The sequence below is a fragment of the Bos indicus x Bos taurus genome, chromosome X (genome assembly GCF_003369695.1).
Source record: "Bos indicus x Bos taurus breed Angus x Brahman F1 hybrid chromosome X, Bos_hybrid_MaternalHap_v2.0, whole genome shotgun sequence".
NCBI lineage: Eukaryota > Metazoa > Chordata > Mammalia > Artiodactyla > Bovidae > Bos > Bos indicus x Bos taurus.
The window spans coordinates 80,213,689-80,502,046 of NC_040105.1; the positions used below are offsets into that span (position 1 = coordinate 80,213,689).

Here is a 288,358-nt window from a genome sequence, read left to right on the forward strand (position 1 = left end):
AAGGAGAGGATGTTTGTTCATTACTGAGACTTAGAGGACATTCATATTTTGTCTGTGTTCAGACAAGATTACACAGTGGTCTTGTTTTGGTCTCACTTTGTAACCACCTCAGAGGGGCCTTGTCAGATGTTGGCACATGAATTTCTCCATGCTCACGAGAGAACTGACTGAGCCGTGAATGCTAGGCCAGCTCCCATAGGCCAGGGGCTATTTTCCTGTTTCTCATGGGTGACACAGACTCTGAGAGGACTGTCTTATCTATATTTTAAGTCTCGGCTGTCAAGCCTTACAAGGATCCCCTTCCATGAAATCCAGCGAGTTGTAGCAGTTTTAAAATTAAGATTTTGAAACCCAGGAGTAAATATAGGTCAAATCTGAACCTCAAGAAGCCTGTAGGATTTAAAAAAACCTATCTGGGACCCTTTATCTCCCATCAAATTTGCAAGAAATAAATCAGCAGCTAAAGCATCACTTTGCATCGGGGATTTTGCCAAGTACCAGGACCCCAACCTACACACATTGTTTACCCCTGTTCAGATTTACCCTTTTTGACTTTGTGCTCTGGATACAAACTTCCACAGTCACACTTTAACTTAATGGTAAGTATTCATATCCCAGATCTGCAACTGTTGAGCTCAAGGAAAAGAATGGGCCTCGTTCATCTTATTCAAGCCTTAGACAAAATCCTGAAATTAAGCAGTTGCTCAGTATTGTTTAACTGACCGTTTATGAAAAATATTTTAACAGAAGACTCAAAGTAAAATGTAACTTGGAGAACTTCTCTAGGCACAGGAAGTATGTTGAATAAAAGGTGACAAAAGAGGAAGACTGAAGTCCTAAATTTTTCCCTGAGGGACATTTCACAAAGTGGACAAAATCTGATAAATTCCTCATGAGTTGCTGCAAGTTCCTTTACCTGGTGTTTAATGGTTTTACTTAAAAACTTTTTACCAATATTATTTGCTTTCCAGTAAGTAGTTGTCATCTCCATCTTGCTGATCCTTGAAATAAACCTTCCCAGGCAGTGTTTCTGGGAAAGTATATGAAGGACAGAGGACCACTTCCCATTAATTTAGCAATGATTTGTTTTTTTTTTTTCTTTTTTTTAAATTTAAATTTATTTATTTTAATTAGAGGCTAATTACTTTACAATTTGTATCGGTTTTGCCATACATCAACATGAATCTGCCACGGATGTACATGTGTTTCCCATCCTGAACCCCCCTCACACCTCCCTCCCCATACCATCCCTCTGGGTCATCGCAGTGCACCAGCCCCAAGCATCCTGTATCCTGCATTGATCCTGGACTGGTGATTCGTTCCTTATACGATATTATACATGTTTCAATGCCATTCTCCCAAATCATCCCCCGCCTCCCTCTCCCACAGAGTCCAAAAGACTGTTCTATGATTTGTTTTTATCTGTAGGAACATTTAACATGAGATCTACCATCTTAACAAATTTTTGCTGATGACATGATTGTATATGTAGAAAATCCCAAAGAACCTAGCCAAAAACTCCAAATAAAAGGAAATACTTAAGTATAAACTTTAAAAAATGTACAGAATCTGTATACTAAAAAATTTTAAATGCTAATTAAATAAAGAAGACCTAACTAAATGAAGAGATAAGCTATACTAAATGTCCATTGACAGAGGAATGGATAAAGAAGATGTGTATATGTATACAATAGAATACTACTCAGCCATAAAAAAACAGTGAATTAATGCCATTTGCAACAACATGGATGGACCTAGAGATTATCATACAAGCCAGACAGAGAAAAACAAATATCATATGATATCACTCATATGTGGAATCTAATTTTTTAAAAAATACCAATGAACCTTTTTACAAAATAGAAAGACTCACAGATGTTGAAAATGAACTTGTGGTTACCAAAACAGAATCGTGGCGGGGAGAGATAAATCAGAAGCTTGGGATGAACACATACACACTACTATATATAAGATAGATAACCAAGAAGGACATACTTGATAGCAAATGGAACTCTATTCTTCAATATTCTGTGATAACCTATATGAGCAAAGAATATAAGAAGAATGAATATATGTATAAATGAATCACTTTGCTGTACACCTGAAACTAATACAACATTGAAAATTAACTATCCACCAAGAAAAAATTTTAAAAAGATATTTTTGCTGTCTCGCATACAGGGTTATCGTTACCATCTTTCTAAATTCCATATAAACTAATACAATATTGTAAAGTAATTAACCTCCAATTAAAATAAATAAATTTATATTTTAAAAAAGATATTTTGGAATCATCTGGAAATTTTTAATTAACACTTTTATTAGACATATCTATATTATATTTTGGAGATACGACAATGTTGTAGCATGTGGGAAAATGTCCTTATTCTCAGATTTATGATGAAATATTTAAGAGTAAAATATCACAATATCTACAACTTACTTTCAAATGGTTCAGCAAAAAAACATGCAGATACAAAACAACTATGTCAAAATGCTAACAACTGAGGAACGTAGGTAAAGAATATATACATGTTCACTGTAACACTCTTAACTTCATTTTAAGTTAAAAAAGTTCTGTTATTTGCCTGATTATGGTAATAGTGTATTTTAATCTTAACCTTCTGATATTATAGAAATATGTAATATAAAAAGTAAAAACCCCTTGGTATCACACTCCATCTCTCCAAGTATAACTACACAAATATATTTATGGAATTTCTAACACTTTTATCTATCTATCTATCTATGTATATATATACACTATCATTTATTTTTCTAAAATGGGATTAACACAGGGCATCTTTCCTTGTCATTATAGAGCCACAGCCATCTTTTATTTTTTAAACTTTTTATTGGAAAATAGTTGACTTACAATATTGTGTTAGTTTCTGCTGTACAGCAAAGTGTATCAGTTATACATATATCCACTCTTTTTTAGATTCTTTGCCCATACAAGTCAGTGCAGAGTATTGAGTAGAGCTCCCTGTGCTATACAGTAGGTTGTCGTTAGTTATCTATTTTATATATATAGCAGTGTGTAAATGTCAATTTTATATGTAGTAGTATGTATATGTCAATCCCAATCTCCAAATTTATCCCCTCCTTTCCTTGCAGTAACCAAAAATTTGTTTTCTACATTCGAGACTCTACTTCTGGTTTGTAAATATTCGTACCCCGCCTTTTTTTCAGATTCCACATAAAGAACAGACTATTGGACTAAGTGGGAGAAGGCGAGGTTGGGATGATTTGAGAGAATAGCATTGAATGTATATTACCATAGGTAAAACAGATGACCAGTGCAAGTTCTCTGCATGAGCCACAGCCATCTTTTTAACAACTACATAAATATTGCATTGTGTAGATGGACCACGTTTATCTCACCAACCCTTTATTGTATTACAAGATGTATCATGGCACACTGCTGTACTGCTGGCTGCAGAGTTGAAGGATATGTTAGGTTTGGTTTCTCTGTAATTACAAATTGCCTTCAACAATCTATAAACTGATCACTCTTCCATCTGTGGTGTCAGAGGATGCCTGTATGCTCATACCTTCATCAGCATCAAATAATTTATCAATTACTTTAAAAAAAATCAATAGCAGGCAGTTCATAAAACAGGCAGTTCAATAGAATGCCTATTCTATTCAATAGAATGACTATTACTCAGTGAAAGAAAACAATCTGAAAAGGTTATACTGTATGATTCTGACATTCTGGAAAAGGCAAAACTATAGAGATCGTAAAAAGATCAGTGGTTTCCAGGGGTTAGGGAATAGGGAGGGATGGCAAGGCAGAGAATAGAAGATTCTAGGGCAATGAAAATCCTATATATTATACTATAAAGGTAGATTCATGTCATTACACATTTTTCAAAATCCACAGAATATCCAAGATAAGCTATGGATTATAGGTGATTATGGATGTGTCTATGTAGGTTCATCAACTATAACAAATGTACCACTCTGGTAGGGGATGTTGTTAGTGAAGGAGGCTTACACATGTGTGTGGGCTGAAGGTATATGGAAAATCTTTGTACATTTTACTCAATTTCGCTGTGAACCTAAAATTGCTCTAAAAATAAAGTCTACTAAAAAAGGCAGCTCTTTGTTGGTTGAAACTACATAATCCTTGTTACTTTTTGAGAATCAGCATTCCCTTTTAATGTTCTTTGTTTAATTATAGGCTTTGAATTGGATATTGATCTCCTTTGCCCATTTTTCTAATGGAACTTTCTCTTTTATAGATTTGTTAGATTTCTTAATATATTAGTGATTTTAAACCTTTATTTGGAGGAAAAAAGAAATGGTGTGTTCAGGCCAACTGTTTCATGAGAACACTTAAGTAACCAAAGGTGCATTCCTACAGATGGTGGGCTCTGTACAGCGAACCACCCAAGAAACTAGCTCCTGTTTTGAATAAAGGACAAGATGGAATAAGTCTTTTTATTAATATCTTGCTTCAAAGCCACTTCAAGGTATTACTTACAGAGAATTTTTGTACCTGAAGGGAAACAAATGTAGATAAGCATAGGAAATACAAAGTAGGAGACAGGTCATAAGATACAACTGTCCTGTCTAATCAGTTACCCTGGTATATATTTGCAGAGACTGGTCTTTTAGCCTTATATTAAGAAAATCCATCATACAGGTACTATAGACTAAATGTTTCAGGCTCCTCCAAAATTCATATGTTGAAACATAATCTCCCAGTGTGATGGTATTAGGAGGTGGGACATTAAGTTATAAAGGTGAAGTCATGAGTGGGGTTGTGCCCTTATTAAAGAGACTCCAGAACTTCCTTGTCCCTATCACAATGTGAGGTTACAGCTAAAAGACAGCCATCTATGAACTAGGAAGTGTGCTTTCACTACACAGCAAACCTGCCAGTGCCTTGATCTTGGACTTCCAGACTGCCTAACTGTGAGAAATAAACTTGGTATTTATAAATCACCTAGTCTATAATACCATGTTACAGCAGCCTGAATGGACTAAGACAATGGGACCAAACTTTTTTTCTTAGTCATCTATATTCTGACTTTGCTTACTCATTTATTGCAAAAGCAGAATTGTCACATTTATCTTTCTTTTATGTCTCTGGGGTTCATATCATATTAATAAAGGTCTTTCTTATTCTTAGGCTATAAATAAAAAATATTTTATAGTTATCACCATGTAGTTCCTTAAAGGACTGCATTTCATATTACTCATTCACACAAAACGTTAAAATGGTACCATAAACAACAGTTTGTCAATTAGAGTTGATTTTGCCCCCACCTTGGAACATTTGGCTAGTTCTGAAGACATATTTGGTCTACACACTGGGGGTATGCTACTGAAATCTAGTGGATAGAGGCCAGGGACACAGCTAAATGCCCTGCAATAATGTACAGGACAGCTCCCTCCCACCTCCAACAAAGAATTATCCAGCCCAAAATGTTAGTAGTGATGAGGCTAAGAAAACCTGTCACAAACCAACCTGGTTGTTTGGATCCCCATTGGTTTGACCTGTATATCATAGAACAGGCTTCTTTGGTGGCTCAGCAGTAAAGAATCACCTGCAATTGCAGGAGATGCAGGTTCTATCCCTGTGTTGGAAAGATCCTGTGGAGAAGGGAATGACAACCCACTCCAGTATTCTTGCCTGGAGAATCCCGTGGTCAGAGGATCCTGGCAGGCTACAATCTGTAGGGTCGCAAAGAGTCGGATAAGACTGAAATGACTTAGCACGCATGCAAACACATATCATGTCATTACTGAACACTGAAAAGATTGAGTAACATGGAAAAGAAAGAAAAAGGGAGAAACTGGATAAGGAAATTTTAGTAAGTTGGAGAAAACCATCTTACCTCATTCTGTCCATCCGTGTAATTCAGCTCCAAAAGCATAAATTTAACAAACATCATTTTATAAAATACACCAGAAAATGAGTTAGAATATTGGAGAAAAAAACCTGGCAAACATAGGCATACTACGAAGGGACAGAGGCATGAAGAGACTAATTATGTAAATGCTTTTATTTGAACTAATACATTGCTATCAGAGTACATAACTTTTCAGAGTTAGAGTAACATTATGATCTTAAAAACTATAGCAAACAGCTTGACAAAGCAAGAGTACATTAGAATACATTAAGTCCTACATACATGTTTATTTTTTAGTGACCACATCTCCTTATCTTAGGTGTAAAATTAGAAAATTTAATATAGACTTAGCATACTTGGCCTATCATATCCTTCCTAAATTCTGAGCCCACTCTCTCCTCAAAAGTGTCATATTCAACAGCATTTAAAATCTAAAGAGAGAATTTGATGGTACATGTTTTAAAACAAAGAAGTATATATTGAACCAAGTGTTTCAGGACAAAATATGTCAAGTGTTTACAGCTTTAGTGTGGGAGAGAAGATAGAAATTCAAGGTACATTTCCCTCTACCTATAATGTATGTTTTTTACTTACTTGAAGACCCCTTAAAAAAAGTAGCAAAATCAGCAGTCTTATTTAATGTAATCAAAATATTCTTAAATGTACAAAAAAGGATCATGTAGAAAGAATACTGTAAAAAGATACTGATTTTAAGAATAAAAGAATATGAAAAGCTTCTATTACATTCTGCACAGCCAGTTACTTCTGTCAATTTTCAGTACTAGAAAGACAAGCAAAGGATACTCATATACAAATACCCTCTGACCACAGTTCTTGAATAAGAACTAGCATACTGGATGGAAAGCAAATTATTGTCTAATACCAATAATATTCATATTCAGTCATCTAAGCAAGTCCCAAGAGGTGGACATTCTAAGAGAAAAACAGATACATAGAAATACGTACAGCAATGGGAAACGTCAAGGGCAGCGATCTAGGAGGAGCGAGTAAATGATTTGACTATGGGCACATTTCAGGTGGGCCTGACAAATCCACCTTGACTATGGGAAAGAGGAGTTGTTGTTACTAAAACTCTTTCACCTGAGGGCTCCCATGATTAACTTAGTCTTGTTAAAACTAAACAGTCCTTTCAATAACCAAAAGTTTCTTAAGCCATGAGCATTTCAGCCAGAAATTGCTGTACTGCTAATCATGCACCTGGGAGCAAGGTTGTTTTTTATTCAAATTGGTTATTTTACACTCTCTTCATACCCCTGCCCATCAAGCATGCAAACACAGTCATGACCATCTTGGGCTTTACTTCCACAAGGTCTTCTGGTAGAGCGTACACCCTGGCTCCAATTCTTCTAGCCATCGACACTGCGTACCTATTTTTTGGAGGAAACAAAAATTGAGGTTCAATTCCAGTTAGTCAAGGGCACAACATAAGGCATCTATTTCCTCTCATATACTCAATTGTCTGGGATACAAAACTTCTACAGCAAGAGTTCAAATCAGAATGACTTCATTTTTCATTGTTTTCTCTTTTGTGAGGTCACTCATAAGTGATACCAGATTTTTAAGCTCTACTATTTGGGGCTGATAATATTTATTCACTCCTTTTCTACAATGTAAAATGAGAACAATTTAGGAGAACTGATATGAAAAAACATTTTTCCAGAATATATGTGTGTGTATACATACATACATATATATATATATATATATATATATATACCCAGATGTTGAAAATATGTATATATACTCAGATGTTGATATTCTCATTGAGCATGTAATAAGATAAAGTTTAAAAATGAAATAAAATTAATTAGATCCCTCCCAAAAAAAAAAGATAACATTGGCTATCACGAGATCTTAGAGACACAGTGGAAAACTGTGCTATATGCAAAATACAATTTCACAGATGCAGTGAATACTTCCAAATATTCAAGGGAAGAGACAGAGTCTATATGGTACATGCCAGAGTGGCTGAAGCAAGGAATGAAAAGGGTAGAGAAAGGAAAGGAGTTAAGAACTGACATGTCCAGCTGAGGAAATTTTCAGGAGCACCCCTCAATTAATATACAAGGCATTTCTAGGTGTTCTGTAACAGAAATCTTTAAATATGATCAAGTTTCTGGAAAAAGAAGTTTAAAGAGTTCTCTATAAATCTTTACCATATTATGCTGCAAATATTTTTTTCAAGGAGGGAAGAGATGATTTGACATAGTATGTGATGCCAAAATGAAGTTTTGCAGTAATTCTTCTTAGCTATCTTGTGAAGCCCTGTTGGGAGCTGATTTTCAGTGTATACTAGGAAAGCTTTCATGAGTTGCCCATGAAACCAGATCACAGTCTAGGTCTTTGGAGAAGAAGGGAAAAGGCAGGTGGAAAAGACCTTCTCAATATTGTCAAAATGCAGGAAACTTTCAAGGCATGGTTTCAGCTGAGAGTTTAGCATCCTGCCCACTTAAGGGACCAAGATAATAAACTCCACCTATGTAGTAAGGTGGGCTATGCACAGTAAGTTTTAAAAATATTTAAAAAGAGTGCGACAAAGAAAACCCTATCAAAGGCATGCTTATCCTTTGCCCCTTTTTCCCTTGTTTTAAGTTTGCAGCTAAGTTGCTTTAACACATACATTATTTCTATAACTTACAAACCAATGGCTGACTTAGCACCTACCTACTAGGTCAGGTGCAACAATGGTAGGCTCTTACATATTTTACTCATTTCAAAATCTCTAAGGTAAGTATTATTGCTCCCATTTTATGGATGAGGAATCTGAGGCTAGAAGACATTTCCCCCAGCTGACACCATTCTTAAATGGCAGAACCTGAATGATAATGCAGATCTGCCTGCCTACAATGCCTATGCCCTTATCAGGATATTAGGCAGCATTCCTTACTTGGCATTATTGTGCTTGTCATCTTCTGTCAGAGTGCCACTCTTAACAAGGTCATAGTTTATGCAGCCTGGCTGGATGGCGTCAATCAAATCCACAACTGCCAAACTGGAGCTGATTGTCTTATCCTAGAGTAAAAGGACAATACATTTAAGAATTTCCATGTGTAAAAATTAATGCATGATCACTTATATAAAGCTGTCAAAATCAAAGTCTAGTGAATTAAAAAAGAATCATGTCATTACCCCCACAACAATCTCACTCACAAAAAAACCAAAGTCTAGCCTTCCAAACTATAGATACTTTCTATAGCAAACATAACGTTTAATAGTCAAAAATGGAATTCTTACCTTAAAACTCTGGATGGAGGTTGATTTTCCAGCTTCATTCAATGTTCTGTTCACCCAGCTTACAATGATGTCATCATTAGCTTTCTGACCATCACCAAGATCTTCCAGGACATTGAGGGTATATCTAAATGAAGCAGCAGAAGAAACAGGTAACTAATGAGAAGCTACTGTATAGCATAGGGAACTCTACTCAATGCTCTGTGGTGATCTAAATCAGAAGAAAATCTGAAAAAGACGGGATATATTTAAACATATAGCTGATTCACTTTGTTGTATTGCAGAAACTAACACAACATTGGAAAGCAACTACATACCAATAAAAATTAATTAAAAAAAACAGAACAGTTTCTGTTCTAGTTTATTAGAAAAAATACAAATATTAGAAAGATGCTTTCTCTTTCATTTCTTTTCCTTAGGTTTGAGAGATTAAAGAAAAGATTTCATGAGAAGACATTCACATTATATGAAAAAAAATTTCAAGTAGTAGTGGCTTGCCATTGAGCTTCTTTTTGCATTGGTGGCAGGACGATTTTCAGTGCTCTAATGAGTAAGTCCACCAGTCTACTGCAGGCTCACTTTGTACTAGGCCAACCAATGGCAACAACTTAAAGTAAGCTGTGCTTTGACTGGTACCCAGTTATAATGAATTGCTTTTTAGCATTACAGTTAAGAGATCTTCTTTCTCAAATATATACATGTTCATAATTTTTGCTGTTTTTATTCATGAACACTAAATCTGTCACAAACATTGTGTCAGGCATATTATGAAAAAAGGGAAATATTCACAGTTCTGCTGCCTCACTTTCAAGAAGGCATTTCCCATTGGCCATCCAACATATATTCATTACTTAAGCTCACTTCATAGTCTAAACACAAGAATTTCAAAGGTAGTCATTGATACGTTTCCTTAGAAATAGTAAAGACTAGATCACAGACGTGTATGATAGTGAAGCTTAAGCAGTTAAAATTGTGTACCATACCTTCTCATCAGCTGCCAGACCAAAGCTAAAGTCAGGGTTTGATTTCCATCATTCAGGTCTTGCCCTCCAATGCCAACCAGAGAGAATTTGGCAGGATGCTTCCCTAACTCAACAGCATAGTTGCAGTTTTCTAGCTGCAAACAAACAAAAGAAAATGTTTAAAGATTTTCACTTGTTTAATCTGTATATGCAGGTGCGCACAAAGTAAGACATAGTTTCTGTCCTCAAGAAGCTCAAAGAGTTTCCCAAACACAAATTGAAAACAAAAACAGTCTGTAACAAATATGTGCAGCAACTTAATTAGCTACCTTTTTCATGTTGGCTCCAAGTTTCGGGTATGGAGGTTTATTCACCTTACTCCAGTCAACAGGAACTTTAATTCGTTCATATAGCTGTAAGATTACCAGGGCATCTTGGAGGTCACTGATGATTTAAAGAGAGTTTGATCAGTGTTTTCAGAGAGCAGGGCCTGTTTCCTTAAAAACAAGGACACTACACTGTCAAAAGACTCATGCATTTTATTAATCTGTGCTAAAAATAGAGCTAACACCATCCAATTCACTTGAAAGTAGTTATTGAGAGCTTATTGTTTGCAAAGAACTGTTCTATAAGCTGGGCTCATAGGAGAAAAATCCCAGTCCTTTAGAGTCAGAGAAAGAAAGAGAATAAACAAGTATATAGATAAATGGGTTAGGGGAATGTATTTAATTGCTATGAAAAACGAAAAGAACAAGATTAGGAGTTAGGGAGTGGTAGGTGGCGGCGGTTAGAATCTGAATCAGCGGCTTGAATATAGCAAGGGAATAAGGTATTTGATGTGGAAAAGAACATTTCAGGCTGAGAGAACAGTGAGCACAAAGACCTCAAGGCATCATGGATGGTCTACTTAATGTACTCTCTGGTCTCCGTTTCAAAATATAAAGTCTCTGTTCCCTAGGGTGTTAGAAAGATACTTATACATTCTTTCACTTAATGACCATGTAAAGAAATAATATGGGCTTTTGTGTATTTGGGAAATGATAATGGAAGTCATCACATTTTTCAATAAAGTAATGACTACAAACTAACATTTAGAAAAGGTTTAGAGCTATAATTATTTATGCAGCATCCATTCGTGATGTTCAAAACTTTACAATAGCATTGGAAGGCTTACGCATAGAGATGGTTTACATGGGGATTAACACCAAGAGAGTTCATCCAGTTACGGAAGGTTCTTTCTTCACGAGTTTCTCCTATTAAAAATATTCACAGTGTTTATAAAATCATGAAACACCTTGCATATGTGCATATAACATCAACCCACAATTAGATTAGTTTATTTTTTTTTTTTCAGATCTAGAGGTTTTCTCAAATATGAATCTCCAAGCAGTCTCTCTGAATACATTCTCTCTTGTTTTTTAAATTGGATGACTTTATTTTAAAAGTAAAAATATAAGCTTATTATAATCAGCTAAGAGGTATATGAACTTTTTATAATCTCTTCTCCATCTCATCCTTCTCCAGTATCTCCCCAAATCCCCATACTTCTAAAATAACTGATATTATCAGTTTAGTTTTTATTAGAAAAATTTGCCATGGTCATACAAACCTCTATACTCACATTAACTTACATCTTCTCTCTACCCATTTAAAAATACTAAGTCACATATATGTACTTTTTTACATGTCTATATTAGAGCAACAAATCATTTGAAACTTCAAAAGCATAAAATTTAAAGATTTTATAGTAATCCTAGTATATATGCAATGAGCTGCTAATTGAGAGTTCAAAGTATTAGTTGCTAAGTTGTGTCCTGCTCTTTGCCACCCCATGGACTGTAGCCTGCCAGACTCCTCTGTCCATGGATTTCTCAGGCAAGAATACTGGAGTGGGTAGCCATTCCCTTCTCCAGGGGATCTTCCCAACCCAGTGATCGGACCCAGGTCTCCTGCACTGCAGGCAGATTCTTTACCATCTGATTTCATAATAATGCTAGTGGATATGCAATGAGCTACTAATTAAATTTGTTAATTTTTAAGTACTATACTTCATGCATATATAATCTGGAAAATGTATACTCTGCCTTTCCCAAATTACATGCATTATTATTTTTTGAGTAGGTTAAAGGTGAAAGGAACTGAGAGCAGTTTTAGTTAGTCTGACTATGGAAGAATGAAACACATACTGCAGATTTATATAGGTCAAATTTTATGCACATGGGCATTTTTTTGGAGGGAGGTTTAAAAATAAGTGACCTAAATATAAAATATTAAAATAAAACATTGGTTTACTAAGTGGCCTTATACTAAGTGATCCTAGGCTAGCTTACTTTAAAAGTTTCCAGACTTCCTTGGTGGTACAGTGGATAAAACTCCTCCTGCCAAAGCAGGGGACACAGGTTTGATCCCTAGTCTGGGAAGATCCCATATGCCGTGGGGCAATGAAGCCCAACTACTGAACCTACACTCCTCAACAAGAGAAGCCACCCCAATGAGAAAGCTGAGCACCACAACAAAGAGTAGCCCTTGGGTGCAGCAACTAGAGAAAGCCGGCATGCAGCAACAAAGACCCAGAGCAGCCAAAAATAAGTAAATTAAAATAAAAGTTCCCTTGTTATCATCCCTTTCTATCAGGTGTCACTTATTACTCAGCCCTTGGGACTACTTCTAGTAGACAGTTGCTAAATGGATAAGGAAACTTATTAAATCAAGATTATGAAATCATCGTGGCCCATGTATTTCCACTGTGTAGCCCCAAACATAATTTAAGAAACCTTTAGTTACCTTCTAATAGAGTCCAATCAATATCTTGGTTCTCTGGCTTAGTGAGTGCCGGGTATTTATTAAACAGGTTAGCCACAAAGGCTAAGTTCAGTTTAGGGTTCCCACTGACGACATCAGCTGGGGTAACAAACTGTCTGCAACCTAATTTGTCTGCTTGCTGAAGCATACTCTCAGCTCTCTTCAAATCATCTGTTTCCTATTGAAGTAAAATAAGAAGACTTTTTTAAAAAAAAAAAAAAAAAAGGCCATACTAAAAATATAGAAACTTTGCCCTACAATGATAGGCTGGATACACAATTCTATTTTCTCTTAGCCAACACATGGTACTTATATTACTGTTTTGAATGCAAAACAAAACAAAACAAAGTTGGCTGTGCTGGATATGCAGTACCTTGAGAATACCCTAGATGGCACCAGATCATGTATCTAAGGACAGAATAGATTTAACTCAATTGAGATTACTTCTCTCATGCCAAAATTCTTTAAGAAAAAAGTGAAACCTGTTCAGATTTTAAATTTAAACCCTAAAGAGGGTGTAAGGCTGAAAAAGATGAAGGAATTATGAAGAAAATTTTTTTTTAAATAATAATCAAGGATACCAGGCTCCAATAATTTTGAGGTTTAAGTTGCATATTTCAAATTATCATCTTTCTCTTAAACTACTTTTTGTTTTTACTTTTCCATCCAGGAAGCAAAGTTGTCTATTTATGTGTAAAATACTTACTTTTAACTAATTCCTAGGACTCCTGAATTCGTTTTGTCTTCTCCCCCACCCCAACTTCTTTCCTTTTGGAAAGATGCATGCTGATTTCTTGACTAACATACAGTTTGGTGAGGATTATAAATTATAGATCTGATAACTTGAGACCAAATTAAAAATAGTTTCCCCAGTGCTCACCATTCCCACCTCCCAACAATAAAAGTCAAAAACCTGAAGCTGCAGGAGGAACAATTGCTTTTGGATTATTCGTTTCTAGTGACCTGCCCCCTCCAGACTTTACAGACATGGCCACCCCAGTATGCCCAAGGGTAAATGTAGCTCTTCTGGAAAACAGTTTCAGGTAAGAAGGGATTTTTATAATAAGAGGGAAATAAGAGATAAAGGAAATTTGAGAAACGTTACTTATAAACCAACATAGTTCGGATTCTATAATTTGAGTCTTAACTCTGTCTTTAATGGGTGATGCTATCTTTACTTTTTTCATCTCCAGTGAGGTGCCTCGATCATCTAGGTCTCCAGAAGAATGGGTATTTACTGTGTTACCCTTCACTGTTACCATTGCAGAGCAATCCGTAACCACCAGCAGATGGGCAATTGACTGGGATTCAGTCTTTGGGATTCTCCATGAGCCTAGCGAGTTCATCTCATAGAGCCTATTCTATTTCTTTTAATCTGTCACTTGTTACTTTAATGCTTCTGGTTCGTGCTTTTTACTATTTTTAAATCCCGTATTTTTTTTAATCATCTTGGCATTCTTAAACAAAAAGCATTGATAATATTGGAGTAGAAGGAAACGTTGAAATAGCAACAATTTTTAAAAATTAAGATACAGAATAATGAAACAAAAAATAATCAAATGAAAATATATATATGCCCAAAACAACGTCAGCCCATACCTCACATCATATTCAAAATTAACCTACAATACACACACACATGTAAATTTATGAACTCAAAACTATCAATATAAAACTAAATATAAAACCCCAACTATAAAACCTCTAAGAGAAGACATAAGAAGACATGTTTGTGACCTTGTGTTAGGCTAAAATTTCTTAGATACAACATCAAAAGCATGATTTGTCAAAGAAAAAAAATGACTAAATCTGACTTTGTCCAAATTAAACAATGTCTGTTCTTGGAAAAACACTGGGACTAAGTATCTGCAAATCATATATCCAATCAAGGACTTATATCCAAAATATATAAAACACTCAAAACTTGATAAGAAAGCAAACAATGCAATTAAAATGGGTAAAGTGTTTAAACAAAGATGTATAGACAACAAATAACTACATGAAAAGATATTCAACATCATTTGTCATTAAGGAAATGCAAATTAAAATCACAATGAGACACCTCTACCAGTGTTAAAATTCTTAATGTTTAAACTAACCACATTAAAGTGTCAGTGAGCATGTGGATGAACTGGAACCTTCATGTACTACTGGTAGCAATGTGCAAGGTACAACCATTTTGAAAAACAACTTGGCAGCTGCTTAGAAAAGTTAAATGCACATATACCATTACCCAGCCATTCCACTCCTAGGTATTTACCAAAGATAAATGAATGCCTAAACTCACACAAAGACTTGTATATGAATGTTCAGAGCTGCTGTATTTGTAATAGCCCCAAACTGGAAACAATCCAAATGTTCATCATGGTGAATGGGTAACAAATTATAGCATATCCATCCACTGGACTATTATTCAGCAATAAAAAGGAATGAATTTCTGAGTTATGTAACAACACAGATGAATCTCAAAATAATAATGCTGAAAGAAGCTTGATTAAAAAAAAGAGCACCTGTTACATGATTCCATAAAATTATCAAAAATTCAAACTAAATTGAAAGAAAGCAAATCAGTGGTTGCCTAGGATGGAGGAGTATGGGGACAGAGAGGGATCACAAAGGATCATGAGGAAACTGGATGTTATAATGGAGATATATATCCCTAAAGAAGGTATAAGACTGACAAAGATAAAGGACACTGAAAAACAAGGGAAAAGCATTATGAAAGACTCAACAGTAAAATGAGTGCGTGGACAGAGCAGTAGGAAATTGCCCTGGCTAGAAGAGATGGAGCAAGATGGTGTAGCAGGCCTTCACATGCTCAGCAGAACATTTCAGACTAAACTCTTGAGTCAATGGGGAATCCTTAAAGGATTCTGAAGAGGATAGAGACAATGAAGGGAGTGCTTTAAGATCAACCAGGGAGAAGTGACTAGAGAAGAGGTGTATCATAATCAGAATCAGTACACTGGTGTTATCTACCTAGGCATAAGATCACCTGACTAGCCATCCCAGAGAGCTTCCTTCACACACAGGAGGGCCTCTCATTTGTGCCAAGAGTGACCTGAACTGAAGAATTTCACATTTAAAAACAGACAAAAATATAAGTACTACAAGTCAGTACAAATTCAGTTCTGGTAAGGGCAGCATAAAAGGTTTAGCAAGTGTAATCCACTCAATCTGAAGTGGATATGAAATATGCTAGAAATGTGCATTTTTTAAAAATCAGTAGAATCCATTCCATATCTAATGAATATAAAGAACAACAGGATCCTAGAAAGTTGAGACTCAATAGTCTAGGCCAACTTGTTACTTCATGTATGAACAAAGGAACTTGTCCAAGGTCATTGAGAAAATAAGTGATGTAACAAGGGAACATGGTCCGTGACAGTAATTCACCAAATTGGATTTCAGGGATCAGGAGTTTGTAAACACATTCACATTACTCTCAACATAAGAATATTACAGATGCATATATGAATATGTTTTCATTAAATCTATCATTATGATTATAATCCAAAAACTCAGAAAAGGTTAGCCTCTAGTGCTTATTTCCCTACATTTACTCTGAATATTTTATGCCATCCATAAAAACCAACACCACCATAACTACAGAACTCACTAATAAACTATTAACATAAATCAAAGCTGGTCTTTCTGTCTACAAATTATATCTACAGTAATAAAATTTAAGATAATACTTAAAACTGCCAACATCATAACATGCAATTATAAGCATTCTTGTTATTTATAAGAAATTGACAATTTTTTAAGCTTGTAGAATTCATAAGAACACCTATACTTACATTGAAACCTGACATGTTAATATCTATCCGTGGTTCACCTTCCTTTTGTCCTTTTGGTGCAATTTGATTGAGAAGATGAAAATAGGCTTTGGAATCCTAAAAATGAATTGCAAATATTAGTGAGATCACATTTACAAAGAATGAATGTATCCTATTGTCCCATGTGTGGAAGGATATTTGCATTGGATTTTGTAAGAATGTGACACAAATCTCTATCTTCTAATTTAACAGTTCCTTTTCCCAGAAAAGTCCACCTATCTGGCCTTGTGTCTGCCTTGAATATGGATTAACTGGATTTTGTCATGACTTTACAGTTTATTGATATCATCAATACAATAATGCTAGAAAACATATAACTAGTTCTGTACCTTCACTGAGTTACTGAAGTCAATAAGCTTGACAGATAAAACAAGCACGAGAAACAAGTAGGATAGCAGAAATCCAGGAAGCATAGGGAAAGAGAAAATAAACAGGTTATATCATGACAAAGCATAATATGTATATACCATAACCTATGGAGAAGAGATTAGTTGTGTTAATGCATTAAATTATAAATTGAAATGACAAAAAATTTGAAATGAGTTCTACTTGAGGTGGTGAAATAACAGTAAACCCTTAATCATCTGAATATATTTAACCAAATGAGCTTCTCTTTAAGCCCTTGACCTCTTTCAACACTTGAACATTTTTACTTGGAATCCCAATACCTAAAACAAAAACGGCATTGCTCATATGGGATGTGGGCTGGATGAATTCAGGCTGTGTGGATGCTACACAGAACAAAACCTGAAAACCACTGTATTACTGTAAACATTTAATGAGGGTCTTCAACACACATGTCAAGTACAATTCTGCCTCTCTGGAATACCAGAGGACAGGAATTGGAGTGGTTTTGTTATCATGTTGAGGCAGGACATACAAGGGCCCCAGACTGAACAGTTTATCCCCTGTGGACAGAAACTCCATAATATTAATAGCAGAAACTCCATAAAAGCTGGATGATGGAGCAGGCTGGGCCTTGCCCAGATAAGAGATAGAAGAGGTAGCATCATGGTGATTTTGGGTAGCCTCAGTCCACAGTGCCTTGAAGCAGGGCTTTGGTTTCCAGCCAGAAATTGAGGTGATACCCCCTCCGTTTTGACCTCCATTGAGCCTTTCTGTGCCTGTGTAGTTGGGAAGGTCTCCTTGACTTTAAGAATAAGGAATATATGGTCTTTTATCTCTTATCTGGGCAAGGCAGCTTTTATGGAGTTTCTGCTATTATAGAATTTCTGTCCACAGGGGAGAAACTCTTCAGCCTGGACCCATGTATCTTCTGTCTTAAGCTCAAAGTAAGTGATGTCAACCTACCCATAGGCCTCTTCACTAGAATCCATCTTGGCTAAGAGATACACATGCACACATGGGAGTATCCTGAGATAAACCAAATACGGACTCAGAACCAGACAAAGAAAGATGACTGGCCAAAGGAAACCCAGAAGAAATGCTCCATGAAAGTGATATAAACCACTATGAGGGTGCAACTGTCTCTCTGAGCCCATCCATGTGAGTCTATTCACATATACATTTTCCTGCTAATAAACACTTGTTTTACTCAATCTCTATGTGGAAATCCATTTCTACACAGCTGATGGGCCAGGGCCTTGGTCCCACTGGTCCCTGGTGGTCTACTGGCTAGGATTCAGTTCTCTCACTGCTGTAGCCTGACCTCAATCTCTAGCTGGGAACAGAATCCCTGCTTCAAGCTGCTATAGGCCAAGGCCACCTGAGATCAATGTTACATCTGAAGATCACCTTCCCAGCTTTGGAAGTTTTCTATTACTGGGCCTTGACAGTCCAAACAGATTATAAAGGAATGTTTCTCATGGTAACTCCTATGGATTGTGTACATCCTAATCCCCCAGGGAAGTTGCTTAATATGGATATGGCCAGATGTAAGCTCTGACTCGCCAAGTACAGATCTCTGGGAGAGGCCTAGAAAGCTGTATCTTCAATGAGCCAACTATATACATTTGATACATTTGCCAGAAATTATTCTAAGAATGGGGAGAATCGGGTGAGAGTGAAAGCCAGTGCAGAGCAATTCATGGAATGCAAACCCAGATCTTACCATTAGTGGCACAGAGGTTATCTCTTTAGGAGTAGTGCATTACAGTTGTGAAAGTGCTTTCACTTACAACTACCTACTAAAGGTACAGAAAGAATTTGTATGTGCCTTCTCCCTATGCACTTGAGAAAGACAGGTAAAGAGTAGACCCCAAAGAGTCTGTAATTTACTACCCTGAAAAGGGGCTTTAGGTGAAAATTTGAACTCAAATATAAATTAGAAGTTCCTTTTCACATTACCCAGCAATCCTCTGCTTTTTAAAAATATTAAAAGCAGAATATGTTTTTTAAAAAATATCAAAGGATAATTTTTAAAATATTCATTTAAAAATAAGATTCCCTTTCTAAAACAGCAGAATACACTTTTTTCTCAAGTGCACATGGAACACTCTCCAGGATAGATCACATCTTCAGTCACAATCATCAGAAAATTTAAGAAAATTGAAATTGTATCAAGCATTTTTTCTGAACTACAATGCTATGAGACTAGATATGAATTACAGGGGGAAAAAAACTAAAAAACACAAACACATGGAGGCTAAATGACCTGCTTCTAAATAACCAACAGGTCACTGAGGCATCAAAAAGGAAATTAACAAATGACAATGAAAACATGACAACCCAAAACCTATGGGACACAACAAAAGAGGGAAGTTTATAGCAATACAAGCCCACCTCAAGAAATGAGAAAAACATCATAAACAACCAGACTTTACACATAAAGCAAATAGAAAAAGAAGAAAAAAACAAACAAAAAATAAATTAAGAAACCCAAAGTTAGTAGGACAGAAATAGTAAAGAAATAAATGAAAAATACATGAAGGAAACAATAGCAAAGATCAATAAAACTAAAAACTGGTTCTTTGAGAAGATAAAATTGACAACCACTAGCCAGACTCAACAAGAAAAAAAGGGAGAAGACTCAAATCAATAAAATTAGAAACAAAAAAGGAGAAGTTACTACAGAACACAGAAATACAAAGGACCATAGAAGACTACTGTGAGCAACCATATGCCAATAAAATGAACAACCTGGAAGAAATGGATAAGTTCTTAGAAAAGTACAAACTTCCAAAACTGAACCAGGAAGAATTAGAAATCATAAACGGACCAATCACAAACAACAACATTGAAACTGTGATTTAAAAATCTTTCAGCAAACAAAGGCCCAGGGCCAGATGGCTTCACAGGTGAATTCTACCAAAAGTTTAGAGAAGAGCTAACACCTATCGTGCTCAAACTCCTCCAGAAAATTTCAGAGGAAAGAGAACTCCCAAACTCATTCTACATGGCCACCATCACCTTGAGAGCAAAAGCAAACAAAGATACCACCAAAAAAGAAAATTACAGGCTAATATCATCAATGGATATAGATGCAAATATCCTCAACAAAATTTTAGCAAACAGAATCCAACAACACATTAAAGGATCATACACCATAAACAAGTATGATTTATCCCAGGGATGCAAGGATTTTTCAACATATGCAAATCAATCAATGTGATTAACCATATCAATAAACTGAAAGATAAAAGTCATATAATCATATAAATAGATGCAGAGAAAGCTTTTGACAAAATACAACACCCATTCATGATAAAAAACGCTCCAAAAAGTAGGCACAGAAGGAACCTACCTCAACATAATAAAGGCCATATATGACAAACCCACAGCAAACATTATTCTCAATAGTGAAAAACTAAAAGCATTTCTTCTAAGATTAGGAACAAGACAAGGGTGCCCACTCTTGCCACTATTATTCAATCTAGATTTGGAAGTCCTAGCCACGGCAATCAGAGAAGAAAGAAAAACAAATAAAAAGGAATCCAGATTGAAAAGAAGAATTAAAACTCTATTTGCAGACGACATGATAACATAGAAAACCCTAAAGATTCCACCAGAAAATTACTAGAATTAATCAATGAATATGGTATAGTTGTAGGATATAAAAGTAATACACAGAAATCCCTTGCATTCCTATACATTAGCAATGAAAAATCATAAAGAGACGTTAAGGAAACAATTCCATTTACCATTGCAGCAAAAAGAATAAAATACCTAGGAATAAACTTATCTAAAGGGACAAAAGACCCGTATGCAGAAAACTATAAGACACTGATGAAACAAATCAAAGATGACACAAACAGATGGAGAGATATACCATGTTCTTGGATTGGGAGAAATATTGTGAAAATGACTATACTACTCAAAGCAATCTACAGATTCAATGTAATCCCTATCAAACCATTAATGATATTTTTCACAGAAATAGAACCAAAAAAAGTTACAACTTCTATGGAAACAAAAAATACCCTGAAAAGCCAAAGCAATCTTGACAAAGAAAATTAGAGCTGAATGAATCAACATTCTTGACTTCAGACTATACTACAAATTTCCATTCATCAAGACAGTATGGTACTAGCACAAAAACAGAAATATAGACTGATAAAACAAGATAGAAAGTCCAGAGATAAACTTACACACACCTACAAGCACCTTATCTTTGACAAAAGAGGCAACGATATACAATGGAGAAAAGACAGCCTCTTCAATAGGTGGTGCTGGGAAAACAGGACAGCCACAAAAGAATGAAACTAGAACACTTTCTAACACCATAGACAAAAATAAACTCAAAATGGATTAAAGACTTAAATATCAGGTCAGAAACTGTAAAGCTTAGAGGAAAATATAGGTAGCATGCTCCTTGACATAAATCACAGCAAGATCCTCTGTGAACCACCTCCTAGAGTAATGGAAATAAAAACAAAAATAAACAAATGAGACCTAATTAAACTTAAAAGCTTTTGCACATCAAAGGAAACAATAAATAAGATTAAAAGATAACCCTCAGAAAGGGAGAAAATAATTGCAAATGAAACAACTGACAAAGGATTAATCTCCAGAATATATAAGTAGCTCATATAGCTCAATATTAGGAAAACAAACAGCCCAATCAAAAAATGGGCAAAAGACCTAAACAGACATTTCTCCAAAGAAGACATACAGATGGCCAAGAAACACATGAAAAGATGCTCAACATCATTAATCCTTAGAGAGATGCAAATCAAAACTACAATGAGCTATCACCTCATGCCATTCAGAATAGCCATCATCAAAAATTCTACAAACAATAAATGCTGGAAAGGATGTAGAGAAAAGCAAACCCTCCTATACTGTTGGTGGGAATGTAAACTGATACAGCCATTATGGAGAACTGTATGAAGACTGCTTAAAAAACCAGGAATAAATCTACCATATGACCCAGCAACTTCACTACTGGGCATATACCCTGAGAAAATCATAACTGAAAAAACCCATGTACCCCAATATTCACATGTGCTTAGTCACTCAGTCATGTCTGACTCTTGCGACCCCATAGAATATAGCCAGCCAGGCTCCTCTGTCCATAGGATTCTCCAGACAAGAATACTGGAGTGGGTTGCCATTTTTTTCTCCAGGGGATCTTCCCAACCCAGGGACTGAACCCAGGTCTCCTGCATTGCAGTCAGACTCTACCAACTGAGCTACATGGGAAGCTGAATATTCATAACAGCAATGTTTACAACAGCCAAGACATGGGAGCAACCTACATGTTCATCAACAGATGAATGGATAAAAAAGATGTGGTATATATACACCATGGAATATTACTCAGCCATTAAAAAGGGATTTGAGTCAGTTCTAGTGATGTGGATGATCCTAGAGCCTGTTATACAGAGTGAAGTCAGTCAGAGAGAAACAAATATAGTAGATTAATACATATATATGGAATCCAGAAAAATGACACTGATGAACCTATTTATAGGGAAGGAATGGAGACAGAGATGTAGAGAATGGACTTGTGGACATAGTGGGGGAGGGAAAGAGTGGGACGAATGGAGAGAGTAGCATCTACATATATACACTGTCGAGTGTAAGATGGATAGCTGGTGAGAATTTGCAGTGTAGCACAGGGAGCCCAGTCTGGTGCTCTGTGATGATCTGGAGGGATGGGATGGGGAGAGGGGTAGGAGGCTAGAGAGGGAGGGGAATGTATGGCTGATTTGTGTTGTGGTATGGCAGAAACAAATACAACATTGTAAAAATTTTTTTTAATATATTTAAATTTTAAAAATAGGGGCAGGGCTGAGGTAGAAGATACAGACATACATAAGAGTATATAACCACCTCCAAGAACTGAATGGCTAAAGGAGGCAGCACATGACAGGAGAGTTGCCAAATAAGAAAGGGGATGGGGAATCCTGAGGCCCTCTCTATTCTAGGCCTTTACTAACACAGGTACACTGAGGCCTGGGAAAGGCACTTAGAAACAGAAGTCATGACTGCTGATCTTTCGTACAGTATGTTGAACGGTAGGCAGAATAGAAAATGTTAGCACTGTAATACTTAAACCCCTTTCCACAAAATGAAAGCTAGAATTAGTGGTGGTGCTCTTACTTGGCTCAGTCTCTCTACTGAAATCTACCATCAGGGCCTAGAGGCAATGAGGCTGGGTGATAAACTCATAGGATTTTCCCTCCTTTAAGCTGGCCTGAAGTCTTCATGTTATTATGTGCCCCTGAAGTAAGGCTGTGTATTGTCACCCTGCTTATTTAACTTATACGCAGAGTACATCATGAGAAATGCTGGGCTGGAGGAAGCACAAGCTGGAATCAAGATTGTGGGGAGAAATATCAATAACCTCAGATATGCATATGACACTACACTTATGGCAGAAAGTGAAGAAGAACTAAAGAACCTCTTGATGAAAGTGAAAGAGGAGAGTGAAAAAGTTGGCTTAAAGCTCAACATTCAGAAAACGAAGATCATGGCATCTGGTCCCATCATTTCATGGCAAATAGATGGGGAAACTGGAAACAGTAGCTGACTTTATTTTTTGGGGCTCCAAAATCACTGCAGATGGTGAAATTTCATTGCAGCCATGAAATTAAAAGATGCTTACTCTTTGGAAGGAAAGTTATGACCAACCTAGATAGCAAATTCAAAAGCAGAGACATTACTTTGTCAACAAAGGTCCGTCTAGTCAAGGCTATGGTTTTTCCAGTGGTCATGTATGGATGTGAGAGTTGGAGTATAAAGAAAGCTGAGTGCCAAAGAATTGATGCTTTTGAACTGTGGTGTTGGAGAAGACTCTTGAGAGTCCCTTGAACTGCAAGGAGATACAACCAGTCCATCCTAAAGGAAATCAGTCCTCGGTTATCTTTGGAAGGGCTGATGTTGAAGCTGAAACTCCAATACTTTGGCTACCTGATGTGAAAAACTGACTCAATTCAAAAGACCCTGATTCTGGGAAAGATTGAGGGCAGGAGGAGAAGGGGACAACAGAGGATGAGATGGTTGGATGGCATCACCGACTCAATGGACATGAGTTTGGGTAGACTCCGGGAGTTGGTGATGGACAGGGAGGCCTGGCATGCTGCAGTTCATGGGGTCGCAAAGAGTCAGACACAACTGAGCGACTAAACTGAACTGAACTGAAATATTTAACTAAACAGTTACCTTGATGTCAGCACTAAAATTGTTGATTTTCTGCCAGCCTGAGTTTTCCAAATGAAAGTTTGCCCATCTAAGCAGAAGCTCTTCTGGAGATAATTTCATAAGCTCCTCCAAAGTTTCACCATCTCGAAGTAAAGCAGCCAAGGCTATAAAGGTGAAAAAGAAAAACCCAACCAATATATTACATGGTAACAGTCATTACATGTTTATTGAGTCTTTTGACACTCCGTTAAGTAAGTAACAGAGGTACAAAAAGTACTGTGACCTAGTTCCTAGTTTTCAGGTACTCACAGTCTAATAATAAAGATAAAAGTATATAATTAGTTATAAGATGATACTGATAGAAACACTTAATTACGAGAATACACAACATTACATATTTTAACATCTTGATTATTCTTCATATTCCAAATGCCAAGTAAGTTCTAGCTTTTAAGTTGAACATTGTCACATTATGTCATATATTTACATAAATTGTTCTTAAATAATATTAAAATCAAAGGCTTGGGGGAGTATGTTTAAAACTTTGGAGCCTTTTGATTAAAAGAGTAATCAAACCCTATGGTATTTATATTTAAGCATAACTAACTCTTGAAGTGTTAAACCTGTTTTTTAAAATTAATTTATTTATTTTAATTGGAGGCTAATTACTTTACAATATTGTAGTGGTTTTTGCCATACCTGTTTTTAAAGAAAAAGAATTCAACTTTACATTTTCTATAGCACCTAACATGTAAAGGCTCTTCAACAATTTTTTATTGTTGAATTGAATGTGCAGAAGCAGCCAAGGGTTTTTGGGTAAATATCCCCAGAGGTAAGAGGTAGAAGCTTGAGCATCTGCACAGAGAACTATCTAAATTTAGGCACTGTTTCCATGGAGAAGTTGTATAGTCCTTATGCAATAATTACCTCCCATAAGATAAAAGGAGATTTATACTGAACAAGAAGACTAAACCTGCCTGACTTCCAAAGAGGTCTAAGTAATATCTCTAATAGGCAAGTTTCATCATTCATAGACTTCACTTCACACCATGTCACTCTGGCACTGAGGGATTTAAGTTAGGGCAGAGGTAACATTGTCACTTGTACAGAAACCTCCACATGTTCTCCATCTCCAAGTCAAAAGGCTGGAAAGGATTAAACAGCCTGACCTCTCTGCACCTGAGACCTTGTCAGAGATAAATCATTTGACTTATTATATGAGCCAATGTAGTTTAATTTTGTTGTCTTCCTTTCCTTGTTCACTGGACTTCAACTCTAACAAGATAAATACTTGTCTGAAGAGACCAGCAGATAGAAAATTTTTATTTGTTCAAATACAGGCCACTTTGAGTGGACTGAAAATTGTAAGTGTCATAAAGTCTTGGATGCAGAATAGGACTGTTGACAGGTATTGTGAGACCCAGAAATACTGAGAACTCCCAATATATATTCTTCCCCCAAAGTAACTGAAGATTGATATGGTGATTTCTGGAAGAAAATGTGAATATTTGGAGTGATGCTTAATATTTTAAACTTCAAAAGGAGAGGACAATGTAGCACTTCCTAGGACCTTAGGACAATTGTATCACATATGCTTATACATTCTACAAGTCTATGATGTGATATCAAAACCTATGCTATAAAAATGGTGCTTCTGCTAATTCAGGAAATATGAGACCATCAAGGGCAGGTTAGAATATTTTTGAAGAGCCATAAATGTATAATATAATAGAAAAGGTATTAAAATTAAAGGAGATGGTGTGCCTGAGGGTGGTAATGGGGTGGGGACTATGTGAGTAGAGCAGAAAAGAACTTTGCACAAATTCCTTAAACTCTCTAGGTTTTCGTGTCTTTATTGTGAAATGAATTCTAAAGAGCCAGACAAATGTTAATTACTACTAAAGAAGAAAGTTGTGATTAGGCTGTTTTCCTGAATAACACTATAACATTACCTTCTGTTAATTCTAGTTATCATCTAATCACCGCAATTAGGTGAAAGTATGACAGTCTGCATGACTAGAAAAAAATAACCAATAAACAATTTTCAAGATCATGACTGTGTTTCATTACCTTCATTCCTGCTTAATTCGATGTCAGCAAACAAACCGATCTTAATGATCTGCCACAGCAGTCCCAAAACCAGGTGAGGTTTCCCAGCCCTCAAATCCTCTGCACCAATGTTCACAACATGACATCCAATGGCTGAAGCCGAGTTCAGTGCCAAGTTCAAGTTTTCCTGCAAGACAGCCAATTTATAATACTTGCTTCTTGACATTTCTGGTTTTTTAGTCTTTTTTTCCCTTCACTGAAATGAAATTATGTATTAAGTTTACCCATACATTATCCACAGAAAGCAATATCCAAGCTTTGGTGTTAAAAGCATAGCTAAAACAAATCTGGCCTCTTTTTTATAGTCTTTTTCAGATTTCCAAGGCAAGTTAACGGCATTTTTAGTTAGTCCCTATTGAAAGATACTGACCCTAAAGGAAAAGGCTGAGTTACTAGAGTAAGTATATCCATGTGGGTTATGTGTTGAATTTCTTAAAATGCCTAAATGAGAGGTCTACTGAATACACATGAGAGTTCTACAAGTTCTGAATGTCCTCATCCCAAGAGATGGTCTTGCATGAGGAAATACTGCTATATAACACCCTAATACTAGATGGAAAATAAAAGCTTTCTATTCTTTAAACATGCTAATTAACTAAGAGCTTAAACATGCTTGCTTATTTCTATATGTTTGAATGCAAAATGTAATGAAAAGAATATAGGGCTTTGCAGTTAGACCTGGATTTGAACTTTAGTTCCAGCATTATTAACCTTGGTACACCTCTGAAATCTTTCTGCATCTCAGCTTCTATGAAATCTGGAAAATAATCCTCAACTCAGAGCTGTTGTAAGAATTAAATGAGAAGATGCAAAATGCAGAGCCTTCAGTCTATAAAACAGGTCCTCAAATAGTAGTTTCATGGAAGGAGAGAAGAGTGCATACCTGAATGATGAATGGTGTGAGTTTCTTCTTGTTGATTGCTCTCTCATCAATTGTATCAGGAACTGAAAGGTTGATCATTTTACTGAAACAGAAATTTTAAAATATTGACTTATTTTTTAAATAATCCATGAATATTCACAAATATTTTAAGGCTTATTATAACACGTATCTCATGTAATCTGAAAAAAAAGCAATGTATGACTTCAGTCAGGTTGATCAAAAAAAAAAAACATATATATAAAAATGCAAATAAAGGAAAGACCAAAGTGTTTATAGTAGTTGAATATTTCTGAGTTGGGGATTATGGCATATTTTCTTATTTAATGTTTTGTACTTTTCACATTCTTTTACAAGAATGAATTACTTGGATATTAAAAACTTTGTTAAGTGTTAAAAACAGATAACATCCCACATTGAAGATGAATCTCTCTGTTAGATTATATAATGTATAATTAAAATGATTTCATCTACAAAGTGAAAATTAGTTGAGCATGAGATTCTTTCATTCACCAAATATTTATTGAGTAACTAGATGATGCACAGGTACTATATTTGGTGCTAGAAATACAGTGATAATATTGATAAAAAGAAAAGTTGTATTAATTGGGGCAGGATCTGACTTAGAACAACCTCATTTGGTAAAATTTGGAATTAGACTCTAACATTTTAGATGTTTATACTACTGTCCTAAAACAAGTTATTTTTAGAGAAAACCATGCTTATTTCCATGCAAAATTTAAATATTAAATAAATAGTATCATATGAGTCTATTAAAATATTGGAAATTATTTCTTTACAGCCTATAAGTGGCAAGTAAAAGCATATCTCACATTTTTAGAAATCATCTTTTTAAACAACCAAAATGATCGTATTGGAAAAAAAATGAATTTTATATATTGTACACTGTCATCAGAAATATACCCACTGCACTGTTCTAAGTGTTCCAACATGTATTTACTTAATGCTCACAACAACTTTCTGAGCAAGCACAATAATATGGGGATCATAATGGATGGATCCTGAAATGCAAAGCAGTCAAATACCTTTTTTTTAAAAATAATTCTTCCCTGCTATGGTTTATTACTAGAGAAAGAAATGGCAACCCACTCCAGTATTCTTGCCTGGAGAATTTCAAGGACAGAGGAACCTGGTAGGCTACAATCCATGGGGTCAAAGAGTCAGATGCAAATGAACACACGCACACATGGTTTATTACAGGATATTAAATATGGTTCCCTATGATATACAGTAGGACTTTGTTTATTTTATATATAGTGTATGTCTATGCTTTTGAACTGTGGTGTTGGAGAAGACTCTTGAGAGTCCCTTGGACTACAAGGAGATCCAACCAGTCCATTCTGAAGGAGATCAGCCCTGGGATTTCTTTGGAAGGAAGGATGCTAAAGCTGAAGCTCCAGTACTTTGGCCACCTCATGTGAAGAGTTGACTCATTGGAAAAGACTCTGATGCTGGGAGGGATTGGGGGCAAGAGGAGAAGGGGACGACAGAGGATGAGATGGCTGGATGGCAACACTGACTCGATGGACGTGAGTCTGAGTGAACTCCAGGAGTTGGTGATGGACAGGGAGGCCTGGCGTGCTGTGATTCATGGGGTCACAAAGAGTCAGACACAACTGAGCAACTGATCTGATCTGATCTGATATACATTATAAAACACTAAGTGTTTTACATATAGTGTATAGTGTACTTTATATATATTGTGTGTCTGCTAATGCAAAACTCCTAATTTACCATCCCCCTTTTCCCCTTTGGTAACCATAAGCTTGTTTTCTATGTCCTTGAGTCTGCTAGTTTTATGAATAAGTTCATTTTTTTAAATTTCCCATATAAATGATATCATGTAGTACTTGACTTTCTCTGACTTCACTTAGTATGATAATCTCTAGGTCCGTTCATGTTGCTGTAAATGGCATAATTCCATTCTTTTTATGACTGAGTAGTGTTCCATTCATCTTCTTTATCCATTCCCCGTCAACTGACATTTAGGTCATTTCTGTGTCTTGGCTATTGTAAAACAGTGCTGCTATGAACACTGGAGTGCATGTATCTCTTTTAGTTTTCTCCAGACATATGCCCGAGAGTGGGATTGCTGAATCATATGGTAACTCTATTTGTAGTTTTTTAAGGAACCTCCATACTTTTGGCTATAGCAGCTGCAGCAATTTACATTCCCTCCAATAGTGTAGGAGAGTTCAAAGGGGTCAGTGTCTTGATTACAGTTATACAGATACTGAGAGGCAGAGCCTGAAAAGGAACCAGGCAGACTGATTGTAGAGCATGCTGTTAACCACTGTGCTCTACTACTTCAAAAGAGAGGTAAATCTACTGACAAGCTGTTGATAATCTTTTACCTTTTTGGCTGAGACACTGTTGGGTCTAGGGCAGCAGCAGTGACAAACATATTTTTCAGAAATAAGTAATTGGACATTGAAAAGTGGCAAGTGGCCTGTTTTTCTCTTTTGGAATTTATGGTACTTGAGAATAAAGAGATACTGACATAAAAGGCTTAACAAAGTTGAAATGCTTAGCTTGCTCCATGATGAGAAGAAACTGGAAGCTGAAAGCTCCTCTAGGAAGATGTGTCCAGTCTGAATGACTGAGTTTTATATTCACCTTTGGTGGCACTTTCACAGACAGACCTGAAGATGAAATGGACAGAACCTAGACAGCTTTCAATTCTAGTTTTTCCCCAAGAAGAATCCGTCAGGCATCCAGAAATGACTGTATCAATTACATGGAAGACTACTCTTGGAAATCTTACCAAAGCACAATTCCATCACCAACAGCTTTGAACAGGTCATCGGTATTTGGGTTCATTGGTATGACGTGCCGGCAATCTGGATCATTTTCCAAAGCTTTGTTTATCCAGTTAACAAAAGCATATTTTTCTTCCTCTAAAATTATGTGGAATAAGAAGACATTAGTTTATACTCTAGGTTAAATATTTGACTCTAAAGCCTGAAATAGGTGTTCATGAGCACGGCAGTTAGTGTGTCATAATCCTGTGTTATCCTCTTTGGAAACCCAAACAATTGAATGCAACACAATAGCTCTTAGGAGCTATAAAATTAACAAAGAAATAGAGCAAGGTTAACTGATATTTACAGAAATTACAAAATTCTTGGAAGTTAGTTACAAAATTCTTTAAAAATTCTATTTGTATTACCACAGGTGGTGCTAGTGATAAAGAACCCACCTGCTGATGCAGGAGACAAAAGAGACGTGGGTTCCATCCCTGGGTCAGGAAGATCCCCTGGAGGAGGGCGTGACAACCCACCCCAGTATTCTTGCCTGGAGAATCCCATGGCCAGGGGAGCTACAGTCTATATGGTCATAAAAGAGTCGAACAAGACTAAAGCAACAGCACACACTGCTATAATAAAGCCTATTATTGTATCATGTGTTGTATCATATCAGTATTGTGCACATATTGTATCATGGCTCTTAAAAGCTAACAAAGCTATATAATAAATACCTGTAATGCTTTTATGGCAAGTATTAGCCACAGTCCAAATACAGATCACAACAACTTCAACTGTATTCTTACCTAGGAGGCAGGGTTTTTCTAGAGCCTCTCCTTGACATTATAGCAGGCACCCTATGTAGTTCACTGTGTTAACCATTACCTGAGTAAGAATGCTGCGTTCCTTCACTGGACAGCTCTGAAGTTCCTCCCAGAGCACAAATCCCTTCTTTCCTGTTGATGGCTTTGCGGAAGGTTTTGGCTATATCACTGCTTTTTACCTCTTGGAAAATCTATTAATGAAAACATGTTGCTGATTCACAATTTTCAATCTGGCACAACTATAAGCATATTGATCTTCTTTTATATGCTGGTAACCTACATTCCCCCCCACAGGTGATGAGTGTTAAAAGATAAAGCAAACTAAGCTTGAGTTTTTAAAATGCTAAACAAGTACTTCAATACTGCTACCAAAAATTAAGCACCAGAAATCAACTGTACACACTTGTCAAAAACATTAAATGTCACATGCATTGAAATCTGCTTTAAGCCAAAAACTAGCGTAGTTCAAAGGCATAGGTAAATCTATAAATTTTCTAGAACAAGGAAGACTCTGTTCTTTTCCTGCAAATAAAAGACTGAAGGATTTCCCCTTTCTTTAAGCACGATATACAGTGCAAAGAAATATGGAAATTTTATAGCTCAACCAAAAAAAAAATATTTCTTATCCTAGGGTAGCTTGGTAACAGCTAGAACAGAATAATAAGGGGGAAAATATGCTTAGTTGGCAGCAGGAGATGAATAAACCCAGAAAAGAGGCTTTTCAGTGATTTTCTCTTCACAATAAGGCACAAAACCAGGATGGAACAAAGCAAATTTCACACCCTACTCTAACCCATTGACTGAATGACTGGACATTCCAAAGGTCTGCTTATGTAAGTCTGAAATACTGGAACTTACCTAACCTCCAATGTGTTCCTGAGCTATCAATGTGCATGGCTAAATTAGCCACCATCAGAAAAACAAGAGCAAGATGTAGTATTTTGATAAAAACTCCTTTAAAAGTTGTTTGGAACATAACAGGTTTATTGAAGGAAACTTAGAACCCTAATGGAAAAGTCACTGAGCAAATAGAAGATAACCCAAAGCCCTTTAGCATTATTGACAAGTACATACTCATACACACACCTCAGGAGGGGCAGCCTATATGTGAAGGTCACAGAACAGAGTCGTGGTATTTAGCAGTTCAGGCTGTGTCTGTGACAGCAGGCATGAGCAGGCATGAAATGCAGCCCACACTCCCCTAAGCAGGCCTGGGGTCTTGTGCAAGACTGTGGCAGGCAGAAACACCAGTGCCTTTTCACATTTAGTCTTTCCAGGAGGATACCTTTTTGTAATTAATTGACCAAGAGAGAGTGACTTTTGTAACCAGTAGGAAAGTTGCTATAACCCTGTCACAAAGTCATCTTTTCCTGTTACCATCCTTAAATCCTGGCCTTCCTTGGACTTATAAACCCAATTTTATTTAGGAAAATGGTAGGCACGAAGTTTTACAAAATCAAGCTTATTCACTTTCTATAGCTGTGATTTTGTGCTATGCCTGTAATTTCAGAGGTTGACTTTTAGAATGGGTGTGTGTGTTTGTGTGTGTGCACGCCTCCATCTATTATGTATAATATATAGACACACACATACTGACTACCAATGAAATCACTCTTCCTTCTCTCTGGCCATTATACTGACTCCTATTAAATATCAATAGTGTGGAGCTGACTCATGTACTCTGGGGAATTTTCAAATTATTAAAATCATTTTTACTCACACTCTGATTTCAACTGGAATTTCATTTATTTCACTTTACCATCCAAGCCAAGGTTATACAACAAAATGGTTGCTTGGGAATGTAGCAGTTTTCATTGTGATACATTTTGTTCAAACAAGTCCCTCTTTGGTAACTATCCATCTGCTCAGTGAAAAAGCAATATTCACTATCCCACCTCATTCTGAACTCTACTTCATTTAGTAGAACAGTGTCTAGTAAATTAAAATCCAAAATCTAAGTCTTTTCCTCAAGACTGAGATACTATAAATCACTGTAATGACAAAAAAAAAGCTCCCAATGTGAATGCCTTGGAGTTACTGCCTCAGAATGACATATGAAAAGTTATTTTTCTTATCACAATTATTTCTGTCTTAAGGATCACTACCTTCTAAAATTAGGTTGCTTCCATGATCACAACTTCAGCTGAAAAAATCCAAATTTGCATACATCATGCAAAAGAGGAGTAGTACAAATAATAATCATTTAAAAAAAGAATCTCTACAATATTCTAATGCAATTACATAGCTCTACTTAAACCCTTGATGCTTGGGAATGACATGTTGAATGCAAAGATGCAATTAAATTAGTTACATTTTCAATTGTCTTACAAAATTTACATGACCTTTCTTTTCTAAATATCTTTAAATAAATTCTTCAAGCCAAGTGCAAATTTGCAGTTTCATGGTATTTTCATCTGTTCTTTATATTTTAAACAAATGTTAAAAGATAGGAGATGACTGAAGATTTACGTATTTATTCAATAGATTCACCACGTGAGAATGAACACTTTATTTTCTACTTTAGTAAAGAAAACTCTCCAGTGGATGATAAGGCAAATTTGAGTATAAGCCTTGGCTTAACAAGAATCTCTGAAATCAGAGGAAACACCAGGCCAGCTACAGTGCTGGAGAGTTGTCAATGAATCTATTCAAAGCTGCCTGTTGTGATACTAATGAGCTCACTGTTTCATGCTGTTTTTCCTCCAGGAGGAGGGACTTGCTTTATCATGTATGAACAAGCTCCTGGTGTACACTGCTCTCTCTGGTTCTATACATCTTTTCCAGTCTCTTTTATGAAACATGTATGTCCTGTATTCCTTTTAAAAGTGTCATCACCTTCCTAGATGAACGCTAGTGGCTAAACCAAAGCAATGCAGAGACATAGGAGTTTAAGAAAGAAAGATTTCAGAAAGAATTGCAAAAAAATATGACTGGCTTCCAGTGTTTGAGGTTTGTTTCCAATATACTAGGTTTGAATTTTTACTATTTGGAAATCTGTTATAGGCCTAAACTTAGTAATAATAGGAAGAGAACACTGCCTGTTTAATAAATAGAAATAACTACCAACAACTAACACTTCTATAGTATTTGCTATATACCAGGTACAGTTCTAAGCACTTTGCTTATATGAATTTACTTATCTCTATGATATACCGGTCTTCTGATAGATGTAGGAAAATACCTTACTACAATCTAAGAAGTATAAAAATCTAGTAACTTAGTTTTAAAATACTCAAGAGAAACAAGATCAGTTAATATATATTTAATTTTAATGTGTGACGTTTACATATAATTTGGGGACTCTTTTCTGCTATATATATATATATATATATCCTTCTCCAATATTAATACAGACATTTTGTTGGTAGCCTGGTTTGCAATTAATACCTTTTAAGCAGCAATCAAATAAAAACCAAAAATCTAACATGCAAGAACATGCTTATTTCTATTTCCTTATGTTAATCCCTGACAGGAATAATGCGCTTCTTTTAGGGGAAGCACACTGACTGAAATGGCCCACCCTGTCCAGGCACCATAATAACCATTTGCATGAGTTGTTTTATGATAGGAGATCCTGGTAAGGAACAGGGAACTAATAAGCCACCACCAACTGGAAGAGTTCAGAAAAGGTCAAAAGGAGACACCACATGTCCGACCACCTCCCAGAATCCTTCTCTCTGGCATCCATCTTGGCTGAAAAAGGTGTGTACCACCAGGAGGGACTCTGAGTCAGAATGACTGGCTAAAGACAACCTGGAAACTAATCCCATCACCATAATACCCGAGACTTCAGGCCACTGGCAGAGCTGCCTCCTGGGTTCCCTTACCCTACTGCTCTCCACCCGGGGTGCCCTTTCCCAGTAAAATATCTTGCTTTGTCAGCACATGTCAGCACACTCCTCAGACAATTCATTTCTAAGTATTAGACAAGAGCCCAGTTTCGGGCCCTAGAAGGGATCCCCCTTCCTGCAACACTTCCTTTTTCTCAGATAACTAGGATCTACCATATTTTGTCTAATGATTTGTAAGAGGTTTCATTGATGACAAGTCAGATGGGAGTGAACAGATGTCTGCTTGGTTAATCATACACCCATCTTTCTTTCAGTACAGTCATGGTGGTATCATTCTGAAACTTCAGGTGAGTTATTTTACTGTCTTCCTTACCAGTTTTTTGAACAAAGAGGGGTAACTGACAAAGCCACTAGTTCCCTGTGTAATGCTGGGCAAGTCACTTCCTTTTTGAGAAACCCAGGCTTTTTTTTTTTTTTTTTTTTTTTGAGAAATGAAGGAGTATAAACATATTGATTTCTTCCAATTCTAAAATATATATATTTTAACCAACAAGGTTCTCATTATTTTTAAAAAAGTCCCGGTGATGCCAAAATTATGAAGCTTATTATTCACTTTTAAAGAAAATACTAGGTTAGTCACAGCCACAAACAGCTGTGTGGAATCAGCAACATTTCAAAATATACAAAATTAAATATTTCCCTAAGATGATTTTTCTCAAAGACAGTTTCATAACCGTCTCCTTAAAAATACTGGCACACTGCACATCTTGATTATTTAAGTCTGTTCTTCATAGTAGATTAAAAAATGCTGAGCAGCAAACTATATCAAAAGTAAGCAATCGTAGTTCACCACCACTCTAAGCTGCTTTAAATTCACAATTAAACATGCAGTTACAAGAGGGGCAAATCAGAGGACATGCAAGTGCTCACATTGCAAGTCAATTGCAACTTACTATTGAACACAGGATTTAAAACAAAAGGCTTTGGCAATAACTGGAGGCAAAAAATGGTGGGGAGGAAATCAGTATTGCAAAAGAAGATAGCAAGAACTATAATAGCATTATAATTCTGATCCTTGCCCATTTTAAAACAGTAATGCTCCCTTCCTCCCTGCCCTCCCCCCAGGCAAATGCTATCTATCAGAAGAGCAGACATCATTACTTAGTCAATTTGCTTCTGGAACGCTCCAAGTGTTCTAAAGGGGCTAATTCTAATAGGAGAAAACATATCAGAATTTCACTTGCTATATTGAGCTGTGGTTACTGATGGGAGTATATGTTATCATTTCAGGTGTCTTGGGGCAAAAACAAACCTTAGAAAAGATAGGAGTGCTAGGAAGTTTGTGATAATATTAGGCACTAATTACTATCTGTAATACACATAAAGAATGCCAAATAAGATCTAGTCAAACTGAGTCTTAAATGAATAATAAAATGATGAAATCTTAAGAGTGTTCTTAATTGAGGAAACAGCTCTTCTTTAATATCTATCTCAAATACTTTGTCAATGAATATGGATGGAAAATGTCCTATGTCCAGAAAAATTTTGACCCCACTAGCTAGCAGCTAAAAGCATTAAATTTCAATAATGAGTACCACACACACACTCGCTAAGCACTGAGTATGGAACACTAGGTGCTTGGGTATAGAATTAAGAAATCAGCCCCTAACCTTGAAGAGTATTTGATGATACTAGAGAAGAAAACAAGAATTTTAACTGCCTCTTCCAATGGGTTAAAAAGATATGTTTCTAACTTTTAATCATCAAAATCATCATCCTAGGGAAAATAGTACAGTTAACTACTACTGCCACAAGTTTAGCAAACATGTTTTTAATCAGAAAGTTGAACTCAGGAAGCTTCCAAGACTGTGAGTCAGGGTGTATCATTAACATTTGGGACCACGCTGTTCACCTATAGAAAAGAGCACTTCAAGGATGTGATTTCACACCTTGAAAAATGTCCTTTAATGATGCCCCCACAAGGAGACTGTTCACCTTACACAGCAAGCACAGTGTTATATCTTTGATTCTGTCAGTGTTTTTTCTCAGTTCTTTTGTTAAGATATTCTAATAGCTAAAAGAATGAACTAAATGCAGTGGGTGAGATGAGAGAAATTTTATTAGTTATAACAATACTACTATGATATATTTAGGAACTTAATAGGACTTATTACTAAAAGACCCCACAAGACAAAGAAGCAATCATTACTTCTAATAAATAGTAGGTTTTCACATACTTACATAAACAAATTCGTCAAAACTTATCTTCCCATCTTTATTCCTGTCACCATCCAGCATGAGTTTTTGAATAATTTCTCTCACTTTATATCCAGGTAATGGCATATTAGCTTCCTTGAAAAGCTCATGAAGTTCATAGTCACAAATGAATCCATTGCTGTTGAGGTCTTTTTGATAAGGGAGAACAAGCAAAAAAGTAAATAAGTTAACCTATAGAATATTTTTCTTCATTTTAGACTCAGTTCTTAAAGCTTAAAGTTTATAAGCTCGCCTAAATACAGTATTATCCTTTCTTATTGTTTGCTACCTAAAGAGGTCTGAAAGGGAAATGCAAATTTTAACTGAAAGGGCATGGCTTACATCATGTTTCTTGTATTTTGAACTGTATAAGTAGCTTAGCTTAAAAATAGCATCCCCAATATTAGGAAAGCACAGTTGTCTAATAAAATTATCATTAAATCATAAAGCTGACAGGACTTCAGAATAGATTATACACCAATAAAACACTGCCATGCTATAAAACAATTCTTACTGTAGCTATTTAGGAGTTTTATGCCCCTTATTCTCCCCTTTGTCAAAGATAACAGTTTGTGATTAATGCTAATTATATTACATAGAACACCTGAAATATGCTATCCTCTTGAGTGCCAATTTTTCAAGAGTTAATGTAAATAAATGTTAATCCAAAACAAATACAGAGTTCATAAAAATAAATGCAGTCGTAAGTAATGCAAATGTTTAAATGAAGTCTACAAATAATTTTAAAATTTTTATGCTTTCATAATTTTAACAGAGTGTATCTAAGTGCTGATAATGCTTATTCTGAAACAATTAAAAATGAAAAATAAAACTGATCAATGACTAAAAGTTAATTTATTGGAAAAGAGGGCTAATGTCCTGAGGTGTAATCTTTTAGTAGACAGTTGGACTTTCACCAGCTATTTCATATACTTAAATGTTCAGAAATGCTTTTTATTCCTTAGGTCCTCCACTGATTTTCATATATAAATTTAATTATAATAGAGGGAAACAATCTGAATAGAGAAATGATTCAAGATGATGCCAACACCATTCAAGAATATATACTATGAAGTTAATCTATTTGATATATTACTTAAAAACTGTACCAAAACAAAAAATAAAACAAAATTGCACCAGATACCATTCCTAAGATTGGAGATACTGCAACCAATGAAACAAAGTCTTGCTAGACAAAAGCTCACCTTCTCATGACAATAAGCAAGTAACATATAGCATAAGTGCTATGAAGAAAAATAAAGAGCGGTAAGGGATTAGAATGGGGGCTATTTTGCCCTTCAGGGAACATTCAGTGCACAAAGGCCAGGAATGCTACTAAAAATCGTCCAGTGCATATGACCCCCACTCCCACTCCCATCCTGCAACACAGAATTGTACAGCTCAACATTTCAGTAACGCTGAAGTTGAAGAACTCTGGGTTATAGTGACAGGTGGGGATATGGGTGATGGTGGGAGTGCTATTTAGATAGAATCATCATGGATGGCCACTTTGATGCGGTAATATTTGAATAAAGACTTACCTGAGGTAAGAAAGTGAATCATGTGGCTATTTGTGGGGGACAGATTTTAGGTAGAGGAAAGAACAAGTACAGACTGTGATGTGAAAGTGTGTCTGATGTGTTTTGAGGACAGCAAAGATCCAGTATGACTTGAGCAGAGTAAGCAAAGGAGAAAATGAGAGATGAGGTCAGGGAACTGCTCATGTAAGCTCTTATAGACCATGGTACACACACTGGATTTTCTTCTAAGTGTGACTGAAGCAAAATTGATATTAGCCAATGTGGGCCAATTATTACAATATTAAATCCCCTGTATGAAACCATTTCCCAAATAAACTGAAAGCTGATGAAATTGTTATGTTTAGTTTTAATGAAGTATATGATTCTAGAGTCAAATATTCTTAAGCATAGATTACCATATTTTAAATCTATCAATTAAAATATTCATACTTTTAAAGCATCATCACCAAAGTACCCAACACTTCTGAAAATCACTAATAGTTCCTTCAAGGTAAAGTACTTGATTCCCCTTAGGGCACATCTTCACTGTTTTTGCTTTGAACATATAAAAGGCCATACATCAAACACTTTATTAGTAAGTGTTTATATGCAGAAATCAATCCGAAAATGACATCTGCATTTGCTAAAAAGAACAAAGTAATCCACATGGCACTGAGGTAGGATTTTAGCAACTTCTGATGAATGAAATTCTTGGATTTAAATACACCTTTCCCCATGCACATACCAATCTGTTTCTCCCATTTTCTTTAAAAAGCGAAAAGACAACTCAGTTCTAGGGAGTGTGACAAAGCGAAAGATACACAGCATACACAATAAGAGGGAGTAATGTGACACAGGCTCTAACTACATTTAATTCGCCTAAGTCATCTCTCCAGATCATAGTTTTCTCATCTGTAAAAGGGGGGCTTCATTTGATCTTAGAGAAGACCCCCTTTTAGCTCTAAAAAACTGGAGATAAAAAACCATCATACATATGAAAAACAAATATAGAGTAATAACATTCTGATCATTATTAAACCTCAGTATCCAACCAGCATATTCCTTCATTTTATTATATCTATAGAGAAGGAGATGGCGTATTCCTTTTGACTATCAAAACTTGTCCACACAACCAATTTCTGATAGAAAGATATTTTAAAACATACTCTATTTTCCTCTGACTTCTGAAATTGTGTTACTTACTCCACCTTGGACCTAGTGTGTTGTTCTTTTTGTATTCTCAGTGATATAATAGAAGTGGAAGGCAGAGATGTTTATTATTTTATTTATTATGCTGGAGAACTATAATGAATTCAAAGCTACATGAAACTCACAAAGGCACTGAGTCTAGTCTGTCTGGCAGTTTCTTTGCTTCAGGTAGAAGAGAAGTGCAGGCAATGGGGGAACTACCACTTGTGTGCACCCTCGCTGAAATAACCTCTCTTGAGCATTAATTAGAAGCTCACTGATGTGATTAAAAGATGCCAGGAAATAGCCACCCTAAAATATAACTAGCATAAAATAACCACATGTGGAAATACCATTTTGAAGTAAGAGAAGTAATAACAGATGCTTTCAGCAATGGACAGAAATGTTTTAAAGGGGGTCTGGAGGAATATGAATTTGTCATTACCTGACAATCTTATGATATTGTAAAAATCTCCTGACAAAGATTCTCCTAAATCTTTCTCCAACCCCAGTATGTAGCACAGTACCTTGCACAAAATAAGCAAAGGGAAAAAATTATTTTTGTAGAACAAGAGATCCTGAAGTATTTTTAAATTAATTTTTATTGGAGTATATTTGATTTACAATGTTGTTGGTTTCTGCTCTACAGCAAAGTGAATCAGTTATACATATACATACACCTTCTCTTTTTTAGATTCTATTCCCATGTAAGTCATTACAGAATATTGAGCATTCTCTGTGCTATACAGTAGGTTCTTATTAGGATCCTCAAGTATTAAACCAGGAAAATAATGCTCTAATCTAATGAGCATTTTAAAAACATAAATAAGCAAACAACAATGAGCAAAAAATGAAGAAATAGCACTGATAGACTGAATGGCACTCCATCAGGAAACCCTGAGGACAGAAATATCCCTTAAATAACATTCAATCTCATTCCCTTTGTTCTAATTCTGTCCCCACCCAGCAGCCTTCAGATCTGTAATTTGGTTTTCTAAGTGAACACACCCACCAAGGAGTATCCAAGTAGACTACCAGTGATGGCTGTCAGGTCAGGACCTCTCTCTCATTCTAAATGTAGAAACCTGCTTTGACTTTATTAAGAAAAACTGTGCACTTGCATAGCATGAATCAATCTCCAGAGCAAATCAAGTACCTACTCTGTGGCAGGCACAGGGCTCGACACCAAAGATACAGAATTAACCAGACAGAATGTCTGGTTCTTACTTGAAACTGTGGCTTCAAAATCCTTATAAAATCTGGAGTTACTTGAAATCTCTCTCCTGTATCTTTCCTGGTATGGGAAAAGAATAGTTGACCATATGTCATCTTCTTCTACATATTTGTAAAGTTTTACCTTTTACCTACTCTGTTTCTCCATATTTTAAAAGCAGGGCAAGCTTGTACTACCTCCTGAGATCAAAGGCATTTTAGTGTTAGTACTAGTAAATTACTGCAAAACTTTCTGTCTCTAAATCATACCTTTTGAAGAAAACAATTTTAATTTCAATAAGAAGGCAGAGGGAGCCTTAAAAGGCAGCTTGCGATTAATTTTAGAAAATCTCCCAGCTGCTAAAGTACTTGAAAGACAAAATAGGGTGCAATTACTTTAAAAGAGTTTTAGGCTAATTTTATTCCCAATCTCCAGCCAAAACACACACAAAAAACAATTTTAACAACTGGAAATCACAACCTCCTGGCATGATGGTAGTCCTTTATTTTCTCATTAAAGCTGTCAATATTCTGGAGGCCCTTTCTGGCTCATTTGCCCCTTCTTCATTAACTACCCATTGGCATGGGGTGGAACAAGTTTTGCATTTCGAAAACTCTTCTGTTCCAGCATGGTATTTTTGACCACCTGATAACATAGACATTATCATACAGCCTATATTATCTAGAGCATTTTCAATGTTTCTGCAAGCATGGGTCTCAACTTTTTGGTTCACAAAATATGGTGAGTGTAGGTAGACACTGACGGGCTGGGGAGAGGAGGGAAGAAGAAACTCCACCTACCTACTGAACAAAGTTTCCACATAGAGTCCAGAGCTAAATTTCAAGAGATGAATTAAGTGTTCTATTTTTAAAGAAAAATTGCTATACTCGAAAACACACACACACACACACACACACACACAAAGATGCTCCCAAGGGTGTAACAGAGAGGCCTCTGTCTTTTACACTGGCTGCTGAATTCATCAGAAAGGAATCAAATGTTTTTAACAACAGATTCTGTCTGTCTGTCTGTCTATGATGACACGTGTAGATTCATATCTGCACTTAAAAAAAAAAAACAACCACAAAACCTTACAATGCTCTTAACAAGTATTATTTTAGATGTCAGTTAACTCTCCCCAAACCCTCCCCCCAAATAACCTTAAAGTAAAGAAATTTATTATACAGCCATGTTCCTGCAGAAGTTTGAATCACACCAAGAATGCATATCCTTAAAAGGAAATGTTTTCCCTCCCCTTGCATCCTGTTATTTAAGCTATTTTAAGTACTTGTCTGGAGAAAGCTGAGCCAGAATTCAAGTGGTTTTGATTTTAGCTGCTGTTTTACACTGCCCATGTCCAGGTGGAATGTGGTGCAATCTATCACTTCAAATGCATCTTTTGGGGTGCTACTTTGTCTTATAAATCTGACAGTGAGAAAAACTGGGATTTCCCTTGATTCTTAGGGGGGTGTGTGTGTGTGTTGCTTTATCCAGCCTTGATTCTGTCTAAATGTAGTGTCTTTCCTTATAAACAGGTCACATGTGTCTGTCCTCATCTGCAATACATATGCAACTTCTTTACTAACCCACTGTGGACAGTGCTCATTAGGACTTAAAGAAGAAAAACAATCAAGTGCAGATGCACATCCTTTACAAAATGCTGTGTTTAAAAGTTCCATTTAGTTTAACTGATAAACTCCACAAATTTTTTGCACTAAAAAATGACAAAAAGAATCTATGTATCTAGCAAAAATGGATTTACACACACACACACACACACAATCCTGACCGCCTGTGAAAGCACACAAAATATTAATTTAAGACTCAGCCAAGAAATCTGTGCAGAAGAATTTAGATTATATTCCATCCTCAGATCTAAGCAATAAAGTTGAGCTTTCATTAGCCATTAAAACTTTAGAAAAGGGAGATGCTAAACATCTCCAGATGCTTAGATAAACATGGGTTTTGCCTTTCACAACTTATACCTTTTGAGGTAGCTCATTCCAGAAAATACATAAAAGATGCAGTTTAATGAATCCCAGCTAACAGTAGAATAGAGGTTGCTACCAAAGAGTTCATCCTAATACTGGATCCCCAAAGGTGGAGGTCAAGTACAGCTGAAGGCTGGACAAGATTAGAGGGCTGGAGACCAGGCAATCAAAAATGTTGTCTATCAACTGTTTCCCAACTCAAAATAGGCCATGATTTCCCACCTGCTACCACTGGGAACACTTTTAACACGTTTCAGTGGGAACACTTAAAATATACACACACACACACAAGAACACACACACACATATGTATGCTCCTGCTCTTGCCCAACACACCTATAATCTGTGCACCTATCTTCTACACAGTCAAAACATGGCTTTCAGACTATCCTGAGAACTTAATTTCCAATATTCCATCGATAATTAACCAGACGGCACAGTGAAAGAGCACTGGTCTGTTTATTTATTTATTTATTTGGTTGGGCTGTAGTTTTTATTTTTTCAATATAAATATATTTATTTTAATGGGAGGCTAATTACTTTACATCATTGTAGTGGTTTTGCCATACATTGACATGGAGCCGCCACGGGTGTACGTGTGTTCCCCATCCTGAACACCCCTCCCACCTCCCTCCCCATCTCATCCCTCTGGGTCATCCCAGTGCACCAGCCCCGAGCACCTTGTCTCATTCATCGAAATGACTGGTGATCTATTTCAATGCCATTTTCCCAAATCATCCCACCCTCGTCCTCTCTACCAGAGTCCCAACGACTGTTCTATACATCTGTGTCTCTTAGATGTTACGCATATAGGGTTATCATTACCATCTTTCTAGATTCCATATACACATGTTAGTATACAGTATTGCTGTTTTTCTTTCTGGCTTACTTCACTCTGTATAATAGGCTCCAGTTTCATCCACCTCATTAGAACTGATTCAAATGTATTCTTTTAAATGGCTGAGTAATACTCCATTGTGTATATGTACCACAGCTTTTCTTATCCATTCGTCTGCTGATGGAAATCTAGGTTGCAGCCTGGTAGGCTGCAGTCCATGGGGTTGCACAGAGTCGGACACGACTGACGTGACTTAGCAGCAGCAGCAGCAGGTTGCTTCCATGTCCTGGCTATTATAAACAGTGCTGCGATGAACATCGGGGTACAGGTGTCTCTTTCAAGTCTGGTTTCCTCGGTGTGTATGCCCAGCAGTGGGATTGCTGGGTCATAAGGCAGTTCTATTTCCAGTTTTTTAAGGAATCTCCACACTGTTCTCCATAGTGGCTGTACTAGTTTGCATTCCCACCAACAGTGTAAGAGGGTTCCCTTTTCTCCACACCCTCTCCAGCATTTATTGCTTGTAGACTTTTAGATAGCAGCCATTCTAACTGGCGTGAAATGGTACCTCATTATGGTTTTGAGTGATGCTGAGAATCTTTTCATGTGTTCATTAGCCATCTGTATGTCTTCTTTGGAAAAAAGTCTCTTTAGGTCTTTGGCCCATTTTTTGATTGGGTCGTTAATTTTTATGGAATTGAGTAGCAAGAGTTGCTTGAATATTTTTCAGATTAATTCTTTGTCAGTTGCTTCGTTTGCTATTATTTTCTCCCATTCTGAAGGCTGCCTTTTCACCTTGCTTAGAGTTTCCTTTGTTGTGCAAAAGCTTTTAAGTTTAATTAGGCCCCATTTGTTTATTTTTGCCTTTATTTCCATTACTCAGGGAGGTGGGTCATAGAGGATCCTGCTGTTATTTATGTCAGAGAGTGTTTTGCCTATGTTTTCCTCTAGGAGTTTTATAGTTTCTGGTCTTACGTTTAGATCTTTAATCTATTTTGAGTTTATTTTTTGTATGGTGTTAGAAAGTGTTCTAGTTTCATTATTTTACAAGTGGTTGACCAGTTTTCCCAGCACCACTTGTTAAAGAGATTGTCTTTTCTCCATTGTATATTCTTGCCTGCTTTGTTGAAGATAAGGTGTCCATAGGTGAGTGGATTTATCTCTGGGCTTTTTATTTTGTTCCATTGATCTATATTTCTGTCTTTGTGCCAGTACCATACCATCTTGATGACTGTAGCTTTGTAGTAGAGCCTGAAGTCAGGCAGGTTGATTCCTCCAGTTCCATTCTTCTTTCTCAAGATTGGTTTGGCTATTTGAGATTTTTTGTATTTCCATACAAATTGTGAAATTATTTGTTCTAGTTCTGTGGAAAATACCGTTGGTAGCTTGATAGGGATTGCACTGAATCTATAGATTGCTTTAGGTAGTATACTCATTTTCACTATATTGATTCTTTCAATCCGTGAACATGGTATATTTCTCCATCTATTTGTGTCCTCTTTGATTTCTTTCATCAGTGTTTTATACTTTTCTATATATAAGTCTTTTGTTTCTTTACGTAGATATATTCCTGCTGCTGCTGCTGCTAAGTCGCTTCAGTCGTGTCCAACTCTGTGCAACCCCATGGAGTGCAGCCTACCAGGCTTCTCCGTCCATGGGATTCTCCAGGCAAGAACACTGGAGTGGGTTGCCATTTCCTTCTCCAATGCATGAAAGTGGAAAGTGAAAGTGAAGTCGCTGTCGTGTCTGACTCTTTGAGACCCCATGGACTGCAGCCTACCAGGCTCCTCCATCCATGGGATTTTCCAGGCAACAGTACTGGAGTGGGGTGCCATTGCCTTCTCCCAGTATTTTAGTATTTTTGTTGCAATCGTGAATGGAATTGTTTCCTTAATTTCTCTTTCTGTTTTCTCATTGTTAGTATATAGGAATGCAAAGGATTTCTGTGTGTTAATTTTATACCCTGCAACTGTACTATACTCATTGATTAGCTCTAGTAATTTTCTGGTGGAGTCTTTAGGGTTTTCTATGTAGAGGATCATGTCATCTGCAAACAGTGAAACTTTTACTTCTTCTTTTCCAATCTGGATTCCTTTTATTTCTTTTTCTGCTCTGATCACTGTGGCCAAAGCTTCCAAAACTATGTTGAATAATAGTGGTGAGAGTGGGCACCCTTGTCTTATTCCTGACTTTAGGGCAAATGCTTTCAATTTTTCACCATTGAGAATAGTGTTTGCTGTGGGTTTGTCATGTATAGCTTTTATTATGTTGAGGTATGTTCCTTCTATTCCTGCTTTCTGGAAGGTTTATATCATAAATGGATGTTGGATTTTGTCAAAGGCTTTCTGTGCATCTATTGAGATAATCATATGGTTTTTATCTGTCAATTTGTTAATGTGGTATTTTACATTGGTTGACTTGGGGATATTAAAGAATCCATGCACCCATGGGATAAAGCCCACTTGGTCATGATGTATGATCTTTTTAATATGTTGTTGGATTCTGATTGCTGGAAATTTTCTAAGGATTTTTGCATCTATGTTCATCAGTGATACTGGCCTATAGTTTTCTTTTTTTGTGGCATCTTTGTCTGCTTTTGGTATTAGGGTGATGGTGGCCTCATAGAATGAGTTTGGAAGTTTACCTCCCTCTGCAGTTTTCTAGAAGAGTTTGAATAGGATAGGTGTTCAGTTCAGTTCAGTTCAGTCACTCAGTCGTGTCCAACTCTTTGCGATCCCATGAATCACAGCACGCCAGGCCTCCCTGTCCATCACCAACTCCCAGAGTTCACTCAAACTCTTGTCCATTGAGTCGGTGATGCCATCCAGCCATCTCATCTTCTGTCATCCCCTTCTCCTCCTGCCCCCAATCCCTCCCAGTAACAGGGTCTTTTCCAATGAGTAAACTCTTTGCATGAGGTGCCCAAAGTATTGGAGTTTCAGCTTTAGCATCAATCCTTCCAATGAACACCTAGGACTGATCTCCTTTAGGATGGACTCGTTGGATCTCCTTGCACTCCAAGGGACTCTCAAGAGTCTTCTCCAACACCACAGTTCAAAAGCATCAATTCTTCGGTGCTCAGCTTTCTTCACAGTTCAACTCTCACATCCATACATGACCACTGGAAAAACCATAGCCTTGACTAGACGGACCTTTGTTGGCAAAGTAATGTCTCTGCTTTTCAATATGCTATCTAGGTTGGTCATAATTTTCCTTCCAAGCAGTAAGTGTCTTTTAATTTCATAGCTCTTCTCTAAATTTTTGGTAGAATTCAGCTGTGAAGCCATCTGGTACTGGGGTTTTGTTTGCTGGAAGATTTCTCATTACAGTTTCAATATCTGTGCTTGTGATGGGTCTGTTAAGATTTTCTGTTTCTTCCTGGCTTAGTTTTGGAAAGTTGTAGTTTTCTAAGAATTTGTCCATTTTTCAAGTTGTCCATTTTATTGGCAAATAGTTGCTGACAGTAGTCTCTTATGATTCTTTGTATTTCTGTGTTGTCTGTTGTGATTTCTCCATTTTCACTTCTAATTTTGTTGATATGATTCTTCTGTCTTTGTTTCTTTATGAGTCTGGCTAATGGTTTTTCAATTTTATTTATTTTCTCAAAGAACCAGGTTTTAGGTTTCTTGATTTTTGCTATTGTCTCTTTTGTTTCTTTTGCATTTACTTCTACCCTAATTTTTAAGATTTCTTTCCTTCTACTAACCCTCGGGTTCTTCATTTCTTCCTTCTAGTTGCTTTAGGTGTAGAGTTTGGTTATTTAGTTGACTTTTTTCTTGTTTCTTGAGGTAAGCCTGTATTGCTGTGAATCTTCCCCTTAGCACTGCTTTTACAGTGTTCCATAGGTTTGGGGTTATGTGTTTTCATTTTCATTCTTTTTATGCATATTTTTATTTCTTTTTTGATTTTTCTGTGATTTGTTGCTTATTAAGCAGCATGTTGTTCAGCCTCCATATGTTGGAATTTTTAATATTTTTTCTCGTGTAATTGAGATCTAATCTTACTGCATTGTGGTCAGAAAAGATGCTTGGAATGATTTCAATTTTTTTGAATTTGCCAAGGCTAGATTAATGGCCCAGAATGTGATCTATCCTGGAGAAGGTTCCATGTGCACTTGAGTAAAAGGTGAAATTCCTTGTTTTAGGGTGAAATCTCCTATAGATATCAATTAGGTCTAACTGGTCTATTGTATCATTTAAAGTTTGTGTTTCCTTGTTAATTTTCTGTTTAGTTGATCTATCCATAGGTGTGAGTGCAGTATTAAGGTCTCCCACTATTACTGTGTTATTGCTAAATTCCCCTTTCATACTTGTTAGCATTTGCCTTACATATTACGGTGCTCCTATGTTGGGTGCATTGAAGAAGGAAATGGCACCCCACTCCAGTGTTCTTGCCTGGAGAATCCCAGGGATAGGGGAGCCTGGTAGGCTGCTGTCTATTGGGTCACACAGAGTCGGACACGACTGAAGCGACGTAGCAGCAGCAGCAGCAGCAGCATGTTGGGTGCATATATATTTATAATTGTTATATCTTCTTCGTGGATTAGTCCTTTGATTATTATGTTGTGTCCTTCTTTGTCTCTTTTCACAGCCTTTGTTTTAAAAGTCTATTTTATCTGATATGAGTATTGCTACTCCTGCTTTCTTTTGGTCTCTTTGTGTGGAATATCTTTTTTCCAGCTGTTCACTTTTAGTCTATATGTGTTCCTTGTTTTGAAGTGGGTCTCTTGTAGACAACATATATAGGGGTCTTGGTTTTGTATCCATTCAGCCAGTCTTTGTCTTTTGTTTGGGGCATTCAACCCATTTACATTTAAGGCAATTATTGATAAGTATGATCCCATTGCCATTTAGTTTGTTGTTTTGGGTTCAAGTTTATACTCCCTTTCTGTTTTTCCTGTCGAGAGAAGATCCTTTACAATTGTTGAAGAGCTGGTTTAGTGGTAATGAATTCTCTCAGTTTTGCTTGCCTGTAAAGCTTTGGATTTCTCCTTCATATTTTAATGTGATCCTTACTGGATACAGTAATCTGGGTTGTAGGCTTTTCTCTTTCATCACTTTAAGTATGTCCTGCCATTCCCTTCTGGCCAGTTTTTATGTTTTAAGCCGTAATTAAACAAATATACACTGGTGTCATTTTATTGAATACTAAAAGTAAATTAAATGAAATCACTGTACTTTTTGTCACATCATCTCGATGTGATTTTTATATACTAGAGAATATCAAGTAATTTGATAACATTTAATTTCCTGAGATGAGAAAATCTGGTACAGCTACAATTACCATAACCAAAAATTTTTGGGTTAGTTTGGTGGGCAGCCTCAAAGGAATATACCCACAGTATTCCTAGTCACTTATGAAGCCCCATTATTCTTTAACTTCAAAAGTGTAGAATTCCTGTTTTGTTTTGTTTTTTAAAGCAGAGTGGCTGCTTCTAAGGAGAGAAAAAAGTCAGATGTAAGTGTTTGCAGGACTAAAGCCAATCTGAGAATTTCTATATTACATGAATTTACTTTTATGACAAGTAATCATTCAAATGAACTCTAGATTCCCTAACAAGATTAAAGTTTCAAAATGTAAAAGGCATTTTCTACTTGGTAAAATATTTACTTCCTAAGTGTTCTGAAAAGCTTTATGTATTCTTCTTTAGAATGAATTTATGCAGCCTTGCAGCATTTAAATTAAAACAGAAACATCATGATGTAAGAAAAAATGAGAGCCAAGGCTTCTGCTATCCCATTGAGAAATACTGGAAACAAATATTGAGAAAATGAAAATAATTAGATGAAAATATACTGCTTGGAACTTAACATGAAGCAGGTGCAGAAAGTGAGTGAAAGGAAAACTTTAAGTCTTAGTACTCGATTTTTATTGCTAATAGAGGGAATTTTAAAGCAGTATTAATTGATTGAACAAAACCCATGATTAGTGGTAATTACAGAGATTTTCTCCATACACTATGATTTTGCTGAATTTCTAAAGAGATAATCAAGGCTATTATTGTTAATAGATGGGAAAAATCATATAATGATTTCCATATTTTGTCACAGTTGAACTGAGATAAAGTAGTCCTCCCTTCACTCCCCATAAAAAAGAATTGTCCTTGTCAGGAAAATAAGATATGGACCTTGTTTTTAAAAACAAGTTTTCCTGAATGAAGGGGAAAAAAAGGGATTTCCATAATACCTTTGATAGTTGTTGCCTAAGGGCTCTGTAAATAAGAATAACTAAAAACTACAAAGATTTTAAAAGAAAATCTAGATTCAACTGGGTCTTTAAACACTTTTCTGAAAGACTATACACAGTTTTTAATATGCTGAAAAATACAAATTTTATGTGTTACACTGTAATGGCCAAATCCTTCAGCAATAAATTCTGCCATGATGAAAATCTTCATAACAAAGACCCTTTGTGATAAAGTCCTACTACATGAAAAGACTATGTATAATTCCTTAGAATGGAATTATTTATGCATTGAAAACTAAACGTGTACAACAGTGAGCTAGATATTGAGGGGGAATACAAAGAATATTATGTGGAACAGGTAGAAAATTTGGACTCCAGAATTCCTGTTTATAGCACACAGAGTGATAAGAGTCTACATATCACAGGAATATATGCCTGGTAGGGCTTCAGTAAGACACATGGTCCAGTCTCTCAGCTTTGAGAAGGTCTTTGCCTTCCCTAAACCCTCCAAAATATATGATTTAAAGTAAGACAGAAGTTCTACAATGACCCTTTGTTGCAGTCCAAGTTCTAATTGATTCCTCATTAGCCCAATTTAGCCCCATTTCCTCCTTGGAGATAATTGGTCAACCCCTTTTTATATCATTAAGCTTTAAAAGAGCAATTAAGCTCTTTTACTGACAAAACTATTCCAGTGCCATCAGGTAAATAATATTTGAATTAATTTTATTTTTTAAAAAATATTTCACACAAATATTTCTAAGATGCTGCACATGAGAACAAAACCTGTATTCAACAGTAAACATTGATTTGAGGAGGTGAGGCTTTGAAGATTAAGTAATAGCAATAATAAGGTATCCACACCAAAATTCTAGCAATAAAAAAACAAATTAGGCAGAAACAAATACAACATTGTAAAGCAATTATCCTCCAATTAAAAATAAATTCAAAAAATAAAATAAAATGGATAACCAAAAAATAAAAAAATAAAAGGCTGTCCCCAACACTGAAGATGAATAAAAATAAAACAGAAAGTCCAAAGGAAACAATGATAAAAAAAAAAAACAATTTCTACAGAATAATGTGATATAAATAGTCTTGCAGCCAAGAATCCACCTGCTGTTTTCCATAATCAATCTAATATTAAATTGAGTAGTACATTGAGTAGTCCAGTAAGTGGTATGAATGGCAAGTTAACTATATTTTTTTTCATACACACACATAGTCATGTTAAAGATTCAGGACTATTTTTTCCTAGTTAGAATTCTGATGGGATTATGAATAGTCACTCTGGCTGTTGGGGTGGGGGGGACTGTCATTACCTTTCCCAAGGCATGTTGTTGTTACCAAATGCCTTCATAAATATACTCACAAATATATGGGAATATAGCAAGGAGATCAAGCCAGTCAGTCCTAAAGGAAATCAACCCTGAATATTCATAGGAAGGACTGATGCTGAAGTTCAAGCTCCAATACTTTGGCCACCTGATGCAAAGAGCTGACTCATTGGAAAAGGCCGTGATGCTGGGAAAGATTGAAGGCAAGAGGAGAAGGGGCTGACAGAGGACGAGATGGTTGGATGGCATCACCGACTCAATGGACATGAGTTTGAGCACATTTCAGGAGATAGTGAAGGACAAGGAAGCCTGGCATGACACGGTCCATGGGGTCACAAAGAGTCGGACATGACTGAGCAAGTGAACAACAAGAGATGTGTATTTTCTCACTTTTCACTTGGGGTTTCCAACACAGGTCAAAGAGTAGATTCTGGTTTAAATAACAAATTATTATGATTTAACTTCATATTAAGAAGATATCAAACAGTAATACTCTCCCTCTGAAAGCACCTGTTGAGTACACAAATCAATAATCAGGTCTTTTCTCATTATCTTTACTGACTTGACCTGAGCACTTAAATAATGGAAGGTAAATACTATAAGTTGCTTCCATAGCTGCTAAATTTGAAGACATGTTATATGATGTTAAAGGATAAGACAAATGGTATGATAATCCTTCCCATCTTATACATATGATAATTCAAGAAGGTAGAACAGTGTGTATTATCCAAAGGCACAATACATCCATGAAAAAGGCAGTAATGCCATGTTAATTAAAAGTAAACTATCATCCCAGATTCCCAGGTGGGTCAGGAAGATCACCTGGAGTAGGGAATGGCAATCCACACCAGTATTATCGCCTGGAAAATTACAAGGGCAGAGGAGCCTAGTGGGCTATAGTCCATGGGGTTGCAAAGAGTCACTCATGACTGCATGACTGAGCATGCACACACACACATGCGCACATGCACACACACACACACAATATCATCTAATGGTTCTTAACATTTTGGGGGTCAGTTGGCTCCTTGAGAATATAGTGAAAGCTTCAAATCCTCTCCTCAGAAAAATATGGTAAAACAAAATTTGTCTACAAATTTCAGGAGCCACAGAAGCCCCCAGTTAAAGACTGGGACCCTGGACTAAAAACCTCTCACCATATTAGATACTAGCTATAATTAGCAATGACACAGTTTAAAGTGTGGCTTCTAGAACTTTATTCCATAGATTTTAACTAGTTTCCTGATTAACCATTCACATAATTTTTCAGAGAAATAACTTTCATTAGTGCCAAATAAACACTGCTTTACCATAGTTACCCTACAAAAAAACAACTCACCAACTTTTGCAAAGGCCTCTTTGAGTTCATCAAGCTCATCTTTGGAAATCTGAGTGGTAGCCATCTCATCCATTTAAAGATCTAAGGAGAAACCAAAAAGGGTTAAGACTTGAAAACAGTCACAGATAAAGAGAACAAACAGGTAGATGCAGGACGGGAGGGGAGAGGGGGAGGAAAGAAGTGAGGAAGGTAAAGAGGTACAAACTTCCAATTATAAATTGAAAAATAACTGAGTCACAGGTATGAAATGTACAGTGTGGGAAATATAGTAAATAACTAATATCTTTGTGTGGTGACATAATTAAAACTAGACTTATCCTGGTGATCAGTTTGGAATGTACAGAAATATCAAATCACTATGTTAGGTAACAAGAACTAACAGTGTTGTGGGTCAATTATATTTCAAAAACAAACTGACAGAAAAAGAGATGAGATTGGTGGTTACAAGATGCAGGGGTTTACCAGAGGATAGGGAATTGGATGAAGGCAGTTAAAAGGTATAAACTCCCAGTTATAAGTAAGTAATAGGGATGTAATGTACAACATGATAACTATAATATGAAAGTTGTTAAGAGAGCAAATCCTAAGAGTTCTCATCAAAAGGAAAAACATGTTTTTCTTTTATTTTGTATCTATATGAGATAATGCATGTTTAATAAATTTATTGTGATAATCTTTTCATGATGTATATAAATCATTTTGCTGTTCACCTTAAACTTCTACAATGCTGTATGTCAATTATATCTATAAAACTGGAAGAAAAAAATTTTAAGACAAAAAATTTGTGATGAATATATTATAAGCAATTCTGTAAACTCTCATTTTAGGGACAATTTAGACAGAAATGCAAACTACTAGAACTATCTGAATAGGTTCCCATATTTCTAGCTACAGCCATAATGAAGAAAACAAATGAGAAATTATCATTGGTCAAAAGCTCCTCAGACAAAAATACTTCTCAATCTTCCTTTCAAGGACAAAGTCTTATGCTGCATTCAAAGAATGTAAAGAAGGGGCAAGGTAGCAAGCAATGATAGATTCTTGGTTATATGAGCCAAAATGAAGTCAAAATTATGTGACTAAAGATTCAAATAAAATATAACTTTTTTAGGACTTCCCTGGTGGTCCAGTGGTTAGGTCTCTGTGCTTCCACTGCAAAGGGCACAGGTTCAATCCCTGGAGGGGGAACTAAGATCCCGTATGCCACATGGCATGGCCAATAAATAAATAAATGTTTAAAAAATAACTTTTTCAATTAGCATCTATCTATCTTACTGGCTAGTTCCCTTTTTTCTGTCTTTATTGAGATATGTGACATAATATTGTGTAAGTTTAAGCTGTACAACATAACAACTTGATATATACATATATTGTGAAATATATAGTAACTTAACCACAATAAAGTAAGTTAACACATCTATCACCTCACATAGTTACCATTTTTTCCCCTTAAGTCATTTAAGAGTCATTCACTGTGGAAAATCTTATGTTCAAATCGGAGCATACTAATAGCTACCAATCATCCCCATTAAAGAACGAATCAACTAAAACAAATTATTTTTGGGTTTGATACAGAAATACACACAAGAGCATGCTTATCAACACATCTTTGTGTACACAACTTATTAACATTATTTGAGCTTATACTCTTCCTGATTTGGCCCTATTTTACCTATTTAACCAACAAACAGGGCTTGGCAAACTATGGTCTGTGGGACCAATCTGGACCACTGCTTATTTCTGTATGGCTCCAACCATCTGTATGTTTTGTTTTGTTTTTTTTTTTTTCAGATAAACATCTGCTGTCAAATGTTTGAACTTCAATAAAATGAAATGTTATCCCAGAAAAAAAAAAAAAAAGAATTCCATTTTTTCTCATAACTACAGCTGTATTGCCGAAAAAAGTACTCAAATAGTTATTATTTTTTGAATTTTGTCAGTAAAAAATTTTAGAAACAATATTTAAATCCTTGACATAAATAATATAATATTCTTATTTTGCCTCTTGGTGTACAATATTTATGAGGGGACCTTTACAGAAAATCTTGATTGATTCCTGCAATAGAGAAAGGAGGTCTGTACTACAATGGAAAATCCCCACATACAAACCTATTAACAACTTTTAGACAGAAGGAAATGCACATGATTATTTGTTGTCTTTTTCTTTTTTTTTTTTTTTTTCTCATTTAATCTTTTTAACTCCTGGAGGAGGAAATGGCAACCCACTCCAGTATTCTTGCCCAGAGAATTCCATGGTCAGAGGAACCTGGCCAGCTAAAGTCCATGGGGTTACAAAGAGTTGGACATGACTGAGTGACTTTCACATACACAATCTTTTTAAAGAAATTTACTTTTTAGCTGAACTGAGCAAAAAGCAGAGAATTTAGTTTCCATATACCCCCTGCCCTAACACTCTAACAGCCTCCCTTATTATGAACATCTTTCATCAGTGATACATTTGTTACAACTGATGAACCTTCTTTAATGCATCATTGTCACCTAAGTCAACAGTTTACATTAGGCTCACTCTTTGTGCTGTACATACTATGCATTTTGTATACACAAAATGGATACCATTATAGTATCATACAGGATAGTGTCACTGCCCTAAATGTGTTGCCTGTTAAAGTTCAAAAACTATATGAAAAGCAAATTTGAGATCTTATATTTATCTCTTTTAAACATTTTTATTAAAAGTTAAAAAATTACTTGCCAACTCTTCTGTCTGCCATGATGCCTAATATTTAATACAGAAGAGCTCAAAAGAGAGTGAACCACATCTGTCTTCTGCACACCCATCATTGTCACTTCTAGAACTAACCACAATTCGTCATGTAGTAAGGGACTCAAAAAATTAGTACTTTCATAAATTCATCCATTCAACAACTATGTGCCAAGCCCTACATCAGATAAATTCATATTCCTACTAATTCTCTGAACCCTCATAACAGCCTTTTGAGGTAAATATTCTTACTCCTTTTAGAATTCAAACTCAGGTTTCTCAAATCCCTGCAAAGATTTAAAATGACCATATGATACTATTCGCTATGTTTCCACCCTAATACAACACACATGTATAATGACTCATGTTTTTAAAAAATTAAATAGCAGACTTTTCAAAAACTTGTCTGTTCATAAAACTTTTCTTACCTCTAGTGTTAAAATGTCACTAAAGATGGACAACTTGTCAGTAGATAAGCTGTGTAAAAAACACCTTTCAGAGCAGTCTCAGGATCTATAGGGTAAAGAAAGATCTTCAGTTGTATACAAAGGCAGTCATTTTCAAGATTTGGAGAGTAAAAAATGATTTTGCCTAAGTTAGCCTGCAACCTGCTAATGGTATTTTTTAAAATATTCTATACCTTACTAACATGATGTTCAACATTTCTGATTACCAAAATACTCTATAGGTTTCACTCTAATTTTCTTTACACATATTTTAAGTAATCATGTTTTTAATGTGAAATAATTGCCCCTCTCTAGTAATGACATCACACATAACAATGGCATAGAAAGTTTGAAAGTGAGACTGTCTCAGAAAATTGAAAACACGTGGCCTCTCCTTCAGTTCTAAAGTTTCCATCTTGTTTGGGCAATTTGTGAGTCAATAATAATCCAAAATATATGTTTTTTAACAATATATTATTCTTTGTTGTGCAGAAGCTTTTAATTTTAATTAGATCCCATTTGTTTATTTTTGCTTTTATTTCCAATATTCTGGGAGGTGGGTCATAGAGGATCCTGCTGTGATTTATGTCAGAGAGTGTTTTGCCTATGTTCTCCTCTAAGAGTTTTATAGTTTCTGGTCTTACGTTTAGATCTTTAGTCCATTTTGAGTTTATTTTTGTGTATGGTGTTAGAAAGTGTTCTAGTTTCATTCTTTTACATGTGGTTGACCAGTTTTCCCAGCACCACTTGTTAAAGAGATTGTCTTTTCTCCATTGTATATTCTTGCCTCCTTTGTCAAAGATAATGTGCCCATAGGTGCGTGGATTTATCTCTGGGCTTTCTATTTTTTCCCATTGATCTATATTTCTGTCTTTGTGCCAGTACCATACTGTCTTGATGACTGTGGCTTTGTAGTAGAGCCTGAAGTCAGGCAGGTTGATTCCTCCAGTTCCGTTCTTCCTTCTCAAGATTGCTTTGGCTATTCAAGGTTTTTTGTATTTCCATACAAATTGTGAAATTATTTGTTCTAGCTCTGTGAAGAATACCGTTGGTAGCTTGATAGGGACTGCATTGAATCTATAGATTTCTTTGGGTAGTATATTCATTTTCACTATATTGATTCTTTCAATCCATAAACATAGTATATTTCTCCATGTATTAGTGTCTTCTTTGATTTCTTTCACCAGAGTTTTATAGTTTTCTATATATAGCTCTGTAGTTTCTTTAAGTAGATATATTCCTAAGTATTTTATTCTTTTCATTGCAATGGTGAATGGAATTGTTTCCTTAATTTCTCTTTCCATTTTCTCATTATTAGTGTATAGGAATGCAAGGGGTTTCTGTGTGTTGATTTTATATCCTGCAACTTTACTATATTCATTGATTAGTTCTAGTAATTTTCTGGTGGAGTCTTTAGAGTTTTATATGTAGAGGAAACTATAAGCAATGTGAAAAGACAGCCTTCAGAATGGGAGAAAATAATAGCAAATGAAGCAACTGACAAACAACTAATCTCAAAAATATCCAAGCAACTCCTGCAGCTCAATTCCAGAAAAATAAACGACCCAATCAAAAAATGGGCCAAAGAACTAAACAGACATTTCTCCAAAGAAGACATACATACATAAACACATGAAAAGATGCTCAACATCACTCATTATCAGAGAAATGAAAATCAAAACCACAGTGAGGTACCATATCAAGCCAGTCAGAAGGGCTGCTATCCAAAAGTCTACAAGCAGTAAATGCTGGAGAGGATGTGGAGAAAAGGGAAACCTCTTACACTGTTGGTGGGAATGCAAACTAGTACAGCCACTATGGAGAACAGTGTGGAGATTCCTTAAAAAACTGGAAATAGAACTGCCTTATGACCCAGCAGTCCCACTGCTGGGCATACACACCGAGGAAATCAGAATTGAAAGAGACACGTGTACCCCAATGTTCATCGCAGCACTGTTTATAATAGCCAGGACATGGACACAACCTAGATGTCCATCAGCAGATGAATGGATAAGAAAGCTGTGGTACATATACACAATGGAGTATTACTCAGCCATTAAAAAGAATACATTTGAATCAGTTCTAATGAGGTGGAGGAAACTGGAGCCTATTATACAGAGTGAAGTAAGCCAGAAAGAAAAACACCAAATACAGTATACTAATGCATATATATGGAATTTAGAAAGATGGTAACAATAACCCTGTATGCGAGGTAGCAAAAGAGACACAGTTGTATAGAACAGTCTTTTGGACTCTGTGGGAGAGGGAGAGGGTGGGATGATTTGGGCGAATGTCATGGGAACATGTATAATATCATATAAGAAACGAATCACTAGTCCAGGTTCAATACAGGATGCTTGGGGCTGGTGCACTGGGATGACCCTGAGGGATGGTACGGGGAGGGAGGTGGGAGAGGGGTTCAGGATGGGGAATACTTGTATACCCGTGGCAGATTCATGTTGATGTGTGGCAGAACCAGTACAGTATTGTAGAGTAATTAGCATCCAATTAAAATAAATAAATTTAAATTTAAAAAAAAGAAAAGAAGCAAAAGGCAAAGGAGAAATGGAAAGGTATACCCATCTGATGCAGAGTTCCAAAAAATTTAAAAAAAAGTATATATTATTCTTATATTGTTATATCACTTCTATAAAAAAGAAAATTAGGCAAAAGTGGTTCTGGACATGTACCTCCCACCCACCCCATACCCAGCCCCAGCCCCAACCTGCAGCACCTTTCATTCTGGCTAACCAGTGGGTTCTGAATCAGTCCTTCTCTCCCAGTTCTCCCCTTTGCAGGCAGCAGGGCTAACAGGGTAGAAATGTCTTCCCTCTTCTTTATACCCCTCCCTTAACACATATGCACTTCTATCCTCACACAATTTTACCCAGGTCTCTGTTATATGTCTAGTTCCTGCCCTCAAAGTATTTACAATCTGGGGAAGACAAAGATGTAGATAATTATGATTTGACACAAAGTGAATTAGTGGTTGCAGTAAAAGGTAGATATGGGGGAAAGACTCTGAAAACTTTAAGGATTATTAAATTCATCTCAAGCAGGCCAAGAAAGTAGCACTTTTGTTCATCCTGCAAAATTAGGATATACATACATCTCATAGAAATGATTTCAAGGCACATGCTTACTTAAAATAATTAATAAAATGCATCATTAAAAAAAAACCACAAAATACACTTTCAAGTTTCCTAATTTCTTATTCCTGTCTAAATACCATCATGAAAGCCTAAAGTGACCCCTTTTACACTGATAGCTCAGATTTTTCAGCTACAGGAGACAAGAAGAGACACGACTAAGAATTAAAAGAACTGTAACACGTATATATTACCCAAAGAATATTTGTTTCGTTCAGGATAACAACATAGTTTAATTTAGGAGTCTCCCACTTAAATAAACTCCATTTTATTTATGATTATTTGAAAGTAAATAAATAAATGCTACCCTGAAGCACCTGAACTAAAACTAAGAAATCCAATGCAAAATTTAAAAGCCTCACAATACACACCTCAGTTGACAAAAATCATAATATTTAAATTAACTATTTAATGCAGATTTTTTTCTCACTATGAATAAAAAAAAAAAATTTGGAGAAGGAAATGGCAACCCACTCCAGTGTTCTTGCCTGAAGAATCCCAGGGACGGGGAAGCCTGGTGGGCTGCTGTCTCAGGTCGCACAGAGTTAGACACGACTGAAGCGACTTAGCAGCAGCAGCATGAATAAAAAAAAGGTTTGTCCTTAAGATTACTTATGGGTACTTGATGGAATCCAGCAATTAAGTACTATCTTAGAAGAAAATACCGTATTTAAATAATTTAGGGAAGATGATGGCACCCCACTCCAGTACTCTTGCCTGGAAAATCCCATGGACAGAGGAGCCTGGTAGGCTGCAGTCCATGGGGTCGAGAAGAGTAGGACACGACTGAGCGACTTCACTTTCACTTTTCACCTTCATGCATTGAAGAAGGAAATGGCAACCCACTCCAGTGTTCTTGCCTGGAGAATCCCAGGGACAGGGTGGGCCTCGTGGGCTGCCGTCTCCGGGGTCGCACAGAGTCGGACACGACTGAAGCGACTTAGCAGCAGCAGCAGCAGCCAGGAATATCAGATTTTTAGAAACTGTACAAATTAAAATTACTGAAAGCTCTACCCTCTTTGGCTCAGACGGTAAAGAGGCTGTCTACAACGCGTGAGACCTGGGTTTGATCCTTGGGTCGGGATGATCCCTTGGAGAAGGAAATGGCAATCCACTACAGTACTCTTGCCTGGAAAATCCCACGGACAGAGGAGCCTCGTAGGCCACAGTTCATGGGGACGCAAAGAGTCGGACACGACTGAGCGACTTCACTTTCACTTTCACTACCCTCTTTATAGGACATTCATTGTACTCTTTCTCTCAAAATAAGTAAAACATTCCAGATTGGGGTTTAGGAAGCAAAACAGATGATTATTGCCCCATAAACACCTTGATTGAATCCTGCATACTTGCAGCAAACTTGTTCCCCACCCAAGGATGTAGTATGTCAACACAGGAAGACTGAGAGATGTGGAATCAGAAGACATCAATCTGTCCCTGCTCTGAGACCTCCTAGCAGTGTGTCTATGAGTGAGTTTATTTAATCTATCTAAGCCTCGGTTTCCTCCTTTGAAAACAGCCATAATAACTACTTCCTTAGGGTCCTGATGAAGATTAAAGATGGTATGTGAAGGTACACTATAAACCACTAAGCATTATACAGCAACTTCAAATCCTTAATGAAAGAAAAAGAGAAACAAATCAATTCCTAAGTAATTAAGAGGCTATGTATAAATATAAGGCATGAGTTCTACTAAGAAGAACCTTTTAAATAAAATATACAAAAAGTTATGTCTTTTGCCCTATAATTATCAACTGCAGAGTATGACAGATCTCCTTCATATATAAAAACTATAAGCCTTTAAGTCAAAGTAATTTAAGAAGGCTGGGACTAATGAAAATTTGTCAGCCACTTTTTATCCATGAGTCAATTTGGCTCCTGCATAAGGCCAGTTTCCAAACACAACTTGAAGAATGGCCAGGAGAGTTTTTTTTTTTTTTTAATTATATTCAGTTCAGTTCAGCACTTAAAAAATAGTTAACAGCTTGTCAATACTGTCACATTCTTCCTACTTTGCAGTTTTTTTTCCTGTGAGCAATGAAAAATGAAAGGTGAAGAGGTAAAAGGTAAATATTATTGCTGAATAAAATTTCACAGTATGTGATTGGTAGGCAAAAAGAAAGTCTGACTGTTGAAATATGTTGAAATGTGTCCTTTTCCCCAGTCTGTCTTCCCACAAAAAAAAAAAAAAAAAAATGAACTTTACTTATATGGAGAGAGAGCAGGCACTGATATTAAAAAAATAATAATAAATGTATTTATATATTTTCCCTCCATTTAAATTTAGCCAAATGAAATACCAATCAAAAATAAAAGCTTCCAAGGTCTCTGCATTTTTCTGAATTCTGTCATCTGCAGAGCACTTTGTCCCAAAATCTGTTTTCCTCCCTAGCTCCAGTGCTGGCCTTTTCTATAAAGGGAAAATAGCAGGAAAAAAGCAAACCTTCTCTCTCCTTAAACATCGAGAGACAGGAAAACAGATTTTTAAATAAGGGAATGAAACAAAAGCAAACAAAACTTTGTTTGTTTGTTTTTCATAAAAGGATATGGTATACAACTGAGTCTGAATTCAGGGCGTCTCCCATAGAGGAATCTTATGCCTATGAAGTCATCCCTAATTACAGTGTTTGACTAACAATACAGCAATTACAAAACCATTCCACTGGCTCATTTAACTATACTTAAACCCTGAATACAAATCTTTGCTGAGAAAGGTGTACCTACAACTAACTACCTGAAACAATTACTCAAATTCTGAAAAGCATTTGATGGGGGGTGGAGGCGGCGGGAGTTGGGGGGGGGAGGAGAGAGTGCCTGTTTTTATCCCCTAAAGCGATTCACTTTAGGAATGCAGAAGACTAAATTTTCTAATCTGTGTCAATCACAACCAACCGTGACTCAGGCAGCAGGGCACACACAGTGGGAAAATCAACCATGGATAATCAAGAGTTGATTGTGAATTTTGTATTTTTTTCTTGAAATTGAAAGGAACTATAAGATAAAAGCAGGGGCTATTCATCAGCCACTAGCAGGTAAACAGAATTGGGAAAGTGAGGCTGATGACTTAAAATCAGCCATTTGGTCACACACACCAGTTAAGCTAATAAGTTCAAATCATGAAGAAGAGAAGGTGGATAAAACATGGAAGAATACATTATTTGTATTTGTGTATTTGTCACCTTCCTCTGTCCAAAACAGGCAATGCTTCAGAACACCCACACTTCACATACCTAACTGTACCAACAGAAACTGCCACCCTGCCTCCTCCCTAACTGGTAAGTCAACAGCACTAGTCTCCAGGTCAGATGGGCATGCAACCCTATGAGTTAAAGCTCACCCACTCTCACTCTGATTACTCAAGCTCTAGTGACATGTTTCCAAATGACTTGAGAAGATTTCAACTTGAATGTCTATCATACTCACCCAACTTATTCATTTATATTCAAGCCTTAAGTGAATGTTTAATATGTACCAGGCACCATGTTGGGTGCTGCATATATAGAGATTTAGGATCCAAAGTATCCTCTCGAAGACTTTACTGTCCAGAGGGGACAAAGATGGAAAACAAAGACATAGTATTAATGCCATCATGCTAGTTACTGAGTGGTAGGGTGACAGTGACGGGCTTCAGGAAGTTTTCCAGAGAAGGTGACTTTTGAACTTTATCTTAAAACATAAGGAGGACATCCTCAGACAGATATCACTGGTAAAGGCACTCTAGGCACAGAGAAGATGATATTCTGGCGCTAAAGAAAGATAGTGTGCTTGGAGCACTGTGCCTAGGGTTTGTGACAAACACAGTTGGAGCAGAAAGTCAGGGTCTAATTTAGAAGGCTGAGACTCAAAATCTGGACTTAATCTTCTGGCCAAGGGAGAAGGAAGGTCAAAGAGGAAAACCCCAGTCAGGAAAGTCTAAGTATTTACATTTGAACTTTCGATGTTATTTCTCCCCTTTTCGAACACCTCTGCCGTCAAATTCAGTCTCCTTTTCAACTTTCCTCAATCTCCAGGTTTATAAATTCAAGAAGTTTGGACACAAGAAACAAAGGGAGATTGAGGTAAATCACTAAACCCTTTGGATTATCATAGCCCTTTATCACTTCATGTCTAGCTTTTTCTAAAACCTTTTAGTCTATCTATCTACAGTCCAATCTTCCTCCTATGTAATCTTTATGCTGCTAACTTCCTGAAGAGCAGATCTAAGGTATATTCCCTATGAAAGCAAGTCCTAACTTTTTGGCACAATATCCAAGAACCCTACACACTTTTCTGTATTGATAACTATCTTCCCAATGTTTCTTCCCATTACATGCACTACACACCCTGGAATCACTCTATAAAGATAACCTCTGCCCCAATCAGGGCATCTACTCTCCCATCTACTCTTCAGAAGAATCTTTGAGAAAGCCTCTTGGATGGTCCCCATCTGAGGGAAAAATTATCTTTTCCCAGGACTCTCACAGAACTGTATGTTTTCTTCTATTACAGCCAGCATGAATCCTTTCAGATACCTATAATTTTAAATATCTTACTGTCAGATCATATGTACCAATTTTTGAATGGGAAAATACAGTCACAAAAGGATAACATTTAATACTATTATACAAAAGCTTTTTGATGGAAGGGACTGCTTCTCCTTCATCCTCATATTCCCAGCCCCTCTCACAGTGGCTACAGAGTAGGTAATAATCGTAACTAAGATAATATAATAACATATCATTGTAAGCTTATATTATAACAGTTAACATTAATGGAGGACTTATTATTTAAATGAACTGTGCTATACATTATGTAAAGTCACTTCTCAGAAAAACTCTGTGAACCATGTAATACTGTTATTTCCATTTTACAGTAAAGCAAACAGGCTTACAGAAGTTGAATAACTTGCCCAGTCACATGGCTCAAGAGAGGGAGACCTAGGTCTCAACCCAACTCCACCTGACACCAGAGTCAGCATTCTCAATTGTTATGCTGTATTATAGCTTTCTCAATCACAGTTTAGTGAGTGAATTTATTTCCCCAACAAGACTATAAACTTATTTAAGTAGTAACACAGCTTACTCATCTCTGTATTCACCACAGCACTTAGCACAACACAGGGACACAAGTGTATTCTCAATAAATCTTTTATTTTCTTTTTAAACTTTTTGTTTTGCATTGAGGTATCTTCCCTGGTAGCTCAGATGGTAAAGCGTCTGCATACAATGCAGGAGACCTGGGTTCAATCCCTGGGTCAGGAAGATCTCCTGGAGAAGGAAATGGCAACCCACTCCAGTATTCTTACCTGGAAAATCCCATGGACGGAGGAACCTGGTTAGTCTACAGTCCATGGGGTTGCAAAGAGTCAGACACGACTGAGCGACTTCACTCACTCATAGCCAATTTAACTAGTGTGATAGTTTCAGGTGGACAGCAAAGGGACCCAGCCATACATTTACATGTATCCATTCTCCCCCAGACTCTTCTCCCATCCAGGCTGCCACAAAACACTGAGCAGAGTTCCCTTTGCTATATACAGTAGGACCCTCTTGGTAAATACCTTGAATCAAAAAAGGTCCACATCTAGGGTTCACAACCATTTTGATCATGTCAGTCTCATTTCAGGAAGCTATAATTATTATGCTGAAATGGCTTGTCTAAACTTTTCCAGGTATTCTGGCTCTTCTGGCATTCCTATTAGTCACATCTAACCAGTTTAACCTTTCAACAACACTCAAAATTAGCTTTTTGATCACTATCACCCTCCTGTGGAGAAGGAAATGGCAACCCACTCCAGTATTCTTACCTGGAGAATCCCATGGGCAGAGGAGCCTGGCAGGCTATGGTCCATAGGGTCGCAGAGAGTTGGACACAACTAAAGCGACTAAGCACACACAAGCATGCACCATTCTCCTGAACATGTCCTACTCCTACATCAGTACCTTCTGTTTTATCCTAACCCCACTACTTCTATCTCTCCCTCCTAGTAAGAACTCCCTCTCTCTGTATCTACCTTTCAGACTTAAAATGCCCTCTGCTTTATTCCTCTTATCTCCTTACCCAAATTCTACTCATCCTTCAAGTTTCAGCAGAAGCCTCATCCTCTCTCAAACCATGTTTTCCAATGACTACACACCCCTGCTGATCTTTCTCTTCAACTCCCACAGGATTTAGAATGTCACCACAAAATTCAGCAATTTAATCACAGACATCCTCCTATAGTTATATAAGTGGGTGAGGACAGTCTGGCTGGGACATCCATTATCCTACTAGATTCAGTTCATCTGCCTCCTCCACACAGATCCTCAAACCTGGTCAAAGAGAATAATCTTCCCCTATCAAAGAAAACCATTCTTTCACCATCAGCACACAAATACTTGTCTAATTACTTGTTCTGATGTCTTATTTCAAGATTGTTTGTTTCTCAAGAACAGAATCTAAACTTCATCTTCCTCTCGGATATTCCCACAATGATAATCTTTTGCTGGACTCTGGGTACAGAAGTATGCCTCGAAACATATTCCAACCGACTGCAATGTTTTGAGGGTGGTGTTAATTCCCAGTATTCCCAATATCCAATGATTACTGAAATTAGGGAAGAAACAAAAACCTACAGTAATTAAGTGACTTTGCCCAAAACAGAGCTGTGCAGTAAATGTAAAAAAAATAAAATAAAATAAAGAGTATGTGAGAGAGAAGGTAATTAACTACTCTTACCATAAAAATGAAAATGAAGAGGCTACACAGTGCTTTATGGAAAGAAGGTACATGCCTATTATATCCTATGGAAGATAATTAAAAAATTCCTAACCAGGAATTCACTGGTGTCCAGTGGTTAGGACCCTGTGCATGGGTTTGATTCATGGTTAGGGAACTAAGATCCCACATGCTGCCAGGTGCAGCCAAAAAAAACAAAACTTTTAACAAATGTGACCATGATATTGAGAAATATAAAAAGTTGCCAGAAAATGAAGATAGGAACCCTTTTACCTAATGCTAATTCATTTTCATTATTTAAAGAAGGGATTCAATTAATCCTTGAACTGAAATCACCAAAACTGTAACTGTGTAAAACATACAGATAATCGGCAACAGGTTCAGTAGGGACTATATATGAAAGCATTCTAAACATTCTTTCTTCCAAACATTGGTGTTAAGTGGGTACTGACCAAAAAACAGGCCAGACTTTTTAAAAATAAGGACAAGAATGCTGACCTTCTCTTGTGGGACATTCATTCCTATATATGACATGTTTCTGCTTCCCTGTATTTAATATGGCTTAATTTCAGCCTCTTATATGCTAACTACTATAAACAACTATTCTCATTGTATCAGTGCTAATAATTTAGTATAAATATAAGCACACACTCAAGTATCAGTGTGATTTATTTTGAGTATATGATTTTTTTTTTTAACACACAAGAGCCATCACTGTGGTACCCATAGTTTTTTTTCTTTCTTTCTTTTTTTTTTTTTTTTAATGATTAGTTTTTAACCTTATAGCTTATTTTCTCCAGGTGACTGTAGCTTGGAGTTTTGTTTGCTTCCTTTTAGAAAACTTTAGTGGAATCTTGGTAAAGGAGGAACTGTAGCAGTTTAAGAGTTTATATGATCTTTCTCAATCATCTGCTGCTCTGAAAGTCACAAGTGAGTTACTCTCTAAATGGTCTCACCTGTGTCACAGGTTCCCTGTTTCAAGTTATAGGTTCCTAGCCCTGAAAGTTTAGGAAAGGTGAAAGCAGACAGAATAAGTGGTGAAATATGTTACTGTTTATTATTCCAGAATTTATTTCAGCATTATTAAAAATTGCTCATTACAGTCAAGTAGAGAATAAGCTTCTATGATGAAAGCAAAATTCAACAAGTAGAGCATATTTTGCCTACCTAGGTTGCTTTTTTGGCCTAGATCCTCTGGTAATTCTACTTGACATTTCAGCCACAAATTGGTAAACTACACAAGAGGACATTGCTAGATAACTCCCAATAAAACAGATAGTATTTTCCCATGAAGCACTGTTATATATGGACTTTCCTAGTAACACAGTGGTAAAGAATCTGCCTGCCAATGCAGGAGATACAGGTTCAACCCCTGGGTAAGGAAGTTCCCTTGGAGAAGGAAATGACAACCCACTTCAGTATTCTTGCCTGGAAAATTCCATGGACAGAGGAACCAAGTGGGCTACAGTCCATTGTGTCCCAAAGCATCAGACATGAATGAGCAACTGAGCATGCACGCACATGCACGCACACACATATATGCTGTTAGGCTGTACAAGAGTCGGAAGTAGAGAACAAAGCAGCTGGCTGATTTGGATACATTTAGCAACTATGTTTCTACAATTCCTTTAGATCCTGATAATACAAACCCGAAAACATCATTTTGGTGACATAGCATACCATTTCAGGGACATTTGTAAAGTGACCTTAAAAAAATCTTTTTTTTTTTTTAATTTCTTATTACTTATTTTTATTTTTTAATTTGAATTTATTTATTTTAATTGGAGGCTAATCACTTTACTATATTGTATTGGTTTTGCCATACATCAACAAATCTTACCTACTATTTACATGACAAAATACATTTCAAATTCCAAATCAATTGAGCAATGAACTTTGGAAGGTTCTATCAGGGACTGAAGGCTAACTCTCCCCAAGTAACTGCCTGCATATAGCTACAATTTTTTCTTGGTTGGATCCAAAAACATCAAGGACACTTAAACATTAGCTTACTAGTTGATGTGAAGAAGAGATTGCTATCTTCTGCATGTATGCTGCTCGACCAAGGCCCGCAGATGCAGGAGAGAAGGGTGAAGGTTTATTAAGAGGGGCAGGGGAGCCAAGGAGGCTGTTATTTGCACAGTGACACATGGGGGCAGGGGCACACAGACTTAAACTGAGCCATCTTAGTCTTCTCCCTATTTCTCCAATACCTACAATCAATTAAACCACCTCAACTGTTGTATCTGTGTTGTTTTAAAGGAGACACGGCATAGGGTTCTGGTTGCTGACCAGTGACTCCCCTTCCCCCATTCCAGCACCCTCCTCAGTGTGTGATAACCATCTGCTTCTCTATCTCCTCTGCTAGGCTGTGAGTTCCTTGAAAGCAGGGCTGGTATCTTATTTGACTTTGTATCTTAGCTCACAATAAGCCCTTACAAAATGTTTGTTGAATAAATTGATGTTGGCAAGTAGGGAAAGGGAACAAACATAATGCAGGCTAAATAGCTGTCTCGCGTGGTTTCAAAAATGCACACTCTGTAAAGAAAGCTGGGAACAAAACACTTCAGACATAATAGTGCGCCCACATTCTTCACATGCACTTGGCCTGTTAGCATGGTTTAACTGTCTACTCTTATTTAATACTTCAAGATACTACAAAACTCTTCAAGATGTTTGCAACCTGTCCTTTGAATTTAACTGAAAGTCAAACAGAAAGTGTTTTTTTTTTTTTTCTTTCAGAAACAGTTTTTGCTTGGCAACAAGTTTGACAATCAAGCAGCACATTTCACCTTTACAATAATACACATCATGTTTTGACAAACCTGCAAATTACAGATAAAAGTATCATTTAGAAATAGATGTAAATTGCTGCAAACTAAAGCTATACTTAAAATTTTTATTATGATATACAGAAGAGAAAATTGTACATCACCCACAATCCTATTATCGAGATTCTACATTTATCAGGATTTTCCCATTGATTCTCTTTACCTGTCCTCTTTTCAGCTGTGTGCTCTCCCTCTCCTTCTCTCTCACCCCCTCTCTTTTCCCTGAATTATTTTAAAGTAAACGCCAGACATCTAGTGAATGATTTCACCCTACGTAGCTATTAAATGAGTTCACTTTCTGGAAATAAACTTTCTTCTATTCTAGAATCTAGCATAAACTAGATTCTAATTGATCTTGTTTTTCAAGTACCGATATCTATGAGTCACTTAAACCCCAAAGAGTGCCCAATCCTGTGTCATTTCCTGGAGGAATATCAAATACTTCCATTTTAAGTAAAAGTTTCCTTTCCTCTTTTTGTGTTAATAAAAAAATAAGATGTTTAAGCAATGACTATTTAAAAATAAGTTAATAATTTTTCCAACAGAAAAAGTCAAATCAATTGTCATATTGAAGACATTCTTTAAATTCTTGCCAGACAAGAGTGTTGTACTCATTTAATGTACATCCTAACCATATTCAAAAAGCCCCCATTTCCTGTTATGAAGAATACTGTATCAAATCCAAAGATACAACAAAGTTATACCTCTCCTCCATCTTTACAAAGCTAAGAATTATTAAATCCTTGGATTGAAATACCATATTCTTTTTTTAAAAGGTCCAATCCCTTCCTCATTGCCTAAGTAAACTTTTACACTTTCCAAAAATATCTGAATGATTTATGAAAAAAATATATCTGCTTCTAATGAAATTAACTAACCTTCATACCTGAGGAGTATTTCCATTCTCCTTTCCTATGAAAATTAACACCGCAGCCAAGGGCAACCTTTAGATATATATCTCTCACAGGGCAAGATCAGACTAGTTAATTCAAAACAAAATATTGTGATGTACAGCTCAGAATCACTAGAGATAAAATTTCAGCTTAGACTTTGAGCTAAGCTGAAAGTTTATTCTATTAGTCATTGAAATTGTCTCCTGTAGTGTAACATACTTTGCTTATATATTCTCAAATAAGGTACTCGATTAACATCGAGAAAACTAGATTATTTTGTTTCTTCACGTTTTACTTCATTTGAGTTGTAGTAAGAACAACTAAGAGGTTGCCCTTGATTCAGAGTCGAGATTTATATAACCAGCTATTCTGAAATAAGAGAAATAATGCTTATGTGACCACTATGTGATAGAAAACCCTGGTGGAGTCTGTGAGTATCAGAAACCAGTATCATTACCATGTTATTTAACACCACCAAAATCTCATCACCAATGATTTTCAATGTATTAAAGTATGAATAAACACTAGAACAACTGTTTGTCATATTCTGTCATGATAGCTGCCCTCAACTTCTAGGTCACAGATTTTTGAAAAACTATTTAACAGGGCTCAAAGGCATTTGTAATTCCATCCCCTTTTGCCTCACCTCCAAGATATAAAGTAAGGATCTGTCATTTAAACCTTTGAGCATCTGACTAGATAGATACAGCTATATAATTAGGATTACAAAACCAACTTTTAAAAACATTTTTAAAGCATATATTGAATTTGTTACAATATTGCCTCTGTTTTATGTTTTGGTTTTTTGGCCATGAGACATGTGGGACTTTAGCTCCCCAGGAAGGGATCGAATCAGTACCCCCTGCATTAGAAGACAAAGTCCTAACCACTGGATTGCCAGTGAAGTGCCTACAAAACCAATTTTTAAAAAGTAAAAAGTCCCTAAAATATTCCCCAAATAAAGAAAATACAGAATATACATATATATTTAGAAAATGTCAGATTCTAAACTTCAGAATTTTCTTTTAGAACAAATTTGCTTCTATTTGAATATATAGATTTAGAAAGCATCTCCAAATGTATAGCTACCCAAACACATAATATGGATTTCAAGATGTTTCAATTTCTGCTTAAATATTCCATACTATAAAAGTTAGAGCCTAATGAAATATTAAAATAGTTCCTCTTCTGGGACGAGAGCAAGCCTGTTTTTCACAGTACTAATAGAAGGAACCTCCCACGCCCAAAACTGCCAGTCTGGAAACCCAACATTCTTCTTACAACTGCAACTTTACAGAGCAAGTCATAACACTTCCTGCTAGAGAAAGAATACCCTGACAAAGGAATGATACAATACTTATGAATCCCCTTCCTGTCAGCCTCACAGTATTTTGCCAAGTATTAATAAGTTTGAACTTCACAACATTTAGAGAAAAGTGAATTTTACAGCTCTGCTGAAATCATGCAAAAAACACAAAGGAATTTTAAGTTGTTTCAGGTCAAATAGCTGCAACCCACATACCTATTTAAAGTTTAAACATTAGCCAAATAACCTGCTTATTTTAGAACACAAAGAACCAGCTTCTCCCCCAGAGGCAAAGTCAGTTGTCCCTAGGAAAGTACATTGCTGCTGCTGCTGCTGCTAAGTCACTTCAGTGGTGTCCGACTCTGTGCGACCCCATAGACGGCAGCCCACCAGGCTCCCCTGTCCCTGGGATTCTCCAGGCAAGAATACTGGAGTGGGTTGCCATTTCCTTCTCCAATGCATGAAAGTGAAAAGTCAAAGTGAATCGTGTCCGACTCTTAGCGACCCCATGGACTGCAGTCTACCAGGCTCCTCCATCCATGAGATTTTCCAGGCAAGAGTACTGGAGTGGGGTGCCATTGCTTTCTCCAGGAAAGTACATTAGAAAGGCAAATTAACTGTCCCAGACCGTTTAACGTTCAATTATTCATCTCGAGCCATACTTATTCATGTCTTCATACAAGGCTTACATGTCACATGCTAGATGTCAGAGCATTTACTGTGAGTATCTACATCTTGTTTGAGTTGAAAATGTAACCTATTAAGTATAAGAATTTTATTTTTTACCAGCCTAGCATATAGTAACGGAGAAGGCAATGGCACCCCCCTCCAGTACTCTTGCCTGGAAAATCCCATGGACAGAGGAGCCTGGTGGGCTGCAGTCCATGGGGTTGCAAAGAGTTGGACACGACTGAGCGACTTCACTTTCACTTTTCACTTTTATGCATTGGAGAAGGAAATGGCAACTCACTCCATTGTTTTTGCCTGGAGAATCCCAGGGGCAGAGGAGCCTGGTGGGCTGCCGTCTATGGGGTTGCACAGAGTTGGACACGACTGAAGCGACTTAGCAGCAGCAGCAGCAGCATATATGAAGGGATTTCCCTGGTGGCTCAGAGGGTAAAGAATCCGCCTGCAATGCAGGAGACATGGGTTCAATCCCTAGGTCTGGAAGATCCCCTGGAGAAGGGCATGGCAACCCATTCCAGTATTCTTGCCTGGAGAATCCCGTAGACAGAGGAGCCTGGTGGGCTACAGTCCATGGGGTCGCAAAGAATCAGACCTGACTGAGCGACTAAGCACAGCACAGCATACAGGAACTAAGCTAGCACTTGCTGAACTGAATTTTCTATTGAAAGGCAGTACTGTTGAGTAGCTCAGCGTTCTTGAGCCAGACTGCTTCAAATCTTGTCTCCACAATTTTCTACATTGTCGTTGGGCAAACTGCTTAAACTCTTGTTCCTATTTTCTCATCCAGGGATGATAATAGTAACTATGTCACTTAATAATAACTTTTGTACATTGTTGTGATGCTTAAATGATTTAATGTGTGTTCAAATTTTAGATCATAGCCTGGCACATGGTAAGCATTAGGTATGTGGTAACTGCTATATGCTTATTATTGAATTTTGTTTAACTGGTCTAGCAATTCTAATCAGTTACTTGCTCAATGAAGCAACTGGTGAGTTGTGAGTTCTTGCCCTTTATGGGAGACAACAATAAATCAATACAAGTACTGACCTAGGTTCCGGAGATCATGTCTAAGACGGACATAGAGCAAGTCAGTCACTTGAAAGGAAATGGAGTGCAACAGGAGCATCCGGGTCTTAGGAATCAGACAGACTTGAAATCTTTGTGACCTTGATCACACAACTTAGCTTCTCCAAGCCCCAGGTTCATATTTATAAAAGTGGAGCTAATTCCATGTACTTCAAAGGGTGTTGATGATGATTAAATGAGATAAGTACATAACAGGGTCTGGTTCCAGCAAGGTGCTCAGCAAGTGGCAGCCACTGTTATCATCTATCTGGTATATTATATGCATAATACCATCTGCTTTATCTACTTAACAAGTATGAAAGTGAGATAATAGATCCACCAGTCCTTTGTAAATAATATAAAACAAAGTGAAGCATTTTAAGATAACATATTGAATTCTCAGAATAAGGAGATGATTTGTGTTACACTCGCTTATAAAAAGGATAGGGACACATCACATTAGGAGGCAAAAGTGTACTCCTATTCTCATCACTAACCACCATTAGTAGACACTGGATTATACTCTGTCTCCTTAATGCAAGCACTTTATTTCACCAATCACAAAAACTGCATGAAATATCAAAAGGCAACACAATCCAAAACAGAAGGCATAGAGTGTCAGAGTCAGAGGATGTGTTTTTCCATCTGTTTTCATTGCTGACTCACTAAAGAAAGCCTCTCCAACTTTCCTGGGTCTCAGTTTCACCATCTGTGAAAGAAGGATAGCTCTAGCTGCCTGTGGCCAGTCAGGGATTATGTGGGGTAGTAACCTAGATAGCATATTGAAAAGCAGAGACATTACTTTGCCAACAAAGGTCCATCTAGTCAAGGCTATGGTTTTTCCAGTGGTCATTTATGGATGTGAGAGTTGGACTGTGAAGAAAGCTGAGCACCAAAGAATTGATGCTTTTGAACTGTGGTGTTGGAGAAGACTCTTGAGAGTCCCTTGGACTGCAAGGAGATCCAACCTATACAAAGGAGATCAGTCCTGGGTGTTCTTTGGAAGGAGTGATGCTAAAGCTGAAACTCCAATACTTTGGCCACCTCATGCAAAGAGCTGACTCATTGGAAAAGACTCTGATGCTGGGAGGGATTGAGGGCAGGAGGCAAAGGGGACGACAGAGGATGAGACAGTTGGATGGCATCACCGACTCGATGGACGTGAGTTTGAGTGAACTCCTGGAGATGGTGATGGACAGGGAGGCCTGGCGTGCTGCGATTCATGGGGTGGCAAAGAGTCGGACACGACTGAGTGACTGAACTGAACTGAACTAAACTGAAGCTATGCTCAAGCACCTTGAGCTAACTAGAAGAAAGGGCATACGTGTATCAGGTTTTTCCAGGGAAAACCGGGGCATAGGCAACTGCCTCCACTAAGAAAATGGTATCAGTACCAGGCCAGCAATGTTAGGTTTTCCCTGCCTTACCTTTTACTTGGCTACACTTGTCACTTTACAACACTGTCCCAAGTACTATGAACTTCAATGATCATGCTACCCAGAAACAGGTCACTTGCTTTTTGCTTTCATGGTCATCTGAAATGTATATGCTTTCTAGCTTTCTGAACTCTAAGGCTAATCTTTGATCACAGTGAAATCTGTCAACACCCAAGCACTGATTTTAAAGTCTATTCATCGGAGAAGGCAATGGCACCCCACTCCAGTACTCTTGCCTGGAAAATCCCATGGATGGAGAAGCCTGGTAGGCTGCAGTCCATGGGGTCTCAAAGAGTCGGACATGACTGAATGACTTCACTTTCACTTTTTACTTTCATGCATTGGAGAAGGAAATGGCAACCCACTCCAGTGTTCTTGCCTGGAGAATCCCAGGGATGGGGAAGCCTGGTGGGCTGCCGTCTATGGGTTCGCACAGAGTCGGACACGACTGAAGTGACTTTGCAGCAGCAGCAGCATCATAACATAATAGAAATCATTTCGACAGCAAAATATTGCGATGAAAGTTCTAGGAATGGATACTCTTTTTTAAAAACGGATGTCTTCTACTTAGTAAGGGGCTTCCCAGATAGTGCAGCAGTAAAGAATCTGCCTGTCAATGCAGGAAAAGTGGGTTTGATCCCTGGGTCAGGAAGATCCCCTGGAGTAGGAAAGAGCTGGACACAACTGAACAACTGAGTACGCACTTCTTGGTAAAATACCAGGACATTTCCTAAGACTGTTGTATCCCATCAGTAGTTCAGCCAGTTTCAGCAATTTTATAAATGTCTCATCATAAGAGTTATGCACAGGTGTGTGGGGCTGGTGGAGGGATGGTATCAGTGTTTGTATTTGTGCATGTGTGTGACTATATATGTGAACAGCATCTGTTTTTACTATGGGTAATGACAACTGGTTTGGGAATAGATGGTGGCAAGAGTTGTGTAATACGTTTCACATTTTTATAAGCAGGCCACAGAATGAAACAAGTTTTATACTTCATTCCAAATCCATCATGATGAATGCTGGGGAAAGCCAATGGAAACCAACCCGTGTTTTATCTGTACACGTAAAGCTCACGCTCTCTCTCAGATGTTACCAACAAATCCATAAAGTTAAAAGTTCACACACATGCACCTGTGGACCTACACACCCTCCTGGGTGGAAAGGAAGGAAAGAGACACACCCAAAGTTTCATGAGTTTCGTAGATGGATTGGTGTAATCCACAGTTAGGACACAAGACCTAGATGTAGTATTTTTAAAGTCCCTTCCAACTTTCATTCAAACGTCATCCTCTCTCTACCACACCCAGTACCGGGTATATTCTTTCCATGTCTGACACATACGATGGAGGCCTCTCCCACTGTACTTAATGCCACACCTCAATAACACTCATCTATTGTTCTTTAATGGAACAGGACTTTACCCATCTTCATGAGTTATAAAACAAACAAACAAATAATGCAAAGGGATCTAACATAAAACAGGTATCAAATTAAGATGCAGGATATTGCTACTGTAATTTTGGGCTAGATCAGAAAATTTAGGAAATTTATACTAGGAACAGTCTTAGGTACACAAACTTCCTGTTGAGTGGATATGTCAGTTTCAGCAATCAAGTAGATCTGGTTTACGTGATGATTTGAGGGAGAAATAAGCCACAAGAACATCTTAATTTCAATATTCCAAGGGGTATCTCTCCAACAGAAAATATTTGTTGGTTCTGTATTTGCATAACAAAGTAATCAACATTTAAAAACAGGATGTCTTATTACATATTAAATTATATACCTTATCTTAATGCCCTAAAACAAAAGGTTGAAATAAATAGAAGGATTTAAAGCACAGGTCCTCCAGATTATCAACTGAACTACACATGGGATAAGGAACTGATCTGGAAGACATCTATGGTGACTATACATAGTTAACAATACTGAATTGTGTATTTCAAAGTTGCTAAGCAAGTAGATCTTAAAAGTTCTCATCACAGGGGAAAAACACTGAAACTCTGGGGTGGTGGATATTAACTAGACCTGTAGGAAACATTTCACAATATATACATACATTAAATCATCTCACTGTACACCTTAAACTAATACAATTTTATAAGTCAATTATATCTCAATGAAATGGGGGAAAGACATCTGTGTTCTGTTCACAGCTATTAAAATCATATAAAGAAATAACTCAGGTGCTCCAGACCTTCTTATTCTGAGGGTCTCTCATTCAAAAAAAGGGTAGGAAAGGAAAGGAAACAGGAAAGGACAGGAAACAAACGAAAAAAACCCAATTAACTCAGCATCTCCTAAACTTTTTGGCCTCAGGACCTGAGGATCTCAAAGAGCTTTTGAATATGTGGGTTAAATCAGTGTTTATTATCATATTAGAAGTTACAACTAGGAGATTTTAAAGATATTTATTTAAAAACAATGATAAACCTGCTGCATCTGAATATAAATAACATTTAAAAATGAAAACTACCTTAAAAAAATTAGTGGGGGGAGACAGTGCATGTGGCACTCCTGTAGATGTTTCTTGCTTCAACTGTGTTTGGATGCAACAGATCCAGGGAAGCCCCCTTTCTCAGACTCTGGTCACCCTCAACCTCTTTTCCAGTCGTAATCTTAGGAACCAACCACTCTGCCATCCTTGGCCTCTGGAATCAATCAACACCTTTTTTTTTTTTTTTTTTTTGAGGTTTTGCACCTTACTGCTTATCAACCATGAGCTCCCAGATTGGTCAGAATTATTTCACTGAGATGAAAGCTGCGGTCAACCACTACATCATCCTGCATCTGGGTCCCCCTACACCTACCTCTCTCTGGGCTTCTGTTTCCACCACAAAGATATAGCTCTGGAGGGTGTGGACCACTTCTTCCATGAGTCCACTGTGGAAAAGGGCAAGGGTGCACAGTGTCTCTTGAAAATGCAAAACCAGCGCAGTATCCCATGCTCTCTTCTAGCATGTGCAGAAGCCGTCCCCAAGATGAATGGAATAAAACTCTGGACAATAAGGAAACTGCCATGGCCCTGGAGAAGAACCTGAGCCAGACCCTGCATGCCCTGGGTTCTGGCTGCACAGACCGCAATCCCTGTGACTTCCTAGAGAGCTGTTTCCTGGAGGAGTAAATGAAACTCATCAAGTAGATTACAACCACCTGATCAGCCCCATCCCCAACCCCCATAGACTGGGGACGAGGTGGGGGGATGTGAAGCTGAGCCAGTAGCTCTTCCAAGGGCTCACCCTCAAGTACAACTGGAGTCTCTAGAGCCCAGTGGCCTTTGAGGGGCGCCTCTGCATCCCCCTGAAGTCAGGGCTGTTGCCTGAACCACTACCTGCAGCCACTAGGCAGTTTTTTTTTTTTTTTTTTCTTTTTCTACTGAGTTTCATTTTAATTCAATTTGAAATAAGCAAACATTTAAAAACAATGTTAACTTCCCCCCGATGTGTCAGAAGTAATGGCTGCTATTACAACCTTTGAAGAGAAGCGTGCAAGGATCGATGAGCAACAAGATCAAATTCACAAATGTGTCTAGGCAGTTTTTTTTAAACCACCCTGGGGCCCTCACCCAAGCCCTGAACCAAAAAGAAATAAAGGTTTTGCAGGGAAAAAAAAAAGTGAGAAGAGGATATTGTTTACATTTTTGTTTAATTTCATATCTGCTTCTGCATTCAGCCTGTTGCAATGTTGTTTTGATTTAAGTATAGGAAGAAAATGTGGCCTCCTACAGATATATTGTTTGGAAAAAGGAAGTGTTTTAGGAGCCTTTCCGGATAATTAGATATTCTTCTTAATACCACGCCAAAACTGGGGCAGCTGTAGTTTCTTAAATGTTAGTTGCAGTGTGGAATCTGATACCAAATCAATGACTTTTTCATACTGTTACACTAAAACCCATTGGTTTGTCTTGTAGTTTAAATGGACCTTTTACTTGATTGATTGATTTTAAGTGCTTGATTTCATAACATCATGCATGGATCATATGGAACTAATACAGATTGTCCAAATGTTGTCACACTTCATTTTACAACATCTAACAAGTCACTTTCATTAAAAATACCCCCAACCTCATTAGAAAAGTCAAAGTATTGATGTATGGTGGCTGATGCAAGTTTTCAAGAATTTGAATTTTTGTTTGAAATCTTTATCATTGGCAACAAATACCCTCAGTCGTTTTCCTTGCCGTGACTAGCACACGATTCATTTTTGATAATGTATCTGCCAAATATCCAGCTCTGAATAATCAGTTAATGCGTCATTTGCTCTTTTAAGTAAAATTCATTTTCTGTTTTTTTTTAAAAACATGGCTAGTTTAGCTTGCAATTCAAACAACTTCACATTTTCCTCAGGGCAATCACTGTACATCCATATGCAGCAGAAATTTTTTTATGTATTCCCATTTCATCAAACCCACTATTGAAAAGATGTATACCCAAGAGCTGAGATTTAATAAAATCAATTCTTTCTTAATCAAGAACATTCAGTAATGAACTACATGGTGTAGGTCTTTTCCTAACAGGATGGGTATGGTGTTGAATACAAAGACTACTAATATAGTGTGGGGCCACTGCCTTGAATGCTAGGGCACCAGCAGTTTTACCCACTATTGCTTTTGTCAGTACATTGAAAAAGCAAAGAACATCTTAGTGTCACTAAACAAGTAACTTTGATCTCCAAGGGACTATATGGCATACTTCTTTATTGATAACTAGTGCTTTATTATTTACTAATATTTACGACGGAGTCATCCAATTTTAGAGAAACAAAAAAACATAAAATCCATAGGTTTTTAACAAGACATTTTAAAACTGAGAATGAAATTACCAGAATAAGTTTTAACATGTATTCTGTGCTGTTTAATTGTTAAAAGAAAAACTAATTCGTTAATATCAATTCTGAACATTTTGCAGAATCAGGTTCATGTCCCTGAGACAGGGGCTTATGATGATAATGTAGTTTTTACAAACTTTTAATATATTTTTTTAAAAGATTAAGAAAGGCAATATATTTGTTACAAAACTACTTAAAAATATCCAGCTTATATGTAGCAAATGGATTTTTCTTCTTATAATCAATAGGAGTTTCCTTCTCTGACACATACACTAGAAAAGAAAGGGTTTGAAAGTTAAACTCTGTATGAAATGCAGAAATTATTACTACTTTAAAATATTAAAAATGAAGAACACTATAGTATTTATGTGTGAAATAATAAGTAGGTTATTTTAAAGCAAATCCCAAACAACAATAAAGATGAAGGGGAGGGACTTCCCTGAAGGTCCAGTGGCTAGGAGTCCAGGCTCCCTAAGGAGGGGACCTGGGCTCAATCCCTCATGTGACATCTAAGTGTACTCATGTCTCAACTGAAAATTCCACATACTGCAACTAAAGATTCTGCATGCTGCAACTAAAAGTTCCCACATGCCACAATGAAAATCTAAGATCCCACATGCCACAACTAAGACCTGATGCAGTCAAATAAAGAAAATAAATATTTTTTAAAATCACTAAATAAAAGAAGAGGAGAGAAAGGATGAAATAAAAGAACATCAGATATTGATAAACTGTTGAAACTGAGGGGGTTCCTTATGCTATTTTATTTTGTATGTTTAAAATTTTCCATAATAATAAGTATTTTAAAAATTCCTTGAGCTTATAAAGTATTTGGTATTTTGGAAAACAAAAATAAAATTCCTGGCTCATATTCATTCATTGCACAAACACTGAATGAACATCCACTCTATAAAAGGCACTGTACTATTTGGCATCAGGAAATAGAAAGATTTATGAAACCTGCCTTTTACACCCAAGGAGCTCAGGATGTCTGTGTCCATATATGTAATCAATTGCTTAAAATGGGTATAATGTCTCTACTACGACCATTCTAAGGGGTACTTACAGTATTTCAAAGCACAACTTGATCCAATGAATTGCAAATTATGATAATGCAATTTTAAGGGGAAAAAAGGAAAATGGCATGAAAAGAAAATACAAAAAGGAAACTTAAAAAAAATAAGAAATGAGACTCTCTTTGGTTTTCCTCTATAAAAGGAAATGAACAAGAGATATGAGCAAATATGGGCATGACCACATCATTTTTCCACCACAACCCCATCATCTTATTTCACTTCAGGACAGGAACCATCATGTCATCTCCTTTGAGTCAGCTCTTGTACTACTCACATAGGCAAAAATAACTGAGTAATACATCCACTTTCCATGGTGAACATTAAATATATTAAGTATTCTATAATTCTTCCAATGAGTGAAGATGGTGTTTATAAATGCCATATTTTAATTTTCAAGATTACTATGTCTATTCACATCCCCTTGTATAAATTAAGACCATCCTAAGGAAGAAATCCACAAGTTAAATCAGTAACATTCCTAAGTTACTCAAGGGGTCTAACTGTAACACTGATAAATGAAAAATAAAAGCAAGAATCAAAAAAATAATTTGCTTTAATTATCATCTTCCAGTTTGCTGCCATATATTCCAAACAAATGGTCAAATTATCCCTGTTTAAACTTCAGGCAAAATGTGCAAGAGTTCTCAAAACTCATTCAATGTATGTCTTTAAAATCGGAGTGACAGATTAAAAGATTTAAAAATTCTCTATTTCATCTTTAATATTCATTAAGCTCTATGAGGGCAGTGATTTGTCTTTTCACCAATCTATCTCTAGTATTGAGAACAGTGCCTGACACACAGTAGGTACTCAATATATGTCTGTTAAGGAAGGTGGGGGAGGAAATATTGGATGAAAGTAATCAAAAGGTACAAACTTCCAGCTCTAAAATAAATAAGTATTAGGGATGTAATGCACAATATGAGAAATAAACACTGCTGTGTGTTATATACGAAAGTTGTTAAGAGAGCAAATCATAAGAGTCCTCTTCGCAAGGAAAAAATTTTTTTCTTTCTCTTTTATATTTTTTATCTATATGAGATAATGGATGTTCACTCAACTTACTGTGATCATCATTTCATGAGGTATGTAAGCCAAATCATTATGCTGTATACCTTCAACTTAAACAATGCTGTATGTTAATTATGTCTCAACAAAATGGAAGAAAAAAATTCAGGAATAAATATTTACTTTCAAATGAAAAAAAATTATGTTAAATAATATGTAATAATAACATTGCATCCTAAAGGAATTAAATTCACTGTCATTGGCTGTGTGGTTTTACATAATCAAGAACAAACCTGTAGCACTTTTAATGCAAATCATATAAATAAACATAAAAGACATCTACTCCTATTGGGTAAACTACAAAATAGAATGATTCTTGAGAGCTAATACAGCCAAAGAAATGGTAGGTTACATCTTTCTAGTGGCACTGAATCTATTATCATATTTGGCAGCTGAAATGATTTTTTAATTCTCCACTTTAGAAAATAAAGGCATTTCAGAGAAAAGTGGAATGGAAAGTATAAAGAACTCTGAATTTTATCAAGTTTTTCTTCAAAGTTGCCACACAAAGGAAAAAAAAAAAGTCTCACTTAGCTGTCATGATCTCAATGCTTTAGCTTTCTTAACTTTAAAACAACTACTTTTTGACCTCACATGCAAATACAAAACCTTCAAAGGGAAGAGCTGCTTCAGCATTTCCTGCCTGCCTGCCCTAACCCAAGATTAACCTTGTCAGTTCTTAGGAAGACTTATAAAACCCCCTTAAATGACTAACTCAGATAAGTGGTAATGTGAAGCCAGAGTTTATAAGATGCTGGCTTATACTTGTTACCAGATGTAGCTATCACTTCAAAGTGTTAAATATATTCACGAAGAGATTCAGATATATTTGCATGTGGAATACTTTCTGACTTCTGCTAATATTGTGGAGACATGTTTCCAGAGGAAAAGTGTTGCCTTGTTGTCTAACAAAATGTCTTTAAAATAATCAATGGTCACTTCAACGACCACTAGGCACTCTGTCAGTCTAATTCTTTCCTTAATTCTTTCAAACACATACATATACACTTTCAAACACATCACAGATAAATTCCATTTCTTTGGGAGTTTGTCATAAAACAGCCACCTTAAAGATCTATCTGAAAATTCCAAACGTGTGTGTGTGTTTATAGTATTGGAATTGCCTTTTTAGACAAGGAAACAGTCACTGGCTTCACATACTTTAGGGTTCCTTTGCCAGGATAACTCAACAATTGCATTAGGTTTTCTGCTTCTATCCACTCTTCTCTCGTTATGTTAATTTCTTTGGTTATGTTGCCATTAAGGTTTTATTCAGTTCAGTTCAGTTCAGTCACTCAGTCATGTCCGACTCTGCAACCCCATGAATTGCAGCATGCCAGGCCTCCCTGTCCATCACCAACTCCCGGAGTTCACCCAAACTCATGTCCATCGAGTCAGTGATGCCATCCAGCCATCTCATCTGTCATCCCCTTCTCCTCCTGCCCCCAATCCTTCCCAGCATCAGAGTCTTTTCCAGTGAGTCAACTCTTTGCATGAGGTGGCCAAAGTACTGGAGTTTCAGCTTTAGCATCATTCCTTCCAAAGAACATCCAGGACTGATCTCTTTTAGAATGGACTGGTTGGATCTCCTTGCAGTCCAAGGGACTCTCAAAAGTCTTCTCCAACACCACAGTTCAAAAGCGTCAATTCTTCAGCACTCAGCTTTCTTCACAGTCCAACTCTCACATCCATACATGACCACAGGAAAAACCATAGCCTTGACTAGATGGACCTTTGTTGGCAAAATAATGGTCTCTGCTTTTGAATATGCTATCTAGGTTGGTCACAGCTTTCCTTCCAAGGAGTAAACGTCTTTTAATTTCATGGCTGCAGTCACCATCTGCAGTGATTTTGGAGCCCCCCCAAAATAAAGTCTGACACTGTTTCCACTGTTTCCCATTTATTTCCCATGAAGTGATGGGACCAGATGCCATGATCTTAGTTTTCAGAATGTTTAGCTTTAAGCTATATTTTTCACTCTCCTCTTTCACTTTCATCAAGAGGCTTTTTAGTTCCTCTTCACTTTCTGCCATAAGGGTGGTGCCATAAGGGTGGTTATTGATATTTCTCCTGACAATCTTGATTCCAGCTTGTGCTTCTTCCAGCCCAGCGTTTCTCATGATGTACTCTGCATATAAGTTAAATAAGCAGGGTGACAATATACAGCCTTGACGTACTCCTTTTCCTATTTGGAACCAGTCTGTTGTTCCATAGGGTTTTATTAGGTTAATTAAAAATGTTTTTTAATCTCCAGAGAAAGCTTAGGGCAACAACAATGGTTGCTATTTTCTACACATAATGGTCATTGTTAAGTTTGGCCCAACACAGCATCCTGAATACAATGTAGATTTATCCTTAAGATTAGCTGCAAAAATAACCAGTCTTACACAGTGTTATAATGCCCTTGCTATTCAAATGTCTGGGAGATACCCCGTAACTTTTATTTTTGCTGAGATACCCGAGTCGTATTTCATGGATGAAGCTGAATCCATAAACATAACACTACTGCTGGCTCAGATTTCTAGAGACTGAATTGTAACTGACCAGTCTTGCTTGCTCAGTATTTTATTTGGCAGTCTGGTAACCCTGGTCCAGCTAAAAAGTCTCATTCTAATTAATTCTCCCATAAATCAAATGGCTTTTGTGGCCCTTGCCTGTTAAAACTCATTGTTAGGAAAAAGTCGTCCAAAGTAACTTCTTACTTCTAGTTAATCCCTCTCCCAGGTACTGTTACCTCAGAAATTGGCTAAAGCCATTAGCAGGGTTCTTTTGATGGGGTAGACTATAGTAGGCTCACTGGCTCTGAGAGTTCTTGGCTTTAGAGAATGAGCATTAAAGAGTCTCTCATTAGACAAAATTTTAAAAAGGCTGATAAGCTATATAGGAAGAAAGAAGTTGGAGTATCTGTTTATGGTGAGTAGTACCATTATACTGCATTCTTCCTTAAATTACACTTTCTTTCCATCACAGAATACTTTTTGCTATAGTGTGACTATTACCTAAACAAAGGAATAGGTGGGGAAGAAAAAAATCACTGATATTAGTGGTATTAATTTTTTTCAGTATTAATTCTGTACTTAAATAGTTTGAATGATCATTACACATCCTTTTTCCAAGACTTCTCAATTCTTAAAATCTTAATATTGCCCTATTTTTCAATTGGCTGAATTTCACTTTCAAGTATTTCTCTTTTCTATTAGTTCTTTTATATTTACAGGAACTGCTTAATACCTTTATTTTTAAATGATGTCTTGGCTTACTACTCTTGGCTCACATTTTTATTCTTTCAGAACTCTGAAGACAATAGTAGTAGTAAATTTCACTGTAATAACTATATTAAAACTATGAGCTACATTTCTATAATACAGGTAAGTTTTCCTTATTGAGAAGTAATTGTGTTAATTGTGTTTAAGGTAGTATAACTGGACGGTGATTTTCAAATTCCTGCTTTCTGAGTGTAACCACTTAATACCATGTTTATAGGCTGCCAGTGATATATTTATTAAAACAATAAAAGCCAATTTAGAATATAAACAGGATGGGAAAGAGAGCCAGGTTTCTTTTTTTTTTTTTTTTTTGGTGCTTCCACCCTGAACCATGAAGCAGAAAGAAGGGTGGAAAAGCTTATCTTGAGAAAGCAAGACACAAATGAAAGCATGATCTCATTCCCTTTTCCCACACCCAAAAGCAACAAGGTGACATTTTCTCTTCCTCTCATCAGTTTAACAATCCTCTTCTCTTTTTTTAAATCCCTAATAGTAAGTTTTCAAGTGCTTTTTTTAAAATTAAGAGGTTTACCAGATTCTTTTTGTAATTTTTAGGATTTTAGTTTTCAGAATCAAAGATCAAAGCATGAGAATGCACAAAAGTTCTCATTTAAAAACTTTTGCTTTGCTATTTATGACTAACAAACACATCCTGAGGTCCAATAACCTAAACCCCAAAGATTTGGGGCATATTCTATTTTGCTCTTTGGGGAAATGCATTTGTTTAAAACTACAGAAGAGGTAAACCATACTTTCCTTAAGGCAGTAAGTTTAGGAGTCTTGTAAAGAGAAATCTAATGGGGGAGGGTCTTTTAAAATTCTACAAAGAACTCTTCAAATAATTTTAAAATTCAAAAACATAACAATGATTTAGAACTTGAAAGTTATACACCAAAATCAAGAATGTGTTATTCCTATGGTAAAGAAGTTTCAATTTTGGCAATGAAAAAAAGATGTCCAAGTTATATCTAAAGAGAAATGACCAATTAATATGTATTCAGTGATTTAAAAATCATAAACATGGCCACCACTTTAGAAAATAAGACCTAGAATGAGACTACAAAAGAAATTAAATTGTCTTCTTTAAGAATGCCATTACCGTTTTTAACTAAATTAACATTACATATGCAATCTCAAAATTCTAATTTATTCATTATTAATGAAATTTCTATCGACAGCACAGTTTTTTTGTGGTCATAGTCCAACTTATTCTAAAAATGTTTTGTGGAAAGGAAGAGGTCTTAGAACAGGTAAAAGATATTTAAAAATTTAAGTGGGTGGACTCTCTCTGCCTGGTGTTAAGACATTTCTTACAGCTACAGCAGTCAGGATAATGTGGTTACAGAGCAACATGTGCAGATCAATGCAACAGATCAGAGGACTCAGAAATAGGCCTACACAAATATGCTCAACTGATTTTTGACAAGGGTACAAAAGCACATCAGTGGAGGAATGGTGCTACAGGAACTGGACACCCATAAGAGAGAAAAAAATAAGAACTTTGACCTAGACCTCATTTTTTATAATTTTATAAAAAGATTTACACAAAAAATGAACTCAAAATGGGCCATAGATTTAAATGTGAGACATAACACCATAAAACTTTAGAAAAAAATTGAAAAATTCACCAGGAAGCATGTTTGGTGAAGGGACCTTAGATGTGACTCCAAAAAGACAATCTACAAAAGGAAACATAGATCAATTTGGCCTTGTCAAAATAAAGACTTTTGTTCTGTGAAAGACCTTGTTCAGAGAACAGAAAGACTAGCTACAGACTAGGAGAAAAGAGTTGTACACCACTTATCTGATGAAGGATTGTTATCTAGAATATATAGTTCAGTTCAGTTGCTCAGTCATGTATGACTCTTTGCGAACCCATGAATTGCAGCACGCCAGGCCTCCCTGTCCATCACCAACTCCTGGAGTTCACCCAAACTCACGTCCATCGAGTCGGTGATGCCATCCAGCCATCTCATCCTCTGTCATCCCCTTTTCCTCCTGCCCTCAATCCCTCCCAGCATCAGATTCTTTTCCAGTGAGTCAACTCTTTGCATGAGGTGGCCAAAAGTACTAGAGTTTCAGCTTTAGCATCATTCCTTCCAAAGAAATCCCAGGGCTGATCTCCTTCAGAATGGACTGGTTGGATCTCCTTGCAGTCCACGGGACTCTCAAGAGTCTTCTCCAACACCACAGTTCAAAAGCACCAATTCTTCAGCGCTCAGCTTTCTTCACAGTCCAACTCTCACATCCATTCATGACCACAGGAAAAACCATAGCCTTGACTAGACGGACCTTTGTTGGCAAAGTAATGTCTCTGCTTTTGAATATGCTATCTAGGTTGGTCATAACTTTCCTTCCAAGGAGTAAGCGTCTTTTAATTTCATGACCTCTCAAAACTCAGTATTAAAAAAACAACCCAATTAGAAAATAGGCAAAAGATATGAAAAGATACTTCACCAAGGAGGATAAACAGATGAGAAATGAACACATAAAAAGATGCTCAGCATCATTAACCACAGGGAAATGGAAAATAAAACAAAATTGAGTTATCTCTACACTAAATAAAAAAGTGACAAAACCAAATTATATCAAGGATGTAGAAAAACTGGACCATTCATATATTGATGGTAAGAGATTAAATGGTACATTTACTATGGAGAAACATTTTAGGACTTATAAATTTAAATATGTACTCTTATATGACCCAGAGATTTGTATTCTTTGGGCATTAATCTCAGAGAAATGAAAATTTGCAGTCACAGAAAAACCTGTACACAAATATTGATATTTGTAGCAGTCCAAACTAGAAATGGCTCAAATGTTGTTCAATGTGTGATTGATTAAATAAACTATGGTACATTTACACCATGGAATACTACTCAGCAATAAAAAGAAAGAATCATTAAACACTACTTGAATGAACTCCAGACAATTATGCTGAATGAAAAAAGCCAAAAAATTGCATATAATTCTGATTCTCTTTATATATTTTTGAAATGACAAAATTATAAAAATGGGGTACAGATTAGCGGTTTCCAGAGGTATAAAGAAATGGGGCAGGTGCAGGGGAAGGAAGAAGTGTGTGCTATTACAAAAGAGTAACAAAAGGGCTTCTAGCAGTGAAAGAACTGTTTTGCATCTTGTCTATTTCAATGTCAACATTGGCTTTAGTACTGTACCAAGGTCCTGCAAAAGGTTATTATTCGGGGAAACTGGGTAAACGGTACAGATCTCTCTGTTATTTCTTACAAGTACATGTCTACAATTTCTGCTAAGTAAAAAGTTCAGCTAAAAAAAACAGAATTAAACACAGACTATAGTGTCATTAAATTGATGGGGATAAAATAAGAAAGTTTACTTGAAAAATTTCATATCTTATTTTAAACATTATTTCCACAAAGTTTTCCAAGACACTATAGACATAACTACAACTATTTTGGAAGAAATATGAATGATAAATCCTTCAATGTATATCCAATATATTGGTATTAGAGTTTTCAAAATTCTCTGGATGCAATGCTATGTAGGAAACTCTTTAACATCAGTGATTAGGACTGCAGTTTTGTAAGTATAAGAATGCCTTGGTTGAAAATATAACCTAGAAAATAATTTACTACTTTAAAGCTATAACCAATGAATTCCCATAAGCTATGGAAGAGTTGGTCAAGTTAAATAATGCTGCTTAAGTCATAGGTGAAGTGAGTTTTGGAGAATTATGTCAACTTTTAATGACACGGCATTCCCCATTTTGTTAACATCTGAAAGAAAACTCCAGTTAGTATAAATTGATTCACGGAGGAAGAGGAAGAAGCATTCCTAGTAAACAAAGTTGGATTCTGGATGTGATGTTTAAATTTATGGTGAGAAGCGTGACAGATTAGGTATCAGGAGACTCTGTCCCCCACCACCGCTCTACCACTTCATGATGTGGCAAGTTAAAATCAATTTCTCTGTTGCCTCATTTGCAAAAATCAGTGGCTGGATTAGACTCTGAGCTCTTCAAATAACGGCACATTATTTTATTTATCTTAGTGATAACAGTGCCTAGCACATTGTTGATCATTAATAAAGCCCTGTTAAATGAATTAAGTAATGGAGTAGGAAATGTCAACCCACTCCAGTATTCTTGCCTGAAGAACCCCCATGGATGGAGGAGCCTGGTGGGCTGCAGTCCACAGGATCGCAAAGAATGGGACACAACTGAGCAGCTAAACACAAAACAAATGAATTAAGTAATGAAATGCATATGTGCATGCTAAGTCCCTTCAGTCGTGTCTGACTCTTTGTGAGTCTATGGACTGTAGCCTGCCAGGCTCCTCTGTCCATGGGATTATTCAGGCAAGAATACTGGAATGGGTTGCCATTTCCTTCTCCAGGGGATCTTCCCGACCCAGGGAGCAAACCCACATCTCTCTCATCTCCTGCATTGGCAGGCAGGTTCTTTACCACTAGTGCCACCTGGGAAGCCCCAAGCAATTAAATAGGAAGTTCAACAGGAAGTTCTAAATGGGTCTCCTGGAAATCATATCTTTTCTTGACTGAACTACAGCTCTTCTCTCTCAGGGAGGCCTATCCTTTCCTAGTGGGTTTGCAAGGTGCTAGCTGCCCAGAAGAGGAAGGAAACTAGGCCCAGGAAATTCTCTGTGGGTTGAATACAGAAGATAATTGCCGAGATTGGTTCTAGGCATCATTAGCTATTTTGACCAGAAGGGTTCTTACAAGAAAAACTCTGTAACTGAAGGTGATTCTTTTTCATCATCCTTGGATGATAATCCCTCATTCTCATGTTCATCCCTAAAGAGTCAAAAGGTAAAGGCTCCCTCAAATGTAATGCTGCACTTTCTAAATGTAAAACACCAAGCTCTTCTGAAAATGTCAAGTGCCAAATGTATTCAATATTATTTCTGGGTAGATACACAAGGGACTAGTACTAATGGTCACCTCCTGTGAAGGGAAATGGGGATCAGAGTCAGAGGCACATTTATTTTCTTTATGTCCCTTTATAGCATTTGAATTTTGTCCTGTGTTTATATTTCATATTTAAAGAATAATATTAAAAAATAAATATATTATATATGCTCAATAATGCCTTAGGTTGACTGAAAACCACTGTGTTTCAAAGCATTTTTCATTTACTTCTGCAAGACTTAATACTGCTTACTTTTGATCCTTATACTAGGTGTTTGATAAATGTGTTTAAACAAGGCATGCTGGATAAATCTATTATTCAAAAAAATTTAAAAAATGTGATTATACAACTTTTACAGATTTTCCATTATTCAAGTAAAAATATTAAGGAAAAATTAGTATTGGGAACAAGTTGATAATAAGCTACTAAGCTTCAGGAAACAGGAAAAAATAGCTTCACTTAGATGTAGAAATCAGTACTGCTCAGAGTGAAAGCAAGGATGTGCATTAACTGCAGAGTAGTGATACATGAAATATTATCTTGTCAGTACCACTTCTAATCCATTAGCTGACCTGTAGTTAGACATTTAATATTAACATGTCCCATTATTCGTAACAGCCAAACAGTGGAAAAAACCCAAATGTCTATCAATGGATGGTTAGATAAACAAGATGTCATATATCCATACAATGGACTATTATTCAGTCATAAAAAGGAATGAAGTGTTGATATATGCTACAACTTCAATGAACCTTGAAAACAATATTCTAGGAAAGAAGTCAGTCAAAAAAAGACTACATGTTCCATTTATATATGAAAGTCCAGAACTGGGAAACCTGTAGAGACAGAAAGTAGATTAGTGACTGCTTGGGGTTGGAGAGACAGATGGCTGGGGGGAGGGATAGCTTAAAAGTATGGGGTTTCTTTCTGCAGTGATGAGAAAGTTCAAAAATTGGTGACGGTCATACACATCTGTGTATATACTAAAATCCACTGAACTATACAATTTACATGAGTGGTAGAGAATGTGAATTTTATCTCAATAAAACTGCTTTAAAAATGAAAAATATTAATATGTCACAGTTTTCTTTTTGATCCTAAAGTTAAGCAGTTCTCATAATGAAAGTGCTATCTGTAACATTCATTCCTGACCATTTAAAACAAGTGAGAGGAAGAAAACCAAAGAAGCCCTTTGCTTAGTCTTCTGATAGGTTCACATCATGATGTATTTTATTCAATTGTGATTCATAAGCTACCAATTTGCTGATTAGGTTTTCACACTTTAATCTTTATTAACAAAGACCTCTTTCAAATGTATTTATGGAGACCTGCTATGTGCCAGGTGTACTGTGAAAGAATCAGGAGAATGGGTTTATTTTCCTTTCTCCCTAGAAGAACAGTGTTTTCCATGGTATATGGCAGGAATTTAGTGCTATCTTTCAAGCAAGCCATATACAGAGGACATAGTACATCCAAATATGGTGCATCCATTTGATCCTCTCCCATCAAACAGAATGATGACCACATTTGGAATCCTGGGTCATTTCAAAGTCTGAGACAATCAAGAAGTTCAAGGCAGAAAATTAAGGTGTCAGTTATACCTGTGTACTGGGCTTCCATGGTGGCTCAGATGGTAAAGAATCTGCCTGCAAATGCAGGAGACCCAGGTTCAATCCCTGGGCCGGGAAGATCCCCTGGAGAAGGAAATCGCTACCCATTCCAGTATTCTTACCTGAAGAATTCCATGGACAGAGGGGCTTGGCAGGCTACAGTCCACGGGGTCGCAAAAAGTCAGACATGACTGAGTCACTAACACTTTTATACCTGTGCACATATGCTCAGTTGCATTGACTTTTTCTGACCCCATGCGCTGTAGCCCATTCAGTTCAGTTCAGTCGCTCAGTCGTGTCTGACTCTGCGAACCCATGAATTGCAGCACGCCAGGCCTCCCTGTCCATCACCAACCCCCGGAGTTCACTCAAACTCACGACCATCGAGTCAGTGATGCCATCCAGCCATCTCATCCTCTGTCGTCCCCTTTTCCTCCTGCCCCCAATCTCTTCCAGCATCAGAGTCTTTTCCAATGAGTCAACTCTTTGCATGAGGTGGCCAAAGTACTGGAGTTTCAGCTTTAGCATCATTCCTTCCAAAGAACACCCAGGGCTGATCGCCTTTAGAATGGACTGGTTGGATCTCCTTGCAGTCCAAGGGACTCTCAAGAGTCTTCTCCAACACCGCAGTTCAAAAGCATCAATTCTTCGGCACTCAGCCTTCTTCACAGTCCAACTTTCACATCCATACATGACCACAGAAAAAACCATAGCCTTGACTAGACGAACCTTTGTTGGCAAAGTAATGTCTCTGCTTTTGAATATGCTATCTAGGTTGATCATAACTTTCCTTCCAAGGAGTAAGCATCTGCTATACCTCTTCCCGACCCAGGATCAAATCCAGGTCTCCTGCATTGCAGGTGGATTCTTTATTGGCTAGGCCACCAAGGAAGCCCCATTATACTTGTAGTCACTTGCTATTATCCTTGAATCAGATAAAACTTAACAGAATGCTATACTATAGAAAGTATGAGAGCTGCATGTGCAAGTAATAGTGAATCAATGTTTTTAGGGCTTCTGCATACATGGATATTTCCACAGCTGCAGAACCGACTACTGCAGAAGTACACGCTGTGCACAACATCTACAATTTAGTAAAGCTGGAAAGAATTTTATTTTTGTAAAAACTAAATGGGGAGTGGCTCACTTTCTTGCCAAAGGGCTATTTTATTCCAAGACACTGATGTCTGCTGACCTTCATTTATAGGCTGAGCAATGTTCTATTTAAGTAAAATTAACTCATGGTGGGCACTTTTTCTAGGATGCAATAATTATTGCAGGGAATAACAATGTTTAAACTTGATTTGTTCTTAGTTTAGATTTGATTATATTGGGTTATACATGAATGTCTTTGTTCACACAAGGTTTAAATTTAGAAATTATTTTATGTTGAGAAAAAAGGCCATATTTAAGTTCCTTTTCTACATGTAAAAATATTTTTAGGTTTTATGAAATCCAGTATTATGTCTTTTCTTCTAGACTGCAGGAGTATTTTACCATCTTTGTAGCCCTAGCACCTAGCAGCTTTCATTAAACTTATTTTAGTTGAATGATGAAAGAATTCCACAAATAGACTAATTAAGGCATTGTCCATTTTACTATATTTGGCTAACTCTTACTCCATCTGTAGTTTGTACTATCAGCAATATATACATGATAACTCTGGGCATATTTTAAAGTTTCCCTGAGTTTTACATCTCTTTATAAATGCCTTATAGGCCTGCTTTTATATAATCCTTACACATTTCTAAGTACTTGACATAGCAACATTCCCTTCATCTTTACACAAACCCTCTCTGGTAAGGGAAGTTTGCCATGATCTGCTTGCTCCTATAAATATATTCTAGTTTGTTTTCATTTCTGGAGGGGGGCGACTAATGCTGGAAAACTTTGATTTAGGAAAAGATACCAAATATATGGGTTGGCTTATATCTTTACACATGTTATTCCATCAGTATTACTTTTTGGCTACCTATACTTAATGTTAATTTGGCTATATTGTTTTCTAATTATTGTAAGACAAAATATAAATTTTTAATTATTCATAACCACTTACAAAAGCTATTCAACTGTAGCTTTAAACTGGAGACCCACAAACTGCTCAAAATATTTGTTGAATGTGTCAATGTCCTTCATCATTTCCTGGTTTTTGCTTTTGAAAACTTCCACTAGAGGAAATAATAGGCATCGTAAATTTAAAATGAATATGTTTTGGATTCACCCATGACTAAGATTCTGATTTAATTTATAACTCTCTGCCTTCCCCAGCATTTTAAGTTTTGACTGATTTAATTTCTCTTTTCCCCTATTTTTCAAAGGTAAACTTTTAAAATTCATGTTTATACTATTTCTATATTGTAGAAACAAATACTTAAGAACTTGAAGCTTCTTTTCCCTACCCTCCAAAATAGGCATCAACATTATCTATTACCTTCCATCCTGATCTAAGCTAAATTTGTTAGTAGCAATGAGTTTATAGTGGTGTCCGTAATATATTAAAAGAGTATCATTTCCAATTTTCGTTTGAGGGTGAATTTAGACTGCTGGATGGCATATCCTCATAAAAAGGCAAATGGTAAAAGGGTTTCTAGCTAAGTCAAGGAGCTTCTTCAACCTGGAACATTGTTAAAATCCTCCACATGTGTAATGCAAAGCATTAGGAAGTCATATTTTCACAATACCATTAAATAAAACAAACAAAAAAACACCTATCTTATTTATCTTCAGTGGTGATACTTAAGAGAAAAAAAGAGTAAATCAGAGGAAAATGAAGAGTTAGCTACAGACACCCGATAAAGATCACCTAAGGCAACATTAATTGACCTAAAAATTGGCGTGCCACATGGCCTGTGGGATCTTAATTCCCTGACCAGGAATCCAACCCCTGCTCTCAGCAGTGAAAGCGTGGATTCCTAACCATTGGACTGTCAGGGAAGTCCCCACTAGTTTCTTTATAAATGTTCTTTAATTTTAAGGACAACATTAAAACAAGTCATATCATCCCCATTTTATAGATAGTAAAATTGAGGTTTGGAGGAGTTACAGAACTTCCCCAATGTCACAGAGATATAAAACAGCAAAACCATGGGAACCCACATTTTATACTAAACTCCAGTCCGACTACAAAATATAACATGTACATAATACCTCTGAGAACAAAAAAAGGAAGTGGTGAGAACGAGTTGTCTGGTCAAACATTTTCCACATCACTTCTGGGTCATCAGAGAATGCCCAGAACAACATGGTCCTTAGTGCCACCGATGAACTGGGGGAAGGAAACAAACATCCAGGAAGGGTCTATGAAGCAGCATGAGATAAGTTTAGAGAGAGAGATGCAGTGTACAATGAGTCATTTAAATATACAAAATATTTGTTAAGTGTTGTAATTGGGGGATTCACTATACATGGAATCTAGGCACAAATTAACTGATGGCATCAGAAATTTTACCACTATTTGATCTCAGTTTAGCTATTTAAGCAACTTGAATGAAATATATAACTGAGTTTATTGAACAGTGTCAAAGTACAGGCGCACCTCATTTTATTGCACTTTCCAGATATTTCATTTTTTACAAATTGAAGGTTTGTGGCAAGCCTGCATCAAGTGAGGAATCTACTGACATCTTTTTCCCAACAGCATTTTCTCATTTTGTGTCACATTTTGGGAATTCTCACCATATTACACAATTTGTCATTATCATTATATTTGTTATAGTGATTGGTGATCAGTGATGTTCAATGTTACTAGGATACACTGAAGCCTCAGATGATTAACTGGCATTTTTTAAACAATAAAATATTTTTAATTATGTACTTTTTAAAGACGTAATGCTATTGCACACTTAATAGACTACAGTATTGTATACATAACTTTTATATGTACTAGGAAGTCAAAAAATTGGTGTGATTCATATTATGGTGGTAGTCTGGAACCCAACTGATGTATCACTGAGCTGCAACTGCACAGCCTGAGATAAAAAAGCCTATCGACAAACAGAGCAATTTGTTTGTGAGTCTATTTCTGTTTTGTAAATAAGCTCATTCATATCATATTTTAGATTCCACGTATAAGTGATATCATATAATTTTATATTTGTCTCTCTCTGTCTGACTACTTCACTTAGTATGATCGTCTCTAGGTCCATCCATGTTGTGGCAAATGGCATTATTTCATTCCTTTTATGGTTGAGTAATATTCCATCACATATATACACACACACACACAGCACATATTCATTCATCTGTCAATGGACATCTAGGTTGTTTCCATGTCTTAGCTATTGTAAACAGTGCTACTATGAACATCAGAGTATGTGTATATTTCCAAATTAGAGTTTTCATCTTTTCCAGATATATGCCCAGGAGTGGGATTGCTGGATCATATGGTAGTTTATGCTTACTAAAGGGGAAGGGGGAATAAGTTTGAGATTAACATATACATACTGCTATATATAAAATATAAAACAAAGACCTACTATATAGCACAGGGAACTACACTCACTATCTTGTAATAACCTATAATGGAAAAGAAACTGAAAAAGAATACATATGTATAAAATTGTATCACTTTGCTATACACCAGAAACTAACAACATTGCAAATCAACTATACTTCAGTAAGAATAAATTAATAAAACAAAAAAGAACCCCCAAACACAGCCATTTAACCAACTTCAGGATTAAAAGTTTCTTTAGGATACTGAAAGTTTCTGGTCACAAATAGGGTTTCCATACTTGAACAGAGTTTTACAGCAATCTGAAATCTAAAGGCTAATTAAGTACAAACCTGTCTCCCTTCCCCCATTAACAGTTCCATTTCAAAAAATAGAACTTCCTAGGATTGTGCACCCCACAGGATTCTACTTCATCCTGCTTTGCACCTGCTAACTAGATCAGAGGAAACCACAATATTCCTAAGACATATACTTTACCTAAACCAGCTCCAGTTTAGTCACATACAAAACACTATATAAAGAATGGCTTTTTGTTTTCCTGAGTGCTGTTCTTTAAAATCAAGGCTCTTTTTGGGTAAGCCAGTGTTTAAACTTCAAAGATTGTCAAAGGAATTCATCTTTAAAAACAAAAATCTTTGCAATTTTTCTTCTAAATACTTATCCCAAAGAAATTCTCAGAGTCACAAAATGCTTTTTGCCCCATGATGTTCACTGAAGTATTATCTATAATATATGGAAAGAAAAAAATTTTCCAACAACCTAGAATTAGTGAAATAAATTATGAAATCTCATGCAGTAATTTTAAATATTTTCAAAAATATCTTATTACATGAAAACATTTTCACAGTATAATAAGTGAAAAAAAGAGATACAAACTGTATATACAACATGATCCCAATGTTTAAAATATTTAACTTTCTATACAGGAAACAGATTAAAAAATATGAACAGGTGGTATGATTACAAGTAATCTTTTCTTTTATTCTTTATAAAAATTTTTGCTTTCTTCTAATATTTTTACAGTGCCCTTGTATTTTTTAATCCAACATAAAGTGATTAAAAACATCTGAAGTACACACTACTTAAGACACTTTTCCAGCAGATTAACTAAATATACCTATTGACTATTATAGCAATAGGATATACTGAAGGAATCATCTCTTGTCATTTTTACCTCCAAGAAAGCAGTCTTAAATGGAAATTCTCCCTCACTGAAATACAAGCTCCAAAATGTCAAAAAGACATTAAGAAATGGCAAAAACAAGGACATATAAGCAAGTAAATAAATACAGAAAAAAAGCTTAAAAATTACATTCATCTATAAAGGACAATGTATTAATATTGTAATTCAGTGTCAATAGCAGAATGTCAATATGAGCACAACACTATGTAATTAGAGCATATAATGTAGAATGTAATAATATGAATATTCAAAGCTATTATACTGTCCTCACAAATTCTATTTTATAGAAAGTATTTATATTTTATATAAATATATATATATACATATAAACTAAAAACAGCTTAAGAGAATCAAAATTTTATTTTCAATAACTGGGTTACAAGATTACAAAAAATGATTTGCTATTTTTAAAACCAGAGATGGTAGAAATGAGATCAGATTTTACAAAAGAAAATTATTTCTTTTAGCAAAAAGAACCTTCTCTTCAGAACTAGCCACACGATACCAGTTAATTTCAAAAGTCCTTTAACTTAAGGCTTTCTGCTTATTTCAATTTCATTAGATACTGTTACTTCACAAATGATATTTTAACAAATGATATCAAACATAATTTTAATAAAATAAAAACATATGATAATGCAAAGAATGACAGAGTTAAAGAACCATTATGTAACTGGCAAGATGACAACAGACATTGAAAATTAATTCCAAGTTAACAATTTTGAGGGTGGGGGTTTAAAACAACCCCTCAGAAGTTATCTAGCCCAAGGTTTGTTTTTCAAAAGAAAATCTACATTCACTTCTCACCTTTTCTGTGTTAATGATGGCATGACACTTAAACATACAGATTATCTCCTTCATTATGTACTTTTCCATACTTAACATATGCAATTTAGAGTGCAATTACACAGAGAAACATTTGATTTTTCATGCGCAGTTTTACACAAAACCTCCTATAACAGGCAATCAAAAAACATGAAGTATGATAAGCCAAAGTGCTTTGTAAGCTTTAGCAATGAATGCCAAAATTCTGCTCTATAGTTGCTTGGGAAAAGTAAGAAAAAAAACCCACACCACATTAATGGCTTTAACGGCTACTTGGCACAATATTTGAGGGAAAAGAATATAACAAAGTATTACATGTATAGGGCTTAATGCTCTTGTTATCAACCATTTCTCTTATTTTTCATTTTATTATGTCTGGCTTTATTTCTCCTTAGCTTGTAAAAGTGGATGGTTGGAGACTATTACAGACAAGTAAAAATGTAGCAAGACTTAAGTGATGAGAATTCTATTTCTGTAAACTCTTGTTAAAACTTTGGTGCTTCTATGATATACTACTACAGTGCTTTGAATTTATATAGCACCTGTCTGCTGAAGAGCCAAGGTTTACATAGCTCATTTATCCTTTCAGCATCCCTGTGAAATACGTAGATCGGAAACAGATGGTTTACAAATAAAGTAAAATCCAGATATGAACACAGAGAACTTCCATAATTTACTTAAGATGGCCTATCTGTGCGAACTGTAGAGGATTAAAAGACCCTGGAGTTTTTTCCAGTAAACAACACTACCACCTTATCATCAAACCAATTTCTAGACTGCTAAGAAAAATTAAGCTTTCTTACAATATAAAATCAGAAAGTTTAATGTGCCAAAAATCTCTGATAAGGAATGACAGAAATGGTCTATATTTTAAAGAAATAACATTAGTCACTGCATAAGCCACCAGTGATCATCTTCCTATATAGTCACCAATTCTCCAACAAGGTATTTAGCTTAAATACAGTTGCTTCTCAGGTGGTGCTAGTGGTAAAGAACCCGCCTGCCAATTCAGGAGACATAAGAAACTAGGGTTCAATCCCTGGGTTGGGAAGATCCCCTGGAGGAGAACATGGCAACCACTCCAGTATTCCTGCCTGGACAATATCATGGACAGAGGAACCTGGCACCCTATAGTCCATAGGGTAGCAAAGAGTTGGACATGACTGAAGCAACTTAGCATGCAATATAGTTGCATTAAAATTGGCAAACAAATCAACTGATAAATAAAATTGAAATAAGCGATACTATTTCTATATAAAAGACACAAAGTCCTTGAGCCATGCCCTCAGTTTATAAATGAGAAAATGTGTGGTGTCTGGCACACATATGTACTCAATGTTATATAATAATGTAATAATCTTTAGTGACTTTCTCAAAGTCAAATTACGAGTCAGTGGCAGAACCATGTCTAGAATCTAGTTCTTTTGAAGGAAGTCCAACATACTTCCCCCTTACCGTTGCAATTTTCATTTAACAGCAATACTTTTTCATCCCTAAAACAGTTTATACTCAGCAATATTTGTCTTTCAAGTGCTAAGAATATGGCAAATTCAATGTTATTAAACATATTAAAATTTTGGAAACTGTCACCTCCATAACTACCAGTTGGCCCAAGTATTATCAGATCTTTTCCTGAGAATGACATTTCATGATTAGACTATTTTTAATATTTCTATACCATAATTTTAACCAAAGCTCTCTCATAACTAAAAACAGCGAGTCATGACCACTGGTATCTAAAAGATCTTCCAACAGTATAATGTATCCGAAAAACTTTTGAAACCACCAACACATTGAACATACATTATATGGTATGTCATTCCCTAGAATAATTATATAGACTCAAAATGTGATCTAGCTGTTTTCTTCTAAACTGAGTTTTATTATTTTCACACATCAAACTTTCCCCCCGGATTACTATTCACCAAAACAGCATGAGCAATTACAAAGTGATTCCAAAAACAGATACCCAAGTCGTCATGTATTGATAGATGTTAGATGTTTGTTTTCAATTTTATATCTGCTACTTCTGGAATCTGTACTAAACAGCAAAAACAAACAGTTTTGCATATACATTCCACCTAGATTATGATAAATTCTGATAAGGAATGACAGAAATGGTCTATATTTTAAAGAAATAACATTAGTCACACAGTAGCAAATTCACAAATTTGTCATATGTGCCAAGAATATTATTATGTTAGTATATTTCTTGGATAGGCAAGCAGAAATGCCTAAAACAGAATATGGAAAAATTGCAGTGGATTTCCTTTCTTTTCTCTGTCAGTTTCACCAAAAAGAATCTCCTTAGTGCTCAAACACCATGGTGAAGCTACTACCCACTTCTTTTCAGTAACAGTCACACTGTTTGCCTTGGAGAGACATCGACTCAGTGGACATGAATTTGAGCAAACTCCAGGAGACAGTGAAGGACAGGGAAGCCTGACTTGCCAGTCCATGGGGTCGCAAAGAGTCGGACATGACTGAAGAACAACAAAAATTTCCATGTAGTTCCTGATAGTGCCTTGGATACTGACATTCTGCCAGTATAAATAGTCACAGTTAAGTCTAATGTACTTGTAACCATTTGTAGAAGAAACTTAATCTCAACCCAAATATTACTCACTAGTCATAATTAATCCTTTTACCCAAAATGTATTAAGCCTAGACATTTTTAGCAACTGACCCTAAATGATGCCATCAGATTGGATTCCTTCAACCTGAGTGTTGATTATCTGTGTAAAATCAAGTTGTTGTTTAGTTGCTAAGTAGTGTCCCACTCTTTTGCGACCCCATGGAGGCAAAGCATAATTTATTTGGCTCTCCCACCCTAGACAAAGAGTTTGATCACCTTCTAGATCTAACAATAGAAATTAAGTATTAGACTCATAATCCTCTAATTTTGATGAAAGCCTGGGTTCATAAGACCATACCACTGAAAAATGAAGTCAGTAGTTTTAAACAAGTGGACACCTCCGAGACAAAAGACTGTGGACAGAGAGCCTAGTGAGGATCCTGTTTTGACATGAGTTAATGTTATTTTAAAAAGAACTTAACTCCCTACCACTTTAACCTAGTTGGATAGTTGTACTGTTTCTTTTTTTAAGGTTAAATATTTATTAGTTCAATCTAAAATTATATTATCACCTCACTTCCACTAGGGGGGTCTATCTAGCAGTGTGTCCTTAACTCCCAATGAACTCAGGTGCAGCTTGAGTCCACTTCCAGCTAATCTGCGCTGCCAGGTTAAGCCTAGCGGTCAGAGCTATGTGCTTTAAAGTTGTTCTAGTTTTTAGGCTCAGAAACCCATGCACAGCATGAAAATGGAGTGCTCAAGTCATTCAGAGGTTGCTGCAGTACGTAGACAAAGGGTTTTTGGCTAAAGCATACAAAGTCAAAATCTCTTAACTGTTTCCAGTTTCATTTTTAGCTGCCCTAGTTGTTTTCAAGACTGAATATGTGTCAACTGGATCCATTTTTGTAAATAAGTAAAGCATTTAAACTCTTGACCTCAGAGATTCTGCTGCCCATTTCTGTACTCTGCAATACATAATCTAAATCACAAAAACCGTAACGGTTTTCCAACAGTAGTCTTAACTTGGGTCACTTGGGTGGGTATTGGTCCTTACAGAACTTGTTTCTGTGGCATCTCATTATTCTGCTAAAGTATTGAGAGGCACAAACCCAGTCAGCTCCATTTCTCAAATTTAGTGTCCACTGTTTTTGTGCCTTATTTCTGATCCAATTTCAAACCACAGTAACTGATGGTTAATTTTAGCCAAGAGATTATCCACCACTTTCAAGCAGATGCCTAATATAGAGAACAGTTCAACTGGAATATAGGCCAGACCTAGGTACATGGACAAAGCCTAATTTTTTAAAAACACTATCTTATGGGAAAACACTATCTTATGGGATATGGCTTCAAATCAATCATTTCAGAATGAAACAGGGGGTGAATAAAAGGACAATTTTCCCAGGAAATAATTAGTAAGATATTTTTAAAATTCAGAAAAGCTGTAACTAGATTGAAGAGCCACAGGGGAGACATATATCCCAGCACAAACATATTTCAAGCCCTTATTTTAAAAACAGCTTCTGTTTTTATTCTGGATAAAATCTGAGCACCAAATTCCCTTTCTGTTCCCCTCATCCACATCCAAGTAGAATTCCCTTGAGTAGAGGCTAGTTCACACCCTCTCCCCTTTTTGGTCGCGTATTTTTGGGAAAATGGACTTCAGCCATTACATTCCAGTTTTAAAGTCAAAAGAAGTCATGTGATCATGACCCCAGGGGCATCAGAGACTTGGGGCACGTGATGCCAATTGGCATGTGTCCGCCAGTATGTTGGAATTCGCTCTAAATTGCATCTTCAGGATCCAGTTTAGGCGCCCAAATACACTGTGACATCTTATAAAGCGGACTATCTGCTTATCTCTCAGTAGTTTTTCATTTCACCTAGGTACCTACTGTGCGGCCTGCCAAGCTGTCTTCCCAGTCCCCACCCTCATCCCCAGTAACAAGTCGAGTACCCCCAGCATCCTGTCTATCTGATCCTAAACGGAGAATTAATTCTAAACTCAACCTTGAGCACCAACCGGGATGTCGTGAAGATAAGGTGTGGAGCAAGAAGCGTCGCGTACGGGAAGTATCTTAAAGCCTTAAGTTCACTCCACCTCCCAGGCTGGGATCTTCTGCCCAGAAGCCCGGCGGTTGGAGCCGCCAGCACATTAAAGCCAGTAGCAGCAGCGGCGGCGGCGGCGGCAACTTTGGGACTGGCGAGAAGCCAGGGCGCGGGTGGTCGGCGTTCCCCGCCCCCCAGCCCCGCCGCTCATTAGGGCGCTAAGTACTGCGGGTGCGGAAAAGTAAACACTGGCAAGTGCAGCTGTGTGGGAGAAGGGGGCTGTTGCCCCTCTCCCACCGTCCCTTTCGACTGTCTCCCGAGCCGCCGGGACCGTCTGCGCTCGAGGGTGCGGAGCCAGAGGAGCTGAGAAAAGAGCAGACGGGGCGGCGAGGAATCGGGAGAGTGAAGAACGGAAAGGTACTATCCTAATGGCATGGGCATGTCCTGCTACTGAAAGGAAAAAAGTGCTTACTCATAGGGAGACGCGGTGCGATTGCTAAGCGATCGCTACTGGCCAGGGAAGCAGGCGGAAGGCAGGCGACCAGAGCCTCGTTCTCTCCCTGGGCCACCGCACCCCGCGGAGCCGGGGGCCGAGGTGAGCCTGCGAGGTCACCGGCGGCGGGCGAGCCGGTGCTGGAGGCGTAGCAGGCGGCGAGCTCCGGGATTTCCTGAGTCCGGAGCCGGCGGAGGCGGGGGAAGGAGGGTGGCAGTAGCTGGAGAAGGACGATCGAGGGAAGTTTAGGCGCTGGGTTTCTACTTCGGGGCCGCCGCCGGTAAAGGGAAGAAGGGCAAGGGTTGGCGTCAAGGACTCAAGCCCAAGGTTGGCAACAAGTTAAGAGCAACTATTGAGAAAACACCATCTCCCCCAGTGAACGTCAGAAAACGTGTCTGCGGCGGGTAGCAGTCATGGGGAACACTAGGTCATTCCCACCCATCCCTGCTGCGAACGGTCGCTTTGGCGCCCAAGGCTGGGACAGAAATCTCTCCAGCCTCCCTCTCAGGCCCCCGCCCCCCGTGCCAGGCATGTTCCCGCCGAGGTTCCTGGAGATGCTCTCTTCTGGACCCGCTCCTGCCCACGCTCAGGGACCCTGCTCCCCTCGTGCCCTCCTGTACCTGCAGAGCACTTACAGAAAGTCGCAGAGTACCGGATCTGGCCCAACTGTCTCCGCCCGACGCACTCAGACAACTTCTGCCGCTCGGAATCTTTGCGGCTGTGGTTCTAAAGCCAGCGCTCCCGCCCCTTCTGCCAGGCCCTCCGCCCCTCGGCCGCCGCCATTGGCTCGGGTGGTGCTAGCAGTCGGCCTGGGAACCAGGAAGGGGATTGGGCCACGAGCCTGTCACATCATCTGGGTGGGGTGTTGGGACAAAAGGCACAGGGATGGGCGCCTTGGAGGGATGGGGACTGTAACTACGGCTGGGAGCGGAGATTGGTCCTCTGCTCCCTTTCTCCCCTTCCCTAGCTCCGAAGAGACTAGAAGTCCTCAAGGCCTGGCTGGGGTACCACGTTCTCAAAAACCGTGTACAATACATGAAAAGATGAGAATGTGGGAGTGAGAGTTTGAACGTTACCAAGACCCTATTTAAGTCTGGAGAGTACAGTTTCAACCTAGAATCATAAAACGAATCTGGACGTGGGAAGGGACGTTACTAGTATACATCAGTAGTCTCTTCGGCTCCAATCAGCTCAGGTGCGGAGCAACGCAGAGGGAAAACCTCAGCAATCTTCCCTTTCTAACTAGTTCTCTGGAGCAGATACATGGACAGGAAGAGGCTCTCATGTTTTGGGTTTCATGCCAAGTACATTGTTGGCCAAAATCACCTGTGTGGTCTGTTTGTCCATGTGGAAAGGAGTGAGGGGTGGAGGTGGGGAGGGACGTGAAAGTTACGTGGTTCCAGTTGGTTGACTGTAAACAGATGTCAATTCTCATCAATCTCCTTTCACCAGAGAAAACTTGGAGACATACTCCTGCTTCCTAGAGTATCTTTTCTTCTTCTTGGCCTCTGTGTCATAGCTGACCTCTTTCATTACCGTGCGCTGAGGTTTTCCCTGCTTATCTGCATTCCAGTCTTTGGAATCAAGAGACTGGCTTGTGGCACAAGAAGCGAAAGGCTAAGCCCTTTCCCGTTTCAGTCGCAACCATTTTGTTCAGGCAATGTGTGCTTGGAAATTTTTTTAAGAATTTTAAGTTGGTTCAAATCCATTTCATTTTATATGCACTAGGAAAATCTACTAAATTCAGAGTGGCCTGAAACATTGAATGGTCTTGTCGAGGAAACCTCCCTTCATCTGCTGTTCTGGATTTCTTTAGAGAAATTAACCTATAGTGAGTGTCCTGGCTTCTTAAATGGGCATAGAAGGAGAGTTCATATACTGCCTAAAGGCTATACTAGCAGAGAAGGAATTGGCATTGTGAAAAAGCCTTGTTAAATATTAATTAATAATTAACCAGCTGGAAGAACATATGAAAGGCACAGAAAGGTGAAAAATAAATGAGAGGGCAATCATCAAGCTTTCAGAAATATTAAATTTCTGGTGTGAGAGATTTTGTACTGGGTCAGGCTAGGGTCAGCATAAAAGTACCAGTTTCAATATGTTCACATTGTGTGAACTGTGCACTCTATCGCTACACACATTTACAAAAGGCTCCAAAATGAGATTTCTAATTTTCAGTAATAGCCCAAGGTTTGGTATGGTTTCTGGAATTCTTTACACAAAATTTCTAGATACACTGATACAGTACTTTAGTTTTCTACATTTTATGTTGTCTGTAAATCACTCCTGAAGAGCTTCCAGTCTCATTTAATTTTTTTGGAGTTTGGTTGCTTTACAATGTTGTGTTAGTTTCTACTGTATAGCCAAGCGAATCAGCTATACATATATGTATATCCCCTCTTTTTTGGGTTTCCTTCCCATTTAGGTCACCACAAGCACTGAGTAGAGTTCCCTAGCTTTACAGTCCACCTGCTTTAAAATTGGGAGAAGGCAATGGTGACCCATTCCAGTACTCTTGCCTGGAAAATCCCATGGATGGAGGAGCCTGGTAGGCTGCAGTCCATGGGGTCACTAAGAGTCCGACATGGCTGAGCGACTTCACTTTCACTTTTCACCTTCCTGCTTTGGAGAAGGAAATGGCAACCCACTTCAGTGTTCTTGCCTGGAGAATCCCAGGGATGGGGGAGCCTGGTGGGCCGCCATCTATGAGGTCACACAGAGTCGGACACTACTAAAGTGACTTAGCAGCAGCAGCAGCTTTAAAACTTAAATTTACAGACTTAGAATGTCTGTATGAAGGGACTCTTCAAGCTAAATTTTCAAGAATAGGTATATTTGTCTCAATTACCTTAGTATTCTATTTTAGTATATTTTTCAAGTGTTAGAGTTTAGAATAAGTCAAAATATTAAGAATCCTAAGGATATGCTATTTAGGCTTTCCTGTTTTGTTTTGTTTTGTTAAAAAACTTACATAGGAGCTTTACATAAGCTTTAATTTACTTACTAACACTAAGGATGTCAGAATTCAACAAGAGTTTGTGGTCAAGAAATGTCACTTTACTAGAAGTTCAGTGGTCATAATTTCAAAGCCATGGGGGTGCCCAGACAGTAGCACTACATCTCACTGCCTCCGTAGTTTCCAACAGATAAAACATGCCCTATTTGGATGGTGGTTGAGATTCCTGTTTAACAAGCTCAACAATAAAATCCAAGTAGAACTCCATTTTAATGAAAATTCCTAAAATAGCTATTTTGATGTAACTAAGCTACTTTTGTGTTACCCAAAATCTAAAAGTTCTTTTCAGAGGTTAGTGTTTTGCTCTAGGAAAGGGGCCTTGGACTCAAAGCTCTAATAAAACTGCATTTCATTCTGATCTTTCAAACTGTCAGTTTAAGACATATAGAATCATTCACAAAGTAACCCAAAGTTCATAGTTTTTTCTATCCATATAAAAGAATCTTGCACAGATGATCTTCAGGGTCTCTTTCAGAAGCTCAAAGGCAGGTTTTTGAATCTTATTCATATTTTAAAAATTGAGTTATAATTAACAAACAAATTATATTAGTTTCAGGGGTACAACATGTTGATTTGATACTTTTATACATTACGAGATGATCACAAGTCCAGTTATCATCAAAAGTTTTTACGATATTGACTATATTCCATACATGTACATAATATCCCCATGAAATTTATTTTATAGCTGGAAGCTTGTACTTCTTATTCCTCTTCACCTGTTTCACTCATTCCCCCATGCCCCTCCATTCTGGCAACTCCTAGTTTGTTCTCTGTATTTCTAAGCCTATTTATGTTTTGTTTATTTGTTCTGTTATTTTAGATTTCACATATAAGTGAAATCATATGGTATTTGTTTTTGCCTGTCTTATTTCACTTAGCATAATATCCTCCAGGTTGATCGATGTTGCCACAAATGGTAAGATTTCATTCTTTTTCATGGATGAGTAATATTCCATTGTGGGCTTCCCTGGTGGCTCAGCAATAAAGAATCTGCTTGCAGTGCAGGAGATGTAGGAGACATGGGTTTGATCCCTGGTTTGAGAAGATTCCGCTGGAGAAGGGAATGGTTTCCCTCTCCAGTACTCTGGCCTGCAGAATTCCATGGACAGAGGAGCCTGGCAGGCTACAGTCCATGGGGTCATAAAGAGTTGGACATGACTGAACAACTTTGACTTTCACTGGGTTCCTTCCCATATTGTGGCTATTGGAAATAATGCTGCAATAAACATATGAATGCATGTATCTTTCAAATTAGTGTTTTTGTTTTCTTTGGATAAATACCCAGAAGTGGAATTGCTGGATTGAATGATAGTTCTATTCTTAGTGTTTTGAGGCATCTCTATATTATTTTCCATAGTGGCTGTACCAATTTACATTCCCACCAACAGTGCACGGGTGTGCCCTTCTTTCCACACCCTCTCCAACACTTGTTGTTTCTTATCTTTTTGATAATATTCTGAGTTCTAACTCACCTTAACAGCACCATGCATAGCACCGAGCACACAGGAGTTCAGTAGGTGGTTTTGAACTAATGGATATTTTATGTTTCTATTCTTGTAAAAACAAAAACAAAAGGCTCTATACCTAAATCTCTCACAGATCTTTTGAATTAATAGCTTAAATATTTCCCCTTTGCTTCCATCTCCAATTGTCAGCCCCACATGTCTTTGTAATAACTTAAAATCAACATCACAAAATTTTAAAAATCATTTCTTCTTCCTGTATTCCTTTGATATCATAGGAGGATCCAAGTTTCCCCATAGGTTTTATCTTTATCCAGTCTACCTTTCTTTCCTCGTTTCCACGAGAACATCCTTTCTTTGCTCTTTTTCCTATAGCTCTGATGAACGCTCTGCTCAGTAAACAACTTATTGTGTGCACATAGTCTGAGTTTTTTCCAGAAATTTTCCTAGGGCAAATTATATTTTTTCCTTTTTATCCACTTCTTTTATATATATATATATATATATATATATATATATATATACCTCCTTTTTATGGTCTACTAAAATGTGGCTTTACTATACAACCATTGTGTAAGTAAGAACTAAGGATTCGTGTTCAATTCAATACTAAATAATTTTTTTTTAATTCATCTGACTGTTTTCTCAGTGTCTAAATGTATGATTATGTACCAATCTATTTTTTAACTAATTACTTCTTAATGTATCATTTCATTTCCAGGAACCAATCTATTTTTCTTTCATCTTATGATTTATATGATAATTGTTTACCATGTTGTCAGGTTGGTTTATTTATCTCCCTCAATTCTTGTCTTGTCATAACAGATTTGGAATAACGGACTAATTACAGCTCAAGCAGGCAGGATTTCTCAGCTCCTGTCTTGTCATAATAAGGATTCAAAACAACAGGCTGGTTACAGCTCAGTTACAGCTCAAGCAGATAGATCTTTTATTAAACAGACAGCAGATATTACACCTCCAAGACATGGGAGTGGGCTGCCCCAAAGGAGTAGCTATGATCCCTCTTGGCTTCTCTTTTTATACTCCCCATCTCTTCCTCTTGGATCTGCCTTGTGCAAAATAGGGCTTGGTACCCACCACCAATAGGGAAAGGGAATGCAAATGGGCTAGGCTCAAGGTTGATTGACAAGTGCAAGTTACATAAAAACGGCTGTATTGCACATGTCATCAATGTATCAGCCCTATTGTACTGATACATTAAGAAGTTAGTTTGTATCTACTGTGTGCCTAGGGTAGCATGTGCAGGAGTTGGAAAACTCTCTGTGGTTATTTTTGTACCATATCTGTGAGGATTCCTAGATATGTCTGGGATGGGGTTTAGAGATTGGCTTACATCCTTTTCTGCTAAGCCATCCCTCATTGCTCATACCTAACTTCCTACCTAGAAGTGTTATGATACTTTAGGTTCTTGGATGGATCATCAGTTATTCTTTTTATTCAACATGTCACATCTTATTAAAAATAACAGTTTAATGTCCACAGAGTGGACATTTCACATTACAGTGAAACTGGAATTTTAAAAAAATTAAGTGGAATTTTAAAAGATTTTTTACCGTTAAAATATTAGACATGGAGAAAATCTTGGTAGAGCTGGAAAATTCTTGATCTAGAATATAAAAATTTGAGCAGTTGTCTTCATTGTTTACTAAGTGAGGGGTGTTTTCATTTTTCCAACTCAAAATATACACATATATAAGCATATGTGTTAATTCCTTAAATAGGTACTTTCAAATATTTTTCAAACCTCAAAGGTTACTAAGAATCTGAATGTCTCCTAAAACGTGCCAATCATCTTACAAGCAGGTTTTCATAAATAATTATGACATGTCCAAGAGTATTTTCAGATTTCCACTTGTTTTAAAAAAAAAGAAAGACAAAAAAAAAAATCAGAATAAACAGCAAGGTCCTAATATATAGCACAGGGAACCATATTCAATGTCTTACGATAAACCATAATGGAAAAGAATATGAAAATGAATATATATATATATATATATGTATAACTGAATCACTTTGCTGTACAGCAGTAATTAACACAACATTGTGATTCAACTATCAGTTTGGTTCAGTCGCTCAGTCATGTCTGACTCTTTGCGACCCCAGGGTCTGCAGCACGCCAGGTTTCCCTGTCCATCACCAACTCCCAGAGCTTGCTCAAACTCATCTCCATTGACGCAGTGATGCCATCCAACCATCTCATCTTCTGTCGTCCCCTTCTCCTCCTGCCTTCAATCTTTCCCAGCATCAGGGTCTTTTCAAATGAGTCAACTCTTCACATCAGGTGGCCAAAGTATTGGAGTTTCAGCTTCAACATCAGTCCTTCCAATGAATATTCAGGACTGATTTCCTTTAGGATGGACTGGTTGGATCTCCCTGCAGTCCAAGGGACTCTCAAGAGTCTTCTCCAACACCAGAGTTCAAAAGCATCAATTCTTCGGCGCTAAGCCTTCTTCACAGTACAACTCTCACATCCATACATGACCACAGGAAAAACCATAGCCTTGACTAGACGGACCTTTGTTGGCAAAATAATGTCTCTGCTTTTGAATATGCTATCTAGGTTGGTCATAACTTTCCTTCCAAGGAGTAAGCGTCTTAATTTCATGGCTTCAGTCACCATCTGCAGTGATGTGGAGCCCCCAAAAATAAAGTCTGGCACTGTTTCCACTCTTTCCCCATCTATTGCCCATGAAGTGATGGGACCGGATGCCATGATCTTCGTTTTCTGAATGTTGAGCTTTAAGCCAACTTTTTCACTCTCCACTTTCGCTTTCATCAAGAGGCTTTTTAGTTCCTCTTCACTTTCTGCCATAAGGGTGGTGTCATCTGCATATCTGAGGTTATTGATATTTCTCCCGGCAATCTTGATTCTGGATTGTGCTTCTTCCAGTCCAGTGTTTCTCATGATGTACTCTGCATATAAGTTAAATAAGCAGGGTAACAATATACAGCCTTGACGTACTCCTTTTCCTGTTTGGAACCAGTCTGTTGTTCCATGTCCAGTTCTAACTGTGGCTTCCTGACCTGCATACAGATTTCTCAAGAGGCAGGTCAGGTGGTCTGGTATTCCCATCTCTTTCAGAATTTTCCACAGTTTATTGTGATCCACACAGTCAAAGGCTTTGGTATAGTCAGTAAAGCAGAAATAGATGTTTTTCTGGAATGCTCTTGCTTTTTCCATGATCCAGAGGATGTTGGCAATTTGATCTCTGGTTCCTCTGCCTTTTCTAAAACCAGCTTGAACATCTGGAAGTTCACGGTTCACATATTGCTGAAGCCTGGCTTGGAGAATTTTGAGCATTACTTTACTAGCGTGTGAGATGAGTGCAGTTGTGCAGTAGTTTGAGCATTCTTTGACATCGCCTTTCTTTGGGATTGGAATGAAAACTGACCTTTTCCAGTCCTGTGGCCACTGCTGAGTTTTCCAAATTTGCTGGCATAGTGAGTGCAGTACTTTCACAGCATCATCCTTCAGGATTTAAAATAGCTCCACTGGAATTCCATCACCTCCACTAGCTTTGTTCATAGTGATGCTTTCTAAGGCCCACTTGATTTCGCATTCCAGGATGTCTAGCTCTAGGTCAGTGATCACACCATCGTGATTATCTCGGTCATGAAGATCTTTTTTGTACAGTTCTTCTGTGTATTCTTGCCACCTCTTCTTAATATCTTCTGCTTCTGTTAGGTCCATACCATTTCTGTCCTTTATTGAGCCCATCTTTGCATGAAATATCCCCTTGGTATCTCTAATTTTCTTGAAGAGATCTCTAGTCTTTCCCATTCTGTTGTTTTCCTCTATTTCTTTGCATTGATAGCTGAGGAAGGCTTTCTTATCTCTTCTTGCTATTCTTTAGAACTCTGCATTCAGATGCTTATATCTTTCCTTTTCTCCTTTGCTTTTTGCTTCTCTTCTTTTAACAGCTATTTGTAAGGCCTCCCCAGACAGCCATTTTGCTTTTTTGCATTTCTTTTCCATGGGGATGGTCTCGATCCCTGTCTCCTGTACAATGTCACAAACCTCATTCCATAGTTCATCAGGCACTCTATCTATCAGATCTAGGCCCTTAAATCTATTTCTCTCTTCCACTGTATAATCATAAGGGATTTGATTTAGGTCAAACCTGAATGGTCTAGTGGTTTTCCTTACTTTCTTCAATGTAAGTCTGAAGTTGGCAGTAAGGAGTTCATGATCTGAGCCACAGTCAGCTCCCAGTATTGTTTTTGTTGACTGTATAGAGCTTCTCCATCTTTGACTGCAAAGAACATAATCAATCTGATTTCAGTGTTGACCATCTGGTGATGTCCATGTGTAGAGTCTTCTCTTGTGTTGTTCGAAGAGGGTGTTTCCTATGACCAGTGCATTTTCTTGGCAAAACTCTATTGGTCTTTGCCCTGCTTCATTCCGTATTCCAAGGCCAAATTTGCCTGTTACTCCAGGTTTCTTGACTTCCTACTTTTGCATTCCAGTCCCCTATAATGAAAAGGACATCTCTTTTGGGTGTTAGTTCTAAAATGTCTTGTAGGTCTTCATAGAGCCGTTCAACTTCAGCTTCTTCAGCATTACTGGATGGGGCATAGACTTGGATTAGTGTGATATTGAATGGTTTACCTTGGAAACGAACAGAGATCATTCTCTCGTTTTTGAGATTACATTCAAGTACTGCATTTCGCACTCTTTTGTTGACCATGATGGCTTCTCCATTTCTTCTGAGGAATTCCTGCCTGCAGTAGTAGATATAATGGTCATCTGAGTTAAATTCACCCATTCCAGTCCATTTGAGTTCGCTGATTCCTAGAATGTTGACATTCACTCTTGCCATCTCTTGTTTGACCACTTCCAATCTGCCTTGGTTCATGGACCTGACATTCCAGGTTCCTATGCAATATTGCTCTTTACAGCATCGGACCTTGCTTCTGTCACCAGTCACATCCACAGCTGGGTATTGTTTTTGCTTTGGCTTCATCCCTTCATTCTTTCTGGAGTTATTTCTCCACTGATCTCCAGTAGCATATTGGGCACCTACTGACCTGGGGAGTTCCTCCCTCAGTATCCTATCATTTTGCCTTTTCATACTGTTCATGGGGTTTTCAAGGCAAGAATACTGAAGTGGTTTTCCATTCCCTTCTCCAGTGGACCACATTCTGTCAGATCTCTCCACCATGACCCGCCCGTCTTGGGTTGCCCCACAAGTATGGCTTATTTTCATTGAATTAGACAAGGCTGTGGTCCTACTGTTATTAGATTGACTAGTTTCCTGTGAGTATGGTTTCAGTGTGTCTGCCTTCTGATGCCCTCTTGCAACACCTACCGTCTTACTTGGGTTTCTCTTACCTTGGACGTGGGGTATCTCTTCACAGCTGCTAGAGCAAAGTTCAGCTGCTGCTCCTTACCTTGGACAAGGGGTATCTCCTCACTGCCACCCTTCCTGAGAGCCCAAGAAAATAAAGTTTGTCACTGTTCCTATTGCTTGCCCATCTATTTGCCATGAAGTGATGGGACCAGATGTCATGATCTTAGTTTTTTAAATGTTAAGTTTTAAGCCAACTTTTTCACTCTCCTCTTCACTTTCATGAGGAGGCTCTTTAGTTCTTCTTCACTTTCTGCCATAAAGGTTAAAAATAAATTTTAAAAAGAAACTAACTCATACACAAAAAAGACAAAAACCTAATGACGTCTTTACTGGATTAAGACATATTTGATCAACATTAACCTTCTATTATATAAGGTCAATGAAGATCATTATCATCACTGGAAATCCTCAAAATTAAATTCCCACCCCCCCCGCCACCAACTTTGACTGTCTGCTAAAAATGTAATCAGTCCACAGTATTCTTTTAATTCGGAGAAGGCAATGGCACCCCACTCCAGTACTCTTGCCTGGAAAATCCCATGGATGGTGAAGTCTGGTAGGCTGCAGTCCGTGGGGTCACTAAGAGTCGGACACGACTGAGCAACTTCAGTTTCACTTTTCACTTTCATGCATTGGAGGAGGAAATGGCAACCCACTCCACTGTTCTTGCCTGGAGAATCCCAAGGATGGCGGTGCCTGGTGGCCTGCTGTCTATGGGGTCGCACAGAGTCAGACACGACTGAAGTGACTTAGCAGCATTCTTTTAAGTGTCTATCATGTTCTCAACATTGTATTAAATATTGGGTTTACCCAAAAGTTTATTCGTGTGGGGAATATATTGTTCAATAAAGTTCTTGGAGAAGATGAAAAATGTCTTTAATTTTTACTTAAAACCAAATGAACTTTTTGCCCACCCAATGTTACAAGCCACATAGAAAAAGTATGGTCTCAACACAGATGGAATTAATAGCCTAATAATGACTGAGTAGCAAAAGCAACATGTAAAATAATCAGAAAATAATTCAAGATAGAATATATAAAGGATGCTGTAGGAATTCTGAAAAGAATGAAAATGATTGGGCTAACGTAATCAGAGAAGGCATCTTTTATACAATAGGACTTGAGTTAGTCTTTAAAAGATACATAAGACTTGGTAAGGTTAAATGGAAAGGACAGGCATTCCATTCCTGGAGAGAAACAAAAGGGATGGCTTCTGGGTCATTTCTGGGATTGGGCTCCTGCTTCCTCATAGGCAACACAAGAGCTTCAAATTTGCCTATCCTAAAGGCCCAGTGATAACCTCAACGAAAAGATGATTGCTTGAGATCTCACCTATTTAAACTATTTAAGAGAGAAAGTATTTGCTAAACTTAGAGATTGAATGGACTTCCAAATCTTGTTGTATAATGATTAAACTGCAAATTACAGAAGGTCTTGGTTTTAGTTACAGCAGTTCTCAGGTACTTTAGACATAGTCATATTAATCTCCACTCCCCCCTCCATGAGGTTTACATAACTAATTGGAATATATCACATTTTGATTTTAGAGGAAAAATGAACATGCCTGAAATTATAGGGCAAGAGAGGTGAGTGCACTGGCTCACGTATATATCTTGATTTCACCATTTCATATGTCTGGGTTATAAAAGCATTCTTTTGAATGAAATATCCAACCTAAACCTTCACCAGAGTGTATTTCAAATATTGGAGGTTTCCTATGAGAAGGGCCTGGCAAAGGTATACTAGAGACTCCTTGGAATAAATTGTAAATCCCCCAATTCACAGGGATTATCCATAATTTTCCATGCCACTAATCAGGCTCCTAAAGAGGCAGTCACATCTAGCCTTTTTTTTTTTTTTTTTTTGCAGTGCCACAGGGCATACAAGATCTTTGCTAGAACCCTCACCACCTGCAGTGGAAGTGTGGAATCTTAATTATTGGACCATTAGGGAAGCCCTTAGCCTATTATTCCTGTTTGTTTGATTCTCCAATAGGTTTGCCAGATTTTGGTGAATTTAAAAGTTTCTGTGTGCATTAGAGTGTGTGTATCTGTGTTAGTGTATGAGAGAGAGAATATAATAGTATTTTTAAATGCTATAACTATTTGCTGGCAGATGGGTGGGTCAAGGGACAGAAAAAAGAGCTTTCACCACATAGGTTATTGGTTAAATGCTATAAATATTTGAGTCTATGTTTACTAAACATGCAAAATGTGACTTTAAAAAGAGATTGACAAAGTTACAGCATAGGTGAACCTTGAAAATATTAATATGATGCTAAATGAAAGAAGCTAGTTACAAAAAACCACATGTTATATAATTCTATTTATCTGAAATGTACAAAAAGGGAAAATCCATAGAGACCAAGAGTAGATTTGCTTTTGCTGGGGGCTGGGGTGGGGATCAGTGGATTTGAAGGAAAATGGGGAGTTACTGTTAATGGGGTTCCCTTTTGCAGCTTTGAAAGTGTTCTAAAATAAATTGATGGTTGCACAATTCTGTACACTAAAACCCATTGAATTGTACCGTTTAAGCAGGTGAATTGTATGGTATTGTGAGTTATAGCTCAATAAAACTGGTATTTAAAAAAGAGTGACACAATTAGGCTGCTGAAGCACATGAAAACCACACTAGTGAGGATATATCATGTATACAAGTATAGGAAAGATCTATATTGCAAGAGACAAACTAAACTCAGAAATCAAAAGGACCTTGAAAGATAAGTCATCTACATCTTATTTAGAATGATCCCTTGTCTGTCACTGTCATTGCAAGAAGGACAAAGGACAAAGTGCTTTAATTTACTACAAAAGAGATTTAAACATTGCAGAAACATTTTAACAAATCAAATAAGCCAGAAACAGAACCTGGATAACAAAAAAGAAAAAATGATGTATTTCTCCTCTGATACTTTTAGAAAGGTTAAAGTAATCCTGTGACTATATTTGATTTAGGGATTAAATCATGCAAATGTTTTCGTAACTAATTGCCATCAGAAAGATAATTGTACATTTGGTCTAAATAGCCAAGAGTTTCCTTATAAAATGTCACAGAAACTTCATTTGAACCAACAAACATCTTTTTGATAATTCAGGACCAAGAGTATATCCACTGGTTTGTTTATTTGTCAGTATCATAGGGTCGCCTAACAAAGGTGTAAGTAGAGTGTAAACCTGTCCATTCAGAGAGGGTTCCCTTTTACACATTGGCACTGTTGTTGTAAGATACATCTCATCTAGTGCTGTAATGGAGTAGATCTAGAACTAAACTAAGCTTTAAATTAAAAAAATATATATTTGGGAATCTTCAGGAAAGGATATCATGTGAAATGCGATCAGACTCCTAGGAATATTCTAGGTCAGGAGTCAAAAACATTGTCTATAAAGGGCCAGATAGTAAGTATTTTTGGAATACAGGCCATATAGTCTTTGTTGTAACTACTCAAATTGGCTGTTAGAGTACAGAAGCAGCCATAGAGAATGGCCATAAACAAATGGCCTTGGTGATATGCCAGTAATGCTTTATTTATAAAAACAAGGCTGGGACTGAAACAACTTAGTTTGCTGACTGTCTGGGTTCCTGTGCTTACCCCAATATGGACTTGCTATCCAGGTGGAGTTGTATTCTTAAAGGGGTGTATGTATTTACATTAGAATTGGTTCATGACTGAAGATATGAAACATATTAAGACAGAAATTAGCACCCTTTGCACATTACAATCTTAGGTCTTCACAATCTTTAATACCAAGCAGTTGATGGATAGTTGTATTCTACTCTCATTTCTTTGTCGCCTTTCAAATTTGAATGTGATCACAATGGCAGAATTCCATCAAGGGGAAAAAATGACAACTAGCAGAGAGTCAGACTTGACTGGGCAACTGAGCACCCACGCACAACTATCCCTTAGTGAGCTCCTTCTATGTGGCAGGACTTGTACTAGGAACTTTATATGTATTATCTCATATAAGGCTAATGATTATTCCATGAATGCAAGTGTTATTATCCCCATTTTAGAATGAGAAAACTAAGGCTTATGGAATTTAGTAATGTTTTCCCAATATCATTTGGCTGGTAATGCAGAAGTTGGGAGGTGTAGGGGTGGGGAAGAGATAGATCTCCATCTTACAGTGTGTGAATACATTCACATTTACAGCCTGTAAATAGAACCATAGGATCTTACAGGAAATGTTCACTATACTTTGTCCCAAGAAATAAAGCATGGGAGCACAACTGATTAAAATCATCAATTTCATGGAAAATTGATTAGCCCACTAGTGGTAAATCTCATTGATAAAAAGCCATGTTTATTATACTTATGAAGAATCTAATGTTAGCTGTGTATAGTAGCATGTATTTATTTTTATAATGTTACACATGGTGCTTTCTTTCCACCAAATGACACTGTCAACTTTGAAGAGTAAGTCAGTGGACCCATGAAATAGAAATATATGCCAATGGAAACAGAAAGAGTGTAACTCTGTCTTCCTCTTTAATAATATTTTAGGTGATGTCCAGGATTAGTAACATAGATATTTCAGGACTATGAAGATTTATAAGCAAATAATGTTTTCAGGCTATATTCTAAGGGATATTAAAATATAGGATAATTTCAGTGAAAAGCTTAGTCAAACCAGTTGTTATTACAAATACAAAATAACAAATTTTCAGTTTACCCTCTAGGCAGGATATAGACAGAGGCCTAATTTATCAAATTTTCCAGAAAATGCACTATTATAGCCCAACTTGTCTTACCTAATGAACTCTTAATTCTGGGTTATATAAATCATTATGTGTTGGAGGGAGGTAGTTTTAAACAAATGAAATATATTCTAAAATAAATGTGTTAATAACAAAACTCAGCATATGGCTGACATTTTCTTTAATTTTGTTTAATAGAGGGTCTCCTGAAGCATCAAATTTACAAACTAAAATAGCTGGATAATGAAAATCATAGAATTTTTGTGTTGGAAGGCACATTATAGACCATCCCCTTCACTCACTAAAACAGAGGCTCACAGGTGCAAAACAACTTGCCATAATATTTTGGTTTGTTCAAAGTCCTTTTAAAGTTACCTTACCAAGTGACATTTGGAGGATTATAGTCTTTCTATGTAATTCAGTTTTAAGTGTGATTTTGCATATATGCTACAGATTGATGCATTCCAGTGACCTTGCCTTAACTCAAGCTATTTAGCAGGGTAGAGTCCCTTCCAACTGTCAGTTTCCTGGTGAAGAGAAGACAACAACAACAATACTGTACTGGCTAAAGTCAGATAGCAGGTTGGGTGTAAGTGGGTCTCCAAAGCCTTTCACTTACAGAGCAAAAGTAGGACTGGGACTGACCTAGATCAGGAACCCTTGTCAATCAAAAGAAATGCAAAATCCAAGTTTTAAGGATCAAATCCAAGATGAGGGCTTGACAAGGAAGCAAGGGAAGGCAAGGAAAACCCGAAAGCAGCTCAGTGTAGAGGTGATTTGCTGTTTTTTGAGACAATGACCTGCACAGGTCCTATAAAGCGAAGATCTCTCATTTGGACTCCTCTTTTATGTCTGCTCTCTCCCTGGTGGCCCAGATGGTAAAGAATCTGCCTGCAATGCAGGAGACCCAGGTTTAATCCCTGGGTAAGTGAAGATCCCCTGGAGAAGGGAATGGCTGCCCACTCCAGTATTCTTGCCTGGAGAATCCCATGGACAGAGGAGCCTGGGGGGCTACAGTCCATGGGGTCGCAGAGTTGGACACAGTTCAGCGCCTAACACTTTTACCTTCATTAATTAATTACTTTGATTCTAAAAGGCATGAAAGTCACTACATTATTCCTGGGGAAGCTGGAGTAAATTATTTACAACAAGAGTGAATTCAGTGTCTGCAAAGAGGTCACTTTACAGGTCATTCTGCCCCACAGTGGAAAGTCTTCATCTAGTTTGCCTTCTTATTCTCATTTCTCCCTTTCCTTATTTTTGAGTATACAAAAGTCCTTCTCTTTCGTTAAAGGAGAGTAAGCCCTTTCCCTTCACCAAATCTGAGAAGCAGATTCTAGGCTTATTTATCACTTCCAATTTCTTTGTTACTTTGATTGAAGCAGGTACTGCTTAATCAAGTGCATGACATAGTCATTCTAGAGCAGTGTAAGTTTCAACTTTTAACAGAGTCGAACACCCAGCAAGAAGAGAGGCATAGGTAATAGACTGCAAAGTGTTGGCAGTACTTCCTTTACATCCAGATATGAATACCAGCCTCTCCTACCACTCAATGACATATGATTATGTGTTGGAGTCCCCAAGATGCCCAAAGTGAATGGATATGCCAGACTACAGCCAGTTATCCAGGAATCTATCTTCTTTAAAATTTATCTTAGAATATTTAAAATAGTAATATGCATCATTAATTTTACTGTAAATGATTTAGAACATTAAGGTCTTTCCTCCATCTTACTTTCCATTTTGAATTAAATATACATTTTTCAAAAATGAATCAATACTTCCATTAGTATTTGTATCAACCCATTTTTTGTATATCTGTTAAGTTGTGTCCAACTCTTTGGGACCCCATGGACTGTAGCCTGCCAGTCTCCTTTGTCCATGGAATTTCCCAGGCAAGAATACTGGAGTGGGTTGCCATTTTCTCCTCCAGGGAATCTTCCTGACCCAGGGATTAAACCCACTTCTCTCGAGTCTCCTACATTGGCAGGTGGATTCTTTACCACTAGCACCACCTGTGTGGAGGAAAGAAAATCCTCTGAAGGTTTGGAACATCTTATTAATATCTACAAACTTAAAACCAACATCTTAATTCTCAGTAAAAGAGACAATTCTTTTCCATGGTAACTAAAATTGGTTATTTCAATTATTGCCTTGAAGGCTTAATAGATACCCCATGAAACTGGTGATTTGCACCACTCAACAACTTAAACATTATTGCAAACACTTTCTTCTGTAACACTGTTAAATATAGTTGTAGATGATTTAATGAAATTTAATTTTCTAAGAAATGAATTTTCAAGATATATGCAGAATTTGACAATGGTTTTTGGAAAATTAAAACATGAAATTACATAAATGCAATATAGCTATGATGCAGCATGAAAGTTGTCATCTTTATTTGATATCGTCATATTTGCTTTAAACAACTGTTCCCTTTGTGGTTGGGTTCAGGGATATTGTCTGGAAAGCTGGGTGATAAATATTCATGGTGTTTTAATTGCAAGTAAAAAATGGGTGCATTGAGAATCAATTTTAATTCTTTCTTCATTTATTTTCCTCCTCAACTGTGGGGTCATAAGTTTCTAAAACCTTTAAGAAGTTATTATTGTACCTGTTCCAGAATTTTCTTGAAAAGGCACAAAAAGGAATTATTTCCTCTTTTCTAAAATTGAATGCAAATGATCAGATATATAAACTTTAACATGCAAATTAGTGAAACATTCCACAGATTGTCTGCTGCCACTTCTCCCCCTATCCACACATTCCCTCATATTTGAACCAAATCGGCTATTTCATCATTTCCCAAATATGCCTGTACGTATCTAATCTGGTTTTGGCAGTGGGATAGAAAACGTGTATTTAAGGACAGTCAGAACTTGGTTTGAATCTGTCTCTTGCTCTCTGTGTAGTTTTGGGAAAGTTATTCAGTCTTCATATGCCTTGTATCCTCATAAGAATATTCAGAGAATTGGACCCTGAGCATACTGCCAGGTATATATTATATAGCATGTGCTCAGTTAGTTGTTATTGAATGAAAATGAAGGATCAAATATATATAAAGTATCAGTAAATAGTACCCTCTATCCCTCTCTGAGATAACCCTTTTTTTGGTCACACCTCTGGACATGAGGGATCTTAGTTCTCCAACCAGGGATGGAACCCACATCCCCTGCAATGGAAGCACAGAGTCATAACCACTGGACTGCCAGGGAAGTCCCTTGTGTTCTTTTTTAAACTAGCAAATCCCTAACAATCCTACAAGTCCCCCATCAAATGATATATCTTTGGAGGGGACTTCTCCAGCTTCCATAAGGCAGAGCTAATAGTTCTATCTCTGCACTCTCATAGCATCTCATACTTGGCTCCCAGAGCATGGTGCTTTCATTGTTGATTGTCTATGTTTCCAAACTAGGTATAGGAAGCTCCTTGAGGGCAGTGATACCACCTTATTGGCACCTGTCCCTAGTTTCTAAGTCCCAGGTACATAATAGAGCAAATAAATGTGTGATAAAAGATGAAGAAGAGGCTGAATTGTCTGCCAGAGCTTTTACTAGATTGTGAGAATCAACTAAACTTTCAAATTTGCATATTCCCCAGTTCCCCATGAAATCTAAGGGAAGGCCACTTCCTTTGTATTTGCTGTGCTGACACAGTACCTGGTTCAACAGATGTCAGTTGAGTTCATGTAGGCAAAATTGTCTTTAGGGTTCTTTCATGCATTCTTTTCTGTTATTGAGTAACTCTTCCCCCACTTCATAGGATCCCTACAATATCTGCCTTTCCTTGTGTGCTCTCAGTCTCTGCTTTCTTTCCCTAAGTACTAAAGGATAGGTTTGCGTTAGATAAACTCATCTCTGCTAATGTGTTATTAGGTAACTCCTTGCCATCCTTCCCAAGCAGTAAATGCCTTGGTGAATGCTGGTATATCCAGCCTCAAGACAACCTGTTTTGAGGAGATAGGGAAAGGGAGATTTGGATGCATAATCTTTAAAATATCTTTCAAATTACACTGTATACAATGACTACACATTGTGTTAATTGGCATGTCTAGCCATGGGCAGAGCTGTGATAAATTAGATATAGTGCATCACCCTCTGAAATCTCTCAGTTTTTTTTTAATTAAAGATTTTTTTAATGTAGACCATTTTTAAAGTCTTTAATTGAATTTGTTACAATAGTTTCTGTTTTATGCTTCAATTTTTTGGCCATGAGGCATAAATGACTTAGCTCCCCTACCAGGGATCAAACCTGCACCTCCTACATTGGAAGGTGAAGTCTTAAGCATTGGACCACATAGAAGTCCCAAAATCTCTCAGTTTTGAACCTCTTCTTTTAAACATGGAGAATTAAACTCACCAAATCTAATTCCCCACTATGAGTTGGGAATGTTCAAGTAGTGACTTCTTATGGGGCTGGGATAAAAAGTTTGGCTCTAACTCCCTTCCAGGTTACCTGAAGTGACCCCTGCTTTGTTTTCATTTGCCCAGCAAACAATAAGACCATTTTCCATGCTGATTTTCATATGAAGAATTTTTGCCTCTAGGTGGGTATTCAGCTAGCAAGTAGTATACCAAAATTATCACTGGCCCATCAGTCTATCAAGCGTGATACATACAAAATTCATATGGATGCCTAAGATTCTTTGGTATTTTATCCTGAAAAGTTGATCTTTGTTGGGTTGGGTCAAGTACCCAGCCTGTGTCATCTTCCTTTTCGGTCTTTTAATTACCAAAATTAACCCCTACCCAGCCATCCAACTGTTAAGGATGGAATATGACATTTCTCTTATAATTACAACTTAAATATCTTGAAGGAAAGTCTTTTCTGTTAAAAAAAATCTTATAAGTATTTATGATGTTACGTTGGTCAATTTGGGTAGGGATTATACAAGAAATGTTTTGGTCTAAGAGTTCTAAATTAGAATATAGTTAAACAAGGAATGTTAGTAAAAATTTTATTTTGCTTTATCCTGCTAATCGTTTTATCTTCCTTCAGACATCTGTTCCCAGAGACTGTTGCCTTGAGTCCATATTCCTCTCTTTCAATTAGGGAGACAGATAAGCAGTTGTCTTGAGAATATAAGGTCACTGGCATTCCATAAATGGATTTCAGTGCCTGCTACAGAAACAAGTGGTGAATGTTCTCTGTCACTTGCAAACTATAAATTAAGTTGACAACTTTTCCTTCTTTATGTTATGCTTTCAGAAGGACTTTTGAAATACCATTTGTTGCATTTTCTGATTTAAAAAGTAACATATGGTCATTGTAGAGAATTGCTAGCACAAAGTACTAAGAAGAGAGTAAAAATCTCAATACTCAGATATAACGATTGTTAGCATTTTGATGCAGTTACTTACATATTTTTAAAGTGCATATAAAATATTTTATTTAATTCAGATTATATTATACATACAATGCTGTCTTGGCTCTTCAAAGTATCCTTATATTTGAAACATTTTCAAGTGCTGTTAAGTATTTGAAAACACCCGTCTAAATAGTTATTTAACATTCTGTCAGATAAATATACCGTGGGTTGTTTATTAAAAATCACATACTTTATTGTTGGACATTCAGTTTGATTCCAATTTTTCCATCTTAAAAATAATTCTGTAATCTTTGTTTGAATTTCTGATCATCTCATTAGGCTAGAATCCTACAAAGGAACTTAGCTGGTCTAAGTATGTAATTTTTTTTTTTTTCAAAAAACATACATGATAAGAACTTTAAAAATATCTTAAAGTTTGTATCAATTTACCCAGCCACCAACAGTTTAAGTGTGCCTGTCCTTTACACTAAGCTGTCTCCCAAATAATCATTTAAAAGTTCCTAATTTGATTGACCAAAAAAAAAAAAAATTAAAATATTGAACATCTGTTAAAAAAAAATCTAGCCATTAAGTTCTTGAACTTGTCTCATGTGTTTTCATCTCTTTTCTTGTGTTTTTCACATTTTCCTTTTTGATTTTTGTGAGCTATTTAGTATTTCAAATCGATCATCCCTTTTTAATGTTTGTTGCAAATATTTTTCCCAGTTTGTGGCTTGTGTTTTAGGTTTTCTTATTTAGTAATGGCTTTTGAGCTTTAAGTTTTTCCATTTTTGTGTAGTCCAAATCTATTGATTTTTCCATTTGTGATTTTTTCCATTGCTTATTTGCTTAAAAATTGCATTCTTATTCAGTAAAGTTTTCTGTTAGTTTTAATTAATCAGACATAATTTTGAAGGCAATGGATCTGTTCTACATTACTGCAGATATAGCTGTAGCTGCACTTTGTTCATTTTAAATATTTTATAGACAGATTTGGAAGTGTTAGTTACAAAAGTTGGAGCAGCTGTAATTCCTTTTAAATAGGACCATGTATAGAGGGAGTGATTCTTTAGAAGGCTTTTGAAAAAATGACTTGAAATGTTGACATTTTATTTCAGTGAACAACTGTGTTGATTGAATGTTCCACATTATTCACGTCACATTGTGTAAGAGCTCTGTAACTCAAGGCAACACAACACTCAAACTCAAGAATCCCCAGCAGTTTTCACTTTGAGGATTGTCTGCCTGTAGCCTTATTTCAGAATAATTAAAACAGCATTTCTCAAAGGGTGGTCTCTGACTCCCTTCCATCACAATCACTTAGACTAATCATTAAAATGGTGATTCCTCCATCCTCCCTTCACACATACTAAATCACATCCCCTGAGTTTGGGGCCTCAGAAGCCACATTTTAACAGGCATCCCAGGAAATTTGAGAATCTCTGGGCTAGAGAGGAAAATGAGTTAAAGAAGTGGACCCACAGATGCAAAATAAAAAAGCAAATTTTTGAGAACTTGAGGTCAAAGATAGATCTGAAACAAGTGTATCAGCCAGTGGACAGAAAGGATAGTCAGAATGCAACAGGGCAGAGATTGAAGAGCACTGGTCAGAAAATCAGAAAAAGGAGCTCTGCTACTTTATATTCTTGTGACCCAGGGCAAGTAAAAATTCTTCAGGCTTCTTATCCCTAAAATGAGGGTAAGAAAATGCTTGTACCAAAGCACACAAGACTGTGAGGACTGGGAGAAATAAACAAATGTAACAATGCTTTGTAAAGTTCACAGATTTCATTGTTAATAATAGAATCACAGAAAGTGCTGGTAGTGGTCAGCATCTGTAAGATATGGCACTGGGTACCAGTGAGTCATTGGAGTTATTAGAGTTCAAAGTCCACAAATCCAGTCCTTTGAAGGATTTGAAGCTGGAGGCAAGGATGTCAAGGGAGAGAGAAGGCAGGACAACATTAGAGGGGCTAAAGTAGAAGAAGGAGCACAAGTTATATGCAGGCCTACGTGAGAGAAGGAACAAAGTCTCCAGTGGTTCTTTCAGTGGTCATGGTCTCACTGAGCAATGTGGTTAATGACCACTAAGTTCTTTTATCTGGCTTCACACTGGCCCTGCAACCCCATTTAGAATCAAGATTGGGCCAGGGTATGAGGTGAGGCTCACCTGTAAGAGGTAACTAAGTTAAACTATTCCTTAAATTAGAGGATTGAGGGCTAAAGGGGATGAGGGGAAGTGGCAGGAGTCCAAGTATGTACTTCTCCTGTTGTCACAACCTCATGAAATGGGACATATGCCTTCAAATAGTCTAATTTCCCTTTTGATTTCTCTCCTCTGAAGGATTTCATTCACTTTTATTTATTGTGAAATTAAATACATTCCAGTGTTATTAATATTGAAACCTCGGGGTAACAAATAGAATGTATATGTGTGTGCTCAGTCGCTTCAGTCGTGTCTGACTCTTTATGACCCCATGGACCATAGCCCACCACTCTTATCTGTCCGTGGGATTCTCCAGGCAAGAATACTGGAGAGGGTAGCCATTTCCTTCTCCAGGAGATCTTCTTAACTCAGGGATTGAACTCGTGTTTCCTGTATCTCCTGCATTGGCAGGAAGATTCTTTACCTCCTGAGCCATCGGGAAGCACAACAAATAGAATATATAGCAGTAAATATAGATATAGTCATTTAAACCAGGCCCATGCAAACTCTGTTCATTAAGTGTAGTGGAAAGAGCATGGGCTTCCATGTGTCAGGAACCATCTGAATTACCCCTGAGCTGGATTTCTCTCTCAATTTCTTCCTATCTGTGTGATCTTGAATATGACTGTATATGAGCCGCTATCTATAGAATCTGGAAAATGGAGATAAAAAATGTCTACCTGAATAGTTAGTGGAGGATTAAATCAGATCACCTAGCAAAAGAAACTGGTACAATGACTGGTATCCTTGTTTAACTGATTAATCAAATTTCAATAATTCTTATCTGATTTTCTAATAGAGGGCTTAGGCATATTCCTTTACCCCAATCCCATGGCATCCACAATTCTCCTCCTCAACTTTAGCCATTTTTGCTTGATCCATCTCTTTGTCTTTTATGTTTTCTCCCTCCAACCTTTATTTCTAAGGAATCAAGATTCATGCGTTCTGGAATCTAGGACGACTTCTTTCTAGATGAAAAACTCTCTCCTTAGCTTCCTGAATATTGAATATATTCCCTTGGTTTTCTACTCAGAGAAGTTTTTCAATATTAGCCTTCCACTTTTTTTCATGGCCACTTTCTTATTTTGCATGATTTATCCTGTTATTATATCAAAGATTAAAAAAAAAAAATTCTTCTCTCCACTTGTTCCGGAGTAACTTTTCTAGCCCTTTAGTGTTTGTCATCCTTTTCTGGCCACATTCAAGCCTTCCTACAAAGATGCAAAAACACACTGACCTAAAACCCACTTAATTATGGATAAGATCCCAACCAGTCTGGAGCTTTCACCACTTGGCTTAGAGGATGATAAGAGGCCTGTATTAAGACTCTAGGCTACCCTGTACTCACAGTCAATACTAACTTCAGCTAAACCTCTCCACTCATCCACAGGGGCCCAGAAATCTAGTTACTGAGGATTACTTATATTTTAGACTTTGTTAGTGAGGAAAATGCCAAAATCTTTCTCCTCTTCTTTTATGCATCCAAGTACTTTTGGATAACAGAACTGCAAAGTCTTTTATTGTGAGTTAAGAAAAGGGAAGAAAGTCCTTTCTATTTGCTTGGAAGTCCCACACATCTGGGTATGATCATTGTATAGCTGTAGTTAGTACAAAATAGAAACAGTCCACACATTCATTCATTCAGCAAATATTTATCAAGAATTTACAATATACAATGTAAAGTTCTGGATAAGGGGATTAGGATGAGTAGACATGGGCCTTGCTGAGATCTCACAGAGTTTTTATTATTGAATAGGGAAGATAAGCCACAAACAACTATAATACACAGCATAAAGGGATAAATGCCATACAAATGAAAGAGAATGTGTCTTCAGAGAGCGGAGAGATTCCTCCAGGCTGAAAACTTCATGTGATTAGTTTCCCTCAGTGACTGACCAAATGGTAAGACAGTCTCATGAAACCAGCTTCAGCAACAAGACTTAAAGTATTTCAATTTAATATAAGGAAAAAATGAAATTCAGTTGTCTCAACAATGAGCATAGTGTCATTGTATGAGGGCAGCCTGTGGACACCAGAAGACCCTGACAATTGCAGTGCTCTATTTGTAAAGCCTTCTTTCTTTTCCTCAGGTTGTGGAAATAGAATAGAACAGTCTTCAAAAAGAGCAAAGTGGAGAATTTCCAATTTTGTCTTTTAATAAATGGCTTCTTGACACTGCATAGAATGAAAATAATGATAGCTCTTTTGCCACCAAAGCATAATGACCTTTGTGGCCTTTCTCCTCACTCTGTACTCTGTACTTTACATGGTAAACAGCAATTTGAGTGGTGATATTATAAAAGATTTTAACCCTCTGTTGCTCAGCAAGTATGAAGCAGACACAGAGCCCATATTGTGCACACTGAATCAGGACTAATAGCAAAGGGGTGTTTCTGGATTTTCCTCTTCCCCCAGTTCACTGAAACAGAAAGGGTAGTATTAATAGAGAGCCCTTACTGAGAAGACAGAGGATCCGTGGATGGTCAGAAAACTTATAAATCTAAAACATTGAAGTTGACACTGCATGGGAACTTAGAATCTGAATTCTGTAGATGAAATTATTACCATCCTAAATTATTAGAAAAATAATGGAACAGTTAGATTTTAAATCTTTTGTTTTTACAGTTACGGAAAAAAAAAAAAAAAAAAAAAACACGTAGCAGTGTAAGAACTCTTTGACTATTCTTTTTTTTCCCAAGTCATTTCTGTGAGTGCTAAGTTGTTTCAGTTGTGTCCGACTCTTTGCAACCCCATGGACTGTAGCCAACCAGGCTCCTCTGTCCATGGGATTTTCCAGGCAAGAATACTGGAAGGGATAAATGCCATATAATGAAAAGGATACCAGAACATTTGGGTTGCTGTGCCCTCTTCCAGGGGATCTTCCCGACCCAGAGATCAAACCCGTATCTCTTATGTCTCCTGCATTGGCAGGCGGGTTTTTTACCACTAGCACCACCTGGGAAGCCCCTTTCAGTCATTTCAGTTCAGTTCAGTTGCTCAATCGTGTCCGACTCTTTGTGACCCCATGGACTGCAGCACGCCAGGCCTCCCTGTCCATCACCAACTCCCGGAGTTTACTCAAACTCATGTCCATTGAGTCGGTGATGCCATCCAACCATCTCATCCTCTGTTGTCCCCTTCTCCTCCCGCCTTCAATCTTCCCCAGCATCAGGGTCTTTTCAAATGAGTCACCTTTTCACATCAGGTGGCCAAAGTATTGGAGCTTCAGCTTCAGCATCAGTCCTTCCAATGAATATTCAGGACTGATTCCCTTTAGGATGGACTGGTTGGATCTCCTTGCAGTCCAAGGGACTCTCAAGAGTCTTCTCCAACACCACAGTTCAAAAGCATCAGTTCTTTGGCACTCAGCTTTCTTTATGGTCCAACTCTCACATCCATACATGACTAATGGAAAAACCATAGCTTTGACTAGACAGACCTTTGTTGGCAAAGTAATGTTTCTGTTTCTTAATATGCTGTCTAGGTTGGTCATACCTTTTCTTCTAAGGAGTAAGCATCTTCTAATTTCATGGCTGCAGTCACCATCTGCAGTGGTCTTGGAGCCCAAAACAATAAAGTCTCTCACTGTTTCCATTGTTTCCCCATCTATTTTCCATGAAGTGGTGGGACCAGATACCATGATCTTAGTTTTCTGAATGTTGAGTTTTAAGCCAACTTTTTCCCTATCCTCTTTTACTTTCATCAAGAGGCTTTTTAGTTCTTCGAAATATTAAACCAAGCTTCTCCAAAACTACAAGGTCCTAGGAAAGTGTAGAGAATTATCGAAAGCACTGAATGAATAGTTGATATTCTGTACAGACATTATCAACTCAAGTATGCTATTGAATAACTTTTTTGGATGACATTTTTATTGAGATAGAATTGACTAGAATGCCATATTTGTTTTAGGTGTACAATGTAATGATTTGACACTTTATTGTTCGTCAAAGAATTGTTGTTTAGTCACTAAGTCGTGTCTGACTCTTGCAACCCTATGGACTGTAGCCCACCAGGCTCCTCTGTCCATGGGATCTCCCAGGCAAGAATACTGAAGTGCATTGCCATTTCATTCTCTAGGGGATCTCTCCCACCCCCACAGATTAACCCCCCATCTCCTGCATTGGCAGGCGGGTTCTTTACCACTGAGCCACCTATGAAGCCCTCTTTAAAGAATGCTTAATTATAAAGCCTGACTCTGAATTTTAAATGTCATAGATGTGATAGAATAGCACCTTAATAGGGTTGCCAGATTTAGTAAATAAAATTAAAGGATGCCCAGTTAAACTTGAAATACCAAATAATTTGAGATACCAAAATAATTTTTTAGTATTATTATGACCCACACCACACCTGGCAACTCTAACGTTATTTAGAGGGTGTTGCTTGATTATATAATATTCCAGTGGGCTGGTTAATTTTTAGGAGGCCTGTTTGCTTTAAGTCTCTGGGTTTTCATCTTTCCCTGTTTCTGCATGTCTGCTAAGCATACAAGATTTATTTGAATGAATGGAAAGATCTTCAGTGAAGAAGACTATTCATTTCATAAATGAATTATTTTAAAGCCCTGCATCCCTCTGCAAAAAAAAAAAAAAAAAAAAGTGAACCAAAAGCCCTTTTTTGGCCATGCCAATTGCTCTTCACTTGTTGATCTGGGTTGAATTATCTAGATAAGTGTCTTAACTATAAGTGCCTCATTCTACACTTCTTAGTATAAAGGCTCAACCAGAATGAGGTGGGGGTCAGGTGGGGGAGGGAGGAGGCTAGGAGCCGAGTCAAAAAAAGTAGAAATATATTAAATTGAGAATTTGGAACACACCCAAAATGAATATGTAGTGAGCCAAAATATACACCTCATTTGGAGTTTTCCTTTATTTTAAAGCATTTCACCTCCTCAGCTAAAACTCAGCTAGTTTACCTGTTCTGATCATTTCAATGAGCATTTAATTCACACTTCCATCAGAAGGTTTAAAAATATCTGAAAAGTTGATGGTTCTGCATTTAGTTCTGAATAATTTTACAAGGAAAAATACACTCTCTTCACATTTGAATACCTTGATGTCTTGATGTTGGCATCTGGCATTACTTCTTATCCCCTACCCCGCAAAAAAAGATTAGTTCTCTCTCCACATCAGGCTAGCTCAGAGGACAGATTCTAAATATGATAAAATAGTACAAAAGAATCTCAGTAACATGGGCTGTTAACTAAGTTTATAACAATTTTCAGAGGGGCATTAAATTATGCAAATCAAAACTTATAGGAAAAAAATTTTTAGAGATTTTAAGTTGTTTCTTTATTGTGTCATAAGAAAACCTTTTAATGAAATCCAAGACAGCTTATCAAAGTTTTAACTGTGTTATGACAGATAATCTTCATGATGAAATAACCTTAAATATAATATTCAAAGTTTTAAATTGTTGCTTTTCAAACATTTCTTATAAATCTTTATTCTTTTAATTTTAAAATTATTTACATACTCCTGTCTTTTGTTTATATAATTTGTTAAAACACACAATTTTGTATATTATACTTGAAACCCCATGAGTTTTGAGCTATATAAGTAATATTATTTTATTTTACTGATGAAAAATATTGAGGTTTAGAGAGAGTGATATTCAAAAGCACACACAGCGATAAGTACCTCAGTTGCCTCTAGAAATGAGTTAGAACTCTATTTACGCAGTTTCGCATGTACTATCTGCCCTCTCAGGAATTTTTTAATGGAAAAATATTGGTGTGCTTTTGTTTATGATGATTATTAAATCTTTTGTTCAGCCCCCAAAACACTATATGGGCTTAAAAAGATATCATGTCCTCAAGATGCTGACATAAGCAAAAGCATACTTTCAGATAGAGCTTCAGTGTTGATTAAAATACATTTTTCTGTATGTGACTTTGTACCATATACATTATACAGTATATCTTTTGTCCAAGGGAGCTTCACTTATAATAACTAAATTTAAATATATGCCGACATGCAGATAAAAAGATATTTTAAGGGTAATTAAAAATTTCCCACACTATGAAATATATATATCTGACAATACTATTGGCATTTAAATAAGTATGTACTATAAAACCACAGTAACTAAGATTCTAATAACACAAAATACATGATAAATTAGTTATAGGTTAGCCATAAGTATATGTTTTCACTATAATTAAAAAAAATTGCCAAGCAAATTAAATCAGGTCCATAATCTTTAACACATGTACTCTGAGAATCTTTTAAGCATGTACACATACATGCACACACACATATACATAAATTATATAGTAATATGCTGACCATAAAATATTCTTTTTAATAAAAAATGTCTTGACAGAGCTTTGTAATGAAAACTTGATTAGCTTAGTTTAACTTAATGTACATTCTCAAACATAAGAACCTCATATTTTAACACACTGGAAGCTCTAACCAGAACATTTGAGTGATAAAAAGAAACAAAAGGCATACAGATTAGAAAGAAAGAAGTAAAGATATCTTTATTTGCAGATGAAGTGATTATATACATAGAAAATCCCCAAGAAGTTACAGCTAATAAGTGAATTCAGCAAATTTACAGGATATAAGATCAACATGCCAAAGTTAATTGTACTTCTATATATTAGCAATAAACAGTTCAAAAAGGGAATCAAGAAAACAATTACACTTATAACAGCATCAAAATTAGTAAAATACTTAGGAATAAATTTAACCAAAGAGGTGAAAGACTTATACATGTGAAACTACAAAATACTTTTGAAAGAAATCAAAGAAGCTCTAAATAAGTGAAAAGACAGCCTATGTTCATAGTTTGGAACACAGTATTGTTAAGATGGCAATTATGCGCAAAATGATTTACACATTCCACGCAATCTCTACTGAAATGTCAATGGCCTTTTCCCAGAAATGTAAAAACCAGTTTTCAGATTCATATGAACTTGCAAGGGGTCCTAAATAGTCAAAGCAATCTTGAAAAAGAACAATGTTGGAAGACTTACACTTCCAGATTTTAAAACTTACTGCAAAGCTACATGACCAGTGCGTTCTTTTGGCAAAACTCTATTAGCCTTTGCCCTGCTTCATTCCATATTCCAAGGCCAAATTTGCCTGTTACTCCAGGTGTTTCTTGACTTCCTATTTTTGCATTCCAGTCCCCTATAATGAAAAGGACATATTTTGGGGGTGTTAGTTCTAAAAGGTCTTGTAAATCTTCATAGAACCGTACAACTTCAGCTTCTTCAGCATTACTGGATGGGGCATAGACTTGGATTACTGTGATATTGAATGGTTTGCCTTGGAAAAGAACAGAGAACATTCTGTGGTTTTTGAGATTGCATCCAAGTACTGCATTTAGGACTCTTTTGTTGACCATGATGGCTACTCCATTTCTTCTGAGGGATTGCTGCCTGCAGTAGTAGATATAATGGTCATCTGAGTTAAACTTACCCATTCCAATCCATTTTAGTTCGCTGATTCCTAGAATGTTAACGTTCACTCTTGCCATCTCCTGTTTGATCACTTCCAATTTCCGTTGATTCATGGACCTAACATTCCAGGTTCCTATGCAATATTGCTATTTACAGCATCAGACCTTGCTTCTATCACCAGTTACATCCACAACTGTTTATTGTTTTTGCTTTGGCTTCATCCCTTCATTCTTTCTGGAGTTATTTCTCCACTGATCTCCAGTAGCATATTGGGCACCTACCAACCTGGGGAGTTCCTCTTTCAGTATCTTATCATTTTGCCTTTTCATACTGTTCATGGGGTTCTCAAGGCAAGAATACTGAAGTGGTTTGCCATTCCCTTCTCCCGTGGACCATATTCTGTCAGAATTCCCTCTTCCAACCACACAAGAGAAGACTCTACACATGGACGTCACCAGATGGTCAACACTGAAATCAGATAGATTATATTCTTTGCAGCCAAAGATGGAGAAGCTCTATACAATCAGCAAAAACAAGACCAGGAGCTGACTGTGGCTCAAATCATGAACTCCTTACTGCCAAATTCAGACTTAAATTGAAGAAAGTAGAGAAAACCACTAGACCATTCAGGTTTGACCTAAATCAAATCCCTTATGATTATACAGTGGAAGAGAGAAATAGATTTAAGGGCCTAGATCTGATAGATAGAGTGCCTGATGAACTATAGACTGAGGTTCATGACATTGTACAGGGGACAGGGATCCCTGTCCATCCCCATAGAAAAGAAATGCAAAAAAAGCAAAATGGCTGTCTGGGGAGGCCTTACAAATAGCTGTGAAGAGAAGCGAAAAGCAAAGGAGAAAAGGAAAGATATAAGCATCTGAATGAAGAGTTCCAAAGAATAGCAAGAAGAGATAAGAAAACCTTCCTCATTAATCAATGCAAAGAAATAGAGGAAAACAACAGAATGGAAAAAACTATAGATGTCTTCAAGAAAATTAGAGATACCAAGGGAACATTTCATGTAAAATGGGCTCCAAAAGGACAGAAATGGTAAGGACCTAACAGAAGCAGAAGATATTAAGAAGAGGTGGCAAGAATACACAGAAGAACTGGCCAAAAAACATTTTCATGACCAAGATAATCACGACAGTATGATCACTCACCTAGAGCCAGACATCCTGGAATATGAAGTCACGTGGGCCTTAGAAAGGATCACTATGAACAAAGCTAGTGGAGGTGATGGAATTCCAGTTGAGCTATTTCAAATCTTGAAAGATTATGCTGTGAAAGTGTTGCACTCATTATGCCAGCAAATTTGGAAAACTCAGCAGTGGCCACAGGACTGGAGAAGGTCAGTTTTCATTCCAATCCCAAAGAAAGGGAATGCCAAAGAATGCTCAAACTACCACACAATTGCACTCATCTCACACGCTAGTAAAGTAGTGCTCAAAATTCTCCAAGCCAGGCTTCAGCAGTATGTGAACCGTGAACTTCCAGATGTTCAAGCTGGTTTTAGAAAAGGCAGAGGAACGAGAGATCAAATTGCCAACATCCGTTGGATCATGGGAAGAGCAAGAGAGTTCCAGAAAAACATCTATTTCTGCTTCATTAACTATGCCAAAGCCTTTGACTGTGTGGATCACAATAAACTGTAGAAAATTCTGAAAGAGATGGGCATACCAGACCACCTGACCTGCCTCCTGCAGGTCAGGAAGCAACAGTTAGAACTGGACATGGAACAACAGACCGGTTCCAAATAGGAAAAGGAGTACGTCAAGGCTGTATATTGTCACCCTGCTTATTTAACTTATATGCAGAGTACATCATGAGAAACACTGGGCTGGAAGAAGCACAAGCTGGAATCAAGATTGCTGAGAGAAATATCAATAACCACAGATAGGCAGATGACACCACCCTTATGGCAAAAAGTGAAGAGGAACTAAAGAGCCTCTTGATGAAAGTGAAAGAGGAGAGTGAAAAAGTTGGCTTAAAGCTCAATATTCAGAAAAGGAAGAACATGGCATCTGGTCCCATCACTTCATGGGAAATAGATGGGGAAGCAGTGGAAACAGTGTCAGATTTTATTTTGGGGGGGCTCCAAAATCACTGAAGATGATGACTGCAGCCATGAAATTAAAAGACGCTTACTCCTTGGAAGGAAAGTTATGACCAACCTAGATAGCATATTCAAAAGCAGAGACATTACTTTGCCAACAAAGGTCCATCTAGTCAAGGCTATGGTTTTTTCTGTCGTCATGTATGGATGTGAGAGTTGGACCGTGAAGAAAGCTGAGTGCTGAAGAATTGATGCTTTTGAACTGTGGTGTTGGAGAAGACTCTTGAGAGTCCCTTGGACTGCAAGGAGATCCAACCAGTCCATTCTAAAGGAGATCAGTCCTGGGTGTTCTTTGGAAGGAATTATGCTAAAGCTGAAACTCCAGTACTTTGGCCACCTCATGGGAAGAATTAACTCATTGGAGAAGACTCTGATGCTGGGAGGGATTGGGGGCAGGAGGAGAAGGGGACAACAGAGGATGAGATTGCTGGATGGCATCACCGACTGGATGGATGTGAGTTTGCGTGAACTCTGGGAGTTGGTGATGGACAGGGAGGCCTGGCGTGCTGCAATTCATGGGGTTGCAAAGAGTGGGACACGACTGAGTGACTGAACTGAACTGAACTGACAAAGCTACATTAATTGTAAGACATAAGAATAGATATATCGACATATAGATTAGTGGAATAGAAAACAGAGTTCAGTAATAAACACTCACATTTATGATCAACTGATTTTTCCCCAAGAACATTCAATGGGGAAAGAATAGTCATTTGAACAAATGGTGCTGGGGCAACTAGATATTCCCAGGTAAAAGAATGAAATTGGGCTCTTACTTCAGCTAAAATGGATCAGAGACCTATGTGTAAAAGATAGAACTATAGAACTTTTAGAAGAAAACAAATATGCCAAGTCTTTGTGACTTTGGATTTGGCAATGGCTTCTTAAATATGACACCAAAGTCACAAAAAACAAAAGTAAAAATTTGTGAATTGGACTTCATCAAAACTAAAATCGTTTTTCCATCCAAGAACATTATTAAGAGCAAAAAGACAAGCCACAGAATGGGAGGCAATACTTGCAATCACATTCCTGATAAGGGTCCAGTATTCAGAAATTTTTGAGATCTCTTATAATTCTGCAACAAAAAGGTTATTTCTTATAAAACTCTCAGAACACTAGAAATAGAAACTGTCTCAATTTGAAAGCATTCTCGTCCATGAAAACTCTGAAGATATAATCACACTTAATGGTTCAGGAACAAGAGGAGGAGGTTTGCTCTTTCCACTTCTATTCAACATTGTACTGAATGTTCTAGTAAGTATAACTAGTAAGTATAATAAGCTGAGACATAAAGGGCATTTGAGAAGCCGCTGCCTCCCGGGAGCTGGCCGTGCGTTTCGGCCCCGTGCCCGCCCACTGCCTGCTCGCGCGGCCCGCGGCCCGCGGGCTCCCAGTAAGGACGGCGGCTCGGGGATCCGAGGCGGCAAGGGGAGAGGGCGCGCGTCGCGACCCGGGGGACCAGAGTGAGCTGCCCGCGTCCCCTTGGTCCCTGCTCCTCCTCGGCCCACGCGTGCCCTCCACGACTTTTCTCCGTGGGAACCCGGGAGCCGGCGCCTCTGCTGTGCCCTCCCAGGGGCCAGGGCAGGTGGCATCTCCTCGGGGCCAGTTTGTCCCCAGGCCATCAGCGATCGAAAGCAAAAGGAACTGCGTTCGGTGTGCTCGAGCTGGATCAAAGAAGACTAGAAACATGTCGGAGTTTTGGTTAATTTCTGCCCCCAGAGATAAGGAAAATTTACAAGCCCTGAAGAGGATGAACACAGTAACCTCCAAGTCTAACCTGTCTTATAACACCAAATTCACAATTCCTGACTTCAAGGTGGGGACCTTGGATTCCCTTGTTGGCCTCTCTGATGAGCTGGCGAAGCTTGATATCTTTGCTGAAAGTCTCATAAGGAGAATGGCCCAGAGCGTGGTGGAAGTGATGGAAGACGCCAAGGGAAAGGTCCAGGAGAACCTTCTGGCCAACGGAGTTGACCTAACGTCCTTTGTGACCCACTTCGAATGGGACGTGGCCAAGTATCCCGCAAAGCAGCCACTGGTGAGCATGGTGGATATTCTGGCAAAGCAACTGGCACAGATCGACCTGTGCCTTCGAGATAGACCTGAAGTCCTGAACAGCTGCCTACAACACTCTGAAGACAAACCTAGAGAATCTGGAGAAGAAATCCATGGAAAACCTTTTCACTCGGACCCTGAGCGACATTGTGAGCAAAGAAGACTTCGTGCTAGATTCTGAGTACCTGATCACACTGCTGGTCATTGTCCCCAAGCCGAGTTACATACAATGGCAAAAACGCTATGAATCCCTCTCATGGTGGTCCCACGGTCAACCAAGTTGGTCGCTGAGGACAAGGAGGGCGGCCTCTTCACCGTGACTCTGTTTTGAAAAGTGATCGATGATTTCAAAACCAAAGTCAAAGAGAATAATTTCAGTGTACGAGAATTTTACTATGGTGAAAAAGAAATTAAAAGGGAAAGGGAAGAGATGACCCGATTGCTGTCGGATAAGAAGCAACAATATCAAACTTCCTGTGTTGCTCTTAAAAAGGGATCATCCACCTTCCCGGACCACAAGGTTAAGGTAACCCCGCTAGGGAACCCTGATAGGCCCTCTGCGGGGCAGAGTGGCAGAGAGAGAGAGAATGAGGGCGAGGGTGAGGGCCCAGTGCTGTGATGGCTCAAGGTCCACTTCAGTGAAGCCTTTGTTGCCTGGATCCACATCAAGGCACTGAGAGTGTTTGTGAAGTCTGTGCTCAGGTATGGACTTCCAGTGAACTTCCAGGCGGTTCTCCTCCAGCCTCATAAGAAGTCATGCACCAAACGTTTACGACAGGTTCTGAACTCCATCGTCAGGCATCTGGATGAAATTGCAGCTGCAAGTATATTGGATGCATCCGTGGAGATCCCTGGACTCCAACTCCACAACCAAGACTAATTTCCTTATGTCTACTTCCACATCGACCTTAGTCTTCTCGACTAGAAAGATGAGCTGGTACCGCTAAACTTGAGTATTCCTGTGAACTACTACAGACACTTCTTTCCTCTAGTCCGAGAACAATTTAAGTTTCCTACAGATTTTAGATTTTTAGAGAAATTGCTCACAAAGATTAGAGACAGTTGTATTTATTTTTTGTAAGTTACAGTAAAGAAATGTTCTCAGTCCAAAAAAAAAAAAAAAAAAAGGGCATTTGAATTGGGAAGAAAGAAGTAAGACTGTCTTTGTTCACACATAACATGATCATTTATATAGAAGATATTAAACCTACAAAAAAAGCTACTAGATATAAAAAATGCGTTAACAACATTGCAGGATACAAGGTAATAGAAACATCAATGTTTTTTCTATATATTAGTAACTAACAATTGGAAATTGTATTTAAATAAAACAATACCATTGACAAGAGCATAAAAAGACATGAAATACATAGGTGTAAATCTAACAAAAGATGCTAAAGACTAGTATACTGAAAACTACAAAACAAAATTAAAGAAATTATAAATAAATAGATATATGGTGTTTATTGACCAAAAGACTCATTTTTGTCATTTTGTCAGTTTTATCTAAATTGATGTTTAAGATCCATATATTATATTCAAGTTCATCTGGAAAGACAAAGGACTAGCTAAAACAACTTTGAAAAAATGTGCAAAGTTTGAGGAGTAAGAGTATCTGTTTTCAAGACTCATTATAAATTTATAATAGTCAAAACCTTATGTTACTAGTGTCTTTGCACTAGTTTATCTTTATAAACATGTAGGTCAATGGAACAGAATAGAGAGTTAAGAAATAAGCCCATACATATATATGCTGCTTACTTTCAACAATGAATCAAATGCAGTTCAGTGGAGAAAGAATAGTTTTTTTTCCCCCAATTGTGCTGGAACAATTAAATATCTATATGAAAAAGCATTAATGCAGGTCCATACATTTGTCATAAATGAAAATTTACCCCAAATGGTTCATAGACCTAAATTTAGAACCTCAATATATAAAACTTCTAGAAGAAATCATAGGAGAAAAGTTTTGCATCCTTGGATTTAGAAAATATTTCTTAGATATGACACCAAAAGTATTTACAATCTGTAAAAGCCAAAAGTTGATAAAATGGGTTTCATCAAAACTTTTAAATTCTGCTCTTTGAAAGACACTGTTAAAAGAATGTAAAGACAAGCCACTGAATGGCTGAAAATTTTGTACTTAGGTGATAAAGACTTGCATGCACAATAACAAACAACCAAATTTAAATGTGGGTAAGATTTGAAAATATATGAATGGCAAATAGACAAATGAAAATATACTCATCATTAGTCATTGAAGAAATGAAAATTAAAGCCACAAAATACGTTACCACCACACATCCATGGACATGCTATGCTATGCTATGCTAAGTCACTTCAGTCGTGTCCAACTCTGTGTGACCCCAAAGCCGGCAGCCTACCAGGCTCCTCCGTCCATGGGATTCTCCAGGCAAGAGTACTGGAGTGGGGTGCCATTGCCTTCTCCATCCATGGACATACCTCACTTTATTGTGTTTCATTTTATTGCATTTTTTAGATCCTGCTCTTTTTACAAATTGAAGGTTTGTGGTAACCCCGTGTCTAGCAAGTCTAAGGGTGCCACTTTTCCACTTCATGTCTGTCTCATTTTGGTAAGTCTCAAAATATTTCAATTTTTTATTACTTTTATATTTGATATGGTGATCTGTGATCAGTTATCTTTGATATTATGGTTCTAATTTTTGGCAGGGGAGAAGGGCACCACAAACCATGCCCATATGAGATGGTGAACTTAACCAGTAAACGTTTTGTGTGTTCTGACTGGTCGATCGACCAGACATTCCCCCAGCTCTCTCCTTCTCCTGAGGCCTTCTCATTCCCTGAAATACAACAACATTAAAACTAGGCCAATTAACAACCCTATAGTGGCCTCTAAGTGTTCGAGTTAAAGAGTCAATCAAAAACGATAAGTTCCTACTGTATAGCAGAGAGAACTATATTTAATATCCTATGATAAACCATAATAGAAAAAAATGTTAAAAAGAATATACATATATATGTAAAACTGAATCATTTTGCTGTACAGCAGAAATGAACACAACATTGTAAATCAACTATACTTCAACAAAAGAGTCAATTCAGCAAACTTTATTTAATCATTTTTTAAAGAAAATTCCACAGCCATCCCAATCTTCAGCAAGTACCACCCTGATCAGTCAGTGGCCATGAACATAAGGCAAGACCATCTCCCACTAAAAATATTAGGACTCACTGAAGGCTTGGATGATGGTTGGCATTTTTTTGCAACAAAATATTTTAATTGTTTTTATATATATTTTAATAATCTGTTGCACACTTAGTAAACTATAGTATAGTGTAAACACAACTTTTATATGCACTGGGAAACTAAAAATTTTGTGACTAAATTTATTATGATATATTCACTTTATTATGATACTCACTTTATTAGTCTAGTAGTCTAGACCTTAACCCACAATTATCTCTGGGGTATGCCTGTATTAGAATGAAAATGACTGACCATACCAAGTGTTGACAAGGATGTGGAGGAACCTGAACACCCATATACTGCTTGTGGGGATACAAAATGTAAAATCACTTTGGAAGCCAGTTTGGCAGCTTCTTTTTTTTTAATTAAATTTATTTTAATTAGATGCTAATTACTTTACAATATTATATTGGTTTTGCCATACATCAACATGAATCTGCCATGGGTGTACACGTGTTCCCAATCCTGAACCCCCCTCCCACCTCCCTCCCCATACCATCCCTCTGGGTCATCTCAGTGCACCAGCCCCAATCTTCCTGTATCCTGCATCAAACCTGGACTGGTGATTCATTTCTTATATGATATTATACATGTTTCAATGCCATTCTCCCAAATCATTGCCCCCTCCTTCTCCCACAGAGTCCAAAAGACTGTTCTATACATCTGTGTCTCTTTTGCTATCTCTCATACAGGGTTATTGTTACCATCTTTCTAAATTAAATATATATGCCTTAGTATACTGTATTGGTGTTTTTCTTTCTGGCTTACTCCACTCTGTATAATAGGTTCCAGTTTCATCCACCTCATTAGAACTGATTCAAATGTATTCTTTTTAATGGCTGAGTAATACTCCATTGTGTATATATACCACAGCTTTCTTATATCCATTCATCTGCTGATGGACATCTAGGTTGTTTCCACGTCCTGGCTACTATAAACAGTGCTGTGATGAACATTGTGGTACATGTGTCTCTTTCAATTCTGGTTTCCTCGGTGTGTATGCCCAGCAGTGGGATTGCTGGGTCATATGGCAGTTCTATTTCCAGTTTTTTTTTTAAGGAATCTCCACACTGTTCTCCATAGTGGCTGTACTAGTTTGAATTCCCACCAACAGTGTAAGAGGTTTCCCTTTTCTCCACACCCTCTACAGCATTTATTGCTTGTAGACTTTCAGATCGCAGCCATTCTGACTGGCGTGAAATGGTACCTCACTGTGGTTTTGATTTTCATTTCTCTGAGAATGAGTGATGTTGAGCATCTTTTCGTGTGTTTATTGGCCATCTGTATGTCTTTGGAGAAATGTCTGTTTAGTTCTTTGGCCCATTTTTTGATTGAGTCGTTTATTTTTCTGGAATTGAGCTTCAGGATTAGCTTGTATATTTTTGAGATTAATTCTTTGTAAGTTGCTTCATTTGCTATTATTTTCTCCCATTCTGAAGGCTGTCTTTTCACCTTGCTTATAGTTTCTTTTGTTGTGCAGAAGCTTTTAATTTTAATTAGATCCCATTTGTTTATTTTTTCTTTTGTTTCCAATATTCTGGGAGGTGGGTCATAGAGGATCCTGCTATGATTTATGTCGGAGAGTGTTTTGCCTATGTTCTCCTCTAAGAGTTTTATAGTTTCTCATCTTATGTTTAGATCTTTAATCCATTTTGAGTTTATTTTTGTGTATGGTTTTAGAAAGTGTTCTAGTTTCATTCTTTTACAAGTGGTTGACCAGTTTTTGCAGCACTACTTGTTAAAGAGATTGTCTTTTCTCCATTGTATATTCTTGCCTCCTTTGTCAAAGATAAAGCAGCTTCTTAAAATATTAAACATATACTTAACATATGATATACCCATTAAACTCTTAAGCAATTATTCAAGAAAAATTAAAGAATTATGTCCATGAAAATTCTTTTACACAAATGTTCATAACATTTTTATTTGTAACATAGCCCCAAACAGGAAACATCCTAAATATCCTTCAACAAATGAAAGGATAAACAAAGTGATATATCTTACAATGTAATACTACTCAGTATTAAAAAGAAATGAAATTTTCATACATGCAAAAACTTGAATGGAACTCAAAATAATTATGCTTAGTGAAATGAGCTAGCCAAAAAGTGAATTCAGACTGTATGATTCCATGTTTATATAAAATATTATAATATGCAAATAAGCCTGCAGTGAACAAAAGATTAGTGGTTGCCTGGGAATGCAGAAGGTAGGGATTGAGTGTTAGGAAAGGATGACAAAGGGGTGCCAAGAGAACTTTTCAGGAGTGCTATATTTTTCCACTGTGTGGTGCTAGAGAAGACCCTTGAAAGTCCTTTGGACATCAAGGAGATCAAACCAGTCAATTCTAAGGGAAATCAACCCTGAATATTTATTGGAAGGACTGATGTTGAAGCTGAAGCTCCAATACTTTGTCCACCTGATACAAAGAGCTGACTTACTGGAAAAGACCCTGATGCTGGGAAAGATTGATGGCAGGAGGAGAAGGGGATGATAGAGGATGAACTGGTTGGGTGGCATCATTGACTCAATGGAAATGAGTCTGAGCAAACTGTAGGAAATGGTGAAGGACAGGGAAGACCGGTGTGCTGCAGTCCATGCGGTTGCAAAAAGTCAGACATGACTTAAAGACTGAACAACAACAATGTTTTTTTAAAGTGTTATTTATTTATTTGTTTAATATATTTATTTTTTTGGCTGTGCTGGGTCTTCGTTGCAGCATGGGCTCTTCTGCAGCGACTGGAGGGTACTCTAGTTGTGGTGCGTGGGCTTCTCATTGTGGTGGCTTCTCTTATGGAGAATAGGCTCTAGGGTGAGCAGACTTCAGTAGTTGCAGCACATGGGCTCAGTAGTTGTGGCTCCCAGGCTGTAGAGCAAGGCTCAGTAGTTGTGGTCCAAGGGCTTAGTTGCTCCTCAGCATGTGGGATCTTCCCGGAACAGGTATCAAACCCATATCTGCAGCATTGGCAGGTGGATTCTCTGACACTGAGCCATGAGGGAAGTCCTGTCTACTATGTTGGTTGTGGTGATGATTTCATGTATATGCACATGTGTCAGAACTTAATTGTAAAATTTAATTGTATCTAGTTTATGGAATGTCAAATTACATCCTAATAAAGATGTTAAAAATTAAATATCAGGTTATAATATTTTTCCTGAAAATCTTTCATAGTGAATATCATAGAAGTATCTTGCTGGCATTTCTATGTTAATTTAGAGCCAATTGTGTTCCTCTGAATAAACACATTGTATTTTCCCTGAATTCTTACTGGTTATCATTCCATCTTAAAATGAGAGCAGAATGGCCCAGCAACTGTTCTGAAAAACAGAAATAAATGAAGCAAAAAAAAACAGTGTTTTCAGAGTGAAATGATTTTACTTAGCTGCCAAAAGAAGTTGAATATTGTCTGAAATGAAAGATGGAGAGATATACCATGTTCATTGGTCAGAAGACATGATGTTGCCAATAATGTCAGTTTTTCCAAATAATAAGTTGACTAGCACAGAGGCGGGGGTACCTACCAGGTGGTTAGTGAATTGTTACTCTTCCTATCACTTTAAAATCAGAAAGTTCTGTAAAATAGATCATCATATACTTTTGGCAGTAACCAATTAAAATTTGAGACAATCTCTTGAAGTCAGAAGTATACTGTGCTGGAAAACTGGAGACCTAGTTGTATTCCCACTGCATCAGCATTTACTTCTGTGATATATAGTATATCGTTTCATCTCTTTGGGCTTGAGTTCCTTCCTTATGAAATCAGGTGGTATACACACACACACACACACACACACACATATATATATATATATATATATATATATATATACATTTTTTTGGAGAAGGCAATGGCACCCCACTCCAGTACTCTTGCCTGGAAAATCCCATGGATGGAGGAGCCTGGTAGGCTGCAGTCCATGGGGTCGCGGAGAGTCAGACACGACTGAGCAACTTTATTTTCACTTTTCACTTTCATGCATTGGAGAAGGAAATGGCAACCCACTCCAGTGTTCTTGCCTGGAGAATCCCAGGGATGGGGGAGCCTGTTGGGTTGCCATCTATGAGGTTGCACAGAGTTGGACACGACTGAAGTGACTTCACTTCACTTCACTTCATACATTCTTTTAAAAAATATTCTTTTCCATTATGGTGAATATTGAATATATTTCCCTATCTATACAATAGGACCTTGTTGTTGATCCATTCTATATACAAAAGCTTACATCTGCTAATCTCAACCTCGCACTCCAACTCTCCCCCAACCCCCTCCCCTTTGGCAACCACCAAGTCTATTCTTTATGTCTATGAGTCTATTTCTGTTTCATAGATAGGTTCATTAGTGTCATAAGGGCCTCCCATGTGTCTCAGACAGTAAAGAATCTGCTTGCAGTGCAGGAGACCCGAGTTCCATCCCTGGGTCAGGAAGATCCCCTGGAGAAGGGTACTCCAGTATTCTTGCCTGGAGAATTCCATGGACAAAGGAGCCTGGCAGGCTACAGTCCATGGGATCGCAAAGAGGACACAATTGACCAACACTTAGGTTCCCCATATAAGTTATATCACATGGTATTTGTCTTTTTCTGTCTGGCTTACTTCACTTAGCATGGTACTCTCTAGGTCCATCTGTGTTGCTAAAAATGGCATTATTTCATTCTTTTTATGGCTGAGTAATATTCCATTATATATACCATATCTTCTTTATCTATTCATCTGCTGATGGACATTTATGTTGTTTTCATGTCTTGGCTATTGTGAATAGTGCTGCTTTGAACATAAGGGTGCATATATCTTTTTGAATTATAGTTTTGTGTGGATATATACCCAAGAGTGTGATTGTTGGGTCATATGGTAATCCTATTTTTAGTTCTCTGAGGGACCTCCAAACTGTTCTCCACAGTTGCTGCACCAACTTACTCTCCCAATAAGGTGGTTAATAGATGCTTATTCCTATCCCACTTCTAACACTTATATTCTAAGACATAGTGAGTTTAACATCAAATTTATTAGCATCAAAAATTTAAGACACCATCTTGCTACTATACCTTCAGCATTGATGATCAGAGTAAAATGCTTTATAAATACAGATAAGAATGAGCTTTTTGCCTGGGTCATTTCAGATAATTGCATTAATTGTCAATTGCCATTAAAGATCCATCCACAGTGTGTTAGTAATATCAAAGATAATCACATAAAATTCCCAGAATTTTGTACTTTCCAAAATCAGATGATTAGGAGCAAGCAAAGAACAATTTTTTTTTTTTAAAAAAACTATGGTTTTCTGATTTAGACTTGTGAGGCATTCACAGGGCAGACTATAAATAATTACAAAGGCCTTAAAATAGCATGCTTTTTTAAAAAAGTACCAGCATTATTGTTCTCATGCTAAATATTTGGGTTCCGTTGGGAAAACACATAAAGCTTTATACTCAACCAAGCAGATAGCCAAATTGTTATATTACATGGCTTACCAACAGTGTTATTTTTTATTTCCCTACAATGTTTTCTTTAGCACATTCAGATGTCATAGTCCAAAATCATGAATCTTTTACTCTTTGAATCCTCTCCTCTGTCCTTGGGAGCTTCCAGGCAAAATACTGAAATGGATTGCCATTTCCTTCTTCAGGGGATCTTCCTGACTCAGGGATCAAACCTGGGCCTCCTGCATTGCAGGTGGATGCTTTACTCTCTGAGCCACAGGGGAAGCCCTTTTATGAATATTTTTATACTTCTTCAAAAAGAACAAAAATGATGTAGTATGCACTGTTCTAGATAGAATATGAGCCTTTGAATTTGTGATGTGCTACATAATTATTTCTTTCCATCTTTAGAATCAACCTCTTTTCCTACTTGTTGATACCAGTTCATCTGTTCCATTCATCTACTAATATCCAGTAGTAACATTTTGCTTATATTTATTTAGTTTGCTAAATGACTGCTAAGTGACTTCATATTCATAGACATCTATAGATAGGGAAACTGTTCTATCTATATTCTGAGATTTCAAAGCTTTTTGAGCAGTCTGAATTTCAAGAAATATGAACTGTCTTACTTCATTTGCATGTTATTCATGATTTGAATATTTTACTAAAGTTGAAATCCTTTACTGTACTAAAGTCTCTTCAGAGTTTTTTCAGTGGGTAACAAACTTCACTTTATATACTATATAGTTATTTTCTTCTTTATAATTTCTACAGTGGCAAATTTATATGAGCCAAGGTTGTCTCTGCATTCCAATTTGATAATGAGCTGTCACAGTGTATTATTTCATTCCATTAAGAGAAAAAAACTACTTACTTGCAAAGCAAATGGCTCATAAAGTAATCTGAGTGCTGGAGAAATAACAGCTCCCGGCATGAAATGAAAATATCTTTCACCAAGAATGAAGAATTCTAGAAGTCCTCCAGCTGTAGCTGCTTTTGACCATTGATGATCTTAGATAAAATTCTCCTTGGGTCCCTCATAGTGATTTTGATCACTAGTGTTTTAGAGCTTGAAACCTTCAACCTCATAAAGTTCTTACACATTTACCTTATAAAACTTTTAGATTTATTTTTCAAATAAAATTTTTTCTAAATATTTCTAAATTTGTTTTGTGATGTCAAGATTCTGCAGGGGATCCTAATAAATAATAATGCAGCTTAGCCTGAAATGAGGAGCCAGACTTTGTTTATAATACCAGCATCATTGCTCAATTACTGTGTAGTGTTGGAGAAGTCCACTCACCTTTCTCCTCAGAGTCCCAGTGAGAGCTAAATGCAACTGTATGGTGAAATCTGTGTTCAGGTCAAGAAGAAACTGTTAGAACCAGACATGGAACAACAGACTGATTCCAAATTGGTAAAAGAGTACATCAAGGCTGTATAGTGTGACCCTGCTTATTTAACTTATATGCAGAGTACATCATGAGATGTACTTCATCATGGGCTGGATGAAGCACAAGCTGGAATCAAGATTGCCAGGAGAAATATCAATAACCTCAGATATGCAGATGACACCACCCTTATGGCAGAAAGTGAAGAACTAAAGAGCCTCTTGGTGAAAATGAAAGAGGAGAGTGAAAAAGTTGGCTTAAAACTCAACATTCAGAAAACTAAGATCATGGCAACTGGTCCCAACACTTCATGGCAAATAGATTGGGAAACAATGAAAACAGTGAGAGACTTTACTTTTGGGGGCTCCAAAATCACTACAGATGGTGACTGCAGCCATTAAATTAAAAGACGCTTGCTCCTTGGAAAAAAAGGTATGACCAACCTAGACAGCATATTAAAAAGCAGAGACATTACTTTGCCAACAAAGGTCTGTCTAGTCAAAGCTATGGTTTTTCCAGTAGTCATGTATGGATATGAGAGTTGGACTATACAGAAAGCTGAGTGCTGAAGAATTGATGCTTTTGAACTGTGGTATTGGAGAAGATTCTTGAGAGTCCCTTGGACTGCAAGGAGATCCAACTGATCCATCCTAAAGGAAATCAGTCCTGAATATTCCTTGGAAGGACTGACACTGAAGCTGAAGCTCCAATACTTTGGCCACCTGATGTGAAGAACTGACTCAGTGGAGAAGATCCTGATGCTGGGAAAGACTGAAGGCAAGAGGAGAAGGGGATGACAGAGAATGAGATGGTTGGATGGCATCACCAACTCAATGGACATGAGTTTGAGTAAGCTCCGGGAGTTGGTGATAGACAGGGAAGCCTGGCCTGCTGCAGTCCATGGGGTCACGAAGAGTCAGACATGGCTGAGAGACTGAACTGAACTAAACTGATACGGTGAAAGATGCTTTTAAACTATAAAGCACTATACAAACATAAAGTGTTTTCTCCAAAAAGCCACTCAAATGAATGTTCCCAAAAACTTACCTCCATTCAAATTGGTTTTTCAAATTATAATTCCACCTTTCCAGTCTCTTCACTTCTCCATCTTTTCAAGCATGTCTTTTTAAATTTTTTAAAAAATATTTAATTTTTTTGGGTGCATCAGATCTTAATTGCAGCACCCAGGATCTTCATTGTATCATGTAGGATTTTTCATTGCAGTGCACGGACTCTCTAGTTATGGCGCACAGACTCAGTAGTTTTGGCACACGGGATTACTTACTCCTCAACATATGGGATCTTAGTTCCAAAACCAGGGATCAAACCCTAGTCCTCTGCATTGGAAGGCAGATTCTCAACTACTGGACCACCAGGGAAGTCCCCTCAAGCATGTTTTAAAATGATGAGTTCTGACCTGTTGCATCCTAGGAAAGGGAGTCAAAAGTCTTTATAGACTGTTTCCTGAAGACAGCTGCCCAAATGTTGCTTTGACTAAAATAATCTGGATAATGTTCAATATCATTAAGAAAAATAAGAGGGAAGACTCCAGTAGGTCATCATCCTACTTTTCCATAAATCCTTGAGGTGTCTGTTCCTGTGACATTTTTTTTGTAGTTGTGCTTTGTGTATAAGACAGGTATAATAGTGTTGGAAAAGATGCAGAGAAAAGAAACTCAAATGATGAAGAAAATGATAGAAAAAAAGGCAGAAATCCCCAGAAGTGGGGATAAAGCTACATATACAGTCAGGTCCTCTGTATCCATGGATACTGCATCCTTAGATTCAGCCAACCATGGATCAAACATATTAAAAAAAATTTCCAGAAAGTTCCCAAAAGCAAAACTTGAATTTGCTACATGCAGGCAGATACTTACATATAATTTACATTGTATTTACAAGTACACACATAGCATTGACATTGTTTTAGGTATTATAAATAATCTAAAGATGATTTAAAGTACACAGGAGGCTATGCATAGGTTATATGCAAACACTATACCATTTTATATAAGGAACTTCAGCATCCATGGATTTTGGTATTCACAGGGGTTGTGGAACTGATCCCCCTTGGATACCAAGGGACCACTGTATATAATATGACAACTCTAATTAATGAAACTGGCTAAGGGTGAGCATCATCAGAGAGCCATGTGGCTGGCAGTTCTTTGTTACTGGTGTCTTGCCAGAGTATGCCTGCTAAACAGATTCTCCTCCACATGGCCTCAGCTTTGGGCTGTTTTGCTTTTGCTTTGTTTCTATGTTCTTTCACTTGAAACTTCCTTAGTCCAACATATCCTCACTTAGAAGGAGCTTCTCCTGACAGTATGGGGAACATCGGGCTGTCCTTATATAGTCCGGTGAACAGTCTTATTTAATGAGCTTTAAAGCTGGTTCATTAAGCTTCTGGTTTGAATCCCCCTCCAGGCCAATTGACTTACTCTTTAGGCTCCATGAGCCTCAACCAAATTACATCCGAATCACCTAGGGGAACTGTGGTGCCTAAATCATTCAGAACTCTATTTATCTATTGTGTAAAACCAGAATGTCATAGGAGTGTTTCTTTACTACAGAGCATAACTAAACAAACAAGGACAATGCATTAGTAAATACAAAACCGCTTTTAGTTTTATGTTATATTTAAATTTCTCAAATAGAAAAGCATCCAACATTGAACATGCTCATAGGCTAAGGTTGGCTTTAGTTAGCTGCCAAGAGCAGAGGCAGATAACCACATACATAAGCATTAAGCAAGACCAAGTCCCCATTCTTTACAATTCAGTTTCTACAGCTCTATACTTACAACATTTAGCTTAGCTAGACCATTATCACACTAACCTTATAAGCTTGTCCTAAAGAGATAAGAGGCTTCAGATAGGTGGGCCCAGACAAGTTATATAATTCATAGACTGTTTGCAATATTCTTGTAATGCAACGTACTGATCCTCCTTCTTCAGATCTGTAACAAAGCACCTAGCTAAGCTATTGGATTCTGCTACACAAAACTGTCTTTACTTAAAAGAAAAGACCAGCACCTCAGTGTCATTTTACTAAATATTTATTTTCACCACTTTTAGCTATAATTCAGTGAAGGAAGCTGCAATCTCTTCCTCATTTGGTCTTTTTATTTTATTTTATTTTACTCTATTTCTATTTTTTAAGATTTTATTAGAGTATAGTTGATTTACAATGTTGTGTTAGTATCAGGTGTTCAGTAAAGTGAATCAGCTATTCATATACCTGACTTGGTCTTTTTTTTTTTTTTGGACTTGGTCTTAAAACTGGTCATGCTGTTTCTGTCTTTTGTCTCTTTGCATTCTATCCTCTATGCTGCAGCCAATGCGTGTGTGCTCAGTCGTGTCCAACTCTGTGACCCTATAGACTGTAGCCTGCCAGTCTCCTTTGTCCATGGGATTTTCCAGGCAAGATACTGGAATGGGTTTCCATGCCTTTCTCCAGGGGGCCCTCCCGACCCAGGGATCGAATCTGTGTCTCCTGCATTGCAGGCGGATTCTTTATCACTGCGCCACCTGGGAAGCAGCCAGAGCAAGCTTTTTATGAATCACTCTTTTGCTCAGAAATCTCCAGCAGCTAATACTCACAGTTAAAAGAACAAATCCTTATATTATCCAATAAGGCCCCATAGGAAGTCTCTGCATCTCGCTCCCTAACCCCTCTCCTACTAGTTCCACTGGGCTTCAGCCACATTGACCTTGCTTTTCCTAGACAAAGCTGGGTTTTTATCACACATATAGATGTTCTCTTTGCTGGACTAGTTTTACACCAGATAGAAGCATCACCTTTCTCCTCACCTATTTAAGGTCTCTGCTCAAATGTCACTGTCAATGAGGCATTCTCTGGGTACTCTTAAGTTTCTCCATCCACATTTCCTATCTTCTGTACTTGCTTCATTTTTCTCCATAGCACTATATATGCTTTCCTTATTGATTTGTATATGCTGTGTATCCCTGCTCCCCAGCTGACATGTAAATTCCATGAGGAGGGGGGCTTTTATCTCTACCTTGAATGGTGTCGCTTGCACAGTGTATGACACATATTAGGTGCTCAATATTTTTGGTTCAAATTAAGGAATTAAAGATTCTTTCTCAGCAGCCATCTGCCTAACTCTCAAACTTTCACCTTCCTGTGGAATCCTTCTGGCACCTCCTTATCCAGTATTTCTTCCCCAAAGTCCTCTCTGCCTGAATAAGTTTTTCTAAGTGGCAGTCTCTTACTTCCATTAGTGTACAACTTTCAGGCAATGCTTGCAGCCCTCCCCAGTAGCATGAAGTCACTTCTTAGCAGATCCAGTTTATTGCAGATTTCCTTTTTGCCTGCATCCCTGCCCTCAGAGTTAGTCTGCACATCTCACTTCCCACCCAGGCCCATGATGTAGGTGATTGTCACTTAGTAAAACCTCAGCATACTTAAAACACAAATTTACATTAATGTTAGTCTTGAACTCTTGGACTTCCCTGGTGGCCCAGTGGCTAAGACTCCACACTTCCAATGCAGGGAGCCTGGGTTCGATTCCTGGCTGGGGAACAAGATTCCAAATGGTATAACTAAGAGTTCAAATACTACCACTAAAGATCTCACATGCCACAGTGAAGACCTGGCAGAGCTGAAGAAATAAATATTTTTAAAAATTTATAAAACCAAGTAAAACATGATTCTTGAACTCTTGCTTTAATTCATAAGTGTATGCTATAATTAAGGCTGTCAGACTTAGCACCTTCCTAAATAAAGAACTCCTCCTCTTGGAGGGCACAAACAAATAACACCCAGTTAAATATTGTGTGAAACATACTTTTATTAAGACTTACTTGTTGTGTTTCTGAAATTCAAATTTACTGAGGCATGATGTATTTTATCTGGCACCCCTACCTATGATGGACATAGATATTGTTGAAAGGGCATTTCCAGCCTGATTATTTTCTAGAAAAACTGTATGTAAAATACATATATTATCTAAGTCTCCAAATAAGACACACCTGGATTATTTCACTGTATTAAAAAATACCAGAAATGGAGAGTACTCCCTTGAAATCTAAGGAAGTGATTTTGAATTTAAAAGAAATTGAAATGCTTAACACAGTAATAAACATATGGAATTTATTACTCTGAGGAAAAGATCCAGGCAGAACATTTTTGAAAAAAAATCTTTTAAAGGTTTTAAAAACATTCATGTATAAAAACATAAATCAAATAAAAATGATAAAACACCTTCTGTATTTTGGGCACTCATGATCCAGACTAGAAGACACTGTCTGTGCACTTAGAGTCTGCTAGTAATACAGTTATAATTCAAAATGGCAATATAGTGTTAGGAGAAAAATAGAAGTAAATAAAAAAGTGCAGTTGTAGCAAGAAAGTGGTTGGTTATCTGTAGTCAGGGAAAGATGAGAGTAAAGGGAAAGCTCTCTAGTAGATGACCCTTCAATTTGGTTTTTAAAATCCATTTTATTTGGGGTATAGTTTACATACTATAAAATTTACCCATTTACAATCTATTTTGATTAGTTTTATTTTATTTTTATAGGTTTACTGACACATGCATTACATAAACTATAGCCTTTTTAGGTGTACAGTTCTATGAATTTTGACAAACATACTCAGTTGTTTAACTACCACCATAATCAAGATATAGCATATTATTTGAAAGTTGGGAAACAGTGGAAACAGTGTCAGACTTTATTTTTCTGGGATCCAAAATCACTACAGATGGTGACTGCAGCCATGAAATTAAAAGACACTTACTCCTTGGAAGGAAAGTTATGACCAACCTAGATAGCATGTTCAAAAGCAGAGACATTACTTTGCCAACAAAGGTCCATCTAGGCAAGGCTATGGTTTTTCCAGTGGTCATGTATGGATGTGAGAGTTGGACTGTGAAGAAGGCTGAGCGCCGAAGAATTGATGCTTTTGAACTGTGGTGTTGGAGAAGACTCTTGAGAGTCCCTTGGACTGCAAGGAGATCCAACCAGTCCATTCTGAAGGAGATCAGCCCTGGGATTTCTTTGGAAGGAATGATGCTAAAGCTGAAACTCCAGTACTTTGGCCACCTCATGCGAAGAGTTGACTCATTGGAAAAGACTCTGATGCTGGGAGGGATTGGGGGCAGGAGAAGGGGACGACAGAGGATGAGATGGCGGGATGGCATCACTGACTTGATGGACGTGAGTCTCAGTGAACTCTGGGAGTTGGTGATGGATAGGGAGGCCTGGCATGCTGCGATTCATGAGGTCGCAAAGAGTCGGACATGACTGAGCGACTGATCTGATCTGATCTGATCTGAAGAGAGTAGATCTTAAAAATTCTCACCACAAAGCAAAAAATAACTCTGTGAGATGATGGATGTGTTAAATAACCGCATTGTGGTAATCAACTCACAATCTTTACATATTATCAAATCTTCATGTTGTACATCTGAAACTTGGACAACATTATATGTCAATCATATCTCAGTAAACCTGAAAAAATGCCTGAAATAAATGATAGGGTATTTCTTCTACCCATAAGACTTCCTTCATGCCCTGCTGTATTAGTTTTCTATTACTGTCAAAACAAATTACCACAAACTTCGCAGTTTAAAACAACATCCACTTATTAACTCATATTTCCATAGGTCAGAAATCCAGGCACAGAGTGTTGGTTTCTCTGCTCAAGGTCTCACAAGGCTGAAATCAAAGTGTTCCCCAGGTTTGAGTCCCTTTTTGGAGATGAGTAAAAAATTTGCTTTCAAGCTCATTCAAGTGATTGGCATAATTCAATTCCATGGGGCTGTAGGACTGAACTTCCCCATTTTTTTTTTTTTTTGACACTTGGCCCCTCCATCCTCAAGCCAGCAACAGCAAGTTGAATCCTTCTTGTGCTTCAAAAATCTCTCCCTTCTTCCTCTGCTTCTAAGAGCTCATATGATTACATTGGGCCTACCTAGATACTCCAGGTTGATCTTGTCATTTTACAGTTAAATGACTAATAACCTTAATTACAACTACAGAGTTCCTTTTGTAACACAACATATTCATGGGCATAAAACCTAGGCTGAAGGTCACAGGAGTTCAAAATTCTGTTTCCCTCACTTTTTGTATCAATCTCTTTGCTCCACTCTAGTTTCTGGCAACCTCTGATCTGATCTCTGTCCCTGTAGTTTGTTTTTTCCTGAATGTCATATAAATAGAATTATACAGTTAATAGTCTTTGAGTCTGACTTTTTTTAACCCAGCATAAGGTTCTTGAGATCTATCCATTGTATGGATAAGTAGTTCCTTTTAATTGTGGGGTAGGTAATATTTCATTGTATGGATATATCATAGTTTGCTTCACCTGATGAGGTGGTCCAGGTGGTGGTCACATTCATTTTAAGGGAATAGGGAAAGGACAAAGTCCAGGAATCACTTAGTGATCTAAAGTTTCAGGTAGATGCACACATTCAGGGGATGACCTGGTCCTAGGAGATCATCTATATAAACCACTTTTTAAATAAGAGAAACTCCAAGAGTTTAACTAATTGCTAAAATCACACAGCTGGTCAGTACCTGAATTGGGACTTAAACCTATATCCGTCTGACAAGAATTACATTGGTTATTCCTAACTATTTTTGATATGATAAAGTTATGGATCTTTTCTCCCAAAAAGTTTATTATGCAAATACATACTAGCCCCAGTTTAAGAACTTTTGTGCCATGGCACTATTCTTAAGCATGACCTAGAGCTCTGTGGGTACTTTGTGTTGATAATTTCTCCCCAGATATAGGACTAAGTCTTTTTCAGATTCATTATGGTTCTAAAGATTGGGTGGGGTGGTGGGGGATATCATGTACTAATGAAGACATTTCCTGAACCTTTGGGACATTTTGATGGGTTAGCAGGGGTTCCTAAACTTTTTTCTTAAAGAGCCAGAAAATAAATATCTTAGGCTTGCATGAATATAGTTTCTGTGACAAAACTCATCTCTGTGCTTGTATACTGTATGTAAGTGAATGAATGAGCACAATGAGCACAGCTGTGTTCCAATAAAACTATTTAAAAAACCAAGTTGTGGGCCTTCAGGTCATAATTTGTTGACACTTAGAGTGGTCACAGTCTGTTGTAAAAATGTAATGCTCTAGACTCCAATGTGTGCATTTTTATCTCCTCATACATTTACCCTAATCCCCTAGGGTCAATTATATTTATTCCTTGTGATTAAAATGCAGACTGTTACTGCAGGTAGGGGCAATTGGAGTAGGAAGACTTAATTTAAATTCTGTCCTTTACTGTCTGTGTGAACCTTGATCCCATTACTTTGAGCATCGGTATAACAGAGTATAAGACCTGGAACATGAGTGTAATAATGGAAGCCTTGCAAGGCCGTTGTGAAGCAGACAGTGTTTATTCAGTGATCCTTGATAAACTGAACTACTCAATGAATTTCACCTCTGTGTCCTTTGTCCATTCTTCTGACCATCCCATCATAGTAAAGAACCCTATTGTCAACTTCAGTGGCAGTTACTATAAAAGTTAGGTGCAACTAGCTGGGCACATAGGAGGTTTGATAAGGCATAAGGATCAAGAAGCCTCCTGGGAAAGAAATCATCCAAAGTTAAAAGACTGTCACATAACTTGATTCGAGGGCAGTTGGGTTCATGTTAGAGCCTTGGCTAGATTATGTGAGTCTATCAAAAATGTCTGTCACAGATATCATCTCTCCCAGCTCCCCCGCACTTTGAACCCAGGCCTGAAACTTACATCAAAAGATCTCCAATTTTAAAAAAAATGTGAAGAAAAAAAAAAACCTTGTTGTAATATGACAGCAACCTCAGTGCCAGCAGCTTTGGCAGCACCCAGGAGAGTGCAACGTTGGAAGAGAGCACATTCCCTATTGGGTACTGACAACCTGGTAATAGATACTGCTGGTCACCAGGCTTGCCTTTGGCAGATACCAAGTGGAGGTTTTGCTTTGAGTAGCCATTGGCCAGGACAGTATATATACCCAGAGCAAGCCCTAGAAGAAGAGAAGAGAAGTGGGAGATATGCGGTGGCCATGAGTACTGATTCCCAGAGAACTTGTGAGGTATTATCTTGGTTTAACAGGTTGTTTTTTGGTGGTGGTGAGCAGTGGGGAAGGGACAGAGAGACGACCTAAGGGAATGTATGGGTACAAAATAGGGAGTGAAGTTACTAGAGTGTGCATGGGAATGGAGCCAGGAAAACATGAACTTGTGATTCCTCCCTTTTCTACAAAGCTAGTGCAATTGTGGAAACTCAAGTGCAAAGCAGTAATATTTAGTCTTCCTGAAGATCCTGTACTTCATAACCTATGACTTTTTTCTTTCTTTTTAAAATTGAACTATAGTTGATTTACAATGTTGTGTAAATTTCTGCTGCTGCTGTTGTTGTTCAGTTGCTCAGTCGTCTCTGACTCTTTGTGACCCCATGGACTGCAGCATGCCAGGCCTCCCTGTCCTTCACCATCTCCTGGAGCTTGCTCAAACTCATGTCCATTGAGTCAATGATGCTGTCCAACCATCTTTTCTTCTGTCACCCTCTTCTCCTCCTACCTTCAATCTTTCCCTAGATCAAGGTCTTTTCCAGTGAGCCAGCTCTTCGCATCAGGTAGCCAACCTATTGGAGCTTCAGCTTCAGCAGCAGTCCTTCTGATGAATATTCAGGGTTGATTTCCTTTAGGATTGACTGGTTTGATCTCCTGGGTGTCCAAGGGACTCTCAAGTGTCTTCTCCAACACCACAGTTAAAAAACATCAATTCTTTGGTGCTCAGCCTTCTTTATAGTCCAATTCTCACATCCATACACGACTAGTGGAAAAACCATAGCTTTGACTAAGTGATTCATAACCCTCTGACCTTTGCATGTGGGTTTTTGTCCTTCAGCACCATCTTTCCTCTTGAGGTTTTCCTTCCTGAAGTCTCTTCATGTCTTTTGTTCATCCAAAGGTTAACTTCTAGTCCAATTCTCTTCTAAGGTGTAGTATCTTGAATTCAGGCACAGGCTATGCTATACTGGGGAAGTCATTCTCAAGGTTGCTCAACTGTTTTTGTTGCTGTTTAGTCACTAAGTGTAAGTGTTTGTTGCTCAGTAGTGCCTGACTCTTTGCGACCCCATGGACTGCAGCCTACCAGGCTCCTCTGTCCATGAGATTTTCCAGGCAAGGGTACTGGAGTGGGTTTCCATATCCTCCTCCAGGGAATTTTCCTTACCCAGGGATAGAACCCATGTCTCCTGCATTGGTAGGTGGATTCTTTACTGCTGAAACACCAAGGAAGCCCCTTCTCAGGTGTTAGTCACGGTGCTTGAAAGTCATGGTGCTCTTTGTGGGACTTTAACAAATTGATATATATTTTTTCATTTAGTTCCATGAGAATGAAATAATAGCTGTATCCCAGCACCTGTCATTGGGGGTACTTCCTATGTATCAAGCACTCTGCTAATCTCTTTACATGCATGACTTTATTTGTCTCTCACTATAACCCTGTGCACTGTGTTGAAGATTGAGGCTCAAATACGTTTAGACACTTCCCCAGAGTCAAACAACCTAGAAGTGATAACCAAGATTTGCACTCTGGACTTCAAAGTTTGTGATTGTAACTAATGTACCTACTGTCTCCTCTTAATGAACAGTTTTCCTAATAGAAACATGCCTATGTGACAAGTGGGCAATATTAAATGCAGCCTCTAGAATATGGATTTGAGTACACAATATAAGCTGATGAAAACATATGTTCTGCCAAATACACCATGAATATTCTTTTGCACACCATAGTAACACAGTCTTTTTTGTCCTTCCATCTTATTTATAGTAATTACTTGTACTTCTTTATTTGGCTGGGGTTCATTTAAAAGTACCAGTTGATAATACTCCCATCATAGTACTATTGTGAGAATTTATACACTATCACCAGTGCCAGCTTTCAAAGACTCTCTAAGGTACTTCACAGACTTGGGGACATGTGAAGATAGTCTGCCACCCAGACTGCTTTTTATTGACAGCGTGTTGCTGGAATGGATAGGCCATATGGAGAACAGAGCACAAATGTGTCTAGTCTTGCTTCAAAGTGGAAATTCTGAAACATGCTTATACAAGAAAGTTAAAAACATTTTCTTTCATCTTGCCACTTTGTCAATTCTGGTTCACCTCACATTTGTTTCTCTTGGGTGACTTTTCTTCCCATTTTGGTTCCTACTAGATGTCTTAGAGCTTCAGCTTTTGCCCAACTCCAGGTTCAGTAAGTAAAGTACTCAGAATTAGTTTATATCTTAGCCACCCACTAGGGAGGAATGCTGATACATTTTTGGATTAAGTGGTTTGTTTAACAGAAAAGGAAACTGCATAGAAAGTAGAGAGTACAATTTTAAAATTGGGGTTCAGTTATGACTGTAAACCCCAATATTTTTGTGAGGAATCACAGAACTTAAATACTACTTAGATTCTCTTGGTTGTTAATCGCTCAGTCATGTCCAACTCTTTGTGACCCCATGGACTGTAGCCGGCCAGGCTCCTCTGTCCATGGAATTCTCCAGGCAAGAATAGTGGAGTTGGTTGCCATTTCTTCTCTCTAAGGTACTTCACAGACTTGGGGACATGTGAAGATAGTCTGCCACCCAGACTGCTTTTTATTTTTATCTCCATGGGATATTCTCAACCCAGAGATAAAACCTGGCTCTCCCCCATTGCAGGCAGATTCTTTACCAAGTGAGCCACCACGTCAGTGATGTTAAATGCTCTTGCTGCTAAGTCGCTTCAGTCGTGTCCGACTCTGTGCAACCCCATAGATGGCAGCCCACCAGGCTCCCCCATCCCTGGGATTCTCCAGGCAAGAACACTGGATTGGGTTGCCATTTCCTTCTCCAATGCATGAAAGTGAAAAGTGAAAGTAAAGTCGCTCAGTCATGTCCAACTCTTAGCGACTCCATGGACTGCAGCCTACTAGGCTCTTTTGTCCATGGGACTTTCCAGGCAAGAGTACTAAAGTGGGGTGCCATTGCCTTCTCCATAAATGCTTTTAATGCCACCTTAATACATCACACTAATGATTGCCCACATCACTGTAAGCAATGAATAAGAGGTAGCCATTACTTTCATGATGATGATGATGGATACACAGCCAATTGGAGTGTTCTCAAAGACTATTCAGATTTCTTAAGATGCATAAAAAAAAAAATAAAAAAGGGAAATTCAAACTGGAAAGATGTAGCTATTTACTCTGGATCCATAGAGTGTGTGATGTCTGTGTTTGCTATTTGTCCCTCACTATTCATCCTTACCTTCTTTCTCTTAGTAACAGAACTACCTGAGTTTTGACTCAAAGACTGCATATTCCAATCTGCTTTGCAGCTAAGTTTGGCCATGCCACCGCCTGGCCAATCACGTGTGAGTGGCAAGTACAGCCTCCAGGTCACATTCTTAAAAGGAAACTGCTTGCCCTTCACATCCTTGTTCCTTTTCTCATGAGAATTGAGTGGGTGTTGATCATATGAACAAGGAAAGCAAAGATAGAAGAACCCCAAGGACTTGGATGACCTTGTGGAGCAGAGCTTCCTACCTCCAGACTGTTACAAAGGAGAAAAACATATTCTATGTCATTTCAGCCACTGTATTTTTTTAGTTTCTTCATTGTTTATCAACTTAGCCTAATACATGAAATAAAATGCCTGGTACAATGCCCATCAACTGTAAAAGAAAATCACACATTTTAAAAAAAAGCACAAATAAGAAAAATGTATCATTAAAAATGGAATCTAAAAACGTGGGGAAAAAAGTATCAGTTGATACCAAATGATGCATTGTTTGCTACTAGCAGCTGATAGCTACTAGCAAGAAAGGATGGACAATTGCCATTCTTTAGGATGCACTCTTGATTACTTCCAGAAATCATTCTTTGAAAAACAAATTTATTTTAACCATTCTCTTTTCAATGTCTTTCACAGAAGTTAAAAATCTTTAACAGTTTTAAAGAGCAGAGCGTTAGAGATGTTCACTAGAAAGGTGTCTCTTTTCTTTTAACATGCTATCTTTGGCCAAAAATGTCAGGACTATTCAAGTAACAGAACATTTGCCATTTTTATCACCAGTTACTCATTCCCATTGCTCAGAGAATGAAGAATTTTTCCTTTTGGGTGTCAGAACTCTCCACAGAATTGACATTTATGCCCCACCATGAAGGATGTATGAACATTCACACTGTGAACAACTTCAGGTTCCAAAACATACCCAGGAAAACAAATGATAATTGTCTAGATAAGACTGGAGCCAAGGCTACATTTGTCTTCTTAGTTTCAACCTCCTTCACCTTTATGCCAACTTGAACAACTATTAATCCCATGGTAACTACAGAAAAATAGGTCTAACTGGACTTTATACATAAGCCTAAGATTTTAGATCAATGATAAAACAGCAAAATAGCAATTACCCTGACAGCCTAGTTGAACTACTCTCCTTCAGATCCCCTGAATAAAACCTTAGCTTGGACACTTGACCTAGTCAGGTTCCATGAGCTGTTCTTGACTCAATCACTCAGGTTCTATGGCTTACTTTTGTTCTAGTCTGTTCTTGTTACTTCAGCCCTTTCTCTTATGGTTTACACTTGATTCAGAGTCATCTTAAATTCTAGGTTGTCTGCACATTTATATTTTATCTCTCATGAGCCACATCCATATTGCCTACATTTTCTTCAACATACATGAAATTGCTTTTCTTAAAATGGAGCTACATAGACAATACACATGGTTCTTGGGAGGCATGAATCATCACGTCCTCAATACATAATGTAATCGGTACATAATATCAAAGAAACATGCCTTCAAGGTCTCAGAGAAGAGACAGGGACTTTTATAGGAAATGTCTGTTTTTTAACTCAGTCTTATCTCATGCAGTGAATCAAGCAAGATCTTATTTTTCTGTGCAGAGATTCAGGAGTGGCTAGTTCATAAAATATCATTTCAAATCTCATTGGGGAACCAAAGTTATCAAAAAAAATATGTGAAAACCCACAGGCTAATTGAAACACAAACTTCTCCTAAGGGAAAAGTTAAATACCAATGGCATCTTATCTTGCTGGGTCTAATCTTCTTAAAGTTGCTGCCTGGTGAGAATAAATTTCTTCCACAATCATTTGCTACACAGAAGCATCTTTTGTTAAATTTTAAGTCCTTGACCAAAAAGTTTCCTCTAAGAAAAATTTCTAAAAGATGATTCAAATGAAAGAGTAGCTAGATACTTGTATTTAACAATTTTTTTTTGTATATTTAAAACTGTGATCAGATGCCTAGGCTTGGTGCCAAATTATGAAGAATGACATTGTAATAACAGAAACTCACTCTCCAATATATATGTTTGGCCCTGACCTTTCAACTTTTTTTGGCCACACCTATCTATAGTTATCTTCATTTGAGTTTCTCAAATTTGGGTCACCTCAAATCCTTTATTTAAAAATAAAATCATCTTCCCAGCTTTCTATTTTTCTTGATGTTGTTCATCTATGTTTCCAACCTAAAAATCTTGGTATCACCTTGGACACCCATCATTCACAGACATTTGTGGAGCATCTACTGTGAGCCAGGTCTCATGCAAAGTGCTGAAGACATGGCATCAGCTTTCAAGGGTCTCTATTTTTGGTAATTGAGTTGAGTTGTTACCTGATTTATATGCAAGCATATTTTAATATTGCCAGTGTTGTTCTTTAATGTGTCAGATTCATCCTCTTCTCTCCCTTTTCCCCCATCAATTCCTTTTAATTCTCTCCTCTTCTTTCCTTCTTACTATCTAAATGCTAACTCTTTAAACTTGATGCTTAAAATATTGCAATGATTTTTCCTTGTCTTCAAAGAGTATCCGTGGTTACATGTGGAGAAGGGAATGGTGACCCACTCCAGTATTCTTCCCTGGAGAATTCCATGGACAGAGGAGCCTGGCAGGCTACAGTCCATGGGGTCACAAAGAGTCAGACACGGCTGAGTGACTAACACACAGACATTTAGTCTACTCGCTGAATGTGCTGTGTTTACGCCTAATGTTGCAGTATTTTATGAATATTATCAACCCCATTCATCTTGTGTCAGATTCTGCAGAAGCAGGGATTTGGTTGTGAATAATGTGTCGAGAGAATGTTCTTTAGGAAACACCTGTCAATGAATCAGAGGAGCAGGATAAAAGGGAAAAGAACTGGGAAAAGATGTGGTCTCAGATTAAAGCCAAGCCTTGATCTGACCCATGGGATTAGGATTCTGGAGCATAAACCACACTTCAGAATTCTCCCATTTTTGTCAAGAAGTCAGCCTTTCACACCTCTATCAGTGGTTCAGAAGTTATGGGCCAGGGGATATATATATATACACACACACCTATACACATACACCTATGGTTGACTCATATTGTTGTATGGCAGAAAGCATTTGAGTGAAGCTGCTCAGTTGTGTCTGACTCTTTGCAACCCCATGGACTGTAGCCTGCCAGTCTCCTCCATCTATGGGCTTTTCCAGGCAAGAATACTGGAATGGGCTGCCATTTCCTTCTCCAGGGGATCTTTCCGACCCAGGGATCAAATCCAGGTCTCCTGCATTGCAGGCAGACTCTTTACCGTCTGAGCCACCAGCGAACCCCTGGTGGGATTCGGAAGTTCAGGGGATAGTATACCTATGGTTGATTCATATTGTTGTATGGCAGAAACCAATACAACATTATAAAGCAGTTACCCTCCAATTAAAAATAAAAAAAGAAGTGATGTGCCACCCCCAACCTGGGGCACAGCTACCTGAGAGAGTCAGCTCTGACAGCTGAGGACAATTCCCCCAATAAAGGGGGACAACTGTGGGACTTCAGCAGCTGCCTGGTGGGTGTACCAGTGAGATCTGGGCAGGACAGTAACAGAACTGTATATATCAGATGTTTTCTTATAATTTTTTAAATTAAAACAATTTATTTTATATTAAAGTATAGTTGATTTACAATGTTGTGTTAGTGTCAGGTATACAGCAAAGTGAATCAGTTATGCATATACATGTATCTACTCTTTTTTAGCTTCTTTTCCCATATAGGCCATTACCAAGTATTGAGTACAGATCCCTGTCCTATATAGTAGATCCTTATTAGTTATCTATTTTACATATAGTAGTGTATATATGTCAATCCCAATATCCCAATTTATGCCCCCCTTCCCCCCAGTAACCATAAATTCCTTCTCTAAGTTTGTGAATCCCTGTGTTTCTGTTTTGTAAATAAGTTTATTTGTATCATTTTTTAAAAAAAGATTCTTCACTTAAGTGATTATATCAGTTGTTTTCAAATTTTAGTATACACCAGAATTACCTGATGGGCTTGCTAAAACACATTTCTGGGCCCCAAGCCCAGAGTTTCTGATTCATTTGTTTTGCCTGAGGTGAACCCAGGAATTTGCATTCATAACAAGTTCCCAGGTAATGCTGATGCTGCTAGTCTTAGGATTATAATTTGAGAATAAGTGCTTTATATAGAATAACATTGCATCATAGATATTAATCGTCAATCAACCTTGATGAAATTAATTGAATCATGCATGAGACTGCCAGATAAAACATAGGATGCCCATTTAAATTTGAATTTCATGTAAACAACAAATTATTTTTAGTATAAATATAATATAACTATTCTCTCTATTATGTATTTATATATACAATTATATATATTTATATATAATATAAATACAAAGTATGACTATGTCCCACATATAGCACAGGGCATACTTACAGAGAAAAACTGTTGTTTCTCTGAAATTCCCACTTAAATTTAAATGTATTTGCTAAAACTGGCAACTTTACTCCGTGTCATCATGAGTAGAAATTTAGACGGTGTTATGTCGCGAGATTAGTATAGTCATGACAAAAATAAAAGTAGAGAATAAAAAATTGAAATTGGTGAGAAATGACCAGTATTTAATGGGGTAACTCCTTCTGTAATAGAAACAACTATGGATGACAAAGAGCAAATAATGACAAATATAAAAAGTTTTGTGCTTTTGCAATCCACAATGATCAGAGAGAGGATATTTAAATCTATTGAGGAAATGGAAAATTTCTGAATGTGGGACTTGGGGCCTAGCATTAGTGTCCTATGCCTTGTTGTTGTTCAGTTGCTCAGTCATGTCTGACTCTTTGCGAACCCATGGACTGCAGCCAGGTTTCTCTTTCCACCATCTTCTGGAGTTTGCTCAAACTCAAATAGGTCCTATGCCTATTAGTGTAATATTAATTTAGGAGGAGGCTAGTTTTCCCCTGGTGGTCCAGTGGTTAAGACTCCACGCTTCCAATGCAAGGGACACAGGTTTGCTCCCTGGTTGGGGAACAAGATCCCACATGCTGTTGGATGCCAAAAACAAACAAAAATTTATTGTGGTGATGACTGCACATATCTACAAATATATTGAAATCTTTTAAAAGAATGTACAATCAATGGGTGCCTTCTACAATATATGTAATATATCTCGATAAAGCTGTTCAAATAAATCAATGCATGAAGTGTTTAAAAATTAATAAAAAAAAGAAGTTCCAAGCTTCCAAAGCTAAGCCTGGTAAAAAATGCTGTGAATGAAGATATTATTTTGCATCAATTTAATATGATGACCCTTTTTATTCACACAGCCTCCTTTTCCCATGTCTGTCCTTGCTCCATCTTTTCTTTTTCTTTTTTAAATTTTTTCTTTTTCTACAGCAGTTATTTCCTTTCAATATTTAATTTTCTTCTTTACTATGTTTATTGTCTTGTTTCTCCATGCTAGAATGTAAGCTCCATGAGAGCAAGGACCTTTTGTTCACTGATATATCTATCCTGAGAGCCTAGAACAGTCCCTGACATACTGAGTATTCAAAATGTATTTTTCAATGAATGAAGACATGAATGAATGCTTCACAAGCAATTACTTCTCCTCTATGCTCTGGGTTCCCTGAGTTCAAGACCATTTGAATCTAGGCAGGAAAGTCAAATCAGATGGTGATAGATTAAGGTTGCTAAAGGATTCTCTAAGATACCAGTTATTGTATGAGATTCTAAGGGGCTGGTGTTGGGAGGGAGTATTTACTGAGCACATTTCAGTATATTTGAAACTGGTTTGTTTGAGGGGAAAGATGCTAGACAGAATAGATCAACAAGGAGGAGATGAGTGTGCTTGGTTTTAGAGCTGGAAAGGACAGCTCCATACTGATTGATTGGTAGCATGAACCACACAGTGGTATTGTTCCCTGGTGACCAGCCTATTGAAGCTCTTATCAGTTAATCTGGATATCTGCGCCTTCCAGACTGGAGTGTAACCTTCTTAGTGAGCATCTCCTATCAGCCCACAGCAGTTCTCCAGAGAAGAGGGGCAACTGTGAGCCCTCAGCAGCCAACACTCATAGCAGCTGCTTGTAAATGTTTCCAGGGACTGTATATGTATAACTGAATCACTATGTTGTATACCTGAAACTAATACAACATTGTAAATCAACTATACTCCAATAAAATTTTTTAAAAGACAAATTAACTTCTTTTAAATAGTCAAATGTTTTACCTATTTCTCTTGAACTCTTAATTTCATTCTAGTCATGCCATAGAATTATATCCTAATGTAATATATTTTTTTATGAAAGTCTTTGATCATTGCAGCCTAATCTCTGCCATAGAAACAAACATAAACTTACATTGTAAATATGCTTGTTTCCTGTGACTGTAAAGCTCTGAGCCTTAGGGATTATTTTCATTACACTCAGTACATGATTAAAATAACACAAATATATGTTTAACTTTATAATTAATAAATATAAAATAGACTATTATTGGCAATACATCTCTTAATATGATGGAAGGGGATTTTTTTAAAAAGTATTTCCTTTCTCTGTGGATAAATGTTACTTATTGTTAGAAGGATACCAAGTTCAGCATTTTCAGTACATTTAAGTGTTGAGAAATCGTGTTTGTATAAGTGGCCAAGGGATGAACAGAGTGTAGTTAAAACAGTATCATTATTGAACATTTTCTGAATACTAACTCCAAAAATTACACAATGATGATCTATCAAAATTATATATAATGACTTATCAAATGACAACATGGCATTAAAAAACTATAATCAGCCCTCCATAGCCTACAGTTTCCACATCTGTGGATAGAAAGGGCCAGCTGTACTTGGTTTACAAAAGGATTTGTTATCACATCATTAAAGTAATATATTTTCTGAATAACAACACCAATATTTCCAATGGTCTCTTTGATGTCCTGCTGCTGCTGCTGCTAAGTCGCTTCAGTTGTGTCCGACTCTGTGCGACCCCATAGACGGCAGCCCACCAGGCCCCGCCATCCCTGGGATTCTCCAGGCAAGAACACTGGAGTGGGTTGCCATTTCCTCCTCCAATGCATGAAAGTGAAAAGTGAAAGTTAAGTCACTCAGTTGTGTCCGACTCTTAGTAACCCCATGGACTGCAGCCTACCAGGCTCCTCCGTCCATGGGATTTTCCAGGCAAGAGTACTGGAGTGGGGTGCCATTGCCTTCTCCCATCTTTGATGTCTAGGAGGTATTTATACCTTGGGACCACACACCAAGGTGAGCTTTGACCTGAGTTAGAGACATGCTTTTCTTTTGTAAAGTGGGAGAAGGGAAGGTGGAAAAGTAAGACCATCAGGTTTATTCTCACACAGATCAAGCTCAAGAAAGAGTACCCATGGAAATAAAAAATCTGGAAATTGGTTAAAAACAGACACAAACAAAACCTGCCTATGTAACTCTTTAAAGTCTTTGTGTATCCTAGGAGAATGGGTACCCAGTTGAAACAACATTGACCCACAGGACAGAATAATGTGTAAAGCAGGAGATTAGAATAAGAAGGAAGGCAGTATCCCTAGGGATTTCATCAAGACATTATAATACGATTTTTAAAAAGGTCATATACTCAATCTAGTTTCCCAGGTGGCACTAGTGGTAAAGAACCCGCCTGCCAATGAAGGAAACGTAAGAGACACAAGTTAGATCCTTGGGTCAGGAAGATCCCCTAGAAGAGGATATGGCGACCCACTCCAGTATTCTTGAAAAGAGAATCCCATGGACAGAGGAACCTGGCAGGCTACTGTCCATGGGGTCGCACAGAGTCAGACATGACTAAAGCAACTAAACCACCACCATTACTACATACTCAGTCTAGAACTCAACATGCATGCATTGCTTATGTCATTGGGACAAGGGATTCATTCACTTATATTCAGACTCAAGTGTAGATGATGGTACAGAGGTGGAGGAGGGTTGCAGAAATGCCACTGGCTCTTTAGACAAAGGAACTCAGTACAGAAAAGGGAGGATGAGAATCACAAAGTTACCCATTTACCTGGTTTTGCTGATTCTCCTTTATAGAAGTTAAATAAATCTCTTTGAAGTGCTTCAAGTGGGCTTCCCTGGTAGCTCAGTTGGTAAAGAATCATCCTGCAATGTTGGAGACCTGGGTTCAATCCCTGGGTTGGGAAGATCCACTGGAGGAGGGCATGGTAACCCACTCCAGTATTCTTGCCTGCAGAATCCCCATGGAGAGAGGAGTGTGGTGGGCTACAGTCCATGGGATTGCAAAGAGTTGGACCCAATTGAGTGACTAAGCACAGCACAGCACAGGACACTAAGTGCTTTAGGTAATATATGGCACACAGCTGAGACTCAGGGGACAGCCCACCTATCAGAGGCAGCTCATGTAATTTCTTTTTGAGTGGTCTAACAATCTACTTCTAGGCCTAGCTCAGTGCTTTGGACTTGAGTAGATAAAGTTCTACCCCAGCACGTTTTCAACTGGGTTCCATAGGAACTCACAGGGTAGGGTGCTCCAGAGTCCTGCAAATAGTGGAATTATTAAACAGTGGAATTTTTTGCCAAAATATTTAAACTTCGTGAGGAATTTGTTCATCACTTCTATTTTAAATATTAAGATTCAGAGAAAGATTTAGTTGGGGGAAAGTATTGGTGAAACACATGCACACAAAGCTACTCACTTGAACACACAATTACTTCCATTCCTTATTTGTGTCCTAGCACATGATATTTCCTGTGCCTGGGGTAACCAAAGCTCACCTTCATTAGAGTTTCTGCCAGCCCTTCCAGACAAAAGATAAAGCTCTCTCTTTTACATACTATTTTGTATTTACTATTATTACAGCACTTCCCATATTGTATCATAACTCTATGATTACATGTACTAGCAAGTTCAACTTTCTAAATATCTCTTGAACATGTCCTCTTTTCTACATTCCCACTACAATGCTTTAGCTCAGTTTATCATCATCTCTCATTTGGATCATGGCAATAGCATTAAGTCTTTATTCTTTCCTATCTGTATTTCCATACTGCCACAAAAGTGATGCATCTAAGACTATATTCTGATTATATCATACCTCTACTTACATTTTATGGATCTTATTGCTCCAAATTATAGATCCTATGATACTTCTGAGTGTAGTTAATTTGTCCTAGTTTCATCCTCACACTTCTTTCACTATTCTAATCTTACCTGTGGATCATAAGTTGTAGTCATGAAAAATTACTGATAAATAGAACCAGAAAGTCATGCTATTATAAGGTTTTATGCCTTTATAAACACATACTGCCCTCTCCACCTAAGATAGCTGTTCTCTAGTGAGATTAATTCCTACAGACCTTTTATATCCCCACTTAGATATTACTTCTTCTGGGAAGCTTTTCTGACACTAAAAGTATTTATTTTGTGATTCCCATAGTTCTCCTTCACCCTTATTTACCATATTTCAAAGTAATTTTCTGCAATTGTGTTTGTCTCTACCATAAGACTCAAGTCTTTTTTGAGGGAGTATACAGTTTTCATATTTCATTGTCAGTTCAGTTCAGTTCATTTCAGTCGCTCAGTCATGTCCGCCTCTTTGTGACCCCATGAATTGCAGCACGCCAGGCCTCCCTGTCCATCACCAACTCCCGGAGTTCACCCAAACTCATGTGGATGGAGTCGGTGATGCCATCCAGCCATCTCACCCTCTATCGTCGCCTTCTCCTCCTGCCCCCAATCCTTCCCAGCATCAGGGTCTTTTCAAATGAGCCAACTCTTCGCATGAGGTGGCCAAAGTATTGGAGTTTCGGCCTCAGCATCAGTCCTTCCAATGAACACCCAGGACTGGTCTCCTTTAGGATGGACTGGTTGGATCTCCTTGCAGTCCAAGGGACTCGCAAGAGTCTTCAGCACCACAGTTCAAAAACATCAATTCTTCAGCACTCAGCTTTCTTCACAGTCCAACTCTCACATCCATACATGACCACTGGAAAAACCATAGCCTTGACTAGACGGAACTTTGTTGGCAAAGTAATATCTTTGCTTTTTAATATGCTATCTAGGTTGGTCATAACAAAGTCTGACACTGTTTCCCCATCTATTTCCCATGAAGTGATGGGTCCAGATGCCATGACCTTAGTTTTCTGAATGTTGAGCTTTAAGCCAACTTTTTCACTCTCCTCTTTCACTTTCATCAAGAGGCTTTTTAGTTCCTCTTCACTTTTTGCCATAAGGGTAGTGTCATCTGCGTATCTGAGGTAATTGATATTTCTCCTGTCATTTCATTGTACTTACATTTATTTTTTATTTTATTATTTTTTTATTTTTTAAATTTCAGATATACACGTGCTCCCCATCCTGAACCCTCCTCCCTCCCCCCTCCCCATACCATCCCCCTGGGCCGTCCCAGCGCACCAACCCCAAGCATCCAGCATCGTGCACTGAACCTGGACTGGCATCTCGTTTCATACATGACATTTCACATGTTTCAATGCCATTCTCCCAAATCTTCCCACCCTCTCCCTCTCCCACAGAGTCCATAATACATTAAATACATGTATAAATATATTCTAACCTTATGTCCCAATTTTTTAAATGGAAAGATAATCGGGTGGATGGCTTTAAGGATGTAATACATTAGATGGTGTAGAATATACTAAACATTAGAGAATCTAGGGGATGGTAAAAATCTGTCTGTATACATGTACATATTTAGTGACACCAGTAAACACTATCAGTTCAAGAAGACATCTACAACTTTGGGTTGCACTTAGAGGAAAAAAAAACATTCAGGACTGAACTGAGAGGTCCTTGGTTGTTGACATAATCTCTCTTTGATTTTACACTTTAGACAAACTAAGGACTCTGTCAGTATATTGAAACCCCTGAATTGTACAAAATCCCTATTTCTCAGGAGAGACAGTAACAACAAGGTAGATTAAGGAATTAGTTAACGTCAATTAGGATTGTGGGGGCTGGCCACAAAGTAAGCCTTGCTGCTAGAGGCTGAAAATCCAGTTAGATGATGTAGCTAGTATCTGTAGATTTGAATAGCAGGATAGAAACCCAGCCTGGAGACAGAACTGGTTAGTGTATTCCTCGAAAATCATTGTTTTCCAAACAAGTTCCTAGGAGGCTTTCCTTCAACAGAGCATAAGACTTGTCAGTCTTAAGCATGCACTGCATCTTCATTATCTATATATCTCCATTTCCTAGTAAAATACCTTGCACAAAGTAATTTTTTAATTTAAATTGGAGGATAATTGCTTTACAATGCTGTGCTGGTTTCTGCTGTACAACATAAATCAGCCATAAGTATATATATATTCTCTCCCTCTTGAGCCTCCCTCCCTGCCCATCCCACCTCTCTAGGTCACCACAGAGCACTGAGCTGAGCTTCCTGTGCTATACAGTAACTTCTCACTAGCTGTCTATTTTACACATGGTGGTATAGTAGTTTTCAATAAACAGTTTTTGAACAAGTAAGAGATGAATGTTTGGGAGGAGAATGTATGTCTGACCTGCGGCAGGCTTTACTTTGGGGTCCTGGGTCATTCCCAGTGAAGAGGCCATGGGGCTTTAGAGCATGTGGTATAGGGAGCTAGAGGGTTTCTACTATGTCCAGAAAGAGTTAGCTTCTGTATAATCTACACAAATTTATGGAATCACTTGCATTAAAACTAGATTAAATAGAGCTTCAGAGTCTAACAGCCACTGCAGTACACCCTGCAGCGTAATCAATATCAGTAAAACAAATACATTAGGAAAATGAGATTGCTGAAAAATGAAAGGAGAAAGGAATCTGGGTGCTATAGAGACCAAACAGTAGTCACAGCTGTTGACTCTAGGGGACAACAGAACAAGAAGGGGATAAAAAGAGCAATAAAAGACCATTGAAAGCACACCTGTTACAGTAGGAGACAGCCCTTGAACAGTATCCGGTTACATGCCTAGGACAATTTGCTTCTTATTTATTTTAAACTCTGAGCAATCTAGGGATAAAATTGGACTAAGATGGGGCATTGTTCTAACATTTCCTATTGGCAATATCCTTTCCGTATTACTGAACAAAGAAACATATATATAGTTAAACACAAAGCAAAAACAATTTATCTTTTTAAATTCACATATAAAATGTAAATAATATAGAAAAAAAATTATTGAGCCACTAACCATCTAACTCCAACATAATCTCACTGTTAACCTTTTCTGATGTCCTATCTTGCTACTAAATATAATTTTGGAAAATCTTATCATCCAGATGTTATTACTTAAATAATTATTTCAGTAATAACATCTGAATTTGGGAGAATGGCACTGAAACATGTAAAATATCATGTATGAAACAAGATGCCAGTCCAGGTTCAATGCACGATAATGGATGCTTGGGGCTAGTGCACTGGGACGACCCAGAGGGATGGTATGGGGAGGGAGGAGGGAGGAGGGTTCAGGATGGGGAACACATGTATACCTGTGGTGGATTCATTTTGATATTTGGCAAAACTAATACAATTATGTAAAGTTTAAAAATAAAATTAAATTTAAAAAAATAATTATTTCATCTTTGGCCTCACAGAGGGCTTAGATCCACAGGAATCTAGTTTGATAATTTAAGTACCATATTTTAAATATTTCTGAAAATAAGTGGATGGTTTAATAAAGCAGATAATGTATATCAGTTCAGTTCAGTTCAATTGCTAAGTCATGTCCAACTCTTTGCGACCCCATGAACTGCAGCACGCCAGGCCTCCCTGTCTATCACCAACTCCCAGAGTTCACCCAAACTCATGTCCATCAAGTCAGTGATGCCATCCAGCCATCTCATCCTCTGTCATCCCCTTCTCCTCCTGCCCCCAATCCCTCCCAGCATCAGATTCTTTTCCAATGAGTCAACTCTTCGCATGAGGTGGCCAAAGTACTGGAGTTTCAGCTTTAGCATCAGTCCTTCCAAAGAACACCCAAGACTGATCTCCTTTAGAATGGACTGGTTGGATCTCCTTGCAGTCCAAGGGACTCTAAAGAGTCTTCTCCAACACCACAGTTCCAAAGCATCAATTCTTCGGCACTCAGCTTTCTTCACAGTCCAACTATCACATCCATACATGACTACTGGAAAAACCATAGCCTTGACTAGATGGATCTTTGTTGGCAAAATAATGTCTCTGCCTTAGACAACCACAAATATTTAGATGAAAATGGAAACATTCAGTCAAAAATCTATATTTACATCTGCATGATGACACAGTAAAATTTCCATTTTTCATGCAACGTTTTTGCTGTAACAGTGTGGATGCTGCAGAAACATCTTCTTAAAGTTATTCATTTCTTTGTATAGAAGAGATTATTGCTTTATCAACAAGAAAAACAAACCAAGTTTGATTATATTAATTCATACTAAGGCAGGTCTAACAGGAAGAACTTCCTATAGTGCTTGTATATTTTTCTGTTTGATGTGTTTGCCATTACGTGAACCAAAGAATTTCCTAACTACCACCATTCATAGTTCGCATAGTATCAGTTCTAGTAGAATGCATTCCTTCATTAATTCATTTGAAGGTTAAACTGGGAGTAGAGGGAGAGGATGTTGAAGGATATTCCAAATAGAACAGCATGTGCCAAGGATCTGATTTGATAAGGCACTTGGCATGTTGGAGAATGTAAAAGAAGGCCAGAATAGCTCAAGGAGAGTGAGTGAGGGCTCTTGGGCTTTATCCTAAGAGTCACAGGAAATCACTGAGCGGTTTTCTTGTTCAAGAATAATACAACCTCTTTAATGTGTTTAAAAGGTCACTAGATGGACAGTGTGCAAAATGGATCAGAGAGCTCGACAAGGCTAGACCTAGGGCCAGTGATACCTGTTGTCTTGTCATAGAGTCCTAGCAATGGAGATGGAGAGAAGTGGACAGATTTGAGGGAGATGTCAGAGGTAGAATCAATAAGGACATAGTGATTAACTGTTGGCAGAAGAAAGATGATGAGTTTGAAGTTGACTCCTGGTTTTCTGAGTTGAGTAACTGAGTGGATAGTGGTGTCTTTAACTGAAATGCCAAGTACCAAAGGAAGAACAGAAGTTTGGGGAAGGTAATATAAATCTTCAATATACCTTTTGTCCTGATGAATTTTTGGTACCTATCAGATACCTATAGTAGACAGGTTTTGGGTTCAGTATGAAATTCTAGGATGGTGTCACTGGTATATAACTAAAACCCTGCAAATGAATGAAATCAACTAAGCAGAAAAGGCCACACCCTGAGGAACTCCAAGATTTAAAGTTTGGTGAAAAATGGAGTAACCAACAAAGATGCCAGTGGAATAGCCAGATAAAAGGAAGAAAGCTGAACGAGGGTGATGTCATAGAAATCAAGGGAACATTGTTTCAAGAAGAAGGGTGTGATCTTCTATGATGATGACTGAAAGAGTGTTATGTGTTAGAATCTCTCTAGTCAGGATCTCATCAAGCCATCACCTGAATTATATGGTGTAAATATGCTGGCAAGATAGCTCCACTAAGTCTACAGGACTCAGACCATAGAAAAAAAATTCTCCTCTTAAATCTAATAAAGCTAATGGAGAAATGCCCTGGGTGTTTTTTTCACAGGCATATAGGGCTTCACTGGTGGCTCAGTGGTAAAAAAAAAATCCACCTACCAATGCAGGAGATGCAGGTTTGATCCTTAGGTTGGGAAGATCTCCTGGAGGAGGAAATTGCAACCCACTCCAGTATTCTTGCCTGGGAAGTCTCATGGATGGAGGAGCCTGGCAGGCTACAGTCCATGGGTCACAAAGACTTGGACACAACTGATTGACTAAATAACAACAACAACAATGAAAAAATATCTTATTTCTTATACAGGAGAGTCAGCTTTCCTATTTATGATTTATTAGAACCCACATGTACCAAACACCCTGGAACTCAACAAAAAAGAATTCAACTATTTTCTAAGGGAAAAAAGAAATACAGGTCTCAGAGTGAAATGTCCAAGGAACACAGATATTATGTCTATGTTTGTCAAACAGGCATAGGAGAGAGAACAAAGACCAGAAAACACTGAAAAATGATTCTTAAGCTAAAACTCCCTGAAGTTTGTGGATTTCTGGGAGTATGAAGCCCTTTGAATGAAGAGTTTAAGCTGTACACAAAGTTGGAGTTCAATTAGAATCAGATATCAAAGATGATCTTGCTTACTCCAAGTGATTTATCTGGATACTGGCTGAAGAGAGCTTAAGCTGAAAAGGAATTAGTAATGTGACTAAGATTCTGACAGGTGTGAATAAACAGGAAGAAGAACTCTGAGGCAAATCAGAAGGAAAAAAAATGGAAAAGAGGCTGAATAGATACAAACTGATGATTATTTTGATTGAATTTAATCTCAACAATGGATTCAAATAGCAGATATATCATTACAGAGAAACAAATCTCTTCTAATAAAGAAAAATTACATAGTATGTTCAATTTCTAAGCCCATGCTATTGATAAAAGCATTTTGAGAGAAAACAGGGGTGGAGGAAGGAAGGGAGGGTGCGAGAAAGAGAAAGAAATTGATTCTGAAAAATTGACTTTGTCTGCCTGATAGTCATTGGATGAAATCACAAAGAAAACATTGGCAAGAGATCAGGCCTCCTGGAATCCATTAAATAAAAAGGAGAAAAATATCTAACTGTTGGTTGCAGATCAGCATGGTATACTCAAAGATTTGAGCAGAACTATTTAAGGGTGAGCAAACCGAGCAATAAAATGTGAAAATCAACACTCATAAAAATAAGAAAAGAAATTTTCTAGTTTAGAGAGGAACTGGTACTACTACATATGTTGGATACCATACATGGGTCTTAACCAGAAACAAAGATCTTGGAGAGCCACTGATTGCTCAGTTTCTGTTCTCCCCTCAGCATATGCAAATTTCTGCAGCACCTCCACTAGTTGGTAGTCACAATTGCAGTTTTTTAAGGTGTGCTCAGAATAAAGGCTAATCTGACCAACTAAACCACAGACTTAAAATAGACATGAGGGCTAATCTAGGCTGGGAGATGAACTGTAACAGTCATGTCCCATACTCACACCTTTATTTTTGCAGTGGATAAATCCAATAGACAAGAGCTGCATGGTAGAATGACTTGACTTGAAAGTGTAGCTTGCTTTAATGAGAAGTATCAGAAGGAAATTAGAGCTCAGATAGGCAAGATGCCAAGGACAGGCAAGTCAGCTAATGCAGGCTAGAACGGGTTGGTACTAGAGGCTTAGACAGACTAGAACAATCATTCATTTCTGATCTTTTAGAAAATGGAGACTACTCATCACTGGTAAGATGAAGCTTTATGAAAAATTGCAAAAGCAATAATTTTTACTTCTATAGAAAATTTAGAGAGTAAATCTAAACAAAAATAAGAAAATACTTCCAGAAGTGAAAGTGAAATTCGCTCAGTCGTGTCCGACTATACAGTCCATGGAATTCTCCAGGCCAGAATACTGGAGTGGGTAGCCTTTCCCTTCTCCAGGGAATGAGATAGCCACAGTTAGCTCTTTGGTGTACATCTCATAAAATTTTTTCTATGCATATACAAATATATGTGTGTATACACACACACACACACACACACACACACACACACACAGTTTGTGACCCCATGGACCGTAGCCTACCAAGCTGTTCTATCCATGGGATTTTCCAGGCAAGAATACTGGCCTGGTTTGCCATTTCCTTCTCTTGGGTCTCTTCCCAATTGCAGGGATTGATCCAGAGTCTCCTGCATTGGCAGGCAGATTCTTTACCACTGAGCCAACAGAGAAGCCCATGTATGCAGTCACTGAATTTTAATCAAAATTTTAACTTAATGATATTTTATGAGCAACTTTTTACTACAATAAATACATATACACAGTACTATTTTTCTACATAATATTACATCATAAGGGTCTATCTCAATTGATTTTACTGATCTATTGTTGAACATGTTTGGTGTTTTAGTTTTTTTTGCTACTATGAAGAATACTACAGTGAATATTACTGAGCATATTCTTTCTTTAAGGATCCCTTTATAACATCAAACATATAAATATGGGACAATGGGATATCCACATGCAAAAGACAGAAGTTATACCTATTTCACACTAGATCTAAAATTAACTCTAAATGGATAAAAACTAAATATAAGAACAAGAACTATACAGCTTTTAGAAGAAAAGCAGAGTGGTAAGACTTTGTAACCTTGGGCTTGGCAATGATTTCTTAGATATGACCCCAGAAGCACAATCAGCAAAAGAAAAAAAAGAAAACGGACTTCATCAAAATTAAACTTTTCTGCATCAAAGAACAGTATCAAGATAGTGAAAAGGCAATCAATGGAATGGGAGAAAATAGTTACAAATCACAGATCTATTAGAGTCTAGCATCCAGATTATATATCAGTTCAGTTCAGTTGCTCAGTCGTGTCTGACTCTTTGCGACCCCATGAATCGCAGCACGCCAGGCCTCCCTGTCCATCACCAACTCCCAGAGTTCACCCAGACTCACGTCTATCGAGTCAGTGATGCCATCCAGCTATCTCATCCTCTGTCATCCCCTTCTCCTCCTGCCCCCAATCCCTCCCAGCATCAGAGTCTTTTCCAATGAGTCAACTCTTCGCATGAGGTGGCCAAAGTACTGGAGTTTCAGCTTTAGCATCATTCCTTCCAAAAGAAATCCCAGGGCTGATCTCCTTCAGAATGGACTAGTTGGATCTCCTTGCAGTCCAAGGGACTCTCAAGATTGTCTTCTCCAACACCACAGTTCAAAAGCATCAATTCTTCGGCGCTTAGCCTTCTTCACAGTCCAACTCTCACATCCATACATGACCACAGGAAAAACCATAGCCTTGACTAGACGGACCTTTGTTGGCAAAGTAATGTCTCTGCTTTTGAATATGCTATCTAGGTTGGACATAACTTTCCATCCAAGGAGTAAGTGTCTTTTAATTTCATGGCTGCAGTCACCATCTGCAGTGATTTTGGAGCCCCAAAAAATAAAGTCTGACACTGTTTCTACATCTCCTATATTTCAACAACTAAAAAGAAAACAACCCAATGGAAATTTGGGCATGGGACCTGAATAGATATTTCTCTAAATAAAATATGCAGATTTCCAATAAGCACATGAAAAGATGCTCAGCATCACTAATCATGAGGAAAATACAAATCAAAATACAGTGAGATGTCAGTTCACACTGATTATGATGGCTACTATATATTAATTTTGTACCCCATGTGTTTTATTTCTTTTTCATGTGAAGGACACCCACACACAAAAGCAATAAGTGTTGACTAGGATGTGGAGAAATTGACTTTGGTATGTTGCTAGTGGGAATGTAAAATGGTTCAGGCACTGTATAAAACAGTTTTTACAGTTTCTCAAGTTAAGTATAGAAGTAACATTGTTGTTGCTGTTCAGTCACTAAGTCGTGTCCAGCGTTCTGTGACCCCATGAACTGTAGCAGGCCAAGCTCCTCTGTCTTCCATTATCTCCCAGAAATTGCTCAAATTCATGTGCATTAAGGTGGTGATACAATCTACCATCTCATCCTCTGCTTCCCTCTTATCCTTTTGCCTTCAATCTTTCCCAGCATCAGGGTCTTTTCTATGTGTCAGCTCTTTGCATCAGGTGGCTGAAGTACTGCAGCTTCAGCTTCAGCATCAGTCCTTCCAATGAATATTCATGGTTGGTTTCCTTTAGGATTGACTGGTTTGACCTCCTTGCAGTCCAAGGGACTCTCAAGAGTCTTCTCCAGCACCACAATTCAAAAGCATCAGTTTTTCAATGCTCAGCCTTCTTTATGGACCAACTCTCACATCTGTACATGACTATTAGAAAAGCCATAGCTTTGACTATATGGATTTTTGTCAGCTAAGTGACGTCTCTGCTTTTTAACACACTGTCTAGGTTTGTCATAGATTTCCTTCCATTGAGCAAGCATCTTAATTTCATGGCTGCAGTCACTGTCCACAGTGAATTTGGAGCCCAAGAAAATAAAATCCATTCTTGCTTGCAGTTTTTCTCCTTCTATTTGACATGAAGTGATGGGACTAGATACCATGATTTAGTATTTTTAATGTTGAGTTTCAAGCCAGCTTTTTCACTCTCATCTTTCACCCTCATCAAGAGGCTCTTTAGTTTCCCTTCACTTTCTTCCATTAGAGTGGTATCATCTGCATATCTGATGATGCTGATATTTCTCCTGGCAATCTTGATTCCAACTTGTGGTTCATCCAGCCTGGCATTTAGCATGATGTACTCTGAATATAAGTTAAATAAGCAGGGTGACAATATACAATCTTGTCCTATTCTTTTCTCAATTTTGAAACAATCAGTTGTTCCATGTTCAGTTCTAACTGTTGCTTCTTGACCCATATACAGGTTTCTCAGGAAACAGATAAGGTATTCCAGTACTCCCATCTCTTGGAGAATTTTGAGCATTACTTTGCAAGCATGTGAAATGAGTACAATTGAGCGGTGGTTTGACCATTCTGGCATTGCCTTTCTTTGGGATTAGAATGAAAACTGACCTTTTCCAGTGTGGCCACTGCTGAGTTTTCCAAATTTGCTGGCATACTGAGTGCAGAACTTTCATAGCATCATCTTTTAGGATTCAAAATAGCTCAACTGTTAATTCTGTCTTCTTCACTTTGTTCATAGTAATGCTCCCTAAGCCTCACTTGATGTCATACTCCAGGATGTCTGGCTCTAGGTGAGTGAGCACACCATTGTGGTTATCTGGGTCATTAAGACCTATTTTGTATAGTTCTTTGTATACTTGCCACCTCTTCGTAGTCTCTTCTGCTTCTGCTAGGTCCTTACTGTTTCTGTTCTTTATTGTGCCCATCCTTGTATGAAATGTTCCCTTGATATCTCCAGTTTTCTTGAAAAGATTTCTAGTCTTTCTTATTCTATTGTTTTCCTCTATTTCTTTTCATTGTTCATTTAAGAAGACTTTTCTTTTTATCTCTCCTTGCTATTCTCTGGAACTCTGCATTCAGTTGGGTGTATCTTTCCCTTTCTCCCTTGCCTTTCACTTTTCTTCTTTTCTCAGCTATTTATAAAGCCTCCTCAGGCAACAGCTTTGCCTTCTTGCATTTCTTTTTCTTTGGAATGGTTTTGGCTACTGCCTCCTGTATAATGTTACAAACTTCCATCCACAGTTCTTCAGGCACTGTGTCTACCAGATCTAATCCCTTGAATCTATTCATCACCTCCACTGTATAGTCATAAGGGATTTGATTTAGGTCATATCTGATGGCCTACTGGTTTTCCCTATATTCTTCAATTTAAGCCTGAATTTTGCAACAAGGAGTTCATGATCTTAGCCACAATCAGCTCCAGGTCTTGTTTCTGATGACTGTTAGAGAGCTTCTCCATTTTCGCCTGCAAAGAACATAATCAGCCTGATTTCTGTGCTGACCATCTGGTGATTTCCATGTATAGAGTCATCTCTTGGGTTATTGGGAGATGATGTTTTCTATGACCAGTGTGTTCTCTTGAAAAAACTCTGTTAGCCTTTACTCTGCTTCATTTTGTACTCCAAGGCCAAACTTGCCTGTTATTCTGGGTATCTCTTGACGTCCTACTTTTGCTTTCCAATACCCTATGATGAAAAGGACATCTTTTGTGATAGTTCTAAAAAGTGTTTTAGGTCTTCATAGAACTGGTCAACTTCAGCTTCTTCAACATCAGCTGTTGGGGCATAGACTTGGGTTACTGTGATATTGAATGATTTGCCTTGGATACAAGCTGAGATCATTGTGTTTTTGAGATTTCACCCAAGTACTTCATTTCGGACTCTTGTTGACTATGAGGGCTATACCATTTCTTCTAAGGGATTCTTGCCCACAGTCATAGATCTAATGGTCATCTGAATTAAATTTACCCATTTCCATCCATTTTAGTTCACTGATTCCTAAAGTGTTGATGTTCACTCTTGCCATCTCCTCTTGACCACATCCAATTTACCTTGATTCATGAACCTAACATTCCAGGTTCCACTGGAGTTTACTTTCACCATCAGACATATCCACAGCTGAGCATTGTTCCTGCTTTGATACAGCCACTTAATTCTTACTGATGCTATTAATATTAGTAATTGCCCTCCGCTCTTCCCCAGAAGCATATTGGACACCTTTCAAACTTGAGGGCTCATCTTCTGCTGTCATATCTTTATGCCATTTATACTGTTCATGGGATCCTCCAGGGAAGAATACTGCAGTGGGTTTCCATTCCTCCTCCAGTAACCACATTTTGTCAGAGCTCTTCACTATGTCCTGTCCAACTTGGGTGGCTCTGCACAGCACAGCTGGCAGCTTCATTGAGTTTCACAAGCTCCTTCACCTTGAAAAAGCTGTGATCCAAGAAGGGAATCCATAGAAATCAGCAACTCTATTCCTAGATAAATACCCCAAAGAATTGAAGACAGATAGTCAAAGACATGTATACCTATGTTCATAGCAACACTATTCAAATTCACTACTCAAAACATGGACTCAACCCAAACATGCATCAGTGAATGAATGGATAAATAAACGTGGTAAGTCCATACAATGGAATATTATTCATCCATGAAAAGGAATGAGGTGGTGATTTGTACTGCAATATGGATGAACTTTGAAAACATACTAATTAAAATAAACTGAAAACAAAATGACACATATTGTATAATTCTATTTAAATTAAATATCCAGAATAAGCAAATCCTTAGAGACAGAATGCATATTGGGGATTTTTAGGAGCTGTAGGGAGGGTATATTATGGAGTTACTGCTTAATGGGTATGGGGCTTACTTTTGGGATGATAACAACTGCTGGAACTAGATAGTAATGATGGTTATACTACATTATGAATGCACTTAATGCCACTGAATTATGTATTTTAAAATGATTTAAATTGTAAGTTTTATATGTTCATTTTACAACAATAAATTTAAATTAAAAATGTATTTGTAAACTTACATAATATTATTACTTTCAATAGCCATTGTTTGAGGTATTATATAATGACAGAAAGCTACTATGACTTTAATAATATGAGTTAATATACTATTAAATACCATAGATGGACATATTTGAAAAAATAATACTAGATGTATATTCAAGATAAATGTAAATGACCTAATACCAGGCTTGCTTCATATCAGGATATGAGAATTACTTGCTGTAATTTTGCTGGCTCCTAGAAGTTTAGGGCACACAGGCTATGACTTATTGAGCCAAAGCATAAGTTCACAAAATCAAAAAGACAGTGCATTAGTTTCCTGTGGCTGTTGTAACAAATTACCACAAACTAAGGGCTTCCCTGGTGGCTCAGTGGTAAAGAATCCACCTGCCAATGCAGGAGACATAGTAGATATGGGTTCAATTTGTGGGTTGGGAGCATCTCCTGGAGAAGGAAATAGCAACCCAACCATATTATTTATTTACGTTTTTAAAATTTTTTCATCATGTTTTATACACACACACACACACACACATACACACACCCTGGCAACTAAAAAAGGGGGAAATTCACTTGAGGAAGTAGAAGAATCAAATTTCAGATCTCAACAGAGCATTAAGCAACACAGACATTTCATATGGTTTCATTTTTGAAAATTCACTACAGATAACTATCATCAGCATGTTATCCAGATATTGCAAAACACAGTGCAGAGAAACAATTTGAACTTAAGAGCAAAGGTAGCTGAAATTACATTTTTAATGTTATCTTTGAGATATAATTTGCATACAATAAAATTTGCCCTTTTATGGTGTTTAATTCAGTGGTTTCAGTATATTTACAGAGTTGTACATTCATCACCATTATGTAATTTTTAGAACAATTACATCACCCTCAAAACAAACCTTGTCCCACTAGCAGTCACTCCATAATATCCCCTTCTTTTCAGTGCCTCACAACTGCTAATATACCTTTTGTGTCTACATATTTACCTATTCTGGACATTTCATATAAATGGAATCATATAATATTGGGGTTTTATGACTGGCTTCTTTCATTTAGCATCTTTTCAAAGTCAAGCCACATTGTAGCACATATCAGAGCTTCATTCCTTTTTGTGGCCAAATGATATTCCATTGCATGGATCTAACAGTTTTATATGTTCATTAGTATTGATGGACTTTTGGGTTGTTTTGACCAATGGATATTATGAATAATGTTGATATGAGCATTTGTGAACAAATTTTTTAGTGACTGTATTTTCAGTACTCTTGGATCTATCCATAGGAACAGCATCTTACCAACTCTAAGTTTAAAGTTATAAGGAACTGCCAAACTTTTCCAATCTGCATTATTTTGCGTTCCCACCATTAACATATGAGGAATCCAAATTTTCACATCCCCACCAACACCTGCTCTTGTGTCTTTTTAATTATAGTCGTCCTGCTGGGTATGAAACAGAAATATTTTCTTGGTAGGATTTTTTTGGCTTCCCAGGTGGTTCAGTGGTAGAGAATCTGCCTTCCAATGCAGAAGATTTGCAGGAGACCTGGGTTTGATCCCTGGGTTAGGAAGATCTCCTGGAGAAGGAAATGGCAACCCACTCCAATATTCTTGCCTGGAGAATCCCACGGACAGAGGAGCCTGGCAGGTTACAGTGCATGAAGTCCCAAAGAGTCAGACATGACTGGGCAATTAAGCAACAGCAACAAAAGGATCTATTTATTTATTCATTCCAAATATACTATCATTGTTTACAGAGTTTATCAGAAATACAAGAGATCAGTCACATTCTAAAAGAGGGTTTCTCAAACTTTAGTGTCCTTCAGAATCACCTGAAGCACTTGTTACAATGCAGATTCGTGGGCTCCACCCTCACAGTTCTGATTTAGTAGGCTTGAAGTAGAGCCTGGTAATTTGCATTTCTAACAAGTCTGCCGGAGAAGGCAATGGCAACCTACTCCAGTACTCAGGCCTGGAAAATCCCATGGATGGAGGAGCCTGGTAGGCTGCAGTCCATGGGGTCGCTAAGATTTGGGCACGACTGAGCGACTTCACTTTCACTTTTCACTTTCATGCATTGGAGAAAGAAATGGCAACCCACCCCAGTGTTCTTGCCTGGAGAATCCCAGGGACAGAGGAGCCTAGTGGGCTGCCATCTATGGGGTCGCACAGAGTCGAACATGACTGAAGCGACTTAGCAGCAGCAACAAGTCTGCAGGTGAGGCTGATGCTGCTGGTGTGTGAGCCACATTTTGAGAACCATTATCAGGGCAGCTTTTTCCAAAATGTCTATGGGATATTAACTGTTACACAGTGGAAGGATATTATTGTGACAGAACTTTGAGAAAAGTTGGGTGAAGGAGATTTCTATTTCCCAGTAGAATGGGAAACAATAGAATGGGAAAGACTAGAGATCTCTTCAAGAAAATCAGAGACACCAAGGGAACATTTCATGCAAAAATGGGCACAATAAAGGAAAGAAATGGTGTGGACTTAACAGAAGCAGAAGATATTAAGAGGGAGCAAGGACACACAGTAGAACAACACAAAAAAGATCTTCATGACCCAGATAATCATGATGGTGTGATCACTCACCTAGAGCCAGACATCCTGGAATGTGAACAAGTGGGCCTTAGGAAGTTTCACTATGAACAAAGCTAGTGGAGGTGATGGAATTCCAGTTGACCTATTTCAAATCTAAAAGATGATGCCATGAAAGTGCTTCACTCAATATGCCAGCAAATTTGGAAAACTCAGCAGTAGCCACCAGACTGGAAAAGGTCAGTTTTCATTCCAATCCCAAAGAAAGGCAGTGCCAAAGAATGCTCAAACTACCACACAATTGCACTCATCTCACACGCTAGCAAAGTAATACTCAAAATTCTCCAAGCCAGACTTCAACAATACGTGAACCGTGAACTTCCAGATGTTCAAGCTGGTTTTAGAAAAGGCAGAGGAACCAGAGATCAAATTGCCAACATCTGCTGGATTATCGAAAACTCCAGAGAGTTCCAGAAAAATATCTACTTCTGCTTTATTGACTATGCCAAAGCCTTTGACTGTGTGGATCACAACAAACTGTGGAAAATTCTGAAAGAGATGGGAATAGCAGACCACCTGACCTGCCTCTTGAGAAATCTGTATGAAGGTGAGGAAGCAACAGTTAGAACTGGACATGGAACAACAGACTGGTTCCAAATAGGAAAAGGAGTACGTCAAGGCTGTATATTGTCACCCTGCTTATTTAACTTATATGCAGAGTACATCATGAGAAACGCTGGGCTGGAAGAAGCACAAGCTGGAATCAAGATTGTCAGGAGAAATATCAATAACCTCAGATATGCAGATAACACCACCCTTATGGCAGAAAGTGAAAAACAAAAGAGCCTCTTGATGAAAGTGAAAGAGGAGAGTGAAAAAGTTGGCTTAAAGCTCAAGATTCAGAAAACTAAGATCATGGCATTTGGTCCCATCACTTCATGGGAAATAGATGGGGAAACAATGGAAACAGTGACTTTATTTTTGGGAGCTCCAAAATCACTGCAGATGGTGGCTGTAGCCATGTAATGAAAAGACACTTGCTCCTTGGAAGAAAAGGTATGACCAACCTAGACAGCATATTAAAAAGCAGAGACATTACTTTACCAACAAAGGTCTGTCTAGTCAAAGCTATGGTTTTTCCAGTAGTCATGTATAGATGTGAGAGTTGGAGTATAAAGAAAGCTGAGCACTGAAGAAGCGATGTTTTTGAACTGTGGTGTTGGAGAAGACTCTTGAGAGTCCCTTGGACTGCAAGGAGATCCAACCAGTCCATTCTAAAGGAGATCAGTCCCGAATATGCATTGGAAGGACTGATTTTGAAGCTGAAACTCCAATACTTTGGCCACCTGATGCAAAAAACTGACTCATTTGAAAAGACCCTGATGTTGGGAAAGGTTGAAGGTGGGAGGAAAAGGGGATGACAAAGGATGAGATAGTTGGATAGCAGCACCGACTGAATGGACATGACTCTGAGTAAACTCCAGGAGGTGGTGATGGATAGAGAGGCCTGGCGTGCTGTAGTCCATGGGGTTGCAAAGAGTCGAACATGACTGAGTGGCTGAACTGAACTGAACTGAACTGAAGTAGGTTTATATACTCAAGTCTTCTCTAAACTTCTAATCTATGAGTGTGCATTTCCAGCCTCCGAGGTTAGAAAAATCTCAAACATTGTATGCTATTTCTACAATTTTTGACAATGGAAATATTTTTCAAAAACTTTTTATTGAAGAATAATCAAAATATTTATATATTTTTTATAAATGTGCATATTTAAGGGGTGCAATTTATTATGTTTTGACATATGTATACATCCATGAAACCATCTCCACCATCATATCACCTGCTGAGGTCATGAATCATTATTAGTCTGAATCAATCATAATAAATTCCTTTTCCTTGTCAGTGTTTGAGGTATGGATATATTACTCGATTCTCATCAATGAGATATGAGAGGATGTTTCATTGGGGCTTTCTGGAAATAGTTTCCTTACTTTAGAAAGATAGCCTCAAGAACATATGGTCTCTGCTTCCACTGGTCATGGTTACGTCTAGATGTTATGGCTGCAACTATAATATTCATCTTATGATAGTGAGAAGAATAAATGAGTAGAAAACTGACACTTTGAGGATGGCAGAGCACAAAGATGGGATGAAACTTGTCGTTGAATTTTTCTTTGAAACACTGAAGATAAGGCAAAACAAAACCCTGGAGCCACTCAACCTTGACACTTCTTGTTCTGTGAGTTAAGACATTGTCTTCACAATTTACACCGTTTGGGGTAGGATTTTCTGTTCCATATAGCTGAAAACATGCTTACAAAGAAGTTTCAAAGCACATATCACTGACTATTCTGTTCCTGGTGCTTTAACCTCAGCCAGTTTAACTTCATGCCTTATAAGTCAGAGTGCAATTTTATGTACCTCTCCTCACATGCCATCTATTGGGTTCACATCTCTGGTCTTTGATTCCTAGAACTGTGCTCCATCTTTTAATACATAGCCCCTCTTTGGCTTTTGCAATTTAGCTTTACATTCAACTTTCAGCTTCCATTGACCCCTAAAGTCAGCTGCTCTAACAAATTAAGAGGTGGCAAGCCACTAATGCCAGTCCAGTAATTCTCAGTACCTTCTCTCATAAGTGGCTCCTCTTCCTTTACTTCCTGTTTGAAAGTATGATACCCCCTTTCATGCAGATATCCAAGCTAGAAATTATCCTTGCTTCTTCCTTTTTTCCTCATCCCAACATCCAGTCAGTCATTGGTGACCTACTAATGTAAAAAAAATTTATTGGAGTATAGTTGATTAACAACATTGTACTAGTTTCTACTGTACAGCAAAGTGAATTAGTGATACATATACACATATCCACTCTTTTTTAAGATTCTTTCCCACATATAGGTCATTACAGAGTATTGAGTAGAGTTCCCTGTGCTAGACAGTACGTATTTTATTGGGCTGGCCAAAAAGTTCATTCGGGTTTTTCTGGAACCTTTTGCCCAACCCTATATATTGTAGTGTGTAAAAGTCAATTTCAATGTCCCAATTTATCCCTCCTCCCTTTCCCCCTGGTAAACATTTAAGACCTACTTATTTTAGCTTTGGCGTATTTCTTCAGCTCTTCTCTCCATCCTCATTCTCATCTTCCTAGTTTAAATATCATCATTTCTCCTGAGTTACAATCACTATTTCCCTGCTCTTTTTCCTGTCTCCAATCTTGCCATTTTCAATGCAGCCTACATTCTCTTGTGAGGGAAAGTTTCTGAAATGCTGACTATGTTATTTCCATGCTCATATCCACTGCCCCCTGTTCTCCTGCACCCATTTTTACAAGGGAAAGTCCTTAAGCTGGGACAGAGGGCCTCCAAGATCTGGCTCTCCCTTGCTTCTCCAGCTTCATGACCCACTACTGACTAACTCAAACTTCATTAGCCAGCAACCATGAATGGTTTATAGTTCCTCAGAACACACCATGCCGTGATTCACCTTCATTCCTTCGCTCATAATCTTCTCTGCCAAAAATGCTCCTTCTCCTATTATAGTATTTTCCTACTTATTCTTTGGGCCTTGGTTCAGGCATCACCTCCTGAAAGATTTATCTGATCCCACTCAGTCTAGATTTCCTTCCTTGATATTCTTTTACAGCATCTTTTACTTTTACAATGCACTAAACATGTTATGTATTAGTTGCTCAGTCATGTCCCAACTCTTTGTAACCCCATGGACAGTAGCCCACCAGTCTCCTCTGTCCATGAGATTTCCCAGGCAAGAATACTGGAGTGGGTTGCCATTCCCCTCTCCAGGGGATCTTTCCAACCCAAGGACTGAACCCGGGTCTCCCGCATTGTAGATGGATTCTTTATTATCTGAGCCACCAGGGAAGCCTAACACATTATATTATGGCTTATTTATATGATTATATATCCCCAATCCAATCCCCATGAGAGTTTGAGCTTTTGAGTGCAGGGGTTGTATATCATTCATTGCTGTATCCACGATACCTGGCTCGAATGAGTTTATTAGTCTCATCAGGTGAACAGGGTTTTTGGTCCCCTACCTCCCTACTTTCCACTGCAATGATGTTGGACATTTTGCCCAGAATCTAAGATTCTTGAGGATTGCTACCACTCACCCAGAGACAGAAGATGAGGTGTTAGGCACTGAAGGAATCTAGTAGTGTGAGGCCAAAATTGAGTCATACAGAACAAGCTTGCTGTACTCACCATCAGCTGGCAGAAGACAGACTGTTGTTGAGCCTGTACTCACACATCAATCAAATGCCACCTCCTTCATCATCAGATTTGTACTTGGTGATATCCATATGGGTTCCTAATTATTATTCTTCCTGCAAATGGAGACTTTAATAGGCTTTCAAGGCTTTGAATTTAAAGAAAAATCCAAAGTGGTGCGATTTCTCCACTAACTGTACAATGGTATCATAAGAGAACGTCTGTATCCTCTGTAACTCTTTCAGTGGTTTCTTCACAACTACTACATTGCATGGTAGGAGAGTCTGTATCCCAATGCAACTAATAGTAGGAAATCCTCATATCCAAGTGGATGCTGTGATATGTTCTAAGACATCTTCTAACTTAATCAGTGCATTCCTGGTCCCACTCAACTGTCAAACTGGACCACATTCACTTCAGTGCAGGTGGACATTTAGAAAATACACGACGGACCTCGGGGCCTTAGGGGTGTGATGATGGCATTAGGGGCACCCCCGTCAAAGGGCTCATGCTGTTCATCTCTCACTGCCTTATTCTTCCCTTTGTTCCTCAACTTCTCATCTTTGCAATCTCATTCCCTTTGGAATTCCATTTTGTTATTTTGTTTACCTTACTTCCAAGTTATTTGTTTGTTGTTTAAAATCAGCATTATTGCTCCTAGAATCCCCAGATAAGTATGCCATATTACAGAATGTGAATGGTTGTCTGCTGAGGGCCTTTAAGCCAGAAACTGTTTATGCAACATAATGCATTGAGCATGTTTTATGTGCTCAGCCCCATTCTAGGTCCTGTAGACACAATGAACAAATCAACCAAAATTTTTGCCTCATGAACTTACATTATGATTTGGAGGAGGGGACAGACTTTTAACAACATAAGTAAAATATATGTGAAATGGTGATAAATAATAATTCAGAAAAAGTACAAGAGAAAACAGCATTGAAAGACTTGAATAAAGTGAGGGAGTGAGTCACGTGAATGTCTGTGAGAAGAATATTACGAGTAGAGAGACCAGCAAGTGAAGAGGCTCTGAAGGAGGAAAAATGACTGGAAGGTTTCAGAAATGAGACCCCTGTGGCTGACCTGAAGTGAGCAAGGGGCTGGAAATGAATTCAGAGGGTAAAACGGCAATCATATATAGTAAGGCCTTATGGGTCATTGTAACAGATTTGAATTTAACTCTGAGAAATTACAGTGTTTGAGATAACAAGTTAGGTGATCTGACTTGTATTTAACAGGATTGCTCTGGTTGCTGTTTTGCAACTAGACACTGCAAGGAGGTGAGCAAAAGTGGAAGCAGGGAAAGACTATTGTAGTAATCCAGAAAAACAGTAATAGTTTGGACCAGCATTGTAGTAATCCAGAAAAATACAGTAATAATTTGGACCAGGACAGTGGCAGTAGAGATGGTGAGAAATGTTTGCATTCCAGATATATTTTGAAAGTACTGTTGACAGGACTTGTAAATAAATAAGATGTGGGACATGGGGAAAGGTAGAGAAGGCAATGGCACCCCACTCCAGTACTCTTGCCTGGAAAATTCCATGGGTGGAGGAGCCTGGTAGGCTGCAGTCCATGGGGTAGCAAAGAGTTGGACATGACTGAGCAATTTCACTTTCACTTTTCACTTTCGTGCATTGGAGAAGGAAGTGGCAACCCACTCCAGTGTTCTTGCCTAGAGAATCCCATGGACAGGGGAGCCTGGTAGGCTTCTGTCTATGGGGTCGCACAGAGTCAGACATGAGTGAAGTGACTTAGCAGCAGCAGCATGGGGAAAAGAGAAGAATAAGGATGACAGACCTTTAGCTTGGACAATTGGAAAGATGGAGTTGTTCTTTACTAAGATAAGGGGAAAATGTGAGAACAGGTTTGAGGGATGATAACAGGAATTTGATTTGGGATCTGTTAACTTATATGCACAGTACATCATGAGAAATGCTGGGCTGGAAAAAGCACAAGCTGGAATCAAGATTGCCAGGAGAAATATCAATAACCTCAGATATGCAGATGACACCACCCTTATGGCAGAAAGTGAAGAGGAACTAAAAAGCCTCTTGATGAAAGTGAAAGAGGAGAGTGAAAAAGTTGGCTTAAAGCTCAAGATTCAGAAAACGAAGATCATGGCATCTGGTCGCATCACTCCATGGGAAGTAGATGGGGAAACAGTGGAAACAGTGTCAGACTTTATTTTTTTGGGCTCCAAAATGACTACAGATGATTATTGCAGCCATAAAATTAAAAGACGCTTACTCCTTGGAAGGAAAGTTATGACCAACCTAGATAGCATATTGAAAAGCCAAGATATTACTTCGCCAACAAAGGTCCATCTTGTCAAGGCTATGGTTTTTCCAGTGGTCATGTATGGATGTGAGAGTTGGACTGTGAAGAAAGCTGAGCACTGAAGAATTGATCCTTTAGAACTGTGGTGTTGGAGAAGACTCTTAAGAGTCCCTTGAACTGCAAGGAGATCCAACCAGTTCATCCTAAAGGAGATCAGTCCTGCGTGTTCTTTGGAAGGAATGATGCTGAAGCTGAAACTCCAATAATTTGGCCACCTCATGCGAAGAGTTGACTCATTGGAAAAGACCCTGATTCTGGCAGGGATTGGGGGCGGGAGGAGAAGGGGACGGCAGAGGATGAGATGGCTGGATGGCATCACCGACTCTATGCACGTGAGTTTGGGTGAACTCCGGGAGTTGGTGATGGACAAGGAGGCCTGGCGTGCTGTGATTCATGGGGTCGCAAAAAGTTGGACACGACTGAGCGACTGAACTGAACTGAAGGGTGTGAAGCCTATTAGACACCCTAATAGACACAGTGGGTAAACAGTTGTATGTGTAGGTCTGAAAAGGGAGAAGTCTGATTAGATGATTTTATATACATCAACATACAAAAACTATTTAAATAATGGATGAGATTACCAAAAAGTGCCTCAAGGTTCAATAGATGCAGGAGTGACTAAGACCAAGGATTGACCTCAAGCTCTCTAGAAGTTGGGATAATGAGAGAAATTGGTAAAGGACATAAAAAGAGGTCAATGATTGGAAGAGTGTGAGGTCCTGGAAGCCCAGCAAGAGAGAGTGATCAACTATACCCATTACTGCTAATAAGTCAGATAAGGTTGGAACTGAGAATTGAACGTTGGATTTATCAATGTGAAGACCATTGGTGATCCTGAAAGAACTTTTTGTGGAACAATGGTGACAAAAGCCTGACTGCAATGGGCTCAACAGAGAATGGCAGTTTGGACAGTTTCTATTTAGGAGGTGATTTGCTATAGAGAATTAAAATGAGTGGAGCAGTTGCTAGAGGGAGACATAGAATAAGATCTCTCATTTTACGAATGAGAGAAATAACAGTGTTTCTTAAATGCTAATGGCAATGATACAGTAGAAAGTAGAAACTGGGTGATACAGGAAAAAGAGGCATGAATTGCAGGGTGATGTCCTTGAGTAGGTGACTGGGGATGGGATCTAGTGGACAAGTAGAAGAGTTGGTGTTAGATAAGAACATGTGCAAACAGGAACAGTTCTGTAGTATGTAGTTGGGTCCATGCAGTGGCATGGATTATGGGAGTTTTCTATTTTCCATTTTCTTTCAGGTGAATGTAACAATGGGAGGAGGAAATTTTCAAAGTTTAAGGAGAGTAGAAATATGAAATAGCAATTTATGAGAGTGGGAGAATGAATGGACTTGGGAAATGTAATATGATTCTTGAAGAACATTAAGGTTCTATTTGAGGTTGCAGAAAGTTAAATTTAACTGGAGTTGGGATTTTTTCCAAGTATGTAATATGTAGCAAGGAGGAATACAGTTGAGCTTAAATGTGAGAGGGTGATTATAATGACTAGCCACTGTGATGGAGAATTTGGGAAGTGGAACCATGAGGCAGTTGATGGAGTGTGAAGGTTGAAAGGCTGCCTCTGAATTCGGCAACACAATAAACTTTCCAAATCACAATACACTTACTGCCTGAGACCCATATTATTAATAAAAATTATATACTTATAGACAAATAAATGAATTCCCACAGTGACTACTTTGACTATAACAACACTTACTTGAAAATATAAGTTCTAGCATGTGTATTGAAAAAAAAAATCTAGTCACATCACTAAAGTAATGTCCCAGTCTCACCTCATTTATATGTTACTTTTCCTCTGAAGGGCTTTAGCTGCTGAACAAGAATCTGTCAAACACTAAACATGCCTCAGAGGTTGTAAGTCCTAAAAGAATGCAGATTTGAGTGAAAGCAGATGAGAGCCTAGAGATAGTAGCAAGGGGATGAAGAAAAAGGTAGACTAGAAAGGAAGCAGCAGTCCCTGAAGATAAAAGTGCCATTGGCAAATCAAACTAGGCAAGAAATAATACATTAAAAGAATGAAGAGGATGAACAGGAATAACAAGGGAGCACTGCAGCAAAAAAAGTGTGAAAGCCACAGCAAGTATGGTAAAAGAATAAAACGCTATTACTGAAATTCTTCAATGATACTTCTAATAGAATAGAGTTAAAATAAGGCATTTGGAAAGACTATTGATGTAGTGCTTAGTACATGCTAAGTATTTTACATGAATTTATTTGTACTACACTTTTGACATCTAAAGGATAGATGCCATTATATCCCCATTTTACAGACAAAGAAACAGAAGAATAGAGACTTACCTGAGTCCCACAGCTCACCTCTCTTTTTTCAAAGCCAGCTCCCCGTCCATGTTTTCAAAACCAGTTCCTGGGTGGTTGAGACACTTAATATAAAAGTGTCCTTTTTAAAAAGTTATTCTTTGAATCCATATTTATTTTTAATTTTTATAATAATTTATAATTACCAAAAAGAACAGTGTGCTCACAATTGTGTCCATAAAGATAAATACACTAGCTGAAAGCCACACAATTGGAAAAGTGATGGGAAATCCAAACATAAGAGAAAATGTTCTCTGAATTCATGCATTTCAGTGACCATCAAAGTCCAGTAATTACTTCTATTTGTGTGTATTATTCTTTATATTAATTTCATCTGGATGGATCTTCTCATTTTATTTCATTTTCATTTTTTTTGTATGTTTGTGATTATTTTTTTAAAATTTTTTTTAACTTTACAATATTGTATTGGTTTTGCCATGTATCAACATGAATCTGCCACAGGTATACATGTGTTCCCCATCCTGAACCCTCCTCCCTCCTCCCTCCCCATACCATCCCTCTGGGTCATCCCAGTGCACCAGCCCCAAGCATCCAATATCGTGCATCAAACCTGGACTGGCGACTCGTTTCATATATGATATTATACATGTTTCAATGCCATTCTCCCAAATCATCCCACCCTCTCCCTCTCCCACAGAGTCCAAAAGATTGTTCTATACATCTGTGTCTCTTTTGCTGTCTCGTATACAGGGTTATTGTTACCATCTTTCTAAATTCCATATACACGGGTTAGTATACTGTATTGGTGTTTTTCTTTCTGGCTTACTTCACTCTGTATAATAGGCTCCAGTTTCATCCACCTCATTAGAACTGATTCAAATGTATTCTTTTTAATGGCTGAGTAATACTCCATTGTGTATATGTACCACAGCTTTATTATCCATTCATCTGCTGATGGACATCTAGATTGCTTCCATGTCCTGGCTATTATAAACAGTGCTGCAATGAACATTGGGGTACACGTGTCTCTTTCAATTCTGATTTCCTCAGTGTGTATGGCCAGCAGTGGGATTGCTGGGTCATAAGGCAGTTCTATTTCCAGTTTTTTAAGGAATCTCCACACTGTTCTCCATAGTGGCTGTACTAGTTTGCATTCCCACCAACAGTGTAAAAGTGTTCCCTTTTCTCCACACCCTCTCCAGCATTTATTGTTTGTAGACTTTTGGATCACAGCCATTCTGACTGGCGTGAAATGGTACCTACAAGTGGTGCTAGGAAAACTGGTCAACCACTTGTAAAAGAATGAAACTAGAACACTTTCTAACACCATACACAAAAATAAACTCAAAATGGATTAAAGATCTAAATGTAAGACCAGAAACTATAAAACTCCTAGAGGAGAACATAGGCAAAACACTCTCTGACATAAATCACAGCAGGATCTTCTATGACCCACCTCCCAGAATATTGGAAATAAAAGCAAAACTAAACAAATGGGACCTAGTTAAACTTAAAAGCTTCTGCACAACAAAGGAAACTATAAGCAAGGTGAAAAGACAGCCTTCAGAATGGGAGGAAATAATAGCAAATGAAGCAACTGACAAACAACTAATCTCAAAAATACACAAGCAACTCCTACAGCTCAATTCCAGAAAAATAAATGACCCAATCAAAAAATGGGCCAAAGAACTAAGCAGACATTTCTCCACAGAAGACATAAATATGTCTAACAAACACATGAAAAGATTTATTTCATTTTCTATGTGATCTTCTCCATGGATTTTACCATATCATTAACTGCTGCTATGGTGTTGAATATCTACTACTTAGCAAGGAGAACCTCCCAATCTCTTCTCCTAAATCAGCACACCACTCATACCCTTCAACTTGTTTTTCTAGATTGTAAACATTTACTGAATGGACAGAAAAAACAACCATTTGATTATATTTCCTACTACATTATGTCACATGAATAATATTTTAAAATAAAAAGTGATTGATTTCTAAAACATTATTAGAAAAGTGAATAGTCAATTTAAGGCACTTTAGATGAAAGCTAATTTCAAAAATCTATACAAATGGCATCTGGTTCCATCACTTCATGGGAAATAGATGGGGAAATAGTGGAAACAGTGTTAGACTTTATTTTGGGGGGGGGGCTCAAAAATCACTGCAGATGGTGATTGTGGCCATGAAATTAAAAGTTACTCCTTGGAAGGAAAGTTGTGAGCAACCTCAGTTCATTTCACTTCAGTTGCACAGTCGTGTCCGACTCTTTGCGACCCCATGAATTGCAGCACGCCAAGCCTCCCTGTCCATTGCCAACTCCCGGAATTCACTCAGACTCACGTCCATCCAGTCAGTGATGCCATCCAGCCACCTCATCCTCTGTTGTCCCCTTCTCCTCCTGCCCCCAATCCCTCCCAGCATCAGAGGCTTTTCCAATGAGTCAGCTCTTCGCATGGCCAAAGTACTGGAGTTTCAGCTTTACCATCATTCCTTCCAAAGAAATTCCAGGGCTGATCTCCTTCAGAATGGACTAGTTGGATCTCCTTGCAGTCCAAGGGACTCTCAAGAGTCTTCTCCAACACCACAGTTCAAAACCATCAATTCTTCGGCGCTCAGCCTTCTTCACAATCCAACTCTCACATCCCTACATGACCACAGGAAAAACCATAGCCATGCCTAGACGGACCTTTGTTGGCAAAGAAATGTCTCTGTTTTTGAATATGCTCTCTAGATTGGTCATAACTTTCCTTCCAAAGAGTAAGAGTCTTTTAATTTCATGGCTGCAGTCACCATCTGCAGTGATTTTGGAGCACAAAAATAAAGTCTGACACTGTTTCTACTGTTTCCCCATCTATTTCCCATGAAGTGATGGGACCGGATGCCATGATCTTCGTTTTCTGAATCTTGAGCTTTAAGCCAACTTTTTCACTCTACACTTTCACTTTCATCAGGAGGTTTTTAGTTCCTCTTCACTTTCTGCCATAAGGGTGGTGTCATCTGCATATCTTAGGTTATTGATATTTCTCCCAGCAATCTTGATTCCAGCTAGTGCTTCTTCCAGTCCAGCGTTTCTCATGATGTACTCTGCATATAAGTTAAATAAACAGGGTGACAATATACAGCCTTGAAGTGACCAACTAGATAACATATTAAAAAGCAGAGACATTACTTTGCCAACAAAGTTCCATCTAGTCAAGGCTATGGTTTTTCCAGTGGTCATTTATGGATATGAGAGTTGGATTGTGAAGAAAGCTGAACGTCGAAGAATTGATGCTTTTGAACTGTGGTGTTGGAGAAGACTCTTGAGAGTCCCTTAGACTGCAAGGAGATCCAACCAGTCCATCCTAAAGGAGACCAGTCCTGGGTGTTCATTGGCAGGACTGATGCTGAAGCTGAAACTCCAATAATTTGGCTACCTCATGCGAAGTGTTGACTCATTGGAAAAGCCCCTGATGCTGGGAGGGCTTGGGGGCATGAGGAGAAGGGGATGATAGAGGATGAGATGGCTGGATGGCATCACCGACTCGATGGACACAAGTTTGAGTGAACTCCGAGAGTTGCTGATGAACAAGGAGGCCTAATGTGGTGTAATTCATGGGGTTGCAAAGAGTCAGACATGACTGAGTGACTGAACTGTACTGAACTGATACAAAAGGAATCTTGTTTTAAATGTAGCAAGTCTACCTTTCACAGATTTTAGTCAAAATTTTGCTTTACTCCTTATAGAAGGGGAATTAGATCTTAAAGATATGAGACAAATCAAGTATAAAGGCATTCATTCTTTTATTTTTATGGAAAGTTATTTTATGAGCTACAGATTGAATAGAATGTGTTTTCCTGGTCAGACAGCTACAAAGCAGGTCATCTTGATACCAGTCTTAATCATAGTAATCAGAGCATAAATGTATTTTGTCTGAGACCAGTTCAAGAACAGATGAAAAGATGATAAAAAGTCACCCAGATCTATCACTTCACCTTTATGTGGCATGTCGACATGTTTCAATTCCAAAGGCCTGTGGATGCCCCTTCCTGGCATTTGTTGACTGAATCTCACAACAGCAAGTGGAGCTTGACATGCAGTCTAATGATTTTCCCTGTTGCAGACCATGCTAGGAAAAGCACTAGGTAACTGAAACATTTAAGCCAAGCAAGAAACTATTCACTAGTAAGTTTGAAAGGTCAAAGCAAGCTTGTTCAAAGCAATTCACTGAAAAAATAAAGATCTCAGTGTTCTGAACTTTAGGAATGAAAAAAAATAAACCCCTATATCATTTACAACTTATCAATAATAAGTATATATTCACTTAAAATTGCTGATACATGGAACGAGAAGATCACTTTGACTTTATCATCTCATCATTCTTTTTATAAATGCTAAAGAATGTGTTGTCCTTTGTTGGGGGCCAGAGTGAGGTATTCTGCCCGTGACAAAGGTCATGAGAAAGGAGGCTTGACATACGCAAAGGCGGGATCGAGCCTCAGGAGTCCCCCTGGAAATCCTCGAGCATCTACCCCCATAACCAGACCCTGCCTACTTTACTACTTTGTGCTCATCTACACCCCTGACTTTACGGGGGGCTGTCCCCCACCACCTCTTTCGGAGAAGGAGTTAAGCTAGAGCTCCAGTTAATCAAAATTCCTGGGTGTGATAAGAGTGTTTTAACCTACAAACTCCTCTGAAGGTTCTCTAGCCTGCCTGACAGGCTTGTCCCGCCACATGTGATCACTCACAGCCTCCCTACTGTGAGAGGCATGAGATGCTTTAAACCTTCTAAAAACAGGTTCCTTAGAAAAGTTAGAAAACTATTAGTATAAGTATAATGGGCTGATTAGAAATTGTATTGGTGAAGGGTTTTTCATTTGTTGAGCCAATGTTTGTTGCTAAGTCTCCATATCCCCTGCCCTTACACACATTAATGAATATATAGAAGAAATAAGTATTAACCTTTGATATTAATCACGTTAGACCTTAGGCTAAGTAAATTCTTTCCTTAACTAAAACCCACTACACCCTCACCGTATAGGAATGTAACTTTATTTGGGTGGCGTCTGTTTTAAGAATAATCACCCTTGGAGAAAAAAGTGTTCTGGTTGACTGACCACTGTCACAAGAAGAGGGTCATAAATTGTCAGCAGGCCCCCCTGGCCAGAAGATGATGTAACACTCCTAAGACCTCTGTATACATTTGTGTGAAGCACCTGACTTTAATAAAAGTCAGGACTGCTGTCCCCACGTGACTTTTGTATAACATCTCAGTGTATAAAAACAGACTCTTGAAAATAAAGAATTGGGATCAGTTTCTCGAAATACTGGTCTCCCCATGTCTCTCTCTCACTCTGGCTGAGTCTCCATCTGGAGCGCGGAACCCACCATGCTTACTAATTATGCCTGGGCTTCTAAGATCCGACTGGGGAGGCCTCAGTGTCTCCTCTCCTTCGGGAGAACAGAAGGATGCCTGCGGCCTACGTGAGTGGTTCAAGCTTCTTGTCTTGAAGTTTTATTGGTCTCCTGCGTAAACCAAGCTACTCAGCCTCTTTTCTACACTGAATTTTCCTACTGAGCTATCCTTATTCTATTACTCTTTATATTTTTAATTAATAACTAATTAAAGCTATTGTATCCTGACCCTCGCCGACGCCATCCCCACTTCTAATACCCTGGATCAGCCGGGGCTGGACCCCGGCAGTCCTTGTTCCACATCAGGCTACTTAATATTCATACTAACCAAGAAAGTAATGTAGAAAATGACCCATACACAGAATGCCATCAGGATAAGGTTATAAACCCTTCTTTGACCTCCTCAAACAGGAAATATTAAGACCTCATACAGGTGATAAAAGTTGAAAAATTAGAACCCTTATGTCTTACTTCATTCAGGCTGCCATAACAAATAGACTTGGTGACTTTAAATACATAACTTTTTTTTTTTTCCTCCTCATAGTTCTGGAGGCTGGAAAGTCTACCATCAAGATACTGAGAAGGTAGGTTTTGTTCTGAGGCCGTGCATTTACCCTCTCACTGTGTGCTCACATGACCTCTCGGTGTTAAGAGTTGTGTAGTGGAGGGGAGGGCAACTTCTCTGATGTCTCTTTTTAAAAATTTTATTTATTTGGCTGCCTCAGATCTTAGTTGTGGCATGTGGGATCTAGTTCCTTGACCGGGAGTGGAACCCAGGCCTCTGAATTGGGAGCACAGAGTCTTAGCCACTGCACCACCAGGGAAGTCCTTGATGTCTCTTATAAGGGTGTAACCCCATCAGATCAAGGACCTGCCCTCATGACCTCATCTAATTACCTCCTAATTACTCTAGTTACCTCCCAAAGGGCCCATCTCCAAATACTATTACAGTGGAGATTAAGGCTTCAACATATGAACTTTTAGGGGACACAAATATTCAGCCCGTAATACTTTACAAACATATATGATATGGCTTTCAATACCAGTACTCATGAAAGTATTTATTTTCTTCCGGGTACTAGGTGTGTAAATCAGATGCAGTGTTTTAGGAGATGTGATGGATCCTTGGTTATAGCTTCATTGTTTACTTAGCTAAGCTTCCCAGTAGTTTGGTGCATTAGTTGGGGTTCTCCAGTGAAACAGAACCAATAGGATATATATAGATATATAGAATGAGATTTATTATGAGGAATTGGCTCTTGGGATTTTGGAGGGTGAGAAGTTCCACAGTCTGTCATCTGCAAGCTAGAGACCCAGGAAAGCCAGTGGTGTGATTCAGTCAGAGTTTGAAGGCTTGAGAACCAGGGGAACCAATGGTGTAATTCCTAGTCTAAGGGCAGAAGACCCATATTTCAGCTCATGCAGTCAGGCAGAGATGGGACAAATGCTCTACCTCTTATCCAACAGATTGGATGATGCCCACCCACATTGGGGAGGGCAATCTGTTTTACTCATTCTACCAGTTCAAATGCTAATCTCATCAGGAAACACCTTCACAGACACACCCAGAAACAATGTTTAACCAGATATCTGGGTACCTGGTGACCCCATCAGGTTGACACATAAAATTAACTATCACATTTGGTCATTAGAGATAAAGTGAGGGAAATACTTGTCTGTTGGTTGTTGACAGCTGGCATTGTACCTTATTGGTCAAAGTCCATGCTGTACAACTTGCTAAATATTTTGAATATCACTACTGGTTATACATATTTTTGTTTATTCTTTGTTAGAGCATATAAGTAAATAAAAGCATATAGAAATAGACTTAAAACTAATTAGCCTCTGTTCTCATTAATCTTTAAATGTTATTATTTTCTGATTTTGATGTCACTCAAACTTTAAAAGAACTAAGTGACCTTGAGTATTGAAAGTTAGAGGTCCTTTGATTTGAATAAAACCTAATTTTTTTATTGAGATGAAGTTCACAGAAAAGTAACTATTTAAAGTGAACAGTTCAGTGGTTCACAATATTGTATACCCATTATCATTGTCTAGTTCCAAAATTTTTCATCACCCCAAAAGGAAACCCCTACCTATGAAGTACTTACTTCCAAATTCCCCTTACCCAACCTCTGGTTTCTGTTCATATGGAATTTTCTACTCTAGACATTTCATATAAACAGAATTATATAATATGTGACCTTTCATGTCTGGCTTCTTTTACTAAACTTAATGTTTTCAAGGTTCATCCAGATTGTAGCATGTATCAGTACTTTGTTCCTTTCTTAATGTCTGAATCATATTCCATTATATGTATATGTCATAGTTTGTTTATTCATTCATCTACTGATAAATATTTGCGCTGTTTTCATTTTTTGGCTATTGAGTTAGACTTCTAACAGTTCCATCCAGAGTTAAACCCCTGTGTATCTCCCCACCTTCCACATAAAGCTTAGCTACCCTAGAAGAAGCATCTTGACTGCTTCATGTATCTTGTGGCACTTGGCTTTGTTTCCTGGACCAGTCTTTCCTTGCCTGAAAGCCAAGGAAGAATCTATCTCATTCACTCAACCTCCACGACAGAAAAATTAATCAATTCCTACAACATTAACTGCCCCTTCACTTCCTTCACCTGTTTGCTGACCAGTTCTTTCCTAAATAGAGTGCCTTTCAGTCTCTTCTTTTGCTCTCCTCTTCTTTGCCATCTGTAATTGGCCATCCATGCACTGGCTCGTCTTTGAGTGAGTTGACACATGCAAGAGTATTTATTTTAAGATCTACACCATCCTCTAAAAATAGTTTGATTGTATAAAATGCAGCTACACCTAAGCATAACTAAAAAACACGTAGAAACAGAATTAAAACATGAACCACATTTCAGCTTTATTTTCCTCTCATTGCCATCCCTGTTCCATCGCAGTTGACCAGTCTTGCACATATCGTTGGATTGAGCTTGACTGGGTGGCAAAAGAATGTACTTTAGTTTAATAAACCAATTCCTGAAGATGTTATTCCTCTGATATAACAGAATGCCTTAATCCAGATAAGTAGTTCATTTCTCATTAAGAAGAGCCATGAGGATTGAGTACATGGTGAGTAATACAGGTCAGTAAGATCAGATTGCCCCAAGATTGCCCTCAAATCACATTATGTCAGCACCTGGCTTCTCTGCATCTCAGAAAGTCTGTACTGGTAGCCAGTATAAGACCTATATCTTTCACACATCTGCTCAAGGCAAGCTTATTTTTGGATGTTCCTCAGCTCTGAATTGCACTAAAGAAATATTGTCCTTAGGATTCTAAAGATAGAGGAGGCAATGTGAGTGTCTTCTTACAAAGTGCTAATAGGTAGTCTGAGCACATGTTTATAAACCTGGGTCACAAATTTCAGGGTGGCAGAACTTGGTTTTATCACTTTATACAAGACATCCAGATAGTCACTATGGGAAAAATAGAATGTCTTGAGTTAGTTGATATTACATCATTCATTATTTTTCAGGCTATCATGTAGTAAAACTGACTTTTTAATGTACAGTTCAGTGAATTGTATACTAAATTTTATATTATATGTAAAGTGAAGTCACTGTAATCTTTTCAGGGCCAAATGTCTCTAAGGGGTTTAATCCAGCCCTGTACCTCACAAATTTATAGGTTAAAATAAGTACTGAAGTTGGAGAACATTCAAGATATCTCTCTACCAACTGTCACTTTACATTAAAATAAATTTAGAAATTGAGTACTGAACTGTGAGCCTCCATTTTCCTTCTTGTGTCACATGGTAACCTATGGTAATGAGCCCATTACATGATAAATTAATAAGATAAATAATTTCCAGGAATTCTCTGGCAGTCCAAGGGTTAGGACTAGGCACTTTCAGTCTCGTGGCCTGGGTTTGATTCCTGGTTGAGGAACTAGGATCCTGAAAGCCATGCCAGGACAGCCAAATTAAAGGAAAGAAAGAATTTCCAGAATTTTCAAAGATAACTGGCTCTGAAATGTGGAATATTTCCTATTTGCCTTTAATCCAAGAAAATTTGTTTTTAAAATGCTGGAGGTGAGAAAACATAGTTTTGGTGATGCTGTGATATATTAACATATATCTTACTTGAAACTTTGCATCATAAGTAGTTATTACCTTATTTTTCAATTTCCATTTTAGTGTAGCAGTTTGCACATAGGGTTAAAATGATCTTTTTTTTTTTCAATGTTATTTTGACCTAGCACTTGAAATTAATGTTTACAAGCTTCCAGTGTTCCACATACCCTATAGCAAGCCTTTATTGAACAAAGAATATTTATTCCAAGGTGGAATTTGAATCCATGCCTTCTACTTTGGAAATTTGAATTTAGTTCAATTTCATGAATCTTTATTAAGCATCTGTTATGTACAAGACATTGTTAGAAATTGAGACAGAGGTAAAGAGGAATAAGATGATATGTTCCTAAGCATATTGCATTTTATTATGTATCTTATTTATTATATTTGTTAGTTCATGTGCTTTTTTTTTTACCCCTTATGGCAGGAAATGTGCCTTATTTGACTTTGTATACAAGTGTTAAAAATATTTGTTGAACTACGTTTTTGGCTAACCCAGTGACACAGATATAACCCATTATATCTACTACTGTGGGCAAAAATCCCTTAGAAGAAATGGAGTAGCCATCATACTCAACAAAAGAGTTGGAAATGCAGTACTTGGATGCAGTTTCAAAAATGACAGAATGATCTCTGTTCTTTTCCAAGGCAAACTATTCAATATCAAAATAATCCATGTCTATACCCCAACCAGTAATGCTGAAGAAGCTGAAGTTGAACAGTTCTATGAAGATCTAAAGAATTTCTAGAATTAATCAAAAAAGATGTACTTTTCATTATAGGGGACTAGAATGCAAAAATGGGAAGTCAAGAAACATCTAGAGTTACAGGCAAATTTGGCCTTGGAGTACAGAATGCAGCAGGACACAGGCTAATAGAGTTTTGCCAAGAGAATGCACTGGTCATAGCAAACACCCCCTTCCAACAACACAAGAGAGGACTCTACACATGGACATGACCAGATGGTCGACACCAAAATAGGATTGATTATATTCTTTGCAGCCAGAGATGGAGAAGCTTTATACAGTCAGTAAAAACAAGACCAGGAGCTGACTGTGGCTCAGATCATGAACTCGTTATTGCCAAATTCAGACTTAAACTGAAGAAAATAGGGAAAACCACTCGACCATTCAGTTCAGTTCAGTTCAGTAACTCAGTCATGTCCGACTCTTTGTGACCACATGAACAGCAGCACGCCAGGCCTCCCTGTCCATCACCGACTCCCGGAGTTCACTCGGACTCACGTCCGTCGAGTCACTGATGCCATCCAGCCATCTCATCCACTGTCATCCCCTTCTCCTCATGCCCCCAAGCCCTCCCAGCATCAGAGTCTTTTCCAATGAGTCAACTCTTCGCATGAGGTGGGCAAAGTACTGGAGTTTCAGCTTTAGCATCATTCCTTCCAAAGAAATCCCAGGGCTGATCTCCTTCAGAATGGACTGGTTGGATCTCCTTGCAGTCCAAGGGACTCTCAAGAGTCTTCTCCAGCACCACAGTTCAAAAGCATCAATTCTTTGGCGGTCAGCTTTCTTCACAGTCCAACTCTCACATCCATACATGACCACTGGAAAAACCATAGCCTTGACTAGATGGACCTTTGTTGGCAAAGTAATGTCTCTGCTTTTGAATATGCTATCTAGGTTGGTCATAACCTTCCTTCTAAGGAGTAAGCGTCTTTTAATTTCATGGCTGCAGTCACCATCTGCAGTCATTTTGGAGCCCAGAAAAATAAAGTCTGACACTGTTTCCACTGTTTCCCCATCTATTTCCCATGAAGTGATGGGACCAGATGTCATGATCTTCGTTTTCTAAATGTTCAGCTTTAAGCCAACTTTTTCACTCTACACTTTCACTTTCATCAAGAGGCTCTTTAGTTCTTTCTCACTTTCTTCCATAAGGGTGGTGTCATCTGCATATGTGAGGTTATTGATAATTCTCCCAGAAATCTTGATTCCAGCTAGTGCTTCTTCCAGCCAAGCGCTTCTCATGATGTACTATGCATATAAGTTAAATAAGCAGGGTGAGAATATACAGCCTTGATGCACTGCTTTTCCTGTTTGGGACCAGTCTGTTGTTCCATGTCCAGTTTTAACTGTTGCTTCCTGACCTGCATACAAATTTCTCAAGAGGCAGGTCAGGGGGTCTGGTATTCCCATCTCTTTCAGAATTGTCCACAGTTTATTGTGATCCCCATAGTCAAAGGCTTTGGTATAGTCAGTAAAGCAGAAATATATGCTTTTTTGGAACTCTCTTGCTTTTTCAATGATCCAGCGGATGTTGGTAATTTGGTCTCTGGTTCCTCCGCCTTTTCTAAAAGCAGCTTGAACATCTGGAAGTTCACGATTCACGTACTGCTGAAGCCTGGCTTGGAGAATTTTGAGCATTACTTTACTAGCATGTGAGATGAGTGCAATTGTGCGGTAGTTTGAGCATTCTTTGGCATTGCCTTTCTTTGGGATTGGAATGCAAACTTACCTTTTCCAGTCCTGTGGCCACTGCTGAGTTTTCCAAATTTGCTGGCGTATTGAGTGCAGCACTTTCACAGCATCATCTTTCTGGATTTGAAATAGGTCAACAGGAATTCCATCACCTCCACTAGCTTTTTTCGTAGTCATGCTTCTTAAGGCCCAATTGGCTTCAGATTCCAAGATGTCTGGCTCTAGGTGAGTGATCACACCATTGTGATTATCTTCATCATGAAGATCTTTTTTGTACAGTTCTTCTGTGTATTCCTGCCACCTCTTCTTAACATCTTCTGCTTCTGTTAGGTCCATACCATTTCTGTCCTTTATAGAGCCCATCTTTCCATGAAATGTTCCCTTGGTATCTCTAGTTTTCTTGAAGAGATCTCTAGTCTTTCCCATTCTATTGTTTTCCTCTATTTCTTTGCATTGATCGCTGAGGAAGGCTTTCTTATCTCTTCCTTATATTCTTTGGAACTCGGCACTCAGATACTTATATCTTTCCTTTTCTCCTTTGCTTTTTGCTTCTCTTCTTTTCACACCTATTTTTAAGGCCTCCCCAGACAGCCATTTTGCTTTTTTGCATTTCTTTACCATGGGGATTGTCTTGATCTCTCTCTCCTGAAAATGTCACGAACCTCATTCCATAGTTCATCAGGCACTCTATCTATCAGATCTAGTCCCTTAAATCTATTTCTCACTTCCACTGTATAATCATAAGGGATTTGATTCAGGTCATACCTGAATGGTCTAGTGGTTTTCCCTACTTTCTTCAATTTATGTCTGAATTTGGCAATAAGGAGTTCATGATCTGAGCCACAGTCAGCTCTTGGTCTTGTTTTTGTTGACTGCATAGAGCTTCACCATCTTTGGTTGCAAAGAATATAATCAATCTGATTTTGGTGTTGACCATTTGGTGATATCCATGTGTAGAGTCTTCTCTTGTCTTGTTGGAAGAAGGTGTTTGCTATGACCAGTGCATTTTCTTGGCAAAACTCTATTGGTCTTTGCCCTGATTCATTCTGTATTCCAAGGCCTGTTATCCAAGTGTTTCTTGACTTCCTACTTTTGTATTCCAGTCCCCTATAATGCAAAGGACATCTTTTTTGGGTGTTAGTTCTAAAAGCTCTTGTAGGTGTTCATAGAACCATTCAACTTCAGCTTCTTCTGCATTACTGCTTGGGGCATAGACTTGGATTGCTGTGATATTGAATGGTTTGCCTTGGAAATGAACAGAGATCATTCTGTCGTTTTTGAGATTGCATCCAAGTACCGCATTTCAGACTCTTGTTGACCAATGATGGCTACTCTATTTCTTCTAAGGGATTCCTGCCCGCAGTAGTAGATATAATGGTCACCTGAGTTAAATTCACCCATTCTAGTCCATTTTAGTTTGCTGATTCCTGGAATGTCAACGTGATTTGATTATATGATTATACAGTGGAAGTGAGAAATAGAGTCAAGGTATTAGATCTGATAGTCAGAGTGCCTGAAGATCTATGGACGCAGGTTCATGACACTGTACAGGAGGCAGGGATCAAGACAATCCCCAAGAAAAGGAAATGCAAAAAGGCAAAATGGTTGTCTGAGGAGGCCTTACAATTAGCTGAGAAAAGAAGAGAAGTTAAAGACAAAGGAATAAAGGAAAGATATATCCATTTGAATGCAGAGTTCTAAAGAATAACAAGGAGAGATAAGAAAGTCTTCCTCAGTGATCAATGCAAAGAAATAGAGGAAAACAGTAGAATGGAAAAGACTAGAGGTCTCTTCAAGAAAAGTAGAGATACCAAGGGAATATTTCATGCAAAGATGGGCACAATAATGGACAGAAATGGTGTGGACCTAACAGAAGCAGAAGATATTAAGAAGAGGTGGCAAGAATACACAGAAGAACTTACAAAAAAGATATTCAAGACCCAGATAATTACGATGGTGTGATCAGTCATCTAGAGCCAGACGTCCTGAAATGCAAAGTCAACTGGGCCTTAGGAAGCATCACTACGAATGAAGCTAGGGGAGGTGATGGAATTCTTGTTGACCTATTTCAAATCTTAAAAGATGATGCTGTGAAAGTGCTGCACTCAATATGCCAGCAAATTTGGAAAACTCAGCAGTGGCCACCAGACTAGAAAAGGTCAGTTTTCATTTCAATCCCAAAGAAAGGCAATGCTACAGAATGCTCAAACTACTGCACAATTGCACACACCTCACACACTAGCAACATAATGCTCAAAATTCTCCAAGCCAGAGTTCAACAGTACGTGAACTGTGAACTTACAGATGTTCAAGCTGGATTTAGAAAAGGCAGAGGAACCAGAGATCATGTTGCCAACATCCACTGGATCATTGAAAAAGCAAGAGAGTTCCAGAAAAGCATATATTTCTGCTTTATTGACTATGCCAAAGCCTTTGACTATGGGGATCACAAAAAACTGTGACAAATTCTGAAAGAGATGGGAATACCAGACCACCTGACCTGCCTCCTGAGAAATCTGTATGCAAGTCAGGAAGCAACAGTTAGAACTGGACATGGAACAACAGACTGGTTCCAAACAGGAAAAGGAGTACATCAAGGCTGTATATTGTCACCCTGCTTATTTAACTTATATGCAGAGTACATCATGAGAAATGCTGGGCTGGAAGAAGCACAAGCTGGAATCAAGATTGCCAGGAAAAATATCAATAACCTCAGATATGCAGATGACATCACCGTTATGGCAGAAAGGGAAGAAGGAATAAAGAGCCGCTTGATGAAAGTGAAAGAGGAGCGTGAATTAGTTGGCTTAAAATTCAACATTCAGAAAACTAAAATCATGGCATCTGGTCCCATCACTTCATTTTAAATGGATGGGAAAACAGTGACAGACTTTATTTTGGGGGGCTCCAAAATCACTGCAGATGGTGACTGCAGCCATGAAATAAAGACACTTGCTCCTTGGAAGAAAAGTTATGACCAACCTAGACAGCATATTGAAAAGCAGAGACATTACATTGCCAACAAACATCCATTTAGTCAAGGGTATAGTTTTTCCGGTAGTCATGTATGGATGTGAGATTTGGACTATAAAGAAAACTGTGGGGCAGGCAAAAGATAACAGAGGAATATGATGGGGAGACCACTTTCTCCCCCACAAATTCATCAAAAGAACATTTGAACGCTGAGGAAATTCCACAAATCAACTCCTGAACGCTGGCAGAGGACACCTGGCACCCAGAAAGGCAGCCCATTGTTTTCAAAAGGAGAGAGAAGAAATACAGATCCACCCACTAGAACACTGACGCAAGCTTCCCTAACCAGGAAACCTTGAAAAGCTATGTCCAACCTCACCCACAGGGAGGAACTTCCACAATAAAGAGGAACCACAAACTGCCAAAATACAGAAAGGCAACCCCACACACAGCAATCTAAACAATGTGAAAAGACAGAGAAATACTCAGCAGGTAAAGGAGCATGATAAATGCCCACCAAACCAAACAAAAGAAGAGGAGATAGAGATTCTACCTGAAAAGGAATTCAGAATAATTATAGTAAAAATGATCCAAAATCTTGAAAACAAAATGGAGTTACAGATAAATAGCCTTGAGACAAGGATTGAGAAGATGCAAGAAATATTTAACAGGGACCTATAAGAAATAAATAAGAATCAATCAATAATGAATAATGCAATAAATGAGATAAAAAAAAAAAAAACACTCTGAAGGGAACAAACAGTAGAATAACAGAGGCAGAAGATAGGATAGGTGAATTAGAAGATAGAATGGTGGAAAACAATGAAGCAGAGAGGAAAAAAGAAAAAAGAATTAAAAGAAATGAGGTAAACCTCGGAGACCTCTGGGACAATGTCAAATGTCCCGACATTCGAATCATAGGAGTCCCAGAAGAAGAAGAAGACAAAAAGAAAGCCATGAGAAAATACTTAAGGACATAATAGTTGAAAAGTTCCCTAAAATGGGGAAGGAAATAGTCACCCAAGTCCAAGAAACCCAGAGAGTCCCAAATAGGATAAACCCAAGGCTAAACACCCCAAGACACATATTAGTCAAATTAACAAAGATCAAACACAAAGAACAAATATTAAAAGCAGTAAGGGAAAAACAACAAATAACACATGAGGGGATTCCCACAAGGATAACAGCTGATCTTTCAATAAAAACTCTTCAGGCCAGGAGGGATTGGCAGGACATACTTAAAGTGATCAAAGAGAAAAACCTACAACCCAGATTACTGTACCCAGCAAGGATCTCATTCAAATATGTAGGAGAAATCAAAAGCTTTACAGACAAGCAAAACCTGAGAGAATTCAGCACCACCAAACCAGCTCTTCAACAAATGCTAAAGAATCTTCTCTAGAGAGGAAACACAGAAAAGGTGTATAAACTTGAACCCAAAACAACAAAGTAAATGGCAATGGGATCATACTTATGAATAATTACCTTAAATGTAAATGAGTTGAATGCCCCAACCAAAAGACAAACACTGGCTGAATGGATACAAAAACAAGACCCGTATATATGTTGTCTACAAGAGATGCACCGCAAAACAAGGGACACATACAGACTGAAAGTGAAAGGCTGGAAAAGTTATTTCACACAAATGGAGACTAAAAGAAAGCAGGAGTAGTAATACTCATCTCTGATAAAATAGACTTTGAAATAAAGGCTGTGAAAAGACACAAAGAAGGACACTACATAATGATCAAAGGATCACTCCAAGAACAAGATATAATAATTATAAATATATATGCACCCAACATAGGATCACCGCAATATGTAAGGCAAACGCTAACAAGTATGAAGAGGGAAATTAACAATAACACAATAATAGTGGGAGCCTTTAATACCCCACTCACACCTATGGATAGATCAACTAAACAGAAAATTAACAAGGAAACACAAACTTTAAATGATACAATGGAACAGTTAGACCTAACTGATATCTATAGGATATCTCACCCCAAAAGAATGAATTTCACCTTTTCTCAAGTGCACATGGAACCTTTTCCAGGATAGATCACATCCTGGGCCATAAATCTAGCCTTGGTAAATTCAAAAAATTGAAATCATTCCAAGCATCTTTTCTGATCACAATGCAGTAAGATTAGATGTCAATTACAGGAAAAAAAAAAAACTATTTAAAATGTCAACATATGGAAGCTAAACAACACGCTTCTGAACAACCAACAAATCACAAAACAAATCAAAAAAGAAATCAGAACATGCATAGAAACGAATGAAAATGAAAAGACAACAACCCAAATCCTTTGGGAGACTGTAAAAGCAGTGCTAAGGGGAAGGTTCATAGAAATACTAGCTTACCTCAAGAAATAAGAAAAAAGTCAAATAAATTACCTAACTCTACACCTAAAGCAACTAGAAAAGGAAGAAATGAAGAACTCCAGGGTTAGTAGAAGGAAAGAAATCTTAAAAATTAGGGCAGAAATAAATGCAAAACAAACAAAAGAGACCATAGCAAAAATCAACAAAGCTAAAAGCTGGTTCTTTGAGAAGATAAATAAAATTAACAAACCATTAGCCAGACTCATCAAGAAACAAATGGAGAAGAATCATATCAACAAAATTAGAAATGAAAATGGAGAGATCACAACAGACAACACAGAAATACAAAGGATCATAAGAGACTACTATCAGCAACCATATGCCAATAAAATGGACAACTTGGAAGAAATGGGCAAATTTTTAAAAAAGTATAACTTTCCAAAACTGAATCAGGATGAAATAGAAAATCTTAACAGACTCATCACAAGCATGGAAATCAAAACTGTAATCAGAAATCTTCCAGCAAACAAAAGCCAAGGACCAGATGGCTTCACAGCTGAATTCTACCAAAAGTTTAGAGAAGAGCTATCTTACTCAGACTCTTCCAGAAAATTGCAGAGGAAGGTAAACTGCCAAACTCATTCTATGAGGCCACCATCACCCTAATACCAAAAGCAGACAAAGATGCCACAAAAAAAGAAAAACTACAGGCCATATCACTGATGAACATAGATACAAAAATCCTTAACAAAATCCCAGTAAACAGAATCCAACAACATATTAAAAAGGTCATGCATCATGACCAAGTGGGCTTTATCCCAGGGATGCAAGAATTCTTTGATATCTGCAAATCAAACAATGTAACACACCACATTAACAAATTGAAAGATAAAAATTATATGATTATCTCAATAGATGCAGAGACAGCCTTTGACAAAATTCAACATCCATTTATGATAAATACCCTTCAGAAAGCAGGCATAGAAGGAACATAACCTCAACATAATAAAAGCTATAAATGACAAAGCCACAGCAAACATTATCCTCAATGGTGAAAAATTGAAAGCATTTCCCCTAAAGTCAGGAACAAGACAAAGGTGCCCACTCCCACCACTACTATCTAGCATAGTTTTGGAAGTTTTAGCCACAGCAATCAGAGAAGAGAAAGAAATAAAAGGAATCCAGAATGGAAAAGAAGAAGTGAAACTCTGAGTGTTTGCAGATGACACGATGCTCTACATAGAAAACCCTAAAGACTCCACCAGAAAATTACTACAGCTCATCAATGAATATAGTAAAGTTGTGGGATATAAAATTAACACACAGAAATCCCTTGCATTCCTACACACTACCAATGAGAAAACAAAAAGAGAAATTAAGGAAACAATCCCACTCACCATTGCAATGAAAAGAATAAAATACTTAGGAATATATCTACCTAAAGAAACAAAAGACCTATATATAGAAAAGTATAAAACACTGGTGAAAGAAATCAAAGATGACACAAATGGATGGAGAAATAAATTATGTTCATGGATCAGAAGACTCAATATAGTGAAAATGAGTATACTACCCAAAGCAATCTATAGATTCAATGCAATCCCTATCAAGCTACCAATGGTATTTTTCACAGAACTAGAACAAAAATTTCACAGTTTGTTTGGAAATACATAAAACCTCGAATAGCCAAAGCAATCTTGAGAAGGAAGAATGGACCTGGAGGAATCAACCTGCCTGACTTCGGGCTATGCTACAAAGCTACAGTCATCAAGACAGTATGGTACTGGCATAAAGACAGAAATATAGATCAGTGGAACAAAATAGAAAGCCCAGAGATAAACCCACACACCTACGGACACCTTATCTTTGACAAAGGAGACAAGAATATACAATGGATAAAAGACAATCTCTTTAACAAGTGGTGCTGGGAAAACTGGTCAACAGCTTGTAAAAGAATGAAGCTGGAATATTTTCTAACACCATACACAAAAATAAATTCAATTGGATTAAAGATTTAAATTTAAGACCAGAAACTATAAAACTCCTAGAGGAAAACATAGGCAAAACACTCTCTGACATAAATCACAGCAGGATCCTCTATGACCCACCTCCCAGAGTAATGGAAATAATAGCAAAAATAAACAAATGGGACCTAATTAAACTTAAAAGCTTTTGCACAACGAAGGAAACTATAAGCAAGGTGAAAAGACAGCCTTCAGAATGGGAGAAAATAACAGCAAATGAAGCAACTGATAAAGAATTAATCTCAAAAATATACAAGCTACACCTGCAGCTCAATTTCAGAAAAATAAATGACCCAATCAAAAAATGGGCCAAAGAACTAAATAGACATTTCTCCAAAGAAGACATACAGATGGCTAACAAACACATGAAAAGATGCTCAACATTATCAGGGAAATGCAAATCAAAACCACAATGAGGTACCATCTCATGCCAGTCTGAATGGCTGCTATCCAAAAGTCTACAAGCAATAAATGCTGGAGAGGGTGTGGAGAAAAGGGAACCCTCTTACACTGTTGGTGGGAATGCAAACTAGTACAGCCACTATGGAGAAGAGTGTGGAGATTCCTTAAAAAACTGGAAATAGAACTGCCTTATGACCCTGCAATCCCACTGCTGGGCATATACACCGAGGAAACCAGAATTGAAAGAGACACGTGTTCCCCAGTGTTCATCAGCTCAGTTCAGTTCAGTTCAGTCACTCAGTCATGTCCGACTCTTTGCAACCCCATGAACTGCAGAACGCCAGGCCTCCCTGTCCATCACCAATACCCAGAGTTCACTCAAACTCATGTCCATTGAGTCGGTGATGCCATCCAGCCATCTCATCCTTTGTCGTCCCCTTCTTCTCCTGCCCTCAGTTCCTCCCAGCATCAGAGTCTTTTCCAATGAATAAACTCTTTGCATGAGGTGGCCAAAGTACTGGAGTTTCAGCTTTAGCATCATTCCTTTCAAAGAACATCCAGGACTGATCTTCAGAATGGACTGGTTGGATCTCCTTGCAGTCCATGGGACTCTCAAGAGTCTTCTCCAACACCACAGTTCAAAAGCATCAATTCTTCGGCGGTCAGCTTTCTTCACAGTCCAACTTTCACATCCATACATGACCACTGGAAAAACCATAGCCTTGCCTAGATGGACCTTTGTTGGCAAAGTAATGTCTCAGCTTTTCAATATGCTATCTAGGTTGGTCATACCTTTCCTTCCAAGGAGTAAGTGTCTTTTAATTTCATGGCTTCAGTCACCATCTGCAGTGATTTTGGAGCCCCCCAAAATAAAGTCTGACACTGTTTCCACTGTTTCCCCATCTATTTCCCATGAAGTGATGGGCCCAGATGCCATGATCTTTGTTTTCTGAATGTTGAGCTTTAAGCCAACTTTTTCACTCTCCTCTTTCACTTTCATCAAGAGGCTTTTGAGTTCCTCTTCACCTTCTGCCATAAGGGTGGTGTCATCTGTATATCTGAGGTTATTGATATTTCTTCTGGCAGTCTTGATTCCAGTTTGTGCTTCTTCCAGCCCAGGGTTTCTCATGATGTACTCTCCATATTAGTTAAATAAGCAGGGTGACAATATACAGCCTTGATGTACTCCTTTTCCTATTTAGAACCAGTCTGTTGTTCCATGTACAGTTCTAACTGTTGCATCCTGACCTGCATATCGGTTTTTCAAGAGGCAGGTCAGGTGGTCTGGTATTCCCATCTCTTTCGAAATTTTCCACAGTTCATCACAGCACTGTTTATAATAGCCAGGACATGGAAGCAACCTAGATGTCCATTGGCAGACGAATGTATAAGAATGCAGTGGTACATATACACAATGGAGTATTACTCAGCCATTAAAAAGAATGCATTTGAATCAGTTCTAATGAGGTGGATGAAACTGGAGTTTATTACACAGAGTGAAGTAAGTCAGAATGAAAAACACCAATACAGTATACTAACGCATATAAATGGAATTTAGAAAGATGGTAATGATTACCCTATATATGAGACAGCAAAAGAGACACAGATGTATAGCACTTTTGGACTCTGTGGGAGAAGACAAGGGTGGGATGATTTGAGAGAATAGCATTGAAACGTGTATATTATCATATGTGAAACAAATCGCCAGTCCAGGTTTGATGCATGAGACAAAGTTCTCAGGGCTGGTGCACTGGGATGACCCTGAAGGATAGGATGTGGAGCGTGGTGGGAGGGGGATTCAGGGTGGGGAACACATGTACAGCCATGGCTGATTCATGTGAATGTATGGCAAAACCCACTACAGTATTGTAAAGCCTCCAATTAAAATAAATAAATAAATAAAAAGAAAGGTGAGCACCGAAGAATCGATGCTTTTGAACTGTGGTGTTGGAGAAGACTCTTGAGAGTCCCTTGGACAGCAAAGAGATCTAACCAGTCCATCCTAAAGAATATCAGTCCTGTGTGTTCATTGGAAAGCCTGATGCCAAAGCTAAAACTCCAATACTTTGGCCACCTGATGTGAAGAACAGACTCATTTGAAAAGACCCTTATGCTGGGATGGATTGAACGCAGGAGGAGAAGGGGACTACAGAGGATGAGATGGTTAGATAGCATCACCGACTCAATGGACATGAGTTTGAGTATACTCTGGGAGTTGGTGATGGACAGGGAGGCCTTCCATGCTGCAGTCCATAGGGTCACAAGGAGTTGGACACAACTGAGTGACTGGACTGAACTGAACTGAGTGACACAGAACTATGTCACTCTCATCTCATACACTGGAGATGGACCCTCATGGAATTTGACTGTCAGCCCAAGACTCTCAGTGGCTAGATTTGTCATAAAAAATTCCTCCTACTGTACTTCTACTACAAGTTTTAGCCATGAAATCTTCTGATCAGATCTTTAGATTTATTTTCTTTTCCTTTTTGATGTGATGTTGACCTTCTGTGAATGGTTGGGCCTATAGTTGACAAGAAGAAGTATGTTGTTGCTGCTGCTGCTGTGGCTGCTGCTAAGTCGCTTCAGTCGTGTCCCACTCTGTGCGACCCCATAGACGGCAGCCCACCAGGCTACCCCGTCCTTGGAATTCTCCAGGCAAGAACACTGGAGTGAGTGGAAGATGTATGTTAGATACATTAAAAAGAAACAAACAATAGTAGAAGATAGGGAACAATTGGAGCACAGGTATTAAGGCAGAAAACCACAGGGAATAATCAACAAAGAGGAGTAATGTAATATGACCAGAGTAGAATACGTAATGCCAAAAGGGAGTTGTTGTTCAGTCACTCAGTGGTGTCCAACTCTTTGCGACCCCATGGCCTGCAGCATGCCAGGCTTCCCTGTCCTTCACTGTCTCCCAGAGCTTGCTCAAACTCGTGTCAATTGGATCAGTGATGCCATACAACCCAAAAGGGAGTAATGTAAACTAATGCAGGAAATATTTGTTCAATTAGGTACCTACATAGTAGAGCTAATAATGGTGTTACTGTTTATACTTGACTGAGCTGTTGACCTTTATTAATACAGATAAAGTCTTCATTCCATGGCCCTAGACTGCATCCAGAATCTTCCAACTTTCTCTCTAAGGTGCTCCCGAATAAGTGTGTGGATTAATTCAGTTCATCATACCAACTCCATAAACAATAGCGAGTGCTGATTAAAAGTGTCCTACGGATTAAGTGACAAGCAACTCCAAGTGAAAGAGTATGCAGTTATATAGCACTAAGTGGGGATAATAAATTGAGGCTTGACTCGAGTAATTATGTCTGCTCTTTCTGGGATTCTTCTGAACAAAAGAAATTTAAATCATTCTCTAGCCTTGCCAAAATAGGGTTTTTGGATATTCTGACACCAATAATTGGCATTATACCAACCTTATGCCTTGCTACTGAAGAGGAACCAAGCTTAAATGATTTCATGTAGGATGAAATCAAAACTCGAGTTAAATTGTGGAATGATAAAGGACACTTAAGGAATCAAATTTTCCAGAAGTATTTAAAATTTGATTGTCTTATGTTTGACTGTTTCAGATATTTGATGTCTACTGGTAAAGCTGAAACTCCAGTACTTTGGCCACCTCATGCGAAGAGTTGACTCATTGGAAAAGGCTCTAATGCTGGGAGGGATTGGGGGCAGGAGGAGAAGGGGACGACAGAGGATGAAATGGCTGGATGGCATCACCGACTTGATGGACGTGAGTTTGAGTGAACTCTGGGAGATGGTGACGGACAGGGGGGCTTGGCATGCTGCGATTCATGGGGTCACAAAGAGTCGGACATGACTGAATGACTGAACTGAACTGAACAGTCTGGAAGCAAAATTTCTATACAAGCTGATTTCATTTGAATATCTGTTTAAAATTCATTTATCCATTCAATAAATATCAGCTGAGTACCCAGTATATGTCAGTCCCTCTTCTAAGCCTCATGGGTAAAGACTGAACAAAACCAAGTTCCTGCCCTCATGGAGCTTGTAATCTGGTGAGGGAGAGATAAATTAATCAACAAATAGGTATTCTATGATTACATGATGATAATTATTGGAAGGAAAATAAAAGCAGGATGAGGTCATATGAAGCAAATGGGGGGTAAATTTTATATCAAGGACAGCCACTCTTAAGTGGTGATGTTTGAATAAAGACATTAATGTACTAAGGTAATAAACTGTAAAGGTCCAAGGAACTAGCACTCCAGGCCACAGGAACAACAAATCTGAAGGTTCTGAGGTAAGAATGAGTTTGTCATGTTCTAAAAATAGCAAGAAGATTTTGGCTGTAGTGGGGTATTTAAGCAGTAAGACCTGAGGTCAGAGAGATGGCCAGAATAAAAAAGCATGTAGGGCCATACTAGTCCATGATTAGGATTTCAGATTGATTCTGAAAGTGACTGGAACCCACTGAAAGTGTTGAACAGCAGGTTAGCATGATCTGATTTACAATTAAAAAGTCCTCTGCTTGCTCCTGTCTGTGTATAGGTTAAAATTGCCCCGATTCCTGATGAACAGTTGACATGGCCTCCAATAAAGACCAAAGTCTTTTTATTTGGGACAAAATGAAATTTACCATAATGGCACACCCCAAGAAAACCCAGTAATATTCCTGTTCTCTGGCTTTAGTGTTTCAGTTTTCATGTCTTCCTCACTGGTGGTCCAAGGCCCCTCATCAGTGGCTGGCCACTCAGCTTTAAGGACACAAGCCCATTTTGCAACTGCCTAATCCTGTGGGTAGATGTATCACTATATTGCTATTAACCTAGTGGCATTTCATTACTTGGACTCTCCTAAATAATTACTGACCCTATAGGGAGACTTCTGGTGTGCTGATACTTGTCCTGTTGCCCTTCACTGACACCTCTCTGTCAAAGTATATTTGCAAATGGCCCCCAGGGAATGAGGTAAAAGCTTCCTTTCTTTTCTTCCAAAAGAATCAACATATATTTGGATACACTTATAACACAATTTAGAACTTAAAGTCCTCAAATCACCATATTATTATAGGAATAGCTTTCATTCTGTTTTTTTCCCCCTCTCACAGAGAAAAACTGAGAAGTGAAAGTTTTTGCCACCAAATGGCAGAACCAGATAGAGAACTGAGTAAGAGCTATCTGAAATATATGAAACTATATCATTATATGTTGCTCTGTTGCTAAAGATACACTAATTTGCCATTTAAAATTTCCCTCTGCTCAGTAGCCATACTATAAACTTTTCTGGCATTTATTTTGATTCTATTTTTAAAAAGAAGCTCCCCCCACCACATTGGTTTTGAAAATATATTTCAAACTTGCAACTTATTGGGAAGAATATGACAGATGCTTTACTTTTGTTGTAGGCATGATAAAACTAACCAAGACTAACATTAATTTGAACTTTATTTTGGAATATGTCCATGAAGAACAAAGAAAGCCAGACTAATCTTCTCGACTTTCTCTCCTCCAGATTCTTATATCAAAGACCCTTTGACATATGTAAGTTAAAGCATTTGAATTACTCGTTGTAGCATGACTCCATCTTGAAGTCTTGCATACTCAGAATGGAGATTTTGCTCCGATTCCTGTCTTCTGCTGTTTTTTCAGCCACTATTTTACTTAATTTGCATACCTTATCTTTCAAATCACATTATTTGGTAGGATGAGCTGTGGGTTGAATCAGACTGTCAATGGTGATTTGGGAGGAAGTTTTATGAAGCTCACCAGTGCTGGAGCTCATTGCTCGGTATTCCAAGAAATATCATTGCTGTGATTTGCGAAGTTTTCAAAACCTTATAAAGAATGTGACACAGCTAATGTGTTTCAGCCAAATTATTTCAGAGCAAATCTAAGGGACTGGTAGATCCCAGAAAAGCTGACTTTGGCTGTACTAAGGTTTGTTTAAATAAAATAATGAAATAAAGGCAGCTACCTTCAGATTAGCTTCCACATGCCTGTATTGTAATGCAAAGTCTACAGTCACACTAAATTCAAAATGTGGCAAACTTTCCAATGTAGGGTGCCACATCGCTGACTTATTTTATGTTGGAAAGGGAATAAGCATGGGTAAAATGCACAAGGAGGCCTCTTTCTCTGCTCAAAAATTTTAGCCCAGTCAATCAGCAAATAGAGTTAATATGGCCATCTTTTAAAGAAAATATCCCATGGATAGGTTAAATATATTGCCTTTGATTTTAGGTAGCAAGTGAGTTGTTAGGAGTTAGAGTAGAAGTTGGCACATTTTTTCTGTAAAGGTACAGATAGTAAATATTTTGGTCTTTTGTGGGCCATGTGGTCTCTGTCACAACTCCTTAACTCTATTCCCCCACTCATTTATTTATTTACTTATTTTTTATTTGGAGTATAATTGCTTTACAATGGTATGTTGGTTTCTGCCATACAACAACATGAATCAGCTATAAGTGTACATGTATGTTCACCCTCTTGAAATTCCCTCCCACCCCTGACTCCATCCCAATCATTTAGGTCATCACAGAGCAACAAGCTGGTCTCCTTGTGCTATACAGCAACTTCCCACTAGCTATCTATTTTACACACAGTAGTGTATATATATCAGTGCTACTCTCTCAATTTGATAGTGCGAAACCAGCCATAACAACACATAGCTGAATGAGGATGGCTGTATTTCAATAAAACTTTATTTACAAAAACACAGCATCCCAAATTTGACCCATGTGCCATAGTTTGCTCCCTAGGTTATAGCATTTATAGTAGAGCATGGGTTTCTTGGGAATATTATTTCAACACAAAGAACATCATGAAGTTTTTGGACAACTAAGAGAATGCCTTGAGTTGGGTGAATACCTTATAATTTTGCCATCAACCTTAGTGTCTTCTTCCACTAAGAGTCACATTATTTGCTGCTTTTGGACTCGAGCTGATGTTTTATTATGGCTAAAAGGATAGAAATAACCCATATTTTTTATTACTGTCTTTCTCATAATTCCTTTAGAAATAGCAACACCTGGCATTTAAAAAAAAAAAAAAAACAATAGACTGTTTAGATGTCCCACTCATAGCAAATTTCATAAAGCAACTAGTGACTTTAAAAGGGATTTTTATAGGAGCAGTTTAAAGTAGAATAAGTAGAATTTATTTCAATGTATCTTGCTCTAGTTATAATTTTGCATTTGGCCAAATATCACTTTACATTGTTTTGCTCTGTTCAGAGCCTTTCAGAACTTATCTAAATAGTTTTGTGTGCATACTAAGGAATGCATGTATTTATTACTTTGTACCTAATAACCATGTATAACTATTCTGTTTTTCCATTGTGGCCTAGAAGGGGAAATATCCTTCAATGAGCACTTTCACATATGTTTTCTCATTTAATATAATTTAATTATTTTTACAGATGAATCATAGGGAAGATAAAGTTACTTGCCCAAGGTCACCCAACTAGTTAAGAGTGCAGCCAAGCTTCACAAACAGGTCTCTCCAACTCCAAAGGCTTTGCTTTTTCCACTACATCACAATGACTACAGGAAGCTGCTTGCAATTCTTGGCAGGCTTTGTCTATTTTTTTTCTTAACCTGAGCTGTTTTCAAGTAAATCATAGAACTGAGTAGCATAGTATTCAATCCTTTTCATATATTTTTGAAGCACATATTTTCTAAAGGAGATATGGTAGATGAATTTGTTTAAACAACCATGGTTCTATGACTTGAATATTTCCAAATAAGGGTGACTTTCAAAAATTATTTGCTTTCTTGGCAGTCTCCATACATTCTTTCTGAATACAACTACATTTCCCATCTTCCTTGTTTAGCAAAAAAAAAAAAATCACATGTTAATAACATTTTTGAAAGGTGTGGTTTGGCAATATTCTTTTCAGATTTCAAATAACTAGACTTCTTGGCATCATAACTTCAAATTATGGTGGAGCTAGCTGATAATAAGTTGAACATTCTGAAACTGACTTCTGTTTGGGTATAGCTTTGTGTCACCCTGAATGTGGATATGAGTTAGGGGTAAAAGTTAATGCCAAAATCTTAAGATACAGATATTCAAGCCTTTTATAAGTATGAGATAAATTCCCTTCTGTCACAATTTTTTTTTTCTTGAACAGAGCAGAAAACATCAAAGTGAACCACTACATGATATAAAAAGTGGGGTTTGGAGAATTGACCCTTAAAGGTGTTATAGTGTGTATGACCCTCAGACCTCCATCTCTATTGTGCAAAAATATAGCTATTTTAAAATAACACCTATCTTTCAGACATTGAACCCCAAGGGCTCAATGGTGGGGGACTGGTGGGAAAAAACTAACCTCAGTCAGTTCTTATGGTCTTTTCCCCAAGATTTATCAATATCACACTGTCAATATTTTATGTGGTGCCTGGATGTTGGAGGTAATTGGGGTGAATAGTAGTGATGAAAGGACAAACATACAGTTATTAGTTATTAATCAGAGGTCTATATTGACTACTACTGAGATGCTCACTCTCCTGGCCCCTTCAAATCAAAGGTCCTTAGCTGCTTTCCCACTGCTCTTGGGGCTCAGGAATCTTTGCCAACTCTGCATACAGACTTGCCTGCCAAGAAACACCTCACAGCCATTGCTTTCTAGGGTCTTAATCCTTCCCTGCTAGAACTGCTACAAAATGAAGTAAAAGATCCTTGTTTCTATTCAAGAATCTTATGTTTTGGCTCCACTCTTCTCCCCCAGCTTAGAAGAATCCATTTCTAGTGTGAGAAAAAAACTTCTCTCTTTCTATATTTTGAAGGTCCTGTCTGCCTGTGCAATTATTTTCTCTATGAGCTTAATTTTTTATATTTTATTATTTTTAATTACAAGATAATTACTTTTCAGGGCTTCCCTGGTGGCTCAGATGGTAAGAATCTGCCTGTAATGCAGAAGACCTGGGTTTGATTCCTGGGTTGGGAAGATCCCCTGGAGAAGGGAATGGCTACCAAATCCAGTATCCTGACCTGGAGAATTTCATGGACAGAGGAGTCTGGCAGTTTATAGTCCAAGGTCACAAAGAGTTACAATATTGTGATGATTTTTGCCATACATCAACATGAATCAGGATTAAATATACATATGCCCCCTCTCTCTTGAGCCCCCTCCCATCTCCCTCCCCATCCCACCTCTCTGGGTTGTCACAGAACATTGGCTTTCAGTTCCCTGAGTCACACATCAAACTTCCATTGGCTATCTATCCATTTTACATATGGTAATGTATATGTTTCAATGCTATTCTCTCATACCATGCCACCCTCTCCTTCCCCTACTGTGTCCAAAATGTCTGTGTCTACTTTGCTACCCTGCAAGTAGGATCATAAGCACTATCTTTTTAGATTCCATATATATGTGTTAATATATAATATTTGTCTTTCTTTCTAACTTCATTCTGTATAATAGGCTGTAGGTTTATCCACCTTATTAGAACTGTATATGTACCACAACTTTCTTATCCATTCATCTGTCAATGGACATCAAGGTTGCTTCCAACTCTTAGAGGAAAACATAGGGAGAACACTCTCTGACATAAACCACTATGACCCACCTCCTAGAATAATGGGAATATAAACAAAAATAAATGAGACCTAATTAAACTTAAAAGCTTTTGAGCAATGAAGGAAACTATAAGCAAGGTGAACAGACAACCCTCAGTATGGGAAAAATTAATAGCAAATGAAACAACTGACAAAGAATTAATCTCAAAAATATACAGGCAGCTCATGTAGCTCAATATCAGAAAAACAAACAACCCAATCAAAATCAAAAAGTGGACAGAAGACCTAAATGGATGTTTCTCCGAAGAAGGAATGTGAAAGTCACTCAGTAGTGTCCGACCCTTTGCGACCCCATGGACTGTAGTCCATGGAATTTTCCAGGCCAGAATACTGGAGGTGTAGCCTTTCCCTTCTCCAGGGGATCTTCCCAACCCAGGGATCAAACCCAGGTCTCCCACGTTACAGGAAGATGCTTTAACCTCTGAGCCACCAGGGTATCCTTTCCCTTCTCCAGGGAGTCTTCCCAACCTGGGGATCGAACCCAGGTCTCCTGCATTGCAGGCAGATTCTTTACCAGCTGAGCCACAAGGGACGCACAGGAATACTGGCATGGGTAACTTCCCTGGTGGCTCAGATGGTAAAGAATCCGCCTGCAATGCAGGAGACCTGGGTTCAATCCATGGGTTGGGAAGACCTCCTGGAGAAGGGAAAAGCTACACACTGAAGTATTCTGACCTGGTGAATTCCACAGGCAGAGAAGCCTGGCAGGGTACAGTCCATGGGGTCACAAGGAGTGGGATATGACTGTGTGACACAAAAGAGAGATACACTATATACCAAAACGTTTACAATGTTTGTATTTTAGTGGTAGGATTCCAGGTGTTTTTAAACTTAGTTTATAATTTTATATATTCTACAAATTGGCTATAGTGAACACATATTACTCTTGAAATCAGATAAACTGCAATCCTTAAACAAAAGTTTACAGACATTTCATTGCTGCAATGGTTATAACATACCTTGAAAATATATATATATATAAGTTTTCACTAATAGAGAGCTGGTTAAATAAATTAGTTCTAGAAGATCTTGTAGGTCTTCATAGAACAGTTCAACTTCAGCTTTTTCAGCATTACTGGTTGGGGCATAGACTTGGATTACTGTGATATTAAATGGTTTGCCTTGGAAACGAACAGAGATTATTCTCTCATTTTTGAGATTGCATCCAAGTACTACATTTTGGACTCTTTTGCTGACTATGATGGCTACTCCATTTCTTCCAAGGGATCTTGCCTACAGTAGTAGGTATAATGGTCATCTGAGTTAAATTCACCCATTCCAGTCCATTTTATTTCGCTGATTCCTAAAATGTAGACATTCACTCTTGCCATCTCCTGTTTGACCATTTTCAATTTGCCTTGATTCATGGACCTAACATTCCAGGTTCCTATGCAATACTTCTCTTTACAGCATCAGACTTTACTTCCATCACCAGTCACATCCACAACTGGGTGTTATTTTTCCTTTGGCTCTGTCTCTTCATTCTTTCTGGAGTTATTTCTCCACTGATCTCCAGTGGGCACCTACCGACCTGGGGAGTTCATTTTTCCTGTCCTATCTTTTTGCCTTTTCATACTGTTCATGGGGTTCTCAAGGCAAGAATACTGAAGTGGTTTGCCATTCCCTTTTCCAGTGGACCACGGTTTGTCAGAACTCTCCACCATGACCCGTCCACCTTGGGTGGCCCTACATGGCATGGCTCATAGTTTCATTGAGTTAGACAAGGCTATTGTCCATGTGATCAGACTGGTTAGTTTTCTGTGATTGTGGTTTTCAGCCTGTCTGCCCTCTGATGGGGAAGGAAAAGAGGCATACAGAAGCTTCCTGATGGAAGAGAATGACTGAGGGGGAAACTGGGTTTTGTTCTGATGGGCGGGGACCATGCTCAGTAAATCTTTACAAAGCTAGTGGAGGTGATGGAATTCCAGTTGAGCTATTTCAAATCCTAAGAGATGATGCTGTGAAAGTGCTGCACTCAATATGAAAGCAAATTTGGAAAACTCAGCTGTGACCATAGGCCTGGAAAAGGTCAGTTTTCATTCCAATCCCAAAGAAAGTCAATGCCAAGGAATGCTCAAACTACTGCACAATTGCCCTCATCTCACACGCTAGCAAAGTAATGCTCAAAATTCTTTAAGCCAGGCTTCAACAGTACATGAACCATGAACTTCCAGATGTTCAAGCTGGATTTGAAAAGGCAGAGTAACCAGAGATCAAATTTCCAACATCCGTGGATCATCAAAAAAGCAAGAGAGTTCCAGAAAAACATCTATTTCTGCTTTAGTGACTATGCCAAAGCCTTTGACTGCATGGATCATGACAAAATGTGGAAAATTCTTACAGAGATGGGAATGCCAGACCAGCTGACCTGCCTCTTGAAAAATCTGTATGCAGGTCAAGAAGCAACAGTTAGAACTGGACATGAAACAACAGAGTGGTTCCAAATCGAGAAAAGAGTACATCAAGGCTGTATATTGTCGCCCTGCTTATTTAACTTATATGCAGAGTACATCATGAGAAATGCTGGGCTGGAAGAAGCACAAGCTGGAATCAAGATTGTCGGGAGAAATATCAATAACCTCAGATATGAAGATGACACCACCCTTATTGCAGAAAGTGAAGAAGAACTAAAGAACCGCTTGATGAAAGTGAAATAGGAGAGTGAATTAGTTGGCTTAAATCTCAACATTCAGAAAACTAAGGTCATGGCATCTGGTCACATTACTTCATGGCAAATAGATGGGGAAACAGTGGAAACAGTGAGAAACTTTATTTTGGGGGGGGCTCCAAAATCACTGCAGATGGTGACTGCAGCCATGAAATTAAGACACTTGCTCCTTGGAAGAAAAGTTATGACCAAATTAGACAACATATTAAAAAGCAGAGACATTACTTTGCCAAAAAGGTCCATCTAGTCAAAGCTATGGTTTTTCCACTAGTCATGTATGGATGTGAGAGTTGGACTATAAAGAAAACTGAGCACCGAAGAATCAATGCTTTTGAACTGTGGTGTTGGAGAAGACTCTTGAGAGTCCCTTGGAAAGCAAAGAGATCCAACCAGTCGACCCTAAAGGAAATAAGTGCTGAATATTCATTGGAAGGTCTGTTGCTGAAGCTCCAATATTTTGGCCACCTGAAAAGACCCTGATGCTGGGAAAGATTGAAGGCGGGAGGAGAAAGGGACGACAGAGGATGAGATGGCTGGATGGCAACACCAACTCAATGGACATGAGTTTGAGTATACTCTGGGTGTTGGTGATGGACAGGGAGGCCTGACAAGCTGCAGTCCATGGGGTCACAAACAGCTGGATACAACTGAGCGAATGAACTGAACTCAACTAAGTAAACTATGGCATGTTCATTCAATGTGACATTATAAAAGCTTAAAAAACAAAGTACTTGTAAATGCACTGACATAAAATCTTCAAGTAATATGAACTGGAATAAAGCAAGTTTCAGAACACCATGGTCCTATTTATTCTCTTAAAATATAGAGAAATTTGGACAAGCCAGATATAAGCATTGAAGGAGGTCTGCAAGATTATTTTCAAAACTATTATCAGTTTTCTTGGGGGAGCAACATTGAGGGAAGGGAGTGTTCTTTCTTTTTATTAAGTTATACTTGACATATCAGTTCAGTTCAGTTGCTCAATAATGTCCGACTCTTTGCGACCCCATGGACTGGAGCACACCAGGCCTCCCTGATCATTACCAATTCCCAGAGCTTGTTCAAACTCATGTCCATCGAGTCGATGATCTCATCCAACCATCTCATACTCTGTTGTCCCCTTCTCATCCTGCCTTCAATCTTTCCCAGCATCAGGGTTTTCTCCAATGAGTCACTTCCTCCTATCAGGTGGCCAAAGTATTGGAGTTTCAGCTTCAACTTCACTCCTTCCAATGAATGTTCAGGACTGATTTCCTTTAGGATGGACTTGTTTGATCTCCTTGTAGTCTAAGGGACTCTCAATAGTCTTCTCCAACACCACTTGACATATAGTATTATATTAGTTTCATGTGTCTAACATAGTGATTCAATATTTTTATACATTATGAAATAATAATCACTATAAGTACAGTTACCATCCGTCAACATACAAAGTTATTACAATATTATTGACTATATCCCCTATGTGTACATTACATCCCCATGACTTATTTTATAACTGAAAATTTGTATATCTTAACTCCTTTAACCTATATTGTGCATCCTCCAACTCTCCTCTTCTCTGACGACCACTAATTCTATATATCTGAGTCTGTTTCTGTTCTGTTTTGTTTGCTCTTTTGTTTTTCAGATTTTGCATATAGTGAAATTATATGGTACTTATCTCTCTCTGACTTACCATTTCACTTAGCATTATACCCTCAAAGATTCATACATATTGTCACAAATGGCAAGGTTTCTGCTTTTATGGCTGAGTAAAATTCCATTATACACACTGTTACACACACATACCACAACTTCTTTATCCATTCACCTATGGATGGACACTTAGGTTGCTCCCATATCTTCGCTATCGTAAGTGGTACTACAGTGAAAGTAGGGGTACATAATCTTTTTGAACTAGCATTTTTGTTTCCCACTCATAAATAGAAATAGAATTGCTAAATCATATGTTCATTCTATTTTTAGTTTTGTGAGAAACCTCCTTAATGTTTTCCATAGTGACTGTACCAATTTACATTCCCACCAACAATACACAAGGATTCCTTTTTCTAGAGGGAAGGGAGTATTCTCTATTATTTTTAAAACTGATATATTTGTTATTAACAGAACTCTTTTGCTAACAAGAATATAATGTTTATTGTTTCATCTGAAGATATTCAAAAGAAACAAAAAATTTAAACTGGCCCAATAAAGGGTTGTGGACCAAGGCTTCAAAGTTATGGTTTTGAGACAAGAACCTTTGCCGGCTATAGCAAAGCATGAGATGTTGCCCTCCACAAGTTCAGAAATTTGCTGCTGAATAGTCGAGATGATATAACATATGTATAATCAGTGAGGAAAAGGACTGGAGACCCTAGCAGCATAGGAAGTGTGATAGCAGACCAAAAGATGGATTGCATTCAAAAAGCAACTGCAAGCTTTAAACACCCTAAGGCAAGCCTTCAGGAAGCAACAGTTAGACCCTTGTACTTGGTGGTCTTGGATATCACATGAATATTTGCTTCAGCTCTTGATTGCCAAAAAAGCTTCTATTGGAGTTGTACAAGCTGTTTATAGCTTTTCACAGGCTATCTTTCTTTCTCAGAAGATAGTGACAGATGACATTTTGGAGCACAAGGCACATGGTCCCTGTTCTCTTTCTGTAATCAGAAGGCCTATGATTACTCCTCAGATACAGCTGCAATCTTAATGTACATGTCACAGGAAAGGCTCATAATCGGGGGAACTGGGACCATGGTTCCAAAAAGGGGAATTTTTTCCCACTCCTCAAGTGTAAAAATGCCCAAGAAGCCGAAGAATGCAAGATAACATAAAATGCATAAAAGCTACTGTTGGGGGGTGGTGCTGGAGAAAAAAAATCTCCAACTAAAAACACTGAACTTTTAGCATTTCTGCCAAACAAGCTCTGTGTTTTTCTGCTTTATTTTTTATTTTGTCTTTTGTAAGACAACAAAGTTAAACAAGCAGCTTCTACTTCCAAGACTGGACATTATCCTTTTGGCAGCTCTATTTGTACTTCTGATTTATGTTGTTTGTTTAATTAAAAGTAGGAAGAATTTTCCTTCTCAAATTCTTTCCCACATTCTGATTCCCAAAGTCTGGGCCTCAAGGATTTCTCCAGCTGCTTCTTCTAATCTCCCACAGCAATCTAAAAGAGCCCCCCTTAACTTCTTCCTATAATACTAGCCTGCAATGTGAGAGTGAGGAAAAAATCTATTGTTTCAGTTTCTGTTTTCTTCTCTGGCCACCACAGAATCACATATGAAAATTAATGAATATATATGCAAAGTGAATGGGAAGCCATTGAAGATACAGGCAATAAAGTGTAAATTGTCCTAACATTATTTCTGTACACATTCTTTTGGAAATCATCTCAGGGCTTCTGGGACTGTAGTCAGTACTGAAATGCCTTGCCTTTAGATTCAATAATAGGAGTGAAAAATTCACAGCATGGAGTGGGAACACCAGCAAGGTGGATGCTTTTCTTTCTGTCTTGCAGGGCATGGCAGAGGACCTGTTCTTCTAGGACCACCTGAGAAAGATCAGTGGGGTCCTTGGAGTGGAGCTTCTCTACTGCTACCAGCAGTATGTGGCTACACACTTTGTCCTCCAGGCCACCATCTATCCCCACTACCTCTGGAAGAAAAGGTTCTCCTACATGGGGTGTGTGCATGTGTGCTAAGTCCTTTCAGTCGTGTCCAACTCTTTGCAACCCCATGAACTGTAGCCCTCCTGGCTCTTCCGTCCATGGAATTTCCAGACAAGAGTATTGGAGTAGGTTGCCTTTTCCTACTCCAGGGAATCTTCCCGATTCAAGGATTGAACCTGTGTCTCCTGCATTGCAGGCAGATTCTTTATCACTGAGCCACCAGGGAAGCACTCCACACTGGGTAAACCTTCACCAACTGGAATGCAGCCAAACAGGAAGGCAAAGCTGTGTGGTTGGAGGACTCACAGCCACCAATGAGCACAAAGTGGTTGCATTTTGTGACACTGATGAGAACAAGATTGAGGAGTGTTTCTACGGCTGGGGACTCTTGGGAACAGTCCAAGCCTGGGATTCTCATCCTGGTAACTTTTGTCATCTACCTGAAGCTGAACCTGGGTGGGGGTGAGGTGAGGGTCAAGGGGAGGATCTATTGAGGACAACCTGAAACTTCTGCACCGGCAGGAGGGTGGGGACTGCCTTCACTTCAGGTGACAGACCCATGGCAACCTCTCCTAGTCTAGGATCCAGACACCACTCTACAATGCACCTCACCTCCCTGCTGTCTGATCAGGAGCTTTCTGTAACTTCTATCTGTGAAGTACCCCTCCACAACATTCATTTTTTGAAGTGCCCCAGCTCCCTGGACCTGGCGAGTATGACAGTGGAAATCTTGCATCTGCAGTCCTGTGGGAGATAAGCCTTGTCCACCAGTGTGGCAGGGATGTCAGTGGCTAACCTTGAACACAGGCTACCTGGTTGTCTTGGACCTCAGACCCTGGCTGTTTAACCTCAGCCACTCTCCACTACTCTTACTCATCTGAATTGGGACACTGTCTATTTCAGGAGGGAGGCACGTTTAAAGTCTTAAATGAAAGTTAATCTATAAAGTTAAAAAAAAATAATGTAGTTTAGTAATATTGGCTTTTCAACCTTTAAAAATGTGTTTCGTGAAAATTTCCACCCATTGAAAACCAGCAATCTTCATTTTATGTTTCCTAAATGAATAGCACTATGAATATTTTCATAGGTTGTCAAACAAATAGACCAGTTTATATCAGCCTTCAGAAAGCAGAGCAAGCCGAGCCATGAAACCACACCCTGTGTCATTTGGGATGCTGGTATACCTGACTTGTTAAACCAAGCTGCATAGCTGTTCTCATAAGCTCTTTCCTGGCTTGTGAGTAATCATCTTCCTTCTTGGTCTCCTCCGCTTTCTGACATCTTTGAATAATTATCATTTTCAGACGTTTGGACAAAGGGGAAAATGCCTTGGCTCCAATAGCAGTTCCCTTCATAGCAGTGAACATGTGATAACTCTAAAGTCTTGTCCTTTTCTCCCTGAGGGCATAGGTACCGAAAAGAGAATCGGCTCAAGCTAACTAGTCTTCAGTTCAGTTCAGTTCAGTCACTCAGTCGTGTCTGACTCTTTGTGATCCCATGGACTGCAGCACGCCAGGCTTCCCTGTCCATTACCGACTCCCAGAGCTTGCTCAAACTCATGTCCATTGAGTCAGTGTGCCATCAAACCATCTCATCCTCTGTTGTCCCCTTCTTCTCCTGCCTTCAAACTGGTCTTACCCATATGATATATGGTTGCTAATGTGATATGATTAGCAAGACAGCTTGGGTATGATGCTGTGGCAGTGTGGCCACAGATTTTTTATTTATTCCAAAGGCCCTTTTGCTATTTTACTTTTTTCCCCACTCAAGTCTAGTTTTTAATTCATGAGAAAAAAATGTTACAGTTACATTATGGCCATATGTCACTACTATATTAGCAATTTTCTATTCATTTTTAATTTTTGACTATCATAAAGTCCAAGCTTTAAAGCACTGATATGAATCATTCTGAGTTGTTTTGCTCCTTAAGACAGTATAATAGCCAAGCCTGAGTTCCCAGTCTGGTTATTAATGTAATTCATCCAGCCAGGCAGTGATCCAGTCCATTGCTCAGCCATTGAAACCCAACAAAAAGCTAATTTCATCAGTTGTAGCAATCTTGTCTAAAGGTTTATAATTTGAGTAATATTCTTTTAACAGACTAGTTTTCCAGAGTGCATCTGGAAAGTGTGTCTGGAAAATAGAGATACTATGGAAAATACACAAATAATAGTAGGGAAAAGGAGGATCATCTTTAGATGTGTTCACCATTGTTTCCCTCCAGGTCTGTTTTTAGCATTTGACTATGCAGCCTGTTCAAGCCCAGATAAATTATTGCTTCCCACAAGTCATCATTCTTTCCATTCATCCCCAAACCATTCATCATCATCTCCAAAGTATGTTCTGACTTATGCTGTGCTTTGAAAGGATACACCCGAGGTTGGAGGTGAAATACTGTCAGACACTGACAGTAGAGTGACTGTAGAGTGACTACAATGTACAGTGACTACAAAAATTAAATGTTTAGCTTTGATCATGGATGTTCCCCAACTTTGATTATGTACATTCATGCTTCTGCTACATGCCATCCTATACCTTTTGTATAAAACACTCCTTGATTCCCTTGCACAACTGGTTAATCCTTTAAGGCCCTTTGCCAGTCAAATCAAGTATCACTTCTTCTAGAATGTCTTCCTTTACCTCTCCCTGTAGGTAATAAATGATTCAAATACAACTCTCATTTTCACTACTTCCTTCCACCAGAAAATATGCTTTCTTGAAGTCATTATCCTTCATGACTATCCCTAAGTCATTATTTAACTCTCACAACTATGAGGTAGATAGTCCCCAATCAACCAAAGAGAAAACTACCACTTAAAGAGAGGAACTGACTTTATTAAATCTACATAGCTAGTACATGGTAGAGCAAGATTTGAACCCCAATTCTGTGGTCTATATTCTAAGTCACACAGCACTGTCTTCCAAAGAGTGGCATATAAACCACTGCTTAGAGATTATCTGAGATAGAAAATGACGTAAAGATATTCATTTTTTGTGAAACATACAGAGAATAAGAAAACAAGTCAATTCTTAGTATTTTGCCAAATGTGCTAAATTTAATGGTTATCATTCCTTTGTAAGTTTTTTAACTACTGGTAAGAGCACATTTATCAATAAACAATATGTGGTATTCTTTTGCTTGTGTTCAAACTTTATATAAATAGCACACCATATGTATTTTTGCATCTTGTGTTGTTCCCTCAGCATTTTCTTATTGATATTTATTGCTTTGATACACATGGTTTTTGTTCCTGCCTTTTAAATACTATAGATCCACCCATTATATCAATAGAGTGAAGTTGCTTAGTTGTGTCTGACTCTTTGTGACCCCATGGACTGTAACCTACCAGGCTTCTTGGTCCATGGGATTTCCCAGGCCAGAATACTGGAGTGGAGGACCAGATGGCTTCACAGGAGAATTCTATCAAACGTTTAGAGAAGAACTAATGCCTATCCTTCTAAAACTCTTTCAAAAAATTGCAGAGGAAGGAACACTTCCAAACTCATTCTACGAGCCACCATCATCCTGATACCAAAACCAGACAAAGACAACACACAAAAAGGAAAACTACAGGCCAATATCACTGATGAATATAGATGCAAAACTATTCATCAAAATTTAGCAAACAGATTTCAGCAACACATCAAAAAGCTCATACACCATGATCAAGTTGGGTTTATTCCAGGAATGCAAGGATTCTTTAATATATCCAAATCAATCATTGTGATACACCTTATTAACAAATTAAAAGATAAAAACCATATGATCATCTCAATGGATGCAGAAAAGGCCTTTGAAAAAATTCAGCACCCATTTATAATTAAAACTCTTCAAAAAATGGGCATGGAAGGAACCTACCTCAACAAAGTAAAGACCATATATGATAAGCCTACAGCAAACATTATTCTCAATGGTGAAAACCTGAAAGCATTCCCCCTAAGATCAGAAACAAGACAAGGGTGTCCACTATCACCACTATTATTCAACATAGTTCTGGAAGTCCTAGCCACAGCAATCAGAGAAGAAAAAGAAATAAAAGGAATCCAGACTGGAAAAGAAGTAAAGCTCTCACTGTTTGCAGATGACATGATACTGTACATAGAAAACCCTAAAGATAGAAGCAGAAAATTACTAGAGCTAATCAGTGAATTTAGCAAAGTTGCAGGATACAAAATCAATACCCAGAAACCACTCGCATTTCTATATATTAACAATGAAAAATCAGAGAAATTAAGGAATCAATCCCATTCACCATTGCAACAAAAAGAATCTAGGAATAAACTTACCTAAAGAGACAAAAAAAAAAAAAAAACTGTACACAGAAAATTATTAGACACTAATGAAAGAAATCAAAGATGACATAAACAAGTGGAGAGATATTCCATGTTCCTGGATAGGAAGAATCAATATTGTGAAAATGACTATACTACCAAATGCAATCTATGGATTCAATGTGACCCCTATCAAATTACCAATGGCATTTTTCACAGAACTAGAACAAAAAATTTCACAATTCATATGGAAGCAGAAAATACGCCAAATAGCCAAAGCAGTCTTGAGAAAGAAGAATGGAGCTGGAGGAGTCAACCTTCCTAACTTCAGATTATACTACCAACTACAGTCATCAAGACAGTATGGTTCTAGCACAAAAACAAAAATATAGACCAATGGAACAAGATAGAAAGCCCAGAAATAAACCCATGCACCTATGGGTATCTTATTTTTGACATAGGAGGCAAGAATATACAATGGGGCAAAGACAGCCTCTTCAATATATAGTGCTGGGAAAACTGGACAGCTACACGTGAAAGAATGAAATTAGAACACTTCTTAACACCATACACAAAAATAAACTCAAAATGTATTAAAGACCTAAATATATGACCAGAAACTATAAAACCCTTAGAGGGAAAAAAAGGCAGAACACTCAATTACATAAATCAAAGCAAGATCCTCTATGACCCACCTCCTAGAGTTAACAGAAATAAAAACAAAAGTAAACAAGTGGGATGTGATTAAACTTAAAAGCTTTTGCACAGCAAAGGAAACTATAAGCGAGGTGAAAAGACAACCCTCAGAATGGGAGAAAATAACAGCAAATGAAAGAAATGACAAAGGATTAATTTCCAAAATATACAAGCAGCACATACCACTCAATACCAGAAAAACAAACAAGCCAACCAAAAAGTGGTAAAGTGAGGTGAAGTCGCTCAGTTGTGTCCGACTCTTTGCGACCCCATGGACTGTAGCCTACCAGGCTCTTCCATCCATGGGATTTTCCAGGCAAGAGTACTGGAGTGGGTTGCCATCTCCTTCTCCAGAAGGTCTTCCCATCCCAGGGATCGAACCCAGGTCTCCCACATTGTAGACAAATGCTTTGGAAAAAGACCTAAACAGACATTTCTCCAAAGAAGACATACAAATGGCTAACAAACACATGAAAAGATGCTCAACATTGCTCATTATTAAAGAAATGCAAATAAAAACTACAGTAAGATATCACCTCACACCAGCCAGAATGACCATCATCAAAAAGTCTACAGACAATAAATGCTGGAGAGGGTGTGGAGAAAAGGGAACTCTCTTGCACTATAAAAATAGAGACATAGAAATGCAAAATCTTCTGTAGCCTCTATAAAGTGATCAATTTCAAATACCCAGTAAATAGCTACTTCTGTTACTAATAGTACTAATACACTACTACTACTACTACCAACATTGGGCTTCCCTGATAGCTCAGTTGGTAAAGAATCTACCTGCAATACAGTAGACCTGGGTTCGAACCCTCAGTTGGGAAGATGCCGTGAAGAAGGGAAAGGCTACCCACTCCAGTATTCTGGCCTGAAGAATTCCATGGACTACAGTCCATGGGGTCACAAAGACATGGACATGACTGAGCAAATTTCATGTGCCTTCTTTGGTAGCTCTGTGCCATGCTGTGCTTAGTCACTCAGTCATATCAGATGGACTATAGCCCGCCAGTCTCCTCTGTTCGTGGGATTATCCAGGCAAGAATACTTGAGGGGGTCTCCAGGGGATCTTCCCAACCCAAGGATTGAACCCACATCTCTTGTCTCCCCTGCATTGCAGGCGGATTCTTTACCACTGAGACACCAGGGAAGCAATCCCGCTACTGGGTATATACCCTGAGGAAACCAGAATTGAAAAAGACACATGTACCCCAATGTTCAGAGCTTAGATTTCCACAGTTTGTTGTGATCCACACAGTCAAAGGCTTTGGTGTAGAAGAGAAGCAAAAGGCAAAGGAGAAAAGAAAAGATATATCCATTTGAACGCAAAGTTCCAAAGAATAGCAAGGGGAGATAAGAAAGCCTTCCTCAGTGATCCCCTGGAGAAGGAAATGGCAACCCACTTTGGTACTCTTGCCTGGAAGATCCCATGGATGGAGGAGACTGGTAGGCTACATTCCATGGGGTGGCAAAGAGACACGACTGAGCGACTTCACTTTCACTTTCTTTTCCTCAATGATCAATGCGAAGAAATAGAGGAAAACAATAGAATGGGAAAGACTAGACCTCTCTTCAAGAAAATTAGGGATACCAAGGGAACATTTCATGCAAAGATGGGCACAATAAAGGACAGAAAAGGTGTGCACCTAACAGAAACAGCAGATATTAAGAAGAGGTGACATGAATACACAGAAGAACTATACAAAAAATCTTAATGACCCAGATAACCACAATGGTATGATCACTCACCTAGAGCCAGACATCCTAGAGTACAAAGTCAAGTGGGCCTTAGGAAGCATCACTATGAACAAAGCTAGTGGAGGTGATGGAATTCCAGCTGAGTTATTTCAAATCTTAAAAGATGATGCTGTTAAAGTGCTGCACTCAATATGCCAACAAATTTGGAAAACTCAGCAGTGGCCACAGGACTGGAAAAGGTCAGGTTTCATTCCAATCCCAAATAAAGGCAATGCCAAAGAATGTTCAACCCACCACACAATTGCACTCATCTCACATGCTAGCAAAGTAATGCTCAAAATTTTCCAAGCTAGGCTACAACAGTAAATGAACCAAGAACTCCCAGATGTTCAAGCTGGTTTTAGAAAAGGCAGAGGAACCAAAGATCAACTTGTCATATCTGTTGGATCATAGAAAAAGCAAAAGAGTTCCAGAAGAGCATCTATTTCTGCATGTCTCCTTGTGTATATGTGATGGATTTTCTTTAGAAAAGAAACCAAAAAGCAGAATTCCTAGGTTATAGTATAGGTATCCTCAACTTTAAAAAATATTAGAGTTGCTCTCCAAAATGTATCAATTTACACATCCATCAGCAGCTTATAAGAGTTTCATTTTCTCAAAATCATCAACAGACTTCTTAGTTTTTGCCAACCTTGAAAGTGGGAAATTTTATTTCACAAAGTTTTGTATTTGCATTGCCTAATATTAGTAAATTTGAAGATCTTTTTATAGATGTATTGACCTTTTGGATTCTTCTCTTGTGACTTGCCCTTTTTCCATTTTAGAAATTATTTTTAAAACATATGTCTAGTAAATTCATTCTTTTTGATGTATAGTTTTATGAGTTTTGACAAACACCTGGAGTTGCATAATCAGCACCAAAAGAGAAGATACAGGACACGATGCCTCTTTTTAGTCTCCCCCCCCTCCACAGTCTCCAAGATCCCTGGAAACATTTTCTAAACCAACAGTTTTGTTTTATCCAGAATTTCATGTAAATGGGACTATACTGTATGTAGATATTTGGTGTTTGACTTCTTTCACTAAGAATAATGTGTTTAAGATTCATTCATGTTGTTTCTTTTTGTTGCTGACTGGCATTCCATTATATGAATGTACTATAGTGTGTTTATTTACTATTTGAAGGATTATTTCTAAATTTTGGCAATTATGAATAAAGCTGCTATGAAAATTTCCATACAGGTTTTTGTGAGGCCTTTGTCTTCATTTCTTGTGGGGAGAAACTTAGGGTTGGGATTGCTGGGGCATATGATCAGTATGTAAGTCTTCCCTGGTGGCTCAGATGGTAAAGAATCTGCCTGTAATTCGGGAGATCTGAATTTAATCCCTAAATTGGGAAGATCCCCTGAAAAAGGCAACCCACTATATTATTCCTGCCTGTAAAATTCCATAGACAGTTCCCTGGTGGGCTACAGTTCATGGGGTCTCAAAGAGTCAGACACGACTGAGCAACTGAGCAGGCAGCACATTAGAATACAGAGGTATCTCACTGTGGTTTTAATTTGCATTTAACTAATTACTAATATGTTGAGCAACTTTTCATGTGCATATTTGTTATCCACACATCTTCTTTGGTGAAGCATCTGTTCAAATTTTGTCCATTTAAAAACTCAGTCTATTCTCTATGTCTGTTTCTCCATTGCTGCCCTGTAAATAAATTCTTCAGTAGGACAAGGGGAGAGGGGAGGAGAAGGTGAGATGTACGGAAAGAGTAACATGGAAACTTACATTAACATATGTAAAATAGATAGCCAACGGGAATTTGCTGTTTGTCTCAGGAAACTCAAACAGGGGCTCTGTATCAATCTAGAGGGGTGGGAAGGGGTGGGAGATGGGAGGGAGGTTCAAAATGGAGGGAATATATGTATACCTATGGCTGATTCATGTTGAGGTTTGACTGAAAACAAAAAAATTCTGTAAAGTAATTATCCTTCAACAACAAAAAAATAAATTAAAAAAAAATCAGTCAGGCTTCCCTGGTGGCTTAGTGGTAAAGAATCTGCCTGTCACTGCAGGAGACACAGATTCGATCCCCTATCTGGGAAAATCCCACATTCCATGGGGCAACTAAGCCCATGCACCATAACTATTGAGCCTGTGCTCTAGAGTCTGTGCTCCACAAAAAGAGAAGCTGCCACAATGAGAAGCCAGTGCACTGCAATTAGAGAGTAACCCCTGCTCACCACAACTAGAGAAAAGTCCACACTGCAACAAGGATGTAGCATAGCCAAATAATTAATTAATTAAAAACTGGGTCATTTGTTTCCTTATTGTTGATAAAATAATATTGTTAATAGAAGTCCATTATCAGAAATATGATTTGCAACATTTTCTTCCAGTCTCTGGTGAGCTCTTCTTTCTACCTCTGATATTCCCATCAGTGAAGAAGCTTTAACCATCTGCACATTAATTGATAAGATGGCATTAAATCACCTTCTTAATTTGCCTCAGTCTGGGCAGGATCCAAGTTTTCAAATCAGATTTTTTTTTTTTTTTGCTTAAAATCTATATTTTTTAAAGTTTTCTATTTTCACAGAGAGTTAGGAAAAAAAAAAAAATAGTGCACAAAGAAGTCCTATGTACCTTTTACCCAGTTTCCCCTAGTGGTTAACATCCTGAATAACTATAATATCAAACCAGAACCTGAAAATGGTACAATCCATAGAAATTATTCAGATTTTACCAGTTTTCTATGTGCTCATTTGTGTGTGTGTGAACTCATGTTTGTGTGTATAACCAAGCAACTTTATCACACATATGAATTTGCATGATCACCACCATAGTCAAGATGCAGAACTGTTCCCAGAGTCCCCTTATGAAACATCTTTATAGCTATATTTATCACTTTTTTAACCTCTATCCTTAAGCCCTAGAAATCATTAATCTGGTCTCTATCTCTAATTTTGTTATTTCAGTATTATTATTTAAATGCATTCACAGAGTATGTAACCTTTTGGATTGACTTTTTTTCACTGAGCATAATTCTCTGGAGATTTATCTAGGTTGCGACATGCATCAGTAGTTCATTTCTTTTTATTGCTGACTGTTATCTCATGGTATGGATGCACCACAGTTTAACCATTCACTTGTTGAAGGATATCTAGATTCTTTCCAGTTTTTAGCTATTTATGAAGAAAACTGCTGTGAATATCAACACACAGGTTTTTGTGTGAACATACGTTTTCATTTCTGTGGGAAAAATAATTTAAGTTGGGTTTCTTTTTCTATACATTAGTATTGAAACTTAGCAAATATTTTCTTGAAATGCCTCAACTAAACAATGTTTCTCATTAATCTATTAATTTGGAGAATTATTTTGATATATTTTCTGTTTTTAAACTATATTAGAAAGGTAGTTTGCTCTAATTCTGTGAAAATGCCTTTGGTAATTTGGTATGGATTGCATTGAATCTGTAGATTGCTATGGGTAGTATATTCATTTTCAAAATACTGATTCTTCTAATCCAAGAACATCTCTTTTTCTGTGTTGTCTTTGATTTCTTTCATCAGTATCTTGCAGGTTTCTGAGTACAGGTTTTTTGCCTCCTTAGGTAAGTTTATTCCTAGGTATTTTATTCTTTTTGTTGTGATGGTAAATGGGACTGGTTCCTTAATTTCTCTTTCTGATCTTTCATTGTTAGTGTATATTAATGAATGAGATCTCTGTGTATTAATTTTGTATCCTACAACTTTACCAAATTCACTGATGAGCTCTAGTAGTTCTCTGGTGACATCTTTAGGATTTTCTATGTATAGTATCATATAAGACTCTGAATAGCCAAAGCAACCTTTAGAAAGAAAAATGGGGCTGGAAGAATCAGGCTCCCCGACGTCAGACTACAAAGCTACAGTAATCAAAACAGTATGGTACTGGAAAAAAAAACAGAAATATAGATCAATGGAACAGTATAGAAAGTCCAGAGATAAACCCATGCACCTATGGTCACCTAATCTATGACAAAGGAGGCAAGAATATGCAATGGAGAAAAGATAGTCTCTTCATTAAGTGGTGCTGGGAAAACTGGACAGCTACATGTAAAATAAATGAAATTAGAACACTCCCTAACATCGTGCACAAAAATAAACTCAAAATGTATTAAAGACTTAAATGTAAAGACAGACATTATAAAACACTTAGAGGAAAACATAGGCAGAACACTCCTTGACATAAATTGCAGCAAGAACTTTTCTGATCCACCTCCTAAGAGCAATGAAAACAAAAACAAAAATAAACAAATGGGAACTAATTAGACTTAAAAGCTTTTGCAAACCAAAGAAAATCATAAACAAAATGAAAAGATGGCCCTCAGAATGGGAGAAAATATTTGCAAATGAAGCCAACTGACAAGGTATTAATTTTCAAAACATACAAACAGTTCATGCAGTTCAATAACAAACAAAACAAAACAAAATCAAACAACCCAGTGAAAAATATGGGTGGAAGACCTAAACAGACTTTTCTACAAAGAAGGTATACAGATGGCCCATAAATACATGGAAAGATACTTGACACCACTAATTATTAGAGAAAGAAATCCAGTCTACAATGAAGTATCACCTCACACTGACCAGAATGGCCATCATCAAAAAATCTACAAACAATAAATGCTGGAGAGGGTGAGAGGAGAAAAAGGAACCCTCTTACACTATTGGTAGGAATGTAAAAGGGTACAGCCACTATGGAGAACAGTATGGATGTACCTTAAAAAGCTAAAAAGAGAAATATTCCTTTGGAAAAAAAAAAAAAAAGAACAATCCCTGGGCATATACCCAGAGAAAACTGTAATTCAAAAAGATACATCCACCCCAGTGTTCATCAAAGCACTATTTACAACAGCCAATACATGGAAACAACCTAAATATTCATCAACAAAGGAACAGATAAAGATGTGGTATAATGGAATATTACTCAAACATAAAAAGGAGTGAAATATTGTCATTTGCAGAGACATGGATGGAACTAGAGACTGTCAGAGAAAGTGAAGTAAGTCAGAAAGAGAAAAACAAATATTGTATAATATAGCTTATACGTGGAATCTAGGAAAATAGTATAGATTTGCAAAGCAGAAAGGGCCATGGATGTAGAGAACAAACTTATCGATCCCAAGTGGACTGGGGAGGTGGGATAAATTAGAAAATTGGGATTGACATCTATCTATCTATATCTATATCTATATCTATATCTATATCTATATCTATACTATGTATAAAATAGATAGCCAATGAGAACCTACTGTGTAGTACAGGGAACTCTACTCAATGCTCTGTAATGACCTAAATGGGAAGGAAATCTAAAAAAGAGGGAATATTTGTACACATATAGTTGACTCACTTTACTGTACAGCAGAAACTAATACAACATTGTAAATTAGGAACTATACTCCAATAAAAATTAATTTTTAAAAAGAAAGTAGTCTGCATCTACGTTGTTTCATTAATGCATTTGTGCTTCATAAAAGTATGTGGAACAAAAAACATTTAAAAAGAAAAGTAATACTTTTATATATAGACTAATCTGGTCAAAGAGTGTAGGATGGATTGAAGTGGGGAGAGACAGAAAATAGATGAGGGGGACAGGTGGGAAAAATAATAATAATTTTATAATGAAAGGATTGGAGGCGTGAGAACTAGGAGATTCCTACTCTAATTCCATTTCTGTCACTAAACTAGTTATGTACACAACCTTCAGCAAGTCATTTCCCTTTACTTAACTTGTTACCTCATCTCTAAGAGTGATTTGGCCTGGATCTGCAACATCATTGTTTTCAAATGTGCAGCTCTACAATTCTAAACAATGAGGGAATGGTCAGGTTTTTCAATGTGAGAAAAACAGAAGATGGATCTGACAGTAGCCTTGAAAATCAATTTGGTGCAGTCACTGATAGAATGTAGAGCACAAGAGGAGTTGTCAAAAAGATCTCTAAACTTCAAAGCTAAGTGATAGAAAAAAGGCAGTGCTACTAGTTCAGTGGAAATGGAATTTAGCAAGATAAGGTCATTTTGGTGGAAGGACTTGCAAGTTTAATTTTGGATGTGCTTTGTCTGAAGACAAGGCAAGTATGTTGTAAAACTCTAAGAGATAATATTTTATATGGTAGTCTCTGTAAATTGAATAGTACACAGTCTGCATAGCCATCCCTAAGTCTTAACTATGAATACCTAAGTGGAAATGCCCCAAATGCAACTGGATAGGAGTCTGGTATTTGGAAGAATGCCTGGGAAATGTTGGCTTGGAGTTAAGTGATTAGGGATGGATGGTATATAGACAATCTACATTGAGAAAGAAATGCATCCTATGAATAGAATCAAACACTCAGCTGTAACCAAATGTATGGTTCAATTGGATTCTTTCAATATATCAATACTCAAGTACTGCAAATGTTTGTTTTGTAGTAGTTAGGCTATTCTCTATCTCATTCTGTGCATAATGTTGCATTAAAATAATCTGTACTCTAATTTTTATAACCTAATTACAGACTACTCACTTCTCTAACAATCAGATAATTCTAAAATCAGCAAGAAGTAATATGTCTACAGATAAAGCATTTGGTTGAAAATGAAGAAAGAAATTTATTTCTGAACAGATTCATCCAAAAGCTGTATTCTTAACCAAAAGAGATTAGGTTATAAAAATGGGCAAACATGCAGAGGTTCTTATCTTTTTCAGATAAAACAAAGAACTCCTCCTAAATTGTATTTATTCTTATGTATGCAGTCTGCACATTGCTGTCATGAATCTTTCTGGTTGATGGTTAGCCTGTTTTAAGAAAGTTTTATCTCTAGGGAAGATGCCAGACTGAAACTAAATTATGAGACATAAAATTGAAGCTTACTATTTAGAGGACCACCTCTGTTATTTTTGAGTTAACCCAACTGATCGTTGTGAACACTTGCTAGGGAACACATGGTATATCTGTTTTGTTTTGTAGTAGTTAGGCTATTCTCTGTCTCAAAGAGATAGAGATTCAAGTACTAATAGATATTCCTGAGCCTGTATTTTCTAATGAGTGTTGACCTTCAAAATTAAAGTGATTCTTTTGGGAGATGTATTTATGTATCTGCTCATTAATTTATGAAGTCTCTAGGTATTGAGCTGGTGTATGAATCAGGCAAGGGAATAAACACAATTATATGTGCTATGTTATAAATACAACTTATTTCTGCTCAAATTGTATTATCCAGCTTAATCATATTTAAATCAATAAAATGACTATTGTCAGTTTCCAAAAATCAATCCCTATCAAAGAACTAAAATTTGCCACCATTGATAAGAATCAAACCAATGATTTATAGTCTGTGAAGACAGTTTTGAAGAAAAGTCCCACAAAATTTTCAAATAATCAGAATACAGCAGAGTTGGCCAAGATGATTCCTTTAAAGGATTATTATGTTTATAAATAAATCCAGCCACATTATTTGATTATAGTATTTTCATGGTTTTGTGAAAAGAACATGGATTTTATCAGGCATATCTAATTTCAATTATTGATTTTACCTCTTAAACAGATGTATGACCATGGGTTACTTTTTTTTCAGGTTTTCTCCAACTTTTTGTGGTAAAATATATGTAACAGAAAATGTACTATCTTCACCATTTTTTAAATTTTATTTTTAATTGAAGAATATTGCTTTACAATGTTGTGTTGGTTTCTGCTGTACAACAACATGAATCAGCCATAAGTATACATATAGCCCCTTCCTCTTGCCCCTATCCCACCCATCTAGGTTGTCACAGAACACTGGGTTTAACTCCCTGTGTTTTATATCAACTTCCTACTAGCTATTTTATACATGGCAATGTATATATGTCAATGCTACTCTCTCAATTCATCCCACTCTCCTTTCCCTGTTGTGTCCACAAGTCCATCTCTACTGCTGCATCTCTATTCCTGCCCTGCAAATAGGTTCATCTGTACCATTTTTCTAGATTTCATATTATGCGTTAAAATACAATATTTGTTTTTCTCTTTCTGACTTACTTCACTCTGTAAAACAGGCTCTAGGTTCATTCACCTCACTTCAACTGATTCAAATTTGTTCCTTTTTATAGTGAGTGATATTCCATTGTGGGCTTCTGTGGTGGTTCAGCAGTTAAGAATTCACTTACCCATGTAGGAGACGCGGGTTTGATCCCTAGGTAAGGAAGATCCTTTGGAGAAGGAAATGGCAACCCACTCCAGTATTCTTGCCTGGGAAATTCCATGGGCAGAGGAGACTGGTGGGCTTTAGCCCATGGGGGTCACAAAAGAATCAGACATGACTTAGCAAATAAGCAATATTCCATTGTATATATGTACCACAACTTCTTCATCCATTCATCTGCTAATGGACATCTAGTCAGCTTCCATGTCCAGGCTACTGTAAATAGTGCTGCAATGAACATTGGGGTCTTCATCATTTTAAGTGTATAGTTTTGTGGTACTGAGTACGTTTATATTATACTCTTGCTTTTCTGAAGACCCAATAGATGTTGGCAATTTGATCTCTGGTTCCTCTGCCTTTTCTAAATCCAGCTTGAACAACTGGAAGTTCACGGTTCACATACTGTTGAAGCCTGGCTTGGAGAATTTTGAACATTACTTTGCTAGCATGTGGGATGAGTGCAATTGTGCAGTAGTTTGAACTTTCTTTGACATTGCCTTTCTTTGGGATTGGAATGAAAACTGACTTTTACCAGTCTTGTGGTCACTGCTGAGTTTTCCAAATTTGCCAGCATATTGAGTGCAACACTTTCACAGCATAATCTTTTAGGATTTGGAATAGTTCAACTGGAATTCTCACCTCCACTAGCTTTGTTTGTAGTGATACTTCTAAGGCCCACTTGACTTCACATTCCAGGATGTCTGGCTCTAGTGAATGATCACACTATTGTGGTTATCTGGGTCACAAAAATCTTTTTTGTATCATTCTTCTGTGTATTTTTGCCACCTCTTTTTAATATCTTCTGCTTCTGTTAGGTCCATACCATTTCTGACCTTCATTGTGCTCATCTTTGCATGAAATGTCCCCTTGGTATCACTAATTTTCTTGAAGAGATCTCTAGTCTTTCCCATTCTGTTGTTTTCCTCTATTTCTTTGCACTGATCACTGAGGAAGGCTTTCTTATCTCTCCTTGCTGTTCTTTGGAACTTTGCATTCAAATGAGTTTATCTTTCTTTTTCTCCTTGTTTTTCATTTATCTTCTTTTCTCAGCTATTTGTAAGGCCTCCTCAGACAATCCTTTTGCTTTTTTGCATTTCTTTTTCTTGGGAATGATCTTGAACACTACCTCCTGTACAATATCACACCTCTGTCCATAGTTCTTCAGGCCCTCTATCAGATCTAATCCCTTGAATCTAGTTGTCACTTATACTGTATAATTGTAAGGATTTTATTAAGGCCAGACCTGAAGATCTAGTGGTTTTCCCTACTTTCTTCAATTTAAGTCTGAATTTTGCCATAAGGAGTTCATGATCTGAGCCACAGTCAGATCCCAGTCTTGTTTTTGCTGACTGTATAGAGCTTCTCCATCTTTGACTGCAAAGAATATAATCAATCTGATTTTGGTATTGACCACTTGGTTATGTCCATGTGTAGAGTTTTCTCTTGTGTTGTTTGAAGAGGGTGTTTACTATGACAAGTGTGTTCTCTTGGCAAAACTCTGTTAGCCTTTTCCCTCCTTCATTTTGTACTCCAAGACCAAATTTGCCTTTTATTCAGGTGTCTCTTGACTTCCCACTTTTGCATTCCAGTTCCCTATAATGAAAAGGGCATCTTTTTTTGGGTGTTAGTTTGAAAAGGTCTTGTAGGTCTTCATATAACCGTTCAATTTCAGCTTCTTCAGCATTACTGATCACATGGACCACATCCTTGTCTAACTCAATGAAACTATGAGCCATGCTACGTAGGGCCATCCAAGATGGATAGGTCATGGTAGAGAGTTTTGACAAAACATGGTCCACTGGAGAAGGCACTGGCAAACCACTTCAATATTCTTGCCTTGAGACCCCCATGAACAGTGTGAAAAGGCAAAAACTATACATTTATACAGACATACAATGGAATACTACTCAGCCATAAAAATAATGAAATAATGCCATTTGAAGCAACACGGATGGACCTAGAGATGATTATACTAAGTGAAGTAAGTCAGACAAACACCATATGATATCACGTACATGTAGAATCTAAAAAATGATATAAATGCACTTATTTACAAAACATAAATAGACTCACAGACAGAGAAAACAAACATCGTTACAAAAGGAGATAGTAGTGTTGGGGGGGATAAATAAGGAATTTGGGATTAGCATACACACACTACTATCTATAAAATAGATTAACAACAAGGGCCTACTGTATAGCACAGTGAAGTATATTCAATGTCTTATAATAATCTATAATGGAAAATAATCTTAAAAAGAATATGTATATATGTGTATAACTTAATCACTTGGCTGTACTTGAAGTTAACACAACATTGTAAATTAACTGTACTTCAAGAAAGGGGAGGAAATTAAGGAATTTTTAAAGAAGTATTTTTGTGGGTTATCTTAGTTCCTTTGAATAATTCTCTGAGTTTCAACCTTCCCCTGGACAAGCCGTGGCCACACCAACCATTTCTATGTCCTTATTCCTCAAGATGGTGACTGAGAAGGAGCAACCAGCTGACATGGTTGTCCTTGTGTGGTTCTTCATTGGCCTGTAGAGTAATATCCTCAAGAATGCTCCCCCCGACACACATACATAACATTGGTGCCCTTCTGTTATTTAATGATGAAATCTGGGCTTGTGGAACATAGTGTCTATGATTTCAGCCCATGTCAGGGCCAGGGTTTTTCACCACCCTGCCATCTTGGTACTATTTCTTTTCCTACCTGCCTTTCAGATCTTCTGAATCTCAGCCACATTCTCCATCCCTTTGATGAGGCTGTCTTTCTGAAATCTCTGCCATTGGTTCACTTTGCTTCTCATGACAGTGGCCCCATGGAAGGCATGCTGGCTTTCAACATTCAGCTATTTTCCATGTCCTCCATTGAGAACATGTAGGATCTTCTGGATCAGCATATGCCAGGTAGGAGCTGAGGGAGACAGGACTCAGTCTCTGCCTAGATATGTCTTGTATCCATTTCTTTTCTGTTATCATCACCCCTTGTTAGTAAGGGGACACAGAGGTGGTATCTCTGAGTTTCAAAGACCAAATTGGGTAAAAATTCCACCCTATTTTCAATTTTCCCTCAAACTTCGTTGGAAAATGTTTGTCAAACTTTCACTCATCCCCTCAGATTCTTTTCTCATTATGGTCAGATGGATGGGAGGTAGGGAACTTTCATTTCTGGCTTCTTACTCTACCTTCTTTCTCTCTCCCACCTCTCAAAATGCTCCATTTTTTGTTCCTGGGTAGTGTACCCTTCACTTGCATCATATACTGTGTTCTCCTATTCTAGTAAAGCTCTAGAAAGTCAGAACTGACTCAAAAAAATCAGCTTTATTGAGGTAGAATTTAGGTACCATCTGATGTCTTCTCATTAAATTTATAGAATTGCATAGCTATTATATTATATTTCCAGTTTTAGAATATTTTCATTATCCCAATAAAATAATTCATGTTCATGTATAGTTAATCTGTTTTTCTACCCCTAGTACCAGGTAACCACTAATCTGATTTCTGTGTCTATGAATTTGCCTATTTTGGACATTTCATGTAAACGGAATCATACACTACATGGTCTTTTGTGTTTGGCTGCTTTTATTTAGCATATTATTTAGAAGGGTATTTCTCATTGTAGTATGTATTTGCATTTCATCCTTTTGTAAGGCTGAATAATATTCCACTGTATGGATACACCAAATTTTATTAATCTACTAATTTGTTGATAGAAATTTGGATTATTTCCATCATTTGGCTATTGTGAATAGTGCTGCTTTCAATGTTGATGTATGGTGAAAGGAGAAGGATCTTAGGTTTAAAACCCACCTCTACCATTTAGTGCTTTATAATGTTAAGCACGGTGTTCATCCTTACTAAGCCTCAGGATCCTCAACTGTAAAATGAACTCAGTATCTTCATTTGCTTCACAGGGTTGTTGGGTGATCAAATTATACAACATTAGTAAGGTATCTAGCACATGGCAGGTACGCAACATATGATAGCTCTCATTATTGTGTATAATATCATGCTTTTAAAATGGAGATAAGATGTTAGAAACTGGATACCATTCATTGGCATTAATTTCACAAAGTTAGTGGGGAACTTACACCTAAGATGAGCAGTGTGCATCATCCAGAAGATGACTAGTAGACTTGAACTTAAGATACAGCAGAAATGCTCATGGAAGGAGGTAGGAAGGATATTTATCACAGGTAAATGAGGAAAAGTCATTTGATCCCAAACAAATCATGACCTTCTCTTTCAGCCATGGTAGGGCATATTAAAGGTACCCTGCAATTGCATATGAGCATTCATGGTGTCCTCTGCCCCACTTCTTTACAGACACACTGACTTTGCTATCTCTTAAAAATCCTCATCCTGCTCTCAGCTCAAGAAGTGTTCACTTGCTCATCTTTTCACCTGAAACTGTCTTCCCTGGGATACTGTGTGACTTGCATCCTCATTTCCTTCAAGATTGTTCCTTAAATGTTACCTTTTCAGTGATGTTTTCACTAATCACCCATTGAAAGTAGCCCCTAGCACTCCTTGTTTTGATTTTTTGCTTCTTCTATTTCCTCCACATCACTTTTCACCATCTAACATACTGTCTAATGGTAACTCTGGGGGAGTTTTTACCTCCATTGTTCAGTTCTATATCCCCAGTGCACCTACCTGGCATATTGTAGGTGCTCAAAACATTTTTTTTTTTTTTTTAAGAACAACTGATGTTACTCAATGTCAGTACATTCACATATCCAAAATCAATCGTCAATGAAATTACAGCAAAGGGGATGGGGACAAGAAATTAATTTGAATGGACGAGTGGGGTAAAGACTCCCATAGAGCTGCTGCCTCTATGTGTTATCCTAGAGACCTGCTGATAAGATCTACAGATCGATGGAAATAATAAAAGGAACAATTGATTTCCAGTTACAAGAGGCAAATTCAGAAAGTCTGAGTCCCATTCAAGGTCACTTGCACTTTGGCTTACATTCAAAGTAGGTCAGCAGCTCAAAGGATACAAATGAGATAAAGGTATCAGGGTTGACCTTTCTGTCCATGGTTTCCCTTGCATTTTTCAGAGGCATGTCCTAAATTCTGATGACTAGGCATCCCACACAGAGAGAAACACCAGCCAGATTAGAGGAGTGTGAACTTTTAGCTTTGCTGTATTTTACACCTTCCTTGGCCCCATATTCAGCACCCAGAGACAACTCATACTGCTACAGAAGGCAGTAGAGACAACTCATACTGCTAGAGAAGGCAGTAATTCCTCTACTAAGGAAGTCATATTACCCAGGCCCAATTTCTGTGCTGGGGCTTTGAAGTCTTTGCTATACCAGTACAAGGATAATCTCTGATTTCCTCTGCATGTATTATACTACAAGATCTAGGAGTTTTCCAATTTTGTCCTCACTAGGGCTTCCTTTGGTCATGTCCAGTCATGGCAAATTACACCAGTTGCAGCTGATGTGTGATATCATATTGGCAAGAGCAAAAGAAGAAAGGCAGCACATGATCAAAATATATAGCGATCATGCTTAAGAGGCAGGAGCCAACACTGGTAAAACAAGCATGAAGCTATAAATATGGTGGTTCAACTGAGAAATGTCACTATCAAAGATGGAAAGGTGGAAGAAGAGCCAGAGTTCTTGACTACTGTTTGTGGGGAAATATGATGCTAAAAGAAATTGGTTTGTGGGAATAAAGGTAACAGAAGATGAAGGGACCTCTGGAGTTTTCAATAAGAAATGATAGGACTGATTGAGAAATTTCTGGTGCCAGTTCCCTGTTCACTGCATGGTTCCCCTCACAGTATCATGTCTGCTGGGGTGGCGGGTGGGGGGGTGGGTGCGGAACCTTTGGCATGACCCTCAGGAATTATTGTGAGAAGGCAGGTTGTCATCAGAGAAAGAAAAGTTGGACATGATCAATAAATAATTATGGAAAAAAAAAAGAATTATGTGACTTTTGAATTTTAGTGCTTCAAGTTTAAGAAAGTATAAAACTGAATTTCCCTGTTGGTCCAGTGAGTGGATAATACTCCATGCTCCCAATGCTCCCAGGTCCAATCCCTGGTCAGGGGACTAGATCCCACACACTATAACTAAAAACAAAAGATCCTGTATGCTGCAGCTAAGACCCAGCACAGCCAAAATAAATAAATAAATAAATGTTTTTCCTTAAGAAAAAGGAAAGCAGAAAACAGTAATTGGAGGTTTGCTTCTAATGTACCAGTCCATGAAGAACATAGGCTCAGAAAATGTCACAAGAATCTTTCAGCCAATATGAGAGAAAAAAATATAGAGGAAGTGAAGGACAATAAAGAGTTGTGGGGTCCTGTTAAGCAGAGTGGAATTATGAAGGTCAAAGACAAAAAGTCATAGTTTGAGAGATGAAAGAGTTGAGCACCTGCATGGGTAACTCATATCCCAGGAACAATGATAAATAAGGATAACAGTGAGTACTGCATGGTACTGACTTCATGAGGAATTTATAAACACTCTCTATGAGCATATGTAGTATAAATCTAAGATAAATGAAGTTAGTTAAAAACCTTATAGACCTAAGTCTGAATGTTAGAGTAAAAAATTATTACTCTCTAGACTGAAGAGTTGAAGAAAGGAAAGATTTCCTATTTCTTTGTTATAGTTTCAAGCTCCAAGCAATGAACAACAACAATAACAACAGGAAAAAAAAATCACATAGATATTGTTTGAAACCAATGAAAGCAGTGTCAAAGTTGGAAGCTGAAGTTAGTTAGATTAGCACTTTCCTTGCTTTCCTCTCTATTTTCCCATGTTTCTTTTGTGACTCCTTTGTTCTGTGTTATTAAGAATTGTGTGGTTCATGGGAAAATAAAATCATGAGACTCACTTTCCCATGGAACAAATATATTCATTAAGGAATTTATATATTTTGTTCTGAGGCAATATTTGTATAACAAAGAGCCTAGAGTGGTTCCCAAAGTGTCAGTTTGTTAGTCTGTGCCAAATATGATAATGGAATAAACATAACCAAAGTAATCCAAACAAGCCAATTTGATGGCATGTTCTGGTTGTGGAGAATAACAGGTGATTGTAACTCCACACTTCTATTTAGAAATCAGGGCTTTGTCTAGATCCCCGATCTTCAGAATTATATACAAATAAGGTCTTTAATAATGGGCACTTTAAATACTTATGTCATGCTGTCTCCATCATCAAGTGTTGCTGAATTGCAGATAATGCAGATTTTTTGTGAATAACCTCGTTTGAAAATCCTGGTAGAAATTTCCTCTTGATGAAAGGTCGGGTACAAAACTTAGGTCAGAAATACACATCCCATGGGCTTCACTGGTGGCTCAGTGGTAAAAAATTCACATGCCCAATGCAGGAGACATGGGTTCCATCCCTGATCTGGGAATATCTCACATACTGCAGAGTAACTAAGCCCATGTGGCACAACTATTGAGCCTTTACTCTAGAGCCCATGTGCCCTAGACACTGTCTGCACAACAGGAGAAGCCTGTGCAATGAGAACCTCATGCATTTCAACTAGAGAGTAGCCCTCAATTGCCACAACTAGAGAAAAGCCCGCACAGCAACAAGGACACAGCACAGCCAAAAATAAATAAATGAAATTATATTTTAAAAGAAACACATTCCTAGGTGTCATTCTCCAAAATAAATGAGCTCATAATTTGTTGTTGTTCAGTGACTAAGTTGAGTCCAGCTCTTTGTAACCCCATAGACTACAGTATGCCAGGCTTCCTGTCCTTCACTATCTTCAGGAGTTTGCTCAAACTCATGTGCATTCAGTCAATGAGGCCATCCAACCATCTCATTCTCTGTCACTCCCTTCTCCTGCCTTCAATCTTTCCCAGAATCAGGGTCTTTTCCAATGAGTTGGATCTTCACATCAGATGGCCAAAGTATTGGAGCTTCAACTTCAGCATCAGTCTTTCCAGTGAATATTCGGGACTGATTTCCTTTTGGATTGACTGATTTGATTTCCTTGCTATCCAAGGGACTCCCATGAGTCTTCTTCAGCACTGCAGTTGGAAAGCATCAGTTCTTTGGTCCTCAGCCTTCTTTATGGTCCAACTCTCACTTCGATACATGACTACTGGAAAAACCATAGCTTTGACTATATGGAACTTTTTCAGCAAAGTGATGTCTCTGCATTTTAATATGCTATTGAGGTTTGTTATAGCTTTTCTTCCAAGGAGAAAACATCTTTTAATTTCATTTGAAACCTGATTGATTATATTCTTTGCATCCAAAGATGGAAAAGCTCTATACAGTCAGCAAAAACAAGACCTGGAGCTGACTGTGGCTCAGATCATCAGCTCCTCATTTCAAAATTCAGGCTTGAATTGAAGAAAGTAGGATAAAGGGATGACAGAGGATGAAATGGTTAGATGGCATCATCAACTTGATGGACATGAGCTTGAGCAGGCTCCAGGCATTAGTGATGCACACAACACACAGGGAAGCCTGGTGTGCTACACAGTCCATGGAGTTGCAAATAATTGGATATGACTGAGCAACTGAACTGAACTGAGGGAAAGTCACTAGGCCATTCAGGTATGACCTAAATCAAATCCCTTATGATTATACACTGGAGGTGATGAATAGATTCAAGGGATTAAGTCTAGTAGACAGAGTGCCTGAAGAACTATGGACAGAGGTTCATAACACTGTACAGGAGGCAGTGACGAAAACCGTCCCTAAGAAAAACAAATGCAAGGAGGCAAAGTGGTTGTCTGAGGAGGCCTTACAAATAGCTGAGAAAATAAGAGAAGTGAAAAGCAAGGGACAAATGGAAAGATATACCCAACTGAATTCAGAGCTCCAGAGAATAGCAAGCAGAGATAAGAAAGCCTTCTTAAGTGAACAATGCAAAGAAATAGGGGACAACAATATGGGAAATACTAGAGCTTTCTTCAAGAAAATTGGAGATGCCAAGGGAGCGTCTCATGCAAAGATGGGCACAATAAAGGACAGAAATGGCCAGGACCTAACAGAAACAGAAGAGATTAAGAAGAGGAGGCAAGAATACACAGAAGAACTATACAAAATAAAGTTCTTAATGGCCCAGATAATCATGAAGATGTGGTCACTCACCTAAAGCAGGACATCCTGGAATGTGAAGTCAAGTGGGCCCTAGGAAGCATTACTATGAACAAAACTAGTGGAGGTCATGTAATTCCAGCTGAGCTATTTAAAATCCTAAAAGATGATGCTCAAGAGTTCATAATAGAGTGCTATCAATACAGTTTTCCAATTGCCTTTGCAAAGCAGATATAACATTTGATGAAAAGTTGAAATGTAGCATCATCTACATTATAATGTTTAGTTTCATCTTGAAGAAGTGGTTTATACATTGGCATATGAGGATAACCATCTATCATAGTATAGAATTAGTTACATGTGAAAGAGTTACAAGAAATACTAAAGTTATGCAACTGAATCACATAACATATCCCACTAAATTCTAAAACACTTTTTATTAATCAAGAATGAGCCCATACCATGAAAAGACTTGAATGTTAGAATTGTAAAGATCAAAACTAAATATTTTTTTTATTGTACCTTGCTACAGTTACTAAGAATTTTACTGTGGATACATTTTATTTCCAATTGAACACGTGAGAGTTGGACTATGAAGAAAGCTGAGCGCAGAAGAATTGATGCTTTTGAACTGTGGTGTTGGAGAAGACTCTTGAGAGTCCCTTGGACAGCAAGGAGATCCAACCAGTTCATCCTAAAAGAGATCAATCCTGGGTGTTCATTGGAAAGACTGATGTTGAAGCTGAAACTCCAATACTTTGGCCACCTGATACAAAGAGGTGACTCATTTGAAAAGACCCTGATGCTGGGAAAGATTGAGGGCAGGAGGAGGAGGGGACGACAGAGGATGAGATGGTTGGATGACATCACCAACTCAATGGACATGGGTTTGGGTTTGGGTGGACTCCAGGAGTTGGTGATGGATAGGGAGGCCTGGTGTGCTGCGGTTCATGGGATCTCAAAGAGTCGGACACGACTGAGCGACTGAACTGAACTGAACACACACTGTGGCAGAAAGAAATTTAATTCTCAACACTTGTGCTTTCTAAAGGATAGAACATGACAAAGAGATTGCACCATCTTGGTTTTGGATTATAATGAAAGTTATTTAAAGAAGACAGTCTTTGGATGATTAATATTTTCCATCTTCTTCTCCCATGTGCTTCTCTGTTAATGATATTAACTGCCTCTGTCAATGGCAACCCACTCCAGTACTCTTGCCTGGAGAATCCCAGGGACGGGGGAGCCTGGTGGGCTGCCATCTATGGGGTCGCACAGAGTCAGACACGACTGAAGCAACTTAGCAGCAGCAGCAGCAACCTCTGTCAGGCTTGGTGAGATTGGTCAGGTCAGCATGAACTAGAAATGGACCAACCACAGGAGGGTGATTCAGGCAGGTAAAGGGTTAACATCAGGAAGATCACAAGAATCCAGCCATAAGCACTAAGATTAATATACAGCACTTCCATCTCCAGGAGGACTTTGGATTAAGAGTCATGGCAAGACACCAGTTTTGTAGGAAATGAGTGCCAAGCAGAAGCACAGACATACAGGAAAATGTGTTTGTAAGAACTGGAGGGCAACTCAAGTGGCTTTATCAACAACCACCACATCAGAGAACTATTATAAGAAAGTGTAGAAACAGAGCAGGAGCTTCCAACAGACTGACAACTGGACAATATGTAGAATTTCTTATATTCTCCCTGTCTGTGGTCTGACTTTCACCAGAGATGGGCCAAGCCTAATTCTATCAGTGGGATTTTGTGGCCCTGATTATGGTGTTGATGTCCTGCTAAGCAGAAGTAGGTAATGCATTTCTCACTAAATAAGCAATTTCTTTTAGTACAGGGGTTGCAAACTATGGCCTGCTGCCTATTTTTCTATGGCCCACAAGCTGAGAATGATTTTTACATTTTTAAGTTGAAAAAAATCAAAACATTATTTTTATGACACATGAAAATTTATGAAATTCAAATTTCAAGATTCCTAAAGATTTATTGGAATGGAGTCACACCTATTTGTTTACATACTGTCTATGGCTGCTTTCATTCTATAGTGACAGAGCTAAGGATTCATGACAGACACCGTATGGCCAGCAAAGCCTCAAAGATGTGCTATCTGGACCTTACAGAAAGAAATTTGTCAGCACTGGTGTAATGTGTAAATTCCACTGATATACAGAAGTCTCATAGCCCATAATCAGAGCTGGATCACATTTAATTCCTTAGTAAGTTGCAGTCAATTCTGATCTAAGTAAAAGTCATAGAGAAGTTAGCAATCAATGAGTATGATGTTCTTGTTAACTATTTAAGCATTGGAAAATACAAGAGTTGAATGAAATGAAGTACATAATACTTATGTTAATCTCTTCTGTTAATCCCTGCCTTTCCTAGCTTTGCTCTGACAGAGGCTAAGAGTATTCTACCTCCAACATCTGGTGAGCCAAATCCTGCCTAAGAGAGCAGGATGTTAGGCATCCCATCCTGCCAATAGGAATAATAGAATATATATTGCTACCCAAGGTCTCTATGTCTGATGTGTGCTCACTGAATTGCCTCCTCTCCCCCAATACAACAGTGTTGGGCTAACCTCTGTGGTTGGCTTTTGGTCTTGGTTTTCTGCTTAGAGCTATAATTCTCAGTTTGAGGCTAGACCTTCCCCTGAGTTCCCACCTGATTGGCTAGGGCACTGATTCTTGAAAAAGTCCTTTCTACTCTATTGCCCCAGGAGCTGGATCCTGCTCTGCATGGCTTCATCTTTTAGTTGGTCTCCTTCTCTAATCCTGATAGATGACCTGATAGCAGGCCTTGCCATCAAATGTTTAGTCCTGCTGTTTTCTCTTACTCCAAGTTCAGGACCTGATCATGCCTTTAATAAAGTTTGCCTCAATCTTTGAACCCTCATGTGATGGACTAAACTCAATCTTGAGGGAATAGTCCTACAAACAAGTTAGTCATGAAATTTTAGTTAAGCTCTCTCCAGGATTCTTTCCTACACCTTTCCTCTGGTTCCTTTTGCTGAGGTCCCAGCATGCATTGTGGCCCAGTCTATATTAATTACAATAGACAATGGATCAGAGACAATTAGAGCTGGAAGGAATCTTACAAGTTACTTACAGATGAGAAGATCAATTGGGAGGTCCACAAAGGGAGATATACATATATGTATTAATTCAGTCTAAGAACTAAGGAACCATGCATGCATGTAAGACTCTTCAGTTGTCTCTGACTCTGCGATCCCATGAATTGTAGTCCACCAGGCTCCTCTGTTCATGGGATTCTCCAAGCAAGAATATTGGAGTGGGTTGCCATGCCCTCCATCAGGGGATCTTCCTGACCCAGGGATCGAACCCTTGTCCCTTACCTCTCCTGCATTGGCAGGTGGGTTCTTTACCACTATCTAAGGAATAAGGTGAAGAAGCAAATGGCAACCCACTCCAGTATTCTTGCCTGGAGAATTCCATGGACAGAGGAGCTTGGTGGGCTATAGTTCATGGGACTGCAAAGAGTTGGAGACGACTGAAGTGACTTAGCCCAAGGAATAAGGATCCCCATATCCTCCAAGAAGCATCTTGGAAATAAAAACTAAATTAAATGTAGTAAACTGTTTTTAATGAGTCGATTTTGAATTTATTTATTTTTGGTCCATCATAAAAAGCCAAATAAACAAAAGTGAGGAGAAATCAAAATGAGTGTAATAGGTCTGCCCCCAAGAAGGAGGAAATCCATAATTTGAGGCCATTGTGCAAATAGGATTAGTTTTGCTAAGATATCCCATAGCTTACCACTTCAATTCCCTTTTTAGTTTTTGGCAATTATGTCATAAATTAAACGACTGCTTTAATGCCTAAATCTTTACAAGGAAAATCTCCAAATAAAATCTCAAATTGTCCTTGCTCTCTTGCATTCCAATTTAACAACCAGAACAGCAGAGAAACTGAATCAGAAAGGATTCCAGCTTCCTATTAGTCCATCTCTATATACAGAGGCTGGATGAAAGGAGGATTGAGGTATTTATGACAATTGTCCATGAAAATTAGGCAAAAATTCTGTTTCCATGGAAACGTGGTGGTGGAGGTAGAATGGGAGTAGAGATTTGCATAGAGTCCACCTTTCCTGGCTAGTTATTTAGAACTGTTTCTCTGTAGGGACACAGTCCATATCTTGTGTGTGACTCCTAAACCAGATCATAGCACAGCAGGTCCAATCAGTTAAGCAATCTTAAAGATCAATCAGTGCATTTTCCCTTCCATTCATGCTGCTGTGAATAGTCACAAGATCATGAAGATGGTTTACCTGATTTGATTAATCATGTCTCAATGCTTAATGTAGCTACCATGCATAGATTTATATATAATTACATGTATGGTAAGAGCTCATTATCTGTCCTGACACTTCTAGTATTTGAAACGTTTAACAGCTCTTAGCAGGCTATGGCCAAACACAAAGTATGCAGAGTAAATATCTGTAGACTGCCATTTAATGACTAACTGTACAAATTGTAATAGAATAATATAGACATGATCTTGAAAGTAGAAGTAGGCCTTGGATTAGGTGAGTGATTCATAACAAGGGACAGTTTTGCCATCCACTCCCAGGGGGCATTTGACAACATCTTGAGACATTTGGGGCTGGCCCAACTAAGAATGGCAGGGTTTCTGGCATGTCTTGCTTGGGTAGAGGCCAGGGATGCTGCTAAACATTCCACAGTACACAAGATATGCCCTCAAAAAAATTGGTCCAAAATGTTCAGAGTCCCTGGGCAAGAAACTCTGTATCAGACAGATAAGAGATATGGAATAGTCTAGCTTTTAAAAAGATAAGGAGGGATAATTGGGTAGAAAACAAAGGATTTTTAGAGCAGTGAAACTGTTACATATGACATTATAATGGTGGATACATGCCATTATAATTTGTCAAAACCCATAGAATTCACAACACTTAGAGTGAATACTAATATAAACTATGGACCTTGGGTGATCAAGATGTGTCATTGTAGGTTCTGTAACAAATGGTACAGGATGTTGACAGTGAGGGGAGGCTAAGCATGTGTGTAAGCAGTGGGTACATAGGAATTCTCTGTACTTTCTGCTCAGTTTTTCTGTGAACCTAAAAATGCTGTAAAAATCACTCAGTTTTTAAAACAAGCAGATAAGTAGTTGCAAATAGGATTCTGGTTTTCAAAAATTAGTCAGGCTGTCATTATCCTAACGTATTTGGGAGGAAATTGAAGATTTATAAGATTTACTTTATGCTTCAAAATGACAAATGTTATCATGTAACCTATTTTTCTTGTTTAAACTTTTTTTTCCATGTAGTTTGTAAGGTTTTTGTTTTTTTTTTTTTAAGGAAATTATTTCCATTAGCCACCTTAATTAAGATCGATTTCAAACTGTACTTGTGGTACTATCAAATATATGTTTTTCCCAGCACAGAACAGGGCCTGATCCCATTACTGGTTTCTGAAGTTGAGTTTCTGAACCAATTTAGGAAAATTTACTTATAATTTTCCTCCTTTATTACAAGCAATAAAGAACTGAAAAGGAGCTTCCAATAGACCACTTTTTCGCAATGCACATGAGAACAATTATAAATTCACCTAAATCTAAAACAGGATCTAAAAATTTTTGATGCAAGAGGAAAAAAGAGTACTAGTAAGAGAAACTGCAGTCTGCAGCCTGCTACACTTACTAGGAAAGATAGTACTGTCTGCCATATCTAAAATCCCATTCAGAGAGCAGCATGATCTACAAAAGTTATTTCTAGTAGACTCTAAAAAAGATCTCTCAAATGAATCTTATTTTCAGACTTCTTTAATTACTAAAATATGAGCATTTTGAGGATTTTTAAGATTTTGCTGGTATTGTCCTTATATTTTTAAGGCTTCCGTAATTAAATGTCAAGCACTGTAATAACAAAGTGCTAAGATTATAAGTTTAAAACTCATGAAAATGCAGGAAATATGCAGAAGTCTCAAAGAGTAAAAGACATATCTCAAGCTGTATGTCCAACTATTAAAACTATAGGAAATAGTTTAATTAAGAATCATTATTGCAATTATACTCTAATTTTAAAAAAAAGAAACCAGAAAAAATATCAACATCATTTACTACATAGCATTTGAAATTTCATGCTATTATCATGGCCTATATATCACTGTGACTTTTATGAAAGATAAGATTTTTAGCTTTTCCATTTTGCCAAGTTCAAATACCTAAACTAATATTTCATATTCAGATTTTTTTTCAGTACCTGGAACCATAGTCTATTATTACAGATACAGTTTATGAAAAAGTAAGACTCCCTACGTTCTTCCACTGAACTTCTCAAGGTCAGGAACTATGTCTTATTCATCTAATAGCATAAAACCTATATAGCATACTTCTTGACATCAGAGTTTTATCAAAGAATATTTATTGAATTTTCTTGACTTTATGAACATTAACAGCTTCTAATTATTCACATGTGAAAATCAAACTTCAGGTAATGACACTGAATTAAACCCTAGCCTTTGTTCATTTAAATTTCATTATATTTAGATTTATAGGATATAACTAATGGCTTTCTCATATATGAGTAAAGCTTCCTAAACTGTGCTTAACAGATACTTTTTATTTGAGAAACAATTATGATAAAGAAATCACCTAACATTTTTAGCTCATGAATTATTAGTTAGCTAATAGCACAGTAACTCTATCAATGGAAAACATGCAAGATTTATAAATTCATATTATATTTACCAAATACTTCCCTAAATTGGCTCTATATTATTATTAAGATTTATCCCATTGTCAGCTGCCCATCAATCATTGTTCCAGCTTGCTCAGTTACTTCTAGTAATAAGATCACCAAGATCAGCTGGAATTGCCAAATGAGAAAGGATTTTTCCAAAATGATAGTCAAAGGATTCATTTAGCCCCCAGATCTGATAGTACTGATTGATCTACTATTTTGAATATTATACAGAAATTTTTTCTTCTTCTTTTTGGGTAGTCTTAATATGAGTGAGAGCTTTAATTCCTAAAATGGTAGAGGAAAAAGAGGTTTTCCTTTAGAGGTAGAATGTGGTATATGGTTATTTTTGCTTTTTTTAAGGAAATGAATACTACAGACTGATATACATTTCAAAACTTTGATGACAACTGAATAAAAAAAGCCACTCAAGACAGAATTTAAGTTCTAGCTTCATTCAGTTCTAACTTGCTGTATAATGTTGAATCTCGTTTTTCTCCCATTAGCTGTGGAAGGAAGAAAATTTTGAACTATTTTTTGTTTAAATAATCCCTTCAAAAGTGAGAGTGATAACAACTCTGACTTTGCTTAGTAGGGAATAGAGTATTAGTGCTTCCTGTGTTTTCACCATTCCTCTCAGAGGTCTAAAAGAAACTTGATCTGAAAATTGAAAGTAGATACATAAGAAAGATTCACCAAAAACTTAAATACACAAACTGCAACAATAATAACAGAAAATTAAAGTAAGCCAGAAAGAAAAACACCAATACAGTATACTAACGCACATATATGGAATTTAGAAAGATGGTAACGATAACCCTGTATGCGAGACAGCAAAAGAGACACAGATGTATAGAACAGTCTTTTGGACTCTGTGGGAGAGGGAGGGGGGGATGATTTGGGAGAATGGCATTGAAACATGTATAATATTATATAAGAAATGAATCGCCAATCCAGGTTTGATGCAGGATACAGGATGCTTGGGACTGGTGCACTGGGATGACCCAGAGGGATGGTTTGGGGAGGGAGGTGGGAGGGGGGTTCAGGATTGAGAACACGTGTACACCCGTGGCGAATTCATGTTGATGTATAGCAAAACCAATACAATATTGTAAAGCAATTAGCCTCTAATTAAAATAAATAAATTAAAAAATAAAAAAAAGAAGTTGAATATTATTCACTTGAGAGTAGTTACAATCTCTCCCTGAGTGGAAACATATATAGTTAGATCTCAGGAAGACAGTGCAAAGTTTATATCTTTTAATTCAGTGATCCTCAAACTTTAGTTGTGTATCACAATCACCCGGGAATTTGTCACAGTGCACATTCCAGATCCTCACCTCTGGAGATTCTGATGCAAAACCAGTGTCTGAAATGGGATCTAGTGTAGTCCTCAATAGGGGTTTTCTAAGTTTTTCTTTTTTAATTGAGATATAATTTACATACCATACAAACTCACCCAATTAAAATATACAATTCAAAGGTTTTCTTAGTAGAGTGAAGTTACACAAACATCATCACAATCTCATTTGAAAATTTCCACACCCCCAAATACCCATTACTTATTAGCTGTTTTTGTTTAGTCACAAAGTCGTGTCCAACTCTTTTGCGACCCCATGGACTGTAGCCCACAGCTACAGTCTCCTCTGTCCATGGGATTTCTCATGCAAGAATACTGACGTGGGTTGCCATTTCCTCCTCCAGGAGATCTTCCTAATCCAGGGATTGAACCTGCATCTCCTGCATTGCAGGCAAATTTTTTACCATTGAACCACCTGGGAAGCCCTTACCTATTAGTGAAGTAAAGTGAAGTCGCTCAGTCGTGCCCAACTCTTTGCGACCACGTGGACTGTAGCCCCCGCCAGGCTCCACCATCCGTGGGATTCTCCAGGCAAGAATACTGGAGTGGGTTGCCATTTCCTTCTCCAGGGGATCTTCCCGACCCAGGGATCGAACCCACGTCTCCTGCATTGCAGGCAGACCCTTTAACCTCTGAGCCACCAGGGAATAAGCCTTTACCTATTAGTAGTCACTGTTTATTCACTCTTTCCCCAAGGCCTTGGCAAACACTGCTGTCTGTCTCTTTAATTTGCCTATTCTGTACATTTCATATATGTCCTTTGTGTCTGGCTTCTGTCATTTACCATTATGTTTTCAAGGTTCATGCATATTGTAGCATCTATCAGTATTTCATTATTTTAATTGCCAAGTAATATTCCACTGTGTGGATATACCATATTTTGTTTATCCATTCATCAATTAATGGATGTTTGGGTTGTTTCTATTTTTCAAATATTATGAATAATGCTACTACAAGCATTCATGTTCAAATTTCTGTATTACCGTATTTTCTAAGTGTTTTCGTTTTTAAAATAGAAAGTTTTATTAAATTGGGGAATATTTCTAATCAAATACTCCTGTAACTAGCTATTGCTGGGCCATAAGAAAATGATGACTGAAGTGACCCATTAAAGCACTGACAAGTGACTGGTGAGGATTGAAGGCTTTCAGAGGGACTTTGAGGATAAAGTAGTTCACATTCTGTAGCAGCTGGGAAAGACAAAACAGAAACCAAAGAAAGAATGCAACTTTTTACCCTCATTAATATAAAAAGTATAGAAATGAGTGATTGTGAGAAGCAAACCAGACCTCAATAAAAATGTCTGATCTCATCAGTCTTCTGACATAATCAATAGCATAGTTTATTGTAGTGGTTTTAAAGCAACAGTAGGAAAATTCAAATGCAGTTAACTTAACCAGTTCATTGGTTTGAAAAATATCAAAATCCTTATGAGGAAGCTGATTCCTTAGAATAAGAAATGAACCTGAAAATAAAGAAATAAGAAGAGAAATGCTGTTATTTTTTCTCCCTGCCCATCCTGAAAATACAGAAGGCAATTCACACAACATCTAAGCTACACTGTACCTTTTTTCCAGCTTTGTCTTCCAGCTCTTCCTTGTGTTGGAGAAGGAAATGGCAACCCACTCCAATATTCTTGCCTGGAGAATTCCATGGACAGAGGAGCCTGGGAGGCTACAGTCCATGGGTTCACAAAGAGTTGGACACCACTGAGAGACTATCACTCACTCTTCCTTGTGTCAGCTGTGGAGTATATGCAGACTTCTGTGGGTCAAACCAGGCCTAGTCATGCATCCTTTTAAACATCCCTTTATTTACTTATTTATTTTTAATTTTTTTTATTTTTTTAAATTTTACTTTATTTTTAAACTTTACATATTTGTATTAGTTTTGCCAAATATCAAAATGAATCCGCCACAGACATCCTTTTAAATGCTTGAATGGACTAAATCTATGATGGGAGTCCAAATATCGTCGACATGGATTTTAGTCCTAGAATGATCTAATCACCTGGAATTTAAGCTTTATTATTTCTACTATCATTAAAAATGATAATGAGTTTAATTTATTAGGGCCTTGTACAACCATGTCTCATAAGTAAACACAGAGGTCAACCATTTTTAATTCACATTCTCCCAGCTTCCTTAACCTATTGCAAGACAGCCAGCTAGATTAACTGCTAACAAACTCTGATTTAGCTGTTAAAAAATTAATTTTAAGACTCTTGAGTAATATTGACTCACCTTTAGGTTTTCTCACAAACCTAGTTATATAGTTTTTTTATAAGCAAAAGTAGGCCTTGTGGATCTAAGTTTGTTTCAACGAATGAGAAATTAGTAATAAGAAAGAAAATAGCCCTGTTGATTTATCAATTTAATAATCAGTCACACTATACCAAAGGGGATTAAGATATGCTCTTTGGCCCAAGGAGTCAATATTCTTGCTGAGGAAAGCAAGACAGATGCATGAAGGAATTTGAGAATCACATAATATGTTATATTATCTCTGCCAAAGGAATTCAGACACAGAAGAGATAAACATGGGCTCAAATAGTTAAAAATTACATTATGGATAAAGTAAGACTTAAACAGGGTCTGAAGTTTGGGGAGGATTTGATCAAAATAAGGGAAAATTATTTCTGATATAGATAACAGTGTGATCAAAGGGGAGTTGAAATATTTAACATAATGTGGAGTGAAGGACACTTGCTTAGAAACAAATGAGAAGCAAAACTATGTAAATTGGTTGGCCAGATTATGGTGAGTCTTAGAAATTAGGCAGACATCCAAAAGCTGCATCTGCTGAAACTAGGAGTGTCTTACCAGAGCTGGGTGTGTCCAGCTGGATTTTATTCAAAGAGAGCTGCATGACTGGCCATTAAAGAAGAATGGGGATATAGGGAACAGGGTGGGTAAGAAACTTCCAGATGTGGCCAAATCAATTTAAACAATAATTACCAAATGCCTACTGTGCACATTCCAGGCACTGATTCCAGTGCTCTAGGGGTTATGAGAATGAATAAAAGTTCCTGATTTCATGGAGTTTACAGTCCAGACACACATATTACTATGATACCAGGAAGAAAGTAATGTTTCAAATACCAACAAAGAACAACAGGGACACAGAATAAGCATTAATACTACCAAGGAAAGAGAACAAGTGACACTTTAATTTGATGTTAAAAATATTAGGCTTTTGGCACTAATTAGGGGAGTGTTCTTGCTCAAGGTAGGGGAACCAACAGGGGCAATGGAGTGAAGTAGGTTGTTTTGGGAAAGGCAAGGAGTTCAACAAGTCAGGAAAGCAGAGTGCCTAGAACAGTATAGGCTTCTGTCAAAGCTGAAATGGTTGGTTAGGGCCATAGGGATGGGAAAAAAGAAAGAGGAATTTGAGGTTAGCAGATGATTTGTAGCCATTGTAAATTCTTAAAAAAAAATATTTATGGCTGCATTGGGTCTTTTTTTTTAAATTGGAGGATAATTGCTTTACAATGTTGTGTTGGTTTCTGCCTTAAACAATTTGAATCAGCCATATTATGTATATGTCCCCTCCCTCTTGAGCATCCCTCCCTCTTCCCATCCCACCCCTCTACGTCTTCACAGAATGCCAGGCTGGGTTTCCTGTTTTATATGGCAACTTCTTACCAGCTATCTATCTTACACATGGTAGTGTATATATGTCAGTGCTACCTTCTCACTTCTTAGTTGTGGTGTGCAGGCTCTTTGTAGTGGCACGCAGGCTTCTCTGTAGTTGTAGCTCAGAGACTTAGTTGCCCCAAGGCATGTGGGATCTTCGTCCCCAGACCAGGGATCCAACCCAAATTCCCTGCATTGAAAGGTGGATTCTTAACCACTGGACCACCAGGAAAGTCCCCACTGTAAGTTCTTGAGGGGAAAGTGAATTAGTGTTTTCATGTTTATTGAGTCTACTGTATAAAAATCCCCAAGCCATGGAGTGTGTACAAGTGAGTATTCTGGCATCAGTATACAAAACAGATCTGAAAGTAGGTGATATTGAGGTCAGGATGGTCAACTAGGAAGACTATTATAGTAATCTAAGGGTAAAGAGATGAGGGCAGAATAATGGAAGGGGAAAAAGAGATAGAAATCAATACACCAGATATATTTCAAAGAAAATTGTAAAATACTTGTTGGTTAATTGGATGAATGGTATAAAGTAGACATGAGAACTAGACATACTTGATGTATGGAGCCCTAGTGGGAGTCTTGGTTTTAACTGGCAAATATAGAAATTATATTGCAAGAATAAACTGAATCAGGGTGGTTGAATGCCATGCTTTTCATTTACAGTTCTTTTGAGGTATCAAGTGACCAAGACTCTATTGGCTTACTCATGGATCTGGGAGATAAATGTAGCCATGAGACTAAATGAGCTTCTGGAGAATGGGGAAAGAAAGAAAACAAACATGTTTTGAATGAATATGAAGAAGAAATAAGAGTGAAGAACAGAGTCTTGAGGGAAAGCCCAAAGTTAAAGGTCAGAAAAGGGGACTAGAATTTCTCAAAAATGTAGAAAGGTAATATAATATGCACAAAATGTTGTCTTTGAAAACAAAAAAAGAATAATTTTAAGGAAACAGGGAAAGATCAAATAGTTTGGGTATTCAGAAAGATTAAAAATTGGAATAAAATCTTGCATTTTGTGAGGATCCTTGGTGACATATAATTCAATTCTATTCCACAAAAATTTCTTGTGCATCTAGTATGTACTTAGCAACAGAGCCCTGGAAACAGCCTCATGGAGACTGAGGTCTGGAAGAAGAAAGTTAAGTAAATTGTCAATTACAAGACAATCTATTATATTCAACATGGGGGAACCATAGGGTACTAAAATAGAACATAAGGAGGGCCACCAATCCTAGACTTGAGGGGTCTGGAAGGCTTTCTAGAGGAAATACTTAAACTGGGACCTATAGGACAAGTTAAAAATGAGAAGCAAAGTTTGATCCAAGTAAGAAACACCTGATGTGGTAATCCAAAGAGAAAAGAAAGTATGACCACTAAAGCAACTGAAAGAAGTAGTAGTCTAAGTGGGTGATTTTGTAGAGCTATTGTTGAAGAGGTTACCAAGTAGTAAATGATGTTATAGAGTCATGTCAAAGACTTTATATTCAATACAAATTGGTATTGGGAAGGTGCTGATGGGTTTAAGCAGGAGAATTATATAATCAAATATGTGGTTTAGAAAGATCTCTCTGACCTTGCACAGTGTCAAGATCAAAGTCAGACTGACCAATTCTGAGGCTGTTATAGCAGTTTAATAGAGATGATGGTGTCAGTAGAGATGGAGAGGAGTGGGTAGACTCAGTAAATATGTAGGAGGTAGAATTGACAGTTTTGGTAATTAGTTGGTAGTGGAAGGTTTTAGTATAGAGAAGAGCTGAGAATGACATCAAGACTTTTGGCTTGGATAACTGATACATGCTGATATAAGAAACACTGGTGAAGAAATAGCTTTGAGAATTAAATATAATGAATTTTGTTTTGTTCATATTGATTTTGAGGTACCAACTATACATCCTAGTGGAGGTATATAATAGGCAGTTGGCTAAATGTGTCTGAAGTTCAGGAGAATTTAATTTAGGGAGAGAGAGAGATTTGGGGAAAATGAGTAGTTGATAATTGAATCCATCAGAGAAAATGAGGACAGGTTGGTGTTGAGTGAGAAGAGAAGATGTCTGAAGAAAAAACACTGAGAAATGCAAATATTTAAGAGCTGGGCAAGCCAAGAAGATCCAATAAAAGAAACAGAAGAAAGTGTGTGGGGATGCTCAGCAAAGAAATAAGAGTGCACCCGTGGCGGATGCATGTTGATGTATGGCAAAACCAATACAATGTTGTAAAGTAAAAATAATAATAATAATAATAAATTAAAAAAAAGAAAATATCTACCAAAAAATAATAATAAAAATAAATTAAAAAAAGAAATAAGAGTGCAATTTCAGAAGACAGTAGCAAAAGGCTTTTCTAATGCAGGAAACCTATCTTATTTGATGATGGAGGAAAAAGGAGACAATGGAGAGGAATAAAGACATGGCTAAAGAATAGTTAAATGCTGGACCACAGTCTTTCCAGAAACAGTGTAGCAGAGGAGCAAAGACTCATAGAGGAGAGATCCTTCTTTTAATAAGAACAAGAGTGACAGGATACACAGAACTATACAAAAAAGATTTTAATGACCCAGATAATCACGATGGTATGATCACTCACCTAGAGCCAGACATCGTGGAATGTGAAGTCAAGTGGGCTTTAGGAAGCATCACTATGAACAAAGCTAGTGGAGGTGACAGAATTCCAGTTGAGCTATTTCAAATCTTAAGAGATGATGCTTTTAAAGTACTACACTCAATATGCCAGCAAATTTGGAAAATTCTGCAGTGGCCACAGGACTGGAAAAGGTCAGTTTTCATTCCAATCCCAAAGAAAGGCAATGCCAAAGAATGTTCAAACTACTGCATACATCTCACATGCTATCAAAGTAATTCTCCAAGTGAGGCTTCAACCATACATGAATTAAGAACTTCCAGATGTTTGTTCACACTGGATTTAGAAAACGGAGAGGAACCAGAGATCAAATTGCCAACATCCATTGGATCATCGAAAAAGCAAGAGAGCTCCAGGAAAACATCTACTTCTGCTTCAGTGAATATGCCAAAGCCTTTGTGTGGATCACAACAAACTGTGGAAAATTCTTAAAGAGATGGGAATACCAGACCCCCTTACCTGTCTCCTTAGAAGTCTGTATGCAGGTCAGGAAGCAACAGTTAGAACCGGACATGGAACAACAGACTGGTTCCAAATCGGGAAAGGAGTATGTCAAGGCTGTATATTGTCACCCTGCTTATTTAAATTATATGCAGAGTACATCATGTGAAATGCTAGGCTGGATGAATCATAAGCTGGAATCAATATTGCTGGGGGAAATATCAATAACCTCAGATATGCAGATGACACCACCCTTATGGCAGCAAGTGAAGAGGAATTGAGGAGGCTCTTGATGAAAGTGAAAGAGGAGAGTGAAAAAGCTGGTTTAAAACTCAACATTCAAAAAACTACAATCATGGCATCCAGTCCTATCACTTCATGGCAAATAGATGGGGAAACAGTGGAAACAGTGACAGACTATTTTCTTGGGCTCTGAAATCACTGCAGATGGTGACTGCAGCCATTAAATTAAAAGATGCTTGCTCCTTGGATGAAAAGCTATGACCAACCTAGACAGCATTTTAAAAAGCAGAGACATTACTTTGCCAACAAAGGTTCATCTAGTCAAATGTATGGTTTTTCCAGTAGTCATGTATGGATGTGAGAGTTGTACCATAATGAAGGCTGAATGCCAAAAAATTGATGCTTTTGAATTGTGGTGTTGGATAAGACTCTTGAGAGTCCCTTGGATTGCAAGGAGATCCAACAAGTCCATCCTAAAGGAAATCAGTCCTGAATACATATTGGAAGGATTGATACTGAAGCCAAAGCTCCAATACTTTGGCCACCTGATGCGAAGAGCCAACTCATTGGAAAAGACCCTGATTCTGGGAAACATTGAAGGCAGGAGGAGAAGGTGACAACAGAGGACGAGATGATTGGATGGCATCACCGACTCTATGGACATGAGTTTGAGCAAGCTCCTGGAGTTGGTGATGGACAGGGAAGCCTGGCATGCTGTAGTCCATGGGGTTGCGAAGATTCGGACATGACTAAGCAACTGAACTGACTGAGTGACAGGAGAAAGATAGTTGAGAAAGGAGATGGGCTACTGGTAGCAAAGGAGGCATGTATCAGATTGGCATAATTTATTAATGAGGTAGGATTTGAGGTCTCTGCCGAGCTCACATGTCACAAGGGAGGAAATAAATTAAATGGAAAAAAGATCGTGCCTTACAGTTGCAAATTCCACCATTATTGACAAATGTTCACTCATAATGTAGCTATTTTTAAGTTGTTTGTAAATGTTTAAATGGTTGAATGACATCAATAAATCTAGAATAACTTAGACTTGGAGGACAATTAGGTGCAAGAGATGTGAGGTAGGAAAACGATATTTTCTGATATTTCTCTTAGCAGAGCAAGACTGGTTTATACGGTCTAAAAGAGTAAGGCTGAAAGGATATTCTCAGAGTTGAGTATCCTGACACACTTTTAAGGTTCAGCATCAGTAAGAATTCTAACTCTGATAGACTATTAGCAATTATAATAGCTACCACTTAATAAGTCCCTACTATATTCCAGGTCTGACACATATCACTGTGCATTGAGTGATTCTCCACCAGAGGCATATATTTTCCGCTCCCTGCTCCCCCCACCCCTGCCTTGGCCCCATCTTAGGGACTTTTGGCAATGTCTGGAGACATTTTTGGTTGTCGTGACTTGGAGAGGTAGCTGTGAGTAGAAACTAGAGCTGCTGCTGCATGCATCCTACAATGTTTGTGAGAGGCTCCCACAACAAAGCATTGTGCCCAAAATGTCAGCAGTGCCAAGATTGACAAACATTGCTTTATATTTATTATTTTATGTAATTCTCACAACAATCCAATGAGGGAGGACTAATTTTCTCTAATATACACATAAAACAGAGAATTCAGGGCAGGGGAGGTTAAGCAAATCACCCAAGGTCCTAAGAAACAAAACTAGATTTTGAACCCATCTGCCTGATTTAAAAGTCAATTTTTAACCACTGTAAACCTTTCCACTTTGTACTCAAGATCCACAGGCCAAAACAAAACTCTTGTACTGCTTACAAATATTTTTTTTTCCTTAAAAGGCATTTGTTAGTACATTCAAATCTGCATTCCTCTTAGATTTACCAAATGCCCATCTGTCAACTCTAACGTTTTCCACTTGTGGACAACAGAACAGCTTTGTCCTATAGAAAACAGACTTGAGTCAGGCACATCAGACATATAGATACCAGCATGACGTATTTTGCCTCTTGTGGGAATCTTCTAATTGAAAAGAGTTTTCATGTGATGGCCAGTTGTAGATCCATTCTCAAATTCTACTCAACAACCCCTGAGGAGATGGATTATTTCTGGGCTTTGAATTACGACTGGAATTCTGCCCTGATACCATCCATCATGCAAACTACTCAAGTATCTCTTGAGAATCCCTAGGCAGGAACCAAACACCAACCAAGGTATGTTATGTTAAGACAACCTATGTAAGTCTAGGTTAAGAAGTCCTTTAGTGACTATGGAGCTTTGGTGGTTGTTTTGGGTTTGTTTTGTTTTTACTACTTCCAAGCCACTGTAATGGTGAAAGTCTCCTTTGTAAGACTGTGCCAGAATTCAGAAGTAGGTTTAAGAATCTAGCTATCTTCTGTTAAACTGGACATGAAAAAGACTTGCAGAAATGCAAAACAATGTCACTCTTGCCTAAAATGTTACTGACATTAACATACAATTGATTATTCTTTTGTTGTTTTTGGAGAAACTAATATTTCAAAAACACTATGTCAACTAGATAAAACAGCAAATTCAATTCTCCCTTGAAAGGGGTAGATTTTTGCAAACAGCTTGGCCTCCAGGTTGAACATTCCCCAAATTTGTGGGACAAGTGTGTGTTCTCTCCTCCTTTTAAGATGTCCTACTCATCCTGGTTATCTCAGTATTGCTCAGTTTTTAAAACTGAAATCCCATGTCCTGGGAATCCCTTCAATCCCAGGCAACAGTTATATTGGTTGCTGTAGATACATCCAAAGTTTAGTAATTTATGCTAGAGAATAAAACTAAATTACTAACACCATTAGTTGAGGTTCAGTCAGAATAGGGTATGATAACATGATTCAGCTTAGTAAAGTTGATAATCATTTTTGGTTCTAACCTGTTTTTATCAAAGATGATTTTTCAAAGAGGAAAATCCAACTAAACCCTGCTATTATGTCAATAGGTTACTGATGGGGTGGCTCATAGGATGCCACATAACACAGCTGTTGTCAATTATGGCTACACATTAAAATCAATGCAGTGGAAGGCTTCAAAAACCTGGCTGTACAGGATGCACACAAGACCAATTAAGTCAGAATCACCTGGGATGGGACCCAGGCATCAGTGTTTGTAAAGAACCTCCAGTGATTACAATGTACACTCAAGGCTGAGAAACCCTGCTATAGCTTGATGCTTTCCATTTTTCATTGTGAATTTGTGGTTGAGCTTCTGAGAAGGTGCAGCTATTATCTGTGTTATGAGGGTCTCTGACATCGCTCCTTCTCCAGCACATGTTAAATACATTATCCAAAATGCCACCATGAAGACCAAAAGTCTTCCTCTAGAGACATAATTAAAAACACAGGCAGGAGCAGAAAACAGTAACTATTAGGTTTGAGAAAGATTTTCTGTCTTTCAGTTCACTTCAATCGCTCAGTCGTGTCCGAATCTTTGCAACTCCATGAATCACAGCATGCCAGGCCTCCCTGCCTATCACCAACTCCTGGAGTTCATTCAAACTCACGTCCATCGAGTCGTTGATGCCATCAAGCCATCTCATCCGCTGTGATCCCCTTTTCCTCCTGCCCCCAATCCCTCCCAGCATCAGAGTCTTTTCCAGTGAGTCAACTCTTCACATGAGGTGGCCAAAGTACTGGAATTTCAGCTTTAGCATCATTCCTTCCAAAGAACACCCAGGGCTGATCTCCTTTAGAATGGACTGGTTGGAGCTCCTTGCAGTCCAAGGGACTCTCAAGAGTCTTCTCCAACACCACAGGTCAAAAGCATCAATTCTTTGGCGGTCAGCTTTCTTCACAGTCCAAATCTCACATCCATACATGATCACTGGAAAACCATAGCCTTGACTAGACGGACCTTTGTTGGCAAAGTAATGTCTCTGCTTTTTAATATGCTATCTAGGTTGGACATAACTTTCCTTCCAAGGAGTAAACGTCTTTTAATTTCATGGCTGCAGTCACCATCTGCAGTGATTTTGGAGCCCAAAAAAATAAAGTCTGACACTGTTTCCACTGTTTCCCCATATATTTCCCATGAAGTGATGGGACCGGATGCCATGATCTTCGTTTTCTGAATGTTGAGCTTTAAGCCAACTTTTTCACTTTCCTCTTTCACTTTCATCAAGAGGCTTTTTAGTTCCTCTTCACTTTCTGCCATAAGGGTGGTGTCATCTACATATCTGAGGTTATTGATATTTTTCCTGGCAATCTTGATTTCAGCTTGTGCTTCTTCCAGCCCAGCGTTTCTCATGATGTACTCTGCAGAGAAATTAAATAAGCAGGGTGACAATATACAGCCGTGATGTACTCCTTTTCCTATTTGGAACCAGTCTGTTATTCCATGTCCAGTTCTAACTGTTGCCTCCTGACCTGCATATAGGTTTCTCAAGAGGCAGGTCAGGTGGTCTGGTATACCCATCTCTTTCAGAATTTTCCACAGTTTATTGTGATCCACACAGTCAAAGGCTATAGCATAGTCAATAAACTGTCTTTAAGAGGCCTTAATTCAAATGTTTGAAAATGTTCACCTACTCTTATATTTGTGTCTGTCCCATAAGATGAAAGATGTGATGAGGAGAAGCTCTGGAAATTACAAAGTGTTACCACGGCAGGCTTAATACCTAAAGCAAAGGTGATTTTTTTTTAAATTTTATTTTATTTTTAAACTTTACAATATTGTATTAGTTTTGCCAAATATCAAAATGAATCCGCCACAGGTATACTTGTGTTCCCCATCCTGAACCCTCCTCCCTCCTCCCTCCCCATGCCCTCCCTCTGGGTCATCCCAGTGCACCACCCCAAAGGTGATTTTATAAATGGGTTGAGTCAGATCAAGGACCCGAGAGAATTAGGCCTTTGGGGTTGAGAGAGCTAAGAGGAAGAGAACTGGTACTGCATGGGAAGACAAGTGGGGAACCACCAAAAGCCTCAACTATGTCACAAAGATTATTAAAAGGTTAAAATTGGAAATGAGGTCAGGCCATAAACATAATTTAAAAGATCCAGCAGCTTTTCCAGAGGAGTTTGCATAGCCAATTATTCCCAGGTGGCCTATTAGAGAGTGTAAAACTGGGTTTATGTTCACCTCGTGTTGTACCTTTTCAATAATATTAGAGTGAATGGAACTGGAAGAGAAAGAGGAGGGCTCCTCAAAATTCATCTCTTGAAGCAAACTGAGCTCATAATGACTTGTCTGGTTTGTAAGATATGGCAAGAAACAGTTTTCCGGTTTTTGCCTCTCATATCCAGTAAGGTTTGAGAAATAATGAAAGTCAGAGAATTATTCTTAGGACCTTAGAGAACCTCATGGTTCCTTGGAAAGCCATCCCCAAACTTCCTTCCCCAACAGTGGTCAGCGTGCCTGAAATCCTACCAGGAGAAACACCTTCCTTCAAAACTGGTGATACATTAAAGAAGTTCTTGTTAATTGAAATAGGTGACACCCTAGGATAGGAATTCCTGATCAGAAAACAGTATCCTGGCTTCATTTCTAGATGTCTAAGATGGTTGCTGCCTCAGCCATGCCCAACTATTTTCCACTTTCTAGGTTCTCACACCTCCCTTCCTCTAGCTCTATTTCCCCTTTCTCTCTCTCACACTCACACACACTACCGTTGGAAATCTCAGGTTTTAGCCTTATCAGCCACCTCCTTGCCAGTGATTACTTGACAGCTAGCTGAGAGCAAGATGGATATTAGGGATGTGGGGAGTGCAGATAATAATGAGAGAAAAACTATCTAGGGAATAGAACTAAGTGTTATAGTACTTAGTTCTATATACAAGCCCAGGTTGACTATATCTAGGGCCATTGATTTTTCCAATGGAAAGATGGGTTAGGAATTAAGGGTTACATACACAAATAAAGGTCAGTTAGGCAGCCATGTATAACCTTTGGTTTTAAGAAAAAAGTTTTCTAATTGAATTTCATGTGTGTGTGTGTGTGTGTGTTGAAGGGCAATGGAGATCACCTGTAATGTATCATGTAATTGAGTTGTTCCATACCCCTTTACCCAAGGGGGAATAATCAGATATCAAGAATACCACTGAGTTGTCTGTGTGATTAAACTAAAGGAAAATTCAATTTTTATCATTTCTAAATGATAAAACAACATTCCTAAAATAGTTAGCTTAGAGCAGCAAAAGTCTAAATCTTTCTCAAATTCATAAAGCAAATAAAATTGGAAACATATACAATATCATTTGAGCATTTTGATGAATTTGCAGCTATGTGAGATATAATCCAGGAAGAGTTAAAAAAAAAAAAAGTTGGACTTTGAAATATTTTACTTTTATGGAAGTCTTACTTATAATGTTACAACAGATATGTCATAATATATGGTGCATCCATCCTGAAAACAGAACAGAAAAATATATAGAATCCAAGTAAACAGAGACTATTTTGGAATATTGGTAGTTTTAAGGAATGTAAAGTAGTAATAGCATAAACATTTTTGATGCTGGAACAAGAAATATGGAGAAGACCAACTTCATATCTAGCCCCAAATAATTCATTTGGTTTCATTGGTTTTATCAGGAATGTTGGTTAGTAAGCATGCTGAGAGTGAGGATTTAGAGAAAAAATGTGCTGTGTCTAAAGAGAGTAAAATGCTGACTAGGTTTGATTCAAAATTCGCCACAGGCCAGGAAAAAGATTTTGCAAAACTCTGGCCCCTCTTGCACACACATGGCCTAGGCTGTGGGTAAGCCTCACATTCAGTAGCTGCATTTGGTTTTCAAAGAATAGGGTCATCTTCTCAGCCTACACTTCTCATTAAGTTCCAAACACTTCCCTGGGATATAAAACCTCCCCTTTCTCTTTCACCACTCCCAGTAAAGCTGGTTTGTTCAGACAATACTGAAAGGGGCTGTTCTTGATGCTCCATTGATATATTTTGCTGGGATGGCCCAGAAGCGTTTGTCTGTTGGTATCTCACAAAAATGTCAACTGTTTCTACCCAGACTGAAATAAATGTTTTATATAAAAACTGGGTGATGTTTTCAGCATTCTCTCAAGAAGAATTTATTGAATATGCAGTCTGTGCAAGGTATTACTAGGCTAAGCCCTAGAACAGAAAGAGGGGAGGGGGGAAAGAAGAGAGGCTAGAAAGTACTAGAGAGAGAGAAAGATAAATAAGTTGTAGCATCTGCCTTTAATAATAATAGCTAATATTTATTGTGTAGTTAACTCTGTGCCAGGCACAGTGCTAATGGCTTTGCATGAATCAGATAACTGAAACTTTGCAACAGTACTGACTATATACCTCCTTTCATAGATGAGGAAACTGAAACTCAGAGATGTTAAGCCCAAAGTCACACAGCTAGTGATGGAATTAAAGTTTGAGCCTAGTCTATCTGATCCCAAAAATCAGAGTGTGTAGCCACTGTGCTCTACTGCCTTCAAGGACTTAGCACCTGGTAAGGGGAGAAAAAGACTCTGATGCTGGGAGGGATTGGGGGCAGGAGGAAAAGGGGACGACAGAGGATGAGATGGCTGGATGGCATCACCTACTCGATGGACGTGAGTTTGAGTGAACTCCAGGAGATGGTAATGGACAGGGAGGCCAGGCGTGCTGCGATTCATGGGTCGCAAAGATTTGGACATGACTGAGTGACTGAATTGAACTGAAGGGGAGGAAGCAAACACCATGACCTCTAATAAAAGGCACAATATGATAAGTACCACAAAAGATTAAGGAAACTGCTATGGGCACAGACATAGAGAACAAATGTATGGATGCCAAGGGGGAAAGGGATGGGGTGGGAGGAATTGGGAGATTGGGATTGACATATATACAAGATTGATACTGTGTATAAAATAGACAACTGATGGGAACATACTGTATAGTGCAGGGAACTATTCTTGATGCTCTGTGGTAGCCTAAATGGGAGGGAAATCCAAAAGGGAGGGGATACATGTATATGTATGGCTGATTCATTTTGCTGTACAGTAGATGCTAACATTATAAAGCAAGTATATTGTCAATAAAAATTAATAACATAAAAAAAAACTTTTATAAAAAGGATACTGCTGTGGGAGTACAGAGTCAGGAGTAATTGATTTCTGGGAAGATTTTATGGAGGCAACAAAAATTGAACTTGGGCTTAAATGAAAACTAGGATTTTGGTCAGTAGAGATGAGGGAAAGGATATTTCAGGTAAAGAAGTTACATCACAGAATGAGAAATACAGTGTAACTGGAGCATTATATGTATCACAGAATAAAGGGTCACAATTAAAATGTTGTAAAGATTGGCCCCTATTGTCATATACCTTGAACACAGAGAAGTCAGAATTTTATTATTTCCATAGTAGGCAATGGAAAGTCAATAATAGTTTTTGCACAGGCGAGTGATTTGACCAAATGTGTGATTTGGAAAGAAAGTTTTGGTGGCAGTTTCATTAATGGGAAGGTTATCAAATGAATTAGAAGTCAAAGACCAGTTGTGTGACAAGTAATACCATCTAGGTAAGTGAAGGTAGGAGCCAGAACCACGGTGTTTGCATGGGGAATGGGGTAGAAACAGCTACCCTGAAATACCGATAGTGATCTTGGGAACTGGTAACTGAGTATGTGGTAGAGGGATAATTTAAAAAGGATAGTAATATTTCCAGCCTGACTAGGTAGCTTGCTGTATCCCTGGCTAAGAGAGGGGACATAGGACAGAATAAATTTGAAGGGTGGCTGCTGCTGCTGCTAAGTTGCTTCAGTCGTGTCCGACTCTGTGCGACCCCATGGACTGCAGCCTACCAGGCTCCTCCATCCATGGGATTTTCCAGGCAAGAGTACTGGAGTGGGTTGCCATTGCCTTCTCCGTTGAAGGGTGGAGGAGACCATAAACTAGGTGATTCATACGGAGCTATACATCAAGCAGTTGTTAGTCATAACCGAAGCTCAGGGAAAAGACAAGAATATAGATTTGAGAGTCACCCAGAGAGAGAACAGCTTTCCCTGGTGGCTCAGACAGTAAAGCATCTGCCTACAATGCGGGGGACCCCGGTTCGACCCCTGGGTCAGGCAGATCCCCTTGGAGAAGGAAATGGCAACCCATTACAGTAATCTTGCCTGGAAAATTCCATGGACGGAGAAGCCTGGTAGGCTACAGTCCATGGGGTCGCAAAGAGTTGGACACGACTGAGCGACTAAACTTTCATCTTTCTTCAGAGAAAGAATATAGTCTAAAGAGAGAATGAGACTACCCAGAGAGAATATTGTTAGATAAGAAAACAAACTCTGTTTCTGGCAATAGGATAAATGTGTAGAGAAATCCCTCCCAGTAAAGAATGCCTGCTTACAATGGTGCCTGACAGGGCAAGCACAATGCGGGGAAAGGGAAGCTGACTTAAGAAGCTGGAAAAAATATTTTGAGTGTTGTTTTTAAAGTGAAACTGAGCTGTAGTTATGTCAAGTTTTCTAGAGGTAATCAAGCCAGAGCTTGTCTTGGGAGTATCTACTTACCCCTGGTGGCTTTGAGTTGGTATCTAAGCACTATGTAGTAGGACCAGAGACAGGAGATAAAGTCTGAGACCCAAGCAAGGTAATGGGGCTGAGAGGACACCATGTCATAAAGCTGAAATCCACTAAGGGTCACTCTGAGTGAGTGACCCAGAAAATATTCACTTCTCTATAAAAAGATACTTACCTAACCTAGGGAATGGGGGTGGGGATGGGGCATGGTTGTAGAGTTTATTTCTCCTGAGTATTCCTAATTACATGCCCATGCTCAAGCACTTTGGGGAGCAGAGTACCCAAACAGAAACATTAGTTTATAGCAGTCCTTGGTTCATGGTGCCTCTGGGTACATTGCAATGGTAAACAAAAATCTTCTCTGGAAGAATTTTAAAGTAGCCTCAAAAGAATTCCTACAGATAAAATTCCAAAGAGCATGAGCTCACAAGAAAAAAAAAAAAAAAAATCACTAAACCTGCAAAGAAACAAGCCAATATGAGTGGAAGTCTGCAGAAAAGACTTACAAAGATTGAAGTTATAAAAATTATCAGATTTTGAATATGCTAAAAGAAAGTTAAAGATGGTTGAGAAATAAACTATGGAAGCTGAACAGACGATTAAAAAAACAAATGGAATACTGAGAAATAAAAAATATATTTTAAGCACAAAATAAAAACTCCTATGATGGATTAAACAGAGAGCCAAAGAGAATTTGTGAACTGGAAAACAGGTCAAATTACATCATCCAGTAAGAAGCACAAAGAAAGACAAATACATGAAAAAAAAGTCTGAAAGAGGTTAAGACATTAAAGATAACAAAAGAGGTTGAAATACATCTTAATGAAGTTTGAGATGCAAGAGTAGACTGTCATAGAAATTATACATTCAAAGAGATACAGTGCTAGTAATTTTTGGAGATTTAATAAAATGAAAAGAGAGGGAAAAGAACAGTATCTTCAAAAACTGAAAGGGCAGTTGGAGGGAAGAGAAATCAGTAAAGAAAACTGAAAAAAAAAAAAAAAAAAAAACTTTTTTAAGGAGATAAAAGAAGAACAAAGAAAATCAGGAAAACGAAGAGGGAGTGTGTTTTGATAAAGCCATGATCAATAGTTCTACATGTTGCAGACAAGGAAAGTGACAACCAGAAGTCATTTTTCCCCAAACTTTAAACTTTTTATTTTGTTTTGTGGTAGAGGCTTTCTCCTTAGAAAAAAAGCTATGACCAACTTAGACAGCATATTAAAAGGCAGAGACATTACTTTGCCAACAAAGGTCCATCTAATCAAAACTATGGTTTTTCAGTAGTCATGTATGGATGTGAGAGTTGGACTATAAAGAAAGCTTAGCACTGAAGAATTGATGCTTTTGAACTGTGGTGTTGGAGAAGACTCTTGAGAGTCCCTTGGACAGCAAGGAGATCCATCTGGTCCATCCTAAATGAAATCAGTCCTGAATATTCATTGGAAGGATTGATACTGAGGCTGAAACTCCAATACTTTGGCCAGTCAGTGCGAAGAACTGATTCATTTGAAAAGACCCTGATGCTGGGAAAGATTGAAGGTGGGAGTAGAAGGGGACAACAGAGGATGAGATGGTTGGATGGCATCACCAACTTAATGGACATGAGTTTGAGCAAACTCCAAGAGTTGGTGATGGACAGGGAAGCCTGGCATCCTGCAGTCCATGGGGTCGCAAAGAGCCAGACATGACTGAGTGACTGAACTGAACTGACTGAACTGAACTGATAGCTGATTAACAATATTGTGATTAACAATACCGTGGACAAAATGTGGTTCACTGGAGAAGGGAATGGCAAATCACTTCAGTATTCTTGCGTTGAGTACCCCATGAACAGTATGAAAAGGTAAAAAGTTAGGACAATGAAAGATGAACTCGCCAGTTGGTAGGTGCCCAATATGCTACTGGAAATCAGTGGAGAACTAACTTGAAAGAAAGAAAGAATGAAGAGATGGAGCCAAAGCAAAAACAAAACCCAGTTGTGGATGTAACCAGTGATGGAAGCAAGGTCTGATGCTGTAAAGAGCAATATTGCATAGGAACCTGGAATGTTAGGTCCGTGAATCAAGGCAAATTGGAAGTGGTCAAACAGGAGATGGCAAGAGTGAATATCCACATTTTAGCAATCAGCAAACTAAAATGGACCAGAATGGGTGAATTTAACTCAGATGACCATTATATCTACTACTATGGGCAAGAATCCCTTAGAAGAAATGGAGTAGCCATCACAGTCAACAAAAGAGTCCAAAATGCAGTACTTGGATGCCATCTCAAAAACAACAGAAGGTTCTCTGTTCGTTTCCAAGGCAAACCATTCAATATCACAGTAATCCAAGCCTATGTCCCAACCAGTAATGCTGAAGGAGCTGAAGTTGAATGGTTCTATGAAGACCTACAAGACCTTTTAGAACTAACACCCAAAAAAGATGTCCTTTTCATTATAGGGGACTGAAATGCAAAAGTAGGAAGTCAAGAAATACCTGGAGTAACAGGCAAATTTGGCCCTGGAGTACAAAATGAAGCAGGACAAAGGCTAATAGAGTTTTGCTAAGAGAACACACTGATCACAGCAAACACCCTCTTCCAACAACACAAGAGAAGACTGTACACATGGACATCACCAGATGGTGAACACTGAAATCAGATTGTTTATATTCTTTGCAGTCAAAGATGGAGAAACTATAAAGTCAGCAAAAACAAGACTGGGAGCTGACTGTTGCTCAGATCATGAACACCTTATGGCCAAATGTACACTTAGATTAAAGAAAGTAGGGGAAACCATTAGACCATTCAGGTCTGACCTAAATCAAACCCCTTGTGATTATACAGTGGAAGTGAGAAATAGATTTAAGGGACTAGATCTGATAAACAGAGTGCCTGATGAACTATGGATGGAGGTTCATGACATTGTACAGGAGACAGGCATCAAGACAATTCCCAAGGAAAATAAATTCAAAAAAGCAAAATGGCTCTCTGAGGAGGCCTTACAAATAGCTGTGAAAAGAAGAGAAGTGAAAAGCAAAGGAGAAAAGGAAAGATATACCCATTTGAATGCAGAGTTGCAAAGAATAGTAAGGAGAGATAAGAAAGGCTTCCTCAGTGATCAGGGCAAAGAAACAGGAAAGCAATAGAGTGGGAAAGATTAGAGATCTCTTCAAGAAAATTAAAGATACCAAGGGAACATTTCATGCAAAGATGGACTCAATAAAGGACAGAAATGGTATGGACCTAGCAGAAGTTGAAGATATTAAGAGGAGGTGGCAAAAATACACAGAACTATACAAAAAAATCTTCGCAACCCAGATAATCACAGTGCTGTGCTCAATCACCTAGAGCCATACATCCTGGACTGTGAAGTCAAGTGGGCCTTAGGAAGTATCACTACGAGCAAAGCAAGTGGAGGTGATGGAATTGAAGTTGAGCTATTTCAAATCCTGAAAGATGATTCCATGAAAGTGCTACACTCAATATGCCAACAAATATGGAAAACTCAGCAGTGGCCACAGGACTGGAAAAGGTCAGTTTTCATTCCAGTCCCTAAGAAAAGCAATGCCAAAGAATGCTCAAACTACTGCACAATTGTACTTATCTCACATGCTAGTAAAGTAATGCTCAAAATTCCCCAAGCCAGGCTTCAACAATACGTGAACCATGAACTTCCAGATGTTCAAGTTGGTTTTAGAAAAGGCAGAGGAACCAGAGATCAAATTGCCAACATGCACTGGATCATCAAAATAGTAAGAGGTTTCCAAAAAAACATCTATTTCTGCTTTATTTGCTATGCCAAAGCCTTTGACTGTGTGGATCACAATAAACTGGGAAAATTCTTCAAGAGATGGGAATACTGACCACCTGACCTGCTTCTTGAGAAATCTGTATGCCGGTCAGTGGGCAACAGTTAGAACCGGACATCAAACACATACTGGTTCCAAAAAGGAAAAGGAGTACGTCAAGGCTGTATGTTGTCATCCTGCTCATTTAACTTATAAGCAGTGTACATCATGAGAAACAGTGGGCTGGATGAAGCACAAGCTGAAATCAAGATTCCCGGGAGAAATATCAATAACCTCAGATATGCAGATGACACCACCCTCATGGCAGAAAGTGAAGAACTAAAGAGCCTCTTGATGAAAGTGAAAGAAGAGAGTGAAAAAATTAGCGTAAAGCTCAACATTCAGTAAACTAAGATCATGGCATCTGATCCCATCACTTCATGGCAAATAGATGGGGAAACAGTGGAAACCATGGTAGACTTTATTTTGGGGGGCTCCAAAATCACTGCAAATGATGACTGCAGCCATGGAATTAAAAGATGCTTGCTCCTTGGAAGAAAAGTTATGACCAACCTAGACAGCATATTAAAAAGCAGAGACATTACTTTGCCAACAAACGTGCATCTAGTCAAGGCTATGGTTTTTCCAGTAGTTATGTATGGATGTGAGAGTTGGACTATAAAGAAAGCTGAGGACCAAAGAATCGATGCTTTTGAACTGTGGTGTTGCAGAAGACTTTTGAGAGTCCCTTGAACTGCAAGGAGATCCAACCAGGCCATCCTAAAAGAGATTAGTCCTGAGTTTTCATTGGAAGGACTGATGTAGAAGCTGAAACTCCAATACTTTGGTCACCTGGTTGGAAGAACTTATTCAATTGAAAAGACCCTGATGTTGGGAAAGATTGAAGATGCGAGGAGAATGGGACAACAGAGGATGAGATGGTTCGATGGCATTACCGACTCAGTGGACATGAGTTTGAGTAAACTCCATCTCCCTACTTGTCTATCACATTTAGGGGCACATATTATTCAAGAAAATTGCAATAGCTGGTTTGAGCATGGATGGTAAAACTTTCAGTTCAATTCAGTTCAGTCGCTCAGTCGTGTCCGACTCTTTGAGTCCCCATTAATCTCAGCACGCTAGGCCTCCCTGTCCATCACCAACTCCCGGAGTTCACTCAGACTCACGTCCATCGAGTCAGCGATGCCATCCAGCCATCTCATCCTCTGTCATCCGCTTCTCCTCATGCCCCCAATCCCTCTCAGCATCAGAGTCTTTTCCAATGAGTCAACTCTTCGCATGAGGTGGCCAAAGTACTGGAGTTTCAGCTTTAGTATCATTCCTTCCAAAGAAATCCCAGGGCTGATCTCCTTCAGAACTGACTGGTTGGATCTCCTTGCAGTCCAAGGGACTCTCGAGAGTCTTCTCCAACACCACAGTTCAAAAGCATCAATTCTTCGGCACTCAGCCTTCTTCACAGTCCAACTCTCACATCCATACATGACCACAGGAAAAAACATAGCCTTGAATAGATGGACGTTTGTTGGCAAAGTAATGTCCCTGTTTTGAATATTCTATCTAGGTTGGACATAACTTTCCTTCCAAGGAGTAAGCGTCTTTTAATTTCATGGCTGCAGTCACCATCTGCAGTGATTTTGGAGCCCCCCAAAATAAAGTCTGACACTGTTTCCACTGTTTCCCCATTTATTTCCCATGAAGTGATGGGACCGGATGCCATGATCTTCTTTTTCTAATGTTGAGCTTTAAGCCAACTTTTTCACTCTCTTCTTTCACTTTCATCAAGAGGCTTCTTAGTTCCTCTTCACTTTCTGCCATAAGGGTGGTGTCATCTGCATATCTGAGGTTATTGACATTTCTCCTGGCAATCTTGATTCCAGCTTGTGTTTCTTCCAGTCCAGCGTTTCTCATGATGTACTCTGCATATAAGTTAAATAAGCAGGGTGACAATATACAGCCTTGGTATACTCCTTTTTCTATTTGGAGCCAGTCTGTTGTTCCATGTCCAGTTCTAACTGCTGCTTCCTGACCTGCATACAGATTTCTCAAGAGGCAGGTCAGGTGGTCTGGTATACCCATCTCTTTCAGAATTTTCCACAGTTTATTGTGATCCACACAGTCAAAGGCTTTGGCATAGTCACTAAAGCAGAAATAGATGTTTTTCTGCAACTCTCTTGCTTTTTCCATGATCCAGTGGATGTTGGCAATTTGATCTCTGGTTCCTCTGCCTTTTCTAAAACCAGCTTGAACATCAGGAAGTTCACAGTTCACATAGTGCTGAAGCCTGGTTTGGAGAATTTTGAGCATTACTTTACTAGCGTGTGAGATGAGTGCAATAGTGTGGTAGTTTGAGCATTCTTTGGCATTGCCTTTCTTTGGGATTGGAATGAAAACTGACCTTTTCCAGTCCTGAGGCCACTGCTGAGTTTTCCAAATTTGCTGGCATATTGAGTACAGCACTTTCACAGCATCATCTTTCAGGATTTGAAATAGCTCAACTGGAATTTCATCACCTCCACTAGCTTTGTTCATAGTGATGCTTTCTAAGGCCCACTTGACTTCACATTCCAGGATGTCTGGCTCTAGGTCAGTGATCACACCATCGTGATTATCTCGGTCATGAAGATCTTTTTTGCACAGTTCTTCTGTGTATTCTTGCCACCTCTTCTTAATATTTTCTGCTTCTGTTATGTCCATACCATTTCTGTCCTTTATCTAGCCCATCTTTGCATGAAATATTCCCTTGGTATCTCTAATTTTCTTGAAGAGATCTCTAGTCTTTCCCATTCTGTCTATTTCTTTGCATTGATCGCTGAGGAAGGCTTTCTTATCTCTTGTTGCTATTCTTTGGAACTCTGCATCCAGATGCTTATATCTTTCCTTTTCTCCTTTGCTTTTCTCTTCTTCTTTTCACAGCTATTTTTGTAAGGCCTCCCCAGACAGCCATTTTGTTTTTTTGCATTTCTTTTCCATGGGGATGGTCTTGATCCCTGTCTCCTGTACAATGTCACGAACCTCCGTCCATATTTCATCAGGCACTCTATCTATCAGATCTAGGCCCTTAAATCTATTTCTCACTTCCACTGTATAATCATAAGGGATTTAATTTAGGTCATACCTGAGTCATCTAGTGGTTTTCCCTACTTTCTTCAATTTAAGTCTGAATTTGGCAATAAGCAGTGCATGATCTGAGCCACAGTCAGCTCCTGGTCTTGTTTTTGTTGACTGTATAGAGCTTCTCCATCTTTGGCTGCAAAGAATATAATCAATCTGATTTTGGTGTTGACCATCTGGTGATGTCCATGTGTAGAGTCTTCTCCTGTGTTGTTGGAAGAGGGTGTTTGCTATGACCAGTGCATTTTCTTGGCAAAACTCTATTAGTCTTTGCCCTGCTTCATTTCATATTCCAAGGCCAAATTTGCCTGTTACCCCAGGTATTTCTTGGCTTCCTACTTTTGCATTCCAGTCCCCTATAATGAAAAGGACATCTTTTTTGGGTGTTAGTTCTAAAAGTTCTTGTAGGTCTTCATAGAACCCTTCAACTTCAGCTTCTCCAGCATTACTGCTTGGGGCGTAGACTTGGATTACTGTGATATTGAATGGATTGCCTTGGAAATGAACAGAGATCATTCTGTCGTTTTTGAGATTGCGTCCAAGTACTGCATTTCGGACTCTTTTGTTAACCATGATGGCTACTCCATTTCTTCTAAGGGATTCCTACCCACAGTAGTACATATAATGGTCATCTGAGTTAAATTCACCCATTCCAGTCCATTTCAGTTCGCTGATTCCTAGAATGTCGACATTCACTCTTGCCATCTCTTGTTTGACCACTTCCAATTTGCCTTGATTCATGGACCTGACATTCCAGGTTCCTATGCAATATTGCTCTTTACAGCATCGGACCTTGCTTCTATCACCAGTCACATCCACAGCTGGGTATTCTTTTTGCTTTGGCTTCATCCCTTCATTCTTTCTGGAGTTATTTCTCCACTTATCTCTGGTAGCATATTGGGCACCTACTGACCTGGGGAGTTCCTCTTTCAGTATCTTATCATTTTGCCTTTTCATGCTTTTCATGGGGTTTTCAAGTCGAGAATACTGAAGTGGTTTTCCATTCCCTTCTCCAGTGGACCACATTCTGTCAGATCTCTCCATCATGACCCGCCCTTCCTGGGTTGCCCCATGGGCATGGCTTAGTTTCATTGAGTTAGACAAGGCTGTGGTCCTAGTGTGATTAGATTGACTAGTTTTTTGTGAGTATGGTGAGTATTGATTGAGTATAGATTGACTAGTTTTCTGTGAGTATTGACTATTTTTCTGTGAGTATGAGGCCAGGGGCGGCCAGGTACACCTTTAAATAGTATTTATTGACTTGTTATCAGGACTTGCATTCATGCGTCCTCATTTGTGTCTGACTCTTTGCAATCCCATGGACTGTAGCCCGCCAGGCTCCTCTGTCCATGGGATTTTCCAGGCAAGGATACTGGAGTGAGTTGCCATTTCCTTCTCCAGGAAACCTTCCTGACCCAGGGATCGAACCCAGGCCTCCTTCATTGCTAGATGGGTTCTTTACCACCAGCGCCACCTCGAATCTGGGCCAATGCTGCAGGTTTTCTCCTTCCCATTATCCCTGCCTTTAGCATAGTTCAGGATCTTATCACATTCACCTGGGCTTTTCATAGTCTGCATATTTCAGCTCTGGTCATCATATTTTCAGCTCAAACCCACATTCATCTTAATACACCCCTGTTCATAGTACTGACTTCATAGTGGAGACATTCGATAAATAAGAGTTGAAATGCAAGAATGCTCCATATAAAGTTAAACAGAAGTGTATCTCCCATTGTCATGAGAATAATTTCATTTTTCAAAATCAATGAAAGTATATGTCATTTGAAGGCATATTTTATTTATTGTGTTGCTTGTATTTTGTCAAAACCTCATTCCAAAAATTACTATAGCCAGTGGTTAAGTGTGTGTGTCTATATGTATTTGTGTAAGAAGTTATGTTCTTACTACAAATTTATATTTAATTCAACAAAGATTTACTAAATGTCTACTATGTGTTTCTGTTATTTATTGCAGAAAATTCAAAGAAATGTATAATACAAATATGAGCATGAATACATATCACACAGAATTGTGTGTGTGTGTGTATATATATATATATATATATATATATATACATATGCATACACACACACATATACACACATACATATATATTCCCCACAAAAGAGGTCCAGATGAACTGAAATAGAGATGTAGCAAAAGAGTGAAATAGCACATCTAGATTGGAGGGGATAAAATAAGATCCCCCAAAGTGGCTGTTGTTTGAACTGAGTCTTCAATGAGGAATAAGATTGGATAAGTAGAGATTTAGAGGAAAAGATGGTAAGGAGGAAAGGAGACATTTCAAGCATGGATACAGCCAAGGAGATGAGAACAGAACTTGTTGAGATGGGTCAATTCAGCATTACAATAACCTGTGAGTGTAAAAAAAAAAATTGATCACAGTGGTTGAAACACATGAGGGTTTACTTGTCTCATGTAATGAGAAGTCCAAAGGTAGGCGGTTGCTGGTGTTAGTTTACCAGCTCAAGAATGTCAGGGCTGTTTGTAATTCTCTTGACTTTTCCCTCATGGTCCCCAGATGTCTGTTGCAACTTTAAGGATCACGGTCAAATACCAGACAGTGGGTAGAAGGGAGGTCAAAGGCAAAAAGGGCTTCCCAGAAGCTCTACCCAATAATTTCTGCTTGTATCTCATTGTTCACCTCTGTTTGCAGAACACTAGGAAACATAGATATTTTTAGCTAGGCACATTAACTGTGAAGAGTCTGGGGAGAGCACATATTGAGTAGGCAGTTAGCAGTCTGGAACAAAACAGAAGTCTGGCTTGAGCATAAAAAGTTTAGATATCAATTCTTAAATATGAGCCAACTGATTTGGTAAGAAGGAATGCATATTTCTTGTGCCTGACATAATTTTTCATTTCAGTAGTTGTACACTCACTTGCATATAAAGAAATCAGTGATAAGGGTGGGAGGTGCTATTGGAGAATAGAGGAGGAACACCTTCAGTTGCTCAGGGAAGACTGAGCTAATAAGCCTAGTGAGTGGATATGGTCTAAGTAAGGCTGGTGGGTAAAGGGTAGCTTGGGCAAAGGCCTAGAGGTAAGAAGATGGAGAGTTCTGAGACCTGCATGCATTTCATGCTTTCTGGTGAAGAGTACAATATAGATATGGTAAGAAAAGAGGATGGAAAAAGAGGTAGGAGCTAGGTCATGAAAATTTATAAGCCATGGTAAGGGATTTGGACTGTATTACTGTATCACTCGCTTTTTACAAAAAAAAAAAAAAAGCAACAAAAATATTTTCTCAATTATTTGCCTAATCTCTGCTGTCTTTCCTGATAAATTTTGTAAGAGTATCTTGTTTGTTACTGTATTCCTAAAGGCTAGCACCGTGCCTCGGAGACTGCAATGGCACCCCACTCCAGTACTCTTGCCTGGAAAATCCTAAGGACGGAAGAGCCTGGTAGGCTGCAGTCCATGGGGTTGCTAAGAATAGGATACGACTGAGTGACTTCACTTTCACTTTTCACTTTAATGCATTGGAGAAGGAAATGGCAACCTACTCCAGTGTTCTTGCCTGGAGAATCCCAGGGACGGTGGAGCCTGGTGGGCTGCTGTCTATGGGGTTGCACAGAGTTGGACACGACTGAAGTGACTTAACAGCAGCAGCAGCACTGTGCCTGGCCCTTGAAGCTTACCCAATGAGTCTACATTCTTTATGCAAGAAAATATGAAAACCACTGGTTTAAATGTCCAATGAAACCTTTGTCACTACAACTTTCTATCCTTTAAGTTGAGGTCCCTTAAATCACACATGTAGATGATCCCTTGTGTTGGTCCAGGTCCATCAAGAAGGAGATAAAAAGACAGAATTAACAGCACAAGAAATTTATTAGGGGAAACTCTGGTGATAAAGAAAAATGGGAAGGGAGCCAGGAAAGCCTGAGAGAGCCACCAGTACGTACTGCAATGAAAGGCAAGTCTGACCCTGAGTGAAGGAGAGACAAGGAAGGGAGGGAGGAAAGAAGGAAGTCAGAGGTACATGTCTTAGCCTGGGTGTAGTTCTAAGGAAAGTTTAGCATCACAATCATGGAGTCCTTAAGACAAAGTCAGCAGCCAAAGGAGTTCAGTGTCATGGAAAAGAGTATGTAGGTTACCCCAAACTAAAAAATAGAGCTACCATTTGACCCAGCAAAGATAACACGCACGCCAGTGTTTACCAGTTGAGTTCAGTTCAGTTGCTCAGTCATGTCCGACTCTTTGCGACCCCATGGACTGCAGCACGCCAGGACTCCCTGTCCATCACCAACTCCCGGAGTTTGCTCATACTCATGTCCATTGAGTCGGTGATGACATCCAACCATCTCATCCTCTGTCGTCCCCTCCTCCTCCTGCCCTCAATCTTTCCCAGCATCAGGGTCTTTTCAAATGAGTCAGCTCTTCTCATCAGGTGGCCAAAGTATTGGAGTTTCAACTTCAGCATCAGTCTTTCCAATGAATATTCAGGACTGATTTCCTTTAGGATGGACCAGTTGGATCTCCTTGCTGTCCAAGGGACTCTCAAGAGTCTTCTCCAACACCACACTTCAAAAGCATCAATTCTTCAGTGCTCAGCTTTCTTTATAGTCCAACTCTCACATCCATACATGAGTACTGGAAAAACCATAACTTTGACTAGATGGACCTTTGTTGGCAAAATAATGTCTCTGCTTTTTAATATGCTGTCTAGGTTAGTCATAACTTTTCTTCCAAGGAGAAAATGTCTTTTAATTTCATGGCTGCAATCACCATCTGCAGTGGTTTTGGAGCCCCAAGAAATAAAGTATGTCACTGTTTCCACTGTTTCCCCATCTACTTGAAATGAAATGATGGGACCAGATGCCATGATCTTCATTTTCTGAATGTTGAGTTTTAAGCCAACTTTTTCACTCTCCTGTTTCACTTTCATCAAGAGGCTCTTTAGTTCTTATTCACTTTCTGCAATAAGGGTGGTGTCATCTGCATATCTGAGGTTATTGATATTTCTCCTGGCAATCTTGATTCCAGCTTGTGCTTCATCCAGCCCAACATTTCTCATGATGTACTCTGCATATAAGTTAAATGAGCAGGGTGACAATATACAGCCTTGACATACTCTTTTTCCTTTTTGGAACCTGTCTGTTGTTCCATGTCCAGTTCTAACTGTTGCTTCCTGACCTGCATACAGATTTTTCAGGAGGCAGGTCAGGTGGTCTGGTAGTCCCATCTCTTTGAGAATTTTCCATAGTTTATTGTGATCCACACAGTTAAAGGCTTTGGCATAATCAATAAAGCAGAAGTAGATGTTTTTCTGGAACTCTCTTGCTTTTTCAGTGATCCACGGATGTTGTCAATTTGATCTCTGGTTCCTCTGCCTTTTCTAAATCCAGCTTGATCATCTGGAAGTTCACAGTTCACTTAGTGTTCACAGCAGCACTACTTATTATAGCCAAGACATGGAAACAACCCAAGTGACCATCAACATATGACTAGATTAAGGGAAGATGTGCTATATTATATAGAGTAGATTATCACTCAGCCTTAAAAAAAGAATGAAATATTGCCATTGTAACAACATGGATGGACATAGAGAACATTATGCTTAGTCAAATAGGACAGAGAAAGACAAATACTGTATTATATCACCTATATGTGGAAACTGAAAAATAACACAAATTAATCTACATACCAAGTGGAAATTGACCGAGACATAGAAAATCAACTCATGATTACCAAAGGTGAAAGAAACTGAGGAAGGATAAATTAGAGTATAAGATTAACAGAGACAAACTACCATAGATGAAATAGAGAAAAAACAAGTATGTACTGTATAGCACAGAGAATTGTGGCCATTTTCTTGTAATAACCTATAATGGAATACAAGCTGAAAAAAAAAAAAAATACTGAATCTATGGTGTACACCTGAAACTAGCACAGTGATGTGAATCAATTATACTTCAATTTGGAAAAAAAGGGAGTACAAGCAACCATTTGATAACCATTTACACTGTGTGATATTTTGTTTGTATTTTAAATGTTAGAAGAAATATGAAGTGAAAGTCTCTCAGTCATGTC

The 288,358-nt window shown here is 38.0% G+C and overlaps 1 protein-coding gene, 1 long non-coding RNA gene and 1 pseudogene across 6 annotated transcripts; 2 read left to right on the plus strand and 1 right to left on the minus strand.

Moving 5' to 3' along the window:
* Positions 1–5,996: 5,996 nt before the first annotated feature.
* Positions 5,997–102,820, minus strand: PLS3 (plastin 3). 5 transcript variants are annotated; one of them, XM_027533548.1, is made up of 18 exons: positions 102,709–102,808; positions 55,652–55,736; positions 52,502–52,582; positions 36,878–37,041; positions 30,907–31,036; positions 30,042–30,174; positions 27,260–27,341; positions 26,338–26,503; positions 24,289–24,431; positions 17,052–17,078; positions 16,684–16,779; positions 12,863–13,058; positions 11,253–11,331; positions 10,408–10,522; positions 10,100–10,233; positions 9,120–9,243; positions 8,773–8,897; positions 5,997–7,252 (listed from the first exon to the last, which is right to left on the minus strand). In XM_027533548.1, exons 3-18 carry the CDS (start codon positions 52,572–52,574, stop codon positions 7,120–7,122), a joined length of 1,920 nt encoding a protein of 639 aa, XP_027389349.1. In that variant the 5' UTR covers positions 52,575–52,582; positions 55,652–55,736; positions 102,709–102,808; the 3' UTR covers positions 5,997–7,119. The 5 variants fall into 5 exon arrangements, with proteins under 5 accessions (XP_027389349.1, XP_027389351.1, XP_027389352.1 ...); XM_027533550.1 differs by lacking the exon at positions 55,652–55,736 and having other exon boundaries at positions 102,709–102,818; XM_027533551.1 differs by lacking the exon at positions 17,052–17,078.
* LOC113886899 lies at positions 100,782–214,708 on the plus strand. Its single transcript, XR_003509578.1, has 3 exons — positions 100,782–101,997; positions 197,359–197,398; positions 214,671–214,708. It is a non-coding gene; the product is annotated as an uncharacterized LOC113886899 (long non-coding RNA).
* On the plus strand, positions 135,241–136,840 carry LOC113886898 (annotated as a pseudogene).
* Positions 214,709–288,358: the final 73,650 nt, after the last annotated feature.

Excerpts from the sequence above, each read along its gene's own strand:
- PLS3 (XM_027533550.1), bottom strand. The coding sequence starts at position 52,574 with ATGGATGAGATGGCTACCACTCAGATTTCCAAAGATGAGCTTGATGAA. Across the intron at positions 31,037-36,877 it reads GTTTTGACGAATTTGTTTAT|ATTTTCCAAGAGGTAAAAAG; the intron begins GTAAGTATGTGA and ends TTTCATTAATAG. Across the intron at positions 26,504-27,259 it reads TCACACCATTCATCATTCAG|GAAAACTTGAACTTGGCACT; the intron begins GTATGCACTCTT and ends GCTGTCTTGCAG.